The sequence below is a fragment of the Bos javanicus genome, chromosome 8, assembly GCF_032452875.1.
Source record: "Bos javanicus breed banteng chromosome 8, ARS-OSU_banteng_1.0, whole genome shotgun sequence".
Lineage (NCBI taxonomy): Eukaryota > Metazoa > Chordata > Mammalia > Artiodactyla > Bovidae > Bos > Bos javanicus.
The window spans coordinates 102742131-102971960 of NC_083875.1; the positions used below are offsets into that span (position 1 = coordinate 102742131).

Here is a 229830-nt window from a genome sequence, read left to right on the forward strand (position 1 = left end):
GTAGGCAGACTGAAGGTCTGGGGAAATAGAAGGGAGTGGATGATAAACTAGAAGTGATGGAAAGGGAGATGGATTTCAGTGGTGAGGCAAAGAGGTCAGAGATGACTTGGTGATTTCCAGCCTGGGAGCTGGGAGGTGATGCCATTTACGGAAATCAATCAGCAGAAAAACGTAAAAGATGGAGTAGGCTTAGATGGTGGGGTAGGAGAAGAATTTGGTTTGGACTTACATTTGAGGAGACCCAGGGGGAGGTGTTGACTAGATTGTTCTGGGAGACTAGATTACCTGGGAGGAAAACCAAGGGCAGGGCTTTGGGGTCCTCAGGAATTAGGGATCCTGGGAGAGGTGGAGGGGGGCTCAGGGAAAGTTCGAAAGAGAAAAAGATCTCCATAGATTTGAATCGTGGTTTCTAAGCTTGAGAACTTGTGAAAACACCAATTTGGGGGCCCCACCCCTAGAGTCTGATGGTATTTGTCTTTTTCTGATTGACTTTGCTTAGTATGGTAATCTCTAGGTCTCAGATCAAATTAGAGAATTTGCTTTTCTAACAGGTTCCCATTGGATGTTGATGAAGCTGATCCAGGAACCACACTCTGAGAACTAATGGTTTAGAACATCTGCTGGAAAGACCTGGAAAAAGCTGAAAAGTTTTGAAGCTACTACCCTGGTGACAGGTGGGGTTGAAAAAGAGTCAATACGATGGTGTTGTGAGCCCAGCTTAGGTGAACACCCACAAGCTCGTGGCAGGGTCAGTACGGACAAGTAAGGACATTTTTCTAGATGTTGAGAGCAAGCTTGAATGGAGAAGCTAGTGATTAGATTCATTTAGGTTGGGGGACTGGTCAGGGGCTGAGTGGAAGGCAAGGCCTCAAGAGGAATGAGGAAATTGATTAGAGTTTGCCTAGAGCGTGGCCTTGAACTCATTTTCCCCATCGCACGTTCTCTGCTCCTGTTGCCTGTCTGAGCGAGGACCTCTGCCTCCCTCCGAGTTGCCTGAATCCCAAATCTGAATCATTCTTGCCTCCATATGCCTCACTCTGTGCAGTTCATCCACTACCCACTCTTGCTGACCTCTAGCTTCCAAATATTCCCCCAAGTCTGTCTAACCTTTCTCCATCCTCATAGTTTCTTACCTAGTAGCAGCCCACTATCACCTTCAACTGGATTCCTCAACAGGCCTCTCTGCTTGTCGCTTTTCTGCAAGTCTTGCTCACTCCTTCCAAAGCCAGTTCCTTCTCAGTGCTGCCAAAGTCCTCTTTCTAATATACAGATGTAAGCATTCGACATTCTTGCCCAAAACCATTCAACAGCTAGCCTATTACTCTAAAGAGAAACTGATTCTTCCTTTTTAAAAAAAATTTTATTGAAGTATAGTTGATTTACAATGTTAATTTCTTCTGTACAGCAAAGTTACTCAATTATACACACACATATATATATATTCTTTTTCATATTCTTTTCCATTATTGTTTGTCACAGGATATCAAATGTAGTTCCTTGTGTTATACAGTAGGACCTTGTTGTTATCCATCCTATATATAATAGTTTGCTAAACCCAAACTCCCATCCCTTCCCTCTTCTACACCACCCCCGCCGCCCTGCCTTGGCAGCCTCAAGTCTCCTCTCTGTATCTATGGGTCTGTTTTTGTTTCATAGATATGTTGATTTGTATTGTATTTTAGATCCCACTATGTAAGTGATATCATATGGTATTTGTCCTTCTCTTTCTGACTTTGCTTAGTATGATGATCTCTAGGTTTATCCATGTTGCTGCAAATGGCATTATTTCATTCTTTTTTATGGCTGATTAGCATTCCATTGTATGTATGTACCACATCTTCTTCATCCATTCATCTGTCAATGGACATTTTAGGCTTTTCCTTGTCTTGGCTATTGTAAATAGTGCTGTGAACATAGGGGTGCATGAATCTTTTTGAGTTATAGTTTTGTCTGGGCATATGCCCAGGAGTGGGATTACAGGATCATATGGCGACTCTAGTTTTTGAGGAACCTCCATACTGTTCTCTATAGTGGCTGTCCCAATGTACGTTCCCAGAAACAGTGTAAGAGGGTTTCCACACCCTCTCCAGCATGTGTTATTTGTAGACTTTTTAACGATGGTCATTCTGGCTGGTGTGAGGTGGTAGGTACCTCACTGTAGTTTTGATTTGCATTTCTAAAGAGAAACTTTTTTTAAAAAACGAATGTGTTCACTTTTGGTTGCTCTGTGCCTTTGCTGCTGCGTGAGGGCTTTCTCTGATTGCGGTACGTGGGCTTCTCATCGTGGTTGTTCCTGGTATTTCAGAGCACAGGCTCCAGGCATGTGGGCTTCAGTAGTTGCAATGTTTGGGCTGTAGGGCACAGGCTCAGAAGTTGTGGCACATGGGCCTAGTTGCCCCATGGCATGTGAAATCTTCCCGGACCAGGGCTCGAACCTGTGTCCCTTGCATTGGGAGGCAGATTCTTATCCACTGTACGACCACGGAAGTCCCTAAAGAGAAACTTTTTAAAGGCTCTGTTTTGATGTTCCTCCTCACTGTCCCAGCTCACCTCTCGATTCCAGCCCCCTGGATACCTCTCCCTCCATCCCTCTTTTCTCTCTTCACGTTGATTTTCTGTATTGGGGGATATTTTCACCATCAGATCTTCCAGCATGTTCCTTCTGCCTGGAATTTCACTCAACATCCAGCCTTGGTAACTCATCTTTCCAGTTTTATGCCACTTCTCCCGAGAAGCCTTCTCTGCACTCTTGGATTTGGGTTATATGCTCCCTTATGTTAGCGTTCATTATAAGATACATGACTGCCTGTTGTTCTGTCTGCTCCACCCACTAGGTCAGACACTGGTGGGGTAGGAGCTGCCACAGGCTTGCTCCACCTCAGCACCTAGCATGGTGCTAGGATCCGAGTAGATGTGCCTGGAAGTTGTGGACCAGTCCATGCAGGGCGTCAGTGATGATAACAGACTCTGAGCCCAAATGCTCTGAGATTTAAATGCATTCTCTAGCTTTAAGTTTTATCCTAGTCTGAGAATGCCATGTCTGAGTTCTAGAGGGAAGCTGACCAAAGAGACAGTGAGTCACACACTCATGCTACGGATGTTGATTTATTAGGAGGTGAGTCTTTTATTCACGTAATTAAAACAGTAAGTGCCTCAAAATAAAATGGTGTTAGCGTATCTCCCCTCTCCTTTCACACCTCTCACTTTGGGAAGTGCTATTGATGGAAAGTATTCCTTTGAAGAAAGCCTTTTTGATAATTGCCTTCTTAAAAACAAAACTACGCTGACTTCAAATGCCTGAGCCCTAGATAGCTCCCGAGTCATTCACGCTAACAAGGCCTGAGGGAAGAAAGCTAAACTTTGTTTTCAAGGTTCTGTTTTAATTTTAAAAATACTGAATGATGTTCACAGTTGGCAGTTCTTTCGAAATTCCCTTCCTCATCCCCCTCAGGTGGTTGACTGCCTTTGTGTTCTCACACAGGACTCCTGGGTGACTAGTTACGATGGGTGGAGCCCCCAGAACATTCCTGGAAAAAAACTGGCTTCCATGTTGGGTATGGCTGTGCCTGTGGCCTGTGTATCTCCCTTGAAAGTTCACACTCTACTGTCTGCAGAACCCAACCTCTGCCTAATAGCAACATCCGAAAGCTGAGAAAGTGTCTCCATCACCAGTTAAGTGCTTTCCCCCACCCACCCAGGACCCCTGAGCCACAGCAAGTCATTCTGAGGCCGACTCTGGCCGGAACTTGGGTTCCTTGAGCAATGGATTACTGTGGACACCAGTTCCTGGTCCCGTCCTTGGTCTTCAGAGGGAGTCTGGCCGTTGCTGGTGTTCTGGCTCCCGCAGATCAGCACCTTCATTTCTCTGTGATGTCTCCAGGCTGCAACCACGAGGCTTGCTTATAGGCCACGATGCTATAAGAATTTACAACAGAGAATTACAGGGGAACAGCTGGAATGGGGAGGGAGGGTCTCTAGCCATCTCTCGGAGACTCTGTCCATCATGGCAGCAGAACCGCTGTACTCTCTGGAGGAAAGTGGCCCCAGAGAATTTCCCTCACTCCAGCCTCCTTCCTGTCCCATAATATGGAGAGCCATTTGCATCTACATTTTCCCTTTCTTGGAGCCTCTTTCCATCTTACTTCTGTCTGATGATTCATTCCCATGTGGACCTCAAGCTCAAGCTTCACTCATCCCAAGCGGAATTCGCTGCATCCCCTTCTGCCTTTGCATTGCCCTTTTCTCTCTTCCATAAATCATCACATTGTTTAAAAATACTGGGATATGAAATGGACGCCTAGGAATGAAGAGCTGTATTGAAGTCTGGAATCTGTGTGACGTTTGGCATGTCCTTTAACCTCTGGCGTTCTCTTTCTCAACTGTTTGAGCTCTAGGAACCCCAGGTTCTAAGCTGGAACACAGTTCTTCCTAATGGATGGACCACATCTGGAGCTAGTGGGTGGGGTGTGGGCAGAAATCCAAATCCTTCTAAGGAAAAGCTTTGTAGAAACTTCCAAACACAGATTCCCTACCCTCTGTGAGCCCCAGGGCTCTCCAGGGAGGACCACTCACTATTCTTAAAGCTCACTGTATGTCAGAGCTGGCAAGAGGCGAGTAGAGGCAGGCAGCCCAGGACCACATGAACTGTTCCAGACCCGACTCCACAGCTCACCCCAGCTGTGGGACCATGACAGCAGAGCCCCGCGGTTGGTGGATTATTTTAAAGCAGGACAAGAAAACTTTTCAACATTAAGATTCTCTGCCCATTTGAGTAACTATCTCCTCCGCTTTAGAGTGTATTGTGCACCTGCATTGTGTTAACTTGATCCCCTTAGAAGACGCAGGAATTCCTACTCGCTGGGGGAAAAAAAAAAAAAAGAATTTCTTCCTGGTGGCAGTACCCCCTGGGAAATAACATTCCTGTCTCAATCTTGTAATAGGTCTCGACCCACCGCTCACCTTGTTGGACTATGTAAACTGTCAGTATGTTACTTGGGTTTGTCCTGCCCTGGTCCCTCTTGGGAAATGTTTAAAAATTGAAGTATGTTCATTTATAATGTGTTTTTTTTCAAGAGTACAGCAAAGTGATATATATATTCTTTTTTGGATTCTCTTCCATTATAGGTTAGTAGATATTGAGTTCCCTGTGCTATACAGTAGGCCCCTGTTTACCTATTTTATATATGCTGCTGCTGCTGCTGCTGCTAAGTCACTTCAGTCGTGTCCGACTCTGTGCGACCCCATGCACGGCAGCCTACCAGGCTCCCCCGTCCCTGGGATTCTCCAGGCAAGAACACTGGAGTGGGTTGCCATTTCCTTCTCCAATGCATGAAACTGAAAAGTGAAAGTGAGGTCGCTCAGTCATTTCTGACTCTTAGTGACCCCATGGACTGCAGCCTACCAGGCTCCTCCATCCATGGGATTTTCCAGGCAAGAGTACTGGAGTGGGGTGCCATTGCCTTCTCTGATTTTATATATAGTAGTGTGTATATAGGAGGAGGAGATGGCACCCCACTCCAGTATTCTTGCCTGGAGAATCCCATGGACGGAGGAGCCTGGTAGGCTGCAGTCCATGGGGTCGCTAAGAGTTGGACACGACTGAGCAACTTCACTTTCACTTTTCACTTTCATGCATAGGAGAAGGAGATGGCAACCCACTCCAGTACTCTTGCCCGGAGAATCCCGTGGACAGAGGAGCCTGGTTGGGCTGCTGTCCATAGGGTCACACAGAGTCAGGCACAACTGAAGCGACTTAGCATGCATGCATGCATGGGAGAAGGAAATGGCAACCCACTCCAGTGTTCTTGCCTGGAGAATCCCAGGGACAGAGGAGCCTGGTGAGCTGCCGTCTGTGGGGTCGCACAGAGTCGGACATGACTGAAGCAACTTAGCAGCATCAGCAGCAGTGTGTATATGTTAATCCCAAACTCTTTTAATTTATCCCCCACCCCTTCCACAATACGTTGTCTCACAAACAGAGAACTGTAACTGTGCCTTGGCATCTTATAGGTAGAACACTCCTCAGCGTTTCCTGAAATAGTCTCCCTCTGGGTTATAATCCTTGGATTAGCAGGACTAAAATTTTCTATTTCTTCCTTAGATTGACTGTTGATCAACTTTTGTTGATCGTGGTGGTGGCCAACCCCTGACATGGCAGCTCAACAGGCAGCTCCTGGGTGGTCAGTAGTGCTGGCGTCACACCCTCTGTCAGATTGTTCTTTCATTAAAGACTTTGAGTACTGCTTATGCACTAAGCTCTCTGCTGGACACAGGGTACAAGGTCACTGAAACAGGCGTGGTTCCTGCCCTCAGGGAGCCTATGGTCTAGTGAGCAAGCATGGAAAATTAAATCACTAAATAATCATCAACTGCCATGCTCTGAAGGAAAAGTATAGGAAGCTGTGCTGCTGCTAAGTCACTTCAGTCGTGTCCGACTCTGTGCGACCCCATAGATGGCAGCCCACCAGGCTCCACCGCCCCTGGGATTCTCCAGGCAAGAACACTGGAGTGGGTTGCCATTTCCTTCTCCAATGCATGAAAGTGAAAGTGAAGTCGCTCAGTCGTGTCCGACTTTTCTCAACCCCATGGACTGCAGCCTACCAGGCTCCTCCATCCATAGGATTTTCCAGGCAAGAGTACTGGAGTGGGGTGCCATTGCCTTCTCCATAGGAAGCTAGGGGAGCATATCATGGAAGGATCTAACTTAGATTGGGAAGGGAATTTTCTCAAATCCTCTTTGAGAAAATGGTGTTCAAGTTAAGACCACATCTAGCTATATTAAGACAGACGAGTGAGGTGTCCAGCTTCTCAGTGGTAAAGAATCCACCTGCCAGTGCAGGAGACACAGGTTTGATCCCTGGTCTGGGAAGATCCCACATGCCAAGGAGCAACTAAGCCCATGAGCCACAACTACTGAAGCCCGCGTGACCTAGAACCTGCACTCGGACGAGAGAAGCCACCGCAGTGAAAAGGCCCTGCAGGAACAAAGACCCAGCCCAGCCAAAGAAAAAGGGACATGTGGGTAAGGAACGGGGAAGGGCGTGAGGGGGAGGCTCCTGGGGCTGAAGCGGAGAGGGGAGGGTGGTGAGTGGCAGGAATAGCAGGCTGGAGAAGAGGGTGAGAAGAGGGTGAGGCTGGACTACGCAGGACCTGTGGTCCTCCGTGAGACAGTGGTGCTCCTCCTAAGAACCGTGAAAGCCAAGTACAGAGCTCTGAGCAGGAGATGATGCGAACTGGTGTCCACTCTAAGGAAGTTTCTCAGGCCACCTGGTAAAAAGAGGGTGGATGGATGCTGGGAGATTGGCTCAGGGGCGAAGTTGATTCCCCAAGTGATTTGGACTAGGGGTAGCCACAGTAGTTTGAGGCATATACTGGAGGTAGAATCAATGAGGCTTGATGGATGGGAGGTACAGGAAGATGAAGAAACAGGAGGACTTTGGTGACTCTTAGATTTCTTTCCTGGCTGAGTGTGATGCCATTTAATGGGGTGGGCAAGACTGGAGGGGAGCAGATGTTAGGAGGGCGTCAAGGATGCAATTTTGGAAACTGAGATGGTAATTTGAAATTTTGAAAATAATTTAGATTACTTCAAGACGATGAAGTGAAAAGACAACCCAGATCTGAGCCCCAAAGAATTCTTCCATGTGGAGGTTTGTAGAGAAGTCAGAGAGGTAGGAGAAACCCAGGAGAGGAGGTGTTAAGAAAGCCAAGTGACAAGTGCCTTCCAAGGAAGGAGTGACCCACAGTGTTGGGGGCCACTGAGAACCGATGGGGAGAGGATGGCAGGGAGTCCAGTGTACTCGGCTGTGAGGAAGTCGGATCTCAGTGCAGCCCTGGAGGCATTGAACAGGGAAGTCAGTCTGGAGTGGGTTCAAAGTGAACGAGAAGTAAGCAAATGCAGACCAGCACTGGAGAACATGGCTGGGGAGAGGAGGAGGCGAGAGGGTAGCAGACCACGTGTCAGTTCTGATAGGAAGAACTCAGGAGACGGAGTTGCTAAGTAGTACAAGTGAACTCTAAGGGGAGAAAAGAGGTGGTATCCAGATACCCAGGGACTTTTCTGAGACACACTGTCAAATAGTGACTAAGAACCAACTTCCCGGGTTCAAATCCTGCCACTGTCCCTTATTAACTGTGTAACCTTTGGCAAGTTACATGACACCTTAGATTTTGTTTCTTCATCTGCAGAATGGGCATAAAATAGTAATTGCTTCAGAGGGTTGTTTGAGAAGGTTAAAACATATGAAACATTCAAAGTAGTGCCTGGCACATAATCAAGACTGTTTACATGTCTGCTATTACTATCTTTGAGAGATTGAGGGAGGGGATCAGGATGGGTGCAGAAGAACTCAGGCTTAGAGGTCTACTTTGAAGAAGATGAGCCCATTCGCTTCTGATGGCATCTACGAACCACAGGCAGCAGCTGAGTGCATGTGTGACAAGGGGTTGGGGGCTTGCGGATGGGCAGAACCAGACAGACATTCCCTCAGCATCTCCCTGCTGCACATAAAGAAGAGTGAGGACGAGAGGGCAGGTTCTCACAGTGCCGTGAAGTTGGCTCACTTCGGTACCAGGAAGGGCTGGGGCCACAGTCACTTATTGTAATTGAGCTGTTGGCAGCTGGGCTCAGCAACCTCTCCTCTCCACCTTCTGCCCTCCTCCACTCCCTGCTGTGACATGTCTTCCTGGGCTTTTCTGTCTTTGGAATGTAGCTCTTCTTTCTGCAGTTTGAGAGTTCTACTGGTCTTTCCTGTTGATCATGCTTAATGATTGGTGGTGCAGCCTTGGCCTCTTGAAAGAATTTTTCAAGATTTTGTTCATTTAGTGACTTTGTGGAGGGAAAAGTACTAGAAACACTCCCTTTCTACCAAAGGTTCTCAACCTTGGTTATACATCCGAATAAACTGGAGAGCTTTAAAAAATTCCCATGCCCAGGCTATATCCCAGATCAACTGAGTTAGAATCTCCGCAGGTAGGATCCAGACAGTCGTCGTTTTTTAAATCTCTCCAAGTGATTCCAATGTACAGCAGGCAAAGGAGGCTTTGTTAGCACGTGAGTCCCTCTACTGCTAAATGTCTCCAACAGAGGCATCTACTTGAGTGCCTCAATTCATGTAATCATTACTCCTTACGATTGGTTCAAGATACTGACCCAGCTTCTGTGGTATAAGATGATGAAGATCCTGTATATCTTAAAATTCCATGCACACATTGTAGGACGGGGCCCAGGTCCACTGGGGTGAGGTGTCCCCAGCCGGGGTGAGAGCAGCCCACCTGCTTCACATACCCCAAAGGCGCTTTAAAAAGGGAAAGCAATGGAACTGTAGAAAGGAACCATTTATTGCACATTCTCATTGCTTTCATTTGTCTGTTTATCTCTCTAGCTATGAGATGTTAACTACTCTAGTCAGACTTGTTTTCTTTTGTTGTTTTTGTTGATCTGTTTAGGTCAAAGAGCCTATTTCAAGCAACTGCCAATCAAACAGAACTGGTAACTTCCAAGTGGCACAGTTATTAATCCACTACTCACTTGGACAAAGAGCTGGCACTCCAGAGAAGTTTGCATTGTGGGTCAGGTCTAGCTAAGCCCAACCCATTCAGCCAAGACTCTCATGAAAACAGGGGCACATGAAAAGGCCTAAGGCCTGGACAGTTTGAAAATGAAAACTGGCCAGCGATGGCACTGGTAATCAAGTCTGGTGTTTTGCACAAATTCTCTCATCTGTTTGATCTTATTCTCTCAACTGTGAAATCAAAGAACCCTCATGATTGATGGCTTCTGTCTTAGGAAGCTCAACTTTCTATGCAAGCACATCAAGCTATACAATGTGATGCGAGAATCCAAAGGCAGCTCTTTTCACCATCCGCTTCCCACTTTTTCCAACCTACCTTTAGCTTTTCCCAACCTGCCTTCAGCCCTTCTACTCTGCAGCCTACAACACCACCATTAATGATATGGAGGGCTCCAGTGTGCTACCAAGCAGGTCCCTTTAAAAAGCAAATCTGTATCATGTCCTTTGTATCTTATTGTCAATATCATTACTGTGTTCCTTTCTCCTCTGTGGGATTGATACAAGCGTGAGAAAAGGGCCTAAACAGACCAAAGCTCGGCTGTCTAATATGTAGCCACTAGTTACATTGGCTTCTGAACTCTCGCCTTCAAATGGAGTCCAAGTTGGGATGTGCTGTCAGTATAAATACATACGGGATTTCAAAGACTTAATTCAAAAGAACTCATTGATTTTGTAGGTTGATTACAAAGACATTTTGGAGCTATTGGGCCAAATCAAATATATTATTAAAATTATTTCACCTGTTACTCGTGTTGTATTTAAACGTGGCTACTAGAAAATGTAAAATCATATAATATGGCTTGTGCTTGTGGTTTTGTATTTCTTTTGAATGGGGCTGGTTGAAGACCAGACTATTTCCTGTGGTCTATATTGGTGATAACCTCAGCTGGCAACTCTCCCCGTGGGCCTTTGTATCTCCGGCCTTCCTCCTGCCTGTTATCTCCCAGGAGGTAAGCATTCTTGATTTACAAATGAGACGATTTCCCCAGAGAGCTCAGAGGAATTACCCATGTCCTGCAGGGGTGCTCAAAGCCCTCCCAAGATACAGAGAAGAAAGAATACTTGAAAGTGAGGCCGGATGACTGTCACCGAAAGGAGACTCAACGAGGTCTGGGTGATTCGAGAGGGTTTTTTATCCCAGCCTCTGATTACAAGAAAGTGTATGAGGCTCCTATTACAAAACTGCCAGGAAGTGAGCCAGCATGTTGAGGCCCTCTGTTTATTACTTATGACTTTAGGGAATTCCCAAATTACCAGATTACTAGTTTGGGGGCACAGGAGAAGTTTTTCTTAGTGGGAGAGCCTACTCAGAACCCATTGTGTAAATGTGAAAAGTAAATACTTTATGATAATAGGCTGGAAAGGCTCCAACAGTCCTTGACCTCAGCCCCAGCCCAAAAAGCAGGAACTGCTCCTGTCTTACCCAATCGGCAGGATGGCCAGGAAGGAGAGAAAAGAGGAGAGCGCAAAGCAGGTGCCGATGAACTTCTCCATGGTGAGCTGATAGATCTTGTTGTACAGCGTGGATGTCACCACCCCAGTCAGCGTCAGGGACAGCTGCAGGATGACGAACACCTTTCCTGTGGAAGGGACCGAGGTTACTGTGCTGTCGCTCCGTGTTCCCTGATAGCTGAGTCTCTGGGAGGCTCTCCGGAGCCCCCTCCCCTTCCCTGATTCCCTCTGTGTTCACGGCTCATGTTACCAGGATTCTGGCCTCCATCCAGTTGGCTCTTCCCATGGCCTGTGGGTGGCAGTATTTTCCTTTGTGGCTTTTCAATGGCAGACTTTCCCAGTCTTTCCCTGCTCCTGCTCTCACTCCTTCCGCCCTGGATGGACACTAATGTGTGCCCAGTGTCTTAAAGGCTGCTGCTGGAGCTCTCTCCTGTGCCTTCTGTCAGTCCAAACCCTGTGCCTCAAACGAAGTGGCTCTGAAACCTCTCAGATTCCTTTCACTCACCATAAGAGGAACCCTTGATGAGTTTGGACATTGCTGATCGGATGGTTGTGACAGGGATGAGAGCGAACAGCATGATGGCCCGAGCTGGAAAAGAAGCACATGAGAACACTCCTCACTGGAGCCCAGCCTTGGCCAAAGAGTAAATCAGAATAACAGGAAAACCTCCCTTAGAAGCTGCCTCCCACAGTCCTTTCGTGGCCCCCACCCTGCCCCAGGGCAGGCTGACTCCCTGAGTTCCCAGATGGAGCTATAGATGCTGCAGACGGATCTTGAAGGTGGCAAGGCACCTGGGACATGGTGACAGGCGGTGAAGGGCGTCTTTATTGGCAGAGTTAAGTGGTTTCTAAGGAAATGGAGCTGATGTCACTCAAGTGACTTTCAGCTCCTTGCCTCCCAGGAGGGAGGTGTCTGCCCTCACCCTACATCATCTCTGAGACGCAGTCCCAGTAGCTTTGGCAAGCTGCATCCAGAAACGTGTGCCACTACCACAGCTACTACACCCCGCTCTTCCCTGTAGCCCTGTTCATCATTCTGATGTGTGTGTGTGTGTGTGTGTGTGTGTGTGGCGAAGGGGTGGGGTGGGGTGGGAGTGGCTATAAGTGATGGGGAGGGAAGAGGAGAGGTTACTCAGGCTTGCACTTGGCCTGTTTAACTGGGAGCTGGCTAAAAGTAATCTAGCCATTTTGTGAGATGTTTTTCTGAGCTGTGTGACCTCAGTCAAAGGGTGGTCTCTGGGAACTGTCTAGAGTTGTTCCGTTAGCCACTGGCAAGTCATATGACTACCTAAATGAAATAAAATGAAAAATTCTGTTCAAGTTGCACTAGCCACATTTTAAGGGCTTCATAGCCACACACAGCTAATGGCTATTGTTTTAGGTGGAAATGTTACAGAACATTTCTATCACTCTAGAAAGTTCTATTAGAGCCCTGTTCCAGAGTGCTCTGCTTGTGGTTGTCTGTGTCCTCAGAAACTTCATTCTGCTTCCTTGAGGGAATGTATTATATTGGTTGTGGAAGGCATTTATGGAGGATTTTTCTCTTTTTGAAAAGCCTGTGCTTGACCTGAAATGATTTTAATTAAAGGACCTTTTCAGCTGGATTACTTGAAAATGTTTTATCCCTTTTAAATCGGGGAGATAAACTCAACCCCATCTCTTCCACTCAGGGCCATCCTAAAGCCTCTCCTGACTCCCAGCACCACTGACCATCTCTTCCTTGACTTCCTAGAGCTACAGACCCCACTCTGATTACATTTCAGTGGGCAACACAGATAGCACAATACAGCCAAACTCAGGTGCACATAATCCTCTGTCCCTTGTGCCTCCTAGGTACAGACGTAATCTCTGGTGCTGAGCTGTGACAGACCACAGCACCTCAGGTGTATGCCCCGTTACTTAGGGGATCAGCAGTGTCCTCGTCCTGCCTCCCCAAGAATGCCGGACTCACCAATGTAGAACATGTATGTCTCTTTCACAAAAGCCAAGAGGAGGGCTCCTGACGCAAAGGAGACCATTCCAATCATGATCATGGTGGTGTCCTGGAGGTAGCGGGAGAAGACCAGCACACCCAGGAAGCTGGTGATGAAGATGGTGTAGCCCGAAGCCATACCATAGCCCACCTGCACTTGGTTCCAACTCAGAGGCTCCCTCAGCACAAAAAGGGGCATCACATCCACGGTGCCCACCACTGCCAGGTCATAGATGATGGCGCCCACAAAGAGCAGGCCAATGATGATTTGTTTGGGCTTAGCCGTTGCAGGAGGTGGAGGGGGCCTCACCACACTCTGCTTGTCTGTCTGATCAGGATCCAGGGTGTCATACCTGCCGACAGTGCCAGGCAGTATATCCACGGCCTTGCGGGGTTTGGCCTTGGACTCGGGGACCTTCAGCACGAACAGGCTGTACAAAAGGGCACAGGTGGCACAGCTTACACTGCAGGCGGTCAGCACCAGGCCCTGCTTGGAGTGCCCGACCATCTGCTTGAAGAGATGTCCCGAAACCATGCTCCCGCAGAACCCCGCCAAGCCCAGGATCAGGTCAATCACAATGAGGCGCAGGGAGCGGCGGCCCTCGGAGGAGCTGAGGGATCCCAGGGCCATGACCCCCGACCAGAACGCAGAGAAGCCGCCGCACAGTCCGGTCAGCGCAGCCCCTGCGTACAGGATCTCCACGGGCCAGTCCAGCAGCACTTTGAGCAGCAGCACGAGGCGGGAGAGCAGGAAGCCCAGCAGGGGCACGCAGATGGAGACCTTGCGGTGGTAGCGGTCGCTGAGCCAGCCCAGCCCGTAAGCCGACAGCAGGGGCGTCAGGCCCATCACCAGGTGGTAGACGATGTAGAAATTGGAGATGGCCCTCTGCTGTTCGTCCTCAAGAGCCCCCCGAGGCGACGGGCTGGAACTGTGATTAGAGGAGGTCCCGACTCCGAAGGACGCTTTCACCACGAGGAGCAACCCCGCGTCGTAGAGGGAGGTGGCCACCTGCGTGGAGGCCACCACAGGCTCGATCCAGGTCCACACCTGGAGGCGAGGCAGGGGGTCCCGCCACGGGCAGATGCTCCCCTGGCACATGATAGGGCCTCTGATAGGGGGATGGAGGCACTGGCGGGCTGGCGCTGCGGCTGCTATTCCCGAGGGCTGGGGCTCCGGGTTCGCATGGGAACCGGGTGAGCCGAGCTGAACCCGAGCACAGGGCGCAAATGACAGCAGCCCGCCCTGCGGTCCGGTGACCTCCCGGACCGCAGCCACTCCTCCCCGGACCAAAAAAGGCCACGCTCCGCCCCTGCCGGGGGAGCGGGACTGGCAGCGGCCCAGGGAAGCCACGCGTCTGGGGAGCGCACAGCGAGTCTCGGCTCGCGTCACGCTGCTCTGATCCGCGCGCATGTCGCTGGGCGCTCTCCCCTGGGACTTGCCCAGGCCTGGCTTGAGTCCCCCGGGCAGGAAGCAAAATTCTGGCCCTGGAAGGCAGTTTGGAATAAGCAGTGGGGTGCCTAGGAATCTGCCTGGGATCAGTGGAGGGGAAGGGCAATGAAGTTTTATTTAAGGGATTTAAAAGCAACAGGGACCTACATGCTGTAGGGAGCCCGGGTAGCGCCAGACTTCGAGAGAAACAAACCAATCAACCCTCAGGAGCGCTAATCTCGCTGATTTCAATCTTGTGGATAAATACCTAGCCGCCGGATTGCTGGGTCATAGGATAGTTCTGCTTTCATTTTTTTGAGGAAACATCGTTTTCCGTTGAAGCTGCCCCACTTTCCTTTCACAGCAACAGTGCACAAGGGCTCTAGTGTCTCACAGGCTCACCATTACCTCTATATCTATTCTGGTATAGCCATTTTGAGAGGAATTAGGTGATACCTCATTGTGGTTTTGATTTGCATTACTCCTAAGATTAGCGTATCTTTTCTTATGAATGTTGGCCATTTGTCTGTCTTTGGAGAAATCTCTGTCCAAAGAACTTTTTTTTATTTTGTCTAAGCCAGCACATTTTTGTTTTACGACTGAATTGTAGAAATCCTGACACATTTTGGAGATTAACTTCCTATATGATGTGCATTATTTTCTCCCATTCTGTAAATTGCCTTTTGACTCTGTTGATTTTTTCTTTTGCTGTGCAGAAGCTTTTTAGTTTGATGTAGTCCCACTTGTTTATTTTTAGGTTCTTGAAGAGAGATTAGCACTCCTGTGCTCATTGTAGCACTATTCACAATAGCTAAGATATAGAAGCAACCTAAATGTGTATTAATGGATGAGTGGAAAAAGAACATGTGGTATATAAATATAGCTGAATGTTATTTGGCCTTTAAGAAGAAGGTGGTCCAGTGGTTAAAAATCTGCCTTGCAATGCAGGGGATGAGGGTTCAGTCCCTGGTCAGATAACTAAGATCCTGCCTACTGAGGAGCAACTGAGCCTGCATGTGCCACAAATAGAGAGTCTGGGCGCCGCAACAAGATCTTGCATGACCCAGTGAAGAACCTGCATGCCGCAACTAAAATCCGATGCAGCCAATAAATAAAATTTAAAAAAAAAGAAATCCTGAGATTTGTGTCAACATGGATCAAACCTGAGGACATTATGCTAAGTGAAATAAGCCAGTTGTAGAAAGACAAATACTGCATGATTTCCCATATGAGGTATCTAAAATCGTCAGAGTGGAGCGGTGGTTGCCAGGAATGGGGGTAGAGGGAAGAAGAAATGGGGAATTACTAATCAACAAGCATAAAGTTTCAGTTAAGCTACATACAGCTCCTGCTGTACAACGTTGTATTTATAGTCAATAACATTATACATGTAAAGGTTTGTTAAGAGAGGAGCTCTCATGTTAAGTATTCTTACCATAATTAAAAAAACAAACAAAAACCTCAGGAGAAGCTATGCTTAGCCCTTCTTCCATACCAAAGACCTCTCAGAGAAGAGTCCTGCTTGAGCACCTGAATTAATGGGCCCGGAGCCAGGACAGGACCCAGGCCAGCATAGGTCCCAGCCTGGAGGCTTTGGCCTCAAACCGCAGGACCGAGAAAGAGACGGGGAGGTCCTGTCAGCCCGGCATGTCCCTACAGATGCTAAATTGGACTCTGGCAGGGGCAGATTCCACAAAAAGAGTCACCAGGATTATTTGCTTCTGAGTAAAGTCCCCAGGACCCTTTCTCTTTTCTTTGCAGTTCTTCTTCCATTTCATGGGCTCGCTGCCTTGGATAGATGGAGACGGGTTTCCCTGGCTGCTTGCTTCCTGTACACACTCCTGCAAAGAGGACCAGGGCGATGGGTGGTACTGGGGCAAAGGAGCAGCACAGAGAGCAACGTTTCTTCTTCAGGATCATCCCCAGGGGTGGAAAGTCAGAACACTCCAGCTCTCTCCCTGTCTGCTTAACCCGACGCAGCTCAGGCAAGCAGGAACCTGAAGTCATACAAGGGAGGATCAGATCTGCATGGAGAGTTTATAAAGTCAAAAGGATAATGTACCTGTGGGAGTAGGGACTAAACTCTAAACGATTTCGTGTAGATGTGCACCCTTTAGACAGTTTTTAGATGAGCTATAATCTTCTCTACCCCTCCCTGTGCTCAGGGCCCTGTGTCCAGGTCCAGTCAGCTCTGCCTTCTGCAAAGAGAACGTCCCACCTTGTCTCCCTTACAAGCCGGGCAGTCCCTCAAAACTCCCACACTGCCCTTTTGCACTCCGTCACAGAGGCCCACCTTGGGAGGTGCTGGTTTCACCCAACCCATGCCTGGCTCTCCCACTCCATTCTTAACCCTGTTCTTCCAGAGGCCACAACAACAAAGCAGTCCGACCAGCCTGTACCTGTAACGGGCAGAGGCTCCACGGGATGGATAGTTTGTGGAGGAAGATGGTATTCACCCATCAGATATGGCCACCAGAACAACAGCCTGGACCAGATGGATCACTTTAGCGATTTAATCAAGAGGTCTGTCTTTTCTTGGGGCCACAGAGCCTAGAAGACAGCCCTAGAGGTCTGGGAGGGTCCCTGGGCTCTCACTTCTTCCCATACTTTGTGAAACCAGGGAAATTAGAGGGGCCTCTGAGAGATTCATGCCCAGTCCAGGACACATTTAGTGAGAGCTGTGTCATCATGGTGCTAGCCAGCCCTGGGACCTGAATTCTCTGGCCCAGAAATGAACTATTATCAGGGCAATTGGCGCCTCTCCCAGTTTAGGCTACTGAGGTTAGCACTGTATCTTTCATCATGTCCCACTCCTCTCTCCATCTCTGAAGCAGGATATAGCTAAGTGAATGCCTGGCCATCCTGTGTAGTCTAGGCTACCAGCAGGTATAGCCCTTAAGCCAAGTTGAGGCCTGACCCTGACACTTTAGTCTCTAGCACAAGGCTGGCTTTATTCAACTGCAAAGGTTAAATTCTCATTTTTTTACATTGATAAAGTCACACTATTTGAGAAAAAAGGGACTTATAAAAAGGAGCAGCAACATTTACTGAGCCTGTATTATGTACTAAGCAATTTACAGGGGCTTCCCCGGTGGCTCAGCGGCAAAGAATCCATCTGCCAATGCAGGAGACAAAAGAGATGTGGGTTCGATCCCTGGGTCGGAGTAGGAAATAGCAACCCACTCCAGTACACTTGCCTGGGAAATCCCATGGACAGAGGAGCCTGGCCAGCTACAGTCCGTAGGGTCGCAGAGTTGGACTAAAGTGACTGAGCACGCCCAAAGCAATCTACAGGAATAAATTTCATCCCCCACCCCCCACGCCAAAAGTCTATAAACTAGTCTATAATAGTTTCTATATCTATATCTATAATATAGATAAACTATAATCACTTCATTTTGTCAGAGGAGAAACTGAGGCCAGAGAGGTGAAGTTATTCACACAAGATAACACAGCTAGGAAGTTGGGGAGCCAGCATTTAGCACTTATCTTTGAAAGCCTGTAGCTATAGGGGAAATATGGTGACAGGGATTGTTATTTGAGGGTGTCCTCCCAACCTGCGCAGGAATGTGGAGAGGGGCAGGAACACTTAAGTCATAATGAAACCTTTCTTGATCAACAGTGTATGAACAAATGGAGAGGACTCAGAGGGGTGGATGAAATCTATTGATTGAATGTGTATCCCAGGCACTTCTCAATCAAACAGGACATCTGTTTTCTCAACAGACGGCCCCCAAAGAAAGGAACAGTCAGTCTTTGTTTGGAAAAATGCCTTGGGTTGTTTAGAAGGCGAAATCCCCAGGCCTGGGTTTCAGCTGTGGAGGAGGCTCCAGAGAAGGGGTGGAGCCTCTGTGCCTGAGTCAGGAGAGCCACTGCTTGCTGCTTTGGAGGGAGGGGGTGTGGTTCGGGGAGTTTAGAGGGGGTGGGGAGTAGGGGAGGTGGACAGGAGGTGTGAGGAAGTGAGAGTCCTGTCTGTTGAGAACAGGAACTCCCTTGTCAGGGCTGTCAGAGGAACTTTAAAAGAATAGGAAGGTCTAACAGGGCTTTAAAGAGCTTATAGTCTCTCCTGTGTATATAAATGCTTCCTGAGACCTCACTCGCGCCTCCTTGGTTCTATAGAAAAGTCTACCTGTGAACGGATTGTGTGAGTAGAATTTTTTACTTTGGTAGAAACTGGTGAAGGAGCTGTGATTCAAGTCTGGATTAACGTAACTGGGCAGAAATCACATGAGCAGAAAGAGACCATAGGAACACCAGTCTCCCAAGGACTGGCTGTAATCTGGGATGGGCTTGTCACAGGCTGTGGACTGCGGGCGTTAAGCCGTCTGACATTGACCGCCAAGGAAACCCTGGTGGCTGATGCAGCCTGCATTGATGGGAAAGGTGTTCTTTATTGCTGATGTTTTAGGGGCTGAGAAGAGCCTTTTCCCAAGACAATGCAAGTGAAAGAAAGAAGATGCCTTTCAAGACTTAACTATATAATGAACAAAGATGCACAAACTCATCCTAAGATACAGAGATAAATCTTGTCAGTGACCATCCAAGAACTTTCCCAATGGCTGGGCCACCTCTGCATGCAGGAGGCAGCCCGAGAACCCGTGCCTGAGCACAATCAATCTTATATAGCTGCACACAGGGAGAAGATACGCTAGTTATATGAATAAATAATTTCTCATAGTAAGTTAATACACTGGTATTCTGAATTCTCTGCCTTTCTAATTTGGTCAATGTGGACCTCTTTTTGGGAAATGACTTCCCTCTTTATGTGCTGATGAAATGAAGTTTTTTACTCTGTCAGGCTGAGAGCTAGGCCTTGACTATAATAAGTTATCAAAATAATGAATGCACTCCACGGATCCCCTTGGAAAATTATTTTATTGGCCATTCCCCCTCTACGTGGCACTCTAACCAATTGGTGGCCCTGCCCAATTTTACAGATGAGAAAACTGAGACCTAGGGTAGTGAAGTCATTTGCTTCATTCTCTTCACACAGAGCTAGAAGTTAAATCTTGATTTGTTTAACTTCAAAGTCTATGCTATTTTCACAATGTTCCACTTCTGACATAGTTGAATAGAAGAGATACATTTTGAAAAGGCATGTATTTATTGAACATTTTGTCAAGTACTGTGAGCCTGTTTCTATCTGCGGTATTTTCAAACTCAGTGATTAATTAATTCATTAATTCATTCATCATCCATCCATCATTTACAGCATTTTTTGAGGATCAGGACCACTATTTGGTACCAAGGAGGCAAACCCTTTGCCCTCAAGGATCTTTCAGTCTGAAGAGTTATCAATAGGCACTGTACTGCTCCTGCTGCTGCCAAGTCGCTTCAGTCATGTCTGACTCTGTGCGACCCCATAGACAGCAGCCCACCAGGCTCCCCCATCCCTGGGATTCTCCAGGCAAGAACACTGGAGTGGGTACTAACACTCCAAATTCTATTTTACACATGAAGTCACTAATGCCAGCCCATAACTCCTCTTTCGAAGATTCTGGCTTAATGAGGTTCCTCTCCACCCCAAGCTCATTTCCTAAACTGAATGGCCTGATGAACAACCTGCTCAATACTGTAGAAGTAAGACATCTGTTTTCACTAGCCAGGACACACTGATTCTTCTTCTGATATTACACCCCATTTTCCCTCTGATGAACCATTCCAAGGGTAGATGAGACTCAGTTCTAGCCAATCACAGCACTGAGTGCTTGTGATCATAGTGACTGGCTCATAGATAGAAATATGACCCAAATTTGGACCAATAAGAATTGGCCCAGGACACTGGCTTAAATAGTTAGGGAAGAGACGTTTATTCTTCTCTGCTCATCTTAGTCTGGTAAGGATGAAAACTTGGAGTTGCTGGCAGCTGTTTTGCTCTCACTAAGGCAGAGCTTGCCTGAGATTGAAGTCCTTATCAAGGACATCAGAGCTGGAAAATGGACAGTTAGACCCTGATGGCATCCTGTGAGCTGCGCCTAACCTAAACTACCTCTTCACTTTTTGATAACAAAAGTTTCTGTATTCTTTCCCAATCCCAGTTTGATTTGGGTTTTCCACCAGCTGCAAATGAAAAAGATTTGATGGAGCCAAGCACACGACCCGTCATCTCTTGTGACGTCTACCCTTCTCCAGCCACAAACTCCCTTGGATCCTGAGTCTGATCATCAACGGCACCTGTACCACCTCTAAAGTCGTGGAAAAGGTAATGGCAAACCACTCACCATTCCTGCCTTGAGAACCCCATGAAGAGTATGAAAAGGCAAAAAGATATGACACTGAAAGATAAACCCCCTGCCAGGCCAGTAGGTGTCCAGTATGCTACTGGAGAAGAAGCAGAGAAATAGCTCCAGAAGGAATGAAAAGGCTGAGCCGAAGCAGAAAGGACACCCAGTTGTGGATGTGTCTGCTGGTGAAAGTAAAGTCCAATGCTGTAATGAAAAATATTGCATAGGAACCTGAAATGTTAGGTCCATGAATCAAGGTAAGTTGGAAGTGGTCAAACACAGAGATGGCAAGAGTGAACATCAATATTTGAAACTAGAATGGACAGGAGTGGGTGAATTTAATTCAGATGGCCATTATATCTACTACTGTGGGCAGGAGCCCCTTAGAAGAAATGGAGTAGCCCTCATGGTGAACAAAGAGTCTGAAATGCAGTTGCTGCTGCTGCTGCTGCTGCTAAGTCACTTCAGTCATGCCCAACTCAGTGTGACCCCATAGACAGCAGCCCACTAGGCTCCTCTGTCCCTGGGATTCTCCAGGCAAGAACACTGGAGTAGGTTGCCATTTTCTTCTCCAATGCATGAAAGTGAAAAGTCAAAGTGAAGTCGTTCAGTCGTGTCCGACTCTTAGCGACCCCATGGACTGCAGCCTACCAGGCTCCTCCGTCCATGGACTTTTCCAGGCAAGAGTACTGGAGTGGGGTGCCATTGCCTTCTCCGCTGAAGTGCAGTACCTGGGTACAATCTCAAAAATGACAGGATGATATTGGTTCATTTCCAAGGCAAGCCATTCAAAATCACACTAATCCAAGTCTATGCCCCAACCAGTAATGCTGAAGAAGCTGAAGTTGAATGGTTCTATGAAGACCTACAAGACCTTCTATAAGACCAAAAAAAAAAAAAAAAAGTCCTTTTCATCATACGGGACTGTCAAGAGATACCTGGAGTATCTAGGCAGGAGTAATAGGCAAGTTTGGCCTTGGAGTACAAAATGAAACAGAGCAAAGGCCAACAGAGTTTGGCCAAGAGTACGCATTAGTCATACAAAAAACCCTCTTCGAACAACACAAGAGATGACTCTACACATGGACATCACCAGATGGTCAATACTGAAACCAGATTGATTATATTCTTTGAAGCCAAAGATGGAGAAACTCTATACAGTCAGCAAAAACAAAACTGGGAGCTGACTGTGGCTCAGATCATGAGCTCCTTATTGCAAAATTCAGACTTAAATTGAAGAAAGTAGGGAAAACCACTAGGCCATTCAGGTATGATCTAAATCAAATCCCTTATGATTATACAGTGGAAATGACAAATAGATTCAAGGGATTAGATCTCGTAGACAGAGTGCCTGAAGAACTATGGATGGAGGTTCATAACATTGTACAGGAGGTGGTGACCAAAACCATCCCCAAGAAAAAGAAATTTAAGAAAGCAAAAATGGTTGTCTGAGAAGGCCTTACAAACAGTTGAGAAAACAAGAGAAGTGAAAGGAAAAGGAGAAAAGGAAAGACTAGTTCATTTCAATTCAGTCACTCAGTCGTGTCCGACTCTTTTCGATCCCATGAATTGCAGCACACCAGTCCTCCCTGTCCATCACCAACTCCCGGAGTTTACCCAAACTCATGTCCATTGAGTCAGTGATGCCATCCAGCCATCTCATCCTCTGTTGTTCCCTTTTCCTCCTGCCCCCAATCCCTCCCAGCATCAGAGTCTTTTCCAATGAGTTAACTCTTCGCATGAGGTGGCCAAAGTACTGGAGTTTCAGCTTTATCATCATTCCTTCCAAAGAACACCCAGGACTGATCTCCTTTAAAATGGACTAGTTGGATCTCCTTGCAGTCCAAGGGACTCTCAGGAGTCTTCTACAACACCACAGTTCAAAAGCATCAATTCTTCGGTGCTCAGCTTTCTTCAAGTCCAACTCTCACATCCATACATGACCATTGGAAAAACCATAGCCTTGACTAGACAGACCTTTGTTGGCAAAGTAATGTCTCTGCCTTTTAATATGCTATACCCATCTAAATGCAGATTTCCAAAGAACAGCAAGGAGAGATAAGAAAGCCTTCTTAAGTGAATAATGCAAAGAAATAGAGAAAAATAATAGAATGGGAAAGACTAGTGGTCTCTTCAAGAAAATTAGAGATACCAAGGAAATATTTCATGGAAAAATGGGCACAATAAAGGACATAAACAGTATGGACCTAATAGAAGCAGAAGATATTAAGAAGAGGTGGCAAGAATACATAGAAGAACTGTACAAAAAATGTTTAAGGACTCAGATAACCACAATGGTGTGACCATCCACCTAGAGCCAGACATCCTGGAGTGTGAAGTCAAGTGGGCCTTAGGAAGCCTCACTACAAACAAAGCTAGTGGAGGTGATGGAATTCCAGCTGAGCTATTTCAAATCCTAAAAGATGATGCTGTGAAAGTGCTGCACTCAATATGCCAGCAAATTTGGGTAACTCAGCAGTGGCCACAGGACTAGAAAAGGTCAGTTTTCATTCCAGTCCCAAAGAAGGACAATGCCAAAGAATGTTCAAACTACCCCACAATTGGACTCATTTCACATGCTAGCAAAGTAATATTCAAAATCCTTCAAGCGAGGCTTCAACAGTATGTGAACTGAAAACTTCCAGATGTACAAGCTAGATTTAGAAAAGGCAAAGGAACCCAGAGATCAAATTGCCAACATCCATTGGATCATAGAGCAAGCAAGGGAATTCCAGAAAAACATCTACTTCTGCTTCATTGACTACGCCAAAGCCTTTGGCTGTGTGGATCACAACAAACTATGAAAAATACTTACAGATGTGGGAATACCAGATCACCTTATCAGTCTCCTGAGAAACCTGTATGCAGGCCAAGAAACAACAGAACTGGACATGGAAGGATGGACTGGTTCAAAATTGGGAAAGGAATATGTCAAGGCTGTATATTGTCACCCTGCTTATTTAACTTATGTGCAGAGTATATCATGCAAAATGCCAGGCTAGATGAAGCACAAGCTGGAAACAAGATTGCCAGGAGAAATATCAATGACCTCAGACATGCAAATAACACCACCCTAATGGCAGAAAGCAAAGAGGAACTAAAGAGCCTCTTGATGAATGTGAAAGAGAAGAGTGAAAAAGCTGACTTAAAACTCAACACTCCAAAAACTTAGATCATGGCATCTGGCCCCATCACATCATGGCAAATAGATGGGGGATAAATGGAAACAGTGTTAGACTTTATTTTCTTGGGTTCCAAAATCACCATGGATGGTTCCTGCAGCCATGAAATTAAAAGACACTTTCTCCTTGGGATGAAAGCTTTGACAAACCTAGACAGTGTATTCAGAGAAGGCAACGGCAACCCACTCCAGTGTTCTTGCCTGGAAAATCCCATGGACGGAGGAGCCTGGTGAGCTGCTGTCTCTGGGGTTGCTAGGAGTTGGACACGACTGAGCGACTTCCCTTTCACTTTTCACTTTCATGCATTGGAGAAGGCAATGGCAACCCACTCCAGTGTTCTTGCCTGGAGAATCCCAGGGACGGGGGAGCCTGGTGGGCTGCTATCTCTGGGATCGCACAGAGTCGGACACGACTGAAGCAACTTAGCAGCAGCAGCAGCAGTGTATTAAAAAGCAGAGACATCACTTTACCAACAAAAGTCCATATAGTCAAAGTTATGGTTTTTCCAGTAGTCATGTACGGATGTGAGAGTTTGAGTTGTAAAGAAGGCTGAGTGCCAAAGAATTGATGCTTTCAAACTGTGGTGCTGGAGAAGACTCTTGAGAGTCCCTTAGATGGCAAGGAAATCAAACCAGTCAATCCTAAAGGGAATCAACCCTGAATATTCATTAGAAGGACTGATGCTGAATCTGAAGCTCCAATACTTTGGCCACCTAATGCAAAGAGCTGACTCATTGGAGTAGACCCTGATGCTGGGAAAGATTGAAGGCAGGAGGAGAAGGGGGCAACAGAGGATGAGATGGTTGGATGACATCACTGACTCAATGGACATGAATTTGAGCAAACTCTGGGAGATAGTGAAGGACAGGGAAGCCTGGCATGCTGCCGTTCATGGGGTCATAAAGATTCGGACAAGACTGAGCAACTGAACAACAAAATTCTGACTACAGTCCCCTTTCCTGTGTTTCTTGTTCAGCTATTTCTACTTAATTGTTTCTTTTTTCAGGACCTTCTCACTCCTACATTAATGTATGACTTTCCAAATCATTCCAAATCAATGTATGATTTTTCCTTCTTTCCCATCTTGGATTTTACATCATTTTAGCAATACACTTTTCCATATATCAAACTCTCTGGTTTTTCTATCTTTGCATGTCAACCTTGGATGAACCTGGTTATCTGCTGGTATTCAGGTAGCTGAGGACTTGTAAGTGTAACAATAAGGCAGATTTTGAACTATAAATTTATTGACTCCAATCTCAAATGGGCCCTCTAAGCTACCCAGCAGTCCTATGATATTTCTCCAGTCAACTCTCACTCTTTCATCCTCCAAAATTACAAGTTCAGAACTTTGCCATTCCCTTCACACTTTACTTTCCATTTTACTTCTAGACAGTCGATTCAAACTTTTCAACTCTACAATTTTCTATCTTCAGCTCTGTCACAAAATGGATTTTCTGAGGTCATTGATTCCATGTCATTAAATCTAATGGACGTTTTCTGTCCTCAGCCTACTTTACTGAGCAGCCGTGGAGAGTTTTGCCCTCTCTTTTACACCTTTGAGAGTTTATGCTCTTGCTTTGCCTATACCACACTTCCTGGTTTCTCTCCTTTCTCTATAACCACTCTTTCTTTCACCTTTGGAGATTCAAACCCTAACCAGCCTTTAAAAGTTAAAATTCCTTGTAAGTTGGTGCAGCCACTGTAGAAAACAGTATACAGACTCCTCAGAAACTATATAGAAACTAGCTTCTATAGTATAGAAAACTAAATATAGAATTATGATATGATGTGCATATATCCAGACAGAACTATAATTTTAAAAAATACATGCACCTCTATGTCCATAACTTTATTCACAGTAGCCAAGACATGGAAACAATCTAAACATCCATTGATGGATGAACAGATAAAGGAAATGCGGTACCATATACAATGGAATATTACTCAGCCACAAAAACACGAAATAATGCCATTTGCAGCATAGACCCAGGGATTATCATAAGTGAAGTCAGTCAGAAAAAGACATATACCACAGGATATCACATATATGTGGAATCTAAACTATGACACAAATGAATCTAATCTATGAAATAGAATCACCGAGAATAGACTGGTGATTGCCAAAGTGGAGGAGGTTGGAGGAGGGATGGAGTGGGATGTTGGGGTTAGCGCATGTAAGCTTTTATATATAGACTGGATTAAACAACAAAGTCTTGCTTTTTACACAGAGAACTATATATAGTATCCTACGAAGTCAAGTGGGCCTTAGAAAGCATCACTACGAACAAAGCTAGTGGAGGTGATGGAATTCCAGTTGAGCTATTTCAAATCCTGGAAGATGATGCTGTGAAAGGGCTGCACTCAATATGCCAGCTAATTTGGAAAACTCAGCAGTGGCCACAGGACTGGAAAAGGTCAGTTTTCATTCCAATCCCAAAGAAAGGCAATGCCAAAGAATGCTCAAACTACTGCACAATTGCACTCATCTCACACGCTAATAAAGTAATGCTCAAAATTCTCTAAGCCAGGCTTCAGCAATATGTGAACCATGAACTTCCTGATGTTCCAGCTGGTTTTAGAAAAGGCAGAGCAACCAGAGATCAAATTGCTAACATCTGCTGGGTCATCAAAAAAGCAAGAGAGTTCCAGAAAAACATCTATTTCTGCTTCATTGACTATGCCAAAGCCTTTGACTGTGTGGATCACAATAAACTGTGGAAAATTCTGAAAGAGATGGGAATACCAGACCACCTGATCTGCCTCTTGAGAAATTTGTATGCAGGTCAGGAAGCAACAGTTAGAACTGGACATGGAACAACAGACTGGTTCCAAATAGGAAAAGGAGTTCGTCAAGGCTGTATATTGTCACCCTGCTTATTTAACTTATATGCAGAGTACATCATGAGAAATGCTGGACTTGAAGAAACACAAACTGGAAGGAAGATTGCCGGGAGAAATATCAACAATCTCAGATATGCAGATGACACCACCCTTATGGCAGAAAGTGAAGAGGAACTCAAAAGCCTCTTGATGAAAGTGAAAGTGGAGAGTGAAAAAGTTGGCTTAAAGCTCAACATTCAGAAAACGAAGATCATGGCATCCGGTCCCACCACTTCATGGGAAATAGATGGGGAAACAGTGGAAACAGTGTCACACTTTATTTTTCTGGGCTCCAAAATCACTACAGATGGTGACTGCAGCCATGAAATTAAAAGACACTCCTTGGAAGGAAAGTTATGACCAACCTAGATAGCATCTTCAAAAGCAGAGACATTCCTTTGCCAACAAAGGTTCGTCTAGTCAAGGCTATGGTTTTTCCAGTGGTCATGTATGGATGTGAGAGTTGGACTGTGAAGAAGGCTGAGTGCCGAAGTATTGATGCTTTTGAACTGTGGTGTTGGAGAAGACTCTTGAGAGTCCCTTGGACTGCAAGGAGATCCAACCAGTCCATTCTGAAGGCTATCAGCCCTGGGATTTATTTCTTTGGAAGGCATGATGCTAAACCTGAAACTCCAGTACTTTCGCCACCTGATGCGAAGAGTTGACTCATTGGAAAAGACTCTGATGCTGGGAGGGATTGGGGGCAGGAGGAGAAGGGGACGACAGAGGATGAGATGGCTTGATGGCATCACTGACTTGATGAATGTGGGTCTCAGTGAACTCCAGGAGTTGGTGATGGACAGGGAGGCCTGGCGTGCTGCGATTCATGGAATCGCAAAGAGTCGGACATGACTGAGCGACTGATCTGATCTGATCTGATGATGAACCATAATGGGAAAGAATGTAAAAATGAATATAAAGTTAAAATTCTTTATTGGCTCATTCACAGGCTTTCATCTCAGTGTCTTCTCTAAACAATCTCACCTACACATACAGCTTTTTTAAAAAAAAATTATTTATTTTAATTGGAGGCTAATTACAACATTGTGGTGGATTTTGCCACACATTGACATGAATCAGCCACGGGCGTACATGGTCGCCTATCCCAAACGCCCCTCCCTCCCATCCCATCCCTCAGGGTTGTCCCAGTGCACAGGCTTTGAGTGCCCTGTTTCATGCTTCAAACTTGGACTGGTCATCTACTTCACATATGGTAATATACAGGTTTCAATGCAATTCTCTCAAATCATCCCACCCTCACCTTCTCCCACAGAGTCCAAAAGTCTGTTCTTTATATCTGTGTCTCTCTTACTGTCTTATGTATAGGGTCATTGTTACCATCTTTCTAAATTCCAAATATGTGCATTAATATACTGTTATTGGTGTTTTTCTTTCTGATTTACTTCACTCTGTGTAATAGGCTCCAGTTTCATCCACCTCATTAGAACTGATTCAAATGTATTCTTTTTAATGGCTGAGTAATATTCCATTGTGCATATGTACCACAGCTTTCTTATCCATTTGTCTGCCAATGGACATCTAGGTTGCTTCCATGTCCTGGCTATTGTAAACAGTACTTGTGTTTCTTTCAATTCTGGTTTCCTCAGTGTGTATGCCCAGCAGTGGGATTGCTAGGTCGTTTGGCAATTCTATTTCCAGTTTTTTAAGGAATCTCCATACTGTTCTCCATAGTGGCTGTACTAGTTTGCATTCCCACCAACAGTGTAAGAGGGTTCCCTTTTCTCCACACCCTTTCCAGCATTTATTGTTTATAGGCTTTTTGATAGCAGCCATTCTGACCAGAGTGAGACGGTACCTCATTGTGGTTTTGATTTGCATTTCTCTGATAATGAGTGATGTTGAGCATCTTTTCATGTGTTTGTTAGCCATCTGTATGTCTTCTTTGGAGAAATGTCCGTTTAGTTCTTTGGCCCATTTTTTGATTGGGTTGTTTCACCTACACATATAGCTTTAAGTACCATTTATATATATCTGCCTGCAATGCAGGAGACCCAAGTTCAATCCCTGAGTTGGGAAGATCCCCTGAAGAAAGGCACAGCAATCCTTTTCAGTATTTGTGCCTGGAGAAGCCCATGGACAGAGGAGCCTGGCAGGCTACAGTCCAGAGGGTCCCAAAGAGGCGGACAGGATTGAGCAACTCACACTTTCACTTTCATACATAGATGACTCATTGCTCTGCCTCCAATCCAGACCCTTCTGAACTCCAGACCCACATATCAACTCCCTACTTGATATCTTTCTAACGTGTACAAGTCCATACTCATAGTCTCCTTTCCCCAGCCCCATTACAGCATTCCCTGTTATTGTGAACAGTACTACCATCCATCCGTCTGGATATATGTTATAAAAGTATCCTTGATATCTTTCTCTCTTGCCTTATTTATGCAATTCTTCACCAAATCATCTTTTCTTAATCTCTTAAACATCTCCAGGATCCATTGAGCTCTTTCCCTTTTGATATTAGCACCCTAGTTCAAAGTATCATTATCTCTTGTTTAACCCACACAATCAACTACTAATTGATCTTTACTTATTTTCTTTCTTCTTCAGGAGTGAAATCAAATTTCTCTTTTCAAGACACATATCCTGTTTGAATGACAAATCCTCTTACCAGGGTCTGCCAGCCTCGCATAGTCTGGTTGTTATCTTCCTTTCCCCCTTCATGCACCACATTCCTTGCTGTCTCTACTCCAGCCATATTGGCTTTCCATTTCTCAAATATTCTTTGCACTCCTATCATAGGCTTTTGCACATGTAATTAATTCCTTCTCTCTAGAAGCTGCTGCTGCTGCTGCTAAGTCACTTCAGTCGTGTCCGACTCTGTGCGACCCCATAGATGGCAGCCCAACAGGCTCCCCCATCCCTGGGATTCTCCAGGCAAGAACACTGGAGTGGGTTGCCATTTCCTTCTCCAATGCATTAAAGTGAAAAGTGAAAGAAGTCGCTCAGTCGTGTCCGACTCTTATCGACCCCATGGACTGCAGCCTACCAGGCTCCTCCATCCGTGGGATTTTCCAGGCAAGAGTACTGGAGTGGGGTGCCATTGCCTTCTCTGCTCTAGAAGCTACTAAAGTTCTATTTTTGACTGGTTCACATTGACTTATCCTTTGGGTCTTAGCTCAAGTACCACTTCCTCAGGAAAGCATTCCCCAACTTTCCTAGCTGTCACTGCACCCATTAGAGGGTCCCTCAGCACCTCATAATCCCTTTTGTCAAAGTTGTAACTTTCACTTTTGGTGGTAAATTTATTTCATGTCTTTTGATGCCATCAGATTGTTAAAAAAAAAAAAAAAAAAGCAACGAGGACTGAGACCATATTTTCATTGCCAAAGCCCCAGAGCCTAATATATTGTCTGGCATCTAGAAGGCACGGGATCAATATTTGTTAGGTAAGTGAATAAAGATGTTACATTCCCACTGTCTGAGGAACCCATGGGTTTAGACTTTTAGAGACAGGAAAATTAAATATTAGTCATTATAAGGAACTTTAGGCCCCCTATCCATAGTTATGTTAACCCTAGTCTAATTATGTGACCCACACCTTCCGTTGTATCACTCTCCCTCCCATCAGGCTGTGGTGATGGGTTGTGCTTAAACCCTCCGACATAGAGTGTGTTTGCTGCAGAGTAGCATGTGACCAAGGGGCTCAGTTTGACTGACTGGTATCTTAGGGGTGAGATGCTTGACCTCATTAGCACCACACTTTGGACACATAGTAGACTCTACTGAGTGCTGACAAAGGAGAACTCACGACCCTTCTATCCCGCAAGCCCTGCTTTGCTGAAAACTTTGCAGTCAGTGGGGCTGGATGTAGAGGCAGGGGCTACAGCCCGTATTTCCTATCTCATCACCTTCTGGCAGCTCCTGATAAACCAAGAAACTTCTTTGGCAAAGGTGCTTCAGGGATCACATAAATCTTAGCAAATCAGCCCTTGTTGGTTCTCCTAGGTCAGGAGATAGCAACTCTTAAAATACACACACACATTCACCTACCTTGCTTCTTGTCTCAGTCAAAAGCTAATGAATGTAAATTGATACAGCCATTTTGGAGAACAGTATGGAGATTCCTTTAAAAACTAGGAATAAAACTACCATATGACCCAGCAGTCCTGCTACTGGGTGTATACCCAGAGAAAAACCACAATTCAGAAAGACACATGGGCCCTAATGTTCACTGCAGCACTATTTACAACAGCCAGGATGTGGAAGCAACCTAGACGTCCATCGACAGACGAATGGATGAAGACAGTGTAGTCCATACACACAATGGAATGTTCCTCAGCCACAGAAAGGAACGGATTTGAGTCAGTGGCAGTGAGGTGGATGAAGCTAGAGCCTGTTTAAAGCAAGTCAGAAAGAGAAAAACAAATATCATATTAATGCATGTATATGGAATCCAGAAAAAATAGTACTGATGAACCTATTTGCAGGGAAGGAATGGAGACACAGGTGGATAATGGACTTGTGGACACAGCAGGGGAAGGAGAGGACGGGATGAATTGAGAAAGTAGTATTCACATATATACACTGTCGTGGCTAAAATAAATAACTAGTGGGAAGCTTCTGTATAACACAGGGAGCCCGAGTCCAGTACTCTATGGCCACCTAGAGGGGTGGGATGGGAGTGGGGAGGGAGGCTAAGAGGGAGGGGAGATATATATATATATGTGTATATATATATATAATTATGACTGATTTGCATTGTTGTACAGCAGAAACCAACAATATTATAAAGCAATTATCCTCCAATTAAAAAAATAAAAAGAGCTAATGCCACCATTCCCTCCACTCAGGTATTTCACCATATCGATTCTCTAGGGGGAAAGATCCCTACATTTCAGGAGCTGACAGAAACTTGAAGTTCCCTAATTTAGGAGTGGGGTAATTATGCCCCTTATCCAACACATGCTCAGCCACCTCTGAGTGAAAAAAATCTCCAAAATGTCACCCCCCAAATTTAAGAAATTAAAATACAGTGTCTGTTCCTAGTTAAAGAAGTTTTGTCTCAAAAACCATCTTTCATAATTCAGGAAGAAGGCAAGGAAAAAGGGGGAAGCAGCATTATTGCTATTTTAAAGCTGAAATATACACATATATGAGTCATCCTGACGCACGATTTTTTTTTTCTTGGTTTGCACTATCATTTTTACGACTCAAATTTTCTTGTGTGTGTGAAACAGAAAAAGTAGATCTTAAGAGACACATGAAGGGCATAGGCCTGGGAACACCTCTGTAGTGCGGTAAATGAACTTAGGACATGACCGTTTTCTGATTTCAAACACTATGAGGAAGGCCGAAACTAGTCCAGAGGAAGAAAGAAACATCAAGGGCATTTTCCCACGTGTAGTATCGCCAACTTATAGAATCACCGTAGGACTGAAAAGACCATCTTCTTTTCCTTTCGGAAATCAATTTAATGTTTTCAAGATTTAGGCTGAGTCATAATAGATCTGAGTTAGTTTATTCCACATCGCTTCCCTTTAATGAGGGAGGGGCTCCAAAATCACTACAGATGGTGACTGCAGCCATGGAATTAAAAGATGGTTTCTCCTTGGAAGGAAAGCCATAACAAACCTAGACAGTGTATTAAAAAGCAGAGACATCACTTTGCCAACAGAGGTCCATATAGTTAAAGCTATGGTTTTTCTAGTAGTCATGTGTGGATGTGAGAGTTGGACCATAAAGAAGGCTAAGTGCCAAAGAATTTATGCTGTCAAACTGTGGTGCTGGAGAAGACTCTTGAGAGTCCCTTGCAGTCCAATCAGACCAGTCAATCCTAGGGGAAATCAACCCTGAATACTCACTGGAAGTACTGATGCTGAAGCTCCAATACTCTGGCCAACTGACGCAAACAGCTGACTCATTGGAAAAGGCCCTGATGCTGAGAAAGACTGAAGGCAAAAGGAGGGAGTGGCAGAGGATGAGATGGTTAGATAGCATCACTAACTCAGTGGACATGAATTTGCTCAAACTCAGAGATAGTTCAGTACCAAGGAGCCTGTGTGCTGCAGTCCATGGGGTCACAAAGAGTTGGATATGACTTAGCAACTGAACAATAATAACAACATTTGCACTGATACTTACTGCATGTAAACTTGTGTCCTTTTGGTTAACCACTTAAAATATTATACAAAATATTATTGATTATGGTAAAAATTTTTGTCATGATTTTTTATGACCTTTGTTAGATAGTGAGATAACAGTATAAAAGCTGTCTTTTGGTTGAAACCTTTCATCCATTTACATTTAGAGTAATTACTGATATGTATGTTCTTATTGCCATTTTAATTGTTTTGGGGTTGTTTTTATAGTGTGTGATTTTTTTTTTTTTTTGGTTGTTTTCTCCTGTGCTTTGATGACTTTCTTTAGTGTTATATTTGGATTCCTTTTTTCTTTCTCTGTGTGTATTTACTATATATTTTTGTTTTGTGGTTATCATGAGGTTTTTTAATATAGCAGTCTATATACATGATAAAGTTTCTGACTTCTTAATTTTAAATGCATTTTAACAGCCCTGCGTTTGTACTCTTCTCCTCTTATGATTACTGATCTTAATATTATGTTACACCTCCATTTTTGTGTATCCCTTAACTGCTTATTGTGGATATAGTTGATTTAGTACTTTTGTCTTTTATCCCCCTGCTAACTGTGTGTGTGGATGATTTCCTACCTTTTCTGTATGTTGGCCTTTACTATTGAGCTATTTCATAATTTTCTGGTTTCTAGTTGTGCCCTTTCCTTTTTCACTTAGGCAAGTTCCCTTAACATGTGCCGTAAAGCTGGTTTGGTGGTACCAAACTCTTTTAGCTTTTGCTTGTCTGTAAATCTTTTGATCTCTCAGTCAAATCTGACTTGGAGCCTTGCTGGGTAGAGTATTCTTGGTTGTAGGTTTTTTCCCTTTTATCACTTTAAATACATCAGTACATCATGCCACTCCCTTCTGCCCTGCAGTTTCTGCTGAAGTCAGCTCATAGCCTTATGGAATTCCCTTGTCTTAGCCATAGCAATCAGAGAAGAAAAAAAAGAATCCAAATTGGAAAAGTAAAACTGTCACTGTCTGAAAATGATGTGATACTATACATCAGATCAGATCAGTCACTCAGTCGTGTCTGACTCTTTGCGACCCCATGAATCGCAGCACGCCAGGCCTCCCTGTCCATCACCAAATCCCGGAGTTCACTCAGACTCACGTCCATCGAGTCAGTGATGCCATCCAGCCATCTCATCCTCTGTTGTCCCCTTTTCCTCTTGCCCCCAATCCCTCCCAGCATCAGAGTCTTTTCCAATGAGTCAACTCTTCGCATCAGGTGGCCAAAGTACTGGAGTTTCAGCTTTAGCATCATTCCTTCCAAAGAAATCCTAGGGCTGATCTCCTTCAGAATGGACTGGTTGGATCTCCTTGCAGTCCAAGGGACTCTCAAGAGTCTTCTCCAACACCACAGCTCAAAAGCATCAATTCTTCGGCACTCAACCTTCTTCACATTCCAACTCTCACATCCATACATGACCACAGGAAAAACCATAGCCTTGACTAGACGGACCTTTGTTGGCAAAGTAATGTCTCTGCTTTTCAATATGCTATCTAGGTTGGTCATAACTTTCCTTCCAAGGAGTAAGCGTCTTTTAATTTCATGGCTGCAGTCACCATCTGTAGTGATTTTGGAGCCCAGAAAAATAAAGTGTGACACTGTTTCCACTGTTTCCCCATCTATTTCCCATGAAGTGGTGGGACCGGATGCCATGATCTTCGTTTTCTGAATGTTGAGCTTTAAGCCAACTTTTTCACTCTCCACTTTCACTTTTATCAAGAGGCTTTTGAGTTCCTCTTCACTTTCTGCCATAAGGGTGGTGTCATCTGCATATCTGAGGTTATTGATATTTCTCCCGGCAATCTTGATTCCAGCTTGTGTTTCTTTCAGTCCAGCGTTTCTCATGATGTACTCTGCATAGAAGTTAAATAAGCAGGGTGACAATATACAGCCTTGACGTACTCCTTTTCCTACTTGGAACCAGTCTGTTGTTCCATGTCCAGTTCTAACTGTTGCTTCCTGACCTGCATACAAATTTCTCAAGAGGCAGATCAGGTGGTCTGGTATTCCCATCTCTTTCAGAATTTTCCACAGTTTATTGTGATCCACACAGTCAAAGGCTTTGGCATAGTCAATAAAGCAGAAATAGATGTTTTTCTGGAACTCTTTTGCTTTTTCCATGATCCAGTGAATGCTGGCAATTTGATCTCTGGTTCCTCTGCCTTTTCTAAAACCAGCTTGAACATCAGGAAGTTCCCGGTTCACATATTGCTGAAGCCTGGCTTGGAGAATTTTGAGCATTACTTTACTAGCGTGTGAGATGAGTGCAATTGTGCAGTAGTTTGGGAGAAGGCAATGGCACCCCACTACAGTACTCTTGCCTGGAAAATCCCATGGACAGAGGAGCCTGGTAGGCTGCAGTCCATGGGGTCACTAAGAGTCGGACACAACTGAGTGACTTCACTTTCACTTTTCACTTTCATGCATTGGAGAAGGAAATGGCAACCCACTCCAGTGTTCTTGCCTGGAGAATCCCAGGGACGGGGGAGCCTGGTGGGCTGCCGTCTCTGGGGTCGCACAGAGTCGGACACGACTGAAGTGACTTAGCAGCAAAAGCAGTGCAGTAGTTTGAGCATTCTTTGGTATTGCCTTTCTTTGGGATTGGAATGAAAACTGACCTTTTCCAGTCTTGTGGCCACTGCTGAGTTTTCCAAATTTGCTGGCATATTGAGTGCAGCACTTTCACAGCATCATCTTTCAGGATTTGGAATAGCTCAACTGGAATTCCATCACTTCCACTAGCTTTGTTCGTAGTGATGCTTTCTAAGGCCCACTTGACTTCACATTCCAGGATGTCTGGCTCTAGGTGAGTGATCACACCATCGTGATTATCTGGGTCGTGAAGATCTTTTTTGTACAGTTCTTCTGTGTATTCTTGCCATCTCTTCTTAATATCTTCTACTTCTGTTAGGTCCATACCATTTCTGTCCTTTATAGAGCCCATCTTTGCATGAAATGTTCCTTTGGTATCTCTGATTTTCTTGAGATCCCTAGTCTTTCCCATTCTGTTGTTTTCCTCTATTTCTTTGTATTGATCGCTGAAGAAGGCTTTCTTATCTCTTCTTGCTATTATTTGGAACTCTGCATTCAGATGCTTATATCTTTCATTTTTCCCTTTGGTTTTTGCTTCTCTTCTTTTCACAGCTATTTGTAAGGCCTCCCCAGACAGCCATCTTGCTTTTTTGCATTTCTTTTCCATGGGGATGGTCTTGATCCCTGTCTCTTGTACAATGTCAAGAACCTCATTCCATAGTTCATCAGGCACTCTATCAGATCTAGGCCCTTAAATCTATTTCTCACTTCCACTGTATAATCATAAGGGATTTGACTTAGGTCATACCTGAATGGTCTAGTGGTTTTCCCTACTTTCTTCAATTTAAGTCTGATTTTGGCAATAAGGAGTTCATGGTCTGAGTCACAGTCAGCTCCTGGTCTTGTTTTTGCTGCCTGTATAGAGCTTCTCCATCTTTGGCTGCAAAGAATATAATCAATCTGATTTCGGTGTTGACCATCTGGTGTTGTCTATGTATAGAGTCTTCTCTTGTGTTGTTGGAAGAGGGTGTTTGTTATGACCAGTGCATTTTCTTGGCAAAAATCTATTAGTCTTTGCCCTGCTTCATTCCGTATTCCAAGGCCAAATTTGCCTGTTATTCCAGGTGTTTCTTGACTTCCTACTTTTGCATTCCAGTCCCCTATAATGAAAAGGACATCTTTTTTGGGTGTTAGTTCTAAAAGGTCTTGTAGGTCTTCATAGAATCGTTCAACTTCAGCTTCTTCAGCATTACTGGTTGGGGCATAGACTTGATTTCTCTTTTAAATCTTTTGTTAGTGTATAGAAATATAAGAGATTTCTGTGTATTTTATATCCTGCAATATTCCAAATTTATTGATGAGTTCTAGAAGTTTTCTGGTAGCATTTTAGGATTTTCTATGCTACCAGAAAACTTCTAGAACTCATCAATAAATTTGGAATTTTGCAGGATATAAAATACACAAAAATCTCTTATATTTCTATATACTAACAAAAGATTTAAAAGAGAAATCAAGGAAACAATCTCATTTGCCATCACATACAAAGGAATAAAATACCTAGGAATAAACCTAAGGAGGCAAAAACCTCTATTCAGAAAACTACAGAATGCTGATGAAAGAAATCAAAGATGGCACAAACAGAAGAGATATACCACGTCCTTGAATTGAAGAATCAATATCGTGAAAATGATTATACAACCCCAAATAATCTGCAGATTCAATGCAATGCTATAAAATTACCAATGGCATTTTTCACAGAACTAAAACAAAGTATTCTACAATTTGTATGGAAACAAAAAAGACCCCAAATAGCCTAAGCAATCTTAAGAAAGAAAATGAGCTGGAGCAATCAGGCTCTCTGACTTCAGACTATACTACAAAGCTATGGTTATTAAAACAGTATAGTACTGGCACAAAAACAGAAATGTGAATCAGTGGAACAGGCTAGAAGTCCAGAGATAAACACATGCACTTGTGGTTACCTAATCTGTGACAAAGGGGGCAAAAATACATGGTGGAGAAAAGACAGTTTCTTCAATCCTGGGAAAACTGGACTGTTACATGTAAAAGAATGAAATTAAAACACTAACACCATATACAAAAATAAACTCAAAATGGATCAAAGACATACATGTAAGGTTGGATACTATAAAACTCTTAGAGGAAAACATAGGCAAAGCACTCTGACATAAATCTCAGGAGTATCATTTTTTTATCTACCTCCTAGAGTGATGAAAATAATAACAAAAGTAAACAAGTGGAACTTAATTAAACTTAAAAGCTTTTGTACAGCAAAGGAAACCATAAACAAAATGAAAAAACAACCCACAGAATCAGAGAAATGAAATGACCTACAAGGGATTTAATCTCCAAAATATACACTCTCATGCAGCTCAATAACAAATAGGTGGAAGGTCTAAATACACTTTTCTCCAAAGAAGACATACAGATGGCCAAAATGGCATATGTAAAGATGCTCAGCATCACTAATTATTAGAGAAATGCAAATGAAAGCTACAATGAGGTATCACCTCACACAGTCCAGAATGGTCATCATAAAAAAATCTGCAAGCAATAAATGCTCGTGAGGGTGTGGAGAAAAGGAAACCCTACTACACTGTTGGTGGGAATGTACATTGGTACAACTATTATGGAGAACAGTATGAAGGTAACTTACAAAACTAGATACAGTACTTCCCTGGTGGATCAGTGGTAAAGAATCTGCCTGCAGTGTGGGAGACCCGAGTTCAATCCCTGGGTTGGGAAGACCCTGGAGAAGGAAATGGCAACCCACTCCAGTATTCTTGCCTGGAGAATCCCATGGACAAAGGAGCCTGGCAGGCTACAGTCCATGGGGCCGCAAAGAGTAGGACACAACAGTGCAGCTATCAATTCACTTCACTTCACTTGGTTCAGTTCAGTTGAGTCGCTCAGTCGTGTCTGACTCTTTGTGACCCCATGAATTACAGCACGCCAGGCCTCCCTGTCCATCACCAACTCCTGGAGTTTACCCAAACTCACGTCCATCAAGTCGGTGATGCCAACCAGCCATTTCATCCTCTGTCGTCCCCTTCTCCTCCTGCCCCCAATCCCTCCCAGCATCAGAGTCTTTTCCAATGAGTCAACTCTTTGCATGAGGTGGCCAAAGTATTGGAGTTTCAGCTTTAGCATCAGGTCTTCCAATGAACACCTAGACCTGATCTCCTTTAGAATGGACTGGTTGGATCTCCTTACAGTCCAAGGGACTCTCAAGAGTCTTCTCCAACACCACAGTTCAAAAGCATCAATTCTTCGGTGCTCAGCTTTCTTCACAGTCCAACTCTCACATCCATACATGACCACAGGAACAACCATAGCCTTGACTAGACGGACCTTTGTTGGCAAAGTAATGTCTCTGCTTTTCAGTATGCTATCTAGGTTGGTCATAACTTTCCTTCCAAGAAGAAAGTGTCTTTTAATTTCATGGCTGCAATCACCATCTGCAGTGATTTTGGAGCCCCCAAAAATAAAGTCTGACACTATTTCCACTGTTTCCCCATCTATTTCCCTTTAAATGATGGGACCAGATGCCCTGGTCTTAGTTTTCTGAATGTTGAGCTTTAAGCCAACTTTTTTACTCTCCTCTTTCACTTTCATCAAGAGGCTTTTTAGTTCCTCTTCACTTTCTGCCATAGGGTGGTGTCATCTGCATATCTGAGGTTATTGATATTTCTCCCAGCAATCTTGATTCAAGCTTGTGCTTCTTCCAGTCCAGCGTTTCTCATGATGTACTCTGCATTTAAGTTAAATAAGCAGGGTGACAATATACAGCCTTGATGTACTCCTTTTCCTATTTGGAACCAGTCTGTTGTTCCATGTCCAGTTCTAACTGTTGCTTCCTGACCTGCATATAGGTTTCTCAAGAGGCAGGTCAGGTGGTATGGTATTCCCATCTCTTTCAGAATTTTCCACAGTTTATTGTGATCCACACAGTCAAAGGCTTTGGCATAGTCAATAAAGCAGAAATAGATGTTTTTCTGGAACTCTCTTGCTTTTTCCATGATCCAGTGGATGCTGGCAATTTGATCTCTGGTTCCTCTGCCTTTTCTAAATCCAGTTTGAACAACTTGAAGTTCACGGTTCACATATTGTTGAAACCTGGCTTGGAGAATTTTGAGCATTACTTTACTAGCGTGTGAGATGAGTGCAATTGTGCGGTAGTTTGAACATTCTTTGGCATTGCCTTTCTTTGGGATTGGAATGAAAAGTGACCTTTTCCAGTCCTGTGGCCACTGCTGAGTTTTCCAAATTTGCTGGCATATTGAGTGCAGCACTTTCACAGCATCATCTTTCAGGATTTGGAATAGCTCAACTGGAATTCTATCACCTCCACTAGCTTTGTTCGTAGTGATGCTTTCTAAGGCCCGCTTGACTTCACATTCCAGGATGTCTGGCTCTAGATGAATGATCACACCATCGTGATTATCTGGGTCGTGAAGATCTTTTTTGTATAGTTCTTCTGTGTATTCTTGCCACCTCTTCTTAATATCTTCTACTTCTGTTAGGTCCATACCATTTCTGTCCTTTATCGAGCCCATCTTTGCATGAATGTTCCCTTGGTATCTCTAATTTTCTTGAAGAGATCTCTAGTTTGGTGGTTGAATGTAAAGTTGTGCATCCACTTTGGAAAACATTCCAGCAATTCCTCAAAAGGTTACACACAGAATTACTATATGATCCAGCAATTCTAGTCCTAGATATTTATATAAGAATACTGAAAACATATGCCTCTACAAAAACTTGAACATGAATGTTCATAGTAGCATTCACAATAGCCAAAAAGTGGAAGGAACCCAAATATCCATCAACTGATGACCAGATTAAAAAATGTGTTATATCCTTACAATGGAATACTTTATCATAAAAAGGAATGAAGTGCTGATTCACACTACAACATGGATAAAGCTTGAAAACATTCTAAGTGAAGATGAGGCACAAAAGGCCCTGTATTCTATGATTCCACTTATATGCAGATTAGGCAAATCCATAGGGAGAGAAAATAGACTGGTGGTTGCCAGGGACTGCAAGGAGGGAAATGGAAAGCCTGTTCATGGGTAGCAGATTTCTTTTGGGTAATAAGTGTTCTGGAATTATATGGTGGTGATGGTTATACAACCTTGTTAATATTTAAAAACCACTGCATTGTAAGCTTTTATTGAAGTATGGTTGATTTACATATTGTATTAGTTTCAGGTATACAGCAGAGAGTCAGTTATACACATCTATTTTTTTCTTATTCTTTTCCCTTATAGGTTATTACACAATACTGAGTGTGGTTACTTGTGCTATACAGTAGGTCCTTATTGGTTATTTATTTTATATATAGTAGTGTGTATATGTTAATCCCAAACTCTAATTCATCCTTCCCCTTGCATTTTCCCTTGGGACCATAAGTTTGTTTTCTATATCTGTGAGTCTATTTCTGTCTTGAATATAAGCTCATTTGTATCTTTTTTAGATTCCACATGTAAGCAATATGATATTTGTCTCTTGTCTGTGTTGCTTCACTTGGCATGATTATCCATAGGTTCATTCATGTTGCTGTAAATGGCATTATTTCATTTTTTGAATGGATGAGTACTATTCCATTGCTAAATATACCACATGTGCATTATATACTTAAAAAGATAAATTTTATGATGTATAAATTATCTCAATTTTTAAGGTGGACTCTAAACAGATTCTTTAATTTCATTTAGAAAATTACAAGCCAGTATCACTGATAAACATAGATGCAAAAATCCTCAACAAAATTCTAGTGAACAGAATCCAACAACACATTAAAAAGATCATACATCATTATCCAGTGGGCTTTATCCCAGGATACAAGGATTCTTCACTGTATGCAAATCAATCAATGTGATACACCATATTAACAAATCAAGAGATAAAAACCATATGATCATTTCAACAGGTGCAGAAAAAGCTTTTGACAAAATTCAACACCCATTTATGATAAAAACTCTCCAGAACGTAAGCATAGAGGAACATAACATAATAAAGGCCATATATGACAAACCCACAGCAAACATTATCCTCAATGGCAAAAAACTGAAAGCATTTTCTCTAAAATCAGGAAGACAAGGATGCCCATCAGTTCAGTCGCTCAGTTGTGTCTGACTCTTTTCGACCCCATGGAGTCTCACTACTATTATTCTAATTTTAGACATTGTCTTACTCTTTGTGTATGACCAAACTTTTAAATCATCGAAAGATTATAAAGATTTTTTCCTTGTATAAATTTCGTTAAAAATGCATAATAGTCATTAAAATTCTTGCTTGCCACTTAAAATTAAAAATTGCTCTGGACACAATTTTAAATTGTAGCATATGATTTAGTGTGTCATGCCCACATTTATGTTATTGTTATATCAATAATGATATTCCTCACGAGATTTCCATGAGGAAAAACCCTGTCCTAACTCTCCAGAACCTAGCAATCTCTGACATTCAGCAGATATTAAGTATGTGTGAATAAATCAGTGGATGATTAGTTAAGAGTTACAATTCCAAAGTTCTTTCTAAAGCCATTTAGCACTTCCTGGTCAATAATATAAGATACTAACACAGATGAAAGGAAAGGTGAATGATGAAGATAAAGTCAATTTTCTAAAATTGACCCTATGTTTTGAAAGCATGTTTTTTTTAATTTGTTGGATGTTGGTCTGCAGCCTGCAGGCCTGCAAGCCTGTTGCCCAGCCTCGAGACCAAAGAAAGAGCCTACAGACAGTGATGGAGACATCAGTAGTTTATTGGACAGGGGGATCTTATAGGTCTGAAGCAACACCCGGATGAGGCAGGCAGGCCATGGAAGCAAACTTCACTACTCGGGGGTGTGGCTACCATTTATAGGGGTAATTGATGTCAGGTTGACTCATCAATTACCAAGGAAATCACCAGGAAGGGAAAGTCCCTTGCAGACCTTACAGATTAAGGACCACCAGGAGAGCAGATGTTTCTGCTCTCGTTTAGTTAATTGTTTAACTTATTGCTTCCCTTCAATAAGCTAGCAGGTAGAGCCAGTCTGGCCTAAGGATTCCAACAATCCCTAGCTGGGGAACGGGGCAAAGCACTTTCATGTGATTAGTGGGCAGGCAAAGTGGGGACTGGTCAAGCAGGGGATGTCCAAAGAGCAAGAGAACAGCCATCTTGAATGGCCTGACTATACACTCCGTCCCTACATACTCTGCATGACCCTTGCAATGGTGGACCCTTGGTCCACCCCTCTTCTGCTAAATCCTTGAGGTCAGTCTGTAGAGATGCAGTCCAACTGAATACCACAAATACAATACAGATTACCAGCAGCTAACAAGTAGCAAGAGGAAGCCAGATGCTTATCAGGTCAGTTTTTCATGGCCAGAGAAGGACAACAACCGCATCTCAATGTAGACCCAGCAACCAGACTCAGTTCACAGTAAGGCCAACACTGTCACCCAGTTTGCAAATAGATTCCCTCCTCTCAGACTAGAGTGGAAAGATGTTTAATAAGCATATTACAGGGAAGATCATGACCATTAAGCCAAATGCAAGAAGTAACAGCTTTCTGAGAGAGCACCACCCCTGCCTGTGATTTTTGTCCCGGCCTGCAGGACCACACTGCCTGTCCACCTCCAGTCCCCACAGCTGGGGCCAAATCCTGGTTAGGCTGTGTGACAACAGACCGCCGGTTAATACAACGGTGCCTTCCCGCCTGAGGGGCCCATATAAACTTTAGTAGTCTCAGGTGGGGCTGATGAGCTCTGTAAACCCCTTTCCAGCCCTATTTCCCACTGGGCAGCAAACCCAGACCTTCTGGAACTTATCTGCCAGTCCCAGGGCCATTTGATAATGTGTTCCCTGGGGGTAGATCCTGTGACAAAGGCAAAAGTTAGTGTCCTGACCCATAGCTGGCTGGTGAAGTGGTTGCAATCCATGTTCACGGGGGTCCAGTATTATTACACACAGCCATTCTAGACCCCAAATAATGTTTTCCTGCATCGCTTGACAACTCAGGTAGCCTTTCATGATGTCTTCCACCTGTTGTAACACATCGTATTCAGCATGTAGCTATTTTCCATCACGTACATCTTTCCTCTGTCCCTTCCCATCAGATCAGATCAGATCAGTCGCTCAGTCGTGTCCGACTCTTTGAGACCCCATGAACTGCAGCACGCCAGGCCTCCCTTTCCATCACCAACTCCTGGAGTTCACTGAGAGTCATGTCCATCAAGTCAGTGATGCCATCCAGCCATCTCATCCTCTGTCATCCCCTTCTCCTCCTGCCCCCAATTCCTCCCAGCATTGGAGTCTTTTCCAATGAGTCAACTCTTCACATGAGGTGGCCAAAGTACTGGAGTTTCAGCTTTAGCATCATTCCTTCCAAAGAAATCCCAGGGCTGATCTCCTACAGAATGGACTGGTTGGATCTCCTTGCAGTCCAAGGGACTCTCAAGAGTCTTCTCCAACACCACAGTTCAAAAGCATCAATTCTTCAGCACTCAGCCTTCTTCACAGTCCAACTCTCACATCCATACATGACCACAGGAAAAACCATAGCCTTGACTAGACGAACCTTTGTTGGCAAAGTAATGTCTCTGCTTTTCAATATGCTATCTAGGTTGGTCATAACTTTCCTTCCAAGGAGTAAGCATCTTTTAATTTCATGGCTGCAGTCACCATCTGTAGTGATTTTGGAGCCCAGAAAAATAAAGTGTGACACTGTTTCCACTGTTTCCCCATCTATTTCCCATGAAGTGTTGGGACCGGATGCCATGATCTTCGTTTTCTGAATGTTGAGCTTTAAGCCAACTTTTTCACTCTCCACTTTCACTTTCATCAAGAGGCTTTTGAGTTCCTCTTCACTTTCTGCCATAGGGTGGTGTCATTTGCATATCTGAGATTATTGAGATTTCTTCCAGCAATCTTGATTCCAGCTTGTGTTTCTTCCAGTCCAGCGTTTCTCATGATGTACTCTGCATATAAGTTAAATAAACAGGGTGACAATATACAGCCTTGACATACTCCTTTTCCTACTTGGAACCAGTCTGTTGTTCCATGTCCAGTTCTAACTGTTGCTTCCTGACCTGCATACAAATTTCTCAAGAGGCAGATCAGGTGGTCTGGTATTCCCATGTCTTTCAGAATTTTCCATAGTTTATTGTGATCCACACAGTCAAAGGCTTTGGCATAGTCAATAAAGCAGAAATAGATGTTTTTCTGCAACTCTCTTGCTTTTTCCATGATCCAGCGGACGTTGGCAATTTGATCTCTGGTTGCTCTGCCTTTTCTAAAACCAGCTTGAACATCTGGAAGTTCACAGTTCACGTATTGCTGAAGCCTGGCTTGGAGAATTTTGAACATTACTTTATTAGCGTGTGAGATGAGTGCAATTGTGCGGTAGTTTGAGCATTCTTTGGCATTGCCTTTGTTTGGGATTGGAATGAAAACTGACCTTTTCCAGTCCTGTGGCCACTGCTGAGTTTTCCAAATTTGCTGGCATATTGAGTGCAGCACTTTCACAGCATCATCTAGGACTAAAAGCCCAAGGGTACTTTTATTATTTTGCTGTTGCCACAGGTCCCCTCCAAACCTTTCCAGGGAATTGGCCATGTCCAATTCATAAGCCTGTCCCTGAGTTAATATTCCCAATGCCCATGCCTGTAGTTGTTTAGGTGTGTTGAGTAGGCAGTATGCATGTATTTTGTAGATATTCCAGGTCCTTATGTTTTGTGTATATTCACCAGCCACCCTCTGTGCAATCAGATGAGCCACGAGCACAGGGCTGCTACTTTTAAACTTGAAAGAGACTGAGGTTAATAATGCACCATCAATATAAGAGAAAGACACCTCTTGTGGTGGTCAGCTGCCACAGGGTCCCATATGCTAGTGGGTGGGATTACCCCCACCACTTTCCCTTCCCCATTCTTATTTCCCAACATCTTGGCACTCATCAGAGTTTCCTCGGCCTCCCAGCTGGTTTGCCAGTTGTTGGGCTGCACCCCAAAGGCCTGCAAGCCTCGTAGCTGCCCAGCCTCAAGACCAAAGAAAGAACCCAGAGATAATGGCAGAGACACCAGTGGTTTGTTGGACAGGGGGATCTCATATGCCTGAAGGAAAGGTCCGGGAGCAACACCCAGAGGAGGCAGGAAGGAAGGCAATGGCAGCAAACTTCGCTACTGGGGGCGTGGCTACCATTTATAGGGGGAATTAACATTGGGTTGGCTCATCAGTTACCAGGGAAACCAGCAGTTAGGGCATGTCCCTCATAGCCCCCTGGATTAACAATCATCCCAAGTGCAGAACTTTCCCTCAATATACTAGCACATGGAGCCATTCTGGCTTAAGGATTCGAATAAGCACTAGCTGGGGTAAGTGGCAAAGGGCCTTCATGTGAACAAGTGCTTAAGACTCTCTGCCACCTTTTGTGCTATGGCCTGCCAGGCTTCTCTGTGGGTTTTTTCGGGCAAGAATACTGGAGTGGGTTGCCATTTCCTCCTCCAGGGGATCTTCCTGGCCCAGAGATGGAACTTGCATTTCTTATGTCTCCTGCATTGCTGGTGGATTTTTTACTCGCTGAGGCATTGGGACAGCCCTCATGTGAGTAGGGGCTGAGGGTCAGGGGATGTACAAAGAGCAATAAAACAGCCATTTTGAGTGGCCTGACAATATACTGGACATCTCCAATCATCTTCCAATATTTGTTGTTGTTTTTTAGTAGCTAAGTTATGTCCAACTCTTTGTGACCCCATGGACTGTAGCTGGCCAGGCTCCTCTGTCCATGAGATTTCCTAGGCAAGAATATTGGAGTGGGTTGCCATTTCTTTCCCCAGGGGATCTTCCCGACCCAGAGATCTTCCTGATCCAGGGATCGAATCTACGTCTCCTGCATCTCCTACATTGCAGGTGGATTCTTTACCACTGAGCCACCAGAGAAGCCCTCTAAAAGATAACCGATTATTATTTTGGGTTTATGTCTGACTGTTCTTTCAGTGTCTTAAAATATTCTTCATCTGGGCTTTAGATTAAAGTCAAATAATTATCAACTCTCTGATTATCTTCTTCTCTAACTTTGGGCTTTAATTCCTTTTAATCATGTTTATATTTTTCCCTTATAAAAGTTTGAAGATAGTTTTTCTAGCCTTGGAAGGCAGTGTAGTGTAGTGGTAAGAGCACAATCCCTGAAATCGGATTAGTGCTTGAGTCTAGGCTTTCATGATGACTGATTACATAACCTTAGTCTCTCATACCTTATTTTTCCCATCTGTAAAATGGGAATAATATTAGGACCTACCTCAAGGGTTGTTTTGAGGACTAAATGAGTCAATGTACATAATATATTTTTAAAAGTCTCAATAAATGTTGACTTCTATTAGTAATAGCCTAATGGAGAAGTCAGAAGTTAATTTATGATTTTTCTTGCTGTCGGGCTGTAGGTTTAACACTTCCTTGTTTATTTTCATACTGTGATTAAAGTTTAACATATCAAGCCTATCTTTTATATTAATCTTAATCTCTAGAAGCTTTGTCTCATCATGAGATTTAGTCTTTATTAACCAACTGAGACTGTTCTGGGAAGGGCAGTGAGGATGGCAAAGGGAATTCATTTTCAGACCATTTGAGGACCTGTTAAAAGAATCATGCTTTTTAAACAAGAAGAAAGGAGGACTTTCTTGGTGGTCCAGTGGATAAGAACCCACCTGCCAAGGCAGGGGATACAGGTTCGATCCCTGGTCTGGGAAGATTCCACACGGTGCAGGGCAACTAAGCCTGTGTTCGGCAACTACTGAGCCCATGTGCGGGAACTACTGAGCCCGTGTGCAGCAACTACTGAGCCCGTGTGCAGCAACTGCTGAAGCCTGTGCACCTGGACCTGAGCTCCACAACAAGAGAAGCCGCTGCAGTGAGAAGCCTGCCCACCACCAACAGAGAGGAACTCCCAATCGGCATAACTAGAGAAAGTCCGTCCATAACAAGGAAGACTCGGTGCGACCAAAAAAAAACCAAGGAGACTAACTGGTAAGGGCAGGAAGGGGCAGAGTACAAGAAGTAAAGTATGTGTAGCACAATGCATTCCCCAATCTACTGAAAAGTCTGCCATACTGATGTGGAGTTGCTTGTTCTTTGTGGTTCCAGAGAAAGATCTGGGGGCCAGTACGCATGTTTGATATAAGGAATGAATTTCTAATAGAGCTTTTCAAAGCCAACTCCATACAAGCCACTGGTTTCTCTCCTGTGGTCTCTTTCAATAATCTCCCAACTTGTTTGTGAGGCCGGGTCCTCCCTACCCCCCGTCTCATTTCACTTGACCCTCCTTCTTGCCCACAGTGGTCCAGCCACATTGGTTTTCATCATTCCCTTCTCTGAACCCCCCACAGGGCCCCTAGAACATGCTTTTTTCTCTGCTTAGGATATTTCCATTCCATTTTATCCAATCAATAACACTTACTCTCCCTTCAAAGGTTAACTCAGCCATCCCATTCTCAAGGAAGTCTTCCTTGAACTTCTTGTTTTGGTCTATTAGATGTCCTCATAACATCATGTACTTTAAACCTGTAATTATATCCACTGTTGTAATTTAATGGTGCTTGTATGAATTTTTTATTAATATCAGAAAGGCCCACGCTTTTTTCTTTTTATCCTCACCTGAATCTTTAGCATGGAGCACAGTGCCTGAGAGATAGGAGGTGCTCAGTCAAGGCTTCTTCACTGACTGGACAAAGAAAGGACTGAACAGCTGGCTAAGCTAAGTGGGAACTGTACTCCTTCCATCGGAAGAATTTTTTTAAGCTGAGGTGATGCGAAACTTAAAGTTTCTTTTAGAATCTGACTCTAATCCCAGGACCCTTGTGTTTAAAAGATTTACACTGCTAAAAAAATGGCAGTGAGCTCACTGGATGGAACTGCTCCACCACTGCCACCGTGGGTAGTTGAAAATTGTCACCCTCCGGGCTCCTCTCTCCATGGGATTCTCCAGGCAAGAATACCGGAGTGGGTTGCCATGCTCTCCTCCAGGGGATCTTCCTGACCCAGGAAGGGAACCAGTGTATCTTGTCTCCTGCAATGGCACGCAGGTTCTTTAACACTAGCGCCACCTAGGAGGCCCATGATGCTGTTTTCTGACCCTTAAAATGTGGACTACGTGGGTCTGAAAACTAAAAGGTGGAAGTAAGTGTGACACCTCTTATCAGTACTTCCAGTGACCCTCTTGGGGAATTTCTGTTTCTCAACCCTGCAGCTTTAGCTCTGCAGGTCTCAGATCAGATCAGATCAGATCAGATCAGTCGCTCAGTCGTGTCCAACTCTGCGACCCCATGAATCGAAGCACGCCAGGCCTCCCTGTCTATCACCAACTCCCGGAGTTCACTGAGACTCACGTCCATCGAGTCAGTGATGCCACCCAGCCATCTCATCCTCTGTCGTCCCCTTCTCCTCCTGCCCCCAATCCCTCCCAGCATCAGGGTCTTTTCCAATGAATCAACTCTTCGCATGAGGTGGCCAAAGTACTGGAGTTTCAGCTTTAGCATCTAGAAGGGGCCAATACCATCAGGAGACACAGAATCCCGTCAAACTTTAAGCTATGGCTGTTGCTCAGGCCCATGTGACAAGAGAACAGCAGGAAAAAAAAGGAAAGGTAGGGGTAATTAGGGCTGAAGCTACTCAGTGACACAGGAAAGAATATTTGGTGCTCAGGAGTTCCATGGGGTGTCTCTCAGAGTTCCCATGCCCCACGTTAATGATAGTAAATGGACAAGTGCAGTGGCCAGAGTAAGACAGCAGATTTAGGCACAAACACCTCAGGAACAATGATCTGGGTCTCCTCACCAGCCTGTTAGACCAGCAAGGGTGGTGAGAGGAATATATAAAGGGATGGGGAGGAGAGAGTATCATTCATGGCCTCTATTTAGCTGTGGCTGTGGGATCTGTAGTTTGTCACACTAACCCATCTCTTGTCAGTTTCCTAGTAAACTAGGTCAGCCAGAATTGTGGAAGTCATTCCCAGCTGGATCTGAGAGATGTGAGAGGTGAGCTGCAGCAAATATTGTAGTGTTTACCCAAATCCCCTCTTCAGAGCCAATGCACCTAACCCCCAGCTGAGTATCAAGTACTGCCTGCCCACAGCTGCGTCCACTCACACAATGGGCTGCTTTGCCCAAGCTTCTACACCCTTCCCGGGGATCATCCCCTCAACGAACAACTGGCAACTGAAAGGATACAAAGGTCCAATTCCTTTGCTTCAATTTGGGACAGCTCCAAAGTCCTTATCAGAGTTGTTCAAGCTTCACAGAGCTGGTGTCCATTGCAGCCTCACTGCAGGTCAGCAGCTCCCTATGCCCAGCCCCGCCTTCCTGATTTCCTTACAAGGATACCTCCAAGAACACTCCTTGATAAGCCTTCTGCAAGCAGTTCTCTGTGTCAGAGTCTTTCTCCAGGGAATCCAATAAAACAGTGCCCATCTCCACGAATGAGCAATGAATGATAAGGAGTGATCGTTGACTGATTGGACCCAATAGAGGCAAAATACAGTTGACCCTTGAATACCATGGATTCGAACGGCATGGGTTCATTCATACCAGGGTTTTTCAGTAGTATATACTACAGTACTATACAATCCGGGGTTGGTTGAATCCATGCATATGGAACCACGTTTAGGGAGGAACAAGTATACAGGGGAAGTGTAGATACGGAGCCAACTGCAGGTTTCCATTGCACAGAGGGTGGCGTCCCTAACCCCCATGTTGTTCAAGTGTAAGCTGTACTTCTTTATGAAACGAAGAAAAACACGTGAATTGATTACACCGGGATTCTCTCCAGGCAGAGAGCTGTCTTTGGTTTAGGAAAGTATCTTGATAAATTGATTGGTAGAGAGTGGAACTCAATAGCAAGAAGCATGGCCACAAAGTGGAATGATTACACTGCTCTGCTGCAGAGGCTTCCCAAGTGGTCCAGTGGTTAAGAATTCGCCTTGCAATGCAGGGAACATGGGTTTGATTCTTGGTTAGGGAACCTAGACCCCATATGCCCCGGAGAAACTAATCCTGAGCACTGCAACTACTGAGCCTGTGCACCACAGTTAGAGAATCCCGCACTGCCACGAAGATCCGTGTGCCACCACCAAGACCCGAAGCAGCTAAATAACATTCGATGCAGGGTACAGGAAGCCTGGGGCTGGTGCGCTGGGATGGTCCAGAGGGACGGTATGGGGAGGGAGGTGGGAGGGGGGTTCAGGATGGGGAACACGTGTACACCCGTGGCGGATGCATGTTGATGTATGGCAAAACCAATACAATATTGTAAAGTAAAAAAAATTATAATAATAAAAAATAAAAAAGAGAAACAATCCAAAATAAATAAATAAAAATAAATAAATAAATAAATTGCTCTGCTGCAATAAAGAATGAAATTTGTTTGGAGAGGTTGGAAAAGAAGGGATAGAGAGAGGTATATGATCAGATGGGGAGTTCTATGTAGCTGGTAGTTAATGGATATTTTTAAGAAGGGAGAGAGATCTCAAGTTCAACTGAGATGTCAAGTGAGGTTGTTTCCATTACTAACTTACTCCAAATTTTGAAGACAATATAAAACACTTAAACTGTTTATGTAAATGGGAATTCTGTGATAACTGTAGAAGGAGTTGAACAGAGAACAGTAGCCCATGAGGAGGCTGGAGCATGGAAGCTGAGTGACCATGAGAATGTACCCTCTGGGAACTTGTAGGAAATGTTGAAAAGCTTTAGACTCCATAGACTCCATGGACTCCCCAGGTGACACTAGCAATAAAGAATTTGCCTGCCAATGCAGGAGACGTAAGAGACTCAGGTTCAACCCCTGGATGGGAAGATCTGGAGAAGGAAATGACAATCCACTTTAGCATTTTTGCTTGGAAAATCCCATGGACAGAGGAGCCTGGCAGGCTATACAGTTCATGGAGTTGCCAAGAGTCAGACATCACTGAAGCGGCTTAGCACATACTCATCCTAGACTCTAGAAGAGGGGGGTTCAAGCCAGTGTTCTGTAGAACTTAAAGGGCTAGAAGCACCACCTAATAAGATCTGGGTTACATTCAAGCGGAACTGACCCACTAGCAAAGTTTAAAAATACAAGTTGGACGTTTCTGGAATTGAAGTAGGAATTCTTAGAAAGAGACTGATGGGTATCTATGGCAAAATTTTGCATCACCTGAGGATATCAGATCAAAACCGGGGATCTAAAAGTTGAAAGGTCGGTGAGCCCAGGTCTGGGTAGGGGAGCCAATATTTCTTTGGTGATTTCCGAGGCCAGAATTACATCCTGGGAGAAAACTCAAATACCAAACCACCAAAAAGCTGATAGGAATCAGGAATAAGAAGTTCTTTTCCCCCCATGGCTATGCCTCATTATCATACAAACACTGTTCTCTGCTACTGATTTGAGAGCAACTGCCTCCCAGCTATTCACTGCTGAAAACCTCGTGGGAGGAAATCGCAGCTCTGAAAAGTCCCTGGAGAGTAACCTGCTAATGGGGATGTATTGGACTCTAAAGTTGAAGCTGCCAGAGGAGACAGAGAACTTTTCTGGTTCACCGAAGAAGGGAGAGCAGGGACAAGCCCTCAAAGTTACACCTTTAGGCTTTCTCCTGCTCTGGGGTCATAAATAACATGGTCTCACACACTGAGGATAGACCTCACCATGTCCATAGCACTCTCGAGAGTGTGCTATCCCTGTGAGGAGCTCTCGTGTGAAGCTTCAGCCAACCATGGATGGAGGCTGCGTTTACCCATGGCCAGCTGCCCTCCACGTATTCATGTTGGAGTAGCTCCGGAGGAGGACTTGCAGTGGCATCTTCCTTCCGGGCGAGCCTCCACCCCACCTATGCTCTGTAAAGACGTTTATGACACTGCTGTTATTCTCACTTTTCAAGCAGAAATCTGCTTGGTGTTTGGTTTTTGAAATAATGTGGTAATTGAAATATGTTTACGAAATGACAAGCAAAGTCCAAGTATACTTGGGAAGAACACCATAGGATTAAAAAGTCTAATTTTGTCCTGTAAATTGTGTAAACACAAAACGTTATGATGATGCTATATTTAAGAAGACAATCAATAACCTCAGATGTGCAGATGACACCACCCTTATGGCAGAAAGTGAAGAGGAGCTAAAAAGCCTCTTGATGAAAGTGAAAGAGGAGAATGAAAAAGGTGGCTTAAAGCTCAACATTCAGAAAACAAAGATCATGGCATCCGGTCCCATCACTTCATGGGAAATAGATGGGGAAACAGTGGAAATAGTGTCAGACTTTATTTTTGGGGGCTCCAAAATCACTGCAGATGGTGATTGCAGCCACGAAATTAAAAGACGCTTACTCCTTGGAAGAAAAGTTATGACCAACCTAGATAGCATATTGAAAAGCAGAGACATTCCTTTGCCAACAAAGGTCCATCTAGTCAAGGCTTTGGTTTTTCCTGTGGTCATGTATGGATGTGAGAGTTGGACAGTGAAGAAAGCTGAGTGCTGAATTGATGCTTTTGAACTGTGGTGTTGGAGAAGACTCTTGAGAGTCCCTTGGACTGCAAGGAGATCCAACCAGTCCATTCTGAAGGAGATCAGCCCTGGGATTTCTTTGGAAGGAATGATGCTAAAGCTGAAACTCCAGTACTTTGGCCACCTCATGCGAAGAGTTGACTCATTGGAAAAGACTCTGATGCTGGGAGGGATCGGGGGCAGGAGGAGAAGGGGACAACAGAGGATGAGATGGCTGGATGGCATCACTGACTCGATGGACGTGAGTTTGAGTGAACTCCAGGAGTTGGTGATGGACAGGGAGGCCTGGCGTGCTGCAATTCATGGGGTCGCAAAGAGTCGGACATGACTGAGTGACTGAACTGAACTGAACTGAACCCTTAGGTAACTAGCATGGCTTCCTCGGTTGGTATATACAAATACCTTCATCCTTTCCTTCCTTCAGTGAACACTTATTGAACATCTGCTTGTGCAAGGCACTTGCAGTGTTAGGGAGACTGCCAGACCATCCTCACTTTTGACAGCAAGGGAAAATTCGGGGGTGGGGGTTCTCAAGTCCACCCTTGGGTTTGATAATTCACTCAAAAGACTTGCAGAATTCACTGAAAGCTGTACCACTCACAATTATGCTTGGTTACAGTGAAAGAACACAAATTAAAATTAGCCCAAAGAAGAGATGCACAGGGCAGAGTCCAGGAAGTTTCCAAGAGTAGAACCTGCAGCAGTCCTCTCCCAGTGGAGTCACGGGTAGACTACTCTCCTGGCAAAGATGTGTGCCAGTGTGCTTGGAGTAGGGCCAGCTGGAGAGGCTCATCTGGGACTTGGTATCCAGAGACTTTACTGGAGCAACCATGCAGACATGGTTGACAGCACATGTGGCTGACCTATAATTTCTAGCCCCTCTGAAGGCTAATACTGCATAGCCCAAAACCCCTATCATACACAACACTGTCAAACGATCTTGGGTGGCCCAAGGCCCCTAGGTAAATGATAGGGTCCTCAGGGGGTCTCATTGGTAAGATGGCTCTTTATGTCAGCCTCACAAACAAAGAATAAATCACAGTGATCTGTGAGACTGACCAAATTGCCCAAATGCCATCCTGTTATCTCACTGGCGCCTATCTTCTCAAAGCTTCGAGACCACCAGATTCCAGACCTCCGGCTACGTGACCATCCCTTCAGAGAATTTGTCATCGGTGGGGTATAAGAAGGACTCTGTCAGAAAGGGAGAACGCTGGTTCTCCTTAAGGGCCACCCTCTCTTTTCACTCTGATAAATTTCCCTTTTCTTGCCTGACTGCCCAGCTCACTTTCTTTTTCTCTGCACTCATCTTACAGTAAACAAAGACACTCTTCTCTGGTAGGATATTATAAACGAGATCACCTGGAGATCACCTTCCAGTCACTAAGGGCAAAGGCCAGAATTCTCTTTGGGCAAGGTTAATTCTTTACTAACACAAGAGTGTTCTAGACTCTGAGGATATAGCAGCAATGAAAGCAGAGTCAGTGGTCCTTGAGGTGGCTGAACCTAGAGCCTGTTTTACGGAATGAAGTAAGTCAGAAAGAGAAAAACAAATATTGTATATTAATGCACACATATGGAATCTAGAAAAATGGTACCGAGGAACCTGTTTGCAGGGAAAGGTTGGAGATGCGGATGTAGAGGAAGGACTTATGGGTGCAGCGGGGAAGGAGAGGGGGGATCAAATGGAGAGAGTAGATTGACATATACTCTACCATGTATAAAATAGACAGCTAGTGGGCAGCTGCCGCATAACAGAGGAAGCCTCGCCTGGAGGGGTGGGACAGGAAGCGGGAGGGATGCTCCAGAGGGATATATGTATAGAATTATGACTCATTCATGCTGTTGTACAGCAGAAACCAACACAAGATTGTTAAGCATTTATACTCCAATTTATAAAAAACAGAAACAAACAAAAAACATCAAGTCTCTACCCTCCTGGATTCATGATCACATTTAGAAGACTGCCCACAGTTGCATGCTCCAAGCCCCTACTGGTTTATTAGTCTGAAGCACGTTATTTTCCTAGAAACAGCTCCCTAAATAGTCCCAGACATTTTCAGGGATCCTTGCAAATATAGCCCACTTATATTAGAATCACTTATCCTCTTGGAATCCTGAGAAAGGAAGGTAGAGGAGAGATGTTTTTCTTACAGGACACCTGTCAGTTGGGTCTCTAGTTCGTTTTGTACTTGAGCTTGCTCCTTTTCATGGTCAAATCCTGAAAATCATATTCTGTGCTTGAAATGACTGCTCATTCCAAACTCTAGGCTTGTCGCTCTCACCTGGTCTGTTCTGCCAGGCTTCTCTATCTGTGGTTGCTCCATCGTCCCAGTTTGGCCTCCTTCAGAGATCCAGTACATCTTCCGATGGGTCTGAACACCCACTCTCTGCTGTTGGGGATCCAGAGAGATGCAGAAGCCAGTTTGGGCTAAGAAAGCCAAAGCTGCCTTGGAACAGTCAGCATTTGGACAATAACCACCTTCTCTCCAAAAGGCAGGGCAAAGCTCACACATTCTCAGAAATGGTTACAGAAAATGTCGGCCAGGAGTATCAAGAATCCTGCCCAAGTGGATGGCCTTCCAGGGGAGATTCTGTGATGTGCTATAGGAAGATAAGAGGATCTGCCTTAAACAGAGTCAAGTCCAGAGAACACAAAGTCACCTTAGGATAGTATCAGCCAAGTGTGAACTTTTCCACTCCTGCCTGCTCCTTGCCCCTCCCTGTGCTCCTCAGAGAGCCAGAAACTGCCCCGAGGAATCTGAGAGAGGAGAAGAGGGGGAAAGGAGGACACGTTCTCTTGTAGCCTGCAGTGGACTTGGCCCTGGGAGAAGGGTGAAGGCCTATCTTTGAAATAAACAGAAACGTCAATAAATATTTTGAAGTGGACATTCTAGTTGCAGCATTAAGACTCTGTTTGTAACTTGAAGGAACCCCTGGCATATAAAGGGGTGGTTGATTAGATGACCCTCTATTGATGAGGACACTGTACAGGCAGAAGAGGCAGAGAGACTGTTCTCATTCTCCTCCTTGTGGCAACAGTTTGACCTCATTCTCCCTCACCTGCAGCCTCCCTTGCCCCTCACATGTTTTTGAGATCTTAGAGCAGAGGGCTCATCCTGATCAGCCATGAGTACCCCACAAGCCTTACCTGTTTCCAGCTCAGACCGTGTTTCCCAAGAACCTACTTTATTTGGGAGGAGTATGTACTTAAAGTAGAAAATACATGTTTATTACCTATCATTTAAGCTCTCCTCATACAAGGTCATAGAAAAATTTCTTGGTGTTTTGATGACTCTAGATGTTGTTTACATATTAATAGTTAAAATGGCATATAATTGAGCATCTCACAGTGTGTTACTACTATCCATTACAAATTCCAGTACTCATTTTCCAATTATTTGAAAAGAACAATTTTTGTATTCATGCTTTGCCAGGTTAATTAGTATAAAAGGTTTTTAGTTTAAAAATATGATCTGAGACTCAACAGAAAGTACTCAAGTTCAGCATCTGTATGTATGAGTTCCTTATCTTTCTTATTTGCTTACACCTAATCAAAATCTTTATGGATTCTGGCTTTATGGATTCTGGATTATTACTTGATAAATAAAGGCCAGAGATATATTAGTTTAGCTATTGAGTCAAATTAAAGTATAACACTTCTGTGTAATGAATAATCCTCTTCAGTTCAGTTCAGTTCAGTTCAGTCGCTCAGTCGTGTCTGACTCTTTGCGACCCCATGAATTGCAGCATGCCAGGCCTCCCTGTCCATCACCAACTCCCAGAGTTCACTGAGACTCACGTCCATCGAGTCAGTGATGCCATCCAGCCATCTCATCCTCTGTTGTCCCCTTCTCCTCTTGCCCCCGATCCCTCCCAGCATCAGAGTCTTTCCCAATGAGTCAACTCTTCGCATGAGGTGGCCAAAGTACTGGAGTTTCAGCTTTAGCATCATTCCTTCCAAAGAACAGCCAGGACTGATCTCCTTTAGAATGGACTGGTTGGTAACACCATATACAAAAATAAACTCAAAATGGATTAAAGATCTCAACGTAAGGCCAGAAACTATAAAACTCCTAGAGGAGAACATAGGCAAAACACTCTCTGACATACATCACAGCAGGATCCTCTATGACCCACCTCCCAGAATATTGGAAATAAAAGCAAAAATAAACAAATGGGACCTAATTAAACTTAAAAGCTTCTGCACATCAAAGGAAACTATTAGCAAGGTGAAAAGACAGCCTTCAGAATGGGAGAAAATAATAGCAAATGAAGCAACCGACAAACAACTAATCTCAAAAATATACAAGCAACTCCTACAGCTCAACTCCAGAAAAATAAATGACCCAATCAAAAAATGGGCCAAAGATCTAAATAGACATTTCTCCAAAGAAGACATACAGATGGCTAACAAACACATGAAAAGATGCTCAACATCACTCATTATCAGAGAAATGCAAATCAAAACCACTATGAGGTACCATTTCACACCAGTCAGAATGGCTGCGATCCAAAAGTCTACAAATAATAAATGCTGGAGAGGGTGTGGAGAAAAGGGAACCCTCTTACACTGTTGGTGGGAATGCAAACTAGTACAGCCACTATGCAGAACAGTGTGGAGATTCCTTAAAAAACTGGAAATAGAACTGCCTTACGATCCAGCAATCCCACTGCTGGGCATACACACTGAGGAAACCAGAAGGGAAAGAGACACATGTACCCCAATGTTCATCGCAGCACTGTTTATAATAGCCAGGACATGGAAGCAACCTAGATGTCCATCAGCAGATGAATGGTTAAGAAAGCTGTGGTACATATACACAATGGAGTATTACTCAGCCATTAAAAAGAATACATTCGAATCAGTTCTAATGAGGTGGATGAAACTGGAGCCTATTATACAGAGTGAAGTAAGCCAGAAGAAAAAACACCAATACAGTATACTAACGCATATATATGGAATTTAGAAAGATGGTAACGATAACCCTGTATACGAGACAGCAAAAGAGACACTGACGTATAGAACAGTCTTATGGACTTTGTGGGAGAGGGAGAGGGTGGGAAGATTTGGGAGAATGGCATTGAAACATGTGAAACGTCATGTATGAAACGAGATGCCAGTCCAGGTTCAATGCACGATACTGGATGCTTGGGGCTAGTGCACTGGGACGACCCAGAGGGATGGTATGGGGAGGGAGGAGGGAGGAGGGTTCAGGATGGGGAACACATGTATACCTGTGGTGGATTCATTTTGATATTTGGCAAAACTAATACAATTATGTAAAGTTTAAAAATAAAATAAAATTAATTAAAAATAAATAAATAAATATCTATACTGGTAAAAAAAAAAAAAAAAAGAATGGACTGGTTGGATATCCTTGCAGTCCAAGGGACTCTCAAGAGTCTTCTCCAACACCACAGTTCAAAAGCATCAATTCTTCGGTGCTCAGCCTTCTTCACAGTCCAACTCTTACATCCTTACATGACCACTGGAAAAACCATAGCCTTGACTAGATTGACCTTTGTTGGCAAAGTAATGTCTCTGCTTTTCAATATGCTATCTAGGTTGGTCATAACTTTTCTTTCAAGGAGTAAGCGTCTTTTAATTTCATGGCTGCAATCACCATCTGTAATGATTTTGGAGCCCCCAAAAAATAAAGTCTGACACTGTTTCCACTGTTTCCCCATCTACTTCCCATGAAGCGATGGGACCAGATGCCATGATCTTTGTTTTCTGAATGTTGAGCTTTAAGCCAACTTTTTCACTCTCCTCTTTCATTTTCATCAAGAGGCTTTTTAGTTCCTCTTCACTTTCTGCCATAAGGGTGGTGTCATCTGCACATCTGAAGTTATTGATATTTCTCTTGCAATCTTGATTCCAGCTTGTTTTACAATCTGCCTTCCCCTCCCCTCAGACTGTGCCTTTGGTATTTGGAAAAATGACTGTTGAGTGTATCTGATTTCCTTTGAGAAACTACTAAATGACTTATGTTTCTGTCAAAAACAATGGCCACTTGGGGAAGTCTCCAAACAAAGAGGCATTCCAGGTCAACAGAGCTAGATTGTTTTATAAAATAGAAAGTTGGCCCAGGTTGACTGTGGTAGGAGGAACACCTGTCCATGGTGTGAAACATATTTGCATATTGGGGTCCAATTTGATTTAGAAAAGCGATACTGTGAAATGTTTTAAACAGCTTTATGCTACATGTTGTGCTGAAGGGTGGTCTGATGCTTGAGCTGCAGCACCTTTATAATAGCTTTTAAGTGAAATGAAGTAAACTCCCTGTGTGAAGACTCAATCAAAAAACTGTGAGCAATCTGATTCAGTTGTAGAATCATGTACTACACATCTAAAGGGAGTATAAAAAGCAAGTGGATAGTTAAATAGACACTTTAAAAGGGAAGCACAGTCTTCTTGCCCCAGGCCTCCCGAAGGTGGGGTAAGTTCACAGCTGGATCATCGCTGTCGAAGGGCATAAGCTGATCCTTTTGCTTTCTCACCTGGACTCTGGCATTGGGTTAGTGATGGCCTCCTTGACTCCATAGCCTCCTCCACAGTGTTCATAGAAGTTCTGATCACTGTAGTCCCTTGCCTAAAACTCTTTCTCTGTCCCTGCTTTCTGCAGGAGAGAAGACCTCAAGTCCTTAGCATCAAGACCCTTTGTGGCTCAGCCTCAATCCCCTTTTCCAACTTCATCACTGCCGCTTCCCCATAGACCCTCTTTAGTTTCTCAGCTCAGAGAGAAAGTAACTTACTGGACATCACGTTGAAATCAGTTTTTTCTTTTTTTGGCCATGCTGCATGTCTTGTGGGATCTTAGTTCCCCAATCAGGGATGAAACTCAGGCCCCGGAAGTGAAAGTGCCAGAATTCTAACCACTGGACCGCCAGGGAATTTCCTGAAATCAAAGTTTGGTGGGGCCTTAAGCTTATGTAATTTGGGAAACCTCCTTAACCAAATTCTAAATTACCCAAATAAAACTAAACATTGAAGAAAGGGAATGAGAAAATAAATCACAACAAAACACAAATTCCACAAAGCTAAAATATAACTCAAATATCACAAAATTCAGAATTATTTTTCTGAATTTTACTTAATATTTCTATTAATTAGCTGTCTGACACCATTCTGTAATACTCTTTTCCCACTTCAGGTCTTTTTCATACTCTTTGACCACCTTTTGACATGACAATAATTTTTTAGTCAATACTTTAGAGAAGTTTCTTGTTTCTTTCAAATTTTCACCTCATTGGTAATACAACTTTCTGGGATTTTTTGTCACATATGGAGACTTTAACAAGTTCTTTCAAATATGAGCTGTGAGATTTCAGGGCAATTCATTTTTTATTGTGCAGTAACTAATATTACATAATCTTTAAATTAATAAATTAATGGCATGTGAGCCTATTTATGGATGATGGTCTTACTATATGAGATATTACGCTGTCTTTATTGATGTCACTATTTCATGTCAAGTCATCAAGACATTAAAATCTTTTTCTTATATGTTTCTATAATTCATTCTTTCTTATTCATTGGCTTATTAAGTAATATAATAACCTATTCATGAAACATCTATAATTGGTTTGCATTATCCCACAGATTTTCTTGTTTGACTAGGTATTACTGAGAACTGAATCTTCTGCTTTCAATCTTGCTGTCACACCACTCAACCTCTATCCACAGTGGTTCCTAGGGAAGAGGAGGCCTGGAAGCCCTGTTCAGATGGTTTCATTGTGCCCTAGAGACTCCATATTAAATCTGTGGGAAATTGGGGAAAGCGAGGCTTTGGGAGAATTGAGTAGGTATATCAGCTTTTTTTAAAGGTAAAACTGACTTGGCAGTAAGTCTATAGACTCTGTGACTAGCAGCCACCCTGGTGATGGACTGCAGAGAAGATGGACGCAGGAAGGAAAGACTGTAATGCTTGGTAATCTGAAGGTGGAAGGTTTGAATGTTGGTCCTGAGTCAGCTTTGTAGAAAATCACTTCTTATACCCTAACCTGATATAAAGGGACTTTTCATATACATCTATGGTGTCTTTTTCTTTTGTAAAATTTATTTATTTGGCTGCAATGGGTCTTAGTTGTGGCACATGGGCTTCGTTGCCTCATGGTATGTGGGTTCTTAGTTCCCAGACCAGGGATTGAACCCATGGACCCTGCATTACAAGGTGGATTCTTAACACCTGGACCACCAGGGAAGTCCCTATTGTGTATTTTTCAAGGGAAGACTGTATTGAACGAAGGAGTTATTGTTATCTTAGTGTATGTGTGGACAGTTTTCCCTGGGTAGATGTTATCTGGGATGGTTTCTTAAATTTTTAAATCTTCTCTAGTAACCCCACTCCTGGGCATATATCCAGACAAAAGTATAATTCAGAAAGATACAAGGACGCCTATGTTCACAGCGGCACTGCTCACAATGATCAAGACATGGAAACAACCTAAATGTCCATTGACTGATGAATGGATAAAGAAAATGCGTATATACAATGGAACACGATTCAGCCATGAAAAGAGTGAAATAATGCCATGTACAGCAATGTGGATGCAGCTAGAGATTACCATACTAAGTGAAGGAAGTCAGAAAGAGAAAGACAAAAACCACATGATATCACTAACATGTGGAATCTAAAATATGACACAAATGATACTGTGAATTAAACAGAATCATGGACATAGGGAACAGACTTGTGGTTTTCAGGGGGAGGAACGGAATGGGAGGTTTGGGTTAGCAGGGGTAAGCGTCTATATCTAAATATATAGAGTGGATAAGCAAGAAGGTCCTACTGTATACCACAGAGAATTATACTCAATATCCTACAATGAACCATACTGGAAAAGAATATATATATATAGTGATAATGAAGTCGCTCAGTTGTGTCCGACTCTTTGCAACCCCACGGACATTAGCCAACAAGGCTCCTCCGTCCGTGGGGTTTTCCAGGCAAGAATACTGGAGTGGGTTGCCATTTCCTTCTCCAATATATATATATATATATATAAAAGAAGAGTGTATATATACATTTGTATACATATATATATTCACATATATGTATATAACTGAATCACCTTGCTATGCAGCATAAATTAACATAACATTACAAATCAACTATACTTCAATAAAAAATTCCAGATCTTCCTTTCTTATTCCACTAACAGTTAGAAGTATCTACTCCTCAATTGTTGACTTATTGTTTCAGTTCAGTTCAGTCACTCAGTCGTATCCAACTCTTTGCGACCCCATGGACTACAGCAGGCCAGGCCTCCCTATCACCAACTCCCGGAGCTTACTCAAACTCATGTCCGTTGAGTCGGTGATGCCATCCAACCATCTCATCCTCTGTCATCCCCTTCTCCTCCTGCCTTCAATCTTTCCCAGCATCGGGGTCTTTCTCAATGAGTCAGTTCTTCACAGACCTATTGTTTAGGAGACATTAAAGAGGAACTGGGACCTGGTCTCTGAAAACTTAACTCAAAGGAGCTGTTGAAACATAACCAGATATGAATACTTAAAATCAGTTGTTTGGATTTAGATCAATTGAATCCCTGAAATTTCTGAGTATCCCCAACACTTATATTTCCTTTTAAGAATGTATTCTTATTATAACCAGCCTAGTGGGTGTGATGTCTGCATTATTCTTTAGGTTAAAAAGCCATCTTTCAAAATAAGATGTAGTGGTTTATCTTACCAAAAGTGATGTGTTACCAAGATCAAATTTGTGGATTCCCCTCCCTAATCAACTTTCAGTTATAAAAAAGGACCAGCAATTCCACCCCTTGGATCATTAAAGGTAGCACCCCAGAACTTTGAAGTAGTTTCCTTAGAAGTATTCCTTAGGAGGGTAGAGATGGGTTTGCCTGGTGTTCCTAATTGTAGCCTCCCTTTGGCAGAGGCATGTAAGTAGCCTCATTGTCTGGGAAAAGAGGGTAACAGTCTGACTCTGGGCTTCAAAGAAAGAGTGTGATGATCTTAGAGCGGGAAAGGAGAAAACTGTTTTGAGCTTGTGAGGTGATGGACACTGGAGCTAGATCTGATTTCATGCTTCTGGGGCTCACTGGGGCCTTGAAGGCTCACTGGGGCAAAGGGAGGGGAGAGTAACCATTCAGTGCTATTCTATGAGGAGCACTCTGCTACTACTGTTCCCCTTGGCTCTTTGCAATCTTTTCCAAACTATGGGACTAATGTAGTTATCTTGTTGATGAAGATATTAAGTCAAATAGAACCTGACTTTTTTAAACCTTGGAGAGGCTTCTTTCTAGCTGGCATAACTAGGGGAAGCAATGAAAGAAAAGGCATGACATAGTTCTTTATTTCATCTATCAAAACCCAATTAATCGCAGTGAACCTTTATTAGAAACTTCAAGTAACAGATCAATGATTAATAGTTCTCTGGGAACAATTCTCCCCCTTTTCTCTACATCATTGCTTTTTGATGTACCATTACTGTCATAGTATGGACTTTTTGAAAATAATAGACCAGTCCTTTTTTTTTTTTTAATGCCCTACCTTCTGGATTTGTCTTTTTTCATAGTGCTGTTTAACCTGTTCTTGTATCTCCTGGGTTTCCTGTAAAGTAGAGACTAGAACTAAAGCCTTGATTAACTTCGAGTTAAACATTTTGGGCAAGAATTGGTCATAGGTGGTGCAATATATTTCATTTTGTAACTCACAAAGAGCCACATGACCTCATATTGTCTCACTCCTGGTGATGCTTTAGTCATTTGGTTAAGATGGTGGCCACTAGATGTCACCATTGTAAAGTATGGTTTGTGTGCTGCAATTATAAAGTGCTGTGTATGTTAGTCCCTCAGTCGTGTCTGACTTTGCGACCCCTTGGACTATAGTTCACCAGGCTCCTCCATGGAATTCCTCCATGGAATTCTCCAGGCAAGAATACTGGAGTGGGTAGCCATTCCCTTCTTCAGGGGATTGGACCTGGGTCTCCTGCACTGCAAGCAGATTCTTTACTGTCTGAGCCACCAGGGAAGCCTATAAAGTGGAGTTGCTTGAAAAATATGTTCATTAACAAACACTCTTATTAGGGCTTTAAAACACCCCCATACTTTAATGGACTTGGGGCTCACTTTGTCATCTTGATGTGGTGCTCTGTAAATCATCTTTAAATGGCAAAAACATGTAGACAAGAGGTACAGCATGATGTTAGATATCTCACTTGTAGATTTCTTATATTCATATATTCAATCCATCACAATCATCATTCCTTTTGGTGCTCTTAAGCAACTGTTAAAAAAAAGGTTATTGGAATCTAAAAAATAATATAATAAATCTATATATAAAACAGAAACAGACTCACAGACAAAAAATAAACTTACGATTACCAAAGGAAAACAAGAGGGATAAATTAGGAGTATGGGATTAACAAATACAAACTGCTATACATAAAATAGATAAGAAACAAGGATTTACTATACAGGACAAAAATTTATATATAATATCTTATAATAATCTATAAAGGAAGACTATCTGAAAAAATATATATATAACTGAATCACTGTGTTTTATACCTTAAATTAACACAATAATGTCAATCAACTAAACTTCAATTAAAAATTTTAAAAAGCTTTTTATCTTAGTGATAATAACACTTTGTGATGTGGTAGTAAATTGTTTGCTCAAGTCTGTCATTTATCCTTTGATTTTCCACATAGTATTTTTGCATGCAAAAGTTTTCTGGTTATTGTGTAGTCAATTTTATCAACATATTATTTCATGGCTATATTTTGAATAATTAGCAAACTTTTCCTTATTGCCGAGTGTAAAGAAATCCACCCAGATTTTCTTCTGTTTTGTTCCTTTACATACAGCTCTCTAATTTAGCTGAAGTTTATACTAGTGTTATCTTTTTCTAATTAGTTGTGACAACACCACTTATTAAAAGTCTACCCTGGAGGTATAGGGGAAGGGAGAACTGGATGAAGGTGGTAAAAAAGTACAAGCTTCTAATTAAATAAGATAAATATGTACCAGGAATATAATGTACAACATTATTAATATAATTAACACTGCTGTATGTTATAAATGAAAGTCATTAAAAGAACACTTCTAAGTGTTCTCATCATATGGAAGCAATCCTTTTTTCTTTTGTTTAATTTTACATCCATATGAGATGATGGGTGTTCGATAAACTCACTGTGACCATCATTTCACGGTACCGTGTAAGTCAATCATTACACTGTATACCCTACACTTACACAGTGGTGTGTGTCAGCTATGCCGTCTTAATTTACGTGAAATTTCCACATGCACTTGGTTAATATAACTGGATTTTTTCATGTTTTGTTTTTCCATTAGACTTCCTATTTAGTCATTCATATGTTCTTTGGCTGATGCTTAATTAATTCAACTGAATGGACTGAATCCCTTTAAACAATTTCACTTATAAACAAAAAGGGCATATCCCATGATAAGCAGGAAATTTTAGGTTGGTTTTAGCTTACAGGCATTTGGACAGGCAGGCTTTCAACACCTCCCTCTGAAACCCTGATTATTTGAGGGTGATCATCTCAAAGCATGAGTTATATAGGGCATGGTTAGCACCCTATAGGTGTTTCACTTAAACTCTTAATTCTCAAAGTACTTGTTTGAACAAGGATGCAGTTTTTCAAGGCTTCCCATTTAATACCAGTGTGATTTAACACCTATAGTCTAAAAAGTATTTTTAAAAGATGAAATCAAAGTTTTAGTTTTATATTCTCTATATCCACAGAATTAATGAAGAATTTCCTTGTAGTCTAAAAAATGACCAAAGGTATTTGTACTCTCCAAATAGTGAATATATGTTCTTTTCACAGTCTTCTTATATTTGTATACTATATTTGTGTTATTAATAATGATTATTTAAAAATTCTATACTCTTATTTTTTAATTTATTTGATCTGTCATTTTCTAGGTTAAAATAGTCCAAGATGGTAGGTATAGACTTTGGGTTTTATAAAATGAAAAGAGTTTTGGAGATGGATGTGGTGAGGGTTAAACAACATTATAAATGTATTTAATACCAATAAGCTGTATGTTTTAAAGTGCTTAAGATGATAAAATTTTATGTTGTTATTTTATTTTACATAAAATTTTTTTGTGTATTTTACCACAACTTGAAAACATTTTCATTATAATTCTGATTTTACCCATTTCTGTTTATCTAAATCTTACAATCAGGATCTGAGTGGGAAAAAGCAGCTGGAGAAGGAAGAGTATGGTATGGTGCTACTGATATGGAGTTTCAGTTCACGCCAATTATGCTACATGTTTTTCAAGAAGCCATGTATATGTAGCAAAAGGCTTACCATACGCATGGGGCAAGGAGAAGGGCAAAACCAGTTTTTCAAGTCCAAGGTATTTAACAATGAATCCCAGGTGCACCAGTACTTTCCAGAGAATCATCTCGAGAGTCCCTTGGACTGCAAGGAGATCAAACCAGTCAATCCTAAAGGAAATCAACCCTGAATATTCATCGGAAGAACTGATGTTGAAGCCGAAGCTCCAATACGTTGGCCACCTGATGCGAAGATCATTGGAAGAGACCCCGATGTTGGGAAAAATTGAGGGCAGGAGGAGAATGGGGCAGCAGAGGGTGAGATGGCTCAAGGGACATGGGTTTGAGCAAACTCCAGGAGATAGTGAAGGACAGGGAGACCTGGTGTGCTGCAGTCCATGGGGTTGCAAAGAGTCCGACAGGACTTGGCAATTGAGCAACAACGAAAACACCTTCCCTCAAAGGTTGGCTCCTTAAAGCCTCTAGAACCAGTCAGCCCTTTCAATCTACAGATTATATGCTGCTGCTTCTGCTTCCAGTAGAAACAGAAGGGGTCATTTGACTCACCTACAGTCCGAAGCCTGGCCTACACTCCAACTGAGAGCTGGTCAGAGGAGGAAAGTATTTAAGCCCAGGAGCCCTACCATGGCAGAACATCAGAACTCCTGGCCTTAGCAGCTAAAGGAATAATGAGTGTGGACTCCAGGCCACTGGCAGTGGGATTCCTGGCTGCGAGAGAGACTGTGGGTGGGTAAGCGCCATGCTGGCACCCTGGCAGCCCTGCTGTCTCTCTCTGCACTTATCAGGCCCTGTCAGCCATGGTACTGGACTCAGGGGGCAGCTGCAAACCAACCTGAAAGCCCACAGGCCCACAAACTGGTCTCACTGGGTCCACACAACGTTGGCATTTCTTAAAACCAGGACATTTCACACACATCTCCAGGTTCCTGGCTTTTCTTAGAAAAGCAGGAAGCTCTGGCAGGGTTCATAGCAATAGCTCTCAGGGGTCACCCCAGAACCCCAGCAGCAGCTGGCTCCCCCTCGATAGTCAGTCAGCTGCAGCAATGAAGCAGGCTTTCCCCCTGCCTTTGTGACCTCCTCCTTCCTCTGTCTACTTAACACCACAACATGACTTAATGCCTAATAGGCTTCTTCTCAGAGAAGGAGATGGCACCCCACTCTAGTACTCTTGCCTGGAAAATCCCATGGATGGAGGAGCCTGGTAGGCTGTAGTCCATGGGGTCGCTAAGAGTCGGACACGACTGAGCGACTTCACTTTCACTTTTCACTTTCATGCATTGGAGAAGGAAATGGCAGCCCACTCCAGTGTTCTTGCCTGGAGAATCCCAGGGACAGGGGAGCCTGGTGGGCTTCCATCTATGGGGTCGCACAGAGTCGGACACGACTGAAGCGACTTAACAGCAGCAGCAGCAGCAGGCTTCTTCTTCCCTCAGAGCCTCCGATTATGGATACCACAAGTGGAGCCCAAAGCAGGGCCCCTTGGCTTGGATGCTGTACTCATAGGTGCCCCTGTCTAGAAGGCACTCCCTGACTAATAACAAAGGGCCTGGAAGAAAAATGTTTCCAACCACGGAAGAACATATTAAGAGAATTCTGTTAGTGAGTGTTCCTGAGTGACCCTGAGCTATTTCCTGATTTTAATTTTTAAATTATTTAATTGTCATTGGATTATAGTTGCTTTACAATGTCATGTTAGTTTCTACTGTACAGCAAAGTGAATCAGCTACGCATATCCACATATCCCCTCTCTTGGATTCCTTTACCATTTAGGTCACCACAGAGCATTGAGTAGAGTTCCCTGTACTATCAGGAGATTCTCATTAGTTATCTATTTTACATATAGTAGTGTATGTATGTCAATCCTAATCTCCCAGTTCATCCCACCCTTGCCTGTCCCTGCTTTCTGAGCTACTTCCCCTTCCTGAAGAGTGGAGTCACACGAGAAGCCCCAGGGGACTTCCCCGGTAGACCAGTGAGTAGGACTTCATGCTTCCACTGCAGGGTGGGGACTATGTTCCTCTTTGTGGGCAAACTAAGATCCTGCCTGCTGCACACTATGGCAAAAAAAAAAAAAAAAGCACCAGACAAGCTTCTAACCGTGAACTTGTAGGTAGCTTCTGTGTATGATCCTAGGCTAGGAAAGAGCCTCACCAGCTAGGGTACCTGTAGCAGAGCAGGAGAGGGCAGGCCAACACCCCGCAGAGTCTCAGGGCTCCTGAGTGTTGTAGGAGAGTCTTCCTCACGGCTCCAGGATGGCAGAGTGATGGTGAAGAAAACATGCATGGATGGTCCCATTTAGGAAGGGAGATTGAATAGAGACCAGTAAAGGGGGAGAGGAGGTGGGCCGACAATGTTCAGCAAGTAAAGCAGAAAGGATGGGTGCGGATGAACCACGACCAGAGCCGGCAGGACGTCTCTGAAAGTGGGTACTGATGATAGGCACCCAGGTGCCTCCTCCCCAGAGCCAGGACAACACTGAAACCCTCTAGGAATCTAGCCAGGGAGTGGAAAAAAAAAATAAGGGAGAAATTCTGAAGTCACTGAGTATTAACCCAAAAGGGAGACTCCCAAACTGGAAGTGATAAGTGTAAGGCAAGTGCAGAGAAAAAGAAAGCGAGCCGGGCAGTCAGGCAGGGAAACAGAAATTTATTAGAGCGAAAAGAGAGGGTGACTGGCCCTTAAGGAGAACCAGCATTCTCCCTTTCTAACAGAGTCCTTCTTATACCCCACCAATGACAAATTCTCTGAAGGGATGGTCATGTAGCCGGAGGCCTAGAATCTGGTGGTCTCGCAGCTTTGAGAAGATAGGCGCCAGTGAGATAACAGGATGGCATTTGGGCAATTTGGCCAGTCTCACAGATCACTGTGATTTTATTCTTTGTTTTCGAGGTCGACATAAAGAGCCATCTTATCAATAAGACCCCATGAGGGCCCTATCATTCCAGCCTTTGATTTAGGATAAGGGCCTTGGTCAGTCTTCTGTAACTGCTTCCTGTGGGACAGGGGCGTCCTGGGGATAAGATAAGAAAAGGCTGGAATGCGGGTCAAGGAGATTTGTGTGGGGTCCAAGTCTTTGATAATCTGAGTGAGTTAGAAGTAGCCCGTGGATAGTTCGGTTGGTGAAGGCTTGTAAGCAGTCCTGAAGAAATTTTGAAAAAAGACGTGTTAAACATGGACCAAAAGTTAGAATAAGGGTAAGTAGAAGGAGAGGGCTAGAAAAGGTAGGACCCAGGGCATCCAGTCACAATTGCTTAACCAGTTTTCCCACGAATTACTGAGGTATTGGCGTATTCTCAAGGCCCTCTTTGTCAGATTTCTTGCTGCTTCCTTTACAGTGCCTCATTTATTGATGTAGAAACAGCAGGCTTCCTCCAAAAATAGGCATGCTGCTGCTGCTGCTAAGTAGCTTCAGTCGTGTCCGACTCTGTGCGACGCCATAGACAGCAGCCCACCAGGCTCCCCGTCCCTGGGATTCTCGAGGCAAAGAACATTGGAGTGGGTTGCCATTTCCTTCTCCAATGCATGAAAGTGAAAAGTGAAAGTGAAGTCGCTCAGTCATGTCCGACTCTTTGCGACCCCATGGACTACAGCCTACCAGGCTCCTCCGTCCGTGGGATTTTCTAGGCATGAGTACTGGAGTGGGGTCCTCCATTTTCTGCTGTGAGGAGGTCTAATCCTCTTCTGTTTTGGAGGACCACAGCTGCCAGGGAATCTAGCTGGTTTTGGATAGTGATAAGGCTGTTAGCTATTTCTTCTGGGCTGTCACTGAGGTCTTTAGAAAGGCTTTGATAGTAATTTAAAGAAGTGGTGAGTCCTGCGGTCCCTGTCCCAATCCCAGTGGCTATTCCTAAACTGATTAATAGAGGAATGAATTGAATTGCCCGTCTGGATCAGTTAGGAGTTAGTGGGATAGGAAGGGTCAGATTGTTAGGAGCAATAGAAATATCTGGGGCCAGATATACCAGTGTGCATGTTTCTGTCCAGTTAGTGGGAAGACAAATAAGTAGTGGTTCCACATAAAAAAAATATTCCAGGAGTAAGAAGACAACAGCTGAAATTGATAGCAAATAGGAGTCTTTCTGGGAACTTGTTAGTAGTCTCTGAAACTAACTGTGTGGATGACAACGAACTGTGGAAAATTCTTAAAGAGACAGGAATACCAGACCACCTGACCTGCCTCTTGAGAAATTTGTATGCAGGTCAGGAAGCAACAGCTAGAACTAGACATAGAACAACAGACTGGTTCCAAATAGGAAAAGGATATACAGTCAAGGCTATATATTGTCACCCTGCTTATTTAACTTATATGCAAAGTACATTACGAGAAACACTGGGCTGGAGGAAGCACAAGCCGGAATCAAGATTGCTGGGAGAAATATCAATAACCTCACATATGCAGATGACACCACCCTTAAGGCAGAAAGCAAAAAAGAACTAAAGAGCTTCTTGATGAAAGTGAAAGAGGAGAGTGAAAAAGTTGGCTTAAAACTCAGCATTCAGAAAACTAAGATCATGGCATTTGATCCCATCACTTCATGGCAAATAGATGGGGAAACAGTGGAAACAGTGTCAGACTTTATTTTTCTGGGCTCCAAAATCACTGCAGATGGTGACTACAGCCATGAAATTAAAAGATGCTTACTCCCTGAAAGGAAAGTTACGACCAACATAAAGTTATGCTTTAGACAGCTAAAGCAGAGACATTACTTTGTCAGAAAAGATCTGTCTAGTCAAGGTTATGGTTTTTCCAGTAGTCATATATGGATGTGAGAGTTGGACTGTGAAGAAAGCGGAGTGCCGAAAAATTGATGCTTTTGAAATGTAGTGTTGGAGAAGACTCTTGAGAGTCCCTTGGACTGCAAGGAGATCCAACCAGTCCATCCTAAAGGAGATCAGCCCTGGGTGTTCATTGGAAGGACTGATGTTGAAGCTGAAACTCCAATACTTTGGCCACCTGATGTGAAGAGCTCACTCATTTGAAAAGACCCTGATGCTGGGAAAGATTGAAGGCAGAAGGAGAAGGGAATGACAGAGGATGAGATGGTTAGATGGCATCACTGACTCAATGGACATGAGTTTGAGCAAACTCTGGGAGACCGTGAAGGAAAGGGAAGCCTGGCTTGCTGCAGTCCATGAGGTCACAAAGAATCAGACATGACTGAGCAACTGAACAACAAGATTCAGCATAATAGTAATGTTATATTGTGGTAACAACCTTCACATTTCAGTGGCTTACCACCATAAAGCTTTCTTTCTCAACCAAACTGCCCATCACAAATTGGCTGAGGACTCTAGACTCTGGATCATCATTCTCTGGGACCAGGTGGAAGAAGTAGTCATTGGGTGCTGACAAAGGGATAGACGGATAAATTGCATACTGGCTCTCAAAATTGCCAAGGAATGACACGCCATTGCTTCTACCAACGTGCTACTGGCCAAGCAAGTCACATGATCACATCCAACGCTAAGGTAGGGGTGTGGGTGGTTGGGTGGAAAGAGCAAATTTATCATTTGAATCTGAAGGTTGCATAATTTCTATTTTAACAGGAAGAGGGGATAAAGGAAAAATGTGATAAGACCAGTCAGTCAAAGGAACAGAGAGGCACAGCACCTATTGTGAACCCCAAGGGAAAAGCAGAAATAAAGGCATATGTTATAGAATGTTTTCTCAGTCTTTTAGTTCCTCATACCCAAATCTTCATGGAATATTTGTATTTCTCAGTACAATGGGGGGTTTTTTGGCAGCTCTTTGGGGAAAACTTAAGTTCACATTAAAAAATATTGTGCAATATTTTTAACAGTCTGGGGAGTTTGGATTATAGTTCACATACAATTGGATTATAGTCCAATATTTTGGCCACCTGACACAAAGAACTGACTCGTTGGAAAAGACCTTGTTCCTGGGAAAGATTGAAGGCAGGAGAAGAAGGGGACGACAGAGGATGAGATAGTTGGATGGCATCACCGACGCAATGGACATGAGTTTGAGTAAATTCCGTGAGTTGGTGATAGACAGGGAGGCCTGGCAAGCTACAGTCCATGGAGTCGAAAAGGGTTGGATACTACTGAGCGACTGAACTCACTCAGATACAACTGAGAGAACTTCAGAATTATCAACAAAAGTGATGTGCATCTCTAATGGTCTAAGAAAAGCATCCCAGGCTTAGGTGAACACAAGGCAGCCATGTTAGTTTTTAGTAATGAAATAATGCTTTAAGTTTTTTATTTCCCAACATTACAATTTACTGTTTATTCAATTCATGTGGACTGCAAGGAGATCCAACCAGTCCATCCTAAAGGAGATCGGTCCTGAGTGTTCATTGGAAGGACTGATGTTGAAGCTGAAACTCCAGTACTTTGGCCACCTGATGCGAAGAGCTCACTCATTTGAAAAGACCCTGATGCTGGGAAAGATTGAGGGCAGGAGGAGAAGGGGCCGACAGAGGATGATATGGTTGGATGGCATCACCAACTCAATGGACATGAGTTTGAGTGAACTCCAGGAGTTGGTGATAGACAGGGAGGCCTAGCGTGCTGCAGCCCACGGGGTCACAAAGAGTCAGACATGACTGAGCAACTGAACTGAACTGAACGTGTCTTACTCAGATTTTTGGAAACTGTTGGAAATTTTGGGGTTCTGTGTAACACATTACAGTTTTTTCTACTTAAAATTCCAAGTGTTTGTGAGGATCTGCAGGAACAGGAGCTCTCATCCACTGTTGATGAATATGTAAAATGGCAAACCATTCTAGAAAAAAATCGCCAGCTCCTTACAATAATTAAATATACACTTACTCTATGACCTAGCCATTCCATTCCTTGGTACAAACCAAGAGAAATGTAAACATATGTTCATAAAGGGATTTGTAAACACATGTTCATAGTAGTTATTTGTAACAGCCAAGAACGAGGAAACAACCCAAATGTCCATCAACATCAAAAGGAATAGGTAAACAGATTGTTGTGTGTTCGTGCAATGGAGCACCGTGTGTGTGTTAGTCGCTCAGTCGTGTCCGACTCTTTGTGACCTCATGGACCGTAGCCAGGTTACTCTGTCCATGGAATTATCCAGGCAAGAATACCAGAGGGGGTTGCCATTTCCTTCTCCATCCATGGAGCACTATCCAGCAACAAAAAAGAAAAGAATATTGATAAACATGACACGAATGAATCTCAAAATAATTAAGCCAAGTGAAAGCAGAACAACAAAAATAGTACATACTGATAACTGCATTTATATAAAATATCTAGAAGATGCAAACTCTAGAGACAGAAAATGGAAACGTGGTTACCTGAGGCTTGGGTGGCAATGTGGGAGGAAAGGATTACCAAGGGACAGAGGACATTTTGGGGGATCACAAAGATACCTCCTATCCTGACTGTGTGATGGTTTCATGGGAGCATCTATGTAAAAACATCAGATTTAAATATATGCAGTTGAGTGTCAATTATACCTCAAGAAAGCTATCATTAAAAATAGGAAATAACTTTCTGGTTAGCATTTTCACACAGAATCTCTGATTTTCATAAATCTGATTTTCATTTCTGATGGTCAGTGGGAAATGCCTATATTTGGAGGTTAGAACTCATGACTTTCCCACATTGCACTGACTCACAGGCCTCAGAGAGGAGGCTGGAGGACCCCTGGGCTACTGTGGGTGGAGGGTGCTTCCTTAGTTCCTAAAGGCACTGGAGTTGCTGGGTAAGCAAAGACTCCAAATTCACTCACTTTCAGCCAGATGCTTCTTCCCCACCAGGCCCTAATTCTGAGGTCCAAATTCTGAACATACCTAGGGGTGCCCTGGGCCCTGGTAGGTGAAGGTCCCAGTTCCCAAACACATTGAGGGCTACCTCTAACCAGCAAGCAGCAGAGATCAACCAACCACCTGCTGGCTCCAGGTTTTGTCAACACAGGGCTCCTGCAGGCTCTAATTCTAAGCTTTGCAACTCCTGTGTGGAGAAGTCTGGGGAATTCTAGACACTCAGGTTCTAAAAACATCTGTGCCAGCCTCATACTTCCCAGTCAACCCACAGCCCTCTTGGGGGGCCTTCCCCTATGTGCTCTGCATCAACTTAGTTTCTCTGGCTCGCAGAGAGTCCAAGGAACCCCAGCAGAAGCCCCCAGGCCCCAGACTTTCAGGAAGAGGCCTTCCAAAGTGGCCCGTGTGGCTCTTTGCACCTAACTCAGCCCTGGCCACTTGGTCACCACTGGATGGTGTCAGTTGCTCAGCTGTGTCAGAATCTTTGCGACCCCATGGACTGTAGCCTGCCAGGCTCCTCTGTGCATGGGAGTCTCCAGGCAAGAATACTGGAGTGGGTAGCCATTCCCTCTTCCAGGGGATCTTCCTGACCCAGGGACCGAACTTGGGTCTCCTGCATTCTAGAATTCTAGTTTACAGATGTGTGGGGGAAACTAACTCATTCCATCTTTACATAAGCATCTTTTCAGCTTTGGCTGCACTTTAGAATCACCTTGGAAGCTTTAAAAAATCTTGATACACAGGACCTATGGAACTACCGTTCACTTTCACTGATTAAAGTAGGGCACATCTAATTTCAATGTGCTCAGGAGAAATGTAAATTTGTGTGGACAACACAAATATCACAGCCCTAGAGGAATAAAAAATTAGAAGAAAGCAGTTACCAAAGATGATGGCTCAATTGTTTTACAGATACATTGTCTATAATTTAAATGATAAGTCTCTAAGGAAGAGATCCTCCCAAAGCTATTTGAATCATTTTCAGGTAGAAAACTCCCTTATATATTTTATGAAGTTAGTATTATCTTAAATAAAAATCTGATAAGAATTGTTCAATAAAAATACACCATGGATGAATCGCAATGATGGAGATAGATAAAAAATTATAATTATTAGCAAAGTGAATCAAGAAATGTATTAAAAGCATAATAACAGCAAACACTTCAGATAGTACTTACTGTATGTGAGGCATTGTTCAAAATGCTTTGCAATATTTAGTAATTTAATCTTCACAACAATCTATTATTTAGTAATTACTGGACTTCCCAGGTGGCACAGTGGTAAAGAATCTGCCTGCCTATGCATGAGATGCAGGTTCCATCCCTGGGTCAGAAAGATCCTTGGAGGAGGAAATGGCAACCCACTCCAGTATTCCTCCTGGAGAATTCCATAGATAGAGGAGCCTGGCAGGCTACAGTCCATGGGGATGCAAAGAGTCAGACATGACTGAGCAACTGAGCATGAACACGGGCACTTCTAATAGAGAATTAGGGGATGCTTCCATACCAAAAAAGGAAAAACCATGCACTTCCATTTGTGGCCACAAGTACCTGGTCACCAAGCACTGACTGAGCATGTATTATTATTATTCACCTTTTACAGAGAAGACGTAAATGGATTCTTATTCTATTCCTTGCCTTACAGCGGAGATGAAAAAGTGCAGTGAAAGAGAAATGAGAGCAACAACCCAGTGGTGGGGGGAAGCTTTTTACAAATCTTTTCCTGGCCTTAAAGCAAAGGGAAGATGTGGGCATAGCTGGCAGTTGGGGAAGAGGTATAACAATATATGTATTATACAAGATGACCATGAATGTAGGAATTTCTTTGTTTTTTTTGAATTGAGACTCATATTTGTCTACAAGAATCTATGAGTCAGGACCTTACCTGCTGGTCCAGTGGTCAGGGAGCTAAGATCCAACATGCCTCCGAGCCAAAAAACCAAAACATAAAAACAGAAGCAATATTGTAATGAAGTCAGTAAAGACTTTAAAAACGGTCCAAATTAAAAAAAAAAAAAATCTTAAAAAAAAGTGTGAGTCAAATTAGGCAAACTGATTTGAGGAAATGGAAAACAGTACAGCCCAGGCACAGGCTGTCCCCTGAGCTCACCACACAGTCCCTCCTTTTCTTCTGAATCCTGCAAATCTGTTCTTCTGTTTTAACCTGTATGTTTAGAGACCTCTAGTGCCTTCAGCTCACTCAGAGTCAACTCAAAAGACTGGATCACATTCCAGAAACATCCATCTCCCTCCATCTGGCCATATCTTGTACCTGCCATCAGTAGCTTCTTGAATCTTTTTTCAAGACCCCCAGAAGGCTGGGCAAAAAATGGAGTGCGACTAGCACTGTGGCCAGGCTGTAGGCGGTGGGGAGGAAGGGCCATGGGTTCTCTGCTCTTCTCTCAAGGCTGACTGCCAAACCTGTGTGTGTGTGTGTGTGTGTGTGTGTGTGTGTATGTGTGTAAGAGAGAGAGAGAGAGACAACTAGGCCCCCATATATTCATGGCCTAGTGTTTTGTGAAGAGATTTTCTGAACCAATTGCCTTCGAGTTCCCATCTTTCCAACTCCACCAATGGGAAAAATGCTAAAGGCCCCACAGTCTTTGGTCTGAGCTGAAACACACTCATGAAAATATTAGCACCAGACAAGGGAGAAAGAAGATGGGTTCTCCAATCATTCTGGTGCAGGAAAGATTATGGAGATTATTATTATTCCTCCACTTATGGAGGAAACAAACATGGCGTGCTTGCTTGTGTCATGCTGAGCACTGTTTCACCTGTTGGATACTGCAGGGAATAAAAGAAACTCCTTGACTTCAACACGTTTACATTCTAGAGGGAGTGGGAACAGGCGATAAACAAATAAATATGAGAAGCCCATCAGGAAAGGTAGGGAAAAGAGAGCTACTTGAGGTGTGGAGGAGTCACCCAGAGCCAGGAGGCCGTGAGACAGTGGGCCATGCCGGTATCTGGGAGATGAGTGTTTCACACAAAGGAAGCAGCAAGGACTGGAGTCCAGAGATGGGCTTGCTCATGGGGTGTCTGTGGAAGACGGTGTGAGGAACGAGTTCAGCTTTAATAGGAACACGGGGAGAGGAAGGTAGGTGTGTTAGGTTGAGGGAATTCTGGCGGCTGGATAATCCCTGACAGTGTTACTAACTAGACCTTGTTTCCCAAGCCAGGCTCTCCTCAACAAACTGGCCCTCCATTCTCTGTCTTCTTACCAAGTTGTTAGCCAGTAATTGTCTACTATTGATGGAAGAGATAGATGGACTTCAGGTTAGACATTTACAACCAGCCTCCAGTTACAACTGCCCCACATCGTGGGACACGAAGATGTGGGCTTCAGGCTGAATACTTTTGGCAGGAAAGTGTTAACATTTCCTGAGACAAGAGATGGATGGGCTCCAGTTAAGCCATTTACAGTCAGCCTCTTGTTTACCCTCCAAAAAGGAACTAACAACAGCAACAGGGTAAATAGCCAGTGTTTGTCTCTTGTAAACACCTTAAGGGAATAGTCATATCAAGGACAGAGAGGCAAAACCCTATTTGAGTAAAGGATTAAGGGATCTCGGACTTCCTTGGTGGCTCAGAGGGTAAAGCATCTGCCTACAATGTGGGAGACCCCGGTTCAATCTCTGGGTTGGGAAGATCTCCTGGAGAAGGAAATGGCAACCCACTCCAGTACTCTTGCCTGGAAAATCCCATGGACAGAGGAGCCTGGTAGGCTACAGTCCATGGGGTTGCAAAGAGTTGGACACGACTCAGTGACTTCACTTTCCTTTCCTTAAGGGATCTTAGCTCCCACCTTTTTCAGAACAAGGAAGACACTACACATGCACAGAAAGTCTCCCTGTGGGTCAAAAGTCAAGGAGTGTTGCCAGGCCATAATGAGTCTTGCTTTACCCAGAAGCCTTCACTTCAAGATCCATCTTGGCTGAGGAGTGTTTGCATATTCAGGGAAGGGTCCTAGCATAGGTCAGGTGTGGAAAAAGAAAGCAGATAATTGGCCTGAAGGAAGACAAAGACATGGAAGAACGCTCTTTATAAATGACTTAACTGCCTCTTCACTGTCCTCCACACTAGGGCGATGCCTACACCCCTTCTCTCTGGGTGTGCATCTCTGCCTTGCTTCTGTCTCAGCTGAACAAGCTGTTTCTCTGTGTGCTCTCCCACTTGTTGCTGTGTTATGTATCACAATAAACTTTGTACCTGCACTTACAGTTTCTGCCTCTGTGACAAATGCATTTTCACTGAGGGCAAAGATCCAGGGGAAACTAGCTTCTAGCCTCCGGCCCTTTCTGGTCTGGGGGCTAGGATCCCTGGTTCCCATCCAGGCTACCCAGGTTCACTCCCTGGGCAGGGAATTAAGATCTCCCTTTATGCCTCCACTCCCTGTTGCCTCTCTGAGATCATTATTACTAAAATAGAGTTATCACACATTTTGAAACCAACAAAACAACGCTTCTGAAGCGCTAATTTTTAAGAACAGCAGGTAGTATCCTGATTGGCCCGCCTCCAGGAGCAGACAGTTTCAACTCAAGTTCTGTCCTGGGACAAGAGAATCAAGTGACAAAGTCTTCTAAGTCAAAAATAGAGATTTATAGTCTTCATCATTTCCCCAGAAACTCCAAAGTAACCTCAGGGTGTCCTGGTTTGATGTTTACTCTGGAAGTTAATTTGATATTTATCTAAATTTCCTCCATTCAGGTTGAAGTTGTTCATAATATTTGAAGGGGTGTGGTAACAGGACAACTTAAAATATCTCCTTAACCCACAATCCTATAATTTCAAGCCTACTTTATTGAAAGCATTCTGAGGGGTTCCTTTCAACAAACTTGTTTATTTGGGAGAAATTGCAGTACAAATAACTACAGGAAATAATAGTCGGGGAAAGGCCATGATGTAGAAAAGGGAGTCAGCAGACATTTCCTAAAAGAGCCAGATAGTAAATACTTTAGACTTTATAGGCCGAGTCAAAATTGATTATGTATTATAGATAATAATATAGTAATAGTAATAGAGAGGCTTCCCTGATAGCTCAGTTGGTAAAGAATCTGCCTGCAATGCAGGACACCCTGGGTTCAATTCCTGGGTCAGGAAGATCTACTGGAGAAGGGATAGGCTACCCACTCCAGGCTACCCACTGCCAACAAAGGTCTGTCTAGTCAAGGCTATGGTTTTTCCAGTAGTCATGTACGGATACGAGAGTTGGACTATAAAAAAAGCTGAGTGCTAAAAAATTGATGCTTTTGAAATGTGGTGTTGGAGAAGACTCTTGAGAGTCCCTTGGACTGCAAGGAGATCCAACCAGTCCATCCTAAAGGAGATCAGTCCTGAGTGTTCATTGGAAGGACTGATGTTGAAGCTGAAACTCCAATACTTTGGCCACCTAATGTGAAGAGCTGACACATTTGAAAAGACCCTGATGCTGGGAAAGATTGAAGGCAGGACGAGAAGGGGCCGACAGAGCATGAGATGGTTAGATGACATCACCGACTCAATGGACATGAGTCTGAGTAAACTCCAGGAGTTGGTGATGGACAGGGAGGCCTAGCATGCTTCGGTCCATGGGGTCACAAAGAGTTGGACATGACTGAACTGACTGACCCACTCCAGTATTCTGGCCTGGAGAACTCCATGGACTGGATAGTCCGTGGTGTTGCAAAGAGTTGGACACAACTTTCACTCACTCACTCATAGTAATACAGAAAACACATTTCATCATTTTCTGATACAATTTGAAGTATAATATTGAATACAGTTTTGGAAAAAACACATCTATTAATAAAAAGAATGAAATTTTGTTTTGGAATAAAATTTTGCTTAAGTGGGGTTAAAGTTAATGTTTCTAATATTACATCAGTTGCAAATGTTCCTAGATCATGGGTTATACACGAACAAGCACTTAGGTGAATTTGGCCTGTGTGTTAGCCAACCTTTGGTATAGAAAATATGGTATCAGAGGCTAAAGTATTCCTGGAGGTTCTGGCTAGAGTATGAGCAGGAAAGAAAAGAGAGAGGTGTAAATTGGAAGAGATACATTGACATTACTTGCAGATAATATGATCATACATAGATACCTGTAAAACCAACTGAATCCACAAGGTATTAGGACTAATTTTATTATAACTAATGAAAAATTTCATCAAGGTTGCTAGAAAGATCGACTTAGAAAAATCAATAACATCTCTCTACACCAGCAAAAACTCTGATAATAACTAAAGGGTGAAAAAACAAAACAGATAAACATAAAACCTGAAATATCAATATACAGGAATTAACAAACAAGAATACACCAGAAGATTGCTAAGGAGGGAAATTTAAACCTCTAAGAAAAGACATAAAATGACAGAAAACTACAAAATTCTGTAAAGCAATTATCCTTCAATTAAAAAATAAGCAAATCTTTAAAAAAGGGAAAAAAAAGACATGAAAGATGATCTGAATAAATTTCTAGACACCAGGCTCTCTTGGTTTTGGTCACATTTCTGACCTCTAAAACTGTAATAAAACAAACCTGTGCTGTTTGAAGCTACTAAATTTGTGGTTATTTGCAGCAAAAACAGGACACTAATGTAAGACCCATTTCTCCTGTCCAGCTGAATGCCAAGAATAGAGCTTCCTAACTGCTTCCCACGTGGCGCTAGTGGTAAAGAACCCATCTGCCACTGTAGGAGACTTAAAAGATGTGGGTCAGGATAATCCGCTGGAGAAGGGAATGGCAACTCACTCCAGTAATCTTGCCTGGAGAATCCCATGGTCAGAGGAGCCTGGCGGGCTACAGTCCACAGGGTCATAAAGAGCTGAACACAACTGAAGTGACTTCACATCCATGCATGCAACTGTATCTTTGACACAGCAGCAGAGTTTTCTAACATATAAATGTTTAACTCTTGGAAGGAAGTGTGGCACATATGATCTACTGTGCAAACGCTAGCTCACACTTGCCGGGAATTAGAATGTTATTCTGTGGTGCTCTTTACAGTAGACTTATTTCCCTTTCTTTAATCAACTTGTTTTCAGAACCTAGGAACATGTTCATGGGACGTGAAGTGGCAATAGGGTGATAAGGAAGACATGAAAACACAATTTAGGATTTAAATACCAGGATGGAAAATCCTTGAATGGATTTGGCTGTGAGCATGGCCTCCATCCCTGAGGAAAAATGGACAAGGAAGCAGTGTAGCTCCCACTGACGGCTGATTCTGAGATGGTCTGGGACCTGGGACCCTTTGCTGCAGTGCTTGCGCCTGGACAAATGCCTCCTCCAGTAACAAAATACAAAGAAACTACATGGAACTGAAAAATAGCTTCAGACATGCGCAGTTTGGGTTCTTATGAACAGTAAGATAGAAAAGGCCACAAAAACCTGCTTCTTCTGAAGTGCTAAGCACAAGCAGGGTACACAGAGCCACCGAGTGAACAGGCAGACCCCCAAGGCACTCCTCCTGCTCAAAAGCCCCAGACCCACCCCTGCTGTTATCCCACATAAGGAACCAGCGCGCCTTCCCTCTAGGAGTGAAGAAAGGGCACCTGTTTCTTGTTTCCAAGCCCTCCTGCAGCACAAATCACAATGAAGCCTTGCCTGAATTCCTCGTGGAGCAAGGACCCCACATCAGTAGTAATTCCACCATAATTTTCATTTGATCCCTGATTTCAGTAGAAGAATATTCTAGAAAAATAAAAAATAGTTCTGAAGACTCAATGTTTTGGGACTTCTTGGATGAGACTCCATGCTCCCAATGAAGCAGAGAGCCCAGGTTGGAACCCTGGTTGGGGAACTAGATCCACTGCAACTGAGAGTTCATACGCCGCAACTAAAAACCAGTACAGCTAAATAAATAATTTTTAAAAACACACAACAACAACAACAACCTCAATGTCTTTCTCTCTGTGTGTCTTTTGGGTGAAATGATGTACAACTGATTTGGGTTCATTAGCAAGATGGTAGAATAGGAAGTGCCAGCCCACATAACCCCCCAGATACACCCATTTTAACAACCACTCATGGGCAGGAATACCTTTATGAGAGTTCAGAAGTGCAACAGAGAGGTTTCAGCATCCACACAGAGCAAGATAACTGAAGAAAGTAAAAAAGTTTCACTTTACCTGTGTCTCCTGTCTCCCACGATGGTGTAGCAGCGTCTCTGGGAGCTTGTTAGAAGGCAGAATCTCAAGCTTCATCCCAGACCCGCTAAATCAGAGCCTGCTAATGTTTAACAAGATCCGCAGGTGATTCATATGCACATGATAAGAAACACTGATAAGTATATGTGATCATACTTATAGGATTCCGTAAATAATGTATTGCATTGTTCTGTGTTATTTAAATTTATATAAATAGTGTCATACTGCACATATCATTCAGCAACTGGCTTTTTTCACCTTACAATTTACTTTTGAGATCTAACAATGCTAATATAGATCTAGTACATACTTTGGCCATCTCATGCGAAGAGTTGACTCATTGGAAAAGACTTTGATGCTGGGAGGGATTGGAGGCAGGAGGAGAAGGGGACGACAGAGGATGAGATGGCTGGATGGCATCACCGACTCGATGGACATGAGTTTGAGTGAACTCTGGGAGTTGGTGATGAACATGGAGGCCTGGCGTGCTGTGATTCATGGGGTTGCAAAGAGTGGGACATGACTGAGCAACTGAACTGAACTGAACTGAACATTCCCTTTTAAGGTGTTGAAGACTGTTTACATTTATGTTGCCGATAATGAAATCTATCACTAAGTTATGAAATTAACTCTCACTTACTAATTCATACTGAAACAAAGCAGGACCCTATGGTCCTTGCCCCCCGCCCTATGTCCTCTGCCTGCCTTTTGTCTTTGAAAAGCTTTAGTCAAAGAATAAGTTTAATCAGAGAAATGAGAGTATGCAGAAGCAAAGGAAAATAGTCAAACGAGACCAAATAATAATAATGTAGTCATTAAGCATAGTCAAAGACCTTTAGTTCCTTCTCAAAGGCTATAGATATAATTCGGAGCCATATCCTGTCTCATAGATACTGACACCCCCACGAAGTGGAAGAAGTTAATTACATGATGACCGGACTGTAGCTGTGACATAAGCTGCCAGAGTTCCAAGAACTGGCCTCAAAGAAATGGAAACAAACCAAACTGTATTTAAAACAATCAACATGACAGTGGTCAAACCACTGATGACCAGTTTGAAGATGACTGTCAGAGCTGACTGCTGTTTCTGCATGCAGCCCTCTCCCTCATCCTAGAAAAGCTCTCTTGTCCCACTAGTTGTCAGTTGAGGGGGTGTATAGTCAGCTTTTGGACAGATGTCCCCCCTCCCCCTTCCCCCACAGTTGCCAGAATATGAAATAAAGCAAACTTCCCTTTCCACCAGCCTGGCCTCATTGGGTTTTGAGTGGTGAGTACCTGGACCCATCTTTTGGTAAAATACTAAATTATAATTGGGTCTCTTTTATTAAATAGCTGAGCTGGATAAGTGCTTCCTGGGTGGCTCAGTGGGTAAAGAATTGCCTGTAACTCAGGAGACCCAGGAGATGTGGGTTCAGTCCCTATATTAGAAAGATCCCCTGAAGGAGAGCACCGCAAACCATTCCAGTATTCTTGCCTGGAGAATCCCATGGACAGAGGAGCCTGGTGGGCTACAGTGCAGAGGGTCACAAAGACTCAGACACGACTGAAGTGACAGAGCACACACACACGAGCTAGATAAACGAATTAAATGTCTGAAACATTTCATCCTTCCCCACTAAACTGGCTCCTCTAATTAAATGGAGTTAAGGGCAATTATATCCTTTCAATTGCTCAGGCCAAAAGCTTTGGGGATATCCTGTGTGTTAGCCATACCTACGTAAATGTGGTTTGGTTTAGTTAAGTCATGTCTGACTTTTTCCATGACAACCACGATGGTATGATCACTCACCTAGAGCCAGACATCCTAGAGTGTGAAATCAAGTGGGCCTTAGGAAGCATCACTACGAATAAAGCTAGTGGAGGTGGTGGAATGCCAGCTGAGCTATTTCAAATCCTAAAAGATGATGCTGTAAAAGTGCTGCACTCAATATGCCAGCAAATTTGGGAAACAGAGCAGTGGCCACAGGACTGGAAAAGGTCAGTTTTCATTCCAATCCCAAAGGGCAATGCCCAAGAATGTTCAAACTACCACACAATTTCACTCATTTCACATGCTAATGAAGAAATGCTTTAAATTCTCCAAGCTAGGCTTCAATACTACATGAACCGAGAACCAGATGCTCAAGCTGGATTTAGAAAAGGCAGAGGAACCAGAGATCAAATTGCCAGCATCTGCTGGATCATAGAAAAAGCAAGAGAATTCCAGAAAAACATCTATTTCTGCTTCATTGACTACACTCAAAGTGGAAAATTGTTAAAGAGATGGGAATACCAGACCACCTTACCTGCCTCCTACAAAACCTGTATGCAGGTCAAGAAGCAACAGTTAGAACCAGACGTGGAACAATGGTCTGGTTCAAAATTAGGAAAGGAGTATATCAAGGCTGAATCTTGTCACCCTGCTTATTTAATGTATATGCACAGTAACTTGAGAAATGCTAGGCTGGATAAAGCACAAGCTGGAATCAAGATGGCCAGGAGAAATATCAATAATCTCAGATATGCAGATGACACCACCCTTATGGAAGAAAGCAAAGAGGAGTCTTTTTTTTAATATAAATTTATTTATTTTAATTGGAGGTTAATTACTTTACAGTATTGTATTGGTTTTGCCATACATCAACATGAATCCGCAGGAGAGTAAAAAAGTTGGCTTAAAACCCAACATTCAGAAAACCAAGATCATGGCATCTGGTTCTATCACTTCATGGCAAATAGATGGGGAAACACTGGAAACAGTGACAGACTTTATTTTCTTGGGCTCCAAAATCATTGTGGATGGTACCTGCTGCCAGAAAGTTAAAAGACATTTGCCTTTCAAAAAAAAGTTATGACACATCTAGATAGTATACTGAAAAGCAGAGACATCACTTTGCCAACAAAGGTCTGTATAGTCAAAGCTATGGTTTCCTCCAGTAGTCATGTATCGATGTGAGAGCTGGACCATAAAGAAGGTTGAGCATCAAAAAATTTATGTTTTCGAACTGTGGCGCTGGAGAGGACTTCTGAGAGTCCCTTGTACTATGAGATCAAACCAATCAATTCTAAAGAAAATCAACTCTGAATATTCATTGGAAGGACTGATGCTGAATCTGAAGCTCCAATACTTTGGCCACCTGATGCGAAGAGCCTTTCATTAGGAAAGGAAAAAACCCTGATGCTGGGAAAGATTGAAGGCAGGAGGAGAAGGCAATGACAGAGGATGAGGTGATTGGATGGCATCACTGATTCAATGGACAGGAGTTTGAGCAAACTCTGGGAGATCATGAAGACAGGGAATGCTGGTGTGCTGTAGTTCATGGGGTCACAAAGAGTCAGACACACTGAGGAACTGAACAACAACAAAAACAAAGATATGGGGAGAGTCAGATGCCTAGAAAGCCTTCTCTTGTTCATATAAAGAGAACCTTGTGTGCCCATAATGAGTCATTTTTCCCCATGACAACTGCTATCAATGTCTTGCTCTGCCACAACACTCATCTGTAACTCTTACACAATTTTCACTATCAGCTGATGTTGGCGAAGGATTACAAATGAAAGGGAAGTTTAATTTCCCTTTCTCCAACACTTGTAAGTTCCCCAAAGAAGAGACCAGTAATAACATTTAGCCTCCTTGATGCCTCCTGACCGTACTAGGTATAGAATGCTGAAGATAAGTATTGATCACATTTCATGGAATCTCACTTAATATGTTCACAGTAAATAAAAGCAGCGGTTGAAGGTTTTCCAAGAGTATGAAAAGACACCGACCAAGAGAAAAATAAACGGCATATGATACCACTTATATTTGCAATCTAAAACATTACACATTCTAAATAAAACAGAAACAGAATCGTAAACATAGAAAACAGACCTGTGGTTGCCGAGGGGGAATAGGTGGTGGGGGAGGGATAGGATGGGAATTTGGGATTAGCCGATGTAAGCACCATATACAGAATGCATAAATAATAAGGTTCTATTTATAGCACAGGGAGGTATACTGAATATCCTGTGATAAACCATAATGGAAAGCAATATGAAAGAGAATGTGTATATACCTATATAACAGGATCACTTTTCTGTACAGCAGAAATATTGTAAACCAACTATACTTTTTTAAAGTAATAAAATTAAAAATAAAATTTTTTAAATTAAGAATTTGAAATTAATAACAGCTTAAAATAGTATTTTCAACCTAGACATCATAGATGTGTTTTTACAAAATAAAAGCATTTGCCATACTAGAAAAAGAAAGAAAGGACACTGACAATCTCAGAGGATGGATGAGTTAGAGAAGCTGGGTTGTAAAGGCGTATCCTAAAACATGTTGAGCTGGTGTCAGCCCCAGCAGCAACTCTCTCTCAGACTGAAAAAGAGAATTCTAGGATGGAGCAATTTCTAGGGCAAGTCTTACAGTTTATCAGGTCACTAAGAAATGGGTAACTCAAAAGACAAATAGCACTCATCGAGACAGAGACTTACTGCAGACGAGGGAAAATCCTGAAACTCGGGGAAGGTTCTGAGAGCCTAGGGGAAGGTTCTGGTCACAAGGCCTCATTTTCTTCCTGTCACCCCCACGTCCCTTACATAAACGAAGAAAAACCACATGACTGCAAGGCAAATCATTTATTGAACAGGTTGAGGAAGGTCTTATTCATGGACCTGCTGTCCTGAATGGGACAAAGGGAATCGGAAATCTGGAGGAAACTTTGATTCTCGGTGAGCTGCTAAGGCTTCCTAGATAATTAGGGAATATCCTGAAGATGCAGAGACGGTGCCTTCCTGTGCGACAGTGGTGGAAGTCAGGCCCCAGCACTTGGCATAAGATGATGTGGGAACCATGGAAGAGAAGATTCTGGAGCCCAAATGAGGTGGCACTAAATAAGCAAATGAGAATGAGAACACAAAAGCTTATTAAGTGCTTCTCAGACTGAACTGAGGACGAAGAGAATTTCTGTTACCAAAAACACGTTGAAGAAATAGTCATCAACCTGCATTCTAACCCATGCTATTTGCCAGAATAGGGGAAGGGGAGTGTTAATGATTCTTTTCCTGTTTTTTTCTATTGTTGATCCCATCTTAACCTGCCCCAGAGCCTATGAAAAGAAGAGTGGAAGCAATGAAGGATGCTAGGCTTATTTCTGCCATCCTCAGCACTGGAAGTTTTCAAGTGTTTTTGACAAATTGGCAAAAGCCATAGCAATCTTTTATTAAATGCTGACTTTACGTAAGCCATAGTTGCTAAGACTTTCACCTACATTATCTGAATGAACCCACACAATAAATCTGAGGCAGGAAACAGATGAGGAAACTCAAGAGACTATTTTCCAGGTTGGAAGACAACTGGAAGCTCAGACAGATTACAAGTTAAGGATGTGCAAATTACAAGTTAAGGATGTGCAGAGATTGAAGGAAGAAATCTTTTCCATATATTGGAGGGTGAGATGGGCTTTCAGGATTAGAAGATGGACCACAAACACAGAATGTATTTGAGTTTCATATTCGCACCCTTTTCCCATTTAAAACTATAAGTCTTACTAATTTTTCCCACATTTCAAACAATTATCAATTGTTTCCCAATTATCAATTACTGAGCCCTTTTCTGCAGCACTGTATCCACACTAATTCTGTAAGGTAGACATCATTGTTCCCCTTTTTATTGATGTATCATTTGCTAAAAAAAACTCATGGCAGGAGTAGATCCTGAACCCAGGTCCTCCAACTCCAAATTTCAAGCTCTTCCTACCAAATTATTTTTATTGTGATTTTTAAATCTTCTACTGTAATCCCCTAATGCTTCTGGAAGGTACTGAATCCTGGGCCACCCCGTCTCCAGCAGAGCTCACCAAACTGCAGCCCTAGGCCACTCCATTCCCTCGCTCCTGCAAGCAGCGATCTGTAGAGGCAGAGAAGAGCACATTCAAACACCAACCCCAGTTTACTTCCCAGAACAAAACCAGGTGATTTTCCAGGTTAGGACAAAGGGGACTGAATGCGGGTATTAACTTCTCTTGCATTTCTCCCTTCGGTAACATTCCTACTCAGCAACATGGGACTTCAGGCAGAGAAAGCCAGAGATAGCTCAACTTACCCACTTTGGTCAGGTCAATAATGTTTTCCTTAACAACTCCATACTTTTGGCAAATTTCCACAAACTCGTTCTTGAGTTCTGGACTCGTATCTGGTTCTCGGGCTGTGGGAAGAGTAACAGGAGCTGCTTTGTCCTGTTTCCTGGTGATTGAGGCTCATGAGAGGGGTGGGTCTCCGGCTGAGTGGGAAAGTGAATGGCACTGATTACATGCTTAGCCACAAGTCTCAGGGATGGAAAAAAGTCTTTCTTGAATGTGACACCTTAGGATATCTTTCTGGCACAGTGAGAGAGTCATCATCTTCCCATCACTGAGCCCGAGAGATTTTACCAAAGGGGAGCATCTGTCTTTAATGGGGAGAGAGGTCCCAGGGTACGACAGGAAAGTCCACTCTGTCTCCTTCCTTCCCTGGTCTCCCCACCCCAAGATGAGCGCCAGCATGAAAGTACTCTACCGTAGAGCTCTAGCAGTTGGAACGAGTCGCTGAAATTCTCGAGATAAAAAATAATATGTTGACTATAGTTCACTTGAAGTATGCGAAATTTATTCTCTCCATCATCTGTGGAGAAAACAGAACACGGCTCAGAACTTCTTTGGTCTGTGGGAAAGAAGTGAAACCCTTTTACCTGTTCTCTCCCACAAAACAATCCTGAAAGAAATAGTGATATCTACTGTCTTCCATCTGCATCTCCCTGGGCTTCGAGATGCAATTTCTAAGCAACACCGATGGAGTGACCATTAGGGGTAGAAAAGTTCAGCCACAGCAGTAACTTCCCCTCTATCCTGACACCTGAGACTCACCTGCCTCTCTCAACCATCTCTGGCAACTATGTGCCTCTGTCTTCTCTACAAGCCCCGTTGGCCCTTATACCCAGTGCTACATCCTGAATGATACACTGTGGCAATGGCCTTTTGACATTGTCAGAAAGTGGGGCAGGGAACTACCCTGGTGATCCAGCGGTTAAGAATCCATCTGCCAATGCAGTGGGCACAGGTTTGATCCATGATCCAAGAAGACTCCACATACCTCGGAGCAACTAAGACTGGATACTCTAGAGCCCACAGTCCCACCTACTAAGCCCATGCGGTGCGAGTGCTGAGCCCGAGAGCCCTAAAGCCCTGAAGCCCATGATCCACAGCAAGAGATAAGCTGCCGCAACGAGAAGCCTGGGCATTGCGACTAGAGAGTAGCCCCTGCTTGCTGAAACTGGAGAAAGCCTGAAAACAGCAATGAAGACTCAGTGTAGCAAAAATAAATAAATATATTTTTTTAAGTAGGCGAGGAATGAGAAGCTGTCCTTCCAATTTACTTTTTTATTTGCCAACTTCCTTTTGTTGCAGGAAGTACATATGACCAAGCCGCTTTCTTTGTGTGGTGATATTGCATGCCAGGCACTGGCTTTGACACACACATTTCTGCCAAATTCAGGATATTGGCTATTAGATGGCCACATTAGATTATCATTATGCATATCAGGAACTGATCAAGATCCTGGACTTTAGCAAATTCCTTGCACTTGGAAGTAGAATTTAGAAAGACTTTTTTTTAAAACATACTCACAGCTAACGGTATATACGCCATCCTCTCCTGTGCTGTCAGAAACCAAAGAAAGCTCAGTACACACTCCATTTACCCTGTAAAACAAAATGAGCTGATGCCCAAGAGATCCTGAAGGGATTGGCTCCCTCACATTCTACCTGTAACTTGAGTTTCCGATTCCACTGATTAGCAGTTGAACATTTGGGGTATAGTTTCCACAGCACTTTTATTTACATTATTTCACTTCACTTGGTGCTTTGAGAATGAGTCCACTTCTTCTGTCCCTGTGCCTCTATCACCTCTTCACACTATTACTATTATGACAGCTACTTGTCTAGAGAATTAGCTGGGTTCTGACCCAGGGCCAACTTCTCAGATAGTGACTTACAAACATCACTTCACTTGATCCTCACAAAAATACAGAGAGAGAATTATATCATCGTCTTTTACTCCAGAGAAGACCGAGGAAGAAAGAGATGAATTTTCTTGGTAACTTGGAGATTCAAGAACTGGATAGGGTATTGATTCGAATCCTGTGCTCTTAACCTATACTGTCTTTCTATACTACTAATGATCTGACAGCCCTCTGCCCCTTACCTCCTCCACTCCCACAGTAATCGAGTCTATGTCCTGACCAGTAATGATGAAGAAGCTGAAGTTGAACGGTTCTATGAAGACCTATGAGACCTTCAAGAACTAACACCCCCAAAAGATGTCCTTTTCATTATAGGGGACTGGAGTGCAAAAGTAGGAAGTCAAGAGATACCTGGAATAACAGGCAAGTTTGGCCTTGGAGTACAAAACGGAGCAGGTCAAAGGCTAACAGAGTTTTGTCAAGAGAACACACTGGTCATAGCAAACACTGTCTTCCAACAACACAAGAGAAGACTCTACACACGGATATCACCAGATGGTCAATACTGAAATCAGATTGATTATATTCTTTGCAGCCAAAGGTGGAGAAGCTCTATACAGTCAGCAAAAACAAGACCAGGAGCTGACTGTGGCTCAGATCATGAACTCCTTGAGTTCAGATCAAGAACTCAATCTTCAAGAAAGATTGAAGGCAGGAGGAGAAGGGGATGACATAGGATGAGATGGTTGGATGGCATCACTGACTTAATGGACATGAATTTGAGTAAGCTCCGGGAGTTGGTAATGGACAGGGTAGCCTGGCATCCTGCAGTCCATGGGGTCGCAAAGAATCAGGCACAACTGGGCGACCGAACTGACCTGAACTCCCATGTACATGTATTCCTGTCCCAGTTCTTATCTTCGAATCTAGAAAAGTCACAGGTTTAGGTTCACCAAGCCTTGGGTCAGTGCTAGATGATGGACCCTGATTTTAGGTACAGATGCAGAATGTATCCATAGGTGTGTGTCTGTGTGTATGTGTGTAAAGGTCCAGGACCATATTCAGACTTCTATGTTTCCTTTCCCAAGCAAAATAACCCATACTTACTTTGTATGAAATTTAAATGACAATGAAGAATTTTCCAAGACATCAATGTATTCCACAAAAACTCTCATGCTACCATTTTCTTCTATCTTTTCCCTGTTGTCTGAGGCCAAGAGAATGGAATACCACTCCCCTGCAATCTAAAATAAATCAATAAAATGATTGGGTGAGAAAAGAGGAAAGGAATACAACATGAACCCTTGTCTCCTTGAACCCTGACCTCTGGGCCAGGACCCTCATCATGGTGATGTGAAGATGAAATTAGACTCGGGTCGACTGGCACCAGATCGAGGACTCTCCACTGTTCACTGTACCTCCTGTAAGTTGGAGCTTCCCCAAGTGTTGCCACCTTTTAACATGGCACCACTGCCCTTAAACTTCCCATTTCCTCTACTATGTCAAGGAACTCCTGCCCTCACAGATTGCCACCCTGCTTCAGAATCTTCCAAAATGCCCTCCAAAATCCAAAGTCACTATGCTTCCCTGCCCTTACCTCTGGAATATCAAAGTTGCTTCTCACAACATCAGAGTTTCCCTCCTGGGCACAGACTAGGGTCAGCCCCAGACACAGCAGCAGCAGCTTCATCTTGGCAGGAGACAGCGCTGTCTTCTCTACTGTCACTGGGAGTGAGTCTCTTCCTGATAGTGGCTTGGTTCCCCAGGGCCTCTCCTTTTATATCTGCTCCAGGTCCAGTTTACTGTCCACAAGGCACCATCTCTCCTCCTCCCACAATGTGACATGGGCTGTTATTCCCTGGGGTGAGGCCAGGGACTGTTCCTGACCTTCTGAAACTTGGCAACATCAACTCTTTTAGATCTACTTAGTGACCTTAAATTCCTCAAGAAAAAAACTCAAGAAAAATAGTGGAGGCTTGAAAGGGCTGCCTTGTGGAACGAGATTTAACTGTGGATCTGGCTTAGAATCCAAACTCCAGTTACATGTGGCAGAAATGGAGTCTAACCAGGAAGTGTGCTGTTTGGAGACTCTGTGTCTCAGTGGAATTTGGAGAGTCACTCTGTTTTGATAGCCTCAGAAACAAAGAAACTGTCTCTGCCAAAGGTGAGGGTAGCTATCACAAAGCATTAACACAGAGTTGGTTAAAATGGGGTTGAATAAAATATTAACAAAGTCTTTAAAGTACCGTGTCTGGTATTCCGTGCATTTAAATTCCTTTTCCTTATTCTCTGAACTCAACTCCTGTAGTCTTTCCTTTCCACACAATGACTGAGCAAGTGTTTAACCACCCTGTATACCTCACCATTCTTAGGTCCCATAAGATGAATGGAGAAGTACAAGATGCCATCCTTCCTTTAAGCAAGTTTCAAGGAAGGTGGGGAAATGCTTTTTACACTCCATAAGAACTTAATCCTACAAGCATGGAAATAACTCCACTGAGTGGGACCGAGTCCAGACCATCATTGGTCAGCAAAGGGGTGATGGTAGGAGGTAGTATCATGCAGAAAGTGCCTAAGTGGGCTTCCCTGGTGGTCCATTGGTTAATCTGCCTTCCAGTAGAGGAGATGTGGTTCAATCCCTGTTCAGGGAATTAAGATCCCATATGCCACAGAGCAACTAAGCTCATGAGTCACAACTATTGAGTTGTGGTCCACCTGCTTGTAAGACCCAATACAGCCAAAAATAAACACATATTTTATAAAACGGAAAATGCCTAAGAACTCAGGTTTTGGAGTCATGGAGACCTGAGCTTCCTTCCTATCTCTGCCATTTTGATGCCATGAGGACAGATTTAAGATCTCTGAGCCTCAGGTTGCTCATCATGGGGATAATTACACCCACCTGTGGGTCACTGCAGGGATTCAACAGAACTCTGTGTGTGGAACCCTCAACAGAATGTCCAGTGCATCTTGGGCTGGTGGTCAGAGACTTATTCCTGGAGACAGCAGGACTTGGGGTGGGTCTTGAAAGCTAGGGAGGGACTCCAGAAGTGCAGAGCATGTGGGAAGAGCCTGGAAGGTGAGAGGACAATGTTGTGTTAGGATCCTTGAACCTCAACTGGAGCTTGTTAAAAGCTACAGCACATTCTGCCTTGCTCAACGGGTCTGACTCTGTGTGAGCCCACGGACTGTACCCCATCTGGCTCCTCTCTCCATGGAATTTCCTAGGCAAGAATACTGGAGTGCTTTGCCATTTCCTTCTCCAGGTGATCTTCATGACCCAGGAATTGAGCCCAAGTCTCCTGCATTGGCAGGCGGATTCTTTACGGCTGAGCCACCAGGGAATCCCAATGGTCCCCTTCTGCACCCCTAAAAGAGAGAGTGACTGGTGTCATGAGAGGAGCGTGCACGGGCAGTGGACCTAGGAATTGGGGCATTCTATCTATGCTTGTTTTAAAAGTTTCCCCAGGGACTTCCCTGGTGGTCCAGTGGTTAAGACATTGCCTTCCAACGCAGGGGACATCTTTCCCCTGACCTGGGAGCTAAGACGCCACATGCCTTGTGGCCAAAAAGTCAAAACATAAAACAGAAGAAATACAGCTACAGATTTTTATAAAAATGGTCCATATTTTAGAAAAAGTCATCCCAGGTCCTGTGTGACCGTTACTAGCTCATGCTGAACTGATATCCAGTCACTGGTGTTTTGTCATCATAGGTGGGTTGTGGGTTTTCAAGCCCCTGGGATGGAAGAACTGAATTTGATAAATGGTAGCAAAGGCTCTGGACTTTATTTCCCTCATTTGATTCTTTCCAAGAACGGAGGGCAGCCTATAAGCAACCAGGTTTGCACAACGGGCCTCACTTTCCCTGGACTGTGGTGCAAAGGGAGAGTGAGCTACCACTGCTTCACACAGGCTTACAATCCCATTCCACCACCACTCCCAACCCTTAGAGCTCCACACTGTAATTTTCTGCTGCTGGTGGAGATGTCTTTCTCCTGCTTTGAACCTACCATAGCACCTGATACCTAGAATCACCTCTGGAATGACTGAAGCTTAAATCCTGTCTGAAAAGCACTAGAATGTGATCAGTTGTGTCTGACTCTTTGCAACCTCACGGAGTCTAGCCCACCAGGCTCCTCTGCCCATGGGATTTCCAGGAAAGAATACTGGAATGGGGTGCCTTTCCCTACTCTGGGGGATCTCCTGGCTCAAGGATCAAACCTGTGTCTCTTGTGTCTCCTGCTTTGGCAGGAGGATTCTTTACCACTGGCGCCACCTGGGAAGCCCAGAAAGCACCAAGGATTCTAGTTTTGAGAAATAACCTTGTAAATCCTTGTAAAATCCTTTTGTAAATAAGAATATTACTTTGGGGCAGTGACTTCATTGTTAGCTCCTGGCCCACAGGAGTGGAGAGAGGGCAGAGGATAGAAATCTATGATCTGAGGCCCGTGTTGTAGGTGAACTTATCTTTCGATACTAAGATCTGAGTTGACTGTTCCCGACTCTGGTTATTCACTTCCATTTCAGATCTACCACATTTTTGGTGGTTGGCTCAAGCACTGCCAGGACAGCCTGTATTCACTGAGATAGTAAGGTCAAGGCTTCAAAAATACCAAAGGTATGATGCAATTCACCTAGCGGCTTGGTGAAAGAAGACCCAGTCAAAACCAAAGCTGAACTAATACTAAATCAATCAGGAGTGATGCCTGGCTTTACAATAGGATTCCCTTAAATAATATTCCGGTATTGTGCTTAAATATTTGTGGTATGAGTTGTAAATTAATGATATGAAACACTCTCACAACTTGTAGATTACCAATAAACATCACAGTTGAATGAATTATCAACCTTTATACTGTGAAAGAAAAGGGGTAGAGAGATGGGGAAAGATGAGCATGAAAAGAAAATAGAAGAGTAACAACCACTGATGCTAGCAGCTCTCAGATGATGATGCAAGCACATGGTATAAGGATTCATTTCACAAAAGTTCACTTGTTCACCATAAACGGTGAACACGTCTATCATAGAATGCAAGACACACAGGGTATTTGATGTAGAGCAATTTTGTTTGTGGTGTAGCAAGGTGCTTTAGTAGACAGTGTTGCTTCTCCTGCTAAGTCACTTCAGTCATGTCCAACTCTGTGCGACCCCATAGACGGCAGCCCATCAGGCTCCCCCATCCCTGGGATTCTCCAGGCAAGAACACTGGAGTGGGTTGCCATTGCCTTCTCCAAAGCATGAAAGTGAAATGGGAAAGTGAAGTCGCACAGCCCTGTCCTACTCTTAGCGACCCCATGGACTGCAGCCTTCCAGGCTCCTCCATCCATGGGATTTTCCAGGCAAGAGTACTGGAGTGGGTTGCCATTGCCTTCTCCAGTAGACAGTGCTACTAAAGTATTTTTGAAAAACAATGATTCAGAATCTGAAAAGAATAGAAGTATATATACATATATAGCTGAATTACTTTGCTATACATTTGAAGCAACACAACACTGTAAATCAACAGTGTGCATGCATGCTCAGTTCAGTTCAGTTCAGTTCAGTCGCTCAGTCGTGTCCGACTCTTTGTGATTCCATGAACTGTAGCACTCCAGGCCTCCCTGTCCATCACCAACTCCCGGAGTTCACTCAGACTCACGTCCATCGAGTCAGTGGTGCCATCCAGCCATCTCATCCTCTGTCGTCCCCTTCTCCTCCTGCCCCCAATCCCTCCCAGCATCAGAGTCTTTTCCAATGAGTCAACTCTTTGCACGAGGTGGCCAAAGTACTGGAGTTTCAGCTTTAGCATCATTCCTTTCAAAGAAATCCCAGGGCTGATCTCCTTCAGAATGGACTGGTTGGATCTCCTTGCAGTCCAAGGGACTCTCAAGAGTCTTCTCCAACACCACAGTTCAAAAGCATCAGTTCTTCGGTGCTCAGCCTTCTTCACAGTCCAACTCTCATATCCATACATGACCACAGGAAAAACCATAGCCTTGACTAGATGGACCTTTGTTGGCAAAGTAACGTCTCTGTTTTTCAATATGCTATCTAGGTTGGTCATAACTTTCCTTTCAAGGAGAAAGCGTCTTTTAATTTCATGGCTGCAGTCACCATCTGCAGTGATGTTGGAGCCCCCAAAATAAAGTCTGACACTGTTTCCACTGTTTCCCCGTCTATTTCCCATGAAGTGATGGGACCGGATGCCATGACCTTTGTTTTCTGAATGTTGACAAGGCAGCTATTTTCAGCAGAGATAAAATCAAAACTTACAAGTTAACAAGGAAATATGAGGTCATCCATATGAAAGAGAGAGGGTTGTAAATAATCACTTGCACTGTATGGCTCATAAAAAGGAAGAAGGTCGTAAACAGTTACTTATCACCATATGGAAAAACTAAGGAAGGAAATGCGTGCATTCCTAAGCCCTGGGACCACCTTGCTACTCCACTTAATTCCTGAGTATTCAGGAATTAATAAGGGACAGAGGATTCATGGCAGACCCAAAACAGCACACAGGAAGCCTCCTGTTAAATGCTTCCTGACAGTGAGCTACAGCCCACGGGGTCTCAAAGAGTCAAATACAACTGAGCCCATGAGCACACATGAACCAGTCATTACAGAGGTGAGCTGCCCATGCCTCAGACATTTAGAGGTAATCTTTTAGAAACAGAGAGGTAGTATTTCATGCCTCAGTTCAAACATGGCATTGACACCTGAATCCAAATTACTTTATTACAGTCAACTTGCATCTGTTATTTTAATTTTTAAGATGATTAGACTTAAGTAAGCTTAGAAACAATTGGCAATCAAATAAAGAAGGGCTGTTAAAGACATATTTCTTCAAGCATGGAATTGTGCCATAATCCACTTACCAAGGCAGGTAGTTACAATGGAAATACATTTGGCAGCAGTACAAAAACCATCTGTACTGGGGACAGATATTAAAAAATAATATTTTGCTCTCATAGAGTAAATATCAATGAGTATTAGACAAGTGCTTTATAAATATTATTTCATGGAATCTTCATAATAGATCAGTATGCTAAGTATTATTATCCTGTTTATAAAGGTATAAACTAAGACTCAGGTTAAGTAAACTTACCAAGATCACACAGCGAGCAAGTGGGAAAACCCATATTGGAACCCAAGACTGTCTGATTCCAGAGTTCCTATGCTGACTGATTCCACGACACAGATCGAGGCTTAAAGTTTCTGACACGGAGGACAGATGGAACAGGAATAAGTAATGCTTTAGACCCTCAGGGCTGAAGAAGTTACATATAGATTTCCCTAAAATGTGACATTAGGGACATGGCTGAGAGTCTGATCAAGTGAAGGGCAAGAAGCAACCCTTTTGGTCAACAAATATTTGATGGGTGAAAGGATAATTTGAGGGGTACTGCTCATCTGATGGGGCTTCCCAGGTGGTTCTGTTGTAAATAATCCTCCTGCCAATGCAGGAGATGTGAGTTCGACCCCTGGGTCAGGAAGATCCTTGGAGAAGGAAACAGCAACCCACTCCAGTATTCTTGCCTAGAAAATTTCCAGAGGAGTCTGGTGGGTTACAGTCCACAGCGTTGCAGAGTCAGACACGACTGAGTGACCGAGCATGAACACAGGCACTTCTAAAAGGAATTAGGGGATGCTTCTATACCAAAAAAGCAGACACTATGTGCTTGCATTTGTGGTACAAGTTAAGTACCTGGGACCCACCCACTGAATGAACGTGCATTATTATTATTGCACTTTTAAAGATAGAGAAGACATAAATGGATTCTTATTATATTCCTTGCCTTAGAGCTGAGATGAAAAAGTGCAGTGAAAGAGATTTGAGAGCAACAACTGAGTGGCGAGGAGAAGCTTTTTACAAATCTTTTCCTGGCCTTAAAGCAATGGGGAGATGTGGGCATAGCTGTCAGTTTGGGGAAGAGGTATAGCAATATATGTATCATACAAGATGATGACAAATGTAGGAATTTCTTTGTTTTTGTTGAATCAAGGCTCATATTTTTCTACAAGAATCTATGAGTCAGGACCTTACCTGCCGGTCCAGTGGTCAGGGAGCTAAGATCCAACATGCCTCACAGCCAAAAAACCAAACATAAAAACAGAAGCAATATTGTAACAAAATCAATAAAGACTGTAAAAATGGTCCACATCGGAAATTTCTTAAAAAAAAAAAAAAAAAAAGGTGAGAATCGAATCAGTCAAACCACCTTGAGGAAGCTGAAAACAGTAAAGCCCAGGCACAGGCTGTCTCCTGAGCTCCCCTCACACAATCCCTCCTTTACTTCTGAATCCTGTAAATCTGCTCTTCCGTTTTAACCTGTATACACAGAGACCTCTAGTGCCTTCCAATAGTCTTTCAAAGGCTTCCCTGGTGGCTGAGATGGTAAAGAATCGGCCTGCAATGCGGGAGACCTGGGTTCAATCCCTGGGTCAGGAAGATTTCCTGGGGAAGAAAATTTTTTTCTCTGTAAGAGATAGCCCCCCGTTAATGTCAGAAGAGTTGGTGAAAGTTGTGAAATAGTAAAACAGACAAATTTTGGTTTTGGGGTAGATACTCGGGCAGGTCCAGGGGGGGCCCTTGAGTCCTGACTCACCTTTGCATATCAGGCCTCTCCGCATGACCTTTGTCATGGGTGGGAACTCCCGTGCTGGCTCCTGGCACTCAAGGCCCCCACATTCTTTGGCCTGAGCTAAAACACACTCATGAAAATATTACCACCAGACAAGGGAGAAAGAAGATGGGCTCTCTGATCTTTCTGGTGCAGGTCAGGAAGGCCACATATGGAAGAAACAAGCCTGGCGTGCCTGCTGTGTCACGCTGAGCACTGTTTCACCTGTTGGATACTGCAGAGAATAAAAGAAACTCCTTCAGCATGTTTACATTCTAGAGGGAGTGGGTACAGGCAATAAACAAATAAATATGGAAGGCTTACCAGGAAAGGTGGGGAAAGAGCGCTACTTAGACTTGGGGTGTGGAGGAGTCACCCAGAGCCAGGAGGCCGTGAGACAGTGGGCCATGCCGGTATCTGGGAGATGAGTGTTTCAAACAAAGGAAGCAGCAAGGACTGGGGTCCAGAGATGGGCTTGCTCATGGGGTGTCTGCGGAAAACGGTGTGAGGAACTAGTTCAGCTTTAATAGAAACATGGGGAGAGGAAGGTAGTTGTGTTAGGTTGTGGGATTTCTGGCGGCTGGATAATCCCTGTCAGCACTGCTGACCAGACCTTGTTTCCCAGGCCAGGCTCTCCTGAAAAAACTGTCACTCCATTTTCTTTCTTACCAAGTGGTTAGCCAGTTGCTGTTCAGTTGCTCAGTCATGTCCAACTCTTTGCGACCCCATGGACTGCAGCATCCCAGGCTTCCTTGTCCTTCACCATCTCACGGAGTTTGCTCAAACTCATGCCCATTGAGTCGGTAATGCCAGTAATTGTCTATTATTTATGCAAGAGATAGACGGGCTCCAGGTCAGACATTTAGAACTGGCCTCCTGTTTACATTTCATGGGGCACGAAGATGTGGGCTTCAGGCTAGATACCCCTATTAGCATTTCCTAAGACACGAGATGGTAGGGCTCCAGTTAAGACATTGACGTCAGCCTCCTGTTTGCCCTCCAGAATAGAAGTAACAACAGTAACAGGGTAAATAGCCAGTGTTTGTCCCTTGTAAACACCTTAAGGGAACACTCATGGCAATAATCTAGGTAAGAATCATGGCAGGGACACAGAAGTAAAACCCTGTTTGAGTAAAGGATTAAGGGATCTCAGCTCTCACCTCTTTCAGGACAAGGAAGACACTACACAAGCACAGAAAGGCTCCCTGTGAGTCAAAATTCAAGGAATAACTCCAGGCCATAACGAGTCTTGCTCCTCCCAGAAGCCTTCACTTCAAGATCCATTTTGGTTGAGGGATGCAGGTGTACCCAGGGGAGGGTCCTAGTGTAGGTCAAGTATGGGGAAAAAATCAGATAATTGGCCTTAAGGAAGACAAAGACACAGAAGAACGGATCTATATAAATGACTTAACCATCTCTTTACTGTCCTCCTCTTCACTAGGGCGATGCCCACACCCCTTCTATCTGGGTGTGCATCTCTGCCTTGCTTCTGTCTCATCTAAACAAATTCAATTTTTTGGGCAGGGAACAATTCCTGGGCAGGAAATTAAAATCTCGATTCATGCCTCCACTCACTGCCGCAGTGATAAATGCATTTTTCACTGAGGGCAAAGATCCAGGGAAAAATAGCTTCTAGCCTCTAGCCCTTGCTGGTCTGGGGGCTAGGATCCCTGGTTCCCATCCAGGCTACCTAGATTCAGTTCCTGGGCAAGGAATTAAGATCTCCCTTCATGCCTCCACTCACTGTTGCCTCGCTGAGACCATTACTACCAAAATAGAGTTATCACACATTTTGATATCACATAAGAGAGGACTCTACACATGGACATCACCAGATGGTCAACACCAAAATCAGATTGATTATGTTCTTTGCAGCCAAAGATGGAGAAGCTCTATACATTCAGCAAAAAAAAGGCCAGGATCTGACTGTGGCTCAGATCATGAACTCCTTATTGCCAAATTCAGACTTATATTGAGAAAGTAGAGAAAACCACTAGACCATGTAGGTATTACCTAAGTCAAATCCCTTATGATTATACAGTGGAAGTGACAAATAGATTCAAGAGATTAGATATGACAGATACAGTGCCTGAAGAACTATGGACAGAGGTTTGTGAATTTGTACAGGAGACAGGGATCAAGACCATATCCAAGAAAAAGAAATGCAAAAAAGCAAAATGGCTGTCTGAGGAGGCCTTACAAATAGCTGTGAAAGAAGAGAAGTGAAAAGCAAAGTAGAAAAGGAAAGATATACCGGTTTGAACGCAGAGTTCAAAAGAACAGCAAGGAGAAATAAATCCTGAATGATCAGTGCAAACAAAGAGGAAAACAATAGAATGGGAAAGACTAGAGATCTTTTCAAGAAAATTAGAGAAACCAGGGACCATTTCATGCAAATATGGGCTCAATAAAGGACAGAAATGGTATGGACCTAACAGAAACAGAAGATATCAAGAAGAGGTGGCAAGAATACACAGAAGAACTATACAAAAAAGATCTTCATGACCCAGATAATCACAATCGTGTGATCACTACCCTAGAGCCAGACATCCTGGAATGTGAAGTCAAGTGGGCCTTAGGAAGCATCACTACAAACAAAGCTAGTGGAGGTGATGGAATTCAGTTGAGCTATTTCAAATCCTAAAAGATGATGCTGTGAAAGTGCTGCACTCAATATGCCAGCAAATTTGGAAAACTCAGCAGTGGCCACAGGACTGGAAAAGGTCAGTTTTCATTCCAGTCCCAAAGAAAGGCAATGCCAAAATGTTCAAACTACCACACAATTGCACTCATCTCACACGTTAGTAAAGTAATGCTCAGAATTCTCCAAGCCAGGCTTCAACAATATGTGAACCATGAACTTCAAGTTGTTCAAACTGGATTTAGAAAAGGCAGAGGAACCAGAGATCAAATTGCCAACATCGGTTGGATCATCATAAAAGCTGGAATTCCAGCACAAGCTGGAATCAAGATTTCTGGGAGAAATATCAGTAACCTCAGATATGCAGTTGACACCACCCTTATGGCAGAAAGTGAAGAAGAACTAAAAAGCCTCTTGATGAAAGTGAAAGAGGAGAGTGAAAAAGTTGGCTTAAAGCTCAACATTCAGAAAACGAAGACCATGGCATCTGGTCCTGGAAACAGTGTCAGACTTTATTTTTGGGGGCTCCCAAATCACTGCAGATGGTGACTGCAGCCATGAAATGAAAAGACGCTTACTCCTTGGAAGGAAAGTTATGACCAACCTAGATAGCATATTCAAAAGCAGACATTACTTTGCCAACAAAGTTTCATTTAGTCAAGGCTATGGTTTTTCCTGTGGTCATATATGGATGTGAGAGTTGGACTGTGAAGAAGGCTGAGTGCCGAAGAATTGATGCTTTTGAACTGTGGTGTTGCAGAAGGCTCTTGAGAGTGCCTTGGACTGCAAGGAGATCCAACCAGTCCATTCTGAAGGAGATCAGCCCTGGGATTTCTTTGGAAGGAATGATGCTAAAGCTGAAACTCCAGTACTTTGGCCACCTCATGCGAAGAGTTGACTCATTGGAAAAGACTCTGATGCTGGGAGGGATTGGGGGCAAGAGGAGAAGGGGACGACAGAGGATGAGATGGCTGGATGGCATCACTGACTCGATGGACGTGAGTCTGGGTGAACTACGGGAGTTGGTGATGGACAGGGAGGCCTGGCGTGCTGCGATTCATGGGGTTGCAAAGAGTCGGACACGACTGAGGGACTGATCTGATCTGATCTGATCTGATCAGTTGTATCATTTTTTTAGATCCCACATGGAAATGATATCATATGATGTTTATCTTTCTCTTTCTGACTTGCTTCACTTGGTATGATAATCTCTAGGACCATCTATGTCCCTACAAATGGCATCATTTTATTCTTTCTTATGGCTGAGTAATATTCCACTGTATACATGGACCACAGCTTTTTTCATCCATTCATCTGTAGATGGAAGTTTAGGTTGTTTCCATGTCCTGGCAACTGTAAATAGTGATGCAGTGAACATTAGGATGCAGGTAGCTTTTCAGATTATGGTTTTGGTTTTCTCTGGATATATGCCCAGGAGTGGGATTAACGGATCATATGGTAGCTCTATTTTTTATTTTTTAAAGAACCTCCATACTGTTCTCTATAGTGCCTGTACCAATTTACATTACCACAAGAATGTAGGCAGGCTCCATTTTCTCCACACCCTCTCCAGCATTTGTTATTTGTAGATTTTTGATGATGGCCATTCTGACTGGTGTGAGGTGATACTTCATTGTAGTTTCGATTTGCCTTTCTCTAGTAATTAGCAATGTTAATCTTTTCACGTGCCTGTTGGCTATCTGTATATCTTCTTTGGAAAAGATATGTGTTCTTCTGCCTATGTTCTTTATTAGGTTGCTCGATTTTTTAATATTGAGCTGCATGAGCTGTTTGTATATTTGAGAGAGTAATCCCTTGTTGATCCCATGGTTTGCAAATATCTTTTCCCCTTCTGTGGGTTGTCTTTTCATTTTGCTTATAGATTCCTTTGCTGTGCAAAAGATTTAATGCTTAATTAGGTCCCATTTGTTTATTTTTGTTTTTCTTTTCATTACTCTAGAAAGTGGATCAAAAAAGGTATTGATGCAATCTATGTCAAAGGGTGCTCTGCTTTTCCTCTAAGAGTTTTATAGTATCTAGTCTTACATCTAGGTCTTTAATCCATTTTGAGTTTATTTTTGTGTATAGTGTTAAAGAGTGTTCTTATTTCATTCTTTTACATGTAGCTGTCTACATGCCAAGCTCTTTACATAAAAAATTTCTTCAGATCCTTACATTGATGATATGAAACAGATTTTCATGTTTTCAAATTAGGTCTGGCCTATGGCAAAATTGTTACACGAATGATTTTTATCTTCAGAACTCCTTGACCCTTTCCTGAAGGATTCATAATCCAAGATTTATGATTATTCTTCCCACTGCCCAAACTGTCTTCCTCCCATCCGAAGCCTGGTGGTGTCAGTATCAATGGAATAAACTGGTCCTGTGATATGTCTACAATGCGGGAGACTGGGTTCCATCCCTGGGTCGGGAAGATCCACTGGAGAAGGAAACGGCAATCCACTCCAATACTATTGCCTGGAAACTTCCATGGACAGAGGAGCCTGGTAGGCTACAGTCCATGGGGTCGCAAAGAGTCGGACCCGACTGAGCAACTTCACTTTCCTATGGTGCTTAAGAGAGTCCCAGATGGGTGCTGGGTAGCCTGGGCCCACGCACAGTAAGTACCTGCTGAATTTTGATAATCTGATAATGAAATCTTGATAATCTTGAATCTGGAGGCCGCAATCACGGGTATCCTTGGTTTTCTTACCCTCAGGGAGCCCTCATGTTGTGCTAGAAATTTCAAACTAGGAGGGAAGGAAAGGGTTTCTGCCTCCACCCCTGCCCCATGTGGGAAGAGAACTCTGGATCCCTTTTGCAGGGACTACCTCTTTCTGGATATTAGGATGGTGTGTCAGACATACAGATACATTGCTCAGATTCCCTCTTCAAGAAAGGGCTCATTGTGCACCTGTGAGGAGGGGGGTTAACCCACAGCCTCCACTGTTACCTGGTTCTGATTGGCCTCAACTCTTGAGCTGAGATGGTGGTCTTCTCGGGTGGCCCCATCCAGTGGCTGTGCAGGACTGTGACACAAGGTCCCGTCCTGTTCTGCCTGACACAGGCCTCTTCTCACATGCTCAGAGCTCCCTGCTGGCTGACAGAGACTTTGTCAGATCATGTCATGGTCTGACAGCTCCCCTGCCCTAATCCAGTTTCCTCCTTTGTCCTTTCACAAGTGTTAATCCCAGTAAGCCTTTTACACTCCTAAATCTGTCTCAGGATCTGTTTTCTGGAGGGCCCAGATGACACAGATGGGATGCTGTTAGCCCCAAGAAACCTTTCATCAGTGAAGGGAGTGGCTATTTTAAAACTGGATTTGAGCCACTACCAGCAGAATATATAATTACCCTGGATGCCCAAGTCCAAGGAGCACTTCCAGTCTGGCACATGAATCAAATAAGCACTACTTCTTGCTGTTCCTTTCGGCACTGTGTCTTGCTATTATATAACATGACTTGAATGTTTCTATTGTCTGCCTCAATGAGTGATTTGTTCATTAATTAAGAGTGTGACTGAGGACAAGGTCACTATGTCCATTTCCAGTCTGCTGGTTAGTTTCAGTCAAGTTGCCTGTTATAGATGGACTGTTTTCTGGTCATATGTGGACTCCGTAAACCCCTTACCCACGCTGAATCATGACTTAGGCTAGTCATTTCTCAATCTCCTAGTAGACCGTCACCCTTCCCGAGAGTCACTTATAAAAAGCTCTGTATTTTAGCGTTGGGTGAGGAAGTCTTAATGTGGTTTGGTGACCAGTACTTGTGGCCACAAATGGAAGGACATAGTTTTTGCCTTTTGGGGTATGGAAGCATCCCCTAATTCCTTGTTAGAAATGCTTGTGTTCACACTCAGTCACTCAGTCATGTCTGACTCTCTGCAACCCAATGGACTGTAGCCCACCAGGCTCCTCTGTCCATGGAATTCTCCAGGCAAGAATACTGGAGTGGGTTGCCATTCCCTCCTCCAGGGAATTTTCTTGACCCAGGGGATGAACCTGTGTCTCCTGCATCTCCTGCCTTGGCAAGTGGATTCTTTACCCCGAGCACCTGGGAAGCCCCATTAGATGAGCAGTACCCCTCATATTATCCATTTACCCATTAAATATTTGTTGACTGAGAGGACTGCTACTTGCCTTTCACTTGATTTGACCCTCAGCTATGTCCTTAGTGTCACATTTGGGGGAAATCTACATGCAACTTCTTCCATAGTAACTACCAAGAAGACACCCCTGAGGGCCTACTTATTCCTGTTCCATCTGTCCTCCGTGTCAGAAACATCAAGCCTCGATCTGTGTTGTGGAGTCAGTCAGCGTAGGAGCTCTGGGTTCAGACAGTCTTGGGTTCCAGTATGGGTTCTCCCACTTGCTCGCTGTGTGCTCTTGGTAAGTTTACCTAACCTCTCTGAGTCTTAGTTTATACCTTTATAAAAAGGATAATAATACCTATCATACAGATCTATTATGAAGATTCTATGAAATAATATTTATAAGGCACTTATCTAATATGCATGGATATTTTCTCTATTTATGACAGCAAAATATCATTCTTTAATGTCTGGCTCATGGAAAGATAGTTTTTGTACTGCTGTGAAATGTATTCCCATTGTAACTACCTGCCTTGGTAAGTGGATTATGGCACAATCCCACATTTGAACAAATATGTTTTTGAATGCCCTTCTTTATTTGATTACCAAGTTGTTCCTAAGTTTGTTTAAGTCTAATCACCTTAAATATAAAAATAACAGATGCAACTTGACTGTAATATAGTAGTTTGGATTCAGGTGTCAGTGACATGTTTGAACTGAGGGAATGTGATTAAATATCACCTCTCTGTTCCTAAATGATTGGTAGATGTTTGAGGAGAGAGAATGAGGTGGCATCATTATTTTTGTGTGTGTCTGATCTGGTCAGTTTTTGCTCTTAATTGTTTTTCCCTTTATTTATTAATTGAAGTAAGTTAAGAATCCCATGGGCAGGAGTTGATTTACAATGCTGTGTTAGTTTCAGGTGTTAGCTAAATGGTTCAGTTATACATGTGTATATACATAAATCTATTCTTTTCAGATTCCGATTCATTATTTTTCAAAAATCCTTTAGTAGCACGTCTTCTAAAGCAGCTTGCTACACCACAGACAGGATTACTCTACATCAAATACTTAGCCTGTGTATTTTGCGTTATGTACTAGATGTATTCACCGTTGATGGATGGTCAGGTGAACTTTTGTAAAATGAATCCGTATGCCATGTACTCACATCGTCTTCTGAGAGATGCTAACATCAGTGGTTGTTACTCTTCTCTTTTAGTTTTTTTGGTCATCTTTCCTCATCTCTCTACCCCTTCCTGTCTTCCACAGTAAAAAGTCAATAATTCACTCAGCTGTGATATTTATTGTTCACCTACAAGTTGTAATAGTGTTTCATATTGTTAATTTACAACTCCTACCACAAATATTTAAGCACAATACAGGAATATTATTTAAGGGAATCCTATTGTAAAGCCAAGCATCACTCCTGATTGATTTAGTATTAGTTCAGCTTTGGTTTTGACTGGGTCTTCTTTCACCAAGCCGCTAGGTGAATTGCATCATACCTTTGGTATTTTTGAAGCCTTGACCTTACTATCTCAGTGAATACAGGCTGTCCTGGCAGTGCTTGAGCCGACCACCAAAAATGTGGTAGATCTGAAATGGAAGTGAATAACCAGAGTCGGGAACAGTCAACTCAGATCTTAGTATCGAAAGATAAGTTCACCTACAACACGGGCCTCAGATCATAGATTTCTATCCTCTGCCCTCTCTCCACTTCTGTGGGCCACGAGCTAACAATGAAGTCACTGCCCCAAAGTAATATTCTTATTTACAAAAGGATTTTACAAGGATTTACAAGGTTATTTCTCAAAACTAGAATCCTTGGTGCTTTCTGGGCTTCCCAGGTGGCGCCAGTGGTAAAGAATCCTCCTGCCAAAGCAGGAGACACAAGAGACACAGGTTCGATCCTTGAGCCAGGAGATCCCCCAGAGTAGGGAAAGGCACCCCACTACAGTGTTCTTTCCTGGAAAATCCCATGGGAGAGGAGCCTGGTGGGCTAGAGTCCATGAGGTTGCAAAGAGTCAGACACAACTGAGCGACTGAGCACATTCTAGTGCATTAATTAGAGCACATTAAAAGTGCATCCTGCTTTTCAGACAGGATTTAAGGTTCAGTCATTCCAGAGGTAATACTATACGTATCAGGCGCTATGGTAGGTACAAAGCAGAACAGTAAGGACATCTCCACCAGCAGCAGAAAGTTACGGTGTGGAGCTCTAAGGGTTGGGAACGGTGGTGGGTGCAATGGTGATCTTGTGTGAAGTGGTGGTAGCTGACGCTCCCCTCAGCACCACAGCCCAGGAAGAGTGGGGTTCATGGTGCAAACCTGGTTGCTCATGGGCTGCCATCTCTTCTTGGGAGAATCAAAACCGGGGAGTAAAGTACACAGCCTTTGTTACTATTTGTCAAATTCAATTCTTCCATCTCAGGGACAGGAAAACTTGCAATCAGCCCATGATGACAAAAAAGCAGTGGCTGGATATCAGTTAAGCATGAGCTAGGAATGGTCACATAAGGACCTGGCATGATTTTTTAAAAATATTGACCATTTTTATAGTCTTTATTAAATCTGTAGCTATATTTCTTCTGTTTTATCTTTGGCTTTTTGGCCACAAGACATGTGGGGTCCTAGCTCCCAGGCCAGGGGAACGATGTCCCCTGTGTTGGAAGGCAACGTCTTAACCACTGGACCGCCAGGGAAGTCCCTGGGAAACTTCTTAAAGCAGGCCATAGACTGAATGCCACAATTCCTGGGTCCACCACCTTGTGCCAGCCCCTCCCATGACGCCAGTCACTCTCTCAGGCGTGCAGAAGGGACTACTGGGTTTCCCTGTTGGCTCAGCAGTAAAGAATCTGCCTGCCAGTGTAGAAGACACGCATTCAATCCCTGGGGAAGGAAATGGAACCCACTCCAGTATTTTTGCCTGGGAAATCCCTTGGACAGAGGAGCCCAACGGTGTAGGGTAAGGGAGTTAGAGAAGGTGAGGTTAGGAAAAAGAGCGAGACTGGCACCCTACAGGAACAGATCACCTTTAATGAGGCGAGAAGGGGCAGCAGTCAGATTAGTGAGCTGGTACGCCAACCCACGAAGGCTTATATGTAGAAATATAGTGTCTTAAGGGGGCCTGTTCTTCTCCAAGGTTGTTTGGGTTAGTTATCTCTTAAACGTCTGGGGCAAAGAATTCTGGAGATCGGCCAGAGGCTGGACCGCCTGGGAGCTGGGCATAATCAACCTTTATGTCCATTTTTTTTCTTCGGGTGAGAGAGTTCTTTGTTTTGCATAGAATGGTGGGAGGACCTGGAGGGGAGTTTTAACTCCAGGCTATTTTGAGCTGTGTAACTTTCCTTCAGATGGGGTGCAGGCCATGGGCTCACACAGAGTCGGACACAACTGAGCACTCATTCGCACTAGTACTCACAAGGGGACATTAATTCGAGGCAGAATAAGCCACAGCTTTTAACAAGCCCCAGCTATGGGGTCAGGATCCTAGCACAGTATTGTCCTCTCACCTGGGGGCTCTTCCCACATGCTCTGCACATCTCCATCTCCTCCCTAACTTACAAGACCAACCCCAAGTCCTGTCTCCTGGAATAAGTCTCTGATCTCACCAGCCCAATGTGTGCTGGACGTTCTTCTCAGGGTTCCACACAAAGCGTCCCATTGAGTCCCTTCAGCGACCCATGCGTGCGAGCTTGCTAAGTCGCTTCAGTGTGACTCTATGGACTGTAGCCTGCCAGGTTCCTCTGGGATTCCATGGGATTCCAGTCCATGGGATTCTCAGGCAAGAATCCCAGAGTGGGTTGCCATGCGGTCCTCTAGGGGATCTTCCTGACCCAGGGATCGAGCCCTGGTCTCTTATGTCTCCTGCACTGGCATGGGCCTGTCAGTCTCTTATGTCTCCTGCACTGGCATGGGCCTGTCAGTCTCTTATGTCTCCTGCACTGGCATGGGTGTGTCATTGGTTCTTTACCACCAGCGCCACCCGGAAGCCTACAGTGACCATGCTGCTGCAGCTGCTGCTGAGTCGCTTAAATCTGTCCTCATAGCTTCAAAACGGCAGGATGGGAAGGAAGCTCACGTCTCCATGATGCCAAAGCCTGTGTTCTTAGTCACTTTTCCCCCCTCTCTCTTGTTATTTAACAGCAAAGCTAGCAGAGGTCCACCCCCACACCCCCCAAAACACCTTTATTGCACTAAAAACAGAATTTATAAACAAACACTTGGGGGAGGATGTCTTCAAGATGTACCCACAATCAACTTCACCAGAGATATCAAACAGTGTGGGGGCCTAAAAAATGGGGGTCCCCGGAGGGAAATCGGAGCTTTCAGGAGAGGTATCTGGGTCAGAAAAGGGGGTGGGAAGTCCCATCGAGCATCTAAGTCCATGCGGGGCTCTCTGTCCACCTTCTCCACCCTCAGGCCTCGCCTAGGTAGTCCCAGGAGCAGGAGGCCTGATGGAGCAGGCCAGGACTGAGGCCGGAGGGTGCACAGCCAGGGACCCCAGCGCCGAGGGCCTTCGTTCTCAGGTTCAAGGGCGTGGGTATGTCTCATCAGGTGTGCCAAAGGGAACTCGTGCTCCCCTCCGCAGTTCCTTCACCCCTCCCCCTGGTGTGATCTGGAAACCCAGAGCTGGGAGGGACACCCTCTGGACTAGGAGGGGGCACCCCAGGATCCCCACAGACCAGCATGGTCCATCCTCACCCCACAGGCAGCCCAAGAGAGCCGAGGGAAGAGCTGGCCTGGCCTGGCCCTGCTTTAGACGGTGTTCTTGGTGTCCGGCTGGGCCGGTTGTTGTTCAGTCACCCAGTCGTGTCTGACTCTTTGCGACCCCATGGACAGCAGTAGCCAGGCTTCCCTGTCCTTACGGCTGACCGGAAACCGCCACAAAAATCAGTCAAGGACCCGCACACTTTCGTGACAGTTAAGACAGCTGTCTTAGCAGCCTGAAAAGCCACAAGCAGGTGGACAAGCACCCCTTGTCCCATCCAGCCTAGCCCAAACCTATGGACACAGGTGGAGTAAAAGCCGAGGCCGTCAGTCTCTGAGCAGCAGTTCCTGGGTTCAGCTGTCAAGGAGGGGTGCTGGATGCTCAGGAGTGGGTGGGGACAGGCAGGAGCAGGGCCCACGAGCTAGTGCCGCTCTGTGGGCACCATCTGAGCCAGCCTTCCAGAGGAGGCGGGCCTGGATGCCCAGTGAGGCCACAGGGTCCCCAGAAAAGAGGGCCTTGGAGGAAAGCAGCCGACAGAAGGGCTGTCCTACTCGAGGGGCAGAGCCATCAACCCCCTGTTCTCACCCTCTGGGATTTCCTCCACAGCTGAGGGTCTTTGCCACTCAGCTCAGACTTGGCACCCTCCTCCCTCTGACTGGCTCTCACCTCCGGAGCCTGGGAGGGCTTAGCGCTGCACAGAGACCACTTAACCCTGGAGTGGGGGTCCTCCCGCAGCCCCATGGGGCACAGCAGGCAGAACGGGGACCTAGCACCACTCTCTGGGGGGCGCCTGGCGGAGGATACTCACAGTACCGCAGAGAAGATCTGGCTGGGCCCCAGGACAGGCAGCCTCTGGGTGTATGATTGGACTCTGCTACCTCCTGGCTCAGGTTCGAGAACTCCGGAAGGGGTGAGCAGCGGCAGTGGTGGCAAGGAACTTGGGGTCCAGAGGGACTCAGCCCGGCAAGCTGGCCCTTCCTTTCCCCCCAGCAGCCCCCTTTCTTCTCTTCCATTAAAAGTAACCCTTGGAAAAGAGTATGACCCAGGACATCCCCAACAAGAGCCTCAGCATCAGGGCTTCCCTGCAGGATCCGGAGGGGAGCGGGGCCTCTACAAGAAGGGCAGCGGTGGAGGTCAGGGGCAGCTCCTTCTTCCCCAGCAGCATGTCCCGCTTGAGACTGCTGCCCTTGTTCACCACGTTGATCCTGAATGCCAGCTTCCTCACACTGACTGGCCCCAGGCCGTCAAAGAAGTCCTCTCTGAACACGGGGAGGCGTCAGTTCTTGACGTTGGTGCTGCGCTGCTTGTGCAGCTTGCCAGGCACCAGACACAGACCCACACAGCAGCTGATGTTGCAGGCATCGCTCTGCCAGTCGAAGAGGCCCTTTCCTTAAAAAAAAAAAAAAAAAGATTCATCTTTGGCTGCATTTAGTCTTAGTTGCCGCCCTGTGATTAAGGAACATGGACTCAGTAGCTGTTGCTCATGGGCTTAGTTGCTCTGTGGCTTATGGGATCTTAGTTTCCCAACCAGAGGTCGAACCGCATCCCCTGCATTGGAAGGCAGATTCTTAAGCACTGGACCACCAGGGAAGTCCCCTTAGGCACTATCTGCATGATACTACCTCCTACCATCACCCCTTTGCTGACCAACAATGGTCTGGACTTGGTCCCATTCAGGTGAGTTATTTTCATGCTTGTAGGATTAAGTTCTTATTGAGTACAGGAAGCATTTCCCTACCTTCATTGAAACTTGTTTAAAGGAAGGATGGCATCTTGTACTTCTCTATTTATCTTCTGGAACCTAAGAATGGTGAGGTGTACACAGTGATTACACACTGCCTTAGTCATTGTGTGGAAAGGCAAGACTACAGGGGTTGAGTTCAGAGAAAAAGGAAAAGAAATTTAAATGTACTGAATACCAGACACCATACTTTAAAGACTTTGTTAATATTTCATCCAACCCCATTTTAACCAACTCTGTGTTAATGCTTTGTGATAGCTACCATCATCTTTGGCAGAGACAGTTTCTTTGTTTCTGAGGCTATCAAAATGAAGTGATTCACCAAATTCCATTGAGACACAGAGTCCCTACCACCCCATTCCTTGGTTAGACTCCATTTCTGCCACATGTAACTGGATTTTGGATTCTAAGCCAGATCCTTTTCATACTGTTCATGGAGTTCTCAAGGCAAGAATACTGAAGTGGTTTGCCATTCCCTTCTCCAGTGGACCACATTCTGTCAGCCCTCTCCATCATGACCCACCCATCTTGGGTGGCCCCACGGGCATGGCTTAGTTTCATTGAGTTAGGCAAGGCTGTGGTCCGTGTGATCAGATTGGCTAGTTTTCTGTGATTATGGTTTCAGTGTGTCTGCCCTCTGATGCCCTCTTGCAACACCTACCATCTTACTTGGGTTTCTCTTACCTTGGACGTGGGGTATCTTCAGTATTCTTGCCTTGAGAACCCCATGAACAGTATGAAAAGGCAAAATGATAGGATACTGAAAGAGGAACTCCCCAGGTCAGTAGGTGCCCAATGTGCTACTGGAGATCAATGGAGAAATAACTCCAGAAAGAATGAAGGGATGGGGCCAAAGCAAAAACAATACCCAGTTGTGGATGGGACTGGTGATAGAAGCAAGGTCCAATGCTGTAAAGAGCAATATTGCATAGGAACCTGGAATGTCAGGTCCATGAATCAAGGCAAATTGGAAGTGGTCAAACAGGAGATGGCAAGAGTGAACGTCGACATTCTAGGAATCAGCGAACTGAAATGGACTGGAATGGGTGAATTTAACTCAGATGACCATTATACCTACTACTGCGGGCAGAAATCCCTTAGAAGAAATGCAGTAGCCATCACGGTCAACAAAACGGTCTGAAATTAATTACTTGGATGCAATCTCAAAAACAACAGAATGATCTCTATTCGTTTCCAAGGCAAACCATTCAATATCACAGTAATCCAAGCCTATGCCCCAACCAGTAATGCTGAAGAAGCTGAAGTTGAACGGTTCTATGAAGACCTACAAGACCTTTTAGAACTAACACCCTGAAAAGATGTCCTTTTCATTATAGGGGACTGGAATGCAAAAGTAGGAAGTCAAGAAACAGCTGGGGTAACAGGCAAATTTGGCCCTGGAATACAGAATGAAGCAGGGCAAAGACTAATAGAGTTTTGCTAAGAAAATGCACTGGTCATAGCACACACCCTCTTCCAACAACACAAGAGAAGACTCTACACATGGACATCACCAGATGGTCAACACTGAAATCAGACTGATTATATTCTTTGCAGCCAAAGATGGAGAAGCTCTATACAGTCAGCAAAAACAAGACCAGGAGCTGACTGTGGCTCAGATAATGAGCTCCTTATTGCCAAATTCAGACTTAAATTGAAGTAAGTAGGGAAAACCACCAGACCATTCATGTATGACCTAAATCAAATCCCTTATGATTATACAGTGGATGTGAGAAGTAGATTTAAGGCCTAGATCTGATAGATAGAGTGCCTGATGAACTATGGACAGAGGTTCATGACATTATACAGGAGACAGAACTCAAGACCATCTCCATGGAAAAGAAATGCAAAAAAGCAAAAATGGCTGTCTGAGGAGGCCTTACAAATAGCTGTGAAAAGAAGAGAAGTGAAAAGCAAAAGAGAAAATGAAAGATACAAGCATCTGAATGCAGAGTTCCAAAGAATAGCAAGAAGAGATAAGAAAGCCTTCCTCAGCAATCAATGCAAAGAAATAGAGGCAAACAGCAGAATGGGAAAGACTAGAGATCTCTTCAAGAAAATTAGAGATACCAAGGGAACATTTCATGCAAAGATGGGCTCTATAAAGGACAGAAATGGTATGGACCTAACAGAAGCAGAAGATACGAAGAATACACAGAAGAACTGTACAAAAGAGATCTTCACAACCCAGATAATCACGATGGTGTGATCACTCACCTAGAGCCAGACATCCTGGAATGTGAAGTCAAGTGGGCCTTAGAAAGCATCACTACAGTGATGGAATTCCAGTTGAGCTATTTCAAATCCTGAAAGATAATGCTGTGAAAGTGCTGCACTCAATATGCCAGCAAATTTGGAAAACTCAGCAGTGGCCACAGGACTGGAAAAGGTCACTTTTCATTCCAATCCCAAAGAAAGGCAATGCCAAAGAATGCTCAAACTACCACACAATTGCACTCATCTCACACACTAGTAAAGTAATGCTCAAAATTCTCCAAGCCAGGCTTCAGCAATACGTGAACCATGAACTCCCAGATGTTCAAGCTGGTTTTAGAAAAGACAGAGGAACCAGAGATCAAATTGCCAGCATCCACTGGATCATGGAAAAAGCAAGAGAGTTCCAGAAAAATATCTATTTCTGCTTTATTGACTATGCCAAAGCCTTTGACTGTGTGGATCACAATAAACTGTGGAAAATTCTGAATGAGATGGGAATACCAGACCACCTGACCTGCCTCTTGAGAAACCTGTATGCAGGTCAGGAAGCAACAGTTAGACCTGGACATGGAACAACAGACTGGTTCCAAATAGGAAAAGGAGTACGTCAAGGCTGTATATTGTCACCCTGTTTATTTAACTATATGCAGAGTACATAATGAGAAACGCTGGGCTGGAAGACGCACAAGCTGGAATCAAGATTGCCGGGAGAAATATCAATAACCTCAGATATGCAGATGACACCATGCTTACAGCAGAAAGTGAAGAGGAACTCAAAAGCCTCTTGGTGAAAGTGAAAGTGAAGAGTGAAAAAGTTGGCTTAAAGCTCAACATTCAGAAAACTAAGATCATGGCATCTGGTCCCATCACTTCATGGGAAATAGATGGGGAAACAGTGGAAACAGTGTCAGACTTTATTTTTTGGGGCTCCCAAATCACTGCAGATGGTGATTGCAGCCATGAAATTAAAAGACGCTTATTCCTTGGAAAAAAAGTTATGACCAACCTAGATAGCATATTGAAAAGCAGAGATATTACTTTTCCAACAAAGGTCCATCTAGTCAAGGCTATGGTTTGTCCAGTGGTCATGTATGGATGTGAGATTTGGATTGTGAAGAAAGCTGAGCACCGAAGAATTGATGCTTTTGAACTGTGGTGTTGGAGAAGACTCTTGAGAGTCCCTTGGACTGCAAGGAGACCCAACCAGTCCATTCTGCAGGAGATCAGCCCTGGGATTTCTTTGGAAGGAATGATGCTAAAGCTGAAACTCCAGTACTTCGGCCACCTCATGCGAAGAGTTGACTCATTGGAAAAGACTCTGATTATGGGAGGGATTGGGGGCAGGAGGAGAAGGGGACGACAGAGGATGAGATGGCTGGATGGCATCACTGTCTCGATGGCCATGAGTCTGAGTGAACTCCAGGAGTTGGTGATGGACAGGGAAGCCTGGCATGCTGCAATTCATGGGGTTGCAAAGAGTTGGACACAACTGAGCAACTGAACTGAACTGAAGCCAGATCCACAGTTAAATCTGGTTCCACAAGGCAGCCCTTTCAAGTCTCCACTATTTTTCTAGAGTATGTGTTTTGAGAAATTTAAGGTCACTAAGCATATCGAAAAGAGATGAAGTTGCCAAATTTCAGAAGGTCATGAACAGTCCTTGGCCTCACCCCAGGGAATAACAGCCCATGTCACAATGTGGGAGGAAGTGGGGTGGTGCCTTGTGGACAGTAAACTGGACCTGGAGCAGATATAAAAGGAGAGGCCCTGGGGAACCAAGCCACCATCAGGAAGAGACTCACTCCCAGTGACAGTAGAGAAGACAGCGCTGTCTCCTGCCAAGATGAAGCTGCTGCTGCTGTGTCTGGGGCTGACCCTAGTCTGTGCCCAGGAGGGAAACTCTGATGTTGTGAGAAGCAACTTTGATATTCCAGAGGTAAGGGCAGGGAAGCAAACTGCAGGCAGATTCTTTACCAACTGAGCTATGAGGGAAGCCCCACACTCACTCAAGGGCAGTGGGGCATAGTGGCTTTGGATTTTGGAGGGCTTTTTGGAAGATTCTGAAGCAGAGTGGCCCTCTGGGAGGAGAGGCGGTCCTTGACATAATAGAGGAAATGGAATGTTGGGGGCCAGAGTGAGGTACTCCGCCCATGGCAAAGGTCATGAGGAAGGAGGCTCGACATACACAAAGGCGGGATCGAGCCTCAGGAGTCCCCCTGGAAATCCTCGAGCGTCTACCCCCATAACCAGAGCCTGCCTACTTTACTACTTTGTGCTCTTACCTACATCTCTGACTTTACAGGGGGCTGTCCCCCACCACCTCTTTTGGAGAAGGAGTTAACCTAGAGCTCCAGTTAATAATAATTCCTGGGCGTGATAAGAGTGTTTTAACCTACAAACTCCTCTGAAGGTTCTCTAGCCTGCCTGACAGGCTCGTCCGGCCACATGTGATTGCTCACAGCCTCCCAACCGTGAGAGGCACGAGATGCTTTAAACCTTCTAAAAACAGGTTCCTTAGAAAAGTTAGAAAACTATTAGTATAAGTATAATGGGCTGATTAGAAATTGTATTGGTGAAGGGTTTTTCATTTGTTGAGCCAATGTTTGTTGCTAAGTTCCACATCCCCTGCCCTTACACACCTTAATGAATATATAGAATTAACCTTTGATATTAATCACGTTAGACCTTAGGCTAAGTAAATTCTTTCCTTAACTAAAACCCACTACACCCTCACCCTGTAGGAATGTAACTTTATTTGGGTGGCGTCTGTTTTGAGAATAATCAGCCCTGGAGAAATAAGTGTCCTGATTGACTGACGGCTGTCACAAGGAGAGGGTCGTAAATTGTCAGCAGGCCCCCCTAGCCAGAAGATGATGTAACACCTCTAAGACCTCTGTATACATTTGTGTGAAGCACCTGACTTTAATAAAAGTCAGGACTGCTGTCCCCACGTGACTTTTGTATAACATCTCAGTGTATAAAAACAGACTCTGGAAAATAAAGAATTGGGATCAGTTTCTCGAAATACTGCTCTCCCCATGTCGCGCTCTCTCTCACTCTGGCTGAGTCTCCATCTGGAGCGCGGAACCCACCATGCTTACTAATTATGCCTGGGCTTCTAAGATCCGACCGGGGAGGCCTCAGTGTCTCCTCTCCTTCGGGAGAACGGAAGGATGCCTGCGGCCTACGTAAGTGGTGCAAACTTCTTGTCTTGAAGTTTTATTGGTCTCCCGCGTAAACCAAGCTACTCAGCCTCTTTTCTCCACTGAATTTTCCTACTGAGCTATCCTTATTCTATTACTCTTTATATCTCTAATTAATATCTAATTGAAGCTATCGTATCCTGACCCTCGCCGACGCCGTCTCTCCTTCGAGTACCCTGGATCAGCCGGGGCTGGTCCCCGGCAATGGAAGGCTTCAGATCTTGGTCTAAGAAAGGGCAGTGGTGCCATGTTAAAGGTGACAACACTTAGGGAACCTCCAACTTACTGGAGGAACAGTGAACAGTGGAAAAAGTCCTATAGTGCCGATCGACCCGAATCTAATTTCATCTTCACATCATCACGATGAGGGTCCTGGCCGAGAGGTCAGGGTTCAAGGAGACAAGGGTTCATGTTGTACTCCTTTCCTCTTCTCTCACCCAGTCATTTTATTGATTTATTGCAGATTACAGGGGAATGGTTTTCAATTCTCTTGGCCTCAGACAACAGGGAAAAGATAGAAGAAAATGGTAGCATGAGGTTTTTTGTGGAGTACATCAGTCTCTTGGAAAATTCTTCTTTGTTTATTAAAATGCATACAAAGTAAGTGTGTATTTTTTTGCTTGGGAAAGGAAAAACAGAAGTCTGAATTTGGTGTTGGATCTTTACGCGCACGAATGTGCATATATTCTGGGCCTTTACTAAAATCAGGGTCCATCCTTGATAAAATCGTTGGCACTGACCCAGGGATTGAGGAACCTGAGCCTGTGACTTTGCTAGATTTCAGGGATAAGAATTGGGACAGGAATACTTTTCAGTGGGAATAGAGGAGGTAAGGGATAGAGAGGCGTCAGATCGTTCAGATCAGATCAGTTCAGTCGCTCAGTCGTGTCCGAGTCTTTGCGACCCCATGAATCACAGCACGCCAGGCCTCCCTGTCCATGGAAAGACAGCACAGGCTAAGAGCACAGGATTCAGAACCAACACCCGATCCAGTTCTGATTCTCTTTGTGTCACCAGGAAAATTCATCTCTTTCTTCCTCAGTCTTCTCTGGAGTAAAAGATGATGATATAATTCTCTCTCATGTCTTTTTGTGAGTATCAAGCAAGGTGATGTTTGTAAGGCACTATCTGAGAGACTGGCACATGGTCAGAACCCAGCTAATTCTCTAGACAAGTAGCTGTCATAACAGTAATAGTGGGAAGAGGTGACAGAGTCATAGTGACAGAAGAAGTGGACTCATTCTCTAAGTACCAAATGAAGTGCTATCATGTAAATAAAAGCGCTTTGGAAACTATATCCAAAATGTTCAACAGCTAATCAATGAAATGGGAAAGTCAAGTTACAGGTAGAATGTGAGGGAGTCAGTCCCTTCAGGATCTCTTGGGCATCCGCTCATTTTGTTTTACAGGGTAAACGGAGTGTGTACTGAGCTTCCTTTGACTTGTGACAGCACAGGAGAGGATGGCGTATATACTGTTAGCTGTAAGTATGTTAAAAAAAAAAAAAAGTCTTTCTAAATTCTACTTCCAGCTGCAAGGAATTTACTCCAATCTCTTCAGGATTTGATAAATTCCTTATATGTTGGTTTAGGTAATCTAATGTGACCATCTAATAGTCAATATCCTGAATTTGGGAGAAATGTGTGTGTCAAAGCCAGTGCCTGGCACACAGTACCATCAGACAGAGAAATAAGCTTGGTCATATGTATTTCCTACAACAAAAGGAAGTTGGCAAATAAAAAAGTAAATTGGCAGGACAGTTTCACATTCCTTGCCCACTTTAAAAAAAAATATTTATTTATTTTGGCTGCACTGAGTCTTCATTGTTGCCTTTAGATTTTCTCTAGATTTAGCAACCAGGAGTTATTCTCTAATTGTGATGAGCAGGCTTCTCATTGGGCAAAGATTCCACCTGCAATGCAGGAGACCTGGGTTTGATCTCTGGGTTTGGAAGATCCCCTGGAGGGGAGCATGGCAACCCGCTCCAGTATTCTTGTCTGGAGAATCCCATGGCTTCTCATTGTGGTGCCTTCTCTCTTGTTGAGGATCATGGTCTCTAGGGCTCAGGGGCTCGGTAATTGCACCATGTGGGCTCAGTAGCTGGGGCATGTGGCTCTAGAGGATACCATTTTAGTTTCCCCAAAGCATGTGGGATCTTCTTGGACCCAGGGATTGAACCCGATCCCATGAATTGGCAGGTGGAATCTTATCCACTTGACCGCCAGGGTAGTTCCATGGCCCACTTTCTGATGATATCTGATAGCCATTGCCAGAGCATATCATTCAGGTTATAGCACTGGGTATATAAGGCCAATGGGGCTCATAGAGGAGACATTTGGCAGAGATGGCCGAGGGAGGTAGGTGGGGCCAAGGTGTCATAATAGAGGGGAAGTTACTGCTGTGGCTGAATTTTTCTACTCCTTATAGTCACTCCATCGGTGTTGCTTAGAAATTGCATCTCGAAGCCCAGAGAGATGCAGATGGAAGGCAGTAGATATCACTATTTCTTTCAGGATTTGTTTTGTGGGAGAGAACAGGTAAAAGGGTTTCATTTCTTTCCCACAGACCAAAGAAGTTCTGAGCCGTGTTCTGTTTTCTCCACAGATGATGGAGAGAATAAATTTCGCATACTTCAGGTGAACTATAGTCAACATATTATTTTTTATCTCGAGAATTTCAGCGACTCGTTCCAACTGCTAGAGCTCTACGGTAGAGTACTTTCATGCTGGCGCTCATCTTGGGGTGGGGAGACCAGGGAAGGAAGGAGACAGAGTGGACTTTCCTGTCGTACCCTGGGACCTCTCTCCCCATTAAAGACAGATGCTCCCCTTTGGTAAAATCTCTCGGGCTCAGTGATGGGAAGATGATGACTCTCTCACTGTGCCAGAAAGATATCCTAAGGTGTCACATTCAAGAAAGACTTTTTTCCATCCCTGAGACTTGTGCCTAAGCATGTAATCAGTGCCATTCACTTTCCCACTCAGCTGGAGACCCACCCCTCTCATGAGCCTCAATCACCAGGAAACAGGACAAAGCAGCTCCTGTTACTCTTCCCACAGCCCGAGAACCAGATACGAGTCCAGAACTCAAGAACGAGTTTGTGGAAATTTGCCAAAAGTATGGAGTTGTTAAGGAAAACATTATTGACCTGACCAAAGTGGGTAAGTTGAGCTATCTCTGGCTTTCTCTGCCTGAAGTCCCATGTTGCTGAGTAGGAATGTTACTGAAGGGAGAAATGCAAGAGAAGTTAATACCCCCATTCAGTCCCCTTTGTCTTAACCTGGAAAATCATCTGGTTTTGTTCTGGGAAGTAAACTGGGGTTGGTGTTTGAATGTGCTCTTCTCTGCCTCTACAGATCGCTGCTTGCAGGCGCGAGGGAATGGAGTGGCCTAGGGCTGCAGTTTGGTGAGCTCTGCTGGAGACGGGGTGGCCCAGGATTCAGTACCTTCCAGAAGCATTAGGGGATTACAATAGAAGATTTAAAAATCACAATAAAAATAATTTGGTAGGAAGAGCTTGAAATTTGGAGTTGGAGGATCTGGGTTCAGGATCTCCTCCTGCCATGAGCTTTTTAAGCAAATCATATAGCAGTTAAAGGGAAAAAATGATGTCTACCTTACAGAATTACTGTGTGAATATAATGCTGGAGAAAAGGGCTCAGTAATTGATAATGTGGGAAACAATCAGTAAGAATTACAGTTTTAAATGGGAAAAGAATGTGAGTATGATACTCAAATACATTCTGTGTTTGTGGTCCGTCTCTAATCCTGAAAGCCCATCTCACCCTCCAATATATGGAAAGAATTTCTTCCTTCAATCTCTCCATATTTTTAACTTGTAATCTGGAAATAGAGCTGTCTGAATTTCCAGTTGTCTTCTAACCTGGAAAATAGTCTCTTGAGTTTCCTCATCTGTTTCCTGCCTCAGATTTATTGTGTGGGTTCATTCAGATAATGTAGGTGAAAGTCTTAGCAACTATGGCTTACATAAAGTCAGCATTTAATAAAAGATTGCTATGGCTTTTGCCAATTTGTCAAAAACACTTGAAAACTTCCAGTGCTGAGGATGGCAGAAATAAGCCTAGCATCCTTCATTGCTTCCACTCTTCTTTTCATAGGCTCTGGGGCAGGTTAAGATGGGATCAACAATAGAAAAAAACAGGAAAAGAATCATTAACACTCCCCCTTCCCCTATTCTGGCAAATAGCATGGGTTAGAATGCAGGTTGATGACTATTTCTTCAACGTATTTTTGGTAACAGAAATTCTCTTCGTCCTCAGTTCAGTCTGAGAAGCACTTAATAAGCTTTTGTGTTCTCATTCTCATTTGCTTATTTAGTGCCACCTCATTTGGGCTCCAGAATCTTCTCTTCCATGGTTCCCACATCATCTTATGCCAAGTGCTGGGGCCTGACTTCCACCACTATCGCACAGGAAGGCACCGTCTCTGCATCTTCAGGATATTCCCTAATTATCTAGGAAGCCTTAGCAGCTCACCGAGAATCAAAGTTTCCTCCAGATTTCCAATTCCCTTTGTCCCATTCAGGACAGCAGGTCCATGAATAAGACCTTCCTCAACCTGTTCAATAAATGATTTGCCTTGCAGTCATGTGGTTTTTCTTCGTTTATGTAAGGGACGTGGGGGTGACTGGAAGAAAATGAGGCCTTGTGACCAGAACCTTCCCCTAGGCTCTCAGAACCTTCCCCGAGTTTCAGGATTTTCCCTCGTCTGCAGTAAGTCTCTGTCTCGATGAGTGCTACTTGTCTTTTGAGTTACCCATTTCTTAGTGACCTGATAAACTGTTAAGACTTGCCCTAGAAATTGCTCCATCCTAGAATTCTCTTTTTCAGTGGGGGTACTGAGAGAGAGTTGCTGCTGGGGCTGACACCAGCTCAACATGTTTTAGGATACGCCTTTACAACCCAGCTTCTCTAACTCATCCATCCTCTGAGATTGTCAGTGTCCTTTTTTTCTTTTTCTGGTACGGCAAATGCTTTTATTTTGTAAAAACACATCTATGAAATCTAAGTTGAAAACTACCATTGTAAGTTGCTATTAATTTCAAATTCTTCATTTTAAAAAACTTTGTTGAAGTATAGTTGATTTACAATGTTAATTTCTGCTGTACAGCAAAGTGATTCAGTCATATATATATATATATATATATACACACACACACACACTCTTTCATATTCCTTTCCCTTATGGTTTATCACAGGATATTCAGTATAGTTCCCTGTGCTATAAGTAAGACATTTATCCATTCTGTATATAATAGCTTACACCTGCTAATCCCAAACTCCCATTCTATCCCTCCCCCATCACCTATCGCCCTTGGCAACCACAGGTCTGTTTTCTATGTTTATGATTCCATTTCTGCTTCACAGACAGGTTCATTTCTGCCATATTTTAGACTACACACATACGTTGTATCATATGCTGTTTATTTTTCTCTTGGTTGGTGTCTTTTCATACTCTTAGAAAACCTTCAATCATTGCTTTTATTTACTGTGAACATGTTAAGTGAGATTCCATGAAATGTGATCAATACTTATCTTCAGCATTCTATACTTAGTACGGTCAGGAGGCATCAATGAGGCTAAATGTTATTGGTCTCTTCTTTGGGGAGCTTACAGGCTTTGGAGGAAGGGAAATTAAATATCCTCCTTCAGTTGTAACCCTTTGCCAACATCAGCCAATAATAAAAACAGTGTAAGAGTCACACATAAGTGTTGTGGCAGAGCAGGGTGTGGGTAGCAGTTGTTGTGTGAAAAAAATGACTCACTCCTTATGGACTTAAGATTTATATGAACAAAGAAGGCTTTCTAGGTATCCGACTCTCCCTATATTACTCTGCCTCCAGGTCAGAAGAATATCTTAGGTTCAGGCTTATTGGTCTTTACTTAAGTGCTTAGTCTGGTTTGCTGAAATATGACAAAATTCTATGTAGAAATCCAACCAGTCATTCTGGGATCACTCATTTTTAAAAGATGGCCTTGAAGAGACAGAGCAGCTGATACTCAGAAGGGTGTGACCTGGCATATCCTGACAACAATAGTAGTCAATGCACGGGAGGGCCATGTGAGTGATGCGGGATGGCTATATTGTGCCACATGTCCAGAAACTACAGCTGATGGGGAAGCACAAAATGACTCTCAGGGGTTCCCAGATCAAGATGACAGATGAGCTCACCTGACCTTAAGCCCTAAATAATACGCAAATAAGGCATGAAATGTTAAAGACACTCAAAAGCAAGGTTGAAGATGCCTGTGGATCAGAAACAGAGCAGTCCTTTTCCAAAGAAATGAAAAGATAGAAGAATCACGGGGAAGATGTGGGTAGAGAGGCCAGAACAGGCTTTATTCATATGCTGGCAATTGTGCGGGAAGGGGAGGGTGGACATCCGTCCAAAGGCTGACTCTCCCACCCATCCCCTACTGACAACCAGTGGGGAGAGAGCTTTTCTAGGTTGAAGCAGAGGTCTATATGCAGAAACACAGGCAGCTCTGACAGTCATCTTCAAATTGGTCATCGATGGTCTGACCAGTGTCATCTTGATTATCATTTTAAGTACAGTTAATCTTCAGTTCCAGGATGGGTTTGTTTCTATTTCTTTTGAGGTCAGTTCTTGAAATTGTGGCAGCTTATGTCACAGCTACAGTCTGGTCATCATGTAGTTAACTTCTCCAATCTAGCGGGGGTTTTAGTATCTAAAAGACAGCTCACAGGATATGGCTCTGAATATTATCTGTAGTCCTTGAGAAGGAACTAAAGGTCACTGAATATGCTTAATGACTGCATTATTATTATTTGGTCTCATTTGACTGTTCTTTGTTTCTGCATGTTCTCATTCCTCTGATCAAACGTATTCTTTGACTAAAGCTTTCCACAGATGAAAGGTAGGCAGAGGACATGGGGTAGGGGCAAGGACCATAGGGTCCTGCTTCATTTCACTATGGGTTAGTAAACTAAAATTAATTTTATAACTTCATAAAAGGTTTCCTTATCAGCAACATAAATGTGAATGTTCTTCAACATGTAAAAGGGAATGTACTAGATCTATATTAGCATTGTTAGAGCTCAAAAGGGAGAAGGCGATGGCAACCCACTCTGGTACTCTTGCCTGGAAAATCCCATGGACGGAGGAGCCTGGTGGGCTGCAGTCCATGGGGTCGCGAAGAGTCGGACACGACTGAGCGACTTCACTTTCACTTTTCACTTTCATGCATTGGAGACGGAAATGGCAACCCACTCTAGTGTTCTTGCCTGGAGAATCCCAGGGATGGGGGAGCCTGGTGGGCTGCCGTCTATGGGGTCGCACAGAGTCGGACACGACTGAAGCGACTTAGCAGCAGCAGCAGCAGCAGAGCTCAAAAGCAAATTGTAAGGTGAAAAAAGCCAGTTGCTGAATGATATGTGCAGTATGACACCATTTATATAACTTTTAAATAACACACAGAACAAGGCAATACATTATTTACGGATTCCTATAAATATGATCACACAGTGCTTCTTATGTGTATACGAATCACTTGCAGATCGTGTTAAACATTAGTAGGCTCTGATTTAGTGGGTCTGGGGGTGGGGCTTGAGACCGATAAATCAGAGCCTGCTACTGTTAAGCTCCCAGAGATGCCAGTGCTACGCCATCATGGGAGACAGGAGACACAGGTAAAGTGAAACCGTTCTTACTTTCTTCAGTTATTTTGCTCAGTTTGGATGCTGGAACCTCTCTGTTGCACTTCTGAACTCTCATAAAGGTATTCTTGCCCATGAGTGGTTGTTAAAATAGGAGTATCTGTGGGGTTATGTGGGCTGGCACTTCCTGTTCCACCATCTTGCTAATGAACCCAAACCAGTTGTGTATCATTTCACCCACAAGACACACAGTGAGAAAGACACCGAGGTGTGTTTTGTCGTTGTGTGTTTTTAAAGAAATATTTCTTCATTTAGCTGTGCCGGTTCTTAGTTGCGGCATATGAACTCTCAGTTGCAGCATGTGGATCTAGTTCCCTGACTGGGGATCCAACCTGGGCCCCCCGCATTCGGAGCATGGAGTCCCACCAGGGATGTCTCAAAACACTGAACTAGTTTTTATTTTTCTAGAACATCTACTGAAATCAGGGATCAAATGAAAATTATGGTGGAACTGTTACTGGTTTAGATCCTTGGACTCTTATTCAATAGAAGTTTATGAGAAGCCCCACAAGGAATTCTGGCCAGGCTTTATGGGGACTCGTGCTGCAGGAGGGAGTGAGAACAAGAAACAGGTGTCCTAGTTCACTCCTGGAGGGAGGGTGAACTGGTTCCTTACACAGGATAACAACAGGGGTGGGTCCGGGGCTTGAGTAAGAGGGTGGCTGAGATGGTTTGCTTACCCCTTTGGTGGCTCTGTGTGCCCTGCTTTTGCTCTTAGCACTTCAGAAACAGCAGGCTTTTGCAGCCTTTTGTATCTTACTGTTTATAATTACCCTGACTATGCATGTGTGCAGATACGTTTTCAGTTTCATACAGTTTCTTTGTATTCTGTTACTAGAGGAGGCATTTGTCCAGCTGCAAGCACTGCAGCAAAGGGCCCCAGGTCCCAGCCCAAATCAGAGTCAGCTGTCAGTAGGAGCTACACTGCTTCCTTGTCCATTTTGCTCAGGGATGGGGGTCAACCACACAGCCAAGTTCCACTGAGGATTTTCCATCATGATGTTTAAATCCCAAACTGTGTTTTTATTTGTTCTGTTTCACCCTTCTACCACCTCAGTGTGCATGAACTTGTTCCTAGGTCCTGTAACAAATTGAGTTGATTTAAGAAGGGGCCACTTCCCTGGTGGCTCAAACGATAAAGCGTCTGCCTACAATGCAGATGACCCAGGTTCAATCCCTGGGTCAGGAAGATCTCCTGGAGAAGGAAATGGCAACCCACTCCAGTATTCTTGTCTGGAAAATCCCATGGATGGAGGAACCTGGTAGGCTACCATCCATGGGGTCACAAAGAGTCAGATAAGACTGAGCAACTTCACTTCACTTCACTTCACTTCACTTCAAGGAAGGGCAGCAAGTCTACTGCAAAGAGCAGCGCAGAATAATATTCCAAATGCAGGTAGCACGAGGTAGGATTGCACAGTAGATCATATGTGCCACTTCCTTCCAAGAGTTAAACATTTATGTTAGGAAAACTACCACAGTTAGGAGACTCTGCTGCTGTATCAAATATACAATTAGAAAGCTCTATTCTGTAGAGAAGGAGACAGCAACCCACTCCAGTATTCCTGCCTAAAGAATCCCATGGACAGAGGAGCCTGGTGGGCTGCTGTCCATGGCGTCGCACAGAGTTGGACACGACTGAAGAGACTTAGCATGCATGCATGTGTTGTTGGCATGCAGCTGGACAGGAGAAATGGGTCCTATATTAGTTTCCTGTTTCTGCTGCAACAAATAACCACAAATTTAGTGGCTTCAAACAGCAAAAGTTTATTTTCTTACAACTTTGGAGGTCAGAAGTCTGACATGGGGATTCCTGGGCCAAAACCAGGTAAGCCTGGTATCTATAAATTTATTCAGATCAGCTTTCAAGTCTCGTCTTAGAGTTTTAAAGTTCCCTCCTCAGTGATCATCTGGTGTATTCTTGGTTGTTAATTACTATCTATTGATTAATATTTCACAGTTTTTTTGTTTATCTGTTTTGTTTTTTCAACCATTAGTTATTATCATGAGTTTTTGCTGGTATAGAGAGATGTTACTGATTTTTATAAGTTGATCTCTCTAGCAACCTTGATGAAAATTTTCATTAGGTATAATAAAATTAGTCCTAACACTGTGGATTCTGTTGGTTTAGCAGGTACTTATATATGATTATATTATCTGCATGTCAATGTATCTCTTTCAATCCTTACACCTCTCTCTCTTTTCTTACTCCTCATTCTTTATCCAGAATCTCCAGAAATACTTAAACCATTGATATCATATTTTCTATACCTAAGTTTGGCAAACTATGGCCCATTGGCCAAATTCAGTTCAGTGCCTGTTTCTATATAACCCGTGAGGCAAGAACATTTGCAATTGGTATAATATTAGAAACAATCATTTTTAAGCCCACTTAAGCAAAATATTATTCCAAAACAAAATTTCATTCTTCTTATTAATAGATATGTGGTTTTTCAAAACTGTACTCAATATTATATTTTTGTTTCAGAAAATGTGGAAATTCATTTTCTCTATTATATTAATATCTATAATACTATAATCTATATTATAATATTATAATCTATAATATCTTCAATTTTGACTCTTGGCCTATAAAGTCTAAAATATTTACTATCTGGCTCTTTTAGGAAATGTCTGCTGACTCCCTTTTCAACATCATGGCCTTTCCCCTGACTATTATTTACTATAGTTATTTGTACTGCATTTTCTTCTAAATAAACAAGTTTGTCAAATGGAACCCCTCAGAAGGCTTTCAATAAAATAGGCTTGAAATTATCGGATTGTGGATTAAGGAGATATTTTAAGTTGTCCTGTTACCACACCCCTTCAAATATTATGAACAACTTCAACCTGAATAGAGGAAATTTAGATAAATGTCAAATTAACTTCCAGAGTAAACATCAAACCAGGACACGCTGAGGTTATTTTGGAGTTTCAGGGACAATGATGATGACTAAATCTCTATTCTTGGCTTAGAAGACTTTGTCACTTGATTCTCTTGTCCCAGGACAGAACTTGAGTTGAAACTGTTTGCTCCTGGAGGCAGGCCAAACAGGATACTACCTGCTGTTCTTAAAAATTAGCATTTCAGAAGCATTGTTTTGTTTGTTTCAAAATGTGTCAGTTCACTTCAGTTGCTCAGTCCTGTCCGACTCTTTGCGACCCCGTGGACTGCAGCATGCCAGGCCTCTCTGTCCATTATCAACTCCCGGAGTTTACTCAAACTCATATCCATTGAGTTGGTGATGCCATCCAACCATCTCATCCTCTGTCATCCCCTTCTCCTCCTGCTTTCAATCTTTCTCATCTTCAGGCTCTTTTCTAATGAGTCAGTTCTTTGCTACAGGTGTCCAATGTATTGGAGTTTCATCTTCAACATCAGTCCTTCCAATGAATATTCAGGACTGATTTGCTTAAGGATGGACTGGTTGGATCTCCTTACAGTCCAAGGGACTCTCAAGAGTCTTCTCCAAAACCACAGTTCAAAAGCATCAATTCTTCGGTGCTCAGCTTTCTTCACAATCCAACTCTCACATCCATATATGACCACTGGAAAAACCATAGCCTTGACTAGATGGACCTTTGTTGGAAAAGTAATATCTCTGCTTTTCAATGTGCTATCTAGGTTGGTCATAACTTTTCTTCCAAGGAATAAGCCTCTTTTCATTTCATGGCTGCAGTCACCATCTGCAGTGATTTGGGAGCCCCCAAAAATAAAGTCTGACACTGTTTCCACTGTTTCCCCATCTATTTCCCATGAAGTGATGGGACCAGATGCCATGATCTTAGTTTTCTGAATGTTGAGCTTTAAGCCAACTTTTTCACTCTTCTCTTTCACTTTCATCAAGAGGCTTTTAGTTCCTCTTCACTTTCTGCCATAAGGGTGGTGTCAACTGCACATCTGAGGTTACTGATATTTCTCCTGGCAATCTTGATTCCAGCTTGTGCGTCTTCCAGCCCAGCGTTTCTCATGATGTACTCTGCATATAAGTTAAATAAGCAGGGTGACAATATACAGCCTTGACGTACTCCTTTTCCTATGTGGAACCAGTCTGTTGTCCAGTTCTAACCATTTCCAGTTCTAACTGTTGCTTCCTGAACTGCAGATAGGTTTCTCAAGAGGCAGGTCAGGTGGTCTGGTATTCCCATCTCATTCAGAATTTTTCACAGTTTGCTGTGATCCACACAGTCAAAGGCTTTGGCATAGTCAATGAAGCAGAAATAGATGTTTTTCTGGAACTCTCTTGCTCTTTTGATGATCCAGCAGATGTTGGCAATTTGATCTCTGGTTCCTCTGCCTTTTCTAAAACCAGCTTGAACATCTGGAAGTTCATGGTTCACATATTGCTGAAGCCTGGCTTGGAGAATTTTGAGCATTACTTTACTAGCGTGTGAGATGAGTGCAATTGTGTGGTAGTTTCAGCGTTCTTTGGCATTGCCTTTCTTTGGGATTCGAATAAAACTGACCTTTTCCAGTCCTGTGGCCACTGCTGAGTTTTCCAAATTTGCTGGCATATTGAGTGCAGCACTTTCACAGCATCATCTTTCAGGATTTGAAATAGCTCAACTGGAATTCCATCACCTCTACTAGCTTTGTTCGTAGTGATGCTTCCTAAGGCCCACTTGACTTCATATTCCAGGATGTTTGGCTCTAGGTCAGTGATCACACCATCGTGATTATCTGGGTAGTGAAGATCTTCTTTGTACAGTTCTTCTGTGTATTCCTGCCACCTCTTCTTCATATCTTCTGCTTCTGTTAGGTCCACACCATTTCTGTCCTTTATTGAGCCCATCTTTGCATGAAATGTTCCCTTGGTATCTCTAATTTTCTTGAAGAGATCTCTAGTCTTTCCCATTCTGCTGTTTTCCTCTATTTCTTTGCACTGAGGAAGGCTTTCTTATCTCTTCCTGCTATTCTTTGGAACTCTGCATTCAGATGCTTGTATCTTTCCTTTTCTCCTTTGCTTTTCACTTCTCTTCTTTCACAGCTATTTGTAAGGCCTCCTCAGACAGCCATTTTTGCTTTCTTGCATTTCTTTTCCATGAGGATGGTCTTGATCCCTGTCTCCTGTACAATGTCACGAACCTCTGTCCATAGTTCATCAGGCACTCTATCTATCAGATCTAGTCCCTTAAATCTACTTCTCACTTCCACTGTATAATCATAAGGGATTTGATTTAGGTCATACCTAAATGGTCTAGTGGTTTTCCCTACTGTCTTCAATTTAAGTCTGAATTTGGCAATAAGGAGTTCATGATCTGAGCCACAGTCAGCTCCTGGTCTTGTTTTTGCTGACTGTATAGAGCTTCTCCATCTTTGGCTGCAAAGAATATAATCAATCCGATTTCAGTGTTGACCATCTGGTGATGTCCATGTGTAGAGTCTTCTCTTGTGTTGTTGGAAGAGGGTGTTTGCTATGACCAGTGCATTTTCTTAGCAAAACTCTATTAGTCTTTGCCCTGCTTCATTCCGTATTCCAAGGCCAAATTCGCATGTTACCCCAGGTGTTTCTTGACTTCCTACTTTTGCATTCCAGTCCCCTATAATGAAAAGGACATCTTTTCGGGGTGTTAGTTCTAAAAGGTCTTGTAGGTCTTCATAGAACCGTTCAACTTCAGCTTCTTCAGCGTTACTGGTTGGGGCATAGGCTTGGATTACTGAGATATTGAATGGTTTGCCTTGGAAACGAACAGAGATCATTCTGTTGTTTTTGAGATTGCATCCAAGTACTGCATTTTGGACTGTTTTGTTGACCGTGATGGCCACTGCATTTCTTCTAAAGGATTCCTGCCTGCAGTAGTAGGTATAATGGTCATCTGAGTTAAATTCACCCATTCCAGTCCATTTTAGTTCACTGATTCCTAGAATGTCGACGTTCACTCTTGCCATCTCCTGTTTGACCACTTCCAATTTGCCTTGATTCATGGACCTGACATTCCAGGTTCCTATGCAATATTGCTCTTTACAGCATTGGACCTTGCTTCTATCACCAGTCACATCCACAACTGGGTATTGTTTTTGCTTTGGCTCCATCCCTTCATTCTTTCTGGAGTTATTTCTCCACTGATCTCCAGTAGCATATTGGGCACCTACTGACCTGGGGAGTTCTTCTTTCAGTATCCTATCATTTTGCCTTTTCATACTGTTCATGGGGTTCTCAAGGCAAGAATACTGAAGATACCCCACGTCCAAGGTAAGAGAAACACAAGTAAGATGGTAGGTGTTGCAAGAGGGCATCAGAGGGCAGACACACTGAAACCATAATCACAGAAAACTAGCCAATCTGATCACAGGGATCACAGCCTTGTCTAACTCAATGAAACTAAGCCATGCCAGTAGAGCCACCCAAGACGGGTGGGTCGTGGTGGAGAGGGCTGACAGAATGTGGTCCACTGGAGAAGGGAATGGCAAACCACTTCAGTATTCTTGCCTTGAGAACTCCATGAACAGTATGAAAAGGATCTGGCTTAGAATCCAAAATCCAGTTACATGTGACAGAAATGGAGTCTAACCAAGGAATGGGGTGGTAGGGACTCTGTGTCTCAATGGAATTTGGTGAATCACTTCATTTTGAAAGCCTCAGAAACAAAGAAACTGTCTCTGCCAAAGATGATGGTAGCTATCACAAAGCATTAACACAGAGTTGGTTAAAATGGGGTTGGATGAAATATTAACAGTCTTTAAAGTATGGTGTCTGGTATTCAGTACATTTAAATTCCTTTTCCTTTTTGTCTGAACTCAACCCCTGTAGTCTTGCCTTTCCACACAATGACTAAGGCAGTGTGTAATCACTGTGTACACCTCACCATTCTTAGGTTCCAGAAGATAAATAGAGAAGTACAAGATGTCATCCTTCCTTTAAACAAGTTTCAATGAAGGTGGGGAAATGCTTCCTGTACTCAATAAGAACTTAATCCTACAAGCATGAAAATAACTCACCTGAATGGGACCAAGTCCAGACCATTGTTGGTCAGCAAAGGGGTGATGGTAGGAGGTAGTATCATGCAGATAGTGCCTAAGGCGACTTCCCTGGTTATCCAGTGAAAGGTTTCTTGGGGCTAACAGCATCCCATCTGTGTCATCTGGGCCCTCCAGAAAACAGATGCTGAGACAGATTTAGGAGTGTAAAAGGCTTACTGGGATTAACACTTGTGAAAGGAAAAAGAAAGAAATGGGATTAGGGCAGGGGAGCTGTCAGACCATGACATGATCTGACAAAGTCTCTGTCAGCCAGCAGGGAGCTCTGAGCATGTAAGAGGAGGCCTGTGTCAGGCAGAAAAGGACGGGACCTTGTGTCACAGTCTTGCACAGCCACTGGATGGGGCCACCCGAGAAGACCACCATCTCAGCTCAAGAGTTGAGGCCAATCGGAACCAGGTAACAGTGGAGGCTGTGGGTTAACCCCCCTCCTCACAGGTGCACAATGAGCCCTTTCTTGAAGAGGGAATCTGAGCAATGTATCTGTATGTCTGACACACCATCCTAATATCCAGAAAGAGGTAGTCCCTGCAAAAGGGATCCAGAGTTCTCTTCCCACATGGGGCAGGGGTGGAGGCAGAAACCCTTTCCTTCCCTCCTAGTTTGAAATTTCTAGCACAACATGAGGGCTCCCTGAGGGTAAGAAAACCAAGGATACCAGTGATTGTGGCCTCCAGATTCAAGATTATCAAGATTTCATTATCAGATTATCAAAATTCAGCAGGTACTTACTGCGCGTGGGCCCAGGTTACCCAGCATCCATCTGGGACTCTCTTAAGCATCATAGGAAAGTGAAGTCGCTCAGTCGGGTCCGACTCTTTGCGACCCCATGGACTGTAGCCTACCAGGCTCCCTCTGTCCATGGGATTCTCCAGGCAATAGTACTGGAGTGGATTGCCATTTCCTTCTCCAGTGGATCTTCCCGACCCAGGGATGGAACCCAGGTCTCCCGCATTGTAGACATATCACAGGACCAGTTTATTCCACTGATACTGACACCACCAGGCTTCGGATGGGAGGAAGACAGTTTGGGCAGTGGGAAGAATAATCATAAATCTTGGATTATGAATCCTTCAGGAAAGGGTCAAGGAGTTCTGAAGATAAAAATCATTCATGTAACAATTTTGCCATAGGCCAGACCTAATTTGAAAACATGAAAATCTGTTTCGTATCATCAATGTAAGGATCTGAAGAAATTATTTATGTAAAGAGCTTGGCATGTAGACAGCTACATGTAAAAGAATGAAATAAGAACACTCTTTAACACTATACACAAAAATAAACTCAAAATGGATTAAAGACCTAGATGTAAGACTAGATACTATAAAACTCTTAGAGGAAAAGCAGAGCACCCTTTGACATAGATTGCATCAATACCTTTTTTGATCCACTTTCTAGAGTAATGAAAAGAAAAACAAAAATAAACAAATGGGACATAATTAAGCATTAAATCTTTTGCACAGCAAAGGAAACTATAAGCAAAATGAAAAGACAATCCATAGAATGGGAGAAGATATTTGCAAACCATGGGATCAACAAGAGATTACTCTCTCAAATATACAAACAGCTCATGCAGCTCAATATAAAAAAATCGAGCAACCTAATAAAGAACATAGGCAGAAGAACACATATCTTTTCCAAAGAAGATATACAGATAGCCAACAGGCACGTGAAAAGATTAACATTGCTAATTACTAGAGAAAGGCAAATCGAAACTACAATGAAGTATCACCTCACACCAGTCAGAATGGCCATCATCAAAAATCTACAAATAACAAATGCTGGAGAGGGTGTGGAGAAAATGGAGCCTGCCTACACTCTTGTGGTAATGTAAATTGGTACAGGCACTATAGAGAACAGTATGGAGGTTCTTTAAAAAAAAAAAAAAATAGAGCTACCATATGATCCGTTAATCCCACTCCTGGGCATATATCCAGAGAAAACCAAAACCATAATCTGAAAAGCTACCTGCATCCTAATGTTCACTGCATCACTATTTACAGTTGCCAGGACATGGAAACAACCTAAACTTCCATCTACAGATGAATGGATGAAAAAAGCTGTGGTCCATGTATACAGTGGAATATTACTCAGCCATAAGAAAGAATAAAACGATGCCATTTGTAGGGACATAGATGGACCTAGAGATTATCATACCAAGTGAAGCAAGTCAGAAAGAGAAAGATAAACATCATATGATATCATTTCCATGTGGGATCTAAAAAAATGATACAACTGAACTTATTTATAAAACAGAAGCAGACTCACAGACTTAGAAAACAAATGTATGGTTACCAACGGGGAAGAGTGGGGAAGAGGGATAAATTAGGAAGTGGGGTTAACATATACACACCACTACATATAAAACAGATAATCAACAAGGACCTATTCTAGAGCACAGGGAATGCTACTCAATATTCTGTAATGAACTATATGGGAAAAGAATCTGAAAAAGAATAGATATATGTGTATGTATAACTGAATCACTTTGTTGTACACCTGAAATGAACTGTAATTACATCAACAGTACTCCAATAGAACATTTTTAAAAATTTTAAAAGAGCCTGGCATAATGCCTGGCACATAGTAAGTAGTCAGTTAATTGAAGCTAATCATATTCTTTTCTTTTGATCAACTTAGTCATTCAACAAACAGTCACTGTTAATATGTCCAAGCTCTGAGAGTACACTGCTGACAAAAATAGCTGAAATCCCTGCCCTTACTGAGCTTCTACAATGGTCTATTCCTTTTTAATCTTCACATTCTGGATCCTATAAGGTCAGGAGCGTGACCTGAGGAAGAAGACCAAGCTAGGTGCTGCTGCTGCTGCTGAGTCGCCTCAGTCGTGTCCGACTCTGTGAGACCCCAGAGACGGCAGCCCACCAGGCTCCCCCGTCCCTGGGACTCTCCAGGCAAGAACACTGGAGTGGGTTGCCATTTCCTTCTCCAATGCGTGAAAGTGAAAAGTGAAAGTGAAGTCTCTCAGTCGTGTCCGACTCTTAGTGATCCCATGGACTGCAGCCCACCAGGCTCCTCCGCCCATGGGATTTTCCAGGCAAGAGTACTGGAGTGGGGTGCCATTGCCTTCTCCTCTGGTTTCTCTTCAAACTAGGCGCCTGTCCTTTAAATGAAGCCTCTACAAAAACCCTTGACTTTTTCCTTCTTTTCTTCATGCTGCACTCCCCTCTAGAAAGCCCTCCCTTCTCTGCCTTTTCAAATATTCTTCTTCCTCCAAAGCCAAGAATTCAAGACTTCCTTTGACTCCCCAGGGCTCACTCTTCTCATCCTTTGTATGTTCCCATAGCACAGGTGGTGCTAGTGGTCAAGTGCCGAGGTCCAGCCCCGGCTGATCCAGGGTATTCGAAGGGGAGACGGCATCGGCGACTATTTATTTATTTATTCACCAAAGATATAAAGAATAATAGAATGAGGATAGCTCAGTAGGAAAATTCAGTGGAGAAAAGAGGCTGAGTAGCTTGGTTTATGCGGAAAATCAATATAACCCGTGACACCAGGTTAGCTCTAACCACGGAGGCCACAGGCGCCCTCTCAAATAGCGGAAGGTGCCCCACCTTAGACACCTTCTCAAGTGGGTCTTAGAAGCCCAGGCAAATAAATGGTCGCAGAGGATATCCGCGCTCCAGATGGAGACTCAGCTGGAAATTGAGGGGAAGAATGACATGGGGAGACCCAGCGTTGGTGAGCAAGGCCCGTAGCTTTATTTTCAACGGGAGCTTTTATACCCTAAGTTACACATAGAGGATAATAGGGGATGCAAAGTCAGCAGTTTTTGATCCTTATCAAAAACCAGGGTTTCTTTCCTGCAAATTTATCGTATACAAATGGTTTAGGTGATTTACATCATCTTCTGGCCAGAAGGCCTATTAACATTTTATGACTCTTGACAAAGACTTATCAACAAAGACTTATTTTCTCTAAGAGTAATTATTTTAAGGTTTGGCACCATCTTCCGAAGATAAAATTGCATTCCTATAGGGCAGATGTGTAATGGGTTTACAACAAAGGAAAGAATTTATTACCTTAAGGGTCTAAAGTTACTAACACCAAGGCCACTACTTATTTTTTCTACATACCAACTATATTAATTAATACACATTCAAGGATACAATTCAGGGGATGTGAAAACTTGGCAACAAGCATTGGTTCATCAATGAAATCTTTTACTAGTTTTATTCTGACAGTTTCTAACTCTCTGAGAGGCTCTAAGCTATTTGAATATCTTAAGCTTCCTGTGCCTCTCCAGGCTGGGAGACTGTAAACAATCATATGCATAGCTGTAGGAGTCCGGGTAAACTTGTCAGGCGAGTTAGAGAGCCATCTGAGGGGTTTGGATTTAAACACTCCTAATTGCCCAGGAACTTTATTAATTGGAGCTGTAAGTTAACTCTTTGACAGAGACAGCGAGATGGTGATGGGGGACAGCCCCCAGTAAAGTCAGAGGTGAGAGCACAAAGCAATAAAGTAGGCAGATTCTGGGTTTTGGGGGGTAGATGCTCGAGAATATCCAGGAGGACTCCTGAGGCTCGATCCTGCGTATGCCGAGCCTCCTTCCTCATGACCTTTGTCACGAGTGGAATGCCTCACCGGCTCCTGGCAGTCAAGAACCTGTCTGTCAATGCAGGAGACAGAAGAGACCTAGCTTCGGTCCCTGGGTTGGGAAGATCCCCTGGAGAAGGAAATTGCAACCCACTCCAGTATTCCTGCCTGGGGAATCCCATGGACAGAGGAGTCTGGAGGGCTACAGTCCATAGTGTCACGAAGAGTTGGACACAACTGAAGCGACTTCACTTTCACTTTTCACTCTCATGCTTTGGAGAAGGAAATGGCAACCCACTCCAGTGTTCTTGCCTGGAGAATCCCAGGGACGGGGAAGCCTGGTGGGCTGCTGTCTATGGGGTCGCACAGAGTCGGGTACGACTGAAGCGACTTAGCAGCAGCAGCAACAATTTTACACTAATTAATCTGTAAATTCATAGAGTCTGGCCTGTTGCTGCTGCTGGCCTGAAAACAACAGTAAATAGTAAATTAAGCACAGTCACATCTGCCAAGAGAACCAGAGGACCCCAGGAGGGCTTATTAGGTAGTCCTCTTGTATGACTTTGAAAGAGCACATGGTTATCTTTTACCTTTTTTCAATTTCTGGCTAATTTTTTAAAACACTAGTTTTTATGGTTACACATACATTGGAAAGGTAATTGTGAAAAGATAATGATCTTGGAGTCAGGAAAACCCAAGTTCAAATTATGCCTCCACGCTTAACCTCTGTTTCCTCAGAGTTCTTGCAGAGATAATGTAAAAAGGCTTAGAGAGTGCTAGAATGCAATAGGTTCCCAATAAATATTAGCTCTTTCACTCTCTTTTTCTCCTCTTTTGTGAAGAGAGATCACGTTTTGCTTTTATAGTGTTCTCTCTGTTGTCCCCAGCCCCAGACAGGTTCTGGTAGAATGCCTGAGCTTTGGGTAACTGATTTTCAATAAATCTCCTCTGATTGTTTTCTATTTGTCTTGTCTGTAATTTAGGCAAGTTCCTTCCCTTCTCTAGGCCTCAACTGGTAGGTACGAGCCTGAGCTTTGGTAGAATGCCTGAGCTTTGGGTAACTGATTTTCAATAAATCTCCTCTGATTGTTTTCTATTTGTCTTGTCTGTAATTTAGGCAAGTTCCTTCCCTTCTCTAGGCCTCAACTGATAAAAATGAGAGGACTTAATGGTTCTTAACTAAGGCCAGCACTAGTCCCAGGAGTGATTTTGGAAATGGGGAAAGGGATACAGCATTTTCTATTTTTACAGTAACTGGAAAGTATTACTGACGTTTGGTGCTTAGGATCCAGGACTCCCCAGGTGGTGCCAGTTGTAAAGAACCTGCCTACCAACGCAGGAGACATAAGAGACCCAGGATTGGTCCCTGGATTGGAAAGATCCCCTGGAGGAGGGTACGGCAACTCACTATATTATTCTTGCCTGGAGAATCCGATGGATAGAGGAGCCTGGCAGACCATATACAATAGGGTTGCAAAGAGTTGGACATGACTGAAGCCACTTAGGACGCAGCACACACGCAAGCATGTTCCCTACAATATGGAACTGTTTCATCCAGCACACCAACAGCACCCCCACTGGGAAATACTGAACCATCTCTAGAGAAAGTAAAAGTGCTGTCACTCAGGTGTGTCCACTCTTTGCTACCCTATGGACTGTAGCCCGCCAGGCTCCTCTGTCCATGGAATTCTCCAGGCAAGAATACTGGAGTGCCATTTCCTCCTCCAGGGGATCTTCCTACCCCAGTGATTGAACCCAGGTCTCCTGCACTGCAGGCAGATTCTTTACCATCTGAGCCACCAAACAAAAAGTGTATTTTATTTCCAAACATTTTAGCAATTCCCCAGACTATTTCATGTCAGAAACACAGCCTCATTTTGTTGACCTGCTCTTGTCTGAAGAACAGCTTTGTTTTTGCTCTTGCCAGCCTCACTGGCACGTCTATTTTCTGGGGACAGAGATTATTCCAAGGCACCCTTATTGGGAACCAACTAGTCTTTGCTGGTGTCCCAATCCAGTGCAAAGAATAGCAGGGAAGTTGAAGACAAGGTCTTACCATCAAGAGGGAAAAAAACCCAAGCTTATGACATAAGGCAACACCAGTGTTCCAGAGAAAGCTCAGGGACTGCTGGTTACATTCTGAATGAATCCATTCCAAACACACATCTCTTCTTTTTATTCTTTTGCTTGTGGCCTTGCATTAAGTAATTGTCTCACTCTCTCCCACCAGACACTGATTTGAACTCCAAAGAGGAACAGCTGATTCCTGATGGTCTGTTTCCTCCTGGGTTTACTGCACAACAGGTATACACTTTTACACCAACTCTACTTTTTTCCCACCAATTCACCGTTGGTCTGGCATCCTGAAAAGGAGCAAGTCCTTTAAGTCAAGGAACCAAATATTTTTCCTTTTGGAAAAGCAATGTCTTCATAAGACCACTGAGATTCTATTAAAAACTGGCAAAGCAGGAAAATGAAGTGGCCAACAGGGGGCAGAAGAGGAGGGATTTCATTTTCTTCCATGTGAATCACGTGAAGTTGCTCAGTTGTGTCCGACTCTTTGAGACCCCATGGACTACCAGGCTCCTCTGACTACGGGATTTTCCAGGCAAGAGTACTGGAGCGGGGTGCCACTTTCTTCACCAGGGGATCTTCCTGACCCAGGGATCGGACCCAGGTCTCCCACATTGCAGGCAGACGCTTTACCAGTAAGAGAGTCTCAGGGGGGTTGTAAATAACACACCACCCTACCTCCCCACTAGAGCAGGGAGGGGTAACCTCAAGTCAGCCAGGAGAGTAACCTGGAACCTTCTGATCTGCAGTAGGCGTGCTATCCATTGCGCCACTGGCCCTGTTGGCTATTTTCCTCCAGAAGCACTAAACGAGAAAAATGGAAGTATTTAGCTGCATTCACTTAGAAAATTGCTTGTTGTAATGTATTGATAAGAGCCATGATAGCACACTTGAACAGTTAAAATCTGCTAATCAGTTCAATGCTTTTTCTTTTTTTTCAAATGTCTTTTCTTAAGGAAATAATTTTTCAACTTTAATTAATTCAGTGTGAAGTTGGACAATTTTGTTTGTTGTTAGTATCTACAGCTTTCTCCAGCTTACTCAGAAACCTATACCAAATGCACTGGATTAGGAGAACACGACATGGATGGAGTTAAACCATGTAAAATTTTCACTTTATAGGTTAAAAGATAGTGAATAATTGCAGTCTCTTATGGTTCCACTGAATAGTAGTGTTATGACTGCTGACATCAATGATTTTCATTTTCTGACATGTAATTATTGATCATAAATTACATAATTTTATCAAAAAGATACATGCACTCCTACGTTCATTGCAGCGTTATTCACAATAGCCAAGACAGAGAAACAACCTATATGTCCATCAACAGATGCAGGGATAAAGAAGACGTGGCACATATATACCATGGGATACTACACAGCCATAAAAAAGAATGAAACGGTGCCATCTGCGGCAACACAGTGGACTTAGAGATGGTCACATAAGGGAAGGAATCAGAAAGACAAACACTGTACGACATCACTTAGGTGTGGAATCTAAAGTAGGACACAGGTGAACTTATCCGTGAACTAGAAACAGACTCACAGACACAGGGAACAGACTTGTGGCTGCCAAGGGCCAGGGGTGCAGGGGATTATTAGTCTGGGATTAGCAGGTGCAACCTATTATATAGAATAGATACACGTGCCTAAAAAATGCTTAAACCTAGACTATTAAGTATGCCTATATGAATCTGGCAATGACTGATTATTTCTTGTTTTTTGCCCTACTTTATTCGCTTAATATATATATAAATTCAAAACTTGCATTCTGAGTTTGAGAGCCGATTCTGTGGGATGACCATTAGTTTTGATGTTGGCATTTAGATTTATTTATAATGCAAAAATAAATTGAAATAGATTTGCATGGCATATAGGGAATAGATTTTTTAGTGTATGCTTTAATCTACCAGTTTCTTCAAATATGTTATTTACAAATCTAATACCATACACTTGATTATAAAACAGGTATAGAAATAGTTCTGTACAGTGAGATGTGCCAGTTTGTGGGACAGTCCATGTTAAATGGCTGTTCTGTTCAGTTTAACTGCATGTGCTGTAGTCTATTCAATCATGAGTTTTGGAGAGAGTCTTTCATTCAATAAAATTTTAATTTAGTATATGCAAAAATAAAGGGGGGGGGGCAGATCAAACGCTGATGAAAAGTCAAGCAAAACGAGGACCAAAGAAAAGTCTGCGTGATTTACTATCTTGAAGGTAACAGGTGGCCTTGGAAGACCTGTTCCTATGCACCTGCAAGGGAGCAGCCTCTCCCAGATCCCTGTAACTGCCCATGTGTGGATCTGTTCCAGCTCATCCGGAGATGAAAGGGGAAGAATTCACACCACATTTCCCATCAACTTGGGACAGAATTGAAGCCAAAGTTGGCAGAGGAAGACAGCGGACTAGAGCCCAAAAGTGCGGCAAGGTTGCCCTCTAGTGGCCAGTCAGAGGCCTGACCTGTATTGTACAGCCTGGCTGGCTGCTCCCTGCCCACAGGAGCAGCCTCTTCCTGCTCCCTCTCTTCTGTGCATTGTGAGGTTTCTCAGGCCAGGAGTATTGAATGCTTATTTTTGTCATGTGTACACATGTAAATATAATATGCAACTACTACCCGAAGAATCCGCAGAGTACAGAAGTGGTACCCATTATGATGCCATTTAAAAATTGGAAAGTCTGCTATTTTAACAAATTTTAGAACTGTAGCAATGGCTATTGGCTCTAATCTTCATCTTGTTGGTTTCCATTCACAAATGTAACCTATTTTTCTACACAACTTCCAGAGCAAACTTACAAAAATGGACATGAGATCACTTTACTGCTGAAAATCTCCATCTTTCCAACACCCCTAGAAAACCAGCCAAACTGCTTCCAGTGTTGACCTCTCCAAGCCCAACCTCATGTCCTAGCGGGCTCCTTCCTTCACTGGGCTTTCTGCTGTTCCCTGAATATGTCAAGCTTGTTTCCATCCCATGACCTTTGCAACTGCTATCCCTTCTAGAACACATTTGTCCTACATCATGGCAAGGCTTGTTCTTCCCAAAGTCACTGTCTAGCCTGCTTAGTTCCTCCACAGCACATAGTTCCTGCAATTTTATCATACATTTGTTTCACTTGTTTGCTTACTGTCTGTCTCTCTGAATAGATTATAAACTCCCACAGTACGGGGATTCTGTCTGCTCGTTCCGTGCTGTGTCCTTAATGCCCACTGTTGGGGCACAGAGCAGGGGTAATGGCGCCTGGCACAGAACAGGAGCTAAATCAACACACAGCAAATAAAGAATAAAGGAATAGTAAGATTCTGGCTATGTGATGTGTCAAAAATCCTTCTTTGGATGTTTCATGCAAAAGTTGCTTCTTTTTTTTTTTTTTTAATTTATGAGAACAAGCCAAAAGCATGTGAGAATAAAACACGATCCACTCCTAGAGTGATTTTGGAGATGCTGCTGCTGCTGCTGCTGCTGCTAAGTCACTTCAGTCGTGTCCGACTCTGTGCGACCCCATAGACGGCAGCCCACCAGGCTCCCCTGTCCCTGGGATTCTCCAGGCAAGAATACTGGAGTGGGTTGCCATTTCCTTCTCCAATGCATGAAAGTGAAAAGTGAAAGTGAAGTCGCTGAGTCATGTCCGACTCTTAGCGACCCCATGGACTGCAGCCTACCAGGCTCCTCTATCCATGGGATTTTCCAGGCAAGAGTACTGGAGTGGGGTGCCACTGCCTTCTCCATTTGGAGATGCATAGTGGCCTAAATCACATTAGTGACAAATCACTTCAGGGCACTGATCATTAGTTATATTTTTAAAAATCTTTTAGCAAGCATCCTCTCAATTGAACACTTTACCAACTTTTCTGAAAAGAGAAAAAACAGCCAAAGATCTCAGAAAAATACATACTGAAAATATTAGGTAAGAATTATTAATATATTGTTCTTCAGGTGGTTCAAATTGGATAATTTGCGGGTGCCCAGTCTTCTTCCTCCTCCAGATGGAAGTCATCACAGCCACCTTGCCCAGGATGTTGGAGGCCAAGAAGCACAACCAGCAGGAAGCCTCTGAATTCATCTCATTTCCCTGTTTCACCAGCTGCGCTGACCAGCTTTCACGATCCTCAGCTTCCTGGGGCCCATGTGGTGTGGAATCCTTGCCTTGCGCCCCTGCCTTTGCTGTGGGTGAGCCTGAGGCTGTTGGCAGGGCCAGGAGTCAGAAAGAAGAGCCAGACACGGTGGGGTAAGGGTAGGGAGATTGACTACCAGCTGGAATCTGCTGGGTACCTCTATATCCATCTGCCCATCCCCACATCTGATACAACGACCTTCAGAGAGCAATGGCCATTACTTTACTTCCCCCTTCCAAATTTCACGCATGTTCCTCTTATGGCTAACTCTAAATGGAATCATACAGGGAAAGCAATGCCGGGAAACAGTTCCCACTTTAACCAACTTGACAGAACACAAGCCATCTATGTGGTCAGGAAGCTACTCTTAGGAAGTAAGCCCTGAGCTGAGACCCAAGGATGAGAATGTGCCAACCACAGGAAGGCTCCAGGCAAGAGCTTTCAGACAGAGGGAATGATCTGAGCAAAGGCTTAGCTCACGTGAAGAACAGAAAATAGACCAGGGAGCTGGATCATTAGGAGCAGGGCGAGGATGGTATGAAATAGAGTTATGCTGTAAACGGGGAATGGTCAGATTATTGTGGGATTTATAAGGTAAGGAGTATGGACTTTGTCCAAAGTGCAAGTAATCGAAGGGTTTTAAGCTGGGCAGAGAACATGATCAGATTTGAGTTTCCCAAAGATCACACAGGCTGCTGTGAGCTACAGTGCAGGGGATGGGGCAAGAGAGACGGCACTGGTCCACGTTCTCACGTGTATATTTGCATGTGTGCACTTCTGTACTCTGGATTCCTCAAAGGGGGAGTTCTTGGCCAAGAGGTAAGCACGTCTGACCTTTAGATACGTATCCAGATTGCTTAGATATCACCTCTCTGAAGAGCCTTCTATGACCCTGCCATCTAGGTACACTGACTCCTGTTCTTCACTCTGTGGCCCCCTATTTATTTTCTTCTTAGCCCTGATAATGGTATATAAGATCTTGTATTTATTTCCTTTTTTTATAATTTGTCTTTCTCATGAAGGCAGGACTTGTCTTATTCACTATTATACTCATTGCCTAGGGCAGTGCCTGACATAGTAGACAGACAGCAAGTGATGATCTATCGAATAGATAATTGCCCTTCAAAGAGCCTGAACAAATTTACACTTTCAGCAACAAGATATCAAAGTCTGGTCCCCAAATTATTTAACCCCAAATGATATTACTACTCGTTTGGAGAGGGACAAATTTAAGTGATATTTGGATATATTATTTATATTATCTAATTAAAACAACAATGTGGTATCTCTATACACTAACCAGAATAGAAAAAAAAAAAAGCAGAAAAAAAACCTGACACTATCACATTCTAGAAGAATCTGAAACAACCAGAATTCTTGTACATTGCTGGTGGAATATAAGATGATATGACTGCTGATTTATATGCTGATGAATGAAAAAAACATTTTTAAAAACCCTCTTGCACTGCTGGAGGGAATGTAAATTGATACTGCCACTATGGAAGACCATATGGAGATTCCTTTAAAAACTAGGAATAAAACCACCCTATAACCCAGCAATACCACTTCTAGGCATATACCCTGAGGAAACCAAAACTGAAAAAGACACATGTACTCCAATAGTCATTGCAGCACTGTCTACAATAGCTAAGACATGGAAGAAACCTAGATGTCCATTGACAAATGAATGGATAAAGAAGCTGTGGTACATATATACAATGGAATACTACTTAGTCATAAAATGGAATGCATTTGAGTCAGTTCTAATGAGGTGGATGAACCTACAGCCTGTTATACAGAGTGACGTAAGTCAGAAAGAGAAAAACAAATATCATTTATTAATGCATATATGTGGAATCTAGAAAGATGGTATTGATGAAACTGTTTTCAGGCCAGCAATGGAGATGCAGACACAGAGAACACACTTATGGGCAAGAGTGGGGGGAGAAGAAGGAGAGGGTGAGATGGAGAGAAGCATGGACGCATACGCACTACCGTATGTAAAACAGATAGCCAGTGGGAATTTTGCTGCATGATCCAGGGAACTCAAACCAGGCTCTGTGGCAACTTAGGAGGGTGGGAAAGGGTGGAAGAGGTTCAAGAGGGAGGGGACAGGGGGCGGTCCCAAGATGGCAGAGGAATAAAACAGGGAGACCACATTCTCCCCCACAAATTCATCAGATCATTTGAATGCTGAGCAACTTCCACAAAACAACTTCTGTAATGCTGGTGGAGGATACCAGGCACCCAGAAAGGCAGCCCATTCTTTTGAAAGGAAGTAGGATAAAATATAAAAGACAAAAAGAGAGACAAAAGAGTTAGGGACGGAGACCCGTCCTGGGGAGGGAGTCGTGAAGGAGGAGAAGTTTCCAAACAGTAGGAAACCCTCTCACAGGCGGGTCTGTGGGGAGTTTTGGAATCTCAGAGGGCAACATAATCGGGAGTTAAAAAAAAAAACACAACCCACAGAATAGTGCCTAACCGCAACTGCCAGCGGAGAAATAGCCCAGATGCTTGCATCTGCCACCAGCAGAGAACTTTCCTGCAAAAGGCTCTAACGCTCAGCCTGGCCCACTCACAGAACAAAGGGTTGAGCGAATAAAGGAGAGCTAGCCCGCAGTGTACAGGCCCCTCCCTCCCCACCGGAGGCAGAGAGGCAGGCATGTGACAGCCAGAGCCAGAAAGCAAGGGGCTGCTCCAATCTCGGCCCCAGAGACAGCATCCTCCACCAAACTGTGAGCAGGCTCCCAGTTGCTAACCATGTCTTCCTGGGATCCTAGACGGTTGACATCTGCCAGGAGGGTCGCAGCCTGAGATCAGCTCCCCAGAGGAGACACACAGCATACCTGACTCGGTGCTCTGGCGGCACGCCGGGGAAACTGAGTGGCCGGATGGGGAGGTGATTAAGACGCACGGTCCACCTGGGAAAGTGCCCACTTGGGATAGTGTGCTCGCCGAACACCTGGTCGCCTGAGCTGCTCAGACCCGGGAAGGGCACAAAATGCATGCCCAACTGAGTCTGTCTTTGCGGAGTACCCAAGAACCTGAGCAGCTTAGACCTGGGAAGTGCATGAAACTGCTTTGGACAGTGCCCTGCTGAGCACCCTGGAGCCTGAGCAGTGTAGACCCAGGAAGCACACGCCACCTTAAGCTGAGGCAAACCCAGTGTGGTCCATACACTGCAAGCACTTCCCACACATGCCAGCAGGATTTGTTTGCAGTGTCCCTCCCTCCCCACAACACAATAACACAATAAATAAATAAATGACCACCTTCACCCCCTTGTGTCAGAGTGGAAATTAGACACTGAAGAGACTTGCAAACAGAGAAAGCCAAAATAAACAAAGAAGAGGGAACCACTTGAAGTGACAGGCACACAGATTAAAACTCTGTAGTTAATATTGACTAAGCACTGGAGGGGGCCTATAGACCTTGAGAATGAGTACAGCTGAAACAAGGAACTATCTGAAACTGAACTGACCCCACACTGCCCACAACATGTCCAGAGAAATTCCTAGATATATTTTTACTATTATCGCTTTATAATTTTTTAAAATTTGAGTTCTTTATTACTCCTTTGATTTTCATTTTTATAAGCTACTATTACTTTGCAAAAAATAAATACCCTATTTTTAAAGCAAATTTCATATATATATATATTTTTATAATTATTGTGATTGTTTTGTGTTTTTAATATATTTTTTTTGAGAGTCTAACTTCTATTCTAGATTTTTAATCTTTGCTTTCTGGTATTTGTTATCAATTTTGTACCTTTAAGAATCCAATCTTCAGTTCCATTTTCACTTAGGGGTGTAATTACTGGCTTGATTGCTTTTTTGCCTTTTGATTCTCCCTTTTCCCCTGCCAGATAACCTCTATCTTCTCCCTCCTCCATCTCTTCTCTATTTAACTCTGTGAATCTCTCTGGGTGTTCTGGGCTGTGGAGAACACTTAGGGCACTGATTACTGGCTAGACTGGTCTCCCCTTTTGACTCCCCTTCTTCTCCTCCTGGTCCCCTCTATCTCCCTGCTCCCTCTTCTCTTCTCTATGTAACTCTGTGAATCTATCTGGGTGTTCCAGACTGTGGGGAGCACTTAGGGAATTGATTACTGGCTAGATTGCTCTCTCCCCTTTTGACTCCCCTTCTTCTCCTCCTGGTCCCCTCTATCTCCCTGCTCCCTCTTCTCTTCTCCATGTGTCTCTCTGGGTGTCCCTCGCTGTGGTGAATTGTTTCACCATTAACATAGATGTTTTATCATCTGTGCTGTATGGATGGAGAAGTCTTGAGGCTACTGTAAGAATAAGACTGAAAGCTAGTGGCAGGAGACTTAACTCCAAAACTTGAGAACATCAAAGAACTCCTGATTCCAGGAAGCATTAGTAGACAAGAGCAGACCTAAAAGCCTCCATACCTACACTGAAACCAAGCTCCATCAAAGAGCTAACAAGTTCCAGAGCAAGACATACCATGCTAATTCTCCAGCAAAGCAGGAACACAGCCCTGAGCATTAAAAGACAGGCTGCCCAAAGCCATGCCAAACCCACAGACACCCCCAAAACTCACTACTGGACACTTCATTGCACTTCAGAGAGGAGAGATCCAGCTCCACCCACCAGAACACAGATGCAAGCTCCCCTAACCAGGAAACCTTGACAATCCACTAGTCCAATCCCACCCACAGGGAGCAGGCTCCACAATAAAGAGGAACCATGAACTTCCAGCCTACAGAAAGGGCACCCCAAACAGCAATCTAAACAAAATGAAGTGGCAGAAAAATATTCAGCAGGTAAAGAAACATGATAAATGCCCACCAAACCAAACAAAAGAGGAGGCAATAGGGAGTCTACCTGAAAAAGGATTCAATATAATGATAGTTCAGATGATCTAAAATCTTGAAAACAAAATGGAGTTACAGATAATAGACTCAAGACAAGGATTGAGAAGATGCAAGAAATGTTTAACAAGGACCTAGAAGAAATAAAGAAGAGTCAATCAATAATGAGTAATGCAATAAATGAGATCAAAAGCACTCTGGAGGGAATCAACAGTAGAATAACTGAGGAAGAAGATAGGATGAGTGAGGTGGAAGATAGAATGGTGGAAACAAATGAAGCAGAGAGGGGAAAAGAAAAAGAAATTAAAAGAAATGAGAACAATCTCAGAGACCTCTGGGACAATGTTAAATGCCCCAACATTCAAATCATAGGAGTCCCAGAAGAAGAAGACAAAAAGAAAGGGCATGAGAAAATACTTGAGGAGATAATAATTGAAAACACCCCTAAAATGTGGAAGGAAATAGCCACCCAAGTTCAAGAAACTCAGAGTCTCAAACAGGATAAACCCAAGGTCAAACACCCCCAGACACATACTAATCAAACTAACGGAGATCAAACACAAAGAGCAAATACTAAAAGCAGCAAGGGAAAAGCAACAAATAACACACAAGGGGATCCCCATAAGGATAAAAACTGATCTTTCAATAGAAACTCTTCAGCCCAGAAGGGAATGGCAGAACATACTTAAAGTGATGAAAGAGAAAAACCTACAACCCAGATTACTATATCCAGCAAGGATCTCATTCAAATATGAAGGCAAAATCAAAAGCTTTACAGACAAGCAAAAATTCAGAGAATTCAGCACCACCAAACCAGCTCTTCAATAAATGCTGAAGGATTTTCTCCAGACAGGAAACACAGAAAAGGTTTATAAACTCAAACCCAAAACAACAAAGTAAATGGCAATGGGATCATCCTTATCAATAATTACCTTAAATGTAAATGGTATGGATGCCCCAACCAAAAGACAAAGACTGGCTGAATGGATACAAAAACAAGACCCCTATATATGCTGTCTATAAGAGACCTACCTCAAACCAAGGGACACATACAGACTGAAAGTGAAGGGCTGGAAAATATATTTCATGAAAATGGAGACCAAAAGAGAGCAAGAGTAGCAATACTTATATCAGATAAAATAGACTTTGAAATAAAGACTGTAAAAAGAGACAAAGAAGGACACTACATAATGATCAAAGGATCAATCCAAGAAGAAGCTATAACAATTATAAATATATATGCACCAAACATAAGAGCACCTCAATACATAAGGCAAATGCTAACAAGTATGAAGGAGGAAATTAATGGTAACACAATAATAGTGGGAGACATTAATACCCCACTCACACCTATGGATAGATCAACTAAACAGAAAATTAACAAAGAAACAGAAACTTTAAATGATACAATGGACCAGTTAGACCTAACTGATATCTATAGGACATTTCACCCCAAAATGATGAATTTCACCTTTTTTGCAAGTGCACATGGAACATTCTCCAGGATAGATCACATCCTGGGCCATAAATCTAGCCTTGGTAAATTCAAAAAAACTGAAGTCATTTCAAACATCTTTTCTGATCACAATGCTGTAAAATTTGATGTCAACTACAGGGAAAAAAATTGTTAAAAATACAAACATATGGAGGCTAAACAACACACTTCTGGATAACCAACAAATAACGGAGGAAATCAAAATATGCACAGAAACTAATGAAAATGAAAACACAACAGCCCAAAACCTATGGGATTCAGTAAAAGCAGTGCTAAGGGGAAGGTTCATAGCAATACAAGCTTACCTCAAGAAACAAGAGAAAAATCAAATAAACAACCTAAGTTTACACCTAAAGCAACTAGAAAGAGAAGAAATGAAGAACTCCAGGGTTAGTAGAAGGAAGGAAATCATAAAAATTAGAGCAGAAATAAGTGAAAAAGAAACAAAGGAGACTATAGCAAAAATCTACAAAACTAAAAGCTAGTTCTTTGAGAAAATAAATAAAATAGACAAACCATTAGCCAGACTCATCAAGAAAAAAAGGAAGAATCATATCGACAAAATTAGAAATGAAAATGGAGAAATCACAACAGACAACACAGAAACAAAAAGGATCATAAGAGACTATTATCAGCAACTATATGCCAATAAAAGGGAAACCTTGGAAGAAATGGACAAATTCTTAGAAAAGTATAACTTTCCAAAACTGAACCAGGAAGAAATAGAAAATCTTAACAGACCCATCACAAGCACAGAAATTGAAACTGTCATAAAAAAATCCTCCAACAAACAAAAGCCCAGGACCAGATGGCTTCACAGGTGAATTCTACCAAAAATTTAGTAGGAGAGGATAACACCTATCCTACTCAAACTCTTCCAGAAAACTGCAGAGGAAGGTAAACTTCCAAACTCATTCCATGAGGCCACCATCACCCTAATACCAAAACCAGACAAAGATGCCACAAAAAAAGAAAACTACAGGCCAATATCACTAATGAACATAGATGCAAAAATCTTCAACAAAATTCTAGCAAACAGAATGCAACAACATATTAAAAAGATCATACATCATGATCAAGTGGGCTTTATCCCAGGGATGCAAGGATTCTTCAATATTCACAAATCAATCAATGTGAAACACCACATTAACAAACTGAAAGATAAAAACCATACGATTATCTCAGTAGATGCAGAGAAAGCCTTTAACAAAATTCAACACATATTTATGACATTTACGCTCTCCAGAAAGCAGGCATAGAAGGAAATACCTCAACATAATAAAAGCCATATATGATAAACCCACAGCAAACATTATCCTCAATGGTGAAAAATTGAAAGCATTTCCCCTAAAGTCAGGAACAAGACAAGGGTGCCCACTCTCACCACTACTATTTAATATAGTTTTGGAAGTTTTAGCCACAGCAATCAGAGAAGAAAAGGAAATAAAAGGAATCCAGATTGGAAAAGAAGAAGTAAAACTCTCACTGTTTGCAGATGACATGATCCTTTACATAGAAAACCCTAAAGACATGACGAGAAAATTACTAGAGCTAATCAATGAATATAGTAAAGTTGCAGGATACAAAATTAACACAGAGAAATCCTGCCGGGAACCGGCATGAGGAGCTCCACCCGTGGCAAAGGTCATGAGGAAGGAGGCTCGGCATACTCAAAGGCGGGATGGAGCCTCAGGAGTCCCCCTGGATATTCTCGAGCATCTACCCCCAAAAACCAGGGTCTGCCTACTTTACTGCTTTGTGCTCTTACCTCTGACTTTACTGGGGGCTGTCCCCCACCACCATCTTGCTCTCTCTGATAAAGAGTTAACTTACAGCTCCAGTTAATAAGTTCCTGGGCATTAGGAGTGTTTAAATCCAAACCCCTTAGATAGCTCTCTAACTCACCTGACAAGTTTACCCGGATTCCTACAGCTATGCATATGATTGTTTACAAGGAAGCTGAAGATATTTAAGTAGCTTAGAGCCTCTCAGAGAGTTAGAAACTGTCAGAATAAAACTAGTAAAAGATTTCATTGATGAGCCAATGCTTGCTGCCAAGTTTCCACATCCCCTGAATTGTATCCTTGAATGTGTATTAATTAATATAGTTGGTATGTAGAAAAAATAAGTAGTGGCCTTGGTGCTAGCAACTTTAGACCCTTAAGGTAATAAATTCTTTCCTTTGTTGTAAACCCACTGCACCTCTGCCATAGGAATGCAACTTTATCTAACACCTTCGGAGGATGGCGCCAAACCTTAAAATAATTACTCTTAGAGAAAATAAGTCTTACAGTTGACAAACCTTTGTCAAGAGTCATAAAATGTTAGTAGGCCTTCTGGCCAGAAGATGATGTAAATCACCTAAACCATTTGTATATGATAAATTTGCAGGAAAGAAACCCTGGTTTCAATAAGGATCAAAGACTGCTGACTTTGCATGATTTCACATCCCCTATTATCCTCTATGTGCAACTTAGGGTATAAAAGCCCCTGTTGAAAATAAAGCTACGGGCCTTGCTCACCGAAGCTTGGTCTCCCCATGTCATTCCTTTTCTCAATTTCTGGCTGAAGTTTCCATCTGGAGCGTGGAGGTCCTCTGCGACCACTTATTTGCCTGGGCTTCTAAGACCCACTCGAGAAGGTGCCTAAGGTGGGGCACCTTCCGCTATTCGAGAGGGCGCCTGCGGCCTCCGTGGTCAGAGCAAGTTTGGTGTCACGAACTTTATTGATTTCCTGCGTAAACCAGTTATTATTGAGCATCTAATAAATCTCTCAGCCTTTGTTATCCCTTAATCGCCGACGCCGTCATCCTGAGGGAATTCCTGGATCCAACCGGGGCTGGACCCTAGCAAAATCCCTTGCATTCCTATACACTAACAATGAGAAAACAGAAAGGGAAATTAAAGAAACAATTCCATTCACCATTGCAATGAAAAGAATAAAATACTTAGGAATAAATCTGCCTAAAGAAACAAGAGACCTATATATAGAAAATTATAAAACACTGATGAAAGAAATCAAAGATTATACAAATAGATGAGGAAACATACCATGTTCATGGATTGGAAGAATCAATATAGTGAAAATGAGTATATTACCCAAAGAAATCTACAGATTCAATGCAATCCCTGTCAAGCTACCAATGGTATTTTTCACAGAAATGAACAAATAATTTCATAATTTGTATGGAAATACAAAAAAATCTCGAATAGCCAAAGCAATCTTGAGAAAGAAGAATGGAACTGGAGGAATCAACCTGCCTGACTTCAGATTATACTACAAAGCTACAGTCATCAAGACAGTATGCTACTGGCACAAAGACAGAAACATAGATCAATGGAACAAAATAGAAAGCCCAGAGATAAATCCACGCACCTATGGACACCTTATCTTTGACAAAGGAGGCAAGAATATACAATGGAGAAAAGACAATCTCTTCAACAAGTGGTGCTGACAAAACTGTCAACCACCTGTAAAAGAAAGAAACTAGAACACTTTCTAACACCATACACAAAAATAAACTCAAAATGGATTAAAAATCTAAATGTAAGATCAGAAACTATAAAACTCCTAGGATAAACATAGACAAAACACTCTTTGACATAAATCACAGCAACATCCTATATGACCCACCTCCCAGAGTCAGTTCAGTTCAGTTCAGTCACTCAGTCGTGTCCAACTCTTTGCAACCCCATGGACTGCAGCATGCCAGGCCTCCCTGTCCATCACCAACTACCAGAGTCCACCCAAACCCATGTCCATTGAGTCAGTGATGCCATCCAACCATCTCATCCTCTGTTGTCCCCTTCTCCTCCTGCCGTCAATCTTTCCCAGCAACAGGGTCTTTTCAAATGAGTCAGCTCTTCCTATCAGGTGGCCAAAGTACTGGAGTTTCAGCATCAGCATCAGTCCTTCCAATGAATATTCAGGACTGATTTCCTTTAGGATGGACGGGTTGGATCTCCTTGCAGTCCAAGGCACTCTCAAGTGTCTTCTCCAACACCACAGTTCAAAAGCATCAATTCTTCGGTGCTCAGCCTTCTTCACAGTCCAACTCTCAAATCCATACATGACCACTGGAAAAACCATAGCCTTGACTAGATGGACCTTTGTTGGCAAAGTAATGTCTCTGCTTTTCAATATGCTGTCTAGGTAAGTCATAACTTTTCTTACAACGAGTAAGCGTCTTTTAATTTCATGGCTGCAGTCACCATCTGCAGTGATTTGGGAGCCCAAAAAATAAATTCAGCCACTGTTTCCCAATCTATGTGCCATGAAGTGATGGGACCAGATGCCATGATCTTAGTTTTCTGAATGTTGAGCTTTAAGCCAACTTTTGACTCTCCACTTTCACTTTCATCAAGAGGCTCTTTAGTTCTTCTTCACTTTCTGCCATAAGGGTGGTGTCATCTGCATATCTGAGGTTATTGATATTTCTCTTGGCAATCTTGAATCTAGCTTGTGCTTCCTCCAGCCCAGCATTTCTCATGACGTACTCTGTATATAAGTTAAATAAGCAGGGTGATAATATACAGCCTTGAGGTACTCCTTTTCCTATTTGGAACCAGTCTGTTGTTCCATGTCCAGTTCTAACTGTTGCTTCCTGACCTGCATACAGGTTTCTCAAGAGCCAGGTCAGGTGGTCTGGTATTCCCATCTCTTGAAGAATTTTCCACAGTTTGCTGTGATCCACACACTCAAAGGCTTTGGCATAGTCAATAAAGCAGAAGTAGATGTTTTTCTGGAACTCTCTTGCTTTTTCAATGATCCATCGGATGTTGGCAATTTGATCTCTGGTTCCTCTGCCTTTTCTAAAACCAGCTTGAACATCTGGAAGTTCACAGTTCACGTATTGCTGAAGCCTGGCTTGGAGAATTTTAAGCATTACTTTACTAGCGTGTGAGATGAATGCAATTGTGTGGTAGTTTGAACATTCTTTGGCATTGCCTTTCTTTGGGATTGGAATGAAAACTGACCTCCAGTCCTGGGCCACTGCTGAGTTTTCCAAATTTGCTGGCATATTGAGTGCAGCACTTTCACAGCATCATCTTTTAGGATTTGCAATAGCTCAACTGGAATTCCATCACCTCTACTAGCTTTGTTCCAAGTGATGCTTCCTAAGGCCCACTTGACTTCACATTCCAGGATGTCTGGCTCTAGGTCAGTGATCACACCATCGTGATTATCTGGATCATGAAGATCTTTTTGTACAGTTCTTCTGTGTATTCTTGCCACCTCTTCTTAATATCTTCTGCTTCTGTTAGGTCCATACCATTTCTGTCCTTTATTGAGCCCATCTTTGCATGAAATGTTCCCTTGGTATCTCTAATTTTCTTGAAGAGATCTCTAGTCTTTCCCATTATATTGTTTTTCTCTATTTCTTTGCATTGATCACTGAAGAAGGCTTGCTTATCTCTCCTTGCTGTTCTTTGGAACTCTGCATTCAAATGGGTATATCTTTCCTTTTCTCCTTTGCTTTTTGCTTCTCTTCTTTTCACAGCTATTTGTAAGGCCTGCTCAGACAACCATTTTACTTTTTTGCATTTCTTTTTCTTGGGGATGGTCTTGAGTTCTGTCTCCTGTACAATGTCATGAACCTCTATCCATAGTTCATCAGGCACTCTGTCTATCAGATCTATTTCTTACTTAAGAAATCTAAAATTTCTTAAGATTAAATCTATTTCTCACTTCCACTTGTATAGTCATAAGGGATTTGATTTAGGTCATACCTGAATGGTCTAGTGGTTTTCTCCATTTTCTTCAATTTCAGTCTGAATTTGGCAATAAGGAGTTGATGATCTGAGCCACAGTCAGCTCCCAGTCTTGTTTTTGCTGACTGTATAGAGCTTTTCCATCTTTGTCTGCAAAGAATATAATCAATCTGATTTCAGTGTTGACCATCTGGTGATGTCCATGTGTAGTCTTCTCTTGTGTTGCTGGAAGAGGGTGTTGCTATGACCAGTGCGTTCTCTTGGCAGAACTCTATTAGTCTTTGCCCTGCTTCATTCTCTACTCCAAGGCAAAATTTGCATAAAAGCAAAAATAAATAAATGGGACCTAATTAAACTTAAAAGCTCTTGCACAACTAAGGAAACTATAAATAGGGTGAAAAGACATCCTTCAGAATGGGAGAAAACAATAGCAAACAAAGCAACGGACAAAGAATTAATCTCAAATATGTACAAGCAGCTCATGCAGCTCAATACCAGAAAAATAAACAACCCAATCCAAAAAATGGGCCAAAGAACTAAACAGACATTTTTCCAAAGAAGACACACAGATGGCTAACAAACACATAAAAAGATGCTCCACATCACTGAGACAATACGTTTCTGTTGTTTTAAGCCACCTAGTTTGTGGTAATCTGTTCCATCAGCCCCACGAAGTGAAAATGCATACCTTTGTATTCTGCCCAGTAATGAGCTCTACCCTATGGAATAGGCCCTTGTGTATGATATCACTGCAGAATTCATACAAGCTTTGTCATCAGTTCAGTTCAGTTCAGTCCAGTCATTCAGTCGTGTCCAACTCTGTGACCCCATGGACTGCAGCACGCCAGGCCTCCATGTCCATCACCAACTCCCGGAATTTACTCAAACTCATGTCCATTGAGTCAGTCATGCCATCCAACCATCTTATCCTCTGTCGTCCCCTTCTCCTCCTGCCTTCAATGTTTCCCAGCATCAGGGTCTTTTTAAATGAGTCAGCTCTTCGCATCAGTTGGCCAAAGTATTGGAGTTTCAGCTTCAGCATCAGTCCTTCCAATGAACACCCAGGACTGATCTCCTTTAGGATGGACTGGTTGGATCTCCTTGCAGTTCAAGGGACTCTCAAGAGTTTTCTCCAACACCACAGTTCAAAAGCATCAATTCTTTGGTGCTCAGCTTTCTTTATAGTTCAACTCTCACATCCATACATGACCACAGGAAAAACCATAGCCTTGACTAGATGGACCTTTGTTGGCAAAGTAATGTCTCTGCTTTTCAATATGCTATCTAGGTTGGTCATAACTTTCCTTCCAAGGAGTAAGCGTGTTTTAATTTCATGGCTGCAGTCACCATCTGCAGTGATTTAATACAGTATAGGTTCAGATTAATATGGTAGTTTAAAGGAGAGATTAATATAGATAAGTGTGGTAAAAGAAATGACAGCACTGAGACAAAAGTCATAGTATAATCAAAGATAAAGATATAAGGACTTCCCTGGTGGTCCAGTAGTTAAAAACTCACCTTCCAGTGCCAGGGACACAGGTTCAATCCCTGGTCAGGGAACTAAGATCCCACATTCTGCAAGGCAACTAAGCCCATGTGCCACAACTACTGAGCCAGTGAGCCTCAACTAGAGAGCCTGCCTGCTGCAAACTACAGAGCTTCCATGCTCTGGAGCCCATGCACCACTAGAGAGAAGCCCACACACAACAAAGAGCCCATACACCTTTGATCCTAAATGCCACAAATGAAGATCTTGCATGCCACAAGTAAGACCTGATGCAGCCAAAAATAATATTCTTTAAAGATAAAGATATAAAAAGTACATGACATGACAAAGAGTCAATGATACTAATTCAGGTATATGTCTTCAGAAAGCAGAGGTAAAAATAAGAAAGGAAAAATAAAACAGGATCATATAATAACAACTTCTGACAAACAGAAATACAATGTAGTAGAACATAGAAAAATGAAGTACCTTGTCATAGTAGCAATATGATAAATGTGTTATGTTTTAGATGAAGTGCTTGTTAATTTCATCTAAAATGGATAACAGAATACGGCTATCAAATTCAGCAAAGAAAGTATTATATAAATGACATGGGCCTGGATTAGGATAATACATAAGAATTTAGTATGTGTTATAAAACACAAAAAGAAAAAGAAACAAAAATGTACTGACATTGATTAAGAAGAATTTCTTGAAAATGAGGTTCATAAGTATATTTGATTTCTATCCAAGAAAGCTGGAATTAATGGTGCTGATACTAATAAAGGAGCTAATAGTGCCAGGTAATAGTGGTACAAATGATAGAACTACTGAAGAAGGAAAAAGAGGCTACTGAGAGAAAGTTGGCGATTTCACGTTTTACCATAAAGTGGTAAAACTTGACCATAAAGAACTAAAGTGGATGCACGATACTGGATGCTTGGGGCTGGTGCACTGGGACGACCCAGAGGGATGGTATGGGGAGGGAGGAGGGAGGAGGGTTCAGGATGGGGAACACATGTATACCTGTGACGGATTCATTTTGATATTTGGCAAAACTAATACAATTATGTAAAGTTTAAAAATAAAATAAAATTAATTAAAAAAAAAAAGAACTAAAGTGAAGTGGGACATTCAAACAGAGATATACTCTAAGCAGGGAAGCTATGGGGAATTCAAATGAGATATGTGAGCTGAAAAAGATGTATCAGGGAATTAATGACATGGGAGGACTATTTTTGAGGATATCAGAATGCATGAATTCTTTGGGATAAGAAATAAACAACTAAAATATAAACCTTAAAAGGACATGCATTTCTGCTAGGGAGGAAGTGAAACTAACAAAAAAAGCACCTGGAAAGAGATTAAAACAGAAAGTAATCTAGTGATGTCACTCAAGCAAAGACAAAATATCAAATGCAGCAGAAAGCTTGAGCATGGAAAGGACTAAGAACAGGCTTCCATCAAGAAAGAATTCAGGGTTCAGGGGTCCCTTAAAAATAATTTCAGTAGAAAAACAGACAAAGTGCAAGTCGCTCAGTCATGTCCGACTCTTTGCAACCCCATGGACTATACAGTCCATGAAATTCTCCAGGCCAGAATACTGAAGTGGGCAGCCTATCCCTTCTCCAGGGAATCTTCCCAACTCAGGAATCGAACTGGAGTCTCCTGCATTGCAGGCAGATTCTTTACCAACTGAGCTAAAAACAGATAATCAGAGTCTAAATTTGAAGATTAAAGCAGAATAGAATTGAGGCTGTTAGGCAGGAGAATGAAAAGTTTGATAATGAAAGGAGAGAATAAGATTAAAAGGTAAATTAAAAAGTATTGTTACATACTATGTTCTTATAAAAGAAAAAAATTTTGAATGTCTAAAATTAGAACAAGGAGAGACTAAATTATGAAATAATCATTAAATCAAGGTCCTAAAACAAATAGAAAAAAAACTGAGTCTAGGGAACAAACAGAGAGACTCATTAATGAAAGAGGACTATCCCTTCCTCTGAGATCACTAAGATATGTGAGAAATGAAGTTGAATGCTGCTCCTACTAGGCAAACTGTTTTATACACAGATAAGAGAAGGCTCCGTCCATGGGATTCTCCAGGCAAGACTACTGGGGTGGGCTGTCATTTCCTTCTCCAGTCCGTGGGGTTGCAGAGTTGGATGTGACTGAGGATACTTAGCACGCACGCAAGAGGAGGCTCTGCACAGTGGACACGAACCAGCATTTCCAAGTATACCACCTCTTACCAACACTAAAATTAGAACCTCGTACCACCATTGCAATGGACAGATGAACTATTATTTACAAAGATTTCTAGCTACTTGATTGTAACTTAGTTACCTGATTCTTTCTTGGCTAAGTATTTTGTTACATTTCTCCATTTTTTCCCTCTGTTATCTATTAATACGGTTCTTTCTACTTAGCTTCCCTCATAGCTCAGCTGGTAAAGAATCCGCCTGTGATGCAGGAGACCCCAGTTCAACTCCTGGGTCAGGAAGATCCATCGGAGAAGGGAAAGGCTACACACTCCAGTATTCTGGCCTGGAGAATTCCATGGACTAAGTCCATGGGGTCGCAAAGAGTCAGACGTGACTAAGCAACTTTTACTTTCACTTTCCTACTTAGAAGATAATATTTGATTTAAAAAGCTGATGCTAATAATCTTGGTGAAGGATATGGGCTTGGGTGTTTATGATGGATCTCAAAATTGTGTCTTAAGTTGTCTTCAGGAACTCTGAAATATAGGAATGTTGTTGCCGTTAAGGCAACATAATTAAGTTATCTGTGTACAGTATTTTGAAGAAAGAAGCAATTGACTGTTTATTAATAAAGGAAATACCTTATACCTTGTCTCCATGCACAAATAAAATTTAAGATCGCTGGTCCCTAAACTCAAAGACCAGCTCAGATAAGTACCTGTAAATACCATAATCCCATACACTGACATTTGAGGGAAAAGCCTTGGTGTGTGTGTGTGTTAAGTTGCTTCTGTCATCACTTTGCAATCCCATGGACTGTAGCTTGCCAAGCTCCTCTCCATGGGATTTTCCAGGCAAGAATACTAGAATGGTTTGCTATTTCCTTCTCCAAAAGTCATGGTAATCTATAGTAACTACAAAGCTATACTTAACCAATGAGACAAAACTCCTAAAACTGTTATCACTTCCTTATATAGTATCTGACAATGGCCTGATTCTTTTCATTACCACAAGATAAAGTTCCACTGGCACACCTTTCAATGCCACTGGTTCCCAGAACACCAAACAAATACCTGCTTACAAAGGGCTCATGCATGCAACTACTTATGAAAGAAAGAGTAAAGTGAACGACTCAAAATGACAAAGTAAAGGGCTAGGGCTAGGAAGTTGTTCAAAAAGAGTTCAGGGTTCTAAAGTTCTAAATTCAAGAGTGACCAAAAATACTTATTTGGTACCTACTATGTATCTGGTGAGAGTATACAGAAGCAATGCAGAAGTTTTCCTATTAAAAACACTGAAAGTAATAAATCTATCTACTATAAATATAGAAACATAAACTATACACAAGAGATAACAGAAAGTGTATAGGTATCATAAGTAATCATGCATAAATGGACATGATTACAACCCTATTGATGGCAGCAGTACATGTAGAGAAATATGGATCAATCAAAAACAAAGTGATGGTAACAGAACACAGAAAAAAACAGACGTTAGAGAGATGCAAAAAATGGTAGTCTGTTCCTATTCATACATAACCTGGAGGAGAAGAGATCAGCATCAAATATTAGCTAGATCTGTTTATCTCAGTAAGCAGGTGGAGTTTATTGTGGGGCTAGAACTAATAAGATAACAATATTTAAGACCTTCACAAATTTGCATCACACAATTAACTCCCTTTAGGATAATTTCACACTTGCCAAGTAGTATTAGTTTTTGTATCCACAGATTTAACAACCATATATCAAGTAGCATTTACTATAGAAAAAAGATCTGCATATAAGTGGACCTGTGCAGTCCAAATCTGCATTGTCCAAGCTGAGATATATATATATATATATATATCAGCCTTTTTTTTTTTTTACTACTAAGCTACTCCTATCCCAATACAATACTACACTAATTACTGTTGTTTTTTACATAAGTTTATCATGTAGATAAATTTTCTGTGAGTGTTCTTTACAGAAAATTTTGGGCAACTTTTTGTATTTTAAGTTTCAGATGAAGTTGAAAATAAATGTGATCACTCCATTCTTAAAAATCCTGTTAGGGGAGTGGGGTTGGAGGTTAAGAATTACACAACCATCCATGATGGAATAAAAGAAACTGGATTCACCCTCTTAGCTTAAAGAACTTAGAAACTGGACAAAAACATATAAAACAGTGGTTTTAAGACACTGAATAACAGTACAGAACCATGATACTTGAAAAATAGATCCAGTGAGCTCTACGATTGCCCCAGTCTGCATCCTGGAGGAAGACTTCAGGATAAATTCTCAGGGAGGAGTATTTCAAAGAGAGCCCAGGGGTTCACTGACTTGAGGAGAAAGAGATCAGATAATAGGAAGGCCAAAGAGTTTACAGTATTCAAACCAGATTACTCAACAGGAATGAGCTGCACAACAACATATAAAAATAACATATGAAAAAGCAGAGTTTATGTCAGGAATGTAAGTTGGATTAATGTTTAAAAGTCAGGAAATAAAACTACTAAAAGAATAAAAGGAAAAACCATATGCCATAGATATAGAAAAAAGCATTTGATAAAATTCAATATGCTTTCATGATAAGAAAGCAAAAAGAAACCTCTTAGACTAGGGATAAAAAGGATTTTTTCAAATTAATAAGGGATATCTTATTAATAGTGGCAGGTGGATTCAGTAGTTGTGGCGCATGGGCTTAGATGCTGTGCAGCATGTGGGATCTTCCCAGATCAGGGGTCAAACTGTGTCTCCTGCATTAGCAGGCAGACTCTTTACCAGTGAGCCACCAGGGAAGCCCTTAAAAATAATAATAATAATTTTATTTATTATAAGCTTTGTTTTAAATAACCCTAAGTATTTTAAAGAAAATCCCATGGATGGAGGAGCTTGGTGGGCTGCAGTCCATGGGGTCACTACAAGTCGGACAGGACTGAGCGACTTCACTTTCACTTTTCACTTTCATGCATTGGAGAAAGAAATGGCAACCTGCTCCAGTGTTCTTGCCTGGAGAATCCCAGGGACAGCAGAGCCTGGTGGACTGCCGTCTATAGGGTCGCACAGAGTCGGACACGACTGAAGCGACTTAGCAGCAGCAGCAGCAGCAACAGGTTAGAATAGTCTTCTATATTTGCCATTTCTGATGTTCTTTAATGCTTCCTTGAAGAACCAAGTTTCCATCTGGTATTATTTCCTTTCAGTCTAAAAAAATTTATGGTATTTGGGGATAAATTCTCTTAATTCATTTATCTAAAATGTCATTATTTCACCTCCATTTTCTAAAGGATATATTTGCTGGCTATTGAATTCGAGGTTGAGGTTGAAGGTTTTTGTTTGTTTTTCTGCAGCATTTTAAGGATACTGATCCACTGTTGTCTTCTGGCCTCCACAGTTTTTGATGATAAGTCACCAATCATTAAAACTGTTCTTATCACATAAAATGTGTCATTTTCTTCTCTGGCTTTCAAGATTTTATTTCTATCTTCAAGTGTGTTTAGGATGTTTCTAATCATGGTTTTCTTCATTTTTATCCTATTAGGAGTTTGCCAAGATTCTCAAATCAGTATATCATTTACCAAGCTTGGGGAAATAGCCATTATATCTTCAAATATTTAGTATGTCCCATTCTCTCCTCACTCTCCTTTTGGGAGTTCATCTACATAGATGTAAGACTTTTTTTTTTTTTTGGTCCCACAGGTCGCAGGTTAATGTCTTGTCATCATTTTTCTCTCACTTGTTTGATCATTTCTACGGATCTATTTCAAGGCAGTGACTCTTTTCCCTGTAATTTACATGTGGTACATTTATCTTGTGAATTTTAAATTTCAGACATTGTGTTTTCAGTTCTAGAATTTTATTTTGGTTTTTCTTTCATTTCCATTTCTTCCTTGAGTTAAAAAATCTTTATTCATTTGGAGCATATTTTATTTCATTAAGCATAGTTATAATATCTATAATAATATCCTCATTTGCTATTCCAATTTCTGGGTTGGTTGTTTTCTTGAAATGGGGTCACATTTTCCTAATCTGAATTTTCTTGTATCCTAGATATTGTGAGTGATAAATCATGACAATTCAGGATTTTGTATATTTCTTGGAGGAGTGTTAATGCTTTTATCAAGTAATTAACATTGTTGAACTCAAACTTTAAACTCTTTCTCTGCAGTAGCAGCGCAAAAGAAAGCTCAGTTCAGAAGACAAAAAGATAGTTGTGCCACCATGCATGGTTCACGGTCAGCCGGAGATTAGGGCAGTTTATTCACATAATCTGAGGTCCTCCCTCTTCGTGCCTCTTTTCTGGGATTCTCTCCTCATTTTCCAGTAGCTGAGGTTGCTATAAACTCAGTCTTATGGTTTTTCATGTTAAAAAAAAAAAAAAAAAGCCAACTGTGTGTTTTCTCTCAAGTTATCTTCCTCTGCCACATCAAATTCTATCTAATAAGGGTGTCATACTTTATTTAATCAATTAATTGGCAATTGACTGCTTTATCCAACTTCTCTGTATTCTGTGATCACTATATTACACCTTAACTGTGTATCATAGAAGAGATTCCTGGAAGTAGGAGTGCAGTGTACACTGTCAGATTTACATTTAAATAGGTTGTACTAACTTGACTACGAAAAGCAGTGTATGAGAGATCTTTTTTTTTTTTTTGCAAACCATTTGTCTCAGCCAAAAAAAAAAAGATTTTTTTTTCAAATGTCTAACTGGGAAAATGAAATCCTTTAAAAATAAAAATGAAAATTACCTCTTTACTATGCTCCTCCTCATCAGAGAGGATGCCCATACCCTTTTTCTCGGAGTATGTATTTCTGTCTTGCTTCTGACTTAAATAAATAAACTGCTTGTCTGTGTGCTCTCCCATTAGAAAGACAGAGAGAGAGAGAGAGATAGAGAGAGAGAGAGATCTTGCTTTCTACCTCTCTTGCAAACCTGATTATTTAAAATTTTTGATTTAATGGAAAATTTTCTTACTTTTTCCTCTTCTGTATGTTCAGCACCTTTCTCTTTCCACACCTTCAGATTCTAAAACATGTATGTCTGGAAAGCTCTTTCATCATATATATATGACTTGCTTCTGCACTCTTCAAGACTGTGTCACCACTAAGTGAGATTGAGCTTACTCCATCACCACTACCATCAAATTTAAAACTGCATTCTCTTACAATTGCATTCCCCTTCTCTGTTTTGTCCTTTGCCATACCACTCATCACCCTCTGTCATATTCTATATTTTGCTTACAGTTTGAACTGTATGGGTCCAATTATACATGGATATTTTCCAATAAATATATACAGTACTACACAATCCATGGTTGGTTGAGTTCTTGGATATGGCCCTTGGATATAGGGCCAACTATAGGACTTAAGCATTCTCAGATTTTGGTAACTGGCTGGTCCTGGAACCAATCCCCTGTGGGGCAACTATATTTAGATTTACTGCCTGTCTCCCACTCTAGAATTAAGCTGAGGACAAGATTTCTTTCCTTCTTTTTTCGTTGACTGCTATGTCCCTAAGATTTATAATAGTGTCCAGCAAATAATATACACGTGATCAAAAGTTCATGAAGAAATAAATGTTTTAAAACTGTTAATATAATAACTAACTACACAGATATATGCCCTTCCTCTTCTTTATATTGAAGAAATATTTCAGGAACATTTAAAAATATTTTAAAATTTTACTTAAACAATTATTCAGATTAGTGATTCTCAAAGTGTGGTCCCCGACCAACATCATCATCTTCTGTAAACTTATTTAAAATGCAAATTCTCAGGCCAGATCACAAACCTACTGAGTCAGAAATTTTGTGGGTGGGGCCTGTTTCTAAAGTCTTTCTAGTAACAAGCCTTCTAGGCCATTGTGATGCATGCCCAACCAACCATATCATTGATTTGGACTCACATCTGTATGTCTATTTTCTTTCACCGTTTGCCTCTAGTCATTTTCAAATATTATTTCCTCATTCATTGATGCTAAATTTTAATTCATTTTTTACTGCACAGGATGAATTTCAGCATTCATTTTTAATGTTCAGGCACACTATACTCTTGACCATCCCAGGTGTGGCACTATTGTGGGTTCTCCAAGAGATGTAAGAAAGTTAATCTGGTCATACATGCAACTGCTTTATTCTTCTAAAAAGTGAGATTTATTACAGCTCTAGACAGTGATGAATTCATTCTGTGTATAGTGCCAGATTTTCATTTGGTAATAAATTACTGATGGAAATGACTTTCAGATTTCATTGTCTTCACCTGAGAGTACGTAAGTTACTTGGTAATGAGTGCATAATATTCATGAGTTGATCTTTCAATACATGCATGTGTACATGTACACACACAAACACAAGTTCTATTTTAAATATTTATACCTTTCAATTCTCAAAAAAATGAGGTCAGTAGGCAGCTGCTGGGACCAGAAATATTTGCAAAGATAGTATTTAACCACATATTATTAAGGATCTATAATTATGCTAGAACAGTACTTATTTATTTGAAATATTTATTGAGAAGTATTTACCATGACTAGAGTCTTTCTTACCAACTCATGTTTATTCTGAGGAACAAATCAGGTAATGTAGTGAATGTGCTATGAAAAATGTAAAAGATGACATATATATCAAATATTATTCTTATCTTATATTACAAAACCATTTTTTGTCCTTATGTTACTATTTTTAGTGTAACAACTTACATTTTAGAACAGTTCAGCTGTATTTTTAAATCTATAACTCATGAGGAAAATAGGAAAACAGGTTTCCTGTGCAAACCCAAATGGATTAACAGTACCTTCTAGAATGCATGCTTGAGAATATTCTGAGGCCAAGTCTAGATTCACTCAGAAAGAGTGCACTGATCTATTCACAAGGTCTGCTATTGGGCAAGAACAGGAAGTAGAGCCATTTGTTGCAGTACATTTGAAATCCCAGATTGAGGTATTTGTATAAAAGCACTTTGAATATGAGATAAAGTGGAGTGATTGTTCAGAAAACCCCTTTTATTCAGCTACAATCACAGTTCATCTTCAGTCTTTAAAATTATAGTAAATAAAAGAAACAGCTCCAAGTAATAGTTGTAATTTATTATTTTAATGAAAGAATACGTTTGATAAGAAAAGCCTTTGTGAATTCAATATCAAATTTAATACCATATGCTCATTTATGAATAAGCCTAGAAACTTTTACTTAGTCAAATCACATCACAGAGTGGGTTCAGTGAAAATTTTCATTAGTGTTGATTTATACATATTAAAAGGATTTTAATTGTGAAAATAATATATGTACATGATTTTAAAATTTAAGCAGTATACAATAAAGAGGAGGTCTCTCTCCTATCCCAGACCTCATTCCTGTACGCCTGTGCCCAAAGGCAACCCCTAAGTTTCTTCTGTATTTTTTCAAACCAATCTATTTACATAAAAAAACATGTATATACACATACACACATACATACATACACACAAATACATGTATACAAACATATTAATATATACATACACACAGACAGACATGCAAACACACACACACCCTTTTGTACATAGATGGGAACAAACTATATACATAGTTGAGCAACCTGCTTATTTCACCCAACAATGTTATCTTTGATAGTATTCCCTATTGGCACCTGCATGTCCTCAACTGATTTCTTTCATTTTCTCTTAATTTTGCATTAACATTTTTATATAAATAATAATCCTCTTATAAAGTTTTCTGATAATACAAAGACCTGTGTGATAGCATCAAAGATGACGCTTATACCAACAGTCACAGACGTTTATACATGGCACTAAACAGATATGCAAACTTAATTCTCATACATGGTGCTTAAAGACACAACACTCAAGCCACTCAGGAATTGTCAGAATATGTAATCTGGTTCTCTAGTGTACTGGTTATTTATTAACAATTTTAAAAGCTTTATATTTCAGTCTGAATATATAGATCATTTATAACAATATTTTATATAAAAGGTTTAGTATCAAATTTAAACTCTCCATCCATTTCTTCTATGTGAAGATTCATTTTCAAATTCTCTCATCCATAACAAGGTGTGACTTCTTATTAAAGGCTTTCTAACATCCTTTAAGTTCAGAATACTTATAAGTTTAAATAAAACCTTTTGTTCAGATTTCCCACTCTAATTTCACTCATGAGATTTCCCTTCTGAATGAGTTTTCATATGTTTGGTAAGGGATGCATTTTGTTTGAAGGCTTTTCCACATTCATTACATTCATAAGGTTTCTCTCCAGGGTGGGATCTCTGATGTATTACAAGTTGTGACTTTGCATTGAAGGCTTTTCCACATTCATTACATTCATAGGGTTTCTCTCCTGTATGAGTTCTCTGATGTACAATGAGGTGTGACTTTTGGCTAAAAGCTTTCCCACATTCATTACATTCATAGGGTTTCTCCCCAGTATGAACTCTCTGATGTTGAGTAAGACCTTCAATTTGTTTGAAGGCCTTCCCACACTGATTGCATTCAAATGGACTTTCACCTGTATGAGTTCTCATATGGTAAGTAAGAGATGAGCTATGTCCAAAGGCTTTTCCACATTCATTACATTTATAGGGTTTCTCTTTAGTATGAGTTCTTTGATGTATAATGAGGTGTGACTTCTTGCTGAAAGCTTTCCCACATTCATTACATTCAAAGGGTTTCTCACCTGTATGAATTCTCATATGTTTAGTAAGGGATGAACTATACTTAAAGGCTTTTCCACATTCGTTACATTCATATGGTATTTCACCTGTATGTGTTCTCACATGTTCAGTAAGAGATGAGTTATACCTAAAAGACTTTCCACATTCCTTACATTCATAGGGCTTCTCACCTGTATGAGATCTCACATGTTGCATAAGGTTTGAGCTATGTCTGAAGGTTTTCCCACAGTCAGTACATTCATAGGGCTTTTCCCCAGTATGAACTCTCAGATGGTCAGTGAGAGCATGTTTATGACCATGGGCTTTGCCACACTGAACACACTCATATGGTTTTTCTCCAGTATGAGTTCTCTGGTGTACAACAAGGTGTGATTTTTGGCTAAAGGCTATCCCACATTCATTACATTCATATGGTTTTTCCCCTGTATGGATTCTCCGATGGTCAACAAGTCCTTGTTTATGGCTGAGAACCTTCCCACATTCATTACATTCATAGGGTTTCACTTTATTCTGGGTTTTTTCATGCTTAGTAAGAGATGAGCAATGGCTGGATGATTTCTCATGTTCTTCTCCAGTTTGAATTTTGTCCTGTTCAGTATATTTCTTGTCAGTTTGAGTTTTGTCAGGCCCATTAGATGAGCTATAAGTAGATGATTTCTCACATTTTTTTCCAATTTGATTTTTGTCTTTCTTTGTATCAGATAAGCTATGATTGAATGATTTCCTATGCTCTTTAGCTATATCAGATTTCTTTTCTGCACAGTTTCTGAGGTCAGCAGGTAAGTCTAAATTCTTTCCATGTGAATCATATTTAAGAAGCTTTTTTTTTGAAGGAATATATTTTGTACTCACATTTTTTTTCTGCAATGAACTACGTTCGTGGCTCTTTTTCTTAGTCAGAGTTGTTTTCTTGAATGCAACTCCCCTAAGGATTTTGTTTTGAGATTTCTGGTGGTTCTTTAGCTGGTCATCATCTTGATGGACTTCTTCTAAAGTGAAATTCAATGAGACACTCTTATGAATCTTTGCACTCTCATATTTTTGAATATAACTTATAGAGAAATGCCCTGTTGTGGGGTTGAATCTTTACTTGAGCCTAGACCCTGATCCTGAGAAAGATTGAGGGCAGGAGGAGAAGGGGATGACAGAGAATGAGATGGCTGGATAGCATCACCGAATCAACGGACATGAGTTTGAGCAAACTCCAAGAGATCGTGAAGGACAGAGAAGTCTGGCATGCTGCAATCCACGGGGTCACAAAGAGTCAGACATGACTTAGCAACTGAACAACAACAACAAAGTTTCCCAAAGTGAATGAAATATCGAGTGCAAATATTCCTGTCATTTTGGACTTGAGAGGGAAAGTGCTGTAGTAAAGACAGAAAAAGAAAACTGACAATGGTGATTAGAAAAAACTTTGACTGTTCATAAATATGACCTTGCAACCTGGGATAAAAGATGAAATAAACACAAAAAGCAGCAAATAAAAAAGAGATGAAGCTAAAAGAGCTTGTAATTTTAGCTGACACTTTTTGAAGTCTCTCCTCTGCCCAAACTTCCCAGCATTAATAACTTCAAATTCATGCATAGTGCTTGTCTCCAACAGCCTATACTATATTCATCCAAATCTCCTTAGTCACAGTCAGGGACATCTGGCTCAAGCCAAGATGTCCAATTAGAGTATACCTTGTAAAAATTTGGACTCTAGTCAGTTTCCACTGGGTGATAAATTTTAAAATGATACAAGGCAAGTATTATAAAGCCATATCCTTCCCATGTAAACTGAAAGTTCATCAGCACAAAGAATAAAGCATATATCCACAGAAAAGCACAGATGTAAGATCATGTGTTCTCAAAGAGATTGTTTACACAATCCCAATTCCTAATGGCTTTCCAGTACTGGCTCTAGTCCCTGGCTCAAGTACCATCCCTTAGGTTACAAAAGGCCTTATGATAAATTCCTCCATTTACTTAGGATAGCACAAGTAAAATTTTGTTATTGCTCCCCAAAGAGCCAAAATAAGAGAAAATAAGTAAGCTCATCAAAGAGTACTGAATATAGGTGTCTGAGGGATTAAGTAGAAAAGGATGTTCTACTGCTCCCACCTATGATTAATATAATAATGGCATTCCTGTACTAAAACACATCTGACTCTTATGTTAAAGTGTGTCTGACTCTTTGCAACGCTATGGACTGTAGCCCACCAGGCTCCTCTGTCCATGGGATTCTCCAGACAAGAGTACTGGACTGGGTTGCCATTCCCTCCTCCAGGGGTTCTTCCCGACCCAGGGATTGAACCTGTGTCATCTGCATTTCCTGCATTGCAGGCAAATTCTTTACCACTAAGCCACTGGGGAAGCTCCTTCTCTGAGTTACTTGATGCTTTTACCATATTATAAAATTCACAGTAATGAGACTGGCAAATAAACTTTATGACATTGGATTTGTAGTGTACACAAACACTTGTTTTCCAATAGTTTGCTATGGAGCAAACCTTCCTGTCAGGTCACTCTAATTGCCAATTATAAATTTTAAGCTAATTCCCAACTCTAAGCAATTGCTCACGTTCTTTCCTCCATACACTATACAATTATACATTTTGAGCTATCTTCTCAACCCAGGCTTCTGTTCTCTGAGACCAAACTCAAACTGACAGATGTAAGCAGCAGTAATATGTTTTTAGTATATGATCCAACTTCTGGTTGAAAGCAACTGATTGGACAACAGTAAACATCAACCCTAGCTATCCAACAATTTTCCTAAGAACTTAGAGTTGAAGCTTGAAGACTTCTGTTAGCTAGATATGGACACTACATATGTAAAAACCAAACAACTTAGGAGCTAGGACCACCATTTTGGGGGTGGCCTTTATCAACTATGGACATGGAAAAAACAGAAAAAGCTTCAGGGTAGGAATTAAAGAGACTCAAAGGGAGAAACAGATATAAGAGTCCCCATGATTTCAGGGAGAAAAAAGATAAAAAGTAAATAGTCATTTTAGTCGTGAAAGAACATTACATGGATAAAGTAAAAACTGGGTTCAAATAGAAAGGAGTTATGGTGTTTGAATATATGGCTGGGAAATATCATTGCTTTTATGGAGAATTTTTAAGAGATTTGTTCCCATAAAGTAGATCAATTTTTATAAGTATACATAAAGTAGTGGTATAGATATAGTAGGAAGAACTGGAGTTGCCAGCTGCTTTTTCATTTAGGAAATTTTAAGTGATGCAAGCATCCTGAGAGAAAGAGTATAACAAGAACTTTTCTGTAGCATGACAAAGGCTGTATCTTCCAATGCCCAGAGATGCTGGGAGAGATGGAGGCAAATCGCCTTCTGGGAAGAAAGGGATCAAAACTCAGACCTTTCCTCTTGAGGTATAACATTATAAGAACCTCTTACAATGATGATTTGGCTGGTCCCAACTGACAGGTGAAAAAGATATACATCACCACAAGAGAAATTTACCATGGGGGAGGAGAGGACACTCTTAACTAGTTAACTGGCATAATGGTAGGATAATACTAGGGGAGTCTGGTCTGGCAGAGCACATAATTAAGGCTATAAGCCTGTCCTGAATTTGAGACAGTAATTAAGACATAAATTTTAAGCTAAAATGACTGTAACTTCAGAAACCGAAGCATGGAACTCACTAGAACCAACAATCATTGGAGGGAACAGAAAATAGTCCTTCCTTGAAGAACCTCCAAGGATAATAGTAAGAACTTGAACCAAGAATAGAGTCACTGCAGCAATGACATATTAAATGACTTAGGAATATTTTTTAGTTGTAACACCAAGCATCAGTGAGAAAAGTAAAGATAGTCAAAACTGGAGCCATGAATGGAGGAATCAAAAACTATGAATTCTCTTCATTTGTCATTTGACAGACTGGTCCCTCCAGCCTTGAGAAATTCACGGAGTCTTGAAAATTCAGAGTTAGAAGAAACTTAAAAAGATATTATGGATATTCTGCTAATTTGGGGGCTATTCAGTTCAGTTCAGTTGCTCAGTCGTGTCTGACTCTTTGCGACCCCATGGAATGCGGCACGCCAGGCTTCCCTGTCCATCACCAATTCCCAGAACTTGCTCAAACTCATGTCCATTGAATCAGTGATGCCATCCAATTATCTCATCCTCTGTCATCCCCTTCTCCTGCCTTCAATCTTTCCCAGCATCAGGTCTTTTCTAATGAGTCAGTTCTTCCCATCAGGTGGCCAAAGTACTGGAGTTTCAGCTTCAGCATCAGTCCTTCCAATGAATATTCAGGATTGATTTCCTTTAGGATGGACTGGTTGGATCTCCCTGCAGTCCAAGGGACTCTAAACAGTCTTCTCTAGCATAGAGAATCTAACAATCTCTAATGTAGATTCAAAAGCATCAATTCTTCGATGCTCGGCTTTCTTTATGGTCCAACTCTCACATCCATACATGACCATTGGAAAAAGCATACCTTTAACTATACAGACCTTTGTCGGTAAAGTGATGTCTCTGCTTTTTAATATACTGCCTAGGTTTGTCATAGCTTTTCTTCCAAGGGGCAAGTGTCGTTTAATTTCATGGTGGCAGTCACCATCTGCAGTGATTTTGGAGCTCAAGAAAATAAAATCTGTCACTGTTTCCATTGTTTCCCCATCTATTTGCCATGAAGTGATGGGACCAGATGCCATGATATTTCCTAACTGAGCTATCAGGGAAGCCTGAGGTACTCTGCATAGAAGTTAAATAAGCAGGGTGACAATATACAGCCCTGACGGACTCCTTTCCCAATTTGGAACCAGGCCATTGTTCCATGTCTGGTTCTAACTGTTGCTTCCTGATCTGCATACAGATTTCTCAGGAGGCAGGTCAGGTGGTCTGGTATTCCCATCTATTTCAGAATTTTCCAGTTTGTTGTGATCCATGCAGTCAAAGACTTTGGTGTAGTCAATAAAGCAAAAGTAGATGTTTTTCTGGAATTCTCTTGCTTTTTCCATGATCCAACAAATGTTGGCAATTTGGTCTCTGTTCCTCTGCCTTTTCTAAATCCAGCTTGAACATCTGGAAGTCCTCATTTCATGTACTGTTGAAGCCTCTCTTGGATAATTTTCAGCATTACTTTGCTAGAGTCTGAGATGAGTGCAATTGTGCAGTAGTTTGAACATTCTTTAGAATTGCCTTTCTTTGGGAATGGAGAAGGCCTTTCTTGCCCTTCCTTTTTTGGGAGGCTGTAGTGGTATATAATAACTGTATGTTTTAACGTTTGGTGGCAACATCTAAGATGAATTATTTTTCTAAAGGGGGGAAGTTAGGAAGTCTACCTAAGAATTGGAGCAATTTAGGAATGGGATAATATGAATCTGATTTGAGTTAGGGTTAGGGTTAGAATTGAGAAAAAAAAAAAAAAACAGGAACTAAGGAAAGAATAGTAAAAGAGAGCACAGAGAGCAAAGGTTCATGGGAATTCCATGGTAGACAAGCCTAAAATTTGACACTGATAAAAACAGGGAAGGTGAGAGGAAGCTCTAATTTAGAAAGAAAGATAAAGCTTTTGATTTCTGATCATCTGAGAAAGAGCTATCCTGTAAGGAGGTAAAATATAAGACAAGGAATTAGAGCTTTGTCTGGACAAGATTCAGAAAACTAAGATCATGGCATCTGGTCCCATCACTCCATGGCAAATAGATGGGGAAACAGTGGAAACAGTGAGACACTTTATTTCTTTGGGTTCCAAAATCACTGCAGATGGTGAATGCAGCAATGAAATTAAGAGACACTTGCTCCTTGGAAGAAAAGTTAGACCAACCTAGACAGCTTATTAAAAAGCAGAGATATTACTTTGCCGACAAAGGTCTGTCTAGTCAAAGCTATGGTTTTTCCAGTAGTCATGTATGGATGTGAGAGTTGAACTATAAAGAAAGCTGAGTGCTGAAGAATTGATGCTTTTGAACTGTGGTGTTGGACAAGACTCTTGAGAGTCCCTTAGACTGCAAGGAGATCCAACCAGTCCATCCTAAAGGAAATCAATCCTGAATATTCATTGGAAGGACTGATGTTGAAGCTGAAACTCCAAAACTTTGGCCATCTAATGGGAAGAACTGACTCATTTGAAAAGACCCTGATGAGCTTGGAAAGACTGAAGGCAGAAGAAGAAGGGGATGACAGAGAATGAGATGGTTGGGTGGCATCACCGACTTGATGGACACGAGTTTGAGTAAGATCCGGGAGTTGGTGATGGACAGGGAAGCCTGGTGTACTGCAGCCCATGGGGTCTCAAAGAGTCGGAAATGACTAAGCAACTGAATTGAACTTAACTGAACTGCAAGGGTTAGGGAGGAAATGGAAATAATGATGGTGGTATAGACCATGGGTCTAGAGCATTTCACAGAGAAAGTGGGGAAATGGAAAGTAATGAGGGGCAGGAGCATCACGCCAAGAGATTTGGAAAGAAGACAGATCTAAGAATGTCTAAATACCTAAGGAGAGAAAATTGATACTATGGGGTCTCAGAGTGTGGGTGAACAAAGGTGGAAAAGCTGAGGATATTAGGAAAAGGGGGATAATTTTTAAAAGCATTGCTTTAGAGAGGTAAAGTCTCCCCTCACAGCTCAGTCAGTAAAGAATCTGCCTGCAATGCAGAAGACCTGGTTTTGATTTCTGGGTCAGGAAGATCCCCTGGAGAAGGAAATGGCAACCTACTCCAGTATTCTTGTCTGGAGAATCCCATGGACAGAAGAGGCTTGCGGGCTGCAGTCCATGGGATCGCAAGAGTAAGCAGGAATGGGATTAGCTAAAAAAACAGTTAAAAGGGTTCACTGCTCTTTCTCAAAACTGAGCAATGGAAAGTCTAGATTAGGAAAGATGGCTATATATGGATGGGTCAGTTAGGCATCTGATTGTCTGGTGCCCAAGGTTTAGAGCTCTGTTTTTCACCATTTTTCCTAACATAACCCAAGTAGTGTAGCAGACTGCATTATTGTTCCTTGTAGATTACTCCTCCCAGCCCCACTGCATGACCATTTAATCCTCCCATTCCTACCCAGTTGAATTTGGGAGTGGAAAGGTGACCTGCTCTGACTAAAGAACCAATAAAATGTTAAGAAGAAAGAGATATCTACCACATGCAGTGATTTTTTAACTCATCATATGGTTCCATTCCTTCTTTCCCTCTGTAATGAGATCAGAATTTGCCAAATAGGGACTGCTCTTTCAGTGCAGGTAACAAGATAATGTGGGAAAGGACTGCAGCTTGAGCAAGAAACAAAACTTTCTTTTTGTAGGCCACTAAGATTTGGGGAGGTGGGGGGGCCTCTTTCTTTAATGGGGCATAACTTAGCCTAAGTTGACTGATACAAGTGGTATAAGCAAACTCCTGTAAATCACACTGGCTCACAACTATAGTGAATCTCATATGAGGACTTTCTATGTGGGCAGGGTCACAGAAGGAAGAGATATTAGAATCTCCAAGGTTAGAGAATCTTTGAACTCCTATTCCCCCAGGAGACTTGGATATTTTCCTACTGCTACTTCCCGGTTAGTAAAGAAAGGTCTTTAAGACCCTTAAAACCTTTAAGAAGAATTTCAGAACAAATTTTCTTTGAAGAATTCCAAACCCAGGCACCTATGGTTAATTAATATATGACAAAGGAGGCAAGAATGTACAATGGAGAAAAGAGAGTCTTTTCAATAAGTGGTACTGGGGAAAGTGGACAGACACATGTAAAAGAATGAATTTAGAACACCTTTAACACCACATACAAAAATAAACTCAAAATGGGAAGAAGACCACATACTATAAAACTCCTAGAGGAAAACACAGGCAGAACGCTCTTTGACATACTGCAGTGATCTCTTTTTGGACTTTCTCCTAGAGTAAAGGAAATACAACCAAAAATATAAACAACTGGAACCAAATTAAAAGTTTTTGCACAGCAAAGGAAACCATAAATAAAACAAAAAAACAACCTATGGAATAGGATACAATTTTTGCAAATGATGCGACTGACAAGGGCTTAATCTACAAAATATTCAGACAGCTCATATAGCTTGATATAAAAAAAACCAAACAACTCAATCAAGAAAATGGACAGAAGATCTAAATAGACATTTCTCCAAAGAATACATACAGGTGGCATATGAAAAGATCCTTAACATCACTAATTATTAGAGAAATTCAAATCAAAACCACAATGAGGTACCACCTCACACCAGTGAGAATGGCCATCATCAAAAAAAAATCTACAAATAACAAATACTACAGAGGATGTTGAGAAAAAGGAACCCTCCAACACTGTTAGTGGGAATGTAAATTGGTACAGCCATTATGGAAAACTATATGGAAGTTTCTTAAGAAACTAAAAATAGAGCTACCATGTGATCCCGCAGTCCCACTCCTGGGCATACATCTAGAGAAAGACGTAATGAGCAAAGATACATGCACCTCAATGTTCCCTGCAGCACTGTTTACAACAGCCAAGACAGGGAAGCACCTAAATTTCCATCAACAGATGAATAGACTAAGAAGACGTGGTATATTTATACAACAGAATTTTCACCCAATAAAAAGAATGAAATAATGCCATTTGTGGCGACACGGATGGACCTAGAGACGATCCCACTAAGGGAAGTGAACCAGACAGAGAAAGACAAGCATCACCTGATACTGCTTATATGTGGAATCCAAAAAAAAAAAGATACAAATGAACTATATAAAACACAAACAGACCTAACAGACCAAAGAGAGAAAGGGGGGGTGGTGCATAATTTAGGAATTTGGGATTAACATAAATATACTGCTATATATAATACAGAAAACCAACAAGGACCTACTATGTAGCACAGGGAACTTTACTCAGTAATTTGTAATAACCTATAAGGGAAAAGAATCTTTAAAAAAAAAGATAGATAGATAGATAGATGATAACTGAATTGCTTTGCTGAATGCCTGAAACTAACATGGTAAATCAACTATACTTCAGTAGAAAGAAAAGATATATATATTTTTAAAAGAAAATAATAAAAGTGTGGGAGAAAGAAAGAAATCCAAAGTTATCATCAAGAAACTAGGAACTTACTTCCATTGGCTCCTATTTCTTTGGTTCTTGCTATTTCACTCGAGCCACCTTGTCTGCTTCTTTTCCCCTTCCCTAGCCATGGCTCTTCTCCTTTTTCCAACTTGGATATCATGTCTGGTTTGAGAGCCTGATACCCTACTCATGAGAAAAGACAGAAATTGAGTGTTAGAACAACAAATATCCCAGAAATCAATCCCTAACATCTGCTTGTAAAGGATAAAAGAATACATGGCTTCAGAAATTTCACAGTGCAATGCCCACAAACCCCATCTGAGTAGATCCTCCATTTTCAAGGCAGGATCACACGTATTCTGCTTAGTACCCAAAGGGATTACAACTCTTTGATTCATAAAAATCGAGGATAAACTTATCAAGGGCATCAGAGAGAAGGCATCACAGTAAGTATAGTTTGAATTACAAAGGAACTGTCCTTACCCATTGAGGCTAGGTTGCTGTAATTCTCCAGCATCACATCCTTGTACAGGCTTTTCTGAGCAGGATCTAGTTGCTCCCATTCCTTCCTGGTAAAGGCCATAGTCACATCATTGAATGTTACCGATCCCTGTAAAACAGCACATTCCTAGTTCAGTCTAATGTTATCCACATCAGTGAGAGACCTGGACAAGATAATAATTACTTGTTCCTACCTTGTCCATTCACTGTTTGTCATAAAGTTATTTTTCCACTCATTTTTGTTTTTGAGAGGCAAAAACCACATTAAGAAATGTCCCTATAATGGAATGAATGTGTCCCTCCAATTCATGATTGAAACCTTGCCCTCCAATGTGATGATATTAGGAGAGAGGGCCTTTGGGAGAAAATTAGAATTAGATGAGGTTATGAGTGGGGTTTTCATGAGTGGGAATAGTGCCCTTATAAGAGTTATGAGAGAATGCGCTTCCTCTCTCTGCTCTTTCTGCCAAGTAAGGATCTAATGAGAGTCTGAAACCGGAAGAGGGCCCTCACCAGATCCCAAAGTGCTCTCAGACATGTAGCCTCCAGCACTGTCAGAAATCAACTTCTGCTGTTATACGCCATTCAGTCGAAGGTACTTTGAAAAAACACCATATGATTATGAGACAGAAAGACAATTACAACAAACAAACATGTTAGAATCAGTCTTCATCTTTATAACTAAACACTATGGATATAGAGTTCTGAGGTAGAAGAATTGAGACCCTTGGTTTTTATGAGCAGTCAAAAAATCAATTATGTTTGGAAGCAAAAGTAAGATATTTAGGTATGTAAGGATTTGGAAAGTATATTACCTATGTACTTTAAAAATAAAGAGAAGAAGGGAGGGGGAATGTGGTAGGAAAAGGAGAGAGAGAAGAGGAATAATTTTTAAAAGAAGGAAAATTGGATCAGAATAATTTTGAGACTGGGAAAGGCCTAATAATATACAAGAGAGAACTATGAATAATAAAACCAGTAAAGTGTTTAGTTACATCCAAGTCATTTGATAAACTTTTGCCGGGAGCCGGTGAGGCATTCCACTCGTGACAAAGGTCGTGAGGAAGGAGGCTCGGCATACGCAAAGGTGGGATCGAGCCTCAGGAGTCCCCCCGGATATTCTCGAGCATCTACCCCCCCAAAAACCAGAGTCTGCCTACTTTATTGCTTTGTGCTCTCACCTCTGACTTTACTGGGGGCTGTCCCCCACCACCATCTCGCTCTCTCTGTCAAAGAGTTAACTTACAGCTCCAATTAATAAAGTTCCTGGGCAATTAGGAGTGTTTAAATCCAAACCCTTCAGATGGCTCTCTAACTCGCCTGACAAGTTTACCCGGACTCCTACAGCTATGCATACGATTGTTTACAGTCTCCCAGCCTGGAGAGGCACAGGAAGCTTAAAATATTCAAATAGCTTAGAACCTCTCAGAGATAGAAACTGTCAGAATAAACTAGTAAAGGATTTCATTGATGAGCCAATGCTTGTTGCCAAGTTTCCACATCCCCTGAATTGTATCCTTGAATGTGTATTAATTAATACAGTTGGTATGTAGAAAAAATAAGTAGTGGCCTTGGTGTTAGTAACTTTAGACCCTTAAGGTAATAAATTTTTTCCTTTGTTGTAAACCCATTACACATCCGCCCTATAGGAATGCAAAGTCTTTGTCAAGAGTCATAAAATGTTAATAGGCCTTCTGGCCAGAAGATGATGTAAATCACCTAAACCATTTGTATACGATAAATTTGCAGGAAAGAAACCCTGGTTTTTGATAAGGATCAAAAACTGCTGACTTTGCATCCCCTATTATCCTCTATGTGTAACTTAGGGTATAAAAGCCCCTGTTAAAAATAAAGCTACGGGCCTTGCTCACCAACGCTTGGTCTCCCCATGTCATTCTTCCCTTTAACTTCCAGCTGAGTCTCCATCTGGAGCGCAGAACCCACCATGCTTACTAATTATGCCTGGGCTTCTAAGATCCGACCGGGGAGGCCTCAGTGTCTCCTCTCCTTCGGGAGAACGGAAGGATGCCTGCGGCCTACGTAAGTGGTGCAAACTTCTTGTCTTGAAGTTTTATTGGTCTCCCGCGTAAACCAAGCTACTCAGCTTCTTTTCTCCACTGAATTTTCCTACTGAGCTATCCTCATTCTATTACTCTTTATATCTTTGATAAATAAATAAATAGTCGCCGACGCCGTCTCCCCTTCGAATACCCTGGATCAGCCAGGGCTGGACCCCCGCAAACTTTCTTGTGCAATTGTTATAAAAATATCCTTGGACTTCCCTGGTGGTCCTGTGGTAAAGAATCTGCCTGCCAATGCAGGGGACACAGGATTGATCCCTGATCCAGGAAGATTCATGCCACAGGACAACTAAGCCCATGTGCTCCAACTACCAAGCCCACGCTCTGGAGTCAGAGAGCCACAACTACTGAAACTCACATGCCCTAGAGCCCACGTTGCTCAAAAAGAAAAGCCACCTCAGTGAGAAGCCCATGCACTGAAACGAGAGAGTAGCCCCTAATCACTGCAACTAGAGAAAGCCTTCAAGCAGCCATGAAGACCCAGTGCAGCCAGAATAAATAAATTAACTTTTAAAAAATTTAATCCCTAAAATCAAGAGGTATGATGTAAGAAAAATAAGCATGCATACGATTGGTTGTGGGTGGGGAGAAGGAATTAAATAAAGCATGTTAAAGTTCTCCTCTTATTAGGTAGCTACTGTAGAATTTTGAAGCTAATAAATACATATTCAAACATGTCTGTTTAACATTTAAAGATCATCCCCACTGCCATAAACCACCAATCAGTTATCTGTGTGTGTCACCAATCTCTGAGCTCACAAACTTGCAGTCACTGATTCCTATAACTCCTGTCACTAACTGTTACTGGCTTCCCAATCACTGAGCCAGCATGGTCCTTCCTAATTCCAAAAGGACTGATCCCAGCAAACCTTCCAGTTACTAACAGCAACAGATCTCCACAGTTACTTGCCCTCATAAACACTCTGATCACATATTGCCACAGGTTCCTCAACTATTGATGCCAGTGGAACATATCGATCTCCACCTAAGATATGACCCCCAAATACTATCAATCCCCAATCACTGACACCAACAGAACCTTCACACAGCCTTTACAGAAACCCTAACCACTGCCAATAAACTCCACTACACACACCCTTTCAGCTATTTCCTTCACCTGCTTGCTTTTTTAAATTTAATGTTTATTTATTTGTCTGTATCAGGTCTTAGTTGCAGCATGTGGGATCTAGTTCCCTGACCAGGATTGAACCCGGGGCCTCTGCATTGGAAGCATGGAGTTACAGCCACTGGACCACCAGGGAAGTCCCATCACCTGCTTGTTTCAACCAAAACCTACTTGTCACCTGAGGATTCTGCTCCCTTACAGTGTTCCCCAATAGAAGTTGTTTCCCCACCTCCCCCCCAATCTTAGAGCCTTAAGATGAAGTAAATTACACTTTTAACTGTTTTTCATTCATCCTTCAAAACCGTATCTTGTTTAGAGTATCACCAGGCTTTAACCCATTAACATTCTGGTTCAATGATTCACTAGAAGGACTCACAGGGCTCAGTATATAGCTGTACTCATAGCTATGATTTAGAACAGCAAAGAATTCAAAGCAAAATAAGCTAAGGAAAAGGGGCATGATGTAAAGCACAGAGGAATACAGGAATAAATTTCTAAGAGTCCTCTCCCAGGAGAGGGCTTCCCTGGTGACTCAGACAGTAAACAATTTGCCTGCAACGGAGACCTGGGTTCGATCCCTGGGTCAGGAAGACCCCCTGGAGGAGGAAATGGCAAGCCACTCCAGTATAGTTGCCTGGAGAATCCCCATGGACAGAGGAGCCTGGCAGGCTAAAGTCCATAGTGTCACAAACAGTTGGACAGGACTGAAGTGACTTAGTACGCCTTTCTACTGTGTCATTCTCACTGACACACAAAGTTGTCTCAATATTATTCATCTGAGGAAAATCCTCTCTTAATCTCATGTCCCATCCAATATCCATTTCTTTGCTCCCCTTATCAGCAAAACTCTTAAAGTTGTCTATACTTGCTGTCTCTATTTCATTACCCCCCATTCTTTAACTCTCCCACCAGATTTTACCCGTCATTCCACTCTAAGAGCTCTAATCAATCAAAATAACCATGGAACTACAACTTGCCAAAGTCAAATTCTCTGTAGTCATACTCTGGGGACTGAGTACTGCCATTGCTTTGAAAACCTTGATGCTTTTTTGACAACACATTTACAGTTTTCCTCCTACCTCAGTGGTTACCTCCTACTGCCTACCTCATTCTTCTTCTCCTCCTCCCCTCTCCCTCTCCTCCTCCTCCTTCTCCTCCACCAGAACTCAAAACATCAGACTGACCCAAAACTCTTTGAGTTTTTGCCCTTTTTTCTCCCCTGTCATTTCTTCCTAGATGATTTCATTCAATCTTATGACTTTAAATGCCATCTTTATGTTGATCCCTTTCAAATAAGGATTCTTCAGTCTAAGTCTCTCCTAGAGACTATAAGTCTCTATAAGTCTCTAGATTTATATATCTAACAATTTCTCAACATCTCTACTTGAACATGTATGTAATGGGCTTCTTGCCACTGCTCAAACAGAACTATGGCTTATCCACCCTGGCTCTTCTTTAAGCCATCAAACCAGGTCTTCTCCAACACAACCCTTTCTCAGGAAATGGAATCTACCAGTTCCAAAAAGCCTAGGTGTAAATTTTGATTCTTCTTTTCCCTCTTGCTCCATATCATCAGTAAGTCCTATTGGCTCATCTCCAGGCATGTTCTAATTCTGATTTTTTATTTCACCTGTAAACCCCAATCATCATCTCTTACCTTTAACTACTGCAATAACTACTAACTCACCTGCCTGCACCTCTGCACACAGAGGGGAACAATTCCATCTCTAACAACCACAGAGACTTTAATTGCTGACTCCCGTAGACATTCCCATTTGCGACCCCCATAGTCCTCCCCAATCTCTGATACACCCCAAAGCCCTTATTTCTTATCCCCGCGGCCTTCCAAACTCTGACTGCGCAGGCCCCTGTCACCGCAGAGTCCTCAAACAATGATTTCCTTAAACTGCACAGACAGCCCTCTAGCACTATCCCTTAGCTCCTGAGGATGCTAAGATCATCCTCCCGCCCGTGCAAAAGGCCCTTCAGCATCGACTCCAATTCCCAAATCACCTATTTCACAGACTACAGTAACCCTCCAGCCACTGATGCCCGATTAAACGACAGCTGACCACCAGACCACCCCGCCCCATCATCGCGCTCACCGCAGCGCTGCCCCCGGGCCCCGACACAGCCATCTCCGGAAAGCACTCGGCCTCTTCGGCTGTCCCTGCACTCCTCCTCCGGTCCACGGTCGCTGGCTTTGTCGGGAACTGGGCGCAGGTGGTGGCCGACATGGCGACCACCCGGAGCGCGGCCTCGGCGGGTCCGGCAGCTGCAATGGCGGCGCCCTTGAGTATGGGCTATGGGCGCGGCCATGTTGACTGAGGCTCTGCCGTACAGCGGAGAAGACGCGGTCGGGGAGGGGTCGGAGGTCGGAGGTCCGCTCCCGGGCTTGTTTAGCTCATCTGGCGGTGGTGAGATGCGAGCCGGCAGAAACCGGGCTCGCAGAGTGCTACTTGCAGAGTGCTTCAGTGTGCGTGACACCCCACTCCGGGTACTCAGAGGTTTCAATTCTTGAGGACAGAATTTGGAGTTGCTTTTCCCAGTCAATGCAGCCAGCTGCGGGGAAACAAGGAATTGCAGACTATCGCAGATTCCAGAGAGCCGGAATAATGAGAGAAACTGGAGGGAGAAAAAGGAAATGCCCAATCAGGCAGATGCCATAGATGTTTTATAGAGACAGAACGCTAATCTTGGAAATATATTTCATTTATGGTATGAGAGCAATGAGAAAAACTGACGCACCAAATTAAGTGAACACATCGCTCCTCAGTGAGAGCCAGAGTTCGATGGTGATGTTTCAGTCCAATATTGTAATCAAGCAATTGGAGTAGAAATAATTTCTCATTGTGCCGTTTCATGTACAAACGTCACTAACAATTATGCCTTGAGCTTTTATAACGTATGCAGATTGGATTGCTTGGGTTTGCTAGGTAATGAGTAAACAATGGAGATTCAGACACAGCCTTTATTCACCCTCTTATGGAATTTACTATGGGGCAGGGGGTTGGTAAAATTATCCCAAATATTTTATTCTTTTTTCCAGAGTCAAACATAGCCTGTTTTGCACCTTCCACTTGCATGTGCTTTAAAAAAAGGAAAATCCAACCGAGTAAATTAGAATATCTAATTGACTTTATTAAGAGATTCATGAATGGGACAGCATTTCATTTAGCAGACAGAAACGCCATCTGAGGAGCTGTGCAGAATGGAGTATTTTTAAAGGTATAAAAGTGCTGGGACAGGGGAGTTAGGATTATTTCAAACGAGGTCACTTTCCTTTGAGGGAAAGAAGGGGATGTCCCCAGTCCCAGCAATGCCTTCCTAGTCTTCTGACATCAACTTAAGAGCAAATTATGTTGTAAATATTATGATGCCTAGAATTCTAGCATGGGTCCCATATCTCTGCTCCCTAGTGTTATCCCTTTGTGAGAACCCCTAACTTTCAGTGCAGGAAGAACCTATGGTTGCATAGAATATTACTCCCATGATTAGATCCCAAATCAGTTGACTTTAAGTTGATAAAAATGGAGATAATTGGAGGGAATAATACTCCCATGATTAGATCCCAAATCAGTTGACTTTTCAATTCAGTTGTTCAGTTGTGTCCAACTCTTTGTGACTCCATGGACTGCAGCACACCAGGCTTCCCTGTCCATTATCAACTTCCAGAGCTTGCTCAAACTCATGTTCATTGAGTTAGTGATGCCATCCAACATTTTAGCCTCTGTCTTCTACTCCTGCCTTCAATCTTTCCCAGCATCAGGGTCTTTTCCAGCGAGTCAGTTCTTCACATCAGGTAGCCAAAGTATTGGAGTTTCACCTTCAGCATCAGTCCTTCCAATGAATATTGGAAGAGAACCCCATGAACAGTTGACAAAAAATGGAGATAATCGTGGTAGGCCTAATTTAATCGACTGAACCCTTAAAAGTGGATGGACCCTTCTAATAGTCAGAAATTCCAAATATGATAAGGTCTGTGGATGGAACTACATAATAAAGACCTAAAAGCCACATCTGAGAACTGATGTGGCTACTACTAGCACGACAGTGGGAAAAGGCAACCCACCCAGTATTCTTACCTGGAAAACTCCATGGACAGAGGAGCCTGGTGGGCTACAGTCCATAAGCTCACAAAGAGTCAGACATGACTGAGCACAACAATAACTAGCAAGGAGTTATTCCTTGCTACGACTCCTACGACTGCAGAGTAAATGATTTCTGCCAAAAACCTGAGGGAGCCTGGAAGCATGTATTTCTCTAGTGGAGCCTGAGATTAGGACACAATCACCCAATACCTGAATCTCAACTTTGTGTGCCCTTGATGGGAACCCAGCCATACCATGCTCAGACTTCTGACTTGCTGAAACTCAGATAATAAATTTGTGTTGTTTTAATCCAATAAAGTTAGTGATCATTTGGTCTGCAGCAGTAGAAAACTAAAGATTCAGCAAAAATTGAAGGGTAAATAGTAACTGAGATTCCTCTTCATCTACTGGAAACACAGCCCCTCCCTTTGTGTCCCAGATAGAGCATCTTTGAGCCTCACCATCTGAGTATGGCAATTCCTGCCCCTCAGCTGGTAAAGAATCCGCCTGCAATGCAGGAGACCTGGGTTTGATCCCTCGGTTGGAAAGATCCCCTGGAGAAGGAAAAGGCTACCCACTCTGGTATTCTGGCCTGGAGAATTCCATAGACTGTATAGTCCGTGGGGTTGCAAAGAGTCAGACGTGACTGAGCAACTTTCACTCCTCAGATAAAGTCCTGACTTTGTCCCTAGAGCACAATCCTAAGGGGTCCACTAATTATGTTTAAAAAAAAAAAAAAAAAAAGCTCTCTGCTTTCTGTCTCCTCCCAGCTAGTTATAAAAGGAGACAGGCAGGTCAGTTTCTCCAGGCTTTGCTTGAACATTAGTGTTTCCTCACAAATACAAACAAATTCCAACATATCTCTAAACAAAAGGCTGTTCTCAACTGTAACAACTCTGAAAGCCCTTGATTCTGAGTAATTGTCTAATTATCCTCATAGAGCCCTTGCAGGGAGGCAATATTCAGAGACAGAACTGGGTGGAAAAGTATAAGCAAGGCAGGGTATGGATATTCTCTGCACTGAAGAGGAGGAAGGGAAGCAAAGAAGAGAGGAGAGAAATGAAGAATGAAGGAGTTTGGTAAGAATAGATCGTGGAATGGGGACCAGGAACATTTCAATTCACCCAAGAAGTTCCATCCTTTCTCTACATGGAAGAGTCAGTCAGTTTCCTAGTTCAGGATAAACAGTAAAAGAGTGGATTTTTGGGGAGGGGCGGGGGCTATGTTAGTGGCATGCTGGATTTTAGTTCCCCAACCAGGGATTGAGTGCATGCTCCCCACAGTAGAAGCACAGAGTTGCCAGGAACCGGTGAGGCATTCCACTCATGACAAAGGTCATGAGGAAGGAGGCTCGGCATACGCAAAGGCGGGATCGAGCCTCAGGAGTCCGCCCGGATATTCTCGAGCATCTACCCCCCCAAAAACCAGAGTCTGCCTACTTTATTGCTTTGTGCTCTCACCTCTGACTTTACTGGGGGCTGTCCCCCATCACCATCTCACTCTCTCTGTCAAAGAGTTAACTTACAACTCCAATTAATAAAGTTCCTGGGCAATTAGGAGTGTTTAAATCCAAACCCCTCAGATGGCTCTCTAACTCGCCTGACAAGTTTACCCGGACTCCTACAGCTATGCATACGATTGTTTACAGTCTCCCAGCCTCAAGAGGCACGGGAAGCTTAAGATATTCAAATAGCTTAGAGCCTCTCAGAGAGTTAGAAACTGTCAGAATAAACTAGTAAAGGATTTCATTGATGAGCCAATGCTTGTTGCCAAGTTTTCACATCCCCTGAATTGTATCCTTGAATATGTATTAATTAATAGTTGGTATGTAGAAAAAATAAGTAGTGGCCTTGGTGTTAGTAACTTTAGACCCTTAAGGTAATAAATTCTTTCCTTTGTTGTAAACCCATTACACATCCGCCCTATAGGAATGCAATTTTATCTTTGGAAGATGGCGCCAAACCTTAAAATAATTACTCTTAGAGAAAATAAGTCTTTGTTGATAAGTCCTTGTCAAGAGTCATAAAATGTTAGTAGGCCTTCTGGCCAGAAGATGATGTAAATCACCTAAACCATTTGTATACGATAAATTTGCAGGAAAGAAACCCTGGTTTTTGATAAGGATCAAAAACTGCTGACTTTGCATCCCCTATTATCCTCTATGTGTAACTTAGGGTATAAAAGCCCCTGTTAAAAATAAAGCTACGGGCCTTGCTCACCAACGCTTCGTCTCCCCATGTCATTCTTCCCTTTAACTTCCAGCTGAGTCTCCATCTGGAGCGCGGAACCCACCATGCTTACTAATTATGCCTGGGCTTCTAAGACCCACTCGAGAAGGTGTCTAGGGTGGGGCACCTTCCGCTATTCGAGAGGGCGCCTGCGGCCTACGTAAGTGGTGCAAACTTCTTGTCTTGAAGTTTTATTGGTCTCCCGCGTAAACCAAGCTACTCAGCCTCTTTTCTCCACTGAATTTTCCTACTGAGCTATCCTCATTCTATTACTCTTTATATCTCTAATTAGCATATAAATAGTCGCCTAGACCGTCTCTCCTTCGAATACTCTGGATCAGCCGGGGCTGGACCTTGGCACAGAGTCTTATCCGTGGGACCACCAGGAGAGTCCAAAAGAGTCAATGTTAAATGTGAATCAACTTTGTAAATATTATTAGTGTGTGAATTAAATACTTACACGTGAGTTTTGGTAAATGTTTAGACACTTTCAACTAAGTATGCTGCTGCTGCTGCTAAGTCACTTCAGTCGTGTCCGACTCTGTGCGACCCCATAGATGGAAGCCCACCAGGCTTCCCCGTCCCCCCTGGATTCTCCAGGCAAGAACACTGGAGTGGGTTGCCAAATTTTCAAATCGAAACCCCAGAAAATTGTCTCTGCTTCAGATAATCTCTATTACCTCCTCTCGTATCATCAGACTCTATCATCTATACAATCTTAGGTACTTGAGTTAGAAACTCTGTTCCCTCCATTAGCCTGTAGTTTGGCTCTTGACTGTATAGACTTTCTTACAATTGTCTCTAGGAAATGTCCCACAATGGGCCTTCTCCAAGACTTATTCACAAAAATAAAGAGAACGGTGTGATCCCACATATCAGTGTTCTCTCGTTCGTGCATTCGGTAATTCATTTCCTACTTAGAAATATCTATTGCACATCTGTTATGTGCCAGGAACAATGCCAGGTAGTGTGAATACAAAACGGGAAAAGTCCTTAACCATGGGTCCCATTTAGAGAGCTTAGGATTCACGGGAGGAGATGAGTATTATTCAAATGAACACACAGAATTAAAATTAGGACTATGATAAGTGCTTCAAAAATGATACATGGTACCATGAAAGCATGGAATCTAGTCTTAGAATTATTATAAATTACCCAGAAGAAAGGATATGTCAGTTGATATTTGAAGAATAAACAACAGTTTACTTAGCTTTTCAGATTGATGAATAGCATATGCAAAGCTTACTGCCGCCTCCCAACCGTGATCTTCACAAAGAAGAATCTGTGGAACCTTCCTCATCTCCTCAAGAGTCCTCCCAGGTCTCAAAAACCTCTTTGGCTCCATCCTTGATTGGGTCTTTATCCTTCTTCATTCTCTTGAAGGGACAGGTTTCCTTGGAGAAGATGCCTTCGTATTTTAAGTTTAAGGACACTGACTCTCATGGTTCTCATTGCCAGGGCCTTGCCATGCAGCCCATCCCTCATCATCCATGTTTATCATTCTGTATTATGAAGAGTACGTGATGAAGTGAGACTCAGGAAGTGTGGTGCAGTGCAAAGGGAAAACTTTATGGATAGGCACAATACATCCGGGGCTTCCCAGGGGCTCAGCGGCAAAGAAACCGCCTGCAGTTTAGGAGCCGCGGGTTCGATCCCTGAGTCAGGAAGATACGCTGAAGGAGGACATAGCAACCCACTCCAGCATTCTTGCTTGGAGAATCCCATGGACAGAGGAATCTGGTGGGCTACAGTTCATAGCGTGGCAAAGACTCGGACACAACTGAAGTAACTTAGCGCGCGCGCACACGCACACACACATACACACAGGGTGCATCCAATCAGTGAGACACAAAGTTCAATACAGTGTCAAAAGGAACTGCTTTTTAAAAAGACATGACTTCAAGTTTTCATATTGGTTGGTATAAAGATTGCAAAGGCATGACAGAAATACTGCATGTCTTAACTGAAGTGTTGATAACAAAGGTTCATATACATTTGTGAACATTTTCTTGATGTGTGCACTTACATTGCTGTGGAATCTAGCATTCTAAGTAAAATCTCTTTAAAGTTGATACAGTGAATAAAGGGAATATGAAAAGGAAGGCTAATGAAAGGTTCCACACCCTACAAGAACACCTGCAAGGACACTCATAAATACACAGACAAAGGATTGTAATAGTAAATTATTTATTGCAGTACATGTAGAACATTGTAGTCCATAAGTAAAAATGGAATTTTAATATCAACACCAAAAATCTACAAAGTTCATCATATAACCCAGATAGTTCATTTGATACAGAGTTGTTCAAGGTAGATTTCTAAGCATAACCTTGAAGAAACCCAATCTCTGGTAAAACCCCCCCAAAAAAACAATTGTTCTTTGCAGTGGAACCCACCCCTAGGAATCTACCTATTTCTACCTCTATCTCTACATCAATCTCGACATCTACCTCTACATCAATCTCAACATCTACCTCTACATCAATCTCTACATCTATCTCTACACCAATCTTCACATCTATCTCTACATCAATCTCTACCTCAATCTCGACATCTAGCTGCCTGTAAGTCTTCTTCCTCCTCTACGTCCTCCTTTCCCTCTCTGTGTTCCTCTCTCTCTCTCATTTCATTTTTTCAATAAAACAGGATAATATGGAGGGATGAAAAGGCACAAATCACATCACTAGGGGATGCAGTCTGAACAGCGGGATTAAAGAGTGTTGTCTTCTAAATGCACATCCTGCAGACTGACTTCTGGACACGGTGACACATCTCCCTGAGCTGGGGATGCAGCAGGAGCTGAAATCCATTCGCTGAACACCTTTCCCGAGACAGGAGGATTTCTGTCTTCTGCAGGGAAAACTCGTCGCCTCGGGGTACAAAATGCCTCCCAGGAGCCTTGCACTACTTGAGGAATGGCGGGGAGCGCCCCTAAGACCCAGGCGCCCAGGGCGGGTAGACCTGCGGGCCCGGAGGTCGGTGGTGCGCGGCGAGCAGGGAATCCAGCGCCGTCAGCGCCCAGTGCAGGGCGGCGCCAGCGTGCGTCAGCTGCCAGGTGAGCCAGGAGCGCTGCGAGGCCGTGGGCTCCGTGCGGTCGGTGGGCACCGGTAGGAAGGCGCCCCCCGGGGCCCGCAACTCATCCAGGACCACTTCAAGGGCTCCCATCTGGTTGCAGAGCTTGGACGTGAGCTCCTCCAGGGGCGCGGCGGCTTCAGGTGACTGGCTTCTGCGAGGGCGCTTGGGCGAGGGGGGCCTGGACTCCGGGTTGTACTGGCAGTGTCTCTGGCCCCGGGCCCACACTGGCGATCGGAACCGGGGCCCCCTGTCCTGGAGACGCCGGGAAGTATGGGCAGAACCTAGGAGGGAGACAGAACAGGAGGGGTTCCTGTGATGTGCGCTGCCCCTGAAATTTCTCATCAAATGCACAACCGCCCCTTGCCTGTCCCAACACCTCCACCCCAGGCCTCACACCGCACCATACCTGACTCTGTTGGCCTCTTCCAACATCTGCTGGCAACCCAGGCCAAGTCCTGGGCACCTTCCTCTCAGCCTGTTCCCACTTCATGGGCATCTCACCAAGGTTAGAGGCTTTCTCTGCCCTCTGGGGTTCAGTTTGCCCCTCAGCGCCTTTGCCCACATCCCCACCTCTACCAAGCCCAGCCCAGAAACCTACCTGCTCTGTAGTAAAGTCCTGCTCTGCAGGAGTTTGGATGCTCCTTAGTTCTCCACTGGGCTGGGGGTGGTCTTCCCCTCACCTTCTCTTCTCCATGGCTGTTTCTCTTGTGACTCTCAGGGGAGCCATCCCGGCTTCTGCATCGCTTGTGCCTGGTGACCTCTGTGGGTGGAGAGGAGGACAGGAGTGAGTGTTCCCTGACCTACCTCTGGAATCTGGGGAGAGTGGATTAGAGAAGGTTCCAAGTCCCACTGCTCCTCCACTTCTGTGCCATCCCCTCCCCCAAACTCTGGTTTCCTTCAGCCCCCCTCTCCCTCCATGAGCATCTCACCTGGACAGAGTAGTTTCTGAGCTGCCTGGCAGGCATGCCCCAGGAAACCCTCTCTCAAGTTCAGACCTCAAAGATGGCATAGCTGGTAGAGCCCATGATCACAGGGGATCAGGACTTCATCCTGGGTTTCCACCCCCGCCCCCCGCCCTTTCAGAGGTGTCAGGGTCACATCTGGGACCTGTTCCTCTGTCCCACAGCCCAGTCCCTACTGTCTCCCAAATTCTCTCCAGGATCACTCAAAACAGATGTCTGCAAAAAAGAATCTGGCATCTTACCTGCTTTGCCCTGAGAGCCCTCTTGTGTCTCCATGCTTCGTTTTTCTCTCTGTCTTTCTGAGGGATGTCGATCTCCTCCCTTCTCTTTTACAGACAGGTTTTCCTTGGAGGAAATCCTCCCATTTTCCCTGTGGGAGACACCTTGTTTCTGCTGGCCAGGCCTTCTGCCCCTTGCAGCCCCTTTCATTGTGTCCTTGTCTCCCATCAGCAGCACACGTCTGGATGCCTCAGAAGTGGACCAGGGAATGACCAGGTGAGCAGAGGGTGTGGCCTTGTCTAGCTTTTGGACAGCCCCCTGGGGAGTCACAGATTGGTCCTCAGGAGGATCACACCCCCAAGGGCATTTGCATGATGAGGTTAACACTCTTTGGTATATCCCACTGACTTTCTCAGTCTGAGGATATTGTAACTGTTAATTTCAGAGCATTTCAAGTCTCTGCTATATATTAACGTCTGAGAAGGACAATTTTTAAAAAATTTAAGTTTTTTTGATGAGGACAAGTTTTAGTCTGTATTGAATTTGTTAAAATATTGCTTAGTTGTTTTTTTGTTTTTGTTTTTGTTTTTTCTTTTTCTTTTTGGCTGCAAGGCAAATGGGAACTTAGCTCCCCATCAGGGATCCAATGTGCACTTCCTTCATTGGAAGGTGAAGTCTTAACTACTGGACTATAGGGAGACCCGTGAAAGGGCAATTTTGTCTTATTTGTTTCATGCTGTTTTTTATCTATTTGTTTTCAACAATTTTGTATATCTGTATGTCTGTCAGCATGGGTCACTCTATGCCAGGGGTCAGCAAGGTGTTGATATAAAGGACAGCTGCTGCTAAGTCGCTTCAGTCGTTTCCGACTCTGTGCGACCCCATGGACTGCAGCCCACCAGGCTCCCTTGTCCCTGGGATTCTCTAGGCAAGAACACTGGAGTGGGTTGCCATTTCGTTCTCCAATGCATGAAAGTGAAAAGTGAAAGTGAAGTCGCTCAGTCATGTCCGACTCTTAGCGACCCCATGGACTGCAGCCTACCAGGCTCCTCCGTCCAGGGGATTTTTCCAGGCAAGAGTACTGGAGTGGGGTGCCATTGCCTTCTCCCACATAAAGGACTAGAAAACCTTTATGGTTTGTTTTACTTGCATTCTCTTTGGCCCCTACTCAGGTATGCTGTCCTGACATGAACGCCACCAGAGACTACAGCTGAAAAGGCATATTTAAGCTCCAAATTGTTAAAAACAACAACAACAACAACATAGGTCAGACCTCTGCTCTCAGCATCATATCAAGTTTTGAATTTAATTTTTTCTTATTTTTCTCACTCTTGTTTCTTCGTCTGGATATGGACATATTTTTCAACTGGGATCAGAAGGTACAAAAAGACATAATAGGTGAGTGACAAAAATAACCTAGGACACAGCTTTGAGAGCACTGGTTCATGAATAATTTGAAGCAAGTGATGGACATATTCACTGTCTCTGATTGCAAACAGTGTACTTGTAGGTTGGATAATTTCTGTGAATGAGCAGAGGCAGCATATGGAGGAGACCGCATTGTCTTTTGCATATAGCTACTCTTCTATAAAAACAGCCTTCACCAGGTCTATGGGACCTCTAGGTCAGATTGTTGCTGCTGATGGCTGATCAAACTAGAAGCCAATCAGAATCTATTTTTAATAGACTCAAGGTACCCAGGCCTCAGAGTAAAGAGCTGAGTCACATTAATGAGAATGTTCACTCTGCTATACAGCTGAAACTAACAACATTATTCATCAACTATACTCCAATGTAAGCCAAAAAGTTTTTAAAAAGAGAAGAATGTTCTGTGGCTGTTGGGGCTGACAGAGTCCTTACCTCTTCTCAGGCTTGAGATGTAGCTCACTATTTTCACACTAGTTTTTTGGGCACATATTGATATAGATTGCCACATATTCCTGGAAAGTGTACATGTTGTGAGGGTGAGAATTAATTCCAAGTGCTCAAGCGCATGGAAGGCCCTGATCTCCAATCATTCTGGGGTCACTGTGAGGTTGTTTAGATCTCATCTTTGAAAATAAATCCTTCAACTGTAATCATGCTGATTGGCCTGGTACATGTAGACTTCCTGAAGTTTTCAAATCCAGTGTAGCTCCCCAAATAGGTTCACACAGGGGAGTCTGTATTCCTTATAATTTTGCTCAAAATATACAAATTTCCTGTACACCAAAGCCTTGCCTTCAGTGGGCAGGGAATTTAGACCTCTAGAGACTTTAGATAAAACCAGTATAATGATTAAGGGCTGATCTGTACTCAGGAAAGGTGCTATCCTGTGACCTGAATGTTGTGATTTATAGTAAGAAAGATGTATTTGGTATTTCTCCTGGTTGCTGGCACAGCTACTAAAGCCACTGGAATTTCTTAAGTGTGAAAGGAATAAATGGGCTTTGTTATGTTAATGAGGTGACCTTTATAAGCATCCCAGTGACCAAAGAATAGGGGCTGCCTGATCTTTTCAGAACCCCAGGTTAGAGGGAGGAGAGAGGAGCTGGAGGTTGAACCCATCACCAGTGTCTAATGAGTTAATCAGGACTCTGTAATGAAGCCTCTGTAAAAACCCAAAAGGACTGGTTTGGAAAGCGTCCAGGTTGGTGAACAGGTGGGGATTCGGGGAGGACAGGGAAGCTCATGTCCTTTCCCCTCACCTTGCTTGAGGCACATCTTCCATCTGGCTGTCCCTGAGTTACTGCCTTTTATTATAAAATGATAATCTAATCAATAAAATATTTCTCTGAGTTCTGTAAGCAAATTCATTGAACCTAAGAAGGGTCCTCGGAACCTCTGCACTCTAGAGGGTGCACCAGGAGCACAGCTGAGAACCTGGAGCTGTGATTGCATCTGAAGTGGGGGAGGGGCTGTCTTGTAACACGGAGCCCTGAACCTGTGCAATCTGAAGTTTTCTCTGAGGACAAAGTGTCAGGATTGTGAGACACCAAACTGGTGTCAGAAATAGGTTGGTGGTATGGGGATGACACGCTGTCACATTGGAACTTGTACTACAATCTTACCACCCTTACCTGGCTACTGTCTCTGCCAACTGCTAATGGGGCACTTGCATTCATAGGACCCCTCTGAGTTCAGAACTCGAAAGAGGTCAGGTAGTGTAGCTTCAGGGAATCCAGAACAATAGCAAGTATAGCTAGTATGGATGACTTCTCTTTATTTACCATGAATTTATACTTCTTAAAGGAAGATAATTGGATTATTTTCCCATCACTCATTCTGGAATCTCCTGTCCTCCAACGTTTGATTTACTTGGTATCCACAGCATTGGGCCTCTTTGCCATTACTGGTAGCTCCTTTGCTTCAGCTCAACCACCTGTCATGAGCACCAGAAACTCTTTCCGAAGAAAATAGTCCTGATCACTTTCTCTAAGGCAGTCATGTTGGAACATCAGGCATTTTTTTTTTAATTGTCCCTACTCAGAGCATTTCTAGGTAGAAAAAAGACCATCTAGTCTGTGCTAATGTGAAGATAGCAAAGTTTTATCCTGGCCACTACATTTCCTGTTGGGAGGCTCCCTGACTAGGTATCTTGGGCCATGTGAGATGAGTGACCTCAAGGAGAATACAACTTTGCCTTTCTTAAGTTTTTTGGGGGGGGGCCATGCTGCTTGGCATATGAGATCTCATTTCCTAGATCAGGGATGGAACCCTGGCCCCATGCAGTGTAAGCCTAGAGTCCTAACTACTGGAATGCCAGGGAATTCCCACATTTCTCTTTCAAATTCTACCAAGTATTGGGTTGACCAAAAAGTTCCTTCGGCTTTGGAAAAAAAAAAAAAAGACACTTTTTTCATTTTTATCCAGAACTTTATTGAACACGGTATTTGCTGTTTTGTTCCACTACCTTCTGTCATTTTTCAGGTAACTTCGTAATTTCATTTTCCCAAAACGTTTTATCTTTCTGAACAAAGAACTATTCTGGGTGCCCTTTACAGTTTTCCAGGGAATTGAAGTTTTTTCCAATAGGAGAATTTTGTAATGACCAAAATAAATGTGCAATGTCTGGTGAATATGGCCAATGAATCAGAACTTCCAAGCCAAGCTATAACAGTTTTTGCTTGGTCATCAAAGCAACATGCAGTCTTGCATTATCCTAATGGATGATTGGCCTTCCTGGGTGGCTCAGTAGTAAACAATCCACCTGCCAATACAGGAGATGGGCGTTAGATCACTGGATTGGGAAGATCCCATTGGAGAAGGAAATGACAACCCACTACAGTATTCTTACTTGGGAAATCCCATGGACAGAGGAGCCTGGCAGCTTCAGTCCCTGGGGTCTCAAAGAGTTGGGCATGATTGAGCGACTAAAACAACAACAATGGAAGATTATGCATTTTCTGTTGACTAATTCCAGCCAGTTTTCATTGAGGTGCTGTTTTCAGATGGACTAATTGGAAGCAGTGTTTGTTGGAATTAATGGTTTGGTTTTCTGAAAGGAACATATAATAGAGGACTTCTTCCAATGCCACCATATACATAATATCTCCTCCTTTGGACGAGACCAACTTTTGTGTTGTTGTCAGTGTCTCATTTCACTGGCCCCACAGTCTCTTCCATTCCACATTATTGTACAATAACCACTTTTCTTTGTCCATCACAATTTTATTTAAAATCAGAACATTTTCATTACATCTCAGTAGAGAATCACATGTGGGAATGATTAAGAAGGCTTTTTTCACCTAACTTATGTGGAACCCAAAAATCAAAGCAATTAATATAACCCAGCTGGTGCAAATTATTTTCAACACTTGATTTGGATATTTGGAGAAGATATTAAGAAGAGGTGGAAAGAATACACAGAAGAACTGTACAAAAAAGATCTTCATGACCCAGTTAATCACGATGGTGTGATCACTCACCTAGAGCCAGACATCCTGGAATGTGAAGTCAAGTGGGCCTTAGGAAGCATCACTACGAACAAAGCTAGTGGAGGTGAATTCCAGTTGAGCTATTTCAAATCCTAAAAGATGATGCTGTGAAAGTGCTGCACTCAATATGTCAGTGGCCACAGGACTGGAAAAGGTCAGTTTTCATTCCAGTCCCAAAGAAAGACAATGCCAAAGAATGCTCAAACTACCACACAATTGCACTCATCTCACATGCTAGTAAAGTAATGCTCAAAATTCTCCAAGCCAGGCTTCAGCAATACGTGAACCGTGAACTTCTAGATGTTCAAGCTGCTTTTAGAAAAGGCAGAGGAACCAGAGATCAAAGTGCCAACATCCATTGGATCATCGAAAAAGCAAGAGAGTTCCAGAAAAACATCTATTTCTGCTTTACTGATTATGCCAAGGCCTTTGACTGTGTGGATCACAGCAAACTGTGGAAAATTCGTCAAGAGATGGGAATACCAGACCATCTGACCTGCCTCTTGAGAAATCTGTATGCAGGTCAGGAAGCAACAGTTAGAACTAGACATGGAACAACAGACTGGTTCCAAATAGGAAAAGGAGTACCTCAAGGCTGTATATCGTCACCCTGCTTATTTAACTTATATGTACAGTACATCATGAAACGCTGGGCTGGAGGAAGCACAAGCTGGATTCAAGATTGCCAGGAGAAATATCAGTAACCTCAGACATGCAGTTGACACCACCCTTATGGCAGAAAGTGAAGAACCAAAGAGCATCTTGATGAAAGTGAAAGAGGAGAGTGAAAAAGTTGGCTTAAAGCTCAACATTCAGAAAACTAAAATCATGGCATCCGGTCCCATCACTTCATGGCAAATAGATGGAGAAGCAGTGGAAAGAGGGACAGACTTTATTTTGTGGGGCTCCAAAATCACTGCAGATGGTGACTGCAGCCATGAAATTAAAATATGCTTACTCCTTGGAAGGAAAGTTATGACCAACCTAGATAGCATATTCAAAAGCAGAGACATTACTTTGCCAACAAAGGTGCATCTAGTCAAGGCTATGCTTTTTCCAGTGGTCACATATGTATGTAAGAGTTGGACTATAAAGAAAGCTGAGTGCCGAAGAATTGATGCTTTTGAACTGTGGTGTTGGAGAAGACTCTTGAGAGTCCCTTGGACTGCAAGGAGATCCAACTAGTCCATCCTAAAGGAGATCAGTCCTAGGTGTTCATTGGAAGGACTGATGTTGAAGCTGAAACTCCAATACTTTGGCTACCTGATGCGAAGAGCTGACTCATTGGAAAAGCCTCTCATGCTGGGAAAAACTGAGGGCAGGAGGAGAAGGGGACAACAGAGGATGAGATGGTTGGATGGCATCACCGACTCAATGGACATGAGTTTGGGTGGGCTACAGGAGTTGGTATTGGACAGGGAGGCCTGGCGTGCTGTAGCTCATGGGGTCGAAAGAGTCGGACACAACTGAGCGGCTGAACTGAACTGAACTGTGTGTCTGCTCTCTCCCGAATGGCATAACTTGATTGTCCTCAGTTAATGTTTCCATTTGATTGCTATCAACTTCAACAGGTCTACCAGATCATGGACCATCATCCCGTGAGAAAACCCCAGCAGAAAAGTTTTAAAACTACTATTGACACATTTGATCAGTCACAGCACCTTCTCCATATACTGCACAAATCTTTTTTATGCATTTCAGTTGCTTTTTTATCTTTCTTGAAATAATAAAGCATACTATACCAAAAATTCTCTTTTCTTGCATCTTTGATATTATAATGCCTACACAAATATTCACCAATTTTGATATTTTGTTTAATGCACAGTGATACGAGAGCTGTAACGTACAACAAAATTGTTTTGAATAAAGTTAAAAACAGCTAGGCCCTGCAAGAGCCATTTTACAGGGAAAAAAAAAAAATGAAAGAAGCTTTTGGCGAACTCAATATGTGAGCGGTTCACAAATTGTGGTCCCAGGACAAGGGCTATCACTCACTTCAGAACTTGTTAAAAATGCAAGTATTAGGCTTCAGTCCAAACTTGCAGGGTCAGAACACTGAAGGTAGGGCAGTGCAATCTGTGCTCCACGTGCCCCAACCCCACCCCACCATGTGATTCTGATTCAGATTCCAATGTGAGAATCACTGAAAGAGAATATTCAGATCAAGAGGGGAGAAAGATTTCATTCATTTAAAACTGGTAATCAGCATTGTAAGGGAGCAGTCTGGATCAGGTACTTTTACTGTATCTCCCTTTCAGTTCAATTCAGTCACTCAGCCGTGTTTGACTCTTTTCGACCCCATGGACTGCAGCATGCCAGGCTTCTCTGTTAATTTCAGCATAAAAGAATTTGGGGATGTTTATGCAAATAATGGTTTTAGGGGAAAAAATCATTTTCTTGTTTGTATACATTTTATCCTGTTATCTTATTTAAGGTGTGAATTCAGAAATTAAACACAAAGGAGGGAACTGCAGAATGCTCCATCATCAATGTCCTTGAAATATTTTGACAGTCAGTATTTTCTAATTCTTTCAGATTTTTAAGTAATAGTAATTTGATATTTTTTAAATTAAGACTTTCCTTAGTGCAGCTTAAGGTTCAGAGAAAAAATCAGGGAAAGCACAGAGACCTCCCAGATGCCTCCTCTCCCCCTCACATGGGCACAGCTCCCTCTCTAATCTCTATAGTCCACACCAAAGCTGTGCCTGTGTTACAGCTGAGCAGACTGCACCGACACATCACGATCATGAGTTCATTCTTGGTGTTGGACATTTTGTGGGTTTGGAAATTTTAATTTTTTGAAAACATAAATATTAGTCAAATATCTTTTTTTCAGTTGAAGTGTCGATTTAAAATCTGTTAATTACTGCTGTACAGCAAAGTGATTGTTATACATGTATTTATATTTTTTCACTTTCTTTTCCATTATGGTTTATCAAAGGATATTGAATATAGTCCCCTTGCTTACGATAGGACCTTGTTTATCCATTCTCTACATAATCGTCTGTATCTGCAGATCCCAAACTCACAGCCCACCGCTCCCCCACCCACAGTCCCCTTTGGCAACTGCCAGTCTTCCCGATGTCCACGCGTCTGTTTTTGTTTCATACACTCATTTGTGTCATTTTACATTGCATGTACACGTGATGTTGTATGGCATTTGTCTTCTTACTTACTCCACTTACTGTGATGATCTGTAGTTACATCCGTATTGCTGCCAATGGCATTATTTTGTCTATTTTAGGGCTGAGTAATAATATTCCATTCTGTGCATTTGCCACGTCTTCCTTACCCATTCATCTGTTGATGGACGTTTGTTTCCATGTCTTGTCCACTGTGAACACTGCTGCTGTGAACATAACGGTGCATGTATGTTTTTGAATTATAGTTTTGTCTGGATACATCCCCAGAAACAGGAATGCTGGATCATATGGTAATTCCATTTTTAGTTTTCTGAGAAAACCCATACAATTTGCTACAGTGGCTGTGCCGATGTAAACACCCGCTAACCGTGTAGATGCGTGCTCTTTTCTCCACACCTGCACCAGCGTTTCTTGCTTGTGGACTTTTTACTGATGGCCACGCTGAGCAGCATGAGTTGGAATGTCATTGTACTTTGGATTTGCATCTCTTTCATAGAGATGTTGAGCATCTTTTCATGTACCTATTAGCCATCTGCATTTCTTCTTTGGAGAAATGTCTCTTCAGGTCATCTGCCCATTTTTCCATTGTTTGTGGTTGTGTCTAGACCTTAATATGATATAATATTTTGTGACTGTAAATGACATATCCTTTATAATAATTTAGGACAAATATAGTTTTTAAAATGTTTTATTCCAAATTACCTTTTAAACATTTTAATTAGCATATAACTTTTACTGTGCATAGTATTTAACAACCATAGTACATGTGCGTATGATAACTGAATATCAGAGGTAGCTTTTCCAATTTTTCCAAAGGGGCACAGCAAAGGAGGATTCCAGGGTTCACGCAGCATCTAATATGTGACACAGACACAACCCTCTAGGACTTCATTCAAGTTCAAGCCCAACCATATGCAGGTGTAAGGCTTCTGGAAAGAGAACATGTAACCCCAGCTGGCCACATTTCCTGCTCTCTTTCATCAAATGGAGAAAAAAATAATGGTCCCTAACTGGCCCAAGCTCAAATCTGACACTGCCACTCAGTGGCAGTGGCCTTAGGACAGTCCCTTCCCTGCTCAGAGCCTCATACCTGCCAAGGATCCAAACCATCCAGAGAGGAGAGAGCTCAAAAGTGTGTGTGAACCACCCCCAGTACTGCTGAGGGCACTGCCGGGTTTCAGCACCTCTCCTGCACTGAACAGGCCTGGTGTCCAGGCTGCCAGGCTGTGTCGCCAGCAGAGTCAGTAGGTGAAGAAGGTAACACTGCTGCGGGGCCCCTCCTGGACCCGCCTTGTCCCAAGTCATCGCCCTGCGTTCTCTCCTTTCCTCCTCTGTGGTGGGGAACCACCATCACATTAGAGGGTTAACGTGAGGGGAAAAGGACAACACAAGGAAGGCATAAAACTGTGCCTCTGGGGAAACAGTGCTGCTGGAGGTCAAGAGAGGTCACGTGGGGGGGCTCAGGCGCTGGGCCTAGTGACAAGTGGCTGCAGGGAACACCGAGGAGCCAACCAGGTGGGGGAAAACCAGTTTGTGACACGGCTGGCAGCTTCCAAGTGTGTTCAGTGTGTGAACGTCTGTCACCCTGTGCTCTGGAGATAGTGGCGCTGGGTCCCTGGATTGCATTTTCCAAAGGTGTTTTTTGTTTCTATTGTCATGGGAATAGGAAAAATTCTGAAAGTTATTCAACCTTCACAGGAAAGGGGAACCACCTAATTTTGGACTTCTAGTGGCTCAGGAGAATCTGCACGAGGTGTGTGTGTGGGGTGCACACGCTTACCCTGAAAGGTGGCGGGTAGGAAAGAGGGAACCACAGAGAAGGTAGACGAGCCAAGGGGCCAGGAGGGGTGGGGGCTGGCAGGCGAGATGGCGGCAGAGTGGCCTTCCCATCAGGGTCCCCTCTGCCCCCTCCGCTCAGTCAGTAACCGCCTGTGCCCGTCCCACAGCTCTGTGAGGAGGTCCTGGAACCCGCACAGGGACACACGTTCTCTAAGCTCCACGGCTGAGCAGAAGCGAGCGTCAGACAAGGGGGACTATGTGCAGTGCTCTGCCTTCAACCACACTGGGGCACACGGTTCTTCATTTTTCTGTGGGGCGGGGATCTTCTTCCTGTCTCATTACTCAACTCAAGAACTGCTACGTTTTCCGACACATGGGAAATAACCACAGCACGAGTGAGTGATGGGATCCTGGGCAGGACCCCAAATTCAGTGGCCCTTGTTTTCCTTCTCCTGTTGCTCTATTTCAAACCAACACTGGAGTCAGTGGAATTCTCAGAAAGCATTAGATCCTGACTCCAGGGGAACAGGTTGGGTCCCTGGGCACAACAGTGGGGATGGGGGCTACCTTCCAAATGCCCCGGGTCCCGAAGCCTCCTGACAGAGCCCCTGTTCCTGCCTTCGGCACTGGACCCAGGCCAGAGCTTCCCTACCTGGAAAGACCCCAAGAGATCCTAGGGCAGCACAGGATCCACCTTCTCCAAGCAAAGCTGTCCTTCTCTGTGACTCAAGTGTCCCCCGTCCCGTCTAGACCACAGTGTTCTGGGGCAGGCCGGCCTTAACACCAATAGGAGAAACACTGGGAAGGGGCCGGGAAGCCAGGCTTGGGGGAGGGATGAAGGGGGTCGTAGAGGCAGAGATGGGGGACCTGGGTCCCTGCTAGGTGAGCTGTCCCCGTCACTGGGGAGGATGCACCTGGCAGCTCCTGTCTCCTGCAGGCAGCTGCGCCAGCCTTCTCGCGAAGGTCGCTGTCTAGTGCACTTACAGCTCTGAGAGTGTCAGAGCAACTGTGGAAGCAGACATTCCACTCTGGGGAGGCAGGGGGAGTGGGCCCATGTGTGTCTCCTTGCACCCACAGCATCCTCACTCGCTCTAGCGTCCAGCTCCCTGTCCAACCACCCCTCACTGAGTCACCACCTCCACCACGGGAGCAGCTCTGCCCACATCCAGCCTTACCACTGAGGCCACGCTGATCAAGGACCACCTGTCACCCCACACCTGCCTGTTCCCTTCCACCCCAGACCGCAGCCGGATTCTGAAATGGAGACAGCGTTAGCATCCACTTGATCTCTGGGGCCTCTCTCACCTGACCCCACACTCTCTGTGGGTGCGTGTTCTCTCAAACATGTCCCCATCTCAGTTATTCCAACACTTAAATGGGTCACATGGCCAGGACAGGGACCCCTCATGTTGCTCCAGGCTCTCAGAGGTCCCTCTAAATGGAGAGGACAGCAAACAGGACAAGAATCTATCACCAATTCAAGAGAGAGAGACATGCCAGGAGACCCTCAGCAGGACTGGATCGAAGAAGAGAAGCAGGACTCGGGACTCCCACCTCAGGAAGAAGACACCCTGGTGCAGGACAGGGGATGAGAAGAGAATCCTGGGAACAACATCCCCCTGCCTGACTCCAGATTGACTGAAGGGCACCTTCCAAATACCCGAGCTCTTGTCCAGGAGCTTCTCAGCTGGAATTTGGGGGTGGGGTGGGGTCCAGAAGATGCACGGAGCCAAGAATGTGTCTGACTCTGTGCGGAGCCAGGCCCACCAGAATCAGAGGTGTTTCCAAGACAAGGTGGGTGTTAAAACCCTGAGGAACAAGTCACTCATGGACCGGATGCTAAAGTACAAAACTGGGGTAGCTTGTGGAGCTAATGCAATGAGAAAAGTCTTCCCAAGGATGTACTCACAGCTAGGGGAGAACCAATAAGCAGAGATCTTGTGATTACAAGGCTCCCTCCTTCCCTAAACAGGGCAGGACCTCAAATCCACATCTGCAGACTAGAGCAGCCTCAAGGTCACGATCCCCAAATCCGCACAAGGAAGGTTAAGTCAAGGCCATGAATGGTGAGAACCGTGAGGCTCCGGGGTCAACACCTGTGTTGGAGGGAACCGCCTTCTGCTCCCCACGGGCCTCCTGCCTCCCAGAGAAGAGGCTCTGGGACCAGACTCAGAGTCAGCAGAGACCCCTGGGACCAGCCCTGGTTCTACTACAGGTTCTGTCCAAGGGCAAAATAAATACAAACTCAAATTCTTTTTTAGGGTTTTCATCCACTGAGAAGAGGGAAAGATCAAAAAGAGCCATGGTCCAAACCGAGCCAGGTCAGGCTGTGTGCAAAAATCACACTCTTAGGAATCAGAGCTGCCTCCATGAGCAAAGGGCCATGGCCACTAAGCCGCTGGCCACTCCAGCTGTGCCTCCTGGATCTGGGGGAGGTTTCAATCACCAGCTTGGAATCTTCCTCCCCCCACCCCTCATTCCTCCAGAGGCCGATTCTCCAGAATACCGTCTGTTCCATTTAGAGGGCTGGCCCGGATATCCTTTGAAGAGGAGTGTCCCCATGACCACGAGCAGGGAGGTGTGGAAGTATTTGTTTCTCCGAATATCCCTGTGCTGTGCCCTGCCTGGGCTCAGGTTGGGGCTAGAGGTTTAGGGTATCCGGGACTGGGGGCTCAGAGCGTGGAAGGGACCTCTTCAGTCTTCCTGAGAATCTACTTTGGGTCCTCACACTGGATCGTGGGGGTGGTGACAGGGGACCTTCACACCACCTGTTTCTAGGCCTCCTCACTGCACCTGCTCGGAGGTCCAATGACTGTAAATTTCATTGTTTCTTATTGAATGTATGGGAGGATTCATGAAAATGTTACATAACATTGGAAGCTTCTACTGGTGAGAAGTTTCAGACTCCACCCAAAGACATAGATAAACCAGACTTTGTCCTGTTCCCTCAGCACCTGGAACTCACACAGCTGTGGGTCAAGGTCCTGTGAGGAAGTCACAGCGGGCCCTCTTCCACCCTCGGGCCACCAGCACAGCAGGGACAAGACCCCCAGCTCCCGTCTGGGCAGTGCGAGCACACAGGGAGGCAGCTGAGGCTGCTCCTGCCCGTCTGCCCCGGGGACAGACGGACCGTTTAAGGTTCCCAAACCTCCCTTCCTCTCAGAGTTCCAGAGGGGCCTCTGGGAAGCCTGGGGTGCCTGGCACAGGGGGTGACTACTGTGGAGTGAGCACGGGCCTCCCGCGTGAGCTCCACACCCTAGGGTGCAGCTGGAGGGGGCCATCAGAAACCCCTGCTCCTCTTCCTCTCCCTACAAGGGGGCAGGAGACTCTTTTTAGCAAGACGGAGAGGGGAGAAACGCGGTACACTGGCAGCTTCACAAAGATCTCAACCTGCCCCCACAAAGATCGGCTGATCTTCCAGCCACTAGTGGGGACTTCCCTCAGAGCTGGGGACACAGCATTAGACCTGTGCCCAGGGCTCGTCTCCCAGCCATCCCCGCCCCACAAGGCTGTCCGCAACAGGAACAAGATCCAGTGCAGCTCAGATGCATCGCTGGGTCCTGGGCTAACGGCTCAGGTCCTAGAATCAGGCCAGGGTCCAAGGAAGTACCTGTATCATCTGGGGCTTATCTTGATCTTGAGGATGAGGTCTCCCCACTGACAGTGTACCTTCAGGGAGGGACTCCTGCCCCACACAATCTTCACACTGGCTGGATGGCCTGATCACAGGGCAAAAGGACCCCGAGCTGTCAGTGGTGAAGACGTTCCCCTTGCAGTCCCACCGCACTTGGGAAAATGAGGTGGAGAGACAGAGCAAGGTTCTGGGCGGCCAATTTCCTTGCTGGTGGGAGATAAGGACACGGAGGACAGGGCTCCATCCTGGACAGGTGCCCTCGGTTCCTTCCTCGGAGCATAAAGTCAGTGCCTGCAGGGAGGTCTTCAGGCCAGAGGATCCTGTGCCCTCCCTAACACTGCTCTTCGTGACATCCTGCGGGAGCCCATCCTTGCTGCCAGCGACTGGCCTTCAGGGTGGGGGCGCCCCTGGGATTTTCCATCTGGATGCAGCCTGGAGAGACCTTAGGAGACAGTCACAGCTCGCATTCCAGGTGGGCCCGCCCTCTGTAACAAGGGCAGTTCCTCTGCCTCGGTCTGGACCACTGCTCAGCCCAGATGAGCGACTCACCACCATCCCAGTGAGGCTTCTGACACCAGCACATCCTTGTTGTCTGCTAAGCGCCATGGGAGGGTGGTGTAAGCATTGCTGAAAGACAAGAGTCACGAGACTGAGTCACTAAGAGGAGGCACAGGCGTCCCGGGAGTCCCCAAGAAACCAGCAGAGAAATGGACCCCGGGGCAGCCAGAGAGCCCTTTGTGCCACAAGCTGGGTGCAGTGCATGTTGACCTAAGTTAGTTACTGGGATAATACAGCATTATCCTAGTAATTACATATGATAACTGCAAGCAGTAATTACATCCTTTTGCACATTTTGAGGAAATTTTGAGGGATTGAAGATGTTTGCATTTACCTTGGAGTATCTGTTTAACAACAGCTAGCCTTAGTACTAATTTACCCAAGTGGTCCTCATCTCTACAACCCAGGTTCAAGGACAGAGGGGCTGTGCAGATGGGGAGGAGGAGGCTCTCAGGGTCTGACACATGGTCACCTCCCAAATGACACCTCTGGGAGAGAGGAGCGTCTGCTGACTGAAGGAGGAGTGCCCTGGTTCATATAGGGAAATCAGTGCCTGGCCCAGGATGAGGAATGTACAGCACCTGGGGATGTTTCAGGGACCAGCTGGAAGGCCCCACACTTGTGTGTTTTGCCCTCATTATAGATAAGTTTTCTCTTTCTCTGGGTTTTTTGTTGGCATTTCTCTCAAGAAATACTACTGAACATGGAAATACCACACAGTATGTGATGATTTCCAGCCTCCAAAGGTCTCAATAAATGGATTTCACTTTATAAAAATAAATCTCCCTAAATGTTGTATGAGGAAATTGAGAATAAGTTGGAACGGGAGGTTCTGTGCTCAGTATTCCAGGAAACTGAGGAGATCTTAGCCACTGTTTCCCAGGTGATGCTAGAGGTAAAGAACCTGCCTGCCAATGCAGGAGATGCAAGAGACTCGGGTTCGATCCCTGGGTGGGGAAGACCCCGTGGAGTAGGAAGTGGTAACCCACTCCAGTATTCTTGCTTAGGAAACCCCATGGACAGAGGAGCCTGGTGGCTACAGCCCCATGGGGCTGCAAAGAGTCTGAAACAAGTTAGCTAATGAACATACACAGTTAAGTTCCCCTGATGGTCAGGACCAAGGAAAGGCCACTTTTTACTCACGATTTCTGCAGCCCACAGAGTGTCGCACAACTGGTGCAGCGACATACTAAGGATGGTTTTCTCACCCCGGAAGCGGTGCCTGAGCGCAGGGACCCTGGCTGTGGGTGTTTTCTGCGTCAGTTGAGACGCCCTCTGCTGGCCGTTACTGAGTGGGAACGAAGCTGTGCGCGCACCCTCTCGGGGCGGTCGAGTGGAATCAAGTAGGTTCATGAGACCTGCTTCTTTGCTGTTGGCAAAGGGAAGCTCGCCTCCTACTGTTCCGGCTCGTTTCTGCGACCAGCCTTTGATCACAGCTATAGTAAATGTACGTGGTAAGCAAATCCTGAAATAGAATTTATAGTAGTGGTTGTTTGTTGCTAAACAGAGGGAAGAATGAGAAGTGATGGTTTAATGGGTGTCAACGGTTTTTTGGGAGGGGAGTGATGAGTATGGCTTGAAATCAGATAGTTGTGAAGACTGTACAACTTGTGAATATGCCAATCATTGAGTTGTACACTTTAAAACTATTACTCGTATGCTTTGTGAAGTGTATTTCAACAAATCTATTAATATTTTTAAAGCTAATAAATGATGGTACTGCCTCTTGTTCTTATGAATTCATTCAAGGTGCAGCATTTGGGCTGTGTTTCCATATGAACTGCCAAAATTATATGTAATAATCCAGATACTGAAAGCTAAAGAAGCTGGATCATGAATGTTGCTGGGTCTACTCTGCCTACTAATCCATTCACTCTTACTAATACATTAAGTATGGCTGTATTCTCTCTCTTCACTGCCAGGGATATCATTACCTTTGATGACCTGATCTGATGAATCCTTAGAACAGCTCCCCGCGACTCCGTAGACATCTGTGGGGAGAGAGAATACCTCACCTGTCGGTGTTTTCTTGGCATCCAGTACATAAATACCATTTGGGTGACTGTCAATATACTCAAATAACCATGTCAAAAATAATAAAAGTATAATACCAACATATATAGCAGAGGTAGGTGATTTGAAAAGAAGATAGTTTATGTAAAGATACATTATAGTTTTCCATGTCTCTATAAAAAAACTATAAATGAAGCTCATGAGTCTTAAAACCAAAAACAAAACAGCCATTAGGTGACAAGCATATTTTTTTCAAGATACCCTCTCCATTTTTCTTTAGTCTTCTCAGTGATGCTGGAGAATAAGCCTGGCTGGGTCAAAGCATCCCCCCGGCCATCAGCAGAGAACCAAGCCTTGCAAATATCCTTCATTTCAGGAATGCACAGAGGAGCGCGCGGCCAATCCCTCGCCGCGAGACACGGCTTCGTTTGCCGTTTCACCAACGGCCAGCAGACGGCGCCCGACTCTCCTTGGGATCAACTGGCGTCTCAACAGTTGAGGGAAACTCGTGCTCAGGTTCTCTGATATTCTGAGATTCCCAGTGTGAGAAGCCAGCTTAGTTTGTCGCTGTTCCAACTGTATGACACCCCGGGGGCTGTGGAAATAGTTAAAAAGTGATCTTTCCCTGGGTCCCGGACCACCCAGGGGGAACTCCGCCACGGCGGAGATCTCTTCAGTCTTCAAATAATGAGCATAGAACCTCCCATTCTCACTCTAAACTTCCTCATATAACAATATAGCACAATATAGTGAAAAGTATTTTATAAAAGTATGAATTTATTGAGACCTTTGGAGGCTGGAAATCATCACACACTGTGCGGTATTTCCATGTTCAGTATTGCTTCTTGAGAGATATGCCAACAAAAACCCAGAGAAAGGGAACACCACCTACAATGGGAACAAGGTCCTTGAAACATCCCCAGGTGCTGTGAATTCCTCATTCTGGGCCAGGCACTGACTTTCCCACATGAACCAGGGCCCTGCTGCTCCTCCTTCAGTCCTCCAGATGATCCCGTCTCCAAGAGCTGTCTTTTGGGAGATGTCCATGTGCCTGACCCTGAGGGCCTGCTCCCCCCACTCCACACACACACAGCTTCTCTGTCCTTGCACCTGGGTTGTAGAGATGAGGACCACTTGGGTTAATTAGTAAATTCAGATTTCACTAGTAATTTGCAAACTTCTTCAATCCCTCAAAATTTCCTCAAAATGTGCAAAAGGATGTAATTACTGCTTGCAGTTATCATATGTAATTACTAGGATAATGCTGTATTATCCCAGTAACTAACTTAGGTCAACATGCACTGCACCCAGCTTGTGGCACAAAGGGCTCTCTGGCTGCCCCGGGGTCCATTTCTCTGCTGGTTTCTTGGGGACTCCCGGGACGCCTGTGCCTCCTCTCAGTGACTCAGTCTCGTGACTCTTGTCTTTCAGCAATGCTTACACCACCCTCCCATGGCGCTTAGCAGACAACAAGGATGTGCTGGTGTCAGAAGCCTCACTGGGATGGTGGTGAGTCGCTCATCTGGGCTGAGCAGTGGTCCAGACCGAGGCAGAGGAACTGCCCTTGTTACAGAGGGCGGGCCCACCTGGAATGCGAGCTGTGACTGTCTCCTAAGGTCTCTCCAGGCTGCATCCAGATGGAAAATCCCAGGGGCGCCCCCACCCTGAAGGCCAGTCGCTGGCAGCAAGGATGGGCTCCCGCAGGATGTCACGAAGAGCAGTGTTAGGGAGGGCACAGGATCCTCTGGCCTGAAGACCTCCCTGCAGGCACTGACTTTATGCTCCGAGGAAGGAACCGAGGGCACCTGTCCAGGATGGAGCCCTGTCCTCCGTGTCCTTATCTCCCACCAGCAAGGAAATTGGCCGCCCAGAACCTTGCTCTGTCTCTCCACCTCATTTTCCCAAGTGCGGTGGGACTGCAAGGGGAACGTCTTCACCACTGACAGCTCGGGGTCCTTTTGCCCTGTGATCAGGCCATCCAGCCAGTGTGAAGATTGTGTGGGGCAGGAGTCCCTCCCTGAAGGTAAACTGTCAGTGGGGAGACCTCATCCTCAAGATCAAGATAAGCCCCAGATGATACAGGTACTTCCTTGGACCCTGGCCTGATTCTAGGACCTGAGCCGTTAGCCCAGGACCCAGCGATGCATCTGAGCTGCACTGGATCTTGTTCCTGTTGCGGACAGCCTTGTGGGGCGGGGATGGCTGGGAGACAAGCCCTGGGCACAGGTCTAATGCTGTGTCCCCAGCTCTGAGGGAAGTCCCCACTAGTGGCTGGAAGATCACCCGATCTTTGTGGGGGCAGGTTGAGATCTTTGTGAAGCTGCCAGTGTGCCGCGTTTCTCCCCTCTCCGTCTTGCTAAAAAGAGTCTCCTGCCCCCTTGTAGGGAGAGGAAGAGGAGCAGGGGTTTCTGATGGCCCCCTCCAGCTGCACCCTAGGGTGTGGAGCTCACGCGGGAGGCCCGTGCTCACTCCACAGTAGTCACCCCCTGTGCCAGGCACCCCAGGCTTCCCAGAGGCCCCTCTGGAACTCTGAGAGGAAGGGAGGTTTGGGAACCTTAAACGGGCTGCCTGTCCCCGGGGCAGACGGGCAGGAGCAGCCTCAGCTGCCTCCCTGTGTGCTCGCACTGCCCAGACGGGAGCTGGGGGTCTTGTCCCTGCTGTGCTGGTGGCCCGAGGGTGGAAGAGGGCCCGCTGTGACTTCCTCACAGGACCTTGACCCACAGCTGTGTGAGTTCCAGGTGCTGAGGGAACAGGACAAAGTCTGGTTTATCTATGTCTTTGGGTGGAGTCTGAAACTTCTCACCAGTAGAAGCTTCCAATGTTATGTAACATTTTCATGAATCCTCCCATACATTCAATAAGAAACAATGAAATTTACAGTCATTGGACCTCCGAGCAGGTGCAGTGAGGAGGCCTAGAAACAGGTGGTGTGAAGGTCCCCTGTCACCACCCCCACGATCCAGTGTGAGGACCCAAAGTAGATTCTCAGGAAGACTGAAGAGGTCCCTTCCACGCTCTGAGCCCCCAGTCCCGGATACCCTAAACCTCTAGCCCCAACCTGAGCCCAGGCAGGGCACAGCACAGGGATATTCAGAGAAACAAATACTTCCACACCTCCCTGCTCGTGGTCATGGGGACACTCCTCTTCAAAGGATACCCGGGCCAGCCCTCTAAATGGAACAGACGGTATTCTGGAGAATCGGCCTCTGGAGGAATGAGGGGTGGGGGGAGGAAGATTCCAAGCTGGTGATTGAAACCTCCCCCAGATCCAGGAGGCACAGCTGGAGTGGCCAGGGGCTCAGTGGCCATGGCCCTTTGCTCATGGAGGCAGCTCTGATTCCTAAGAGTGTGATTTTTGCACACAGCCTGACCTGGCTCGGTTTGGACCATGGCTCTTTTTGATCTTTCCCTCTTCTCAGTGGATGAAAACCCTAAAAAAGAATTTGAGTTTGTATTTATTTTGCCCTTGGACAGAACCTGTAGTAGAACCAGGGCTGGTCCCAGGGGTCTCTGCTGACTCTGAGTCTGGTCCCAGAGCCTCTTCTCTGGGAGGCAGGAGGCCCGTGGGGAGCAGAAGGCGGTTCCCTCCAACACAGGTGTTGACCCCGGAGCCTCACGGTTCTCACCATTCATGGCCTTGACTTAACCTTCCTTGTGCGGATTTGGGGATCGTGACCTTGAGGCTGCTCTAGTCTGCAGATGTGGATTTGAGGTCCTGCCCTGTTTAGGGAAGGAGGGAGCCTTGTAATCACAAGATCTCTGCTTATTGGTTCTCCCCTAGCTGTGAGTACATCCTTGGGAAGACTTTTCTCATTGCATTAGCTCCACAAGCTACCCCAGTTTTGTACTTTAGCATCCGGTCCATGAGTGACTTGTTCCTCAGGGTTTTAACACCCACCTTGTCTTGGAAACACCTCTGATTCTGGTGGGCCTGGCTCCGCACAGAGTCAGACACATTCTTGGCTCCGTGCATCTTCTGGACCCCACCCCACCCCCAAATTCCAGCTGAGAAGCTCCTGGACAAGAGCTCGGGTATTTGGAAGGTGCCCTTCAGTCAATCTGGAGTCAGGCAGGGGGATGTTGTTCCCAGGATTCTCTTCTCATCCCCTGTCCTGCACCAGGGTGTCTTCTTCCTGAGGTGGGAGTCCCGAGTCCTGCTTCTCTTCTTCGATCCAGTCCTGCTGAGGGTCTCCTGGCATGTCTCTCTCTCTTGAATTGGTGATAGATTCTTGTCCTGTTTGCTGTCCTCTCCATTTAGAGGGACCTCTGAGAGCCTGGAGCAACATGAGGGGTCCCTGTCCTGGCCATGTGACCCATTTAAGTGTTGGAATAACTGAGATGGGGACATGTTTGAGAGAACACGCACCCACAGAGAGTGTGGGGTCAGGTGAGAGAGGCCCCAGAGATCAAGTGGATGCTAACGCTGTCTCCATTTCAGAATCCGGCTGCGGTCTGGGGTGGAAGGGAACAGGCAGGTGTGGGGTGACAGGTGGTCCTTGATCAGCGTGGCCTCAGTGGTAAGGCTGGATGTGGGCAGAGCTGCTCCCGTGGTGGAGGTGGTGACTCTGAGGGGGTGGGTGGACAGGGAGCTGGACGCTAGAGCGAGTGAGGATGCTGTGGGTGCAAGGAGACACACACGGGCCCACTCCCCCTGCCTCCCCAGAGTGGAATGTCTGCTTCCACAGTTGCTCTGACACTCTCAGAGCTGTAAGTGCACCAGACAGCGACCTTCGCGAGAAGGCTGGCGCAGCTGCCTGCAGGAGACAGGAGCTGCCAGGTGCATCCTCCCCAGTGACGGGGACAGCTCACCTAGCAGGGACCCAGGTCCCCCATCTCTGCCTCTACGACCCCCTTCATCCCTCCCCCAAGCCTGGCTTCCTTCCCTTCCTTCCTCCCTTCCCAGTGTTTCTCCTATTGGTGTTAAGGCCGGCCTGCCCCAGGACACTGTGGTCTAGACGGGACGGGGGACACTTGAGTCACAGAGAAGGACAGCTTTGCTTGGAGAAGGTGGATCCTGTGCTGCCCTAGGATCTCTTGGAATCTTTCCAGGTAGGGAAGCTCTGGCCTGGGTCCAGTGCTGAAGGCAGGAACAGGGGCTCTGTCAGGAGGCTTCGGGACCCGGGGCATTTGGAAGGTAGCCCCCATCCCCACTGTTGTGCCCAGGGACCCAACCTGTTCCCCTGGAGTCAGGATCTAATGCTGTCTGAGAATTCCACTGACTCCAGTGTTGGTTTGAAATAGAGCAACAGGAGAAGGAAAACAAGGGCCACTGAATTTGGGGTCCTGCCCAGGATCCCATCACTCACTCGTGCTGTGGTTATTTCCCATGTGTCGGAAAACGTAGCTGTTCTTGAGTTGAGTAATGAGACAGGAAGATCCCCGCCCCACAGAAAAATGAAGAACCGTGTGCCCCAGTGTGGTTGAAGGCAGAGGACTGCACGTAGTCCCCCTTGTCTGACGCTCGCTTCTGCTCAGCCGTGGAGCTTAGAGAACGTGTGTCCCTGTGCGGGTTCCAGGACCTCCTCACAGAGCTGTGGGACGGGCACAGGCGGTTACTGACTGAGTGGAGGGGGCAGAGGGGACCCTGATGGGAAGGCCACTCTGCCGCCATCTCACCTGCCAGCCCCCACCCCTCCTGGCCCCTTGGCTCGTCTACCTTCTCTGTGGTTCCCTCTTTCCTACCTGCCACCTTTCAGGGTAAGCGTGTGCACCCCACACACACACCTCGTGCAGATTCTCCTGAGCCACTAGAAGTCCAAAATTAGGTGGTTCCCCTTTCCTGTGAAGGTTGAATAACTTTCAGAATTTTTCCTATTCCCATGACAATAGAAACAAAAAACACCTTTGGAAATGCAATCCAGGGACCCAGCGCCACTATCTCCAGAGCACAGGGCGACAGACGTTCACACACTGAACACACTTGGAAGCTGCCAGCCGTGTCACAAACTGGTTTTCTCCCACCCTGGTTGGCTCCTCGGTGTTCCCTGCAGCCACTTGTCACTAGGCCCAGCGCCTGAGCCCCCCCACGTGACCTCTCTTGACCTCCAGCAGCACTGTTTCCCCAGAGGCACAGTTTTATGCCTTCCTTGTGTTGTCCTTTTCCCCTCACCTTAACCCTCTAATGTGATGGTGGTTCCCCACCACAGAGGAGGAAAGGAGAGAACGCAGGGCGATGACTTGGGACAAGGCGGGTCCAGTAGGGGCCCCGAAGCAGTGTTACCTTCTTCACCTACTGACTGCTGGGGACACAGCCTGGCAGCCTGGACACCAGGCCTGTTCAGTGCAGGAGAGGTGCTGAAACCCGGCAGTGCCCTCAGCAGTACTGGGGGTGGTTCACGCACACTTTTGGTTCTCTGGAACCTTGTCAGGTATGAGGCTCTGAGTAGGGAGGGGAGTTGCCTAAGCCCACTGCAGCCAGGTGGCACAGTCAGGTTTGAGGCCAGGCCAGTCAGCGACCATTGTTTTCTTTTCCATTTGATGAAGGAGAGCAGGAAATGTGGCCAGGCTGGGTTACATGAGTCTCATCATCTCCTTCAGGAAGTCTTGCATCTGTACATGGTTGGGATGAATTTGAATGAGGTCATAGAGGAGGCTGTGTCTTACTGCATATTAGATGCTCTCTGAACCCTGTAATCCTTCACCTTTGGTGTATGCCTTTTGGAAGAAATGATAAGGTTACCTCTGATATGTTTATTATTATTTAAATTACTGTATACATATGTACTACAGTTGTAAAATACTATACATATTAGTTATATGCTAATAAGAATGTTAAGGTGATTTGCAATAAAACATGTAAAATTTTGTTTTGTCTTTAAATTTTTATAAACATATGTCATTTACCCTCAAAATATTTTGATTAAAAATTAATGTCCACATACAACTCAACAACCACAAAAAATAAACAACCCAGTGGAAAAACGGGCCAAGGATGTAAAGAGGCATTTCTCCAAAGAAGAAATACGGATGGCCAATAGGCACATGAACAGGTGCTCAACATTGCTGATTATTAGAGAAATGCAAATCCAAAGTAAACTGATGTACCACCTCATGTTTTCAGAATGGCCATCAGTAAAAAGTCTACAAATAAGAAATGCTGGAGCAGGTATGGAGAAAAGAGGAGTTTCCTGTACTGTTGGTGGGAATGTAAGTTGGTACAGCCACTGTGGAAAATGGTGCAGAGTTTCCTCAGAAAACTAAAAATAGAATTACCATCTGACCCAGCATTCCCACTTCTGGGTATATGTCTAGAAAAAATTATAATTGAAAAAGATACATGCACCTCTATGTTCATAGCAACACTATTCACAGTAGCCAAGACATGAAGGCAATCTAAATTCCATCAACAGATGAATAGATGAAGAAGTGGTACACATATACAATATAAAAAGAACAAAATAATGCCATTTGCAGCAACATGTATTCAAGTAGAGACTATTTTACTAAGTGAAGTAAGTCAGAAAGACAAATACCATACAATATGACTTATATGTAGAATCTAAAATATGACACAAATGAATCTCTATATGAATCAGAAGCAGAATCATGGACATGGACAAGGCTAGCAGTTGCCTAGGAAGAGAGATTGTGGGGAAGGGATGGATTGGGAGCTTGGGATCAGCAAATGCTAAATACTTCACAGAGAATGAATAAACCACAAGGTCCTGCTGTATGGTACAGGGAACTATATTTAACATCCTGTGATAAACCAAAATGGAGACCATGATAAGGAATGTATATGTATGCATAACCTGAAACACGCACTTTTGAACTCTCTCCTCTCTGGTTCTCTGGAACCTTGTCAGATATGAGGCTCTGAGCAGGGAAGGGAGTTGCCTAAGCCCACTGCAGCCAGGTGGCATAGTCAGATTTGAGTCCAGGCCAGGTAAGCTACTGTACAGCAGTAATTAATACAACATGGTAAATCAACTACACTTCAAATCAATTGAAAAAAGTACTTTATTTAAAAAAAATTAGATCCAAACACACTGGATGTAGAGCACAAGTGTGAACTCACGATCATGATGTGTGAGTGCAGGTCCTTCACTTGTAACACCAGTACCTCTTTGTGGGGGGACACAGGGGAGGCTGTGCCCATGTGGGGAGGAGGCATCTGGGAAATCTCTGTGCTTTTCCTCATTTTAGCTCTGAACCTTAAACTGCACTAAGCAAAGTCTTAATTTTAAAAATATCGAATTACTATTACTTAAAAACTTGGAAGGATTAGAAAATATTGACTGGCATAATACTTCGGTGACACTGATGATGAAGTGATCTTCAGTTCCCTCTCTTATGTTTAATTTCTGAAATCACACCTGAAATGAGATAGTTATGATAAAATGTGTACAGACAAGAAAATATTTTTTCCACCTAAAACCATTATGGGCACAAATATACAAAATTATTTTATGTTGAGATTAAAAGGAAAAACAGTAAATAACCTGATCCAGACCACTCTCTTAGGATGTGTTGGACAAAGAAAAGTGATGCGATTACTGGTTTTAAATGAATGACATCTTTCTCGCCCCTCTATCTGCATATTCTCTTTCAGTGCTTCTCATGTGGAAACCTGCATCAGAATCACATGGTGGGTTGACGGTGGGGCATGTGGAGCACAGACTACACTGCCTCACCTCCAGTGTCCTGACCCCGGAAGCCTGGATGGAAGCCTAATACTTGTATTTTAAACAAGCTCTGAAATGAGTGATGCTCTCTGTCCTGGGACCACAATTTGTGAACCACTCACCTACTAAGTAGGCCAAAAGCCTTCTTCTTCTTCTTCTTTTTTTTTTTTTCTGTAAGATGGCTCTTGCAGGGCCTAGTTCTCTAACTTTATTCAAAACAATTTTTTTAGATTGTATTGTGACAGTGCTAATATCACCATGCATTAAAAATATTTATATATCAAAATTGGTGAATTTTTGTGTAGCCATTTTAGTATCAAAGATGCAAGAAAAAACAGCATTTTTCAGCATAGTATGCTTTATTATTTCAAGAAAGGTTAAAAAAGCAACTGAAATGCAAAAAAAAAAAAAAAAGATTTGTGCAGTATATGGAGAAGGTGCAATGACTGATCTCACGTATCAAAAGTAGTTTTCAAATTTTGTGCTGGGATTTCTCACTGACGATGATCCATGGTCTGGTAGACCTGTTGAAGTTGACAGCAATCAAATGGAGACATTAATTGAAGACAATCAACTTATGCCTTCAGGAACAGCAGACACACTCAAAATACCCAAATCAAGTGTTGAAAATAATTTGTCACCTTGGTTATTTTAATCAGTTTGATGTTTGGGTTTCACATAAGTTCGATAAAATCTGGACCGTTTCTGAAAGGGATTCTCTACTGAGATGTAAAAAAATGCTCTGATTTTAAATAAAATTGTGTCGGACAAAGAAAAGTCAATATTGTACAATAATGTGGAACAGAAGAGATTGTGGGGCCAGTGAAACGAAACATCACCAACCACACCAAATGTCGGTCTCCATCCAGAGAAGGAGATGTTAGGTATACGGTGGGATTCAAAGGACGCCCTTTATTATAAGTTTCTTTCAGAAAACCAAACCATTAATTCCAGCAACTACTGGTTCCAATTACTCCAACTGAAAACATCACTCAATGAAAACTGACTAGAAGTAGTCAACAAAACACATAATCTTCCATCAGGATAACTCAAGACTGCATGTTTTTTGATGACTAGGCAAAAACTGTTACAGCTTGGCTTGGAAGTTCTGATTCATCAGCCGTATTCATCAGACATTGCACATTTGGGTTTACATTTATTTCAGTCATTACAAAATTCTCTTCTTGGAAAAAACTTCAATTCCCTGGAATACTATAAAGAGCACTTGGAATAGTTCTTTGCTCAGAAAGATAAAAGGTTTTTGGAAAATGAAATTACGAAGTTACCTGAAAAATGACAGAAGGTAGTGGAGGGAAACAGCAAATGCCTTATTCAATAAGTTTAGTTCAGTCCCTCAGTCGTGTCCGACTCTTTGCGACCCCGTGGACTACAGCACGCCAGGCCTCCCTGTCCATTAGCAATCCTGGAGTTTACTCAGACTCATGTCCATCGAGTCGGTGAGGCCATCCAGCCATCTCATCCTCTGTCAACCCCTTCTCCTCCTGCCTTCAATCTTTCCCAGCATCAAGATCTTTTCAAATGAGTCAGATCTTCCCACTGGGAGGCCAAAGTATTGGAGTTTCAGCTTCAGCATCAGTCCTTCCAATAAATATTCAGGACTGATTGATTACCTTTAGATGAGACTGGTTGGATCTCCTTGCTGTCCAAGGGACTTTCAACAGTCTTCTCCAACACCACAGTTCAAAAGCATGGATTCGTTGGCATTCAGCTTTCTTTATAGTCCAACTCTCACATGGATACATGACTACTGCAAAAACCATAGCTTTGAGTATACAGACCTCTGTTAGCAAAGTAATGCCTCTGCTTTTTAATATGCTGTCTAGGTTTGTCATTGCTTTTCTTCCAAAGAGCAAGTATCTTTTCATTTCAAGGCTGCAAGTCATCATCTGCAGTGGTTTTGGAGTCCAAAAAATAAAATCTGTCACTGTTTCCCTTCTTATCCCATCTATTTGCCATAAAGTGATGGGACCAGATGCCATGATCTTAATTTTTTGAATGTTGAGTTTTAAGCCAGCTTTTGCACTCTCCTCTTTCACTTTCATCAAGAGGCTCTTCAGTTCCTCTTCACTTTCTGCCATAAGGGGGGTGTCACATGAGTATCTGAGGTTATTGATATTTCTCCCGGCAATCTAGATTCTAGCTTGTGCTACATCCAGCCTGGAATTTCGCATGATGTGCTCTGCATAGACGTTAAATAAGAAGGGTGACAATACACACCCTTGATGTATTTCTTTCCCATTTGGAACCAGCTCGTTGATCCATGTTCAGTTCTAACTGCTGCTTTTTGACCTGCATACAGATTTCTCAGGAGGCAGGTAAGCTGTATTCCCATCTTTTGAAGAATTTTCCACAGTTTGTTGTGTAGGGCCACCCAAGATGGTTGCATAATGCTGGAGAGTTCTGACAGAATGTGGTCCACTGCAGAAGGGAATGGCAAACCACTTCAGTATTCTTGCCTTGAGAAGCCCGTGAGCAGTATGAATATATCCATCACTTGCTTCAAATTATTCATGGAGCAGTGCTCTCAAAGCTGTGTCCCAGGTTATTTTTGTCACTCACGTATTACGTCTTTTTGTACCTTCTGATCCTAGTTGAAAAACAAGTCCATATCCAGACAAAAGAAGAAACACGAGTGAGAAGAAGAAAAATTAAATAAAGTCAGTATGATGTGGAGAGCAGAGGTCATGCCCTAAAAAAAAAAAAAAAACAAACAAACATGGTAATTTGGAGCTTAAATACGATCTTTCAGCCATAGTCTCTAGTGGCATCGTGTCAGGACAGTTTACCTGAGTAGGAGCCAAAGAGAAAGCAAGAAAAACAAACTGCAAAGGTTTTCTAGTCCTCTACACCAACACCTTGGTGACCTCTGGCATAGAGTGACCCATGCTGACAGTCGTACAGACACACAACTATGAAAACAACTAGAGAAAAAGCAGCATGAAACAAACAAGGAAAAAAACCTGCCCTTTTATGGGACCTCCCTGGCAGTCCAGAGGTGAAGACTTTTCCTTCCAGTGCAGGGAGTGGGGACCTAACATACCACTTGTGGCTAAAAAACAAATCATAAAAAACCAGTAGTAATATTTTAACAAATACAAAAACCTTTAAAACTTTTCCTCATCAAAAAAACTTAAAATTTTTCTTTATTGTCCTCCTCTGATATTAACATTTAGCTGAGAATCAAAATCCTCTGAAATTAACAGTTACAATGTCCTGAGGACCTAGAAAATCAGTGGGATGTAGCAAAGGGTGCTAACCTCATCATGCAAATGCCCTCGGGGGTGTGATCCTCCTGGGGACCAATCTGTGACCCCCCAGGGGGCTGTCCAAAAGCTAGACAAGGCCACACCCTCTGCTCACCTGGTCATTCCCTGGTCCACTTCTGAGGCAGACGTGTGCTGCTGATGGGAGACAAGGACACAATGAAAGGGGCTGCAAGGGGCAGAAGGCCTGGCCAGCAGAAACAAGGTGTCTCCCACAGGGAAAATGGGAGGATTTCCTCCAAGGAAAACCTGTCTGTAAAAGAGAAGGGAGGAGATCGACATCCCTCAGAAAGACAGAGAGAAAAACGAAGCATGGAGACACAAGAGGGCTCTCAGAGCAAAGCAGGTAAGATGCCAGATTCTTTTTTGCAGACATCTGTTTTGAGTGATCCTGGAGAGAATTTGTGAAACACTAGAGATTGGGCTGTGGGACAGAGGAACAGGTCCCAGATGTGACCTTGACACCTTTGAAAGTGGGGAGAGAAACCCAGGGTGAAGTCCCAAATCCCCTGTGATCAGGAGCTCTACCAGCTATGCCATCCTTGAGATCTAAACTTGAGAGAGAGTTTCCTGGGCATGCCTGCCAGGAAGCTCAGAAACTACTCTGTCCAGGTGAGAAGTTAATGGAGGGAGAGGGGGACTGGAGGAAACCAGAGTTGGGGGAGGGGATGGCACGGAGGTGGAGGAGCAGTGGGACTTGGAACCTTCTCTAATCCACTCTCCCCAGATTCCAGAGGTAGGTCAGGGAACACTCACTCCTGTCCTCCTCTCCACCCACAGAGGTCACCAGGCACAAGCGATGCAGAAGCCGGGATGACTTCCCTGAGAGTCACAAGAGAAACGGCCATGGAGAAGAGAAGGTGAGGGGACAACTACCCCCAGCCCAGTGGAGATCTAAGGAGCATCCAAACTCCTGCAGAGCAGGACTTTACCACAGAGCAGGTAGGTTTCTGGGCTGGGCTTGGTAGAGGTGGGGATGTGGGCAAAGGCCCTGAGGGGCAGACTGAACCCCAGAGGGCAGAGAAAGCCTCTAACTCTGCCCATGAAGTGGGAACAGGCTGAGAGGAAGGTGCCCAGGACTTGGCCCGGGTTGCCAGCAGAGGTTGGAAGAGGCCAACAGAGTCAGATATGCTGCGGTGTGAGGCCTGGGATGGAGGTGTTGAGACAGTCAAGGGGCGGTAGTGCATATGACAAGAAATTTCAGGGGCAGCGCACATCACAGGAACCTCTCCTGTTCTGTCTCCCTCCTAGGTTCTGCCCATACTTCCGGGCGTCTCCACAACAGGGGGGCCCGGTTCCGATCGCCAATGTGGGCCCGGGGCCAGAGACGCTGCCAGTGCAACCCAGAGTCCAGGCCCGCCTCGCCCAAGCGCCCTCGCAGAAGCCAGTCACCTGAAGCCGCCGCGCCCCTGGAGGAGCTCACGTCCAAGCTCTGCAACCAGATGGGAGCCCTTGAAGTGGTCCTGGATGAGTTGCGGGCCCCGGGGGGCGCCTTCCTACCGGTGCCCACCGATCGCACGGAGCCCACGGCCTCGCAGCGCTCCTGGCTCACCTGGCAGCTGACGCACGCGGGCGCCGCCCTGCACTGGGCGCTGACGCGCGCCGCGCACCACCGACCTCCGGGCCCGCAGGTCTACCCGCCCTGGGCGCCTGGGCCTTAGGGGCACACCTCGCCTTTCTCCACCACTTCTCTGGTCTTGCAAGGCTCTGAGGCAGCATCTCAGTACCCTGAGGCGAAGAACTTCCTCCACAAAAGACAACAACCCACCTGTCTAGGGGACGATATTCCTCAGGGACCAGACCTCATCGCCTGCGCACTCCAGCTCAGGGAGATGTGTTCCTGTGTCCAGAAGTCAGCCTGCTAGGATGTGCATTCAGAGGACAACGCTTGTTTAATCCTATGGCTCAGATTGCAAACCTTAGTGATGTGATTTGTGCCTTTTGATCCCTCCATATTTCCTGTTTTACTTGAAAAATGAAATGAGAGACAGGTGGATGGGGGGTGGCGATGAGAAAGAACAATAGACAGGTGAGATGTAGAGACAGAGATAGATTCCTGGAGTGGGTTCCACTCTACGGAACAATTGTCTTTTTTGGGTTTTTCTAGAGATTGGGTTTTTTGAGGTTATGGTTAGAAACCTACCTTGAACAAATCTTTATATCCAATGAGAAATTGGATTGTATGAAGAACTTTGTAGATTTTTGGTGTTGAAATTAAAACTACATTTTTACTTATTATAGAGCATTGTGTTCTACGTGGACTGCAATAAATTTTTAAATATTGCAATCTTTTGTCAGTGTGATCTGTGAGTGTGCTCACAAGTCTATGTATAGAATGGATAGACGAAACGTCTACTCAACAGCACAGGAACGTATATTCAATACTGTGATAAACCACAACGGAACAGAACATGTATATATATATATATAGTATAAATCAGTTACACTTCAATTGAAAACAGGTATTTTATTAAAAAACATGAAAGTTCAAACACACAGGATGTACAACAGAAGCGTGAACTCAGGATCCTCATGTGTCAGTACAAGCCCTCCTGTTGTGACACAGGGGTGTCGTTGGTGTGAAGAAGGGAGGTTGTACCTGTGTGGGGAGGAAGTGTCTGGAAATCTCTGTGTTTTCCCTCCTTTTTGCTCTGAACCTTAAACTGCACTAAGGAAAGTCTTAATTGTAAAAACATCCAATTATTATTTTGAAAATTGAAAACATCAGAAAATATTGACTGTAAGAATACTTCAGTGACAGGATGATGGAGCATTCTTCAGTTCCCTCCTTTGGGTTTGTCACATAAGTGTATGCTCCTCAGTTTTTGTCTCGTCACAACAAAGATTTGGAGTGACGGACTTATAAGGCCCCATCGGCATGTCACAGCTCTCAGGTCTTGGACAGACCATGTTATAGCTCTCAGGTCTTGAACGGACTGTGTTGTAGCTCTCAGTCTTACAGCTCTATTTTATTTAGAAGATAGCAGGAAAATCCATCTTCGAGGCATGAGGGTTCGTGGATCCAAAAAAGCAAAGAGAAGAGCACCCCAGCGCATGGGGGTGGGGGAGCAGGAGAGAGAGAGAGAGTCCTTTGGCTCCTCTTTTATATGTTTCTGTCTTCCCCCGGGCCTGCCCTATGCCAGTTGGACTTAGTCAGGAGTCCTGTTCTACCTGAAGTCCTCACTCCGGTCCTCGGACCTTCCTTTGACCTTCCTCTGTTCTTTGTTTGAGGGCTTTTCCCTTCCTTGTCTTTTAGCCACCACCATTTTGGACTCCTTTTCCCTATTCTAACTACCTAACAGGTTTAATTTCTGAGTCACACCTGAAATAAGATATGGTTAGGATAAAATGTGTAAATATAAGAAAACTGGCTCCCTCCAAGCCCAGGATTGGCATAAACTTAAAAAAATTATCTAATGTTGAAATTAAAGGAGAAAAAAACAGTTAAATGACCTCATTCAGAATGCTCTCTTAGGATGCTGATCACAGACTGTAATTGAGTGAGGACGCTCCCCCATCTCTGTCTGAATATCCTACTTCAGTGCTTCTCACCCTAGGACTTGCAACAGAATCATTGAGGGGGCTTGCGTTCAATTTTTTAATTTTACAATGAGCAGGATGCTCCTCTGGAAGTATATTTCTCATTTCATTATACCCCAAAATTTCTGAGGAAAGGAGTTTTGGAGAAAATAAAGGCAATGATATCATCAAATATGATGCCAAGTATGATATATTATTATGAAAACAAAAAAACTGTTGTTGAGTGAGAAAAAAGAATCACTTGTGGAGCTTGTGTAACATAGATAGCATGGCCGTGCACACAGCACTCTGGATTGAAGCCTGATATTTGCATTTAAACAAGCTCATGAGTGATGGTGCTGCTCCAGGTCCTGGGATCACACATCATGAACCACTCACCTACCTGGTAGAATTTAAAAGGCAAAGGCGGGACTTTCCTGGAGGTCCAGTGATTAGGACTCCAGGCTTACATTGCATGGGACCACGGCTCCACGCATAGTCCAGAAAATAAGACCCCATTTGCCAAACAGCTCAGCCAAAAAAAAAAAAAAAGCTTAAACATAAAGGCAAAGGCACATTCCCCTTGAGGTTACTCATCTCACATGGTCCTATGGTATCTGCTCATAAGGGAGCCTCCCAGACAGGAAGCAGACACCAGGATAGTCCTTTCCTCTCTTCACATTAGTACAGATGACATGGTCTTTTTTCTACCTAGAAATGCTCTGAGTAGAGACTGCCAACAAACAAACAAACATCCCCGACATAACTGTCCTAGAGAAAGTGATCAAAGCTTTTTCTTCAGGAAAGGTTTCTGGTGATCATGGCATATGGTTGAGTGAAAGCAACAGAGCTCCTATACAAAGACACAATGGCCCAATGTTGTGGGCATGAACTATCACTAAATCAAACCTCAGAAGACAGGAAATTACAGTGATGATGGGAAAATAATCCAATGATCTTCCTTTGAGAAATACAAATGTGTGGTAAATAGGGAGAAGTCAGCCTCACACTAGCTGTACTTGCTACTGTTCTGCTTTCCCTGAAGCCTACAGGCTCTCCCCAGCTTCACTGCTCTGAACCCAGAGGGCTCCTACAAATGCAGGTGCCGCATGCATAGCCAGCAGTGACGGTAGCCTGGTAAGCATGATAAGATTCTATTAATAGACAAGTTCCAATGTGTCTGTGTGTTTTCCCCACACCACCAAGCAATTTCTGACATTTGTTGTCTTACAAATGTACACTGACAGAAAATTTCAGATCCCACAAGTTCAGGGCTCAGTCTTAGAAGGCTGCCTGCCCCTCCCCCACTTCAGAAGCAGTCGGAGGCCAGGTTCTCAGCCGTGCTCCTGGAGGACCCACTAGAGTGCAGAGGTTCCAAGGACCCTTCTTGGGGTCAATCAACTTGCTTACAGAACTCAGAGAAATGTTTTACTGATTAGATTATCATTTTATAATAAAAGGCTGTAACTCAGGGACAGCCAGATGGAAGATGTGCCTCAAGCAAGGTAAGGGGAAAGGGCATGAGCTTCCCTGTCCTCCCCAAATCCCCACCTGTTCACCAACCTGGAAGCTTTCCAAATCAGTCCTTTTGGGTTTTTACAGAGGCTCCATTACAGAGTCCTGATTAACTCATTAGACACTGGTGATGGGTTCAACCTCCAGCTCCTCTCTCCTCCCTCTAACCTGGGGTTCTGAAATGATCAGGTAGCCCCTATTCTTTGGTCACTGGGATGCTTTCCAAAGGTCACCTCATTAACGTAACAAAGCCCATTTATCACTTTCACACCTAAGAAATTCCAGTGGCTTTAGTAGCTATGCCAGCAACCAGGAGAAATACCAAATTCATCTTTCTTACTATAAACCACAACATTCAAGTCACAGGATAGCACCTTTCCTGAGTGCAGATCAGATCTTCATCATTATACTGGTTTTATCTAAGGTCTCTAGAGGTCTAAATTCCCTGCCCACTGAAGGCAAGGCTTTGGGGTACAGGAAACATGTATATTTTGAACAAAATTATAAAGAATGCAGGCTCCTCCATGTGAACCCGTTTGGGGAATACACTGGATTTGAAAACTTCAGGAAGTCTACATGTACCAGGCCAGTCAGCACGATTACACTTGAAGGATTTGTTTTCAGAGATGAGACCTAAACAATCCCAATAGTGACTCCAGGATGATGGGAGATCAGGGCCTTCCGTGCACTTGAGCACTTGGAATACTTTCCAGGAATATGTGACACTCTATATCAATATGTGCCCAAAGATAACTAGTGTGAAAATAGTGAGCTACATCAGTTAATGAAGCCTGAGAAGAGGTAAGGACTCTGTCAGCCCAGAATCCACAGAACATTCTTTTCTTTTTTTAACTTTTTGGTTTACATTGGAGTATAGTTGATGAATAATGTTGTTAGTTTCAGGTGTAGAGCAAAGTGAACATTCTCATGAACGTGCCTCAGCTCTTTACTCTGAGGACTGGGTACCTTGAGTCTAATAAGAATAGATTCTGGTTGGCTTGTGCTGGTTTTCTCAGCAATCAGCAGAAAGAAACAACCTGAACTAGAGGTCCCATAGACCTGGTGGAGGCTGTTTTTATAGAGGAGTAGCTATGTGCAAAAGACAGGGCGGTCCCCTCCATATGCTCCCTCCTGCTCATTCACAGAAATTATTCCACCTACGAGTACACTATTTGCAACTAGAGACAGTGAATATATCCATTCAGTCCAGGCGCTAAGTCGTGTCCGACTCTTTGCAACCCCTTGGACTGAGCACACCAGGTTTCCCTGTTCATCACCAACTCCCGGAGCTTACTCAAACTCATGTCCTGAGACCATCCAACCATCTCATCCTCTGTCGTCCCCCTTCTCCTCCTGCCTTCAATCTTTCCCAGCATAAGGGTCTTTTCCAATGAGTCAGATCTTCACATCTGGAGGCCAAAGTATTGGAGTTTCAGCTTCAGCACCAGTCCTTCAAATGAATAGTCAAGGCTGATTTCCTTTCGGACTGACTGGTTGGATTTCATTGCAGTCAAGGGACTTGCAAGGATCTTCTCCAACACCACAGTTCAAAAGCATCAATTCTTTGGCACTCGGCTTTCTTTATAGTCCAATTCTCACATCGATACATGACTACTGTGGGGAGCTGCCCGTGAGAACGGGGTCCTTTGTCCGAAGGACACAAGCTCTGGGAGCTGCCTCAGTCCTTGAGGGTTTGCTTGCAAACATAGCTCTCTGTCCCGCCACCCCAGAGATTAGGCGCTTATTTACTGCAGGCACCTGGAGTTCTGTGCAAACTTCTCATGCACAGAGAAATGTTATCTGGTGTAAGAAATAATAACAGGGTGCCATTCCCATGCTCTCAAGATTTCTTGTGACTGTTTGAAGATGTATAGGTCAACCAAGAAAAATGTCAACTGTCTTGTCTTTCTCATGCTCTTCTGTATAAATATAAGATGCTGAATAAAGTTGGTGTCAGACTGCGTCCCTTCGTGGAGACGTGTCTGAACCTCTCGACCCCATCTTTGTTGTAGAATTCCTTTGCTGTAGTTTTCTTTCTTAGCCCCGCTGTGCATGTTCTCGGGACCTGATCGACTTTGCCGGCTGGCACTGGCAAACTACTGCAAAAACCATAGTTTTGATTATACGAATCTTTATTTAAAAAGTAATGTAATGTCTGCTTCTTAACATGCTGTCTAGATTTCTCATTGCTTTTCTTCCAAGGAGCACCTGCTTTTTAATTTCATGGCTTCAGTCACCATGTGCAGTAGTTTTGGAGCACAAGAAAATGAAGTCTGTCACTGTTTCCCTTGTTTTCCCATCTATTTGCCATGAAGTGATGGGACCAGATGCCATGATCTTAATTTTCTGAATGTTGAGTTTTTAAGCCAGCTTTTTCATTCTCCTCTTTCACTTTCATCAAGAGGCTCTTCAGTTCCACTTCACATTCTGCCATAAGGGTGGTGTCACATGCGTATCTGAGATTATTGATATTTCTCCAGGAAATCTAAGTTCGAGCTTGTGCTTCATCCAGCCCGGAATTTCGCATGATGTACTCTGCATAGAAGTTAAATAAGAAGGGTGACGATATACAGCCTTGAGGTATGTCTTTCCAATTTGGAACCAGTCCATTGTTCCATGTTTGGTTCTAACTGTTGCTTTTTGACCTGCATACTGATTTCTCAGGAAGCAGGTAATGTGGTCCCGTATTCCCATCTCTTGAAGAATTTTCCACAGTTTGTTGTGTAGGGCCACCCAAGATGGTCGTGTCATGCTGGAGAGTTCTGACAGAATGTGGTCCACTGCAGAAGGGAATGGCAAACCACTTCAGTATTCTTGCCTTGAGGACCCCATGAGCAGTATGAGTATATCCATCACTTGCTTCAAATTATTCATGGAGCAGTGCTCTCAAAGCTGTGTCCCATATATTTTTGTCACTCACCTATTATGTCTTTTTGTACCTTCTGATCCCAGTTGAAAAATAGGTCCATATGCAGACAAAAGAAGAAACAACAGTGAGAAAAAGAAGAAAAATTAAATGAACTCAGTATGATGTGGAGAGCAGAGGTCACGCCTTAAAAAAAAAAAAAAAACACGGTAATTTGGAGCTTAAATAGGATCTTCCAGCTGTGGAGTCTCTGGTGGCATCGTGTCAGGACAGTCTACCTGAGTAGGGGCCAAAGAGAAAGTAAGTAAAACGGACTGCAAAGGCTTGCCTGGAAAATCCCATGGGTGGAGGAGCCTGGTAGGTTGCAGTCCATGGGGTCGCTAGAAGTCGGACATGACTGAGTGACTTCACTTTCACTTTCGATTTCCTGCATTGGAGAGGGAAATGGCAACCCACTCAGTGTTCTTGCCTGGAGAGTCCCAGGGACGGGGAGCCTGGTGGGCTGCCGTCTATGGGGTCGCACAGAGTCGGGCATGACTGAAGTGACTTAGCAGCATACCAACACCTTGGTGACCCCTGGCATAGAGTGACCCATGCTGACAGTCGTACAGACACACAACTATGAAAACAACTAGAGAAAAAGCAGCATGAAACAAACAAGGAAAAAAACCTGCCCTTTTATGGGACCTCCCTGACAGTCCAAGGTTAAGACTTTTCCTTCCAGTGCAGGGAGTGCAGGTTCGATCCCTGGTGGGGACCTAACATACCACTTGTGGCTAAAAAACAAATCATAAAAAACCAGTAGTAATATTTTAACAATTTCAAAAAGATTTTAAAACTTTTCCTCATCAAAAAAACTTAAAATTTTTCTTTAAATTGTCCTCCTCTGATATTAACATTTAGCAGAGAATCAAAATCCTCTGAAATTAACAGTTACCGTGTCCTGAGGACCAAGAGAGTCAGTGGGATGTAGCAAAGAGTGCTAACCTCATCATGCAAATGCCCTTGGGGGTGTGATCCTCCTGAGGACCAATCTGTGACTCCCCAGGGGGCTGTCCAAAAGCTAGACAAGGCCACACCCTCTGCTGATCTGATCATTCCCTGGTCCACTTCTGAGGCATCCAGACATGTGCTGCTGATGGGAGACATGGACACAATGAAAGGGGCTGCAAGGGGCAGAAGGCCTGGCCAGCAGAAACAAGGTGTCTCCCACAGGGAAAATGGGAGGATTTCCTCCAAGGAAAACCTGTCTGTAAAAGAGAAGGGAGGAGATCGACATCCCTCAGAAAGACAGAGAGAAAAACGAAGCATGGAGACACAAGAGGGTTCTCAGAGCAAAGCAGGTAAGATGCCAGATTCTTTTTTGCAGACATCTGTTTCAAGTGATCTTGGAAAGAATTTGGGAGACATAGAGATTGGGCTGTGGGACAGAGGGAAGGGTGCCAGATGTGACCTTGACCCCTCTGAAAGGAGGGGGAGAAACCCAGGGTGAAGTCCCGATCCCCTGTGATCAGGAGCTCTACCAGCTATGCCATCCTTGAGGTCTGAACTTGAGAGAGGGTTTCCTGGGGCATGCCTGCCAGGCAGCTCAGAAACTACTCTGTCCACGTGAGATGCTCTTGGAGGGAGAGCAGGGGTAGAGGAAACCAGATTTTGGGGGAGGGGATGGCAGGGAGGTGGAGGAGCAGTGGGATTTGGAACCTTCTCTAATCCACTCTCCCCAGATTCCAGGGGTAGGTCAGGGAACACTCACTCCTGTCCTCCTCTCCACCCACAGAGGTCACCAGGCACAAGCGATGCAGAAGCCGGGATGGCTCCCCTGAGAGTCACAAGAGAAACGGCCATGGAGAAGAGAAGGTGAGGGGAAGACCACTCCCAGCCCAGTGGAGATCTAAGGAGCATCCAAACTCCTGCAGGGCAGGACTTTACCACAGAGCAGGTAGGTTTCTGGCCTGGGCTTGGTAGAGGTGGGGATGTGGGCAAAGTCCCTGAGGGCAAACCGAACCCCAGAGGGCAGAGAAAGCCTCTAACCCTGGTGAGATGCCCATGAAGTGGGAACAGGCTGAGAGGAAGGTGCCCAAGACTAGACCCGGGTTGCCAGCAGAGGTTGGAAGAGGCCAACAGAGTCAGGTATGGTGCGGTGTGAGGCCTGGGGTGGAGGTGTTGGGACAGGCAAGGGGCCGTGGTGCATTTGATGAGAAATTTCAGGGGCAGCGCACATCACAGGAACCTCTCCTGTTCTGTCTCCCTCCTAGGTTCTGCCCATACTTCTGGGCGTCTCCAGGACAGGGGGGCCCGGTTCCGATCGCCAGTGTGGGCCCGGGGCCAGAGACGCTGCCAGTGCAACCCGGAGTCCAGGCCCGCCTCGCCCAAGCGCCCTCGCAAAAGCCAGTCACCTGAAGCCGCCGCGCCCCTGGAGGCGCTCACGTCCAAGCTCTCCAACCAGATGGGAGCCCTTGAAGTGGTCCTGGATGAGTTGCGGGCCCCGGGGGGCGCCTTCCTACCGGTGCCTACCGACCGCACGGAGCCCACGGCCTCGCAGCGCGCCTGGCTCACCTGGCAGCTGACGCACGCGGGCGCCGCCCTGCACTGGGCGCTGACGGCGCTGGATTCCCTGCTCGCCGCGCACCACCGACCTCCGAGCCCGCAGGTCTACCCGCCCTGGGCGCCTGGGCCTTAGGGGCACACCTCGCCTTTCTCCACCTCTTCTCTGGTCTTGCAAGGCTCCGAGGCAGCATCGCAGTACCGAGGCGAAGAACTTCCCCCACAAAACACAGAAACCCACCTGTCTTGGGGACGGTGTTCCTCAGGGACCAGACCTCATCCCCTGCTGCTTCCCAGCTCAGGGAGATGTGTTCCTGCGTCCAGAAGTCAGCCTGCATTCAGAGGACAACGCTTGTTTAATCCTATGGCTCAGATTGCAAACCTTAGTGATGTGATTTGTACCTTTTCATCCCTCCATATTTTCCTGTTTTACTTGAAAAATGAAATGAGAGACAGGTGAATGGGAGGTGGCGAGGAGAAAGAACGATAGACAGATGAGATATAGAGAGAGAGATAGATTCCTAGGGGTGGGTTCCACTCTACGGAACAATTGTCTTTTGGGGGTTTTTCTAGAGATTGGGTTTTTTGAGGTTATGGTTAGAAACCTACCTTGAACAAATCTTTATATCCAATGAGAAATCAGATTGTATGAAGAACTTTGTAGATTTTTGGTGTTGAAATTAAAACTACACTTTTACTTATTATAGAACATTGTGTTCTACATGGACTGCAATAAATTTTTAAATATTGCAATCTTTAGTCAGTGTTACTTTGTGAGTGTGCTTACAAGTGTATGTATAGAATGGATAGACGAAACGTCTACTCAACAGCACAGGAACGTATATTTAATACTGTGATAAACCACAACGGAACAGAACATGTAAATATATATATATATATATATATATATATATATATATATATAAAGTATATATCAGTTACACTTCAATTGAAAACAGGTATTTTATTAAAAAACATGAAAGTTCAAACACACAGGATGTACAACAGAAGCGTGAACTCGGGATCCTCATGTGTCAGAACAAGTCCTCCAGTTGTGACACAGGGACCTCTTTGGCATGAAGAAGGGAGGTTA

At 43.6% G+C, this 229830-nt stretch overlaps 4 protein-coding genes and 2 long non-coding RNA genes across 11 annotated transcripts; 1 reads left to right on the forward strand and 5 right to left on the reverse strand.

The window, feature by feature from the left end:
* Positions 1 to 3092: 3092 nt before the first annotated feature.
* Positions 3093 to 83999, reverse strand: SLC46A2 (solute carrier family 46 member 2). Of its 3 annotated transcripts, none has more exons than XM_061426517.1 (5): positions 82067 to 83999; positions 12976 to 16266; positions 11530 to 11613; positions 10996 to 11152; positions 3093 to 3915 (listed from the first exon to the last, which is right to left on the reverse strand). In XM_061426517.1, exons 2-5 carry the CDS (start codon positions 14405 to 14407, stop codon positions 3858 to 3860), a joined length of 1731 nt encoding a protein of 576 aa, XP_061282501.1. In that variant the 5' UTR covers positions 14408 to 16266; positions 82067 to 83999; the 3' UTR covers positions 3093 to 3857. The 3 variants fall into 3 exon arrangements, with proteins under 3 accessions (XP_061282501.1, XP_061282499.1, XP_061282500.1); XM_061426515.1 differs by having other exon boundaries at positions 12976 to 16422; XM_061426516.1 differs by lacking the exon at positions 82067 to 83999 and having other exon boundaries at positions 12976 to 26589.
* Positions 84000 to 86674: 2675 nt separating this feature from the next.
* On the reverse strand, positions 86675 to 91880 carry LOC133253171 (major allergen Equ c 1-like). Of its 2 annotated transcripts, XM_061426520.1 has the most exons (7): positions 91645 to 91880; positions 91155 to 91291; positions 89714 to 89787; positions 88607 to 88711; positions 88155 to 88256; positions 87910 to 87959; positions 86675 to 86940 (listed from the first exon to the last, which is right to left on the reverse strand). In XM_061426520.1, exons 1-6 carry the CDS (start codon positions 91735 to 91737, stop codon positions 87922 to 87924), a joined length of 549 nt encoding a protein of 182 aa, XP_061282504.1. In that variant the 5' UTR covers positions 91738 to 91880; the 3' UTR covers positions 86675 to 86940; positions 87910 to 87921. The 2 variants fall into 2 exon arrangements, with proteins under 2 accessions (XP_061282504.1, XP_061282505.1); XM_061426521.1 differs by lacking the exon at positions 88607 to 88711 and having other exon boundaries at positions 91645 to 91808.
* A 1953-nt stretch (positions 91881 to 93833) lies between these two features.
* On the reverse strand, positions 93834 to 98491 carry LOC133253174 (uncharacterized). Its single transcript, XR_009738220.1, has 2 exons — positions 98073 to 98491; positions 93834 to 97243 (listed from the first exon to the last, which is right to left on the reverse strand). It is a non-coding gene; the product is annotated as an uncharacterized LOC133253174 (long non-coding RNA).
* A 28-nt stretch (positions 98492 to 98519) lies between these two features.
* On the reverse strand, positions 98520 to 182099 carry ZFP37 (ZFP37 zinc finger protein). 3 transcript variants are annotated; one of them, XR_009738219.1, is made up of 7 exons: positions 112516 to 115674; positions 111829 to 111891; positions 110899 to 111479; positions 99810 to 99970; positions 99319 to 99469; positions 98974 to 99170; positions 98520 to 98884 (listed from the first exon to the last, which is right to left on the reverse strand). XR_009738219.1 is itself a non-coding variant. In XM_061426514.1 (4 exons), the coding sequence occupies exons 1-4, from the start codon at positions 182002 to 182004 to the stop codon at positions 111878 to 111880; spliced, it is 408 nt and encodes a 135-aa protein (XP_061282498.1). In that variant the 5' UTR covers positions 182005 to 182097; the 3' UTR covers positions 111515 to 111877. The 3 variants fall into 3 exon arrangements, 2 of the variants coding, with proteins under 2 accessions (XP_061282498.1, XP_061282497.1); XM_061426514.1 differs by lacking the exons at positions 98520 to 98884; positions 98974 to 99170; positions 99319 to 99469; ... (1 more) ...; positions 110899 to 111479; positions 112516 to 115674 and adding exons at positions 176108 to 176242; positions 176543 to 176669; positions 181873 to 182097 and having other exon boundaries at positions 111515 to 111891; XM_061426513.1 differs by lacking the exons at positions 98520 to 98884; positions 98974 to 99170; positions 99319 to 99469; ... (2 more) ...; positions 111829 to 111891; positions 112516 to 115674 and adding exons at positions 165458 to 168041; positions 176108 to 176242; positions 176543 to 176669; positions 181873 to 182099.
* Positions 115824 to 121855, forward strand: LOC133253172 (major allergen Equ c 1-like). The gene is made up of 7 exons (XM_061426522.1): positions 115824 to 115984; positions 117715 to 117851; positions 118661 to 118734; positions 119856 to 119960; positions 120311 to 120412; positions 120608 to 120657; positions 121590 to 121855. The coding sequence occupies exons 1-6, from the start codon at positions 115892 to 115894 to the stop codon at positions 120643 to 120645; spliced, it is 549 nt and encodes a 182-aa protein (XP_061282506.1). The 5' UTR covers positions 115824 to 115891; the 3' UTR covers positions 120646 to 120657; positions 121590 to 121855.
* Positions 182100 to 203315: 21216 nt separating the features above from the next.
* On the reverse strand, positions 203316 to 206733 carry LOC133253167 (uncharacterized). The gene is made up of 4 exons (XR_009738218.1): positions 206647 to 206733; positions 206307 to 206363; positions 205516 to 205837; positions 203316 to 204441 (listed from the first exon to the last, which is right to left on the reverse strand). It is a non-coding gene; the product is annotated as an uncharacterized LOC133253167 (long non-coding RNA).
* Between the last annotated feature and the right edge of the window lie 23097 nt (positions 206734 to 229830).

Bases quoted from the DNA above. Each gene is read 5' to 3' on its own strand.
- SLC46A2 (XM_061426517.1), bottom strand. From the start codon at position 14,407: ATGCGCGCGGATCAGAGCAGCGTGACGCGAGCCGAGACTCGCTGTGCG. The intron at 11,153-11,529 runs GTGAGTGAAAGG...TCCCTTCCACAG, and splicing joins CATCAAGGGTTCCTCTTATG to GAAAGGTGTTCGTCATCCTG. The intron at 3,916-10,995 runs GTAAGACAGGAG...AAATTCTTATAG, and splicing joins CTGGCCATCCTGCCGATTGG to CATCGTGGCCTATAAGCAAG.
- LOC133253171 (XM_061426520.1), bottom strand. From the start codon at position 91,737: ATGAAGCTGCTGCTGCTGTGTCTGGGGCTGACCCTAGTCTGTGCCCAG. The intron at 91,292-91,644 runs GTAAGGGCAGGG...GATTTATTTTAG, and splicing joins GCAACTTTGATATTCCAGAG to ATTGCAGGGGAGTGGTATTC. The intron at 88,257-88,606 runs GTAGAGTACTTT...CTCTTCCCACAG, and splicing joins CCAACTGCTAGAGCTCTACG to CCCGAGAACCAGATACGAGT.
- LOC133253172 (XM_061426522.1), top strand. From the start codon at position 115,892: ATGAAGCTGCTGCTGCTGTGTCTGGGGCTGACCCTAGTCTGTGCCCAG. The intron at 118,735-119,855 runs GTAAGTATGTTA...TTTTCTCCACAG, and splicing joins TGGCGTATATACTGTTAGCT to ATGATGGAGAGAATAAATTT. The intron at 120,413-120,607 runs GTAAGTTGAGCT...CTGCCTCTACAG, and splicing joins TATTGACCTGACCAAAGTGG to ATCGCTGCTTGCAGGCGCGA.
- ZFP37 (XM_061426513.1), bottom strand. From the start codon at position 182,004: ATGTCGGCCACCACCTGCGCCCAGTTCCCGACAAAGCCAGCGACCGTG. The intron at 176,670-181,872 runs GTGAGCGCGATG...GCTGTTTTACAG, and splicing joins GGCCCGGGGGCAGCGCTGCG to GGATCGGTAACATTCAATGA. The intron at 176,243-176,542 runs GTAAGGACAGTT...TCTCATGAGTAG, and splicing joins CAGCAACCTAGCCTCAATGG to GGTATCAGGCTCTCAAACCA.